This window comes from Scyliorhinus torazame, chromosome 8 (genome assembly GCF_047496885.1).
Source record: "Scyliorhinus torazame isolate Kashiwa2021f chromosome 8, sScyTor2.1, whole genome shotgun sequence".
NCBI lineage: Eukaryota > Metazoa > Chordata > Chondrichthyes > Carcharhiniformes > Scyliorhinidae > Scyliorhinus > Scyliorhinus torazame.
This window is the reverse complement of record NC_092714.1, coordinates 40,373,583-40,661,940: the sequence shown is the minus strand read 5'-3', so window position 1 is coordinate 40,661,940 and position 288,358 is coordinate 40,373,583. Positions and strand designations below refer to the sequence as shown.

Below are 288,358 nucleotides of genomic sequence, written 5' to 3'. Positions count from 1 at the left end.
AACACGCCAATGATCTGTTCAAACACATTTCATGCGGCAGCAAGGCTTTTGTTATAGGCGGCATGCTGCCCATGTGTTAAAGAACAAAGAAACGTACAGCACAGGCCCTTCAAGCCTGTGCCGATCATGATGCCCTAACTAAAAGAAACCTTCTGCCCTTACTCGGTCCGTATGCCTCTATTTCCTCCCTATTCATGTACCCATCCAGATGCCTCTTAAATGTTGCTAATGTGCCTGCTTCCACCACATCCTCTGGCAGCGCATTCCAGGCACCCACCACTCTTTGCATGGAAAACCTACCCCGCACATCTCCCTTAAACTTTCCCCTCTCACTTTGAACCTGTGCCCCCTTGTATTGACACTTCCACCCTTGGAGAAAGCCTCTGACTATCCACCCTGTCTATGCCTCTTGTAATTTTGTAGACCTCTATCAGACTCTCCCCTCAGCCTCCGTCTTTCCAGTGAAAACAATCCTAGTTTATTCAACCTCTCCACATAGCCAACACCACCTCAAGACCAAGCAACATCCCGGTGAACCTTCTTTGCACTCTCTCCAAAGCTTCCACATCCTTCTGATAATGTGGTGACCAGAACTGCACGCAATACTCCAAGTGCAGCCTAACCAAGATTTTATAAAGCTGCAAGATGATTTCCCAACTCCTGTACTCAATGCCCTGGCTTATGAAGGCAAGCATGCCATATGCCTTCTTAATCACCTTGGCTACCTGTGTTGCCACTTTTAGAGATCTGTGGACCTGCGCGCCCAGATCCCTCTGTACCTTAATGTTCCTAAGGGTTCTGCCATTTACAGTATAATTCATACCTAGATTTGATCCTCCAAAATGCATCACCTCACATTTGTCCGGATTAAACTACATCTGCCATTTCTGTGCCCTCTGACAACCCTCGGCACTCTCAGTAACTCCACCAATCTTCGTGTCATCCGCAAACTTACTAATCAGCCCACCCACATTTTCCTCCAGATCACTTATATATACACAAATGACAGAAGTCCCAGCACTAATCTCTGCGGAACACCACTGGCTACAAATCTCCATTCTGAAAAACACCCTGCCACCTCTACTCTCTGTCTTCTATAACCAAGCCAGTTCTCTATTCATCCAGCCAGCCCACCCCGAGTCCAGTCTGCCATGTAAGACCTTGTCAAACGCCTTACATCCACAGCCCTCCCTCATCAATCTTCTTTGTCACCTCTTCAAAAAAACTCAATCAAGTTGCTAAGACATGACCTTCCCTGTACAAAACCATGCTGCCTGTCACTAACTAGTCCATTTTCCTCCAAATGTGCATATATCCTGTCCCTCAGTATTTTTTCCAAAAGCTTTCCCACCACTAATGCCAGACTCATCAGCCTATAATTTGCTGGATTATCCCTGCTTCCTTTCTTAAACAAGGGAACAAGATTGGCTATTCTCCAGTCCTCTGGAACCTTGCCTGTGGTCAAAGAGGATGTGAAGATATCTGTTAAGGCCCCAGCTGTTTCTCCCCTTGCCTCCCGCAGTAACCTGGGATAGATCGCACCCAGCCCCCGGGACTTGTATATCTTAATGCAATTTAGGATACTCAACATTTCCTCCTTTGATATATTGTATTCTCAGGAGCGTTCACACAGCTATCCCTGACCTCAACATCCGTAATGTCCTTCTCCCTGGTGAATACCGATACAAAGTACTCATTAAGGATTTCACCCACTTCCTGTGGTTCCATGCATAACTTCGCTCCATTGCCCTTGAGTGGGCCTACTTTTTCTCTTGCTACCCTCTTGCTCCTAATATAAGTCACTCACTGTTGTGTTTGGTCTTTTATACCTCACGAAGGAATCCACCAAACACCTCGACTTGTCCAAACCAGAATCTTTTATTGAGTCTTGTGTGGTAAGATACAGAGCATATTATCATGGAGACTGCTTATTACTCCTCTGGAATCTGCACCTAGCACTGACCATTCACTTTTATGTCTTAGTTCCCTCTCAATCGACTTCTGAAGATGGCCAGATGTGTCTCTCCTTATATGGGAGTCACTGGTCACATGGCCTTGGTCTAGAGACCTCATGGTGTATGGTTGGAGGTCGCACACCATCCATCTATGATGTAGCCCATAGGCATATCACCACACTCACCACCCTGACTTGGAAATATATCGCCGTTCCTTCACTGTCGTTGGGGCAAAATCCTGGAACTTCCTCCCTAACAGCACAATGGGTGTACCTACACCCTAAGGACGGCAGCGGTTCAAGAAGGCAACTCACCACCACCTTCTGAAGGGCAAGTAGGGACGGGCAATAAATGCTGGCCTAAACAGCGACGCCCACATCCCATAAGTGAATTTTTAAAAAACAATTGCATAATTAATGAATTACTTTTTAAACTTTTTTCCAATTTAGCGTGACCAATCCACCAACCCTACACATCTTGGGATTGTGGCCTAACCAGCGACGCCCACATCCCGTAAATGAATTTTTAATAATATGCATAAAAAGCCATGGGAATCTCTTTTTTTTTTTTAATATTATTTTATTCTCCTTCTTTTTCACACTTTCTCCCAAATTTACAACCAACAAAAAATAAAAAATAATCAGTAACAAATATGTCAATCCCAATATCAATAACAACGATCCCATCCTCCCACCAAACCCCAAACATTAGCCCGCATGTTCACATAAACAAATGACAAAAAGGAATTAGGGATCATCCATAGTCGCCATTAACACACATAGCCCCCCTCCCCCAACCCTCCCACCCACCCGCCCCAACTAATGTTCGATGTTATCCAGTTCTTGAAAGTGCATAATGAATAATGCCCACGAATTGTAGAACCCCTCCATCCTTCCCCTCAGTTCAAACTTAACCTTCTCAAGAGTCAAGAATTCCAACAGGGCCCCCCACCACGCCAGGGCACTGGGTGGCGAGGTTGCTCTCCAACCTATCAGGATCCGCCTTCGGGCGATCAACGAGGCAAAGGCTACAACATTTGCCTCCGCACCCGTTTCCAACCCTGGCTGGTCCGACACCCCGAATATGGCCTCGGAGGCCCGGGTCCAGTTTCACGTGCACCACTTTAGAAATTACCCTAAAAACCTCCTTCCAGTAGTCCTCTAGCTTTGGACAGGACCAAAACATATGAACGTGATTAACTCCCCCCCGCCCCCCCGCAACGTTCACACACATCTTCTACTCCTTCAAAGAATCGGCTCATCCTCGCCCTTGTGAGGTGTGCTCTGTATACCACCTTCAGCTGTATCAGCCCCAACCTCGCGCACGAGGTGGAGGCATTCATAGATTATCATAGAATTTACAGTGCAGAAGGAGGCCATTTGGCCCATCGGGTCCGCACCGGCTCTTGGAAAGAGCACCCTACCCAAGGTCAACACCTCCACCCTATCCCCATAACCCAGTAACCCCACCCAACACTAAGGGCAATTTTGGACACTAAGGGCAATTTATCATGTCCAATCCACCTAACCTGCACATCTTTGGACTGTGGGAGGAAACCGGAGCACCCGGAGGAAACCCACGCACACAAGGGGAGGATGTGCAGACTCCGCACAGACAGTGACCCAAGCCGGATTCGAACCTGGGACCCTGGAGCTGTGAAGCAATTGTGCTATCCACAATGCTACCGTGCTGCCCAGAACCCCTCCTCCATATCCTCTCCCAACTTTTGCTCCCACTATGCTTTGATCCCTTCTAGTGGTGCCTTCTCCTCTTCCAAAATAGCTCCGTAAACTGCTGACACTACCCCCTTCTCCAATCCCCCCATCATCAGCATCCCCTCCAGCAATGTGGAGGCCGGCTCCACTGGGAAGCTCTGTATTTCCTTTCTGGCAAAATCTCGAACCTGAATGCTTCTAAACATTTCCCCCTACTCCAGCCCATACTTCGCTTCCAGCTCCTTCAATCCTGCAAACCGACCCCTAAGAAACAAATCTTTTTGTGTCTTAATCCCCTTCTCCTCCCATTTCTGAAAATTTCCATCCCACCTACCTGGCTCAAATCTGTGGTTCCCCCGAATCGGCATTTCCCTTGACCCTGCCCCCAACCCGAAGTGTTGGCGAAACTGCCTCCAAATTCTCAATGAAGCTATTATTACCGGACACCCTGAGTATTTCCCTGGGGCTATCAGGAGCGGTGCTGTTGCTAGTGCTTTCAATCCCGACCCCCTGCACAAACTCTCCTCCATTCTGACCCACTGAGAATCAACCCCTCTGACCCAGCTCCGCACCTTCTCCACATTCACCGCCCAGTAGTAATACACCAGGTTCGGAAGACCCAAGCCCCCTGCCTGCCTTCCCCTCTGTAGCAGCACCTTTCTAACTCTGGCCACCTTCCCTACCCACATGAACGAAGTAATCCTTCCCTCAATCTCCCTGCAAAAAGCCTTCGGCAGGAAAATTGGCAGGCATTGAAAAATAAACAGAAATCGCGGCAATACGTTCATTTTAACCGCCTGTACATGACTCGCCGGTGACAGAGGGAGAATGTCCCACCTTGCCAGATCAGCTTTCACTCTCCCCACCAAACTAGAGATGTTGCACCTGTGGAGCCCCCCCCCCTCTCCCGGGCAACCTACACCCCCAGGTACCTAAGTGAGTCCCTGCCCTACATAATGGCAACCCCCCCCCCACCCCTGCCCCCACCCTCTGCCGAGACACCAGAAATTATTCACTCTTGTCTAGATTTAGTTTGTACTCCGAGAAAGACCCAAACACTTGAAGCAGCTCCAATATTGCCCCTATCGACACACTCGGTTCCGACAGGTATAACAGCAAGTCATTGGCATATAAGGACACCCTATGCTCTATCCCCCCCCCCCCGCACTATTCCTTTCCATACCTCCAAACTTCTTGATGCCATGGCCAACGGCTCAATCGCGAGTGCAAACAGCAGGGGGAACATAGGACATCCCTGCCTAGTCCCACGGTGGAGAGAAAAGTATCTCGAGCTGATGTTGTTTGCGCGGACACTCAACCTCGGCTCCTTATATAGTAGTTTTACCCAGTTCACAAATCTTGGTCCAATCGCAAACCGCTCCAGAACTGCCATCAAGTACCCCCATTCTACCCGGTCAAACGCCTTCTCAGTGTCCAATGCCACAACCCCCTGTTTCCTTCCCCTCTGCCGGTGCCATAACCACGTTCAATACCCTTCTAACGTTTGAAAAGAGTTGCCTCCCTCTCACGAACCACATCTGATCTTCACCTATCACCTTGGGGAGGCACTCCTCCAGCCTACCTGCTACCTCGCAGCTGACCTGCTAACATACCTCCATGTTTGTAAACTGCACCCCTTGCTCGTCTCAGTTGGCGCACCGCCTTCCTGGTAGATAGTCGGTCAAAGCTCGCCTGTAGTTCCTTCCTCTTTTCCAGCTTCGCTGGGTCCCCATCTTCTGCCTAACTCCTATCTACCTCCAACATCTCATCTATTACCCTCTGCCGCTCCAATCTCTATACACCCTGGCCTTAAACAAAATCACCTCAACCCTCAGCACCGCCTTTAGATCCTCCCAGACAACTGCCTTCGACACCTCACCCGTACAGTTGAAACCTACATATTCCTCAATTCCCTTTTCAATTTTGTCACAGAACCCTTGGTCCCCCAAAAGTCCCACATCTAATTTCCACCCCGGCCTCTGTGCTACCCCTTCTCCAGTACCATATCCACCCAATGCGGAGCGTGATCTGACACTGCATTCCGACGCCTTAACTCCAGCCAGCAAAGCCTTCCCCACCATGGAAACGTCAATCCGCGAGTATACCTTATGAACTGCTGAGAAAAACGAGTACTCCCGTTCCCTCGGGTGCAGAAACCTCCAAGGGTCCACCCCTCCCATTTCCACCATTAGCCCAGCCAACGCCTTCGCCCCCCCTGATGGGACCAGCGAGCGTGGCCGTGACCTGTCCAACCTTGGCTCCTGTACCAGGTTCCAGTCCTCCCCCACTATCAGTTTGTGTGTGTCCAAGTCGGGGATGGCCCCAAACACCTTCTTTGCGAATCCCACATCGTCCCAATTGGGACCGTATACACTTAACAGCGCCACTAACCTCCCATCCAGCGCCCCTGTCACAATCACACATTTACCCCCCTGATCTGCCTTCTCCATCTGGAAGCGTACTCTTTTGCTGACCATTACCGCTACCCCTTGAGCCCTTCCGTCAAATCCAGAGTGAGCACCTGACTAACCCAGCCCGTTCTAAGTCTCACCTGGCCCTTCACCCTCAAGTGAGACTCCTGCAGCATTGCTACATCGGCGTTCAAACTTTTAAGATGAGCAATCACCCTTGACCTCTTGACCGGACCTCCTAACCCGCTCACGTTCCACGTGACTGTCCTAATTGGGGGTCTCTCACCCCCCCACCCTTCTTATCCACCATCATCATACCACCAGGCCCTGCCTCATGAGCGTGCCCCGCCCCTATCCATTATTAACATCGAACCCCTTCCCCCCCCTCCCAAACCCCCCCTCTACATTTCCTCTCGAAAAAACATCTCCCAGCATCAATCCCTCCCCCCCCCATCGCTCGCCTCGTAGGCCCATCGAAACTTGCTAACCAGGCTCCAATGTCCGTAGCCCTCCTCTCACCTCACCTCCGTTCACTGGCCAACTTTAGTTAGCTAGCGCGGGTGGCTCCCCCCACCAAGATATACCGTCCACTCCCACCCAGTCCCAGAGAAAGAAAAAACAAAAACAATAATCCAACCCATACAATTCACTAAAATAAGATATAACCGTCGCAACACAGAATGCCACTCAACCCAACCAATAACTGAACTCTGTAACAATGTGAAGAGAAGTAAATTACAATACCCGTCAGTAAAAAGAACGTTATAGCATTTATACATTTTCCAGCTCCCCAATCACAGTCCACAGTCTCGCTTCCAGCTCTGCTCCTCATGTCTGTCCCAAGCCTTCTGCCCTCACGAACGCCTCAGCCGCCTCCGCAGTCTCGAAATGAAAGTCTTTGGCATCATACGTCACCCTCAGCTTCGCCGGGTATACCATACCAAATCGCACCCCCTTTTTGTACAGTGCCGCCTTCACTCGCCCGAACGCCGCTCGTCTTTTTGCCAACTCCACCGTCAAGTCCTGGTAGATCCGAACTCCAGCACCATCCCACTGCACCTCACGCTTCTGCTTCGCCCAGCTTAACACCTTCTCCTTCATGCAGTACTTATGGAAGCTGATAATTACTGCTCTTGGTGGCTCATTCACTTTTAATGACCGATGAGCTCAGTCCAGCTCGTACCGGGAGGGATTCTCACCCTCCCCCATCAACTCCGCCAACTTCTTCGCGAAGTACTCTGTTGGCCTTGGGCCCTCTGTCCCTTTGGGCAAGCCCACAATTCTCAGATTGTGCCGCCTCGAACTTTCCTCAAACTTTGCTCGGAGTCCTCTGTTGACCTCCACCACCCTCCGCAGCTCGTCCCCCATCGAGGTGAACTGGTCGCTGTGCTGCGACACGGCCTTCTCCACTTCCTTCATCTTCTCGCCCTGCTCTCTCGCCTCGGCCAATGTCTTTGCCACAGCTACTCTCACTGGGGCGATTGCTTTCTCCACCAATGACTTCAATGCGACTGCCATCTCCTTCCTCAAAGCCTCAATGTGACTCGCAAACTGCTTTTCCAGCTCCACCGCCATCACCTCGGTCATCTTCTCCACCGTAAGTAGTGCGGCCCCACCATGCGGTCCGGCACCCGCCATCTTGTCAGCGCTTTTGCTGGTCCTCTCATTCAACGCGTTTCCTCCCTTCTTCGACGCTGCTTTTTGCATCCTTTAACGTCTTATTATTTTTCCTTTTTTCACCCTTCCATGGGAATCTCTTTGACCATGTTTGCTAAAGACATTCCATTGCCCCTTTTAGCCCGCCTAATTCCATGTTTATGTTCCTTCCTACTTTCACTGTACTCCTCCAGGGGTTCAGCAGCTTTAAGATGCCTAGACCTATCATATGCTTCCTTATTCCTTTAGACTAAGCTCATAATTTCCCTTGTCATCCATGGTTCCCGAATCCTGCCCTCGCCCAATTAAGCACCCTCACCCGTGTACCACTCTTGTCCTTATCCACAACAACGGAAATCTTATGGAATTATGGTTGCTGAGCCCAAAATGATCCCCCACTGAAACATCAATCACCTGGCCCGGCTCATTCCCCAATACCAAGTCTAATATGGCCCCCTCCCTGGTTGCAGTGTCACCATACTGTATCAAAAAGCCCTCCATCCGCGCCCCTGGCTGTAAGGCATTCCCAGTCAATATGGGGGAAATTAAAGTCACCCATCACAACTACCCTGCTTTTTTTACATATCATTTCAGTATCTGACTACACAACTGCTCCTCTGTCTCCTGCGGGCTGTTGGGTAGTAGACCCCCAACATTGTGATTTCACCTTCTTATTCCTGAGCTCCACCCATAATGCTTCACTACAATATCTCTCCAATGTATCCTCCATCAACTAACTGAAATCTGCTCCCTAATCAGCAATGCAACTCCCTCACCTCCTTTGTTTCCACTTCTGTCCCGTCTTAAAAACGATATCCCAGAATGTTAAGCTGCCAGTCCTGCCTTTCCTTTAACCATGTCTCTGTAATTGTAATTACATCGTAGTTCCATACCATAATCCATGCTCTCAGTTCATCTGTCTTACCTGTTATACTTATAGAATTTACAGTGCAGAAGGAGGCTATTGTCTGCACCGGCCCTTGGAAAGAGCACTCTATTTAAGCCCACGCTTCCACCCCATCCCCGTAACCCAGTAACCCCACTGAGATACCCTCAATTACGACTCAGGAGAGGAGTTCGATAATACAAAGGCTTTAATAACCAGAAAACCAGACAGCTGCCGAGAAGTGTGCTCACTGCACGCTGCCTACTGAATGTAACCTTATATACAGCTTCCTGGGGGCGGAGCCGGAGGCGCAGTCCCCCAGGGTTCCAAACCCGGTCTTAAAGGGGCCTACGCATTAAGGGTACATATGGATACAGATATCATTCACCACATTCACCCCCTGTTTAAAAAAAAACGCATAGTACGTCGGGGGTGAAGTGGAATTACAAGTTCAGCCTTTTGGGTGGTCTGATTGCCCGTGTCGACCTTCTCAGCTCCAGCGGTGGTGCGGCGGATACGGTCGTCCTCGGTGGTGGTATATCCGGGAGCGCGGTTGTCTGAGCCTTTGCCCTTGTTGGAGCAGGGGGGTATCCGGGGTGACTAGAGTGATTGGTGCCAGCGCCGGCTGGGGGGAGGGGGGCGCTATGGGGGAGGGCTGTCGGAGTCGACCGCCGGTGCGGGGAGGTGAGCGTCGGTGGAAGGGGGGCATCGGTGGGCGAGCCAGCGGGTGCCAGGTCTCGCAGGGAAACGGTGTCCTGCCTGCCATCAGGGTGCTCGACGTAGGCGTATTGAGGGTTTGCGTGTAATAGTTGGACCCTCTCGACCAGTGGATCTGTCTTATGGCTCCTCACGTGCCTCCGGAGTAGAACTGGTCCAGCAGTCATCAGACAACGTGAAAGCGAGACCCCAGAGGTGGACTTCCTGGGGAAGACAAACAAATGGTTGTGAGGGGTCTCGTTCACGGCCGTACAGAGGAGCGGCCTAATGGGGTGTAGGGCATCGGGTAGGACCTCCTGCCAGCGGGCGATTGGGAGACATCTTGACCATAGCGCTAGAAGAACAGCCTTCCAAACTGTTGCGTTCTCCCTCTCCATCTGCCCATTTCCCCGCGGGTTATAGCTGGTCGTTCTGCTCGAGGCAATGACCTTGTTGAGCAGATACTGACGCAGCTCATCGCTCATGAACGATGTACCCCGGTCGCTGTGGATATAAGCGGGGAAACCAAACAGGGTGAAGATGCTGTGCAGTGCCTTGATTACGGAGGCCGAGGTCATATCGGGGCAGGGGACAGCGAATGGGAAGTGGGAGAATTCGTCGATGACAGTGAGGAAGTAGGTGTTGCGGTTGGTGGACGGGAGGGGCCCTTTGAAGTCCATGCTTAGACGCTCAAAGGGCCCAGAGGCCTTTGCCAGGCGGACCGTGTCTGGTCGATAGAAGTGCGGTTTGCACTCCGCACAGATCTGGCAAGCCTTGGTCATGGCCTTGACCTCCTCGGTGGAGTAAGGCAGGTTCCGGGACTTGATGAAATGGGCAAGCCGGGTGACCCCCGGGTGGCAGAGGTCATCGTGGATGGCCTGCAGATGGTCTTTCAGCGCATTGGCGCACGTGCCGCGGGACAGGGCATCTGGGGACTCGTTGAGCTTCCCCGGACGATATGTAATATCATACGTGTAGGTGGAGAGTTCGATCCGCCACCTCAGAATTTTATCATTCTTTATTTTGCCCCGTTGCGTGTTATCGAACATAAAGGTGACCGACCATTGGTCGGTGACGAGGGCGAACCTCCTACCGGCTAGGTAGTGCCTCCAGTGCCGCACAGCCTCCACTATGGCTTGTGCCTCCTTCTCGACTGCAGAGTGTTGAATCTCCGAGGCGGTGAGAGTTCGGGAGAAGAACGCTACCGGTCTGCCCGCCTGGTTGAGGGTAGCAGCCAGGGCGACATCTGATGCGTCGCTTTCTACCTGGAAGGGAATGGTTTCGTCCACCGCGTGCATGGCGGCCTTCATGATATTGGCCTTGATACGACTGAAGGCCGACTGAGCCTCAGCCGTCAGGGGAAAAACCGTGGTCTTAATGAGTGGACGGGCTTTGTCCGCATATCTGGGGACCCACTGGGCATAATAGGAAAAGAGCCCCAGGCACCGTTTGAGTGGCTTGAGGCTATGGGGAGGGGAAGTTCCTTAAGGGGGCGCATGCGGTCGGGGTCTGGCTCTAGGACCCTGTTTTCCACGACGTAGCCGAGGATGGCTAGCCGGGTTGTGTGGAACACGTATTTCTCTTTGTTGTATGTCAGATTGAGGGCCCGGGCAGTCTGGAGGAACTTCCTCAGGTTTTCGTCATGGTCCTGCTGGTCATGGCCGCAGATGGTGACGTTGTCCAAGTACGGGTATGTAGCCCGTAAGCCATACTGGTCCACCATTTGATCCATCGCCCTTTGGAAAACGGAGACTCCGTTTGTGACACCAAAAGGGACCCTGAGGAAGTGGAAGAGCCGACCGGCTGCTTCGGAGGCTGTATAGGGGCGGTCCTCTGGGCGGATAGGGAGTTGATGATAGGCCGATTTTAGGTCGACCGTGGAGAATACTCGATACTGGGCGATCTGGTTAACCATTTCTGCTATGCGGGGAAGTGGGTACGTATCGAGTTGCGTAAAGCGGTTTATGGTCTGGCTATAGTCCACCACCATACGTTGTTTTTCCCCGGAGCGGACTACCAGTACATGTGCCGTCCAAGGGCTGTTGCTAGCCTCTATGGCCCCTTCTTTTAGAAGCCGCTGAACCTCTGACTTGATGAAAGTCATGTCTTGGGCACTGTACCGCCAACTCCTGGTGGCGACGGGCTTACAATCGGGGGTGAGGTTCGCGAAGAGAGGGGGTGGTGCAACTTTGAGTGTTGCCAGGCTACATACCGTGAGCGGGGGCAGGGGTCCGCCGAACTTCAGTGTCAGGCTTCAGTGGCTGCACTGAAAGTCCCGACCGAGCAGCAGGGGAGTGCAGCGGTGAGGGAGGACATAAAGTTTAAAACGGGCGTATTTGGCGCCTTGGATAGCGAGGTTCGCGACACAATACCCCGTGATTTGGACCGAATGAGACCCAGATTCGAGGGCAATAGTTTGGGAAGCGGGATAGGTGCGCAGGGAGCAGCGTCTTACCGTGTCTGGAGGGATAAAACTCTCCGTGCTCCCGGAGTCAAAAAGGCAGGGGTGTCGCGGCCGTTGAGTTGAACCTGCATCATTGAGTTTCGCAGGTGCTTCGGCCGAGATTGATCGAGCGTGATCACTCCTAGTTGCGGGCAGACAGAGTCCTCGGTTGAATCAGACTCGCAAAATAGCCGCCGCCGTCGGTCGCACGTTTTGAGTTTTGAAGATGGCCGCCCCCATGACTCGCACAAGGCCGATGACGTGTCAGAAGTAGGCGCGTCCGGCCGCCGCGCGCCCGCATTGCGGGGCCTGTGGCCCCAGGAGTTCAATTTCTGGGCCCGATGAGACTTTTGTTATTGGCCTTTGGGCCCAGCCAGGCAGACCTTCGCGAAATGCCCCTTTCCGCATTCGCCGCAGATAGCGGAGCGGGCCGGGCAACGCTGGCGTGTGTGCTGGCCTTGCCCTCAGAAATAGCATTGGGGGCCCGGGCCCGGTGTGAGCGGGTCGCCGCACGGCGCAGGCCTGAAGCATGGCCGAGTCTGGAGGGGATCGAGAGGGGTTTGCAAGGTCTGCGGAGTATGTGCGGAGATTATGGTGGGCCGCTTCCAGGGAAGAGGCGAGCGTTACCGTGCCTTAGAGGTCCTTCGCTCCGTCTTCTAGGAGCCGCTGCCCGATGTACGTGGATCGGATACCGGACACGAAAGCATCACGAATATGTAAGTTCATGTGGACTTCTGCCGTCACCACTTTATGGTCGCAGTTCCTGGCGAGCGCGGTGAGTATTTAGACATTTCAGTGGCTTCCGGCTACCGAGCGTCCAAATTGAGCTTCTCTGGCTTTAGACCGCTGTCCATCTTGATGTAGTCTGGGTATTAAATTGAGATACCCTTAACTACGACTCAGGAGAGGAGTTTGATAATACAAAGGCTTTAATAACCAGAAAACCAGGCAGGTGCCGAGAAGTGTGCTCACTGCACGCTGCCTACTGAACGTAACCTTATATACAGCTTCCCCCAGGGTTCCAAACCCGGTCTTAAAGGGGCCTACGCATTAAGGGAACATGTGTATACAAATATCATTCACCACACCCACCTAACCTTTTGGACACTAAGGGCAATTTAGCAGAGCCAATCCACCTAACCTGCACATCTTTGGACTGTGGGAGAAATCGGAATATCCGGAGGAAACCCACGCACACACGGGGAGGACGTGCAAACTCCACACAGAGAGTCACCCGAGGCCGGAATTGAACCCAGGTCCCTGGGGCTGTGAGAACAGCAGTGCTAACCACGGTGCCCCCTCCATTGTGCCACCTTGCCGCCCTTCTAGTACTGAAGCAAACACACTCCAGACCTACAGTCCCGCTAGCCCTGCAATTTCCCTCTGCCTGCTCTTACTCTACGCTATGTTTATCCCAGTCTCACTTTTTTTCCCAGTCTCTCCACTTGCTGGCCTGCTGTTCCAGTTCCCATCCCCTGCCACACTAGTTTAAATCTTCCTGAACAGCACTAGCTGTTCCCGCCCAGGATTTTGGTGCCCCTCCAGTTCAGGTGCAACCCGTCCTTCTTGTACATGTCCACCTTCCGCAGAAGGCATCCCAATGATCCATATATCTTTAAAAATATATATTTAGCGTACCCAATTATTTTTTCCAATTAAGGGCCAATTTAGCGTGGCCAATCCACCGAGCCTGCACATTTTTGGGTTGCGGGGGCGAGACCCACGCAAACACAGGGAGAATGTGCAAACTCCACACAGACAGTGACCCAGAGCCGGGATCGAACCTGGGACCTCGGCGTCATGAGACAGCAATGCTAACCACTGTGCCACCATGCTGCCCCCATAATCCATATATCTAAAGCCCTCCCTTCGACACCAGCTCTTTAGCCACGTGTTCAACTGTATGGTACTGGGCAGCACGGTAGCACAAGTGGATAGCACTGTGGCTTCACAACACCAGGGTCACAGGTTCGATTCCCCGCTGGGTCACTGTCTGTGCGGAGTCTGCACTTTCTCCCCATGCCTGCATTGGTTGCCTCCGGGTGCTCCGGTTTCCTCTGTAGCCACCTGAGTTGGCCACTTCCCGACTTAAAATGGAGAAAAGCAAAGGCTCAAGGGAAATTCAGCCAACACAGGCAAAGACTAGCAAATACAGAAATCATGTATATTGGAACCTGCAAAACAACCAGACAGCACCGAAACCAGCAGCCATCTGCATAGTAATGTAGCAGCCATCTGCATAGTAATGTGTGATCCCCAGGCACAATGGCAACAGTTAAGGTAAATAAAGCCAAGCCAGACTCCTCGGCGCCAGCAGGAGCCAAGACAAAGGAAGGCCAACGGACACTTAGGACCGCCCAGCGATCAGGAAACCACTCCAGCATTAGAGAAATCGATCTAAGTGATCAGAAAGTAGTCCAATCACTTGGAACCAGGTCTGTTCAAATCGTCCTTCTTTGGCAGGGTCACTCAGCAACTTGAACCAACTCTTGACAGTGACCTGTTGTTGCCTCCAAGCAAATAAGTCTCAAGTCAACGCTCGCTACGAGATAGGCGCTCCTAGCTACCAGTCCATACCAGCTTTTGAATCCCGCAGACTCAGGACCTGAACGAAAGGCCATTTGTTCCCCTGACCTGGTGGGCCAGTCTGAAGCGAAGTATAGGCCTGTTAGTTATAGAAATAGCCTAGAAAGTAGAGTTTATGCATGAGTAGCAATTTACTGTGTATAATAAATGTGTTTTGATTTGAATCTTACTAATTGGTGTGTTGAGTTATTGATCATTACTTGAACTTGAACCTCGTGGCGGTATCATAAAGATACCTGGCGACTCTAGAGCAAAGGTTATAAAACAGAGCCAATTGAACTCACCAAAAGTTAGCAACATATTACTGCCGACATCCTGATGGGACCCTGTCTAGAAGTGGCTTAACCACTCCGGGAGAACCCAAAATTTGAATTAGAAATCCAATTGGGAACAGAAAAACCACAAGTGTTCAAGCAGTTCTGATCAATCCTCATAATTCGGAGGTGTGTTAATGCATGCGTAACTAACAGGGCGATACGATAAACTGATAGATTTTTGTTGCGACAAAACTGTCGGGAGTTTGTATTCCGGAAAATAGCGAAAGCCGTACCAATAATTACAGCACCACCTTAATACCCCTTGTTCCAAATTTTAAGAGAAGTATTCAGAGAGGAAAGATGGCAATGCAGGCAATGCAACACCTCATGAACCCCGAAGAATTTGTGGTCGCAGCAACTAGCAGTAGAGTAGGACAGTGTCCCGCTTGGGAAGAGGAAATCAGGAAGTACCTCAAAGGGAAAGGATGGCCCCTTTGGAGCGAATTCTGTGACAATGAGGAAACATGTCCCGGGGGTATAGGACATACTTGGTGGGAGAACCTGAGCGAAATCCATAAGAAAAGCTTGGGAAAAGCTCGCAAGCCATGGCAATCGTGTCCTGTTTGGCACAATTGCGAGGCACAGAGGAGGTCGTTTGGATGCTCCGTAAAGAGATAGAGGAGGCGCATCGAATGAGTAAGGTCGATGTGAGCGAGATAGAGAAAGAGAACCTAGAATTAAGAAGGATGTTAGCATCAAAGGACGGAGAGGTGGATAACGCCAAGGGGGCTCACCAGTCTTGTCTGCCGCATTTAAGCAGCTTCCAGACACAGTACGAAAAGGCCTATCAGGACATGCAACGTGCAGTCCTGGTAAGAGAGGAAGCAGAGAAACAGGTAGAGGCATTGCAAAGGCAGTGTAGCGACCTGAAAGCAGCAATACGAGCACTCCATACTACCACCACGGAGCACAGACAGAGCTCACTAGATCAAGCAAAGTGGCGGAAGCAGATTGCAGAACTGCAGTCTTTGCTTTCCGTTCAGAAAGGATTCCAGAGCACCTTTGGATCCCAGTTAGATGAGGAAGACGGCCCTGATTGGGAAGAATTAAATGAGACCGCGCATAGGTATGTTCAGGGAACATGTGCGCAAGGAAAGCCCCAGAAGAGAAAAGCGCCCGAACCCCCCACAGAGCAGATCGTTCAGGCACCAATGAATCCAGTAACCACCCACCGCACAGTCACATCGGAAGGAGACACGGAATTCCTGTACACAACCCCCTTAACCGTGACCCAATTACGGGACGCGTGCGAGAAAATCACACCGTTCCTCCCCACCACTTCTTTGCCAGGGTAAAGCAGCAGGCGACCATGTACGGCCTGGACGAGCGTGAGCATGTGAAGCTCACAGTTTTGAGTTTAGACGGCCCTTCCCGCCCTACAGAATGTAGGAGGAGGCACCCTTGCAGAAATGCAGGCAACGATCCTAGATGCGATCGGCTACAACAGAGGTGACCCCGTAGAAGGCCTGAATAAGTGCAGGCAGAAAAAGACAGAACACCCCACAGCGTTTGCTGGACACCTGTAGATTCATTTCACAGCAGTTTTGGGGAATTTAGAACGCGCCCATTTGTCCCAAGACTGTCTGGCCAAATGGACCCGCACCCTTATCTCCCATGCCACAGAGGCAGGACAAAAAGCCTGTACGAATTATGACCCCTCAGAGGAAGCCCACAATGAGAAATGGATTTTAAAAAGATTGTCCCGCGCCTGGGAGCAAAACAAACCCGCAGTTAGGAAACCCGAGGAACAGCAGGCAGAAGCAGACATCCACACAGTGAAAACGCACCAGAACCCCGCATGGGTGAACGAAGGCAGGAACAGCCCCCCCACAAAAGCCACAGGAGCGTTACAACTGTGGACAGTTAGGACACTTTGCACGAGAATGCAATGCCCCACGAAAGCCACAGAGAGCCCAGCAGGCAGGCACTCTGAATAAGAATAGGACAGAGCCAATACATAGTGTGAGCACCCGTGCAGACCAGACGGACCTGAACGGAATGGACTGACGGTGTTCGGGCTCCCCCAGTTGGGTCTGCGACACCCTTTGGGATAGGTCCAGCCGACCAGTAGTTGCAGCAAAGATACAGGGCAGCCCATCGAATTTCTCTGGGACACAGGAGGGTCCCTCACCACAATCAATTCCTCCACCATATTCCAGAAAGACACGTGGCCCACTACAGCCACCATCACCCTCAGCGGCTTTACAGGCCACTCACAACAGGGACACATCACAGCCCCTGTACCCATTCAAATCGGCAACATCACCACCAAGCACCCCATAGTCTTAGTCGACCTGCCCCACACAGCCGAACACATTTTGGGCATCGATTTTATGAATTCCCACAACCTGTTCTTTGATCCAGTCAACCAATGTGTTTGGAGAATGGCAAAATCTGCAAGAGCCCCTGCAACACTCACAATAGGTGAATACGCCAACAAGATTAGCGCAGTCAGCGATATCTGGTTTGACCCGACCACGCTTAGCACAGACAAGCAGGTTAGGGCAGTTCTGCAAAAGAACAGGACAGCATTCGCAACCCACAAACGCGACTGTGGCCGGATGACTTGTTCCGTTCAAATCACAGGACCTGACCCTAGACCCCAAAAGCAATACGGATTTCCCCAAGAGGCAGAGGGAGAAATCGCAAAAGTTATCGACAGCTTATTAGAGCAGGGCGTACTCAGATCAGTAGCCTCCACTAATAATGCCCCGATTTGACCAGTGAGAAAGCCTGATGGATCATGGCGACACAACAAAGTCACCCCCGCAGCAGCCCCCACGGTAGCCACAAGTCCCGAGACCATGCTCACACAGGGACTCAACTCACGATACTTTATGGCTTTGGACACCAGTAATGGATTCTGGTCCATTCCATTGGCAAAGGCGTGCCAATACAAATTTGCCTTCACTTTTAAAAATCAGCAGTACACGTGGACATGCCTGCCACAAGGATTCCACAACTCCCCCTCCATTTTCCACCGACAGCTGGCAAATGGATGATCAAAATTTTCTCGCCCCGAATGTCTGGTCCAGTATGTGGTCGACCCTTTACTGCAGACAGACACCAAGGCGGAGCACATCGAGCTTCTGGCTGAACTCCTGGAACTCCTACAGAAAATTGGTTGCAAAGTAAACCCCAAAAAGGCCCAGATTTTGGAAAACAAAGTGATATATTTGGGTACGATTATCACGCACGGTAAACGCGAGATCGAGCACAAAAGAATTGACTCGATTGCCAAATTGCCCCTTCCCCAACACGTTTCAGCCCTCCGGTCATTTTTAGGGCTGGTTGGCTACTGCCGAAACCACATTGATGGTTTCGCCACCAAAGCAGCACCCCTCTCAGACCTCCTAAAGGAGCCCCTTGGGAATGGCTTCCGCAGCACACGGATGCTGTGGATGCTTTGAAAAGAGCCCTCATTGCAGCCCCCGCACTACAGATTCCAGACCCGCTTTCCCCCTATGTTATAGAGATAGTTAGCACAGACCGCACCCTTTCGGCCGTGCTCCTCCAGGAACGGCACCAACAATTAAGATCCCTGGCTTATGCCTCCAGACTTTTGGATCCTGTGGAGCAGGGATTTCCGGCCTCTGAAAGGCACCTGCTCGCAGTTTTCTGGGCAGTTCAGTATTTTTCTTACATAACCGGACTAAACCCCATCACAATCCTCACAGAACACCCCCCCCCACCCAACTTTTACTTGACGGATGACTCAAGGACGGTACAGTTAGTCAGATTAGAGCAGCTAGATGGACCCTTCTTTTGCAGGGACGGAACATGACTGTTAAAAGGACCAAGACCCACACTTTCTTAGCCGACACCCAGGCACCCCCCATGAATGTGAAATCATCTCACCGCACCACAACACAGGCCCCTTTATTGCGAAAACACCCCCCAGAATGATAGGTAGTTCACCCCAGAGCCCCCAGCACACAGACACGTGCGCACCTTTCAGAATATATGTGGATGGTTCTTCCACGATATTAGACGGGAAGCACATTACCCGATGCGGCATTTATGTTGAGGACGCACAGGGATGCGCCCTAGAAGAAATCTCATTAAAGCTACCAGGCCACTTAGGCGCGCAGGCGGCATAACTAGCAGTCGTGGCGTACATTGTGGATCACCCAGATTCCTTCCCCAGCCCAGCAGACATATACTCGGACAGCCTCTATGTCTGCAACAGCCTTACAGAATTCCTACCGTTGTGGAAAGCAAGAGGATTTGTTTCCGCAGACGGAACCCCCCCCCCCCCCCCCCCCTCAGCCCCATTGCTCCACCACATTTTAGAAACAGTACAGGACAGGACCTTTGGAATTGTTAAAGTTCGAAGTCACCACCGTTCCTCCCCCCCTGGAAATGTAAAAGGCGACGCACTGGCCAAAGCAGGTTCCAGGCATGGATATTTTTGGACAGCCCCCCCCCCCCCCACCCCTGAAAGCGCACCAGTAACTGCAGTTCAGGTCTCGCAGACTAAGATCGAGGATCTAGTGGAGGCCCAGAAGCAGGATAACAATCTCAGGGAGATTTTGAAAGGAAAATTTACGGCACCTTACGATAGGTTTAAAAATGCACTGACCACACATGACGGTGTGGTGTTAAAAGACACCCTTTATGTGGTTCCTGAACAGGACAGGAATCAACTTATTTGTTTGTTCCATGACAGTCATGGACATCAGGGAATTGACCCCACTACAGCCCATCTCAGGCAGCTCTGTTGGTGGCCAAGAAGACGTAACGCACTACGTTGGGAATTGCCTTATCTGTGCCCAGAACAATCCGGACAGATACGCAAAGAAAGCTCAACTTAGTCACACCCGAGCCCGTTAACGGCCCCTGGACTAACCTTCAGATCGATTTTATAGGACCATTGCCTCCTTGCAGGAATGGTTACAAATACATATTAGTCATCATAGACACTTTTACGAAATGGGTAGAGGCATTCCCATCCAGAATGAACACGGCAAAGACCACCTCAAAGATCTTAACCCACCACATCTTTACGAGAGGGGGACTCCCCCGCAGCATTGAATCCAACCTAGGTTCCCATTTTATGGGACGTGTCATGAAGAACGTCCTCACGATATTTGGCATTACCCAAAAATTCCACATCGCATACCACCCCCAGTCAAGTGGTATCGTGGAGCGAATGAATCGGACCCTAAAATCAACCCTCAGAAAAATGGTCCAACAAAACAACACCACTTGGGATTCAGTCCTCCTTTTGCGTTGATGTTCTTGAGAAATACTGTCTCAACTTCCACAGGTTACACCCCACACACTCTCATGACCGGACGCCCCATGAAAGGCACAGAATTTTTATTAGGATTGGACTTGACCAGCCCCGAAGTGACGGCCCTCACACACGAGAATGCAGTAAAACTGTTAGTTGAAAATGTAAAAACGGCTCAGCTAGCAGCCGCAGTAAGAGTAAGCACAAGAAAGAAACAAGAGCAAGGCCTGTTTCGACAAGACAGTGCATGCGACTGAGTTTGAGGTAGGACAGCAGGTCATGCTCTCAATTTATAACCCCAGCACATTCCTGTCACCGAAGTATTCGGGTCTATACTCCATTGCGGACAAAGTAAGCCCCTCCGTCTATAAAATTAAGTACCCCAACGGAAAGACTGCGTGGTTCCATATTAACCAGCTTAAGGCATATGGCCCACAGTCCAACCACGCACGTCATGTCATGCTCGACGCAGCAGAGCACGCCCCGCCCACAGCCAACGTATCCCTACCCTCCCCCAACACGCCCACCACATCTACGGACTTGCCCTCGACTCCACCCCCGACCTCTAGACTCATCCCCGGAACGGCCACAGACAGCAGCAGCAGCGACAGCGACTGTGACACAGACAATAGCCACAGCACGCCTCCCTACTATCCCCAGGCAACAGGACCCACACCCAGCGAATCTGACCATGATTCGAGTGATCCCTTCCTCATCACGTTCTTCAACAAACCCCACCAGACACCACTGCCCTACGATTACGACCCTGATTCCGTCCCCACTGAACTAGACACCACCTTTTGGCACCGCGATAACTCATTCAGGCTCATCCGGAACGACGAGATGGACCCCAAATCGCACCATGCAGCCCTATCAGCCCTGATACATTCCAGAGTATGGCATCTGGGAGAAGATGACGACTTTGAGTTTGACTCCCAAAACGAAAACCCCTTTGCGACCCTGTTCGCAACTGAGAACTGAGGTGCCCAGATGATGTTTTAAAAAGGAGCCGCTTGGGAGAAAACGGTGTCCTTTCTGATGGAACCTGCAGCATGTTTAATGTTGTTTGTAGTGGTATTGTTAAATGTTGTTTGTAATATCCGAAACGTTTTGTCTGCAGAAACCTTTGAAAACGTGCCAGCATGCTCATCGGCCGAAACCGCTGAGAGCTTGCCAAACCTCCCGTTCGTAACTGTCTTTCTGGTTCGAAGGAAAGAACCAATACGGCAACCCCCCACGATGACTACATTTTTTGCCCGTTCTTGTCGGTTGCTCAGGCAGTGGAGAAACGGCATTGGTCTCCGCCCTGCCTGAGGACCCCCCCTCTGATCAGCTACGCTCGGGTAGAGCACACACGGCATTGGTCGCCATCCTACCCGGGGATTCCATCCAAATCTTACCCGTCGCGGCCCATACGCACCTCATTTCGGCACTTTTGGTTCAAAAAGTTTTGTTTTGTTTTCAGGCGACTCTTAGGTTGCCATCCTATGTTATTTACATCCTCAAACATTTGGATGGTAAATCGCACAGCCTGCGAGACGGCTCGCACTGTTTCAGTATTTGTTAAGTGTGTCTTGTCTGGAATCTTCAGTTAAAAAAAAAATGAGGGAGTCACACATGGTGACAAATCATAAAGGGAGAATTGGCACGAAAGGACAGACATACTAACAGACGAGATATTAATCCAAGATAGTAACAGACACTATGCTTGATCCCACAGAACCCCAGAAGCTCCAGGAAAATAGACGAAACGGAAAGGAAGAGAAGAGAAGAGAAAGAAGAAGACAACAATGAAGACGGCATACGTGTTTTTCGTTATTGCAATTTGTATTCGGTTGCGCGCGAACGCGAACCCCCTGACCCCAACCCCCCCCAGCCGTTAATGATTCACTTCCCCATAGCACACAGAACCCCGAGATAGTCTCCGATACACCATCATGGTGTGATAAGCTCATAACGTGGTACTTCCTTTCCTACGTAGTCGAATCCCTATTAGTGTTGGCGATACTCTGCAGCATCGTGCAGACTCTCCGTATGAGGAAATGGAGCAGGACAGCCTACCGCGCTAGCACCCCGGTATACAGAATGAGATCCCCTATTTTCGGTTTTCACCAGGTCCCCAAACCCCTCGATCTATAATAAAGGACATTCGTTTGCGTTCTTCTGTAAATAAAGAAATGGAAAGATTGTACAACCCTGTGTTTGACTGCCAAGCCAGGAAAAATGTCAATGCTGCTATTATTTTGTATTGTTTAGGAAGTTAATATGACTGAATGTTTAGTGAGTGTAGTTTATTGAGGGCAGTTAGGGGTACCGTTTTAAAAAATTTTGTAATGCATGTCCGTTTTGACATAGCGCCACTGAGAATATTAGTTAACATTTTTCTTGCATAGTTATGATCAGTGTAGAGGCCATAGAAGAGTGCTCGCCGGGTCAGGGAATGAAGAGAATGCAGTTATGTGATCCTTCACGCTTCGCGTTGGGATCACAAGGAGGGTGTGTAGCCACCTGAGTTGGCCACTTCCCGACTTAAAATGGAGAACCGCAAAGGCTGAAGGGAAATTCAGCCAACACAGGCAAAGACTAGCAAATACAGAAACCATGTACATTGGAACCTGCAAAACAACCAGACAGCACCGAAACCAGCAGCCATCTGCATAGTAATGTAGCAGCCATCTGCATAGTAATGTGCAATCCCCAGGCACAATGGCAACAGTTAAGGTAAATAAAGCCAAGCCAGACTCCTCGGCGCCAGCAGGAGCCAAGACAAAGGAAGGCCAACGGACATTTAGGACCGCCCAGCGATCAGCGAACCGCTCCAGCATTAGAGAAATCGATCTAAGTGATCGGAAAGTAGTCCAATAATTTGGAACCAGGTACGGGGTCTGCCCCAAAGGGCAGGAAGCCCCTGGGGACTGTAAAGTAAAGCCCCCAAGTTCAAATCGTCCTTCTTTGGCAGGGTCACTCAGCAACTTGAACCAACCCTTGACAGTGACCTGTTGTTGCCTCCAAGCAAGTAAGTCTCAAGTCAATGCTCGCTACGAGATAGGCGCTCCTAGCTACCAGTCCATACCAGCTTTTGAATCCCGCAGACTCAGGACCTGAACGAAAGGCCATTTGTTCCCCCGACCTGGTGGGCCAGTCCGAAGCTATGTATAGGCCTGTTAGTTATAGAAATAGCCTAGAAAGTGGAGTTTATGCATGAGTAGCGATTTACTGTGTATAATAAATGTGTTTTGATTTGAATCTTACTAATTGGTGTGTTGAGTTATTGATCATTACTTGAACTTGAACCTCTTGGCTGTGTCATAAAGATACCTGGCGACTCGAGAGCAAAGGTTATAAAACAGAGCCAATTGAACAAACCAAAAGTTAGCAACACCTCCCACAGTCCAAAGACGTGCAGGTTAGGTGGATTGGCCATGATAAATTGCCCTTAGTGACCCAAAAAGGTTAGGAGGGGTTATTGGGTTACGGGGATAGGGTGGAAGTGTGGGCTTAAGTGGGTCGGTGCAGACTCGATGGGCCAAATGGCCTCCTTCTGCACTATATGTTTTATGCTCTATGCTATGCTCTATGTACTATCTCCCTGTTCTAAGCTTCACTAGAACGTGGAGGAGTAATCCTGAGTAATTACTATCCTAGAGGTCCTGCTTTTTGGTTCCTGATCAAACTCCCTGAATTGTTCTGCACCAGTGTAATGAGCCAGGCAGTCAGCAGATTACCTTGTCACCTAGTAACTACTTTCTGGTCTCTGGTGGTGGTTCAAATACAGATGGCACAGATAGCGGCCGCAGGATGAAGGTATCAGGACTGTTGCCAGGATACTGAGCATTGACCTGCATGATGTGCCATGCAGTCACACACCAGCTGGGCATTGAGGGAGTGAAATCCCTTCCGATTGCAGTACATCTCAATTGATTTGACAGTCAGTGTCTGCACAGAGGCATGTGTGCAGTCACTGGCACCCTGCACTCTCGGGGAAGCCTGCAATCCACAGAAAACACATGCTTGCAGTCTGTCGGTTTCTCTATAGCTCGAGTCAATGGAATTTTTACAGCTCTGCCTGGATACGCAGAACCTCAGTGACCTCCTTATGTGGCTGTGGATGGGGAACGAGGAGATAATGAAAATATTGCCCGCTGCAGCCTAGAAGGAGCCCGACGTACATGGTGGCAGTCACCTTAACAGCCATGGGCAATACCACCCTGGCCCTGCTCTGCTGCACCAGATGGCAGGTTTCAGCAAGCACCTCTTTAATGAAGTGGATACGTCTGATACACTGTTCCTCACTGACTTCCAAACAAGACAACTGCTGCCTGAACACTTGAGATACAAAAAGCCTCCTGCTGACTGTCTCCACCTCCTCACTCATCGAGCAGCTTGCCCACATCTCTGTTGCCTGGGCTCATGCTCCCTGTCATCCTGTAGGTCAAGAGAGATACAAACTGTAGCATTCACATCTAGAGCAAGTGGTCTGAGCAGGAGATTCGTTGAGGGCAAGACCAGGTCCTTCAGCACCTGCCATACCATTCCCTGTTGACTTTAACAATTTTCAATCACAGTACAAATCACTAAAGACTTCAACAAACTCAGCAACAGTCAGTAGAAATCAATCAGCAACTAGCTGATGGTCTCTTTAAATAGTAATGGTGAACACCAGCTTGATTCTGTGCAGTGAAGAGATGGTGTGAGCTGGACCATTACGCTCTAATGTGGCAGTACAAGCACGCCAGCTGATATCATTATCTACCCAGACTGCATGCTTCTGCACCTTGGGGGCCTGTTAGCTCAGTTGGTTAAACAGCTGGTTCATGATACAGAGTGAGGCCAGTAGCATGGGTTCAATTCCTGTACTGGCTGAGGTTTTCCATGAAGGCCCCACCCCATCTCAACCTTGCCCCTCGTCTGAGGTGTGGTGACCCTAAGGTTAAATCACCATCAGTCAGCTCTCCCCCTTCAAAGGGGGAAAGCAGCCTATGGTCGTTTGCGATTATGGCGACTTTATCTTTACTTCTGTACCTGAGATAACATCCTACCGAAGATATTGTACTGTGCAGCTCAAATCAGAAATTTCCACTTTAGAACCAAAATGGCAGCTGAGTGGCAAAAATAAGAGTGCTAGGTGTAGTGATCTCTGCGTGTGTTAATACATATTTAGTTAATGTGAAGTCAGTACAGACAGATGATCACTAGATGCCAACACTAACAGGACCTATAAAAGGAGTTTCCCGCTCTTTTCTTCAGTTAGTGTGTGGAGAACAGCTAAAGTGAAGACGTGATCAGATCAGAGTGTTATCATAATTGTTAGTTTAATACAATCTTACTTATTTGTTTTACTAGTCTAGTATTAAAGTGAAAGAACTTACGAGATTATTATATTACTCAATAAATAATTTGTCATTATCTGGAAGACTTCAACTATTTCTCATCAGAATGCAATACAACTCGGCAAGATAAAAAGAGTAATATTTATATTACAACATAGTAATATAACACTAGGCAACCACACTTTGCAGCTATGGTTTTAACTGGTATCTCTGGGAACAACATGAACAAAATTATTTTTCAAATCTTCAGTCAAAACCTACCTTGTTCTCTTTACAGGCTCTGCTTCATTTGATATGTATTTTTATTATTTTGTTTTTATTTTAAAATGACATTTTCCTTGGTGCTTGAGGTGACAGCCAACACAGCAGTTTTGCTCTTGTTGGCCTGTACACACTTTCCCAGCTACTGGAGTAAATACGTGGGTTAGAAACACAATCGTAAATCAAAGAAAGTTTTCTGTGGTCATGGCTGCTGTGATAGCTTCCTTAGAATAAACAGGGTTGTTGCTCCACAACTTTATATTTACAGACCCATATTCTAAAGCAGTTCCTTAGTGCAAATACACCTTGCCAGTATATTTCCCCCATCACGGCAGTACGGTAGCACAAGTGGATAGCACTGTGGCTTCACAGCACCTGGGTCCCAGGTTCGATTCCCTGCTGGGTCACTGTCTGTGCGGAATTTGCACGTTCTCCCCGTGTCTGCGTGGGTTTCCTCCGGGTTCTCCGGTTTCCTCCCACAGTCCAAAGACATGCAGGTGAGGTGGATTGGCCATGCTAAATTGTCCTTAGTGTCCAAAAAGGTTAGGAGGGGTTACGGGGATAGCGTGGAAGTGAGGGCTTAAGTGGGTCGGTGCAGACCCGATGGGCCGAATCGCCTCCTTCTGCACTGTATGTTCTATGTTCTATCTGCATTTGACCCAATTAGCCCTGCTGAAATGTATCTTCCCCTTATCAGGTAGTTATGATGCCAGAACAGCAGATCCTTGTAAAACGTTTTATCATTCAAACTTGGTCAAAAGCTGCATCCAGGTGGCTTTCTAAGTAAGTAACTTGAGCCATTTTAACTTCCTGCCTTCCTGCTTTTTGTCAGGCAGGTGGGGTTGAAATCCTTCCCTCTATTTTTGGGTTTATGCCAGTTGTTTTCAGTCAATATGCTGTGATATAATAATAATCATGAGCAAGGTTGAACTTTTTCGTTGTATGAAATGAAAAGATTATGCACACTTACACAAACGTCTCGGGACTAATGCAATACATCCTGAACAGTCTGGAAAATTACAAGTATCATGTAACTTTTGTGTTATGTAACAAATGTCATGGTCTTGATTTCCCGCATGAATCAACTCCTTCAGCTAAGGTGTATTCCAATTTTCTGGGAGAACTTAAAGCTCTCACGATAATAGGGCATCACTGCAAATAATTGACAGAAATTGAGAGATGTTCTCTTTCATCATTTGTGAATGACACCCGACCACAGTGCCTTATGTTGATTCCTCTTGGTGTAGCTGTGCATCGTGTGCTGTCTCAGAGCAGCATTGTGCTTTTAGCTGGTCTCCCATCGCAGTACACATGAAATGGCTGGCTTCCTTTTTACTTTTAAATGAGCCTCTACGGACTGAGGAGGCAGCTAAATTCTGAACCGCTGCTGTTAGATGCATTTCTTCAGATGTTGCACAGGTAACCCGAGCCTGTCTCTTTCTGACTACCAGGGGTTTGATGGAGAGGCCAGCAGGTGCTGCCATCCTGAGACACAGCAGCAGTGTGTGAGTATATACCACGAGAAACTGGCTCTGTAAGGCAATGATTGGCAGGAAAGCAGGACATGTGGCACCAACGCAATTGTAGAAGTCCAAAACCTGCCAACAGTGCCAATCTTCCAGTGGCACAGAGTTAGACCTTATCCACTATGTTTGAGTGCTTTGGTTGAGAGAGAGTTAGTCTCACCTGCAGAGAAACTGAATAAAACGGAATAATTTCTATTTATCATATTATAGCTATCAAACAATTATTCAGATATATTTAAAAATAAAGGAACACAACCATAGAATTCTTACAGTGCAGAAGAAAGCCATTTGGCCCATTGAGTCTGCACGCACTCTCTGAAACAGCACCCTACCTAGACCCACTCCTCACCCAATCCCCGTAACTGCATAACCCCACCTAACCTGCACATCTTTGGACTCAAAGGGGCAATTTTAGCATGGCCAATCCACCTAAGCTGTACATCATTGGGCTGAGGGAGGAATCTACAGCACCCGGAGGAAACCCACGCAGACATGGGGAGAACACGCAAACTCCACACAGTCACCCAAGTCCAGAATTGAACCCAGATTTCTGGTGCTGTGAGACAACAGTGCTAAACACTATGCTACCGTGTCACCCCGCCCCAGCTGCAACAAGTAATTAACGAAAAGACAGTCGTATCAATTATCCTTAAATTAAACCAGAAAAAATAAACAGATACATCCAATAAGATTTCTACATTATTTTATAGGAAGATAAATTATCCGCAAATGGCAAGTCAAGACACATTTTGGAAGATGAGGTCATTTAATAGCAGGGTACAATCTGTTATTAGCCAGATAAATTTATTAGCTAATGCTTTCATTTACTCATTATTTACAAAGAATCATCCAAAATGACATGTTTCAGATAGCCGCCGTTCACACTTGTCATAACATATCATAAATCACCAATCACCATACACCAGTGGGTTTAACTGTTAGTTAGACTTCATTTTTAACATTTCAAAGTGAGTGAAATACTAATTTATATTCCTCAAATTATTTTCATTTATTATTTTTTTTTAAACAGTTTGAATTAAAAGTGATCAAGGCTTGGAAAATGGCATACCATATCACAATGCAAAAATTAAAATTTTGCGTGACAACAATTTGTGGTATATTCACTGGAGTTTAGGAAAAATGCTTTCAGTATGATATTTGACATTATATATTAGGTGTTAGACCATAAGACCATAAGACATAGGAGCGGAAGTAAGGCCATTCGGCCCATTGAGTCCACTCCACCATTCAATCATGGCTGATTTCAACTCCATTTACCCGCTCTCTCTCCATAGCCCTTCATTCCTCGAGAAATCAAGAATTTATCAACTTCTGTCTTAAAGACACTCAACGTCCCGGCCTCCACCGCCCTCTGTGGCAATGAATTCCACAGACCCACCACTCTCTGGCTGAAGAAATTTCTCCTCATCTCTGTTCTAAAGTGACTCCCTTTTATTCTAAGGCTGTGTCCCCGGGTCCTAGTCTCCCCTGCCAATGGAAACAACTTCCCTACGTCCACCCTATCTAAGCCATTCATTATCCTGTAAGTTTCTATTAGATCTCCCCTCAACCTCCTAAACTCCAATGAATATAATCCCAGGATCCTCAGACGTTCATCGTATGTTAGGCCTACCATTCCTGGGATCATCCCTGTGAATCTCCGCTGGACCCGCTCCGGTGCCAGTATGTCCTTCCTGAGGTGTGGGGCCCAAAATTGCTCACAGTATTCTAAATGGGGCCTAACTAATGCTTTATAAAGCTTCAGAAGTACATCCCTGCTTTTATATTCCAAGCCTCTTGAGATAAATGACAACATTGCATTTGCTTTCTTAATTACAGACTCAACCTGCAAGTTTACCTTTAGAGAATCCTGGACTAGGACTCCCAAGTCCCTTTGCACTTCAGCATTATGGATTTTGTCACCGTTTAGAAAATAGTCCATGCCTCTATTCTTATTTCCAAAGTGCAAGACCTCGCACTTGCCCACGTTGAATTTCATCAGCCATTTCTTGGACCACTCTCCTAAACTGTCTAAATCTTTCTGCAGCCTCCCCACCTCCTCTATACTACCTGCCCCTCCACCTATCTTTGTATCATCGGCAAACTTAGCCAGAATGCCCCCAGTCCCATCATCTAGATCGTTAATATATAAAGAGAACAGCTGTGGCCCCAACACTGAAACCTGCGGGACACCACTCGTCACCGGTTGCCATTCCGAAAAAGAACCTTTTATCCCAACTCTCTGCCTTCTGCCTGACAGCCAATCGTCAATCCATGTTAGTACCTTGCCTCGAATACCATGTGCCCTTATTTTACTCAGCAGTTTCCCGTGAGGCACCTTATCAAAGACCTTTTGGAAGTCAAGATAGATAACATCCATTGGCTCTCCTTGGTCTAACCTATTTATTATCTCTTCAAAGAACTCTAACAGGTTTGTCAGGCACAACCTCCCCTTACTAAATCCATGCTGACTTGTCCTAATCCGACCCTGCACTTCCAAGAATTTAGAAATCTCATCCTTAACAATGGATTCTAGAATCTTGCCAACAACCGAGGTTAGGCTAATTGGCCTATAATTTTCCATCTTTTTCCTTGTTCCCTTCTTGAACAGGGGGGTTACAGCAGCGATTTTCCAATCCTCTGGGACTTTCCATGACTCCAGTGACTTTTGAAAGATCATAACTAACGCCTCCACTATTTCTTCAGCTATCTCCTTTAGAACTCTAGGATGTAGCCCATCTGGGCCTGGAGATTTATCAATTTTTAGACCTCTTAGTTTCTCTAGCACTTTCTCCTTTGTGATGGCTACCATATTCAACTCTGCCCCCTGACTCTCCTGAATTGTTGGGATATTACTCATGTCTTCTACTGTGAAGACTGACGCAAAGTACTTATTTAGTTCCTCAGCTATTTCCTTGTCTCCCATCACTAGATTACCAGCGTCATTTTGGAGCGTGCCAATGTCTAATTTTGCTTACCGTTTGTTTTTAATGTATTTAAAGAAACTTTTACCATCATTCCTAATGTTACTGTCTAGCCTACCTTCATATTTGATCCTCTCTTTCCTTATTTCTCTCTTTGTTATCCTCTGTTTGTTTTTGTAGCTTTCCCAATCTTCTGACTTCCCACTACTCTTTGCCACATTATAGGCTTTTTCTTTTGCTTTGATGCATTCCCTAACTTCCTTTGTCAGCCATGGCTGCCTAATCCCCCCTCTGATCACCTTTCTTTTCTTTGGGATGAACCTCTGTACTGTGTCCTCAATTACTCCCAGAAACTCCTGCCATTGCTGTTCTACTGTCTTTCCCACTAGGCTCTGCTCCCAGTCGATTTTCGTCAGTTCCTCCCTCATGCCCCTTGTTGCTCAGTTACAGAAATTAAAGATATCACACAATGGTCTGCAGTTGTGATATTGAAGTTGAACAACATAAGTTAGTCTGTTGTGGGGCTTGCAAATCCTGAAGTATGTGGGAAATTTCTGCCATAATTTCTTGCAGACCTCTTTTAAATATTCCACATTGAATATCACAATGAGCTCGAAGCAGAGCAAACACTATTTATCCTAGGTTGTAGGGATAGTCACTTTAGGGAAATAGTCACTTTAGGGAAACTGGCATTGTCTCTTATGAAACACAGTTAGTTTTTTGTGATTTTTAACATTCTTGGAGTGATAATAGCTTAATTTTAATTCTCTGGATATTGCCAACATTTAATCACAAAAATTGTAAAAGTGGGTGCCGATCTCGTTCCAATGCTCCCATCCCCCGCTGGTGGTGCTATTGAGGTTTGTGTCCCACGCCAGAAGGAAGTTGCAAATTGGTCAAAATTACCCATTTGCATCCTATTAATGAGCTGGGCACCAGATTCTCTAAGCCTGCATGATTCATTGATCCACTGGGGTGCGATTCACGTGGTCGAGAATTGGTGCAGGGTACTTGCCAGCGTGGCCCTGACATGATGGACCTCGCAGTGGGCGATGGGGATAGCTCTTTAAGGAAGTTGCCCCCAAAGTCCATTGGAGAGCCCCTTCACACCCACAATGCAAATCCAACCCATCCCCACAAGACTGTCCCCCACCAGACTTCCCCATAAGAGAGACCATCACCAGAGACCCCCCATTTCAGAGAACCCTCCATAAGAAAGCCCCCCACAGGGACCCCCCCCCCCATTATAGAGACCCTCTCACCAGGGACACTGAGAAGGTAGCCCCCAACCAGACACTCCCCATAAAAGAGCCCCTTACAAGAGAGCCCCCATTACAGAAAACCCCTACCAGATCCACACATCAGAGGCACCCCCATTACAGAGACCCCTGCCTCGAAGCTAGACATCAGTCCAAACAGAGGCAGTGAAAAAAAACACTGCTTTAAAACTCATCTGTGCCATACACCTGCTGGCTCAGGCAGAGAAAGCAACATTGTAAATTCCTAGAAAATGAAGAACACATCTCTAGGCTTTAAACCACCTCAGATCTTTTATCTGCAAGGCTTTCATGTACATTAATGGGAAAATGGGGTTACTAGGCTGTGATTGACAGCTTGCACACAACCAGCTGCCTGGAGTGTTTAATTTAATTTCCCTTCATGCTTGAATGGATCTCAAGTACCCTGCTGTGAAACTAACCACAATTTGTACAAACATCTAGCTCTGATTGACATCTCTTGGACCACATCAAAAGAAGCTAAGTGCTCTCACTTCCTATTGTGCTCTGCAGAAAGCACTTAACTGCTTTTCAATTCATGGGTAGGAATCAGAAAGCTTTCAGATCAAACCTGAAGTAAACAGGGCTGCCCTCTCTCTCCTGTTCTGTGCGTGTGCTGCTTGGACCGTTTGCGTCTATCAGGAAGTAATTAGGCACAAGAGGATTGACGATCCCTTGCAGCAGGGGCACTCAGGTCAAAGCCTCCCTGGACATGGATAATGCTGTCATTTTCTGCCCTGATCCAATATTGGGGCACAGGCTGATCAACATCTGCAGTCAGTTCTAACTGGCCTTGGGTGCCAAGATAAACTATGGGAAGAGCAAGGCCATGTTCTTTGGGAACTGGATTTGTTTTTGTCCCCTTCACTGTCAGGTCAGATTACTTCAAGGTGCTGGGAATGTGACTCATAGACATAGAATTTACAGTGTAGAAGGAGGCCAATCGGCCCATTGAGACTGCACCGGCTCTTGGAAAGAGCACCCTACCCAAGGTTAACACCTCCACCCGATCCCCATAACCCAGTAACCCCACCCAACACTAAGGGCAATTTTGGACACTAAGGGCAATTTATCATGGCCAATACACCTAACCTGCACATCTTTGGACTGTGGGAGGAAACCGGAGCACCCGGAGGAAACCCACGCACACATGGGGAGGATGTGCAGACTCCGCACAGACAGTGACCCAAGCCGGGAATCGAACTTGGGACTCTGGAGCTATGAAACAATTGTGCTATCCACAATGCTACTGTGCTGCCCCGGTGCAGCTGGAGCGTGCAACAAAAACTGGGAGCAGCCTATTGAGAAGGTGAGGTAGAAACTGGGCATGTGGGAGTGATGCTTCCTCTGCATTGTGGGTAGGAATTTGGTCATCAGGTGTGAGGTGCTCCCAATGTTGCTGTACGTGGTGTAGGTCTGGCTCATACCCCGATCCCGCACTGCTGCAGTCATCCGAGCCATCTTCATGTTCATCTGGAAGTTAAAAATGGGTCATGTCCACAGGGACACCATGTACAAATCTTCAGCTAATGGAGGGAGAAACATACCCAACGTCGCCCTCATCCTGATGACCAGCTATGTGTGCGGCTGCATCAAGCTGTGCATAGATCCTCGCTGTGCAAACATCAAGTAACTAGGTACTGAGGTTCTATCTATCCCCGGTGTTGTGAAGATGGGTCTGGTCACATTGTCGCGGAACGTTCCAAGTAGTTGTGCCATACCATACCACCTGTCCCTCGTGGAAACATTTGTGCAAGACAACACCTTTGACCACAAGGCGGTCAAGCTGTAGTCTGCACGTAACATCCTTGAGGCCCTTTGGGAAAAGGAGATGGTGGATCATTCCGGATGGTTCCCTGAGCAGACAGTCAGAATCATTGCCAAAACCTTCAAACAAGTACCAAGACCTAGCTTGGCTGGTGGAAAAGGGCTCTTCCCATAAGATCATTCATGCATGCCCGAAGACTCTGTGGCTCTGTGCCCCTGCACACTACCCTCGAAGCAGCTCCCAGGGAGAAGAGACAGTCGGTCACACACCTCCTTGTGGAATGTGCCTTTGCAAAGACGGTCTTGTGAGAGTTGCAGTGGCATTCGGCACGGTTCATTCTGAGCATCCGTGTGACACAGGACTCTCTATCTACGGGCTGCTTCCAGAGACACACACTGAGCCAAACATCAACTGCTGCTGAAGGATCATCAACTTGGTGAAAGTTGTTCTTTGGTCTGCCCGAAACCTGTTGATCTTTCAGTGCAAAGAACTGTCCTCGACCGAGTATCCCAGATTGATGTATTCCAAGGTCCAGGACTACGTGCTAAGGGACGCACTCAAGCTTGGGGCAGCTGCCGCCAAGACGCAATGGGTAAGGTCGCTGAGTAAGGTCTTGCAGCCAATGTACACCAAGGGGCCAGAAACAGCGTAAAACCACCCAGACAGTGTTTGGGACCCTCAACACATGTAACTGTACTGAAGCACTTCGGAGTGCAACATGACCAATATATATAGTTTGAATAGAATTGTACTCTCTGTAATGAAAATATTGAAATGTTGTCATGTTCTTATTACTGAATTGAAGCTCCGCTGTGTGCATCTTGATCTGTGGAGAAAATGTGAATATCATTGCACTTTCCTGTTATGACAATTTGGAATGCGTAATAATGTCTCTTTCAGATATTTTCTATACTTTTGCAAAAACTAAAATCATCGCTTCTCGGTCTTTTGGCTCAGATCAAGCGTCGGATCAAGCCTGAACTCAGGTGTAATGCCTGTTCTTGTCAGCTTGTATCTTGTATGTATCTCCTGTGGAGACCACGGCTGGTGAGTCAATTTGAATTTGGATTGGTTTTTTGGGGAAACAAGAAGATGGATTAAGGGCTTGCCGTGTCCACCCTGTGCATTGCTTTGTAACTTTGAGGAAGAAATGAGAGGGTGAATGTTCCTGGCTTAATCTGAGTAACACCTAGTCATGTGTATATGTTTTATGTTTCTTGTGTTTTCTGTTTTCCTGGGAAAACCAATATTCATCAAAATATTTGTTTTCCTCCAATGAAGGGGAGACTGGTAGGAATGGGTTAACAGACCCTCCAAATTAAATACTAATTTGATGCCAATAATCCAATAGAAGTCACTGATATATAAAGGGGGTACTATTTGTTGGTAGAGATTTGTGTGTGAAGTTGGATCAAAGAAATAAAGGTGTTTTGTGGAGAAGCAGAACTCTTGTCTCTTTTACGCTACAGCAACTCAGAAGCTTGAACAATGTGTACCTGTGTAAAGTAAAGTAAGTAGTCGCCATAGTCTCAGATGAACATAGGCTGCTTTCCCCTTTGAGGGGGAGAGCTGACTATTGGTGATTTAACCTGAGGATCACCACATCTCGGGTGGGGGGGGGGGGGGGGCAAGGTTAAGAAGGCGGGGCCTTCATGAATAACCTCAGCCATTATGTATAGTTATGTTTATCCAATAAATCAATTATTGTTCAGGCATACCTACGTCTCAGAAATTGTTCCTCATCCAGTCAGAACCAACATACAGCAACATCGAATGCCATTGCACTGATTTTAATAGGGGATAGGGCAAGGTTATGATCATTAGCTGTTCAATATTTTCGACCAGGGGCGCATTGAAAAAGCCTCAGCAATTATGGCGTGATATAAGTCATGGCATAAATGACTCATGCCATAATTCGCTGGAAGTTCTGCTATTATAGTTTTCAGCAAGTTGGAACATTATTCAACTAATAACATGATTGCGTAGTGCTTCCAGTAATCTCATCCTCTAAAATACAACTTTATGTTCCTTCTGAAATTATTTTCAACATCTATCCAAGTAAAAGTATTGGGAATAGATGCCACCTTTAAAGTGTCAAATGGATAATGAACGAGAAACAGTCATTTCAATATTTATATTTTGACCTGGAGCCAAAAATTTGCAAAGGGCTTCCAAACATCTGTCGCCAAGCAGTCATTAAACATCACGTTATCTCCAGTTACTTATAATCATTGGATTTTCCTTTGGTTTCAAAGGGCAGAACTTTAATGAAATGGTCCTGCTGTCAGCTGGGGTGGCCAGTCATGGTCGCGAGCTCAATTGTTGCTGCATCGGGTTTTACTTTTTAACTCGGGCGTGGGGTTGACATTCTGCTTCCAGGTTTCCTGACCAATCACAGAGTGTGGGTGTAATGATGACCCACTCCCGTCATCAAGGAAAAGGATGGAAGTTTGCACTCTCCTCCACTCCCCATGAAATGTGGACATGAAAATGAAATGAAATGAAAATCACTTATTGTCACAAGTAGGCTTCAATGAAGTTACTGTGAAAAGCCTCTAGTCGCCACATTCCTGCACCTGCTCGGGGAGGCTGGTATGGAAATTGAACTGTGCTGCCGGTCAGCGATTTAGCCCAGTGTGCTAAACCAGCCCCTTCTGCACTGACTTTGAACCTTTTCCCTGAGTCTGTTCTTGTTAAAGTCTTTTTATCTCCCACAGCTTCTTCAAGTGAGACACGGGGCTGGAGCAGGAGGAGGCCCCTGTGTCTCACCGTGGGAGAAGGGTGAGCACTCTGGGGAAGCACTATCACCATAAGATGTGGGAGCAGAAGTAGGCCATTCAGCCCATCATGTCTGCTCCGCCATTCAATGAGATTGTGACTGATCCAATGTGATAATCCTCAACTCCACTTCCCCAACTTATCCCCGTAACCCTTGATTCCCTTACTGATTATCACACAACTTCATCACCACAGATACGCACACCTTGAGCTGGGGTGGGCGAAGGGGATCTCCAATAGAGATAGTGGGCCAGATTCTCCGCACGTGTTTCATGGTAGCGAAATAGGTCCGTCCCCCTCCCCACGATCGGGGAATACGCAGCAGGGTGTCATCGTCAGCGGGACTGGAAGGTCCTGTCCAGCTGGATAGTTCCGGCCAGTCAGGTTGTCACATGGTGAAGTGCACATCAAGCTGGAGATAGATAAAACAGTGTTGAGTCTCCATTGGAGGATGCAGGCACTCAAAGCTCTGCTCAGCTGGGAGCAGATGCTGAGCCTTGAGTCGTCCATGAAGTGACTTTCTGGAGCAGCAAGAGAAAATGTGTGAGGCACTGTCTATATCTCCAGAGGCAGAACGCACCGTGGAAGAGAGATTGGAGGTGTGCCATGAGATCTCAGGCCTTTGCACTGATGTCGACCTCCATTGAAAGAGTAGTAACCTGCATGAAGCATCAGACAAGGAAAGCAAGTGAGTGCATATTTGCCCTGACAAATGGCTGCATGTCGTGTTGGGTGTTCTGATGCACAAATGATCCAACACGGCTGTAGATGGTGCAACTCTGTTTTATTGTCTAATCAACGGTAACAACTAACTACTGGCTCGGGTACGTGCTTCACCAGCTAACCTGTGGACCCAGCCCTATCACTATCTTAGTGAGGCACGCAGCACATGGTCTGTGTCTGAGTGGCGCACTGTGAGCTCTGAGCTATCTCCTGGTAGAATGAGCGGGAACTGTGGTGTTCCCTGTTTTATAGTGCGTGTGCCCTCACTGGTGATTGGCTGCGATGTGCTGGTTGGTCCAACTGCCTGTCCATCAGTGTGTGTGTGATTGCACCATGATATGCTGATGTGGATATCATGACATCCCCCCCTTTCACAAAGGATATGTGCCTCCATGCTAATAAATAGAAATGTGTAGTGAGTGCATCTGAGTATGTGTGTGCAATATTTACAACATGTACATGAGGCTGAACTATATACAGAGGAAGGTGTCAGGTGCAGCAGAACAACGAGGTTGTACCAATAACAGAACAAATGCAATCAACAAACGACGAGAGAAAACTTCTGGAACAATGAACGACAAGAAAAGAAACTCGTTAACAGTACTGTAAAACAGTTCAGTGAGTTCAATGTGCTAACAGGCTCATAAGTCAAGTCTCTCAGGTGGGCGCTGAATTCAGGTTGACCGCCTCAAGGGTGGGTCAGGATCCACCGGCTGAGGAATAGGCCTGGCCATGGGTGAGAGAGGAAGAGGCAGAGTGGCAGGAAGCTCAACAAAGTCGACATCAAGGACAACAGGAGGGCGTGGCACCAGTGCATGATCTCATAGCGAGCGCGGAATCAGACGAAGGCGAATGAAGCCATCAGGCATACGAACCAGGAATGAGCGGGGAGCCACGTGGCGGAGAACCTCAGCGGTTGCCGACCAGCCACCCTCCGGTAGGTGCATGCGGAGATTGTCTCCAGGTGCCAGGGCAGGAAGATCAGTCGGGTTTCTGACACACAGACATTTTGGGAGGAATTTAACTCTCTGGCCGTGATGCACTATCAATTACGACGAGACGAGAGTAGAGAGTAATCGAGGCTTTATTACACAGAGACGTGTGGCCTCCTACAGCTGCTGCCGAAATGGCTGCAGTTTGGAGAGCACACACATTTATACACCGCCTACTGGGGGGAGCCAGCAGGCAGGGATTTAGCCCCGTACCTGTAGTACAGGGGCCTCCACCGTAATACCCTCGTATGCAGTGCAGTACATACAATATAATACAACAGTGGTGACTACCACATTCACCCCCTGTTAAAAATGAGTCCAGCGGGGGTGGTGGAAAACTATTTACATACAGGTTGTCCTTAAAATTTCAGTGAAGGTTAAAAATTTAGACGATCGGGCGACTTGATCCATCGTTGAGAGCGCCACAGTGCTGGTGGCGAGTCAGGCGTCAGCTCGGTTGTCGGTGACTCCGGGAGCGTGTCGACATCCTCTTCATCCCCGGGCGGGACGAAGGGGAGGACGGATTGATGACGGTAGCAGACGTCATATCGGGGCATGGGATGGCGAAGGGGAATCTGGAATATTCGTCGACCACATTGAGAAAATACGTGTTGTGGTCAGTGGAGGGGAGGGGCCCTTTGAAGTCCACGCTGAGGCGTTCAAAGCGGCGGGAGGCCTTCACCAGGCGCGCACAGTCTGGCCGGTAGAAGTGCGGTTTACACTCCGCGCAGACCTGGCAGTCTCTGGTGATAGCCCTGACTTCCTCGATGGAGTAGGGCAGATTGCGGGCCTTAATGAAATGATAAAAGCGGGTAACCCCTGGGTGACAGAGATCATTGTACAGGGTCCGGAGTCGGTCCACTTGTGCGCTGGCACATGTACCTTGGGACAGGGTATCGGGGGGCTCGTTGAGCTAACCGGGGCAATACAAAATCTCGTAATTAAAGGTGGAGAGCTCGATCCTCCACCGCAAGATCTTATCATTTTTGATCTTACCCCGCTGTTAAACATGAAGGCAACCGACCATTGGTCTGTGAGGAGAGTGAATCTCCTGCCGGCCAGATAATGCCTCTAGTGCCGCACAGCTTCAACGATAGCTTGGGCCTCTTTTTCGATGGAGGAGTGCCGAATTTCGGAGGCATGGAGGGCGCAGGAAAAGAATGCCACGGGCCTGCCTGCTTGTTTGAGGGTGGCGGCCAGAGCGACGTCTGATGCATCGCTCTCGACTTGGAAGGGGAGCGTCTCGTCGACCACGTGCATCGCGGCCTTGGCGATTTCGGCCTTGATAAGGTTGACGGCCTGGTGAACCTCGGCCGTCAGTGGGAAACCGGTGGAGTGGATGAGTGGGTGGGCCTTGTCTGCATAGTTAGTATGAAAAGAACCCCAGGCATCGTTTGAGGGCCTTGGGGCAGTGGGGAAGGGGGAGATCCATGAGGGGGCGCATGCGATCGGGGTCGGGCCCTAGAACTCCGTTCTGAACCACGTAGCCGAGGATGGCCAATCGGTTTGTGCTGAACACACACTTCTCCTTGTTGTAGGTTAGGTTGAGGAGTTTGGCGGTGTGGAGAAATTTGGAAAGGTTAGCGTTGTGGTCCTGCTGGTCGTGGCCGCAGTTGGTGACGTTATCCAGGTACAGGAAAGTGGCCCGCATTCCGTACTGGTCACCCATTTGGTCCACCTCCCGTTGGAAGACTGAGACCCCGTTATTGACGCCAAAGGGAACCCTAAGGAAATGGTAAAGGCGGCCGTCCGCTTCAAACGCGGTGTACGGGCGGTCCGCCTTGCGAATGGGGAGCTGGTGATAGGCAGATTTCAGGTCCACTGTCGCGAAGACCTGGTACTGTGCAATCTGATTGACCATATCAGATATGCGTGGGAGGGGGTACGCGTCGAGCTGCGTGTACCGATTGATGGTCTGACTGTAGTCAATGACCATTCTGTTTTTCTCCCCCATTTTCACCACTACCACTTGGGCTCTCCAGGGGCTGTTGCTGGCCTCGATGATACCTTCCCGCAGCAGCCGCTGGACCTCAGACCTGATGAAGGTCCTGTCCTGGGCACTGTATCGTCTGCTCCTGGTGGCGATGGGTTTGCAATCCGGGGTGAGGTTTGCAAACAGAGAAGGCGGGTCGACCTTAAGGGTTGACAGCCGCAGACAGTAAGGGGTGGTAGGGGCCCGCCAAATTTCAGGGTTAGGCTCTGGAGGTTGCACTGGAAGTCCAGGCCGGGTAGCAAGGCAGCGCAGAGGTTGGGGAGGACGTAGAGCCGGAGGCCGCTGAACTCTACGCCCTGGATGGTGAGGATGGCGATGCAGTACCCCTGATCGCCACGGAGTGGGATCCAGAGGCCAGGGAGATTCTTTGGTTAATGGGGTGTACCGCGAGGGAGCAGCGCATTACCGTATCGGGGTGGATGAAGCTCTCAGTGCTCCCGGAGTCCAGAAGGCAGGATATCTCATGCCCGTCGACCTTCACCTTTGTCGACGCGGTCGCGAGGTTGTGCGGTCGGGACTGGTCCATCGTGACGGAGGCGAGACGTGGCTGGTCGTCGGCGGTTGCAGGCGATGAGCAGCCTGATAAGGTGCCCGACGGGCAGGGGTCCTGAGGCAGGGAAGATGGCGGCGCCCATGGGCCGCACGTGTCCTGGGGCAGGCAAGATGGTGGCGCCCATGGGCCGCACGTGTCCTGAGGCAGGCAAGATGGCGGCGCCCTCGGGCCGCACGTGTCCTGGGGCAGACGAGATTGCTCCGCCCATTGGTTGTGAGGCAAGCAAGATCGCGGCATCCACGGGTTGCACGTGGGGGGTGCAGGGACAATAGTGGCGATTGAGCGGGCCTGGCACACTGCAGCAAAATGCCACAGGCCTTGCAGTGCTCGCTCCGCGCCGGGCAGCGCTGCCGGGGGTGTTTTGTCTGTCCGCAGAAGTAGCACTTGGGTCCCCCGGTGTTAGTTGGCTGCCGCGCGGTGCAGGCGTGGGGTTGGCTGGAGGCGGTTGCTGATGGGGTCCATGATGGGGTGGCCGCTGGCGGGGTCCACGATGCCCAGGAGGGTGAGCCGTGCGGTCGGAGACATACGTCTGTACGGTGCGTGACGCGACTGTGAGCGAGAGCGCTAGTTTCTTGTTTGCTGCGAGGTCAAGCGTAGCCCCTTCTAAGAGGCGCTGGCCGATCTAGGCCGACCCTATGCCCGTATGAACGCGTCTCTCATTAGCAGGTTAGAATATTCAGCGGCTGAAACGGCCTGGCAATCAGTCTCTCACCAGAGCGAGCAGAGCACTCCAGAAATCTTCCACAGACTCACCGGGAAGTTGGTGCCGCGTGGACAGGAGGTGCCTGGCGTAGATCTTGTTGGTCTGCTGAGCATAGTTCTCCTTCAGTAGCGCCATGGCCTCTGCGTAGGTAGGCGCATCCTGGATGAGGGGAAAGACATCGGAGCTCAGCCGCGTGTACAGAATCTGGAGCTTCTGTGCTTCTGGGATTGGGTCTGTCGCAGATCCGATGTATGCTCAAAGCAAGCTAGCCAATGTGCGAAGTCCTTTTTGGCGTTGTCTGCTTGAGGATGCAGCTGCAGGCGATCCGGCTTGATGCGGAGATCGATCTTTGTAAAATCTCTGTGTAATAAATTGATGCACTTTAAAAATATATTTTATTGAAATTTTTTTTTCCCTGAGCAACATTTTTCCCGCTTACGAAACAAACGAAACGATAACAATAACAAAACAGAAATTTTTAACTTTTTAACAGTAATAATAATAATGATAATAATACTCAAGTAACAAAACCTCATACTCTATTGACCGATACTCAACTAAACCTCCTCCCCCCCTCCCCCCCCCTCCCCCAGGGTGCTGCTGCTGGTCATCTGTCTTCCCTCTAACGTTCCCCTAGGTAGTCGAGAAATGGCTGCCACCGCCTGGTGAACCCTTGAGCCGATCCTCTCTGGGCAAACTTTATCTGCTCCAGTTTAATAAACCCCGCCATATCGTTTACCCAGGCCTCCAGTCCGGGGGGTTTCGCCTCCTTCCACATGAGTAGGATCCTGCGCCGGGCTACGAGGGACGCAAAGGCCACGACATCGGCCTCTTTCGCCTCCTGCACTCCCGGCTCTTCCGCAACTCCAAATAGAGCTAACCCCCAGCTTGGTTTGACCCGGGCATTCACCACCTGCGAGATCACTCCCGTCACTCCCTTCCAATATCCTACCAGTGCCGGGCACGCCCAAAACATATGTGCGTGGTTTGCCGGGCTCCCGCCACACCTCCCACATCTGTTCTCCACTCCAAAGAACCTGCTCAATCTTGCCCCTGTTATGTGTGCTCTATGTAGCAGCTTAAATTGAATCAGGCTAAGCCTGGCGCATGAGGAAGAGGAGTTTACCCTGCTTAGGGCATCAGCCCACACACCCTCCTCTATCTCCTCCCCTAGTTCTTCTTCCCACTTTCCTTTTAGTTCGCCCACCGACTCCTCCCCCTCTTCCCTCATCTCTCTGTAAATCTCTGACACCTTGCCCTCTCCGACCCACACCCCTGAAAGCACCCTGTCCTGTATCCCCTGTGTCGGGAGCCGCGGAAATTCCCTCACCTGTTGTCTAGTAAATGCCCTCACCTGCATATATATCAAGAAATTCCCCCGGGGTAACATACTTTTCCTCCAGTGCTCCCAAGCTCGCAAAAGTCCCATCTATGAATAAATCTCCCACCTTCCTAATTCCCAACTGGTACCAGCTCTGAAATCCTCCATCCATTCTTCCTGGGGCGAACCTATGGTTGTTCCTGATAGGGGGCCCCACCAGGGCTCCCCGCACCCCTCTCTGTCGCCTCCACTGTCCCCATATGTTCAGTGTTGCCGCCACCACCGGGTTCGGTGAGAGCGGTAGCGGTGCCGTCACCAGCGCCTCTAGACTCGTCCCTTTACAGGACCTTCTCTCCAGCCTTTTCCACGCCGCTCCCTCACCCTCCGTCATCCATCTACGTATCATTGCCACATTGGCGGCCCAATAATAATCTCCCAAGTTCGGTAGTGCCAGTCCTCCTCTGTCCCTACTGCGCTGAAGGAACCCCCTCCTTACTCTCGGAACTTTCCCTGCCCACACAAAGCTCGTAATGCTCCTATCTATTTTATTTAAAAAGGTCCTGGTGATTAAAATAGGGAGACATTGAAATACAAATAAGAACCTCGGGAGGACCATCATCTTAATTGCTTGCACCCTGCCCGCCAGTGATAAAGGCTGCATGTCCCACCTCTTAAAGTCCTCCTCCATTTGTTCTACCAGCCGTGTCAGATTAAGTCTGTGCAAGGTTCCCCAGCTCCTAGCGATCTGAATCCCCAAGTATCGGAAGTTTCTTTCCACTTTCCTTAGCGGTAAGCCTTCTACCTCTCTACTCTGATCCCCTGGATGAATCACATATAATTCACTCTTCCCCATGTTTAACCTATACCCCGAAAATTCCCCGAACCTCCTCAAAATTCGCATAACCTCTATCATCCCCCCCCGCTGGGTCCGACACGTATAACAATAGGTCATCCGCGTATAACGAGACTCGGTGTTCTTCTCCCCCTCTAGTCACCCCTCTCCATTTCCTGGAGTATTTCAACGCCATGGCCAGAGGTTCAATTGCCAATGCAAACAACAATGGAGACAGCGGGCATCCCTGTCTTGTTCCCCTATATAATCGGAAATACTCCGATCTATGTCGACCTGTAACTACGCTTGCCGTTGGTGCCCCATAGTCTAACCCAGCGAATAAACCCGTTCCCAAACCCAAACCTCCTTAACATTTCCCATAAATACTCCCACTCCACCCTATCAAATGCCTTCTCTGCGTCCATTGCCACCACTATCTCTGCCTCCCCCTCCACTGAGGGCATCATTATCACCCCTAATAGTCGTCGCACGTTAACATTCAATTGTCTCCCTTTTATGAACCCTGTCTGGTCTTCGTGCACCACCCCTGGGACACAGTCCTCTATCCTCAATGCCAGCACCTTTGCTAGCAATTTGGTGTCCACGTTCAATAGTGAAATAGGTCTATAGGACCCACACTGCATCGGATCTTTGTCCCTCTTCAGAATTAGCGATATCGTCGCCTCCGACATCGTCGGGGGTAGAGTCCCCCCTTCCCTGGCCTCATTGAACGTCCTCGCCAACAACGGGGCCAACAAGTCCACATATTTTCTGTAGAATTCCACCGGGAACCCGTCCGGCCCCAGGGCCTTCCCTGCTTGCATGCTTCCCAGTCCCTTAATAACCTCATCCACCTCAATCGGCGCCCCCAGGCCTGCCACCGCCTGCTCCTCCACTTTCGGGAACCTCAATTGGTCCAGGAACTGCCGCATCCCCTCCTCTCCCTCTGGGGGCTGAGACCTATACAGTTCCTCATAAAAGGTCTTAAACACCTCATTTATCTTTCCTGCCCTTCGCACAGTGTCTCCCCTTTCATCCCTAATTCCTCCTATCTCCCTGGCTGCTGCCCTCTTTCGCAGTTGGTGCGCCAACAGGCGACTAGTCTTTTCCCCATATTCATACCTCCTCCCCTGTGCCTTCCTCCACAGTACCTCCGCCTTTCTAGTGGTCAGAAGGTCAAACTCGGTCTGGAGTCGTCTCCTCTCCCTGTACAGCTCCTCCTCCGGGGTCTCTGCAAATTCCCTGTCCACCCTTAAAATCTCCCCCAGTAATCTATCCCTTTCCTTGGCCTCTGTTTTCCTTTTGTGGGCCCCAATAGAAATCAGCTCTCCTCTGACCACCGCTTTTAGCGCTTCCCAGACCACTCCCACAGGGACCTCGCCGTCGTCATTGACCTCCAGGTATCTCTCAATACACCCCCTCACTCTTGCACACACTCCCTCATCCGCCATCAGTCCCACATCTAATCGCCAGAGTGTTCTCTGCTCCCTGTCCTCTCCTACTTCCAGGTCCACCCAATGTGGGGCATGGTCCGAAACCGCTATGGCTGAGTATTCAGCTTCTTCCACCCTGGAGATCAACGACCTTCCTAAAACAAAAAAATCTATCCGGGAGTACACTTTATGGACGTGGGAGAAGAAGGAATACTCCCTAGCCCTGGGTCTAAGAAATCGCCATGGATCCACTCCCCCCATTTAGTCCATAAACCCCTTAAGTACCTTGGCCGCTGCCGGCCTTCTTCCAGTCCTTGAGCTGGATCTATCTAGCCCCGGGTCCAGCACCGTATTGAAGTCCCCTCCTAAAGTCAAATTTCCTGCCTCCAGGTCCGGAATACGCCCCAGCATCCGTCTCATGAACCCCGCATCGTCCCAATTTGGGGCATACACATTAACCAATACGACCTCCATTCCCTCCAGCCTACCACTCACCATTACATATCTACCTCCACTATCTGCTACGATGTTCTTTGCTTCAAATGCTACCCGTTTCCCCACCAAAATGGCCACCCCTCTGTTCTTTGCGTCCAGTCCTGAGTGGAACACCTGTCCCACCCATCCTTTCCTTAGCCTAACTTGGTCCGCCACCTTTAGGTGCGTCTCTTGGAGCATAACCACGTCTGCCCTTAGTCCTTTCAAATGCGCGAACGCTCGGGCCCTTTTTATCGGTCCATTCAGGCCTCTCACGTTCCACGTGATCAGCCTCACTGGGGGGCTACCTGCCCCCCTCCCGTGTCGACTAGCCATTACCTTCTCTAGGCCAGTCCCATATCCCGCCTCCGCGCTCCCGCTCGCACCCCCAGCGTCGCATTCCGCCCCCGACCACCCACTCTTTAGCCATTTCCTTTTGGATTTCCGCAGCAGCAATCCAGTTGTCCCCCCCCCCCCCCCCCCCCCCCCCGCTAGATCCCTATCTAGCTTGATTGCTCCCCCCATATCACTTCCGTAAGTCAGCTGACTTCAACTGACCCCGGCTACTCCTGCTCGCTCCTCGACCCCCCCGGTGTGAGGGAACTCCCATCCGCCTTGCGCCTGTTTTCCCGCCTTATTCTTTCTGGCGCGGGAACATCCCTTTACCTGACCCGCCTCTTATGGCGCAGCTCCCTTTCCCCTCCCCCTCTTCTTCCCCATTCTCCGACTATGTCCCGCCTTTCCCCCCTCACCGGCGCCCACATTTCCCCAATGTCCCCCCCCTTCCCTGTTTACTTCTCGATTAACTTTCACCATCACATTAACAAAAACAATAACAATAACAACAATAACAGTTCCCTGCAGCATCAGTCCCTCAGTTCCGGTCCAGTTTCTCTTCATTGATGAAGGACCATGCTTCCTCCGCCGTCTCGAAATAATAGTGTCTCTCCTGATGCGTGACCCATAGTCTTGCCGGCTGCAGCATCCCAAACTTCACCTTCCTTTTGTGCAAAACCTCTTTGGCTCGGTTGAAGCTCGCCCTCCTTCTCGCCACCTCCGCACTCCAATCCTGGTAGATCCTTACCACAGCATTCTCCCATCTGCTACTCCGCACCTTTTTAGCCCATCTCAGGACCTCTTCTCTGTCCTTAAGGCGGTAGAATCGCACGATTATCGCCCTCGGTGGTTCTCCCGCTTTTGGTCTTCTCGCCGGGATCCGATTTGCCCACTCCACCTCCATGGGGCCCGCAGGGGCCTCAGCACCCATCAGTGAGCTCAGCATCTTACTTGCGTACGCTCCACAGTCCACTCCTTCCACACCCTCCGGGAGACCTAGTATCCTAAGGTTCTTCCTTCGCGCTCCATTTTCAAGGTCCTCAATCCTGTCAGCACACTTTTTATGATGTGCCTCGTGCGTCTGAGTCTTAACCGCCAGGCCCAGGACCTCGTCCTCAATACCTGACACCTTCTGCTCCACCACGCGAAGCTCAGTCTCCTGGGTCTTTAAAGTCTCCTTAAGCCCCTCAATTGCCTGTAACATTGGGGTCATTACCTCCTTCTTCAGCAGATCCACGCACCGTCTCACAACCTCGTCCTGCTCAGGCCCCCATGTCGCCTGCGATTTCTCCGCCGCCATTTTGTTCTCCACTCCCTCTGACCTTGTGGTTGAAGATTCTTCGGGCTGCAGCCGCCGCCGCCGGTTTTTCCCTCCACCGTTCGGGGGGGACTCCCTTCCCACGCACCTCGCACCGGGTTTTTCGGCCGGCAAAGTCCCCGTTGGGGCTCTTAAAAGAGCCCGAAGTTCCGTCGGAGCTGGAGCCGCCGAAACGTGCGGCTAGCTCATCCCCGCCGCAACCGGAAGTCGTTCATTGATGCACTATCAATTACGACGAGACGAGAGTAGAGAGTAATCAAGGCTTTATTCACAGAGATGTGTGGCCTCCTACAGCTGCTGCCGAAATGGCTGCAGTTCAGAGAGCACACACATTTATACTCCACCTACTGGGCGGAGCCAGCAGGCAGGGATCTACCCCCGTACCTGTAGTACAGGGGCCTTACCGCAATACCCTTGTATGCAATGCAGTATATACAATATAATACAACAATGGTGACTACCACAGGCCGCACATGAACCCATCCCCGCTTTGCCAGTTAAAATTCTGCGCAAAATGACAGACCAGCCTACACACAGCTCTATGTCTGTGCAATACACAGTGTGATGTGTCTTGATTATAATAACAGCATATCTTCCATCATATAATTGTACCGGACACCAACATTTTCTTTTGAACATCCCTTTCTTATTCCTCCAATGCAGCACTGATGAAGATATGAAAAGGCATTAGAATGGTGACCATTCATTGGCACCCAACAATCAACCTGCCCACTGTCCCTGCTGTTGGCATTGAACTAAGACACTGGTTTTACCAAGTCTAAAAGCATCATGCTCTCTCTCAGTAACTCCCACATGGCAGCGTTCTCAATAAGTACTTTGTCTCTATCTTCACAAGGAGAGGGATGCTTCAGTCATTCTAGTTAAAGAGGAGTGTGAAATATTAGGTACAATAAGCATAACGAGAGAGGAATTGCTGGAGGGACTAACGTACTTTAAGGTGGATAAGTCATCAGGGCCAGATGGATTATATCCCAGAGTGTTAAAGGAAGCCAAGGAGGAAGATCATTTTCCAACCTGGACTAGACACAGACAAGGTACCAGAGGATTGGAGGTCTGCAAACGGACTGTTATTTAAAAAGGGTGCGAGTGATAGGCCAGAATACTATAGGCCGGTCAGTCTGACTTTGTTGGTGGGAAAATTATTGTAAACAGTTCTGAGAGACAGGATAAACTGCCATTTAGAAAGGTACAGATTGATCAAGGATAGTCAACATGGTTTTGTTAGGGGAAGATGGGTGGCACAGTGGTTATCACTGCTGCCTCTCAGTGCCAGGGACCCGGGTTCAATTCCAACTTTAGGTAACTGTGTGGAGTTTGTACATTCTCCCCGTGTCTGCGTGGGCTCGTCCGGGTGCACCAGTTTCCTCCCACAGTCCAAAGATGTGCAGGTTAGGTGGATTGGCCATGATAAAGTGCCCCTTAGAATCCAAAGGTTAGGTGAGGTTAATGGGATTACAGGGATAGGGCGGGTGAGTGGGCCTAGGTATGATGCTCTTTCAGAGGATTAGTGTGGACTTGCTAGGCTGAATGGCCGTCACTGCAGGGATTCTATGCTTCTAAGATTATGCCTTACTATGTTTAAAATAATTTATTGAGGAAGTAACAAGGAATTTTGATGAGGGGAGTGTAGTGGATGTTGTGCACATGGATTTCATTTCAGTAAGGCATTTGACACACTCCCACATGGCAGACTGGTCATAAAAGTGAGATCCCATGGGATACAGGGGAACGTGGTGAGTCAGATCCAAAATTAGTTCAGCAACAGGAAACAAAGGGTAGATGGTCGATGGATGTTTATGCAAATGGTAAGCAATTTCCACTGGCCTTCCACAAGGCTCAGTGTCGGGGCTCTTGCAGTTTGTTGTAGATATAAATGATTTGGATTTAAATGTGGGTTGGGAATTTGCAGCTGATACAAATGTTGGCCATGTAGTTGATAGTGAAAAGGATAGCTGTTGTCTCCAGAATGATATCAATGGTTTGGTTGAGTGGGTGGAAAAGCGGCAAATGGAATTCAATCGAGAGAAGTGTGAGGTCATGTATTTGTGGAGGACAAACAAAACAAGGGAATATTCAATAAATGGGAGGATATTGAGAGGAGTAGAAGAAGTAAGCAGCCTTGAACTGCATGTCCACAGGTCCCTGAAGGTGACAGGACAGGTGGAGAGGTGGTAAGGAAAACATATGGAATGCTTTTTACATAGAATTTTCATAGAATTTACAGTGCAGAAGGAGGCCATTCAGCCCATCGAGTCTGCACCGGCTCTTGGAAAGAGCACCCGACCCAAGGTCAACACCTCCACCCTATCCCCATAACCCAGTAACCCTACCCAACACTAAGGGCAATTTTGGACATGGGCAATCCACCTAAGCTGCCCATCTTTGGACTGTGGGAGGAAACCGGAGCACCCGCACACACGGGGAGGATGTGCAGACTCCGCACAGACAGTGACCCAAGCCGGAATTGAACCTGGGACCCTGAGCTGTGAAGCAATTGTGCTATCCACAATCCTACCGTGCTGCCCAAAATGTGGTATTGGGGGAGCATATTCACGATGTAAGACGTTTTGGCTGATGGTAGCTTCACAGGCAACAGCGTTTTGGGTGCGCCAAAGTTTAAGGAAAGTGGAAGGTGAGAAATTGGCCAAGCCACCATTAGAATAATTCAGTTTGGAGGTGCCAACGGCACGAATGGAGGTTTCAGTGTGCAGTTTTCTGTAACGATGGAACTGTATAAAACACTGGTTAGGCCACAACTGGGCACAGCTCTGGTCACCACATTACAGGAAAGACATAATTGCTCTGGAGAGGGTGCAGAAGAGGTTTACAAGAATGTTGCCCGGCCTTTAAAATTGAAGCTATGAGAAAGGATTGGATAGGCTAGGGTAATTTTCATTAGAATGGAGGAGATTAAGAAGTGACCTAATTGAGGAGCACAAAATTATTAGAGAGACAGGAAAGACCAGTTTCCCCAGCTGACAGGGTCAATTAACAGGGTACATAGATTTATGGTGTTCAGCCATGGGATAGGGGGAACATGAAGATAAGCTTTTTCACTTAGAGAGTGATGGGCATCAGTAATTCACTGTCTGAAATGATTTTCAGGGGCTGCACGTGGCGCAGTGGTTAGCACACTGCTTCATGGAACTGAGGCCCCAGGTTCGATCCCGGCACCGGGTCATTGTCCATGTGGAGTTTGCACATTCTCCCCGTGTCTGCGTGGGTCTCACCCCTACAACCCTAAGATGTGTAGGATAGGTGAATTGGCCACGCTAAATTACCCCTTAATTGGAAAAGAATGATTGGGTACTCCAAATTTAAAAAAAATGAAATGATGTTTATGTCAGAAATACTCAACTCATTTAAGAAGTAGCTGGACCTGCCCCTGAAGTGCATTAACCTGCAAGTCTATGGACCAGGTGCTGGAAAGTGGGATTAAAATATGGGGCTAGTTTCATCTCTCTCTTTATAGGCTGGCGCAGATGGGATGGGGTGAATGGCTTTTTTCTGCATCATGACCTTTCTCTGATTCCTTCTATGGTTCTATACATTTAAATCAAGAATTTGCTAGTTAATACACATGGCATGATTAGAGTAAATTTATGGTTAACTCCGCTATCACTTCTTATTTTACAGAATTACCACCACATTAGTTGATATCCAGGTGTTCAAGGTAAAGACATTTTTGATTTAATGAGAAACCTGTTGCTTCTGTGGCAATCTGCCTGCTTGAATCGATTAAGTCTTTATGATGGAACCCTTAAATATTTTACACTCAAAGTTAATGGGAATTAACAAGAAGCTCTTTTATTATGTGGTCAAATACACAGAATGTTTTTCAGTAGACTAGTGTACACTATATAAGTTATATTTAGAACTTGCAAAGAACCTGCCATGTATAATCATTTTTATTTTTATTTTTTGACAGACATCATGAGCTAAATTCTCCAGTTTTGAGGTTATCTCCGGAGCATGATCCTCTGACCGGTGAAGGGCTAGCATGTAAAACGCCCAATCTCCACAAAATAAATGGCCGGAGAATTGCCGGGTCCGTGGCCGCGCATGTGCACGCTGACGCCGGCCGTGCACGGACCCGACTTGGCAGATGGTGCCCCCCTCGTGGCTACCCCCCACCAGTCCCCCCATCCCTCGCCGAAACCCCCCCCCCCCCTGGCCAGCAGCATGGTTTCCGTCCAACTGTGACGGCGCTGGACACAATCCGCAGCCGCCATGCCGCGTTCCCGCACGGCTGGCACCACCCGTCAACCATGCAGCTGTGAACTCGGCCCATCGGGGGCGGAGCATTGGGGAAGCGCCTTCAGGTGACGTCCTGAGGCCATCCCAAAGGCGCGCGCCGCGCACCGCAATGACGCCATTTTGGAGGGGGTTGATGCGTGCGCAATCTGAGGCGCCGCCCCCGATTCGATCGGAAAAATGGATTCTCCGCCCGATCGCCAATTACGAAATCGGCGTCGGGAAATGGAGAATCTCGCCCCGTATTTTCATTAGAATGAACATTAGTAAGATAGATGTTTGGCAAAGTGGTTGAGTTTTAAGTGCTGCTTTACTTTACTAGAGAACAAGGGTGGTACACAAGGTTAATGCACCTACCTTTGACAATATGAAGACCTGCATCTTTAAAATGTGCTGGGATATTCCCAGTGCTAGTAATTACATTTAAAGCCGAGACGAATACCTCCTGCTGGATTTCTTCAGGAGTAGGTTCAGGAGAGGAATAGTCTTTCCACACCCCTTTTAGCTTTTTCTTCTGGGTTGTAACGTAATAGCCCCTTTTTGTTGAAATGGGTCAAGGTGTTTTGCCTTTTATGATAGCTGACTATCTTAATCTGAAACACGCACTCAACAGCAACAGCTGACAATAATGTAAAATGTCCCGAGGCACTTCAGTTACGTAGAATCTGATCAAATTTAACCCTGAACCAAAGAAGGAGATATTAGGAAAGGTGACTAAAATTTTGGTCAATGGTACAGGTTAAGGAGGAGAAAGAGGCAGGGAGGGCTAAGGAGCAAACTAGATTAGTGTGTAGACGCATGTTGAAAATAATGTGCCAATGGTAATGGGGAGCTTGGGTTATCGATGATAAGTATAGCACCTTTACCACTACCCTGGATGAGATCAGTTATCACTGCATAGACATTAATGATTCTTGGATATTCTTAATCTGTGCGCCTCTACTATACTCACTGAATAGTTTTGTTGAGTCTATGGCTGAGGTATCATAGTCAAGACTGAGCCTGTGCTCACCAGGTTCTTGATATGTTATTTTCGTATATCCATGTCTGCATATTTCCCATATCCCAGGTCTCCGAAGACCAAATAGCCCCATCCCTGACTCCGTGCACAGCAGTAATAGAAACCTGAATTTCTACTGTATCGCATTCTTTACATCGGAAAGATGTCTCCAAATATTTCACAACACGGAGCTGGGAAAGAGTGGCTAGCTGGGAAGTAACATTTTTTAGTTAGGCTGCTGCAATAAACCTCAATGAAGTTGGCCAGTGAAAAACTTCAACTGCCTGCACCGTGATGAAATATTCACTGAAAATATGGGAGATCCTTCTGTCTCTCTCTCTCTCCCTCTCTCCTTACTCTTCCCTTTAACATTGGTCATTTTCACCTTGCATCATGTCTCTGGTATCTGCAATTGTCTTTTCTCTTTTCCCTTTATAATTTGATTCAAAGGTCATAAAGTTCACTGTGAACGGGCGTGTGCAGTCGAAGATCTTCCAATTCCTTTGTATTTTGTTAATTTACCATTAAAACAAATACAGCCTTTGATTCCTTCGGGATCCTTTCGAGGATATTGCAAGCAGAATAACAAGTAACCTGGTTTCAGCTGAATAATAGAACTATTGTGTCCCAGTGTACTAATAGGTCACCAACACTGCACACTTTCATCTTCAAATGTTTATACGAGCATTAAAACATATAGGATGCCGCAGTTAAATGGGAAAATACAGCATATTCTAATGTATTAACTTTCGTTTCATTTGAACTTTGGTATATATGTTGCAAAATGTTATTCAACATTAGTGGGAATATTCTAAAGTCCTCCTCCGTGCTTCTCGCATTAATTACATTCCTGCAACTCCCTCGGGTTATAGAGGAGACAATGCTTTTGATAGTCTGAGATTTGGTTCTTGCTAAAGTGATGTCCCACATCTAGACATGAAAAAAATAATAAAAGCTCTCACGACCACTGAATCATGATTCAAGCTACTGAGGCAGAACCTGAAAAAGATCTACAACCCTTTGATCACCTGAATACAGATAGGAGGCAGCTTACACTAAATAGAATCATAACCAACCATATTACCAAGGCCTCTTCGGAATCCTTGCTAACGTAATCACCAAGGCCTTTTCACTTTCTATCATTAAGCAAATGCCTATTTAGTATGTAGTCTTTTAACTATTTGAGGATTAGATAGATTCTGCCTCGCAGCATTCAAATAATATTCCACAAACTCCATAATGATCAATGATCACTGAGAATAAAGTGCAGAAACTCGTTACGCATTAATATTGCGCAGTTGCCTCTGATTCTTTCCTGGAAGTCCTACTGCAGGATCTGAGGGACTCAAGAGAGGTGCTGTTTACTGTGGATGGGAGGAGGAAGCCAGCCTGTCAATCCAAACAGTGGGTGGCTGGAAGTGGCCAAGTAAACAAATAGGGTTGTAGTCCCTTGATCCTGGGTACGGTGCCCTCCAGGAAGATGGTAAAGCAGGAAAGATGGATGGCATCCTACTTTCAGGTGCTAAGCCCCACACTCTGACTTCCTCAGCAATCACTTCCATAGGACCAAAGCACCTTGCTGTTTCACTCATTCCTCTTTCTAAAGGCACCTCCTCACATCCCCATCTTAACAGTTGACACTCACCCCCATCTTTATGCCATCTCACATCTATGCCTCACGGTAATCCTTCACAATTGGTGTTATTCCCTCCTCTCCACACAATCCATTTCTCACACACAATTCTCTGCTTCTTCACCTTGCAGAAGCAGACAGAGCACATTTCCAGTGAGAGATAGAGGAGGGGAGGGGGAGAATTGGGAGTGCCTCCAGTGGCAGGCACCTTGCCAGACACTTGTGATGTGTGCCCACCTACTCCACTGTGAAGGTGGCCATTTTGCAAGCGGCTGCAGAGACCAGCTGTGAAAGCCTGAGCTTCACAAAGCCCCGGTTCGCAGACATGGTTAGAAAGCTGATCCTCTGTTTGGAGGTATCGCCTGTATCGCCTTCTATAGAGCTGAATCTCTGCGTCCATCCCTTCCGGCCTATGGACTGGCGAGTGGCTGAAGAAGAGAAGGCAGCTGATGTTACTGCTGCTTCTCATCAACGGCCCATACTACAGCTCCCAGGCTGCAATGAAGGCCGACAGCAAGGGAGATCACGTCAAGAGGCAACATATACTTAGAATCATAGAATCCCGACAGTGCAGAAGGGAGCCATTCAGCCCATCGAGTGTGCCCGACCCACCAAAAGCACATCCTACCTCGGTCGAATCCCCGCCCAATCCCCGTAACCCTGTAATGCCACCTAACCTAACCTTTGGACACTCAAGGGCAATTTAGCATGGCCAATCCAGCTAACCTAATATGAACAAGATGAATAATGTCCAACGTGGGTGACTTCCTAAAAGTTAGAAATCACCTGTGGAACTTTGAAATCACACTCTCAGAACTGGTCCTGCGAGCACAGGCCTTTCCATAGGCAGCCCGGCATCTCTGTATTTTGCTGTTTAAAAGCTTTGCCGCATATCTGCTTCACTGATCAATGCTTCTCCACTGTGCTCTCACCTTGCTGACCCTGAATTGTTCTACACAGCTTGGGAAGCCCGCTTTTAAAGCCACAACTCCGGGATAAAGACTCAATTAACTATTTAAATGACTGACCCCAGAGCTCCATGCGTGTTTCCTGCTCATCTTAGAACACGCCCCAGTGCATCCTGAAAGTGGGGGTGTTCCTGTCCTGTTTCCAAACACGCTGCCACTTTTATTGATTTACAAATTAACGCCCCTTGGCAATTAAAATTAATTTTAAGAGTGAAATAGAGAAAGTAAGTTAATGTAATGCGGCGAGTTTCAATAACACCACTTAAGAGTCAGTTCCCCGAAGGCAGCACGGTGGCGCAGTGGTTAGCATTGCTGCCTCTCGGCTTTGAGGTCCCATGTTCGAGGTCCGTGTGGAGTTTGCACATTCTCCCCGTGTCTGCGTGGGTTTCTCCCCCACAACCCAAAGATATGCAGGGTAGGTGGATTGGCCACGCTAAATTGCCCCATAATTGGAAAAAATAAATTGGGCACTCTCAATTTTTTTTTAAAAAAGAAAAAAAAGTTAGTTCTCCTAAATGAGATAAATATTTGAAAATTAGTGATTTTGTTTGTTGCATCCTTCCCAAATCTATCTTGATGTATATGCAGAACAACACCATATCCATCATTAAAGTGCCACAGCATTATGATCATGACTGAGCTGACCAAATCCTGAAGCACCTAACCAGCAGGTTGAGCCTGTATTGGGCCATAAAAGTAGCTATGCGAGGGAATAACCTAATTAACCTTGTCCTCATCAACCTACATTTGACAGTAATAGATTTGGTATGAGTGACAACTCTTCGGAAGTCAAAAACCTCCAATTTTAATTTGGGAGCAGAGGTGCATGTGGAGCAGGCAATGCTCCCTTCAAATCCCTGTTGTTTGGCCCTGGCCAATTCCCCCCCCCCCCCCCCCACCCCACCCCCACACCCCCTCCCAGGCCTGATCATAATATCTGGGGACTGACTCCTATCCAAATGTGACAGGAATGATACAGAGAAAACTGGGTGAGATCAAAGAATTGTGCGGCTGCAGGCCCCAGTAAACGGTCCCTGGTTGTTAGGGAAGCGTTTTGATGGAGGTCTTACAGAGTGCAGGATCCGGGAAGGAAAGACCTGGGAAAGGATGGCCCAAGATCTCCTTTGGCAGCCAGAGGAGACCTTCTGCTCTTCTTTGGTGCACAAAGGAACATTTTATTTTAAATAACTTAACATATTGGGTACGATTTAATGGAACAGAACAGACTCCCATTTTGGGTGTATTTAGCGGGGTGTTTTTTTGCCGCCTGCAGCACTGCGAACAACACCACTATTTAACGGCGCTTTGTCGATTTTTTGGCCTTGACGAGAAACACCCCGGCAAGGCTGCATTTACAGTAATTCTCTGCACAGACAAGCTCAGCTCGCCAGTGCAGGAAGAGCATTCACGGAGCGGTGTCGCCCCAATCTTTCGACCTGCCTCAGCCTGAAGCCTCTGGACCCCCCCCCCACTGCACCTACCTTACTTCTCACTGGGTCCTCGAGCCCCCCTTCACCCAACCTCTTAAGGGCAAGGCACCCCCAGGCCCGATCCCTGCATGGCAAACTGACGTCCGGACACCTTGCCACTGTCTGTCTGGGTGTCTGGGTAGCACTGCCAGGCTGGCAATGCCAAAATTCCCGGGTACAAGTGTACCACCTTGCCCAGAGCCCAAAAATCCAGGATGTCTCTAAAGGCTGGGAGACCCCCCCCTCCCCCCCCCTCCCCCGTGCTAAGTGGCATCATGACGACAGCTCCCAGGTGAGGCCGTTAGTTCCTGGTCCCCAGGAGAATACAACGCAGACATATCGAAAAGAGCATAGCTGGTTATCGCCCAGCAAGGGCGAGATCCAGGTCACGACATCGCACAAGATTTTGTTAAATCTCGCGAGGCGTTTTGAGCATCGCGAATCTCGCGAGGAGCCCCTCACGAGATCCAAGTCAGGCATGTCGGGGCCATTAAATCGTGCCAATCAAGTCTCTTCTGGAACTACTTCCATGTTGGCATTCATTGTGCGTCTGGCACAGCGCACAGACATTTAAACCAAACAGATATAATAAAATCCCAACACTTGAACATTCCTGTTCAAAGCGAGAGTCTTGCACACTTTCTATAACTTAGGAGTTACATTCATGGCTAGTGAGTGTGTGGCACCGTGCTGGGTGGCAGGATACTTTAATTTAAACCCCCAACATGGCCCATTATCGTCAGGCACGTGGATTAAAATTAACCCTACACTCCTGCCTTCACAATGAGGATATCCTCGCCTCTGGTTTCTGGCAGTACCATTGTGCTGAGTGAAAATACTTAAGGACAGTTCCAGACAATACAAAATGGACCATCCATGAGTCACTGTGGACAATCAGCAACAATCTTTTTCCATCATAACTGAGAGGTAACACTGTTGATTTATCATTGCATCAGTTCAAAAAGGCTACAACCTTATCAGGCAACTAGTAAATAAATAGGCTTTGCCAACATCAACAAAGTAAAAATTGGCTCTCACATTAACTACAGGTTTTGGCAAGGTTTAAAAATGGTTCGCAGGATACAGACTTTTTAAAAATGTTGTTTTGATATTTAACTCTGTTGATCAAGGTCTTTTTCCACATTATGTTATAAGGCTAGTGTGGTGATAGCATGGTTTGTCTTGTAATTAACTGACTGACCACTAGGAGTCTCATTAGTATATATGTACATGTTAGAGTCAGGTGACCCCCTCAGACTTGCTGGAGGGAGCTGGAGAGAGAGGTTGCTTGCGCATGATCATACCGTTATTCATCTGTTGTTTTGTATATAGTTTACCCACAGTTAATGTTAATAAACCGGTTATAGCTTTAGCTACAAGTGTTCTTGTAATATATTAATCAGGCCATCTGACAAGAGCATTGCAGCTAGTAGTCAGATTGATGACACAAATCCTAAGAGGGGAGATTGTCCTTTGTATCCAGTCGCATGGGATCATTTTATTAAAACACAAAATCAAGGATGTGCTTTGACTTTTCCTGATCGACTGATATTAATTGTGACCATGCAGTTCAGAGCAAACATCCAGGAACATCGCCCCTCGAAACTTTAATCAGCAGAAAATGGAACCAGATCCGACACCAATCTCAACGCATTTTTTTAAATGATAGAAATTGTAAACAGTTTTAAGTCAACTGCTAATCTATATATTTTTTACCTTTGGATTGTCATGGAGTATTATGCAGTTTATTAAAATTGCATTTTCTGCCTCCAAGTTTCAGTACTGAGTTTTGGGCAACCTCATAGTATTCCAGCATTCAACTCGGCCAGAGTTTAACTTGGGACCCGGGGCCAGAGTTTTGCATTGGAAAGATTTAGGTTTAGATTTATTATCACGTGTACCGAGGTACAGTGAAAAGTATTGTTCTGCAGATCATTCCATACATGAAAAACATTGGATAAAAGATAATTACACAATGTAAATACATTGACACAGATACCGGGTGAAACAGACGGAGTATAGTACTCCTCAGTAGACAAGGTGCATGGAGAGATCAGTTCAGTTCAAAAGCGGATATGGGATTCAGATGGTGGGTTCGATTCTGATCCCGAACCCGCCCCCTACATCAAAGCTGTAAAGCACAATTTTCACAGTGTCAGGATCTTAATGACCCTTGAGATGGGTCTGCATCCAGTTAGTGGCTGGGATGGGGATGGAGTCGGGAATGGAAGTAGGAATCCCAGGTGGGAAGTGGGCTACAGTCTGGCAGCCTCTGCGTGTGGTGTTTAGAAATGAGGAGATCTTCATTTTCACAGTGGCCAGGGTGACTGAGAAGCTGGGACCTTGGATCGGTCAGGGAAAGGTTGGCAGCTGAAATGTTATTCCTGATCAATACTATTTTGTCCAAACTTTCACTGCCTTGCATTGAATGAAACTGTTTCAGTGCTCCTCCTGCTCCTGCCAGGTTGCAGCTGGTCAGCTTCAGAGAGCCCCTGACAGCTGCCCCCTTCTGTGAAAGTACCGGGAGGTCAGGAGGCGAGCTCTTTACTAGCTTCCTAATGACCTCGAACCCTCCCATTAATGAGACTGAAGGCATCCATTAACGAGGCTTGCCTTCCCCAACCCCCCAACGCCCCCCCCCCCCGGGCAACACCATTGCTCCCCTACGAGCCCCCCCCCCCCCCCCCGCCACCCCCATCCTCAGGAACAGAGGCAGCAAACACCGAGTCGGAGGCCGCCAGCACCTTTTTATTGACATCCGTCTCTGCTCTGTTCCATAAGACCATAAGACATAGGAGCGGAAGTAAGGCCATTCGGCCCATCGAGTCCACTCCACCATTCAATCATGGCTGATTTCAACTCCATTTACCCGCTCTCTCTCCATAGCCCTTAATTCCTCGAGAAACCAAGAATTTATCAACTTCTGTCTTAAAGACACTCAACGTCCCGGCCTCCACCGCCCTCTGTGGCAATGAATTCCACAGACCCACCACTCTCTGGCTGAAGAAATTTCTCCTCATCTCGGTTCTAAAGTGACTCCCTTTTATTCTAAGGCTGTGCCCCCGGGTCCTAGTCGTTGCTAATGGAAACAACTTCCCTACGTCCACCCTACCCGGGTGTTCCAATCCGGGATACCCGGCCCTGGTGTTGAATTCAGCATGAATTATTATTCACATTAACAGCTTTGATGTGAAAACATACAGCCGTGCCACTAGATGGAGAATGTTCCGGTGGCCCAGTGCTATATCTCACAAGAAAAATATATTCAAGAAGGACTAATCTTAGCATTGACTGAAACTGAAGAGAAATCTGCAACAAAGTTATATCTGTTGGAGCGTTAGCTGGTTACTGAGTACAAAAGCAGCAAACGTATGCTGAAGCTGTATAAAGCGCTGGTTAGACCCCAACTCGAGCATTGTGTCCAGTTCTGGTCATCACACTGTAGGAAGGGGAGGGTCCTTAAAGTCATAGGGCGCAATTTGTCGGCCTCGTGCGCTCTTGTTCAAGCGAAACGCGGCCAGTGAACAGCGGGAGAGGCGGAAAACGAGAACCCCGCCTGGCGCCAAATCGTTTGCGATGCAACCGGCTCGCTTCCGAAATCGAAATTGGATTCCACCGTAGCGTGGCAGGAAACCACTCTATTTCCATACAATTAACAGGAGCCACCCCATATCCAGCGGCCTCCCGTGATCCAGCGGCCTCCCCAGCAAGGGCTGCACCTGGCAGAAGGGCATCTGTGGGAGCCAAGGTGGTGAGTAGCTATCTTTACTCACAGGCATAGAGCCCGGGGGTGCTGGACACTTGTCTGGGAGGATGGGGTTTGGGATTGGTGGTCAGCCTGCATTGTGGAACAAAGAGCCAGAGGCGTCACACTGGTTGTGGTGAGGGTATTTTAATGATCCTCATACAAGTGTACGCCACAGCTCCACTGCCCCGATGGTGCCGTCCCACTATCCCCACCCTCCCTCACCCCTCAAAATCCCCCACAATGCCCCCTCCCCACTCAACACACACTCCAACCTTACCCCCCCCCACCTAGCCTCGCCTCTCCCCCGGTGCCCTCAATGATCCTCAATGTGCTTGTCCTTCCTTGCTCTACCACGACCGGGTGTATCCCCAGGTAATCAAAGGTGGAGGCAGCCAGCTGCTTACCACATCCCGTGGCCTTTGATGCGCGGCATCCTCTAGGGGTTCTGGGGCCAGAGGGCCCCAGCTCACTTGTCGGCAGCGCGTGCACGTCTGTGCTGTCCTGTTCCGGGTGCTGGCTGCGAGACGTGGCCTCATCAGACAGGTGGAACTCGGGGAGCTGGTGACCACTGTCACCAATCCATAGGATGGGTCTGGGTTGCCACCCAGCGCCCGCTCCTCCCGGCTGATGCCCTTGGACCCTGGGGTTCACCTCGGGACGGAGGGGCAGCTGGTTCAAGCCCCGGTTGCGCCTGCATCATCTGGCTCTGCCAGCCCTGGCGGCTCCCCAATGTCTGCACCATGGTGTCGACGCCCTTGGCGATGCTCCTCAGTGATTGGGCCATGCTCTGCAGTGACCTGCGACTGGAACAATCTCTGCACTGCCTCGGCCATGCCCACCTAAGATCGGGACATGTCCCGCAGCACCTCATTAAGGTCAGCCTGGTACCTTTGTCACGTCTCCCAGTGTGTTGGATATTCTGCCGAGGCCCTCAGCCATGGCCGTCACCAACTGCGTGACACCTTGGACACCTTCACTCATGGTGTCGACATCGTGCATTGTGGTCGCCACCCGAGCAGTGTTGGCCTTGGTGCCACGCATTGCCGGCACTATCGCCTGCGCCCATTGCCTCTGGGACTCCTCCAATCGGCTATGGAGCTGCTGGAGTGTCACTGACATCTCCCTCTGGATGTCCCGGGTGCTGCCTAACGTCTTCATTAGCTCTGGGTAAACCGGTTTCAGAGGCTCAGCATCTGACTGGGACCCAGCTGGGTCCTGGGTACCAGCAGCCCTCTGACGGCTGTCTCGTCTGGGGGGTTCCTGCCTCCACCAGATGTGCATCAGCAACTGTGTGGTGCTCACCAGATTGTGCCTCAGAACCCTGTCTACTAACATTGCCCACTGAGGTGTGTGTCTCTGTGTTGGTGGACGGTGGGGATGACAGCTGTGACGCATCAACTGTAGCATCCTCAGAGCTCTTCTCTGAGGCGGTCTCCTGGGAGGTGGAGGGGTGGGGCCACCCCAGATTGACTGTCGGCGTCGGTTGGAGGACCTGTGGGAGAATGAAGATGTGGTCAGTGGGAGAGATGGGTCAGTCGGTATGGCAATAACATCTCACGTGTGATAGTCCATCCGGTTGGGAACCAGAGGATCCTCACATTGGTGACCACTCCGTCTTCAGCCACCCCCAAAACCCCCATGGCCCGTTCCTCGAAGGTCATGAGGATTCTTATGCCCGGCACCCTTCCGCCAGTCTGGGCCCTCTCCCGCTGATTGTCGGAGAGCTTCTCCCGCGGAGTAACAGAGAGGGCATCGTTAGCCACACGTGTGGTTCACATTAGTGGGGAGGGGGGGGGGGTATTTAGGGAGGGTTGGGGTGAAGGGAGGGGGGGGTGAAGGGTGGGTTGGGGAGGCTGGTCACGTTGGGGGATGGGCAGGTTTTGTGTGGGGGAGGGGGGTGCTTTCAACTGACCCGTGCTGTCCGGTGTACGTCTTTAACCTTCTTGCGATCCTCCTAGTCACGTTTCCCAAGCTGGTGGCCGCTACCAGCATTTGGTCCGTAGTCACTTCATCCCAGGCAGCACTGGATATCCTGTGACTCATCCTCTGGGACTCTCAGGGAACGGGAGACCCCTCCAGGACATGACCGCATTTAGGAGCCTCCCCCAGATCCGCGTGGAGGGGCGCCATGGCTACAAGCTGAGTGGGATTGGCTAAGCAAGTGCTGTTTAATTGCTGCTCAACCTTGTCCCGGCGAATCGGGTGGCAAGCGTTAATTTGCGGCTTGAAGCCCGTGAGACCTTGTTAAGTGGACCAATTAACATGAAATAACATTGCCGGCCTCACTGGGCCGAGCGCCGTGAAGTCTGCGGTTGGTCCCACTCACTATCACCCTTAGAAATCTTTCCGGAGAATCGCGCCCATTGAGTCCTGAGTTTTTACAGCACAGCACCAGGCCCTTCGGCCCATTGAGTCTGTGTCGGCCATCAAGAACCTATCTATACTAATTCCATTTTTCAGCACTTGGTCGTAGCCTTGTATGCTATGGCATTTCAAGTGCTCATCTAAATATTTCTTAAATATTGTGAGGGTTCCCACCTGTACCATCCTCTCAGGCAGTGAGTCCCAGATTCCCACTACCCTCTGGCTGAAAGGTTTTTTCCTCACATCTCCTCTAAACCTCTTGCCCCTTACCTGAAATATGTGTCCCCTAGTTATTGGCCCCTCTACTAAGGGGAAACGTACCTCTCTATCCACCCCATCTATGTTCCTCATAATTTTATACACCTCAATCAGGTCCCCCCTCAGCCTTCTCTGCTCCAGGAGAAACAATCTCAGCCTATCCAGTCTCTCTTGATAGCTGAAGCCCTCCAGCCCAGGCTACATCCTGGTGAATCTCCGCTGCACCCTCTCTAGCGCAATTACTTCCTTTCTATGGTGTGGTGACCAGAACTGCACACAATACTCCTGCTGTGGGCGAACCAGCATTTTACACAACTCCATCATAACCGCCCTGCTCTTATATTTCATGCCTCAGCTAATAAAGGCAAGTATCTCATCTGCCTTCTTAACCACCTTATCTACCTGCCCTGCTGCCTTCAGGGATCTATGGGCATGCATTCCAAGATCCCTCTGGTCCTCTGTATTCCTAGTGTCCTACCATTCATTGTGTATTTCCTTGTCTCGTTAGTCCTCCCAAAATGCTTTGCACTAATAGAATAGAATCCTACAGTGCAGAAGGGGGCCATTTGGCCCATCGAGTCTGCACCGACCCTTAAAATGAGCACTCCACCCATGTCCACCCACCTCATCCCTGCAACCCCATAACCTAACTTACACTAAGGGCAATTTAGCATGGCCAATCCACCTACCCCGTTCATCTTTAGACTGTGGGAGGAAACCCAGCACCCGGAGGAAACCTACGCACACACGGGGAGAATGTATAAACTCCACACAGTGACCCAAGGCCTGAATTGTATCAGGTCCCTGGCGCTGTGAGGCAGCAGTACTAGCCACTCTGCCACCGTGCCACCCAATGGTTTTCATGGTTAACTTCCATCCATATCCCTTATAATCTAAGGCTTTCCTCTGCGCAATTTACCACATCACCAAATATTGCGTCAGCTATGAACTTATTCTTCATTCCACCTACATTTGCATCCAGATCATTAATGTACAAACAGCGAGGGACCCAGCGCCAATCCCACGGAACAGCACTGGACACAGGCTTCCAGTCACAAAAACAAGCTCGACCACTGCCTCCCGCCACTAGGCCAATTTTGGATCCAATTTTGCCAAATTTCCCTGGAACCCATTGGCTCTTACTCTATTGATCAGTCTCCCATGCGGGACCTTGTCAAAAGCCTTACTAAAGCCCTTGTAGACTACATCAACTGCACCACCCTCATCTACACACCTAGTCACCGCCTCAAAAAATTCAATCAAATTTGTAAGACATGGGGCGCGATTCTCCACTCCCGCGCCGAAGTGCCCACGCCGTCGTGAACGCCGTCGAGGTTCACGACGGCGCGAAACGGCCCCGATCCCGACCGATTCAGGGCCCGAAAATGGGCTAAGACCGGGGCCGCAAGAAACACGGGGGAGCGTGTCATGAAGGCCGCGTCGTCACCGCGCGACACCTGAATGACGCGGCGCTACGTCATAAATGGCGCGATCCGCGCACGGAGGACCCGGAGGAGAAGAGAGGAGATGGCTGAGCCCCGAAGAGCCGCACCGAGGTTCCGGGACACGGACCTGGACACCCTGGTGGATGAGGTGGAACAGAGAAGGGACACCCTCTGCCCAAGACGTGGGCATCGCCAGCCATCCAGCGCGGTTAGGCGTGGCTGGCGGGAGGTGGGCACCGCAGTCAGTGCTGTGGGGCAGACCCTCCGGACGGGGGAGCAGTGCCACAAGAAGCTGCACGACCTCAGCTGGGCTGCCAGGGTAAGTGCCATGAGGGTGCCCCCAGGCCCCCCCGGCACGGGGGGGGGGGGACACGTGGGGTGGGGGTGGCGTCAGGAGGGGTTGGGAGTGTTGGGGGTGGATTGGGGCATCAGGGGCGGTGTTGGGGGGGGGGGGGGTCAGGGGGGGTTGGGAGTGGTGGGGTGGATTGGTGCATCAGGGGCGGTGTTGGGAGGGGTCAGGGGGGGTTGGGAGTGTTGGCGGGGATTGGGGCATCAGGGGCAGTGTTGGGGGGGGTCAGGGAGGGTTGATAGTGTTGGGGGGGGATTGGGGCATCAGGGGCGGTGGGGGGGGCATCAGGGGCGGTGGTGTTCGGGGGTCAGGGGGGGTTGGGGGGGGTCACGGTGCCCAACTATCTACTCGACCCACATGAGTCCCGGGACCCCCCTGGAGCGAAGCCATGGCGTGCTGTCTCCTGAACCAGCAACAATGCCGTCTATATCTGCATGCCCTGATGATACCCGCCTAATGGTGATGCTTTATCCCGGGTCACGGTGTGGTGCGCACCCCACAGCCGAGCCGGTACAGCAGGTGGAGTTTGGAGCAGCCGAGGGGCTGGACGGTCGGAGGGCAGCCCAGGCCCAGCAACCAGCTGCCACCCAGACGGTTCCCAGGTTCCTGGATGTAATTGACCCACCGGGACAACCGTTGCATGTGGACACCCAGGGACTGAATAACGGGATGAGGGCCATCTTCCAGGACCTGCACACACAGCTGGAGGGGTCTATCCGCGTCCAGGAGCAGGGAGTGGTGCCGCTCATCGAGACCACCCAGGCCGACACCGCACAGGTGGCGTCCGCGGTGGAGGCAATGAGTCAAAGGGTTTCGGCCATGGGTCAGGTTCTGCAAGGCGTTGGGCTTACCGTGCACGCGTCATCCATGGCCCAGGAGAGGGCTGCCCTCTCACAGGCAGCCATCTCCCAGAGCCAGCAGGACATTGCCGCCACTCTCGGGGCCCTGGCTGAGTCTCACCATGCCATGGCCCGGTCCCAGCAAGCGATGGCACAGTCCCAGCAGTCGGTCGCGGAGAGCATTGACCGCCTGGCACACGTGATGGATGGCGTCGCGCACTCACAGGTCGAGATCGCACAGACCTTGGAAGGAATATGGCACTCCCTGGGCTCCGTCTCAGCGAACATTCGGACCGTGGTCGATACCGCTGCAGGCCTCCAGGACTGGCAGCGCCAGGTGTCGGTGGTGTGACGGGGCATGTCTCCGAGCGCATCTCCGTCCCACAGTGAGGCCCGGGGGCCACCGGGCTCCTCAAGGGAGGAGGAGGTTCTGGGGCCCGTCCCGGTAGCTCCATCAAGGGATGTCCCGGTACACTCGGCCTCCCCCGTTCTGTCCCTGGCGCATCTGGTGGGGAGCGGGCAGGTCAGGGTGGCACCACGCCATCCAGCACGCCCGCTGAGCAGCCTGGCCCATCGAAGCCGGGCCGCCCCAGGAAACGTGTGCCGAAGGGGAGCCATGTCGAAGGGCGTGATTCTCAGCAGTCCGCCTCCACTCCTGCTGTACCATCTGGGAACACACCTAGACGTAGTGGTAGGGCCCGTAAGGCAAAGACGTTCGGCACGTAAGAAGTTGGCACGGGTGCAGGGCACAGTCTAGTTGTAGTGGGTAGGGCATCTTTGTTAACCACACGAATAAACTCACTGTTAAATTTGACTTGTAAGACTGTGTGCTATGTCCGGTGTCAGGGGGCTCGTGAGGGTGCCCGATTGGCGTAGTGGTATACGAGCCGTTCAAGGTCTGTTCCGGATGTGCTGACCGTTTCCCCCCTGCCTCCCATAATCGGACACCGTTGTCCTCGGTACACCGACGCCAGCCACCCCACGGGCATGTGGTGAAATATCCATCACGAAGGCTGTGACCACCGGAGTGCATGGTTCAGCTATAGCCATGAGTCAGACCTCGGCTGGCGAATCTGAGCACACAGCTCATCGCAGAGAGGGCTGTCATCATTCAACATGGCACTGTTCATACCCGCTTACCCAATCATCAATGTTGTGCATGCTCGCTGTCCGCAGCGGTGCCATCGCGCAACCTCCTGGACGTAACGAGCAGCTGGGCGGTGCCTGTGTCCTGCGTACCTCCCCCCACCCTGATGCGCGCCATCATCCTCATCCTCCGCATCCTCCTCTTCCCCATCCCCCTCGTTTGCGTTGGCTCCGGTGCCGTTGGGACCACCCTCCGACTCCTCCACCAGGTCATCTCCCCTCTGCATGGCAATGTTGTGCAGCGCACAGCAGACCACAACTATGCGACCGACCCTGTCGGGCCGGTGCTGCGGGCCCTTCCGGAGCAGTCCAGGCATCTGAAGCGCATCTTCAGCAGGCCGAAGCACCGCTCCACCACACCCCTGGTTGTTGCATGGGCCTCGTTGTATAGGCTCTCCGCGTTGGTCTGAGGCCTCCGTATTGGCGTCATCAGCCATGACAGCGGATAGCCCCTGTCGCCCAGCAACCAGCCCCTCAGCCGGGGGGGGACATCCTTCGAACATTGCGGGAATGAATGACTGTGCCAGAATGTAGGCGTCATGCACACTGCCGGGGTACTTTGCACACATGTGCATGATCGTCATGTGGGGGTCACACACCACCTGAATGTTCATGGAGTATGTGCCCTTTCTGTTCATGAACACTTCCCTGTTGTCTGCAGGCAGGCGCATGGGGACGTGCACACCATCGATGACACCCTGGACCATCGGGATCCCGGCCACCTTGGCGAATCCAGGTGCCCGAGCTTCCTGCTGTGCTCGGTCCTCGGGAAATTGAATGTACCTGTCCGCGATGGCGTACAAGACTTCGGTCACGGTCACGGTGATGCACCTGTGGACCGATGCCTGTGAGATCCCGGATAGGTCCCCGCTCGGCGCCTGGAAGGAACCGGTAGCGTAAAAGTTTAGGGCCACCGTCACCTTGACGGAGACTGGTATAGCGTGTCCTCCACCCATTCCACGTGGTGCGAGGTGCGCCACGAGCTGGCATATATGTGCAACCGTCTCCCTGCTGAACCGTAGTCTCCTCCTGCATGTGATGTCCGGTAGGGCCTCAAACGACATTCTGTCACGGTACACCCTCGGCCCTGCTGGACGCCTGTGGCGCCCTGGCACCACCATCAGTGGATCCTCCTGCTCCACCTGCTCCTCCTCCTCCTCCTCCTGCTCCCCCCCAAGCACTTCCTCTGCATTCCTCGCCGTCTGGCGGTTAATGTTCCCCTCGGCATCCACCTGTACATTCGGGTCCTGAGCGCCTGCGGCCTGCGCGGCGACGGCGGGCCACTCCGCGGCCATCCCCTCTGCTCCACCGGCAACCGCTGCATCTGCAGCCACTGTGGGCCGTCCGACTCTACGCTGCCGGATGGCAAACTGCAGAGCTGCGGCTCCAACCACGGCAGAGAACATCGCTGTCTGGTTGGCATACATGGTGACCTGCAGGAGGGTGGTGGGGGGCAGAGAAACAACATGTTACACGAAGGTTCTTCCACACCTCGTCAGCCGGGTTGCATGGGATACCTGTGTGTCCCGGTGGACTGGTCGCGCTGCAGATACACAGCCAGCCTAACATCTGGTCACTGTCTGCGTCCAACGGTCAGTTCACACCGTCCTCCTCACCAGTGTGCCAGTCGCCTGTGCCCATCAGCCACACGACAACCTGCGGCCGTGTCCTCCTCATCGTCCTGCCATATCAGGGCGGCTGACATGTGGCATCCACGGATGGGCGACACCCTCCACACTCTCACTCACCCCCATCCCACCTCCACTCCCTCCCGCACCACCCCTCCCACCTGCACACTCTCCCTCATCCCCCCTCCCACCTGCACACTCTCCCTCACCCCCTCCCACCTGCACACTCTCCCTCACCCCCCTCCCACCTGCACACGATCCCTCACCCCCCCTCCCACCTGCACACTCTCCCTCACCCCCCTCCCACCTGCACACTCTCCCTCACCCCCCCTCCCACCTGCACACTCTCCCTCACGACCCCTCCCACCTGCACACTCTCCCTCACACCCCCCTCCCACCTGCACACTCTCCCTCACCCCCCCTCCCACCTGCACACACTCCCTCATCCCCCCTCCCACCTGCACACTCTCCCTCACCCCCCCTCCCACCTGCACACTCTCCCTCACCCCCCCTCCCACCTGCACACTCTCCCTCACCCCCCCCTCCCACCAGCACACTCTCCCTCACCCCCCCTCCCACCTGCACACTCTCCCTCACCCCCCTCCCACCTGCACACTCTCCCTCACCCCCCTCCCACCTGCACACTCTCCCTCATCCCCCCTCCCACCTGCACACTCTCCCTCAACCCCCCTCCCACCTGCGCACTCTCCCTCATCCCCCCTCCCACCTGTGCACTCTCCCTCATCCCCCGTCCCACCTGCGCACTCTCCCTCACCCCCCCTCCCACCTGCACACTCTCCCTCATCCCCCCTCCCACCTGCACACTCTCCCTCAACCCCCCTCCCACCTGCGCACTCTCCCTCACCCCCCCTCCCACCTGCACACTCTCCCTCATCCCCTCTCCCACCTGCACACTCTCCCTCAACCCCCCTCCCACCTGCGCACTCTCCCTCACCCCCCTCCCACCTGCACACTCTCCCGCCCCCCCTCCCACCTGCACACTCTCCCTCATCCCCCCTCCCACCTGCGCACTCTCCCTCATCCCCCCTCCCACCTGCGCACTCTCCCTCACCCCCCTCCCACCTGCGCACTCTCCCTCACCCCCCTCCCACCTGCGCACTCTCCCTCACCCCCCTCCCACCTGCTCACTCTCCCTCATCCCCCTTCCCACCTGCGCACTCTCCCTCACCCCCCTCGCACCTGCGCACTCTCCCTCACCCCCGTCCCACCTGCACACTCTCCCGCCGCCCCTCCCACCTGCACACTCTCCCTCATCACCCCTCCCAACTGCACACTTTCCCTCACCCCCACCTCTCTCCTGCACATTCTCCCTCACCCCCTTCCCACCTGCGCACTCTCCGTCACCCCCCTCCCACCTTCACACTCTCCCTCATCCCCCCCTCCCACCTGCACACTCTCCCACACCCCCCTCCCACCTGCACACTCTCCCTCACCCCCCCTCCCACCTGCACATTCTCCCTCACCCCCCCTCCCTCCTGCACACTCTCCCTCATCCCCCCTCCCACCTGCACACTCTCCCTCAACTCCCCCTCCCACCTGCACACTCTCCCGCCCCCCCTCACACCTGCACACTCTCCCTCACCCCCCCTCCCACCTGCACACTCTCCCTCACCCCCCCTCCCACCTGCACACTCTCCCTCACCCCCCTCCCACCTGCGCACTCTCCCTCATCCCCCCTCCCACCTGCGCACTCTCCCTCACCCCCCTCCCAGCTGCACACTCTCCCGCCCCCCCTCCCACCTGCACACTCTCCCTCATCACCCCTCCCACCTGCACAATCTCCCTCATCCCTCCCTCCCACCTGCACACTCTCCCACAGCCCCTCCCACCTGCACACTCTCCCTCACCCCCCTCCCACCTGCACATTCTCCCTCACCCCCCTCCCACCTGCACACTCTCCCTCATCCACTCTCCCTCAACTCCCCCTCCCACCTGCACACTCTCCCGCCCCCCCTCCCACCTGCGCACTCTCCCTCACCCCCCTCCCACCTGCACACTCTCCCGCCCCCCTCCCACCTGCACACTCTCCCTCATCCCCCCTCCCACCTGCGCACTCTCCCTCATCCCCCCTCCCACCTGCGCACTCTCCCTCACCCCCCTCCCACCTGCGCACTCTCCCTCACCCCCCTCCCACCTGCACACTCTCCCTCACCCCCCTCCCACCTGCTCACTCTCCCTCATCCTTCTTCCCACCTGCGCACTCTCCCTCACCCCCTCGCACCTGCGCACTCTCCCTCACCCCCGTCCCACCTGCACAGTCTCCCGCCCCCCCTCCCACCTGCACACTCTCCCTCATCACCCCTCCCAACTGCACACTCTCCCTCACCCCCCCCCCTCCCTCCTGCACATTCTCCCTCACCCCCCTTCCCACCTGCACACTCTCCGTCACCCCCCTCCCACCTGCACACTCTCCCTCATCCCCCCCTCCCACCTGCACACTCTCCCACACCCCCTCCCACCTGCACACTCTCCCTCACCCCCCCTCCCACCTGCACATTCTCCCTCACCCCCCTCCCACCTGCACACTCTCCCTAATCCCCCCTCCCACCTGCACACTCTCCCTCAACTCCCCCTCCCACCTGCACACTCTCCCGCCCCCCCTCACACCTGCACACTCTCCCTCACCCCCTCCCACCTGCACACTCTCCCTCACCCCCCCTCCCACCTGCACACTCTCCCTCACCCCCCCTCCCACCTGCGCACTCTCCCTCATCCCCCCTCCCACCTGCGCACTCTCCCTCACCCCCCTCCCAGCTGCACACTCTCCCACCCCCCCTCCCACCTGCACACTCTCCCTCATCACCCCTCCCACCTGTACACTCTCCCTCATCCCTCCCTCCCACCTGCACACTCTCCCACAGCCCCTCCCACCTGCACACTCTCCCTCATCCCCCCTCCCACCTGCACACTCTCCCTCAACTCCCCCTCCCACCTGCACACTCTCCCGCCCCCCTCCGACCTGCACACTCCCCCCCCCCCACCTGCACACTCTCCCACCCCCCTCCCACCTGCACACTCTCCATCACCCCCCTCCCACCTGCACACTCTCCCACCCCCCTCACACCTGCACACTTTCCCACCCCCCTCCCACCTGCACACTCTCCCTCCCGGCCCCACCTGCACACTCTCCCTCATCCCCCTCCCACCTGCGCACTCTCCCTCATCCTCCCCTCCCACCTGCACACTCTCCCACCCCCCCCCCCACCTGCACACTCTCCCTCATCCCCCACTCCCACCTGCGCATTCTCCCTCATCCCCCCTCCCACCTGCACTCTCCCTCATCCCCCCTCCCACCTACGCACTCTCCCTCATTTCCCCCCTCCCACCTGCACACTCTCCCTCACCCCCCCCACCTGCACACTCTCCCACACACCCCCTCCCACCTGCACACTCTCCCTCACCCCCCTCCCACCTGCACACTCTCCCTCACCCCCCCTCCCACGTGCACACTCTCCCTCATCCCCCCTCCCACCTGCACACACTCCCTCACCCCCCCTCCCACCTGCACACTCTCCCGCTCCCCCCTCCCACCTGCACATTCTCCCACACCCCCCTCCCACCTGCACACTCTCCCTCATCCCCCCCTCCCACCTGCACACACTCCCTCATCCCCCCTCCCACCTGCACACTCTCCCTCATCCCCCCTTCCACCTGCACACTCTCCCTCACCCCCCCTCCCACCTGCACACTCTCCCTCGCCCCCCTCCCACCTGCACACTCTCCCTCACCCCCCCTCCCACCTGCACACTCTCCCACCCACCCCCACCTGCACACTCTCCCATTGCCCCCCTCCCACCTGCACACTCTCCCTCACCCCCCTCCCACCTGCACACTCTCCCTCGCCCCCTCCCACCTGCACACTCTCCCTCATCCCCCTCCCACCTGCACACTCTCCCACCCCCCGCACCTGCACACTCTCCCTCGCCCCCCTCCCACCTGCACACTCTCCCTCACCCCCCTCCCACCTGCACACTCTCCCTCACCCCCTCCCACCTGCACACTCTCCCTCACCCCCCCTCCCACCTGCACACTCTCCCGCCCCCCCTCCCACCTGCACACGCTCCCTCATCACCCCTCCCACCTGCACACTCTCCCTCACCCCCCCTCCCACCTGCACATTCTCCCTCACCCCCCTTCCCACCTGCACACTCTCCGTCACCCCCCTCCCACCTGCACACTCTCCCTCATCCCCCTCCTCCCACCTGCACACTCTCCCACACCCCCCTCCCACCTGCACACTCTCCCTCACCCCCCCTCCCACCTGCACATTCTCCCTCACCCCCCCTCCCACCTGCACACTCTCCCTCATCCCCCCTCCCACCTGCACACTCTCCCTCAACTCCCCCTCCCACCTGCATACTCTCCCGCCCCCCCTCACACCTGCACACTCTCCCTCACCCCCCCTCCCACCTGCACACTCTCCCTCACCCCCCTCCCACCTGCGCACTCTCCCTCATCCCCCCTCCCACCTGCGCACTCTCCCTCACCCCCCTCCCACCTGCACACTCTCCCGCCCCCCCCCACCTGCACACTCTCCCTCATCCCCCACTCCCACCTGCGCACTCTCCCTCATCCCCCCTCCCACCTGCACTCTCCCTCATCCCCCCCTCCCACCTACGCACTCTCCCTCATTCCCCCCTCCCACCTGCACACTCTCCCTCACCCCCCCCCCCACCTGCACACTCTCCCACACACCCCCTCCCACCTGCACACTCTCCCTCACCCCCCTCCCACCTGCACACTCTCCCTCACCCCCCCTCCCACCTGCACACTCTCCCTCATCCCCCCCTCCCACCTGCACACACTCCCTCACCCCCCCCTCCCACCTGCACACTCTCCCGCCCCCCCCTCCCACCTGCACATTCTCCCACACCCCCCTCCCACCTGCACACTCTCCCTCATCCCCCCCTCCCACCTGCACACACTCCCTCATCCCCCCTCCCACCTGCACACTCTCCCTCATCCCCCTCCCACCTGCACACTCTCCCTCACCCCCCCTCCCACCTGCACACTCTCCCTCGCCCCCCTCCCACCTGCACACTCTCCCTAACCCCCCCTCCCACCTGCACACTCTCCCCCCCCCACCTGCACACTCTCCCTCGCCCCCCTCCCACCTGCACACTCTCCCTCATCCCCCCTCCCACCTGCACACTCTCCCTCACCCCCCCTCCCACCTGCACACTCTCCCTCGCCCCCCTCCCACCTGCACACTCTCCCTAACCCCCCCTCCCACCTGCACACTCTCCCCCCCCCACCAGCACACTCTCCCTCGCCCCCCTCCCACCTGCACACTCTCCCTCACCCCCCTCCCACCTGCACACTCTCCCTCGCCCCCTCCCACCTGCACACTCTCCCTCACCCCCCTCCCACCTGCACACTCTCCCACCCCCCGCACCTGCACACTCTCCCTCGCCCCCCTCCCACCTGCACACTCTCCCTCACCCCCCTCCCACCTGCACACTCTCCCTCGCCCCCTCCCACCTGCACACTCTCCCTCACACCCCCTCCCACCTGCACACTCTCCCGCCCCCCCTCCCACCTGCACACGCTCCCTCATCACCCCTCCCACCTGCACACTCTCCCTCGCCCCCCCTCCCACCTGCACATTCTCCCTCACCCCCCTTCCCACCGGCACACTCTCCGTCACCCCCCTCCCACCTGCACACTCTCCCTCATCCCCCCTCCCACCTGCACACTCTCCCACACCCCCCCTCCCACCTGCACACTCTCCCTCACCCCCCTCCCACCTGCACTTTCTCCCTCACCCCCCCTCCCACCTGCACACTCTCCCGCCCCCCCTCACACCTGCACACTCTCCCTCACCCCCCTCCCACCTGCACACTCTCCCTCACCCCCCCTCCCACCTGCACACTCTCCCTCACCCCCCTCCCACCTGCGCACTCTCCCTCATCCCCCCTCCCACCTGCGCACTCTCCCTCACCCCCTTCCCACCTGCACACTCTCCCGCCCCCCCTCCCAACTGCACACTCTCCCTCATCACCCCTCCCACCTGCACACTCTCCCTCATGCCTCCCTCCCACCTGCACACTCTCCCACACCCCCTCCACCTGCACACTCTCCCTCACCCCCCTCCCACCTGCACATTCTCCCTCACCCCCCCTCCCACCTGCACACTCTCCCTCATCCCCCCTCCCACCTGCACACTCTCCCTCAACTCCCCCTCCTACCTGCACACTCTCCTGCCCCCCCTCCCACCTGCACACTCTCCCCCACCCCCCCTCCCACCTGCACACTCTCCCACCCCCCTCCCACCTGCACACTCTCCCTCGCCCCCCTCCCACCTGCACACTCTCCCACCCCCTCACACCTGCACACTTTCCCACCCCCCCTCCCACCTGCACACTCTCCCTCACCCCCACTCCCACCTGCACATTCTCCCTCATCCCCCTCCCACCTGCACACTCTCCCACACCCCCCCTCCCACCTGCACACTCTCCCACTCCCCCCACCTGCACACTCTCCCTCATCCCCCCTCCCACCTGCGCACTCTCCCTCATCCCCCCCTCCCACCTGCACACTCTCCCACCCCCCCCCACCTGCACACTCTCCCTCATCCCCCCCTCGCACCTGCGCACTCTCCCTCATCCCCCCTCCCACCTGCACTCTCCCTCATCCCCCCCTCCCACCTGCGCACTCTCCCTGATCCCTCCTCCCACCTGCACACTCTCCCTCACCCCCCCCCGCCTGCACACTCTCCCACACCCCCCCTCCCACCTGCACACTCTCCCTCACCCCCCTCCCACCTGCACACTCTCCCTCACCCCCCTCCCACCTGCACACTCTCCCTCATCCCCCCCTCCCACCTGCACACACTCCCTCACCTCCCTCCCACCTGCACACTCTCCCGCCCCCCCTCCCACCTGCACACTCTCCCACACCCCCCTCCCACCTGCACACTCTCCCTAACCCCCCCCTCCCACCTGCACACACTCCCTCATCCCCCCTCCCACCTGCACTCTCCCTCATCCCCCCTCCCACCTGCACACTCTCCCTCACCCCCCTCCCACCTGCACACTCTCCCTCGCCCCCTCCCACCTGCACACTCTCCCTCACCCCCCTCCCACCTGCACACTCTCCCACCCCCCCCCCACCTGCACACTCTCCCTCGCCCCCCTCCCACCTGCACACTCTCCCACCCCCTCTCCCACCTGCACACTCTCCCTCGCCCCCTCCCACCTGCACACTCTCCCACCCCCCTCCCTCCTGCACACTCTCTCCCTCACCCCCCCACCTGCACACTCTCCCTCACCCCCCCACCTGCACACTCTCCCACCCCCCTCCCACCTGCACACTCTCCCACCCCCCTCCCACCTGCACACTCTCCCACACCCCCTCCCACCTGCACTCCGCTCCCTCAGCCCCCCTCCCACCTGCACACTCTCCCTCATCCCCCCTCCCACCTGCACACTCTCCCTCACCCCCCTCCCACCTGCACACTCTCCCTCATCCCCCCTCCCACCTGCACACTCTCGCTCACCCCCCTCCCACCTGCACACTCTCCCTCGCCCCCCTCCCACCTGCACACTCTCCCTCACCCCCCCCTCCCACCTGCACACTCTCCCACCCCCCCTCCCACCTGCACACTCTCTACCTCACCCCCCCCACCTGCACACTCTCCCTCACCCCCCCCCCACCTGCACACTCTCCCACCCCCCCTCCCACCTGTACACTCTCCCACCCCCCCTCCCACCTGCACACTCTCCCACACCCCCCTCCCACCTGCACTCCGCTCCCTCACCCCCCCTCCCACCTGCCACTCTCCCTCGCCCCCCTCCCATTTGGACACTCTCCCTCACCCCCCTCCCACCTACACACTCTCCCACCCCCCCTCCCACCTGCACACTATCCCACACCCCACCCACCTGCACACTCTCCCACCCCCCTCCCACCTGCACACTCTCCCACCCCCCTCCCACCTGCACACTCTCCCTCACCCTCCTCCCACCTGCACACGCTCCCTCATCCCCCCTCCCACCTGCACACTCTCCCTCATCCCCCCTCCCACCTGCACACTCTCCCTCACCCCCTCCCGCCTGCACTCCGCTCCCTCACCTCCCCTCCCACCTGCACACTCTCCCTCGCCCCCCCACCTGCACACTCTCCCACCCCCCTCCCACCTGCACACTCTCCATCATCCCCCTCCCACCTGCACTCTGCTCCCTCACCCCCGCTCCCACCTGCACACTCTCCCTCATCCCCCCTCCCACCTGCACACTCTCCCTCATCCCCCCACCTGCACACTCTCCCGCCCCCCTCACCCCCCCCCACCTGCACACTCTCCCTCATCCCCCCTCTCACCTGCACACTCTCCCACCCCCCTCCCACCTCCACACTCTCTCCCTCACCCCCCCCACCTGCACACTCTCCCTCACCCCCCCCCCCACCTGCACACTCTCCCACACCTGCACACTCTCCCACCCCCCTCCCACCTCCACACTCTCTCCCTCACCCCCCCCCCCCACCTGCACACTCTCCCACACCCCCCTCTCACCTTCACACTCTCCCTCACCCCCATTTTGGCCGCAGCCTTCTCGGGTAAGCCGACCCGGTCTCCAGGCACTGCGGAACAGTCCGCTCACCTCCTCACTGGTCAGCGTCAGCCAGCACGACTGGCTGACGACTTTGAAAAGCAGGTGTGAACGGCGATGGCGTGAACTGGGGTCACGCCGTCGGGACTTCGACCCATCCCGGCCTGAGAATAGCGGGGGTGCCGGAGAATCGCCATTTTGGGTGTCTCGGGCGATTCCTTTCCTGCGGCCCGCGGAACTCGACGGGGCCGTTCCCGCCACTTGGGAGAATCGCGGGAGGGTGTCGGACCGGCGTCGTGGGAAATTTTGGCGGCCCAGGCGATTCTCCCAACCGGCGCGGGAGTGGAGAATCACGCCCATGATTTCCTTTGACAAAGCCATGCTGACTATCCTTGATTAATCCTTGCCTTCCCAAGTGGAGATTAATTCTGTCCCTCAGAATATTTTCCAATAGTTTCCCTACCTCTGAAGTTAGATTCACTGGCCTGTAATTTCCAGGTTTATCCCTTGATTAATATTCTTGATTAATGTATCACATTAGTTGTCCTCCTCTCCAGTGCCGAGAGAAGATTTGAAAATTATTGTCAGAGCCTCTGCAATCTACTCCCTTGCCTCCTACAGCAGCCTGTAATGCATTTCATCTGAGCCTGGGAATTTATCCAACTATAAGCCCACTAAAACCATTAATACCTCCTCCCTCTCAATGTTAATTTTTTCAAGTACATCACAGTTCCCCCACCGCCCTGATTTCTATACCTACATCGTCCTTCTCCATAGTGAACCCAGATGCAAAGTACTCATTTAAAACCTCAGCTACGTCCTCCAATTCCACACACAGATTGCTATGTTGGTCCCTAATGGGTCCTACTCTTTCCCTGGCCATCCGCTTGCCCTTAATATACTTATAAAACGCCTTAGGATCTTCCTTTATTTTATTTGTTTCTTTATGCTCATTCTTTGCTCTCCTAATTTCTTTTTTGAGTAATTCCCCTGAACTTTCTCACACTCTCCTCTAGGATTTCTGCTGTTTTGAGCCCTCAGTATCTGCCGTAAGCCTCCCTTTTTATCCTTATCCAACACTGGGTATCCCTTGACATCCAGGGTCCTCTGGACTTGTTGCTCCCACCCTTCACTTTTACAGGAACATGTTGGCCCTGTGCTCTCTCTATTTCCTTTCTGAAAGAATTCCACTGCTCTGATGTAAATGTTCTTACAATTAGTGCTCTCAGTCGACATTGGCCAGATCCTGTTTTATCCTATTAAAATTGGCCTTCCCCCAATTCAGAACCTTTATTTCCTATCCATCTTTGTCCTTTTCAATAGCTACCTTAACGAATACATAACGAATTCAATAGCTACCTTAAATCCTACTGAGTTATGGTCATTGTCACCAAAATGCTCCCCCATTGAAACTTCTACCACTTCCCTAAAACTAGTCCAGCACCACCCCCTCTCTTTCTACATAGTGGCATAAAAAGCTCACCTGGATGCATTTTAAGAATTCTGCCCCTTCTAAGCCTTTCACACTTTGAACAATTAAAAGGAACATATAAATTCTGTCCAAGAGGAATTGAGAAAGATTAAAAAGATAAAAAGGATACAATTCCCTTGAACCATGCGATCAGGGCACAATACCCTCTCACACTGGGATCGGGGTACAAATCCCTCTTCCCCTGTAAAAAAAGGGGTGGGCTACTGAGTGAGAAAACGAGAGCAGGCAAGAGTGTGCAAGTGAGTAACTGCGTAAGCATGATTATGAGAGAATGAGTGAGTATGAGTGATTGTGTGCGAGAGTAAATGAATGAGAGTAAGAGGGATGAGCTGAGTGAGAAAGTGAATCAGAGTGAGTGGGTGTGAACAAGTAGAAAATAAGGGAAAGTAGTTGTACAAGTGAAAGACAGGCAACGGAATTCTCCCTTCTGGGGACTAAGTCCCCACGCCGGCGGGAAAACTGGCGCCAATGACTCTGGCCTCAATGGGCCCCCAAGGTGAGGAATTTTCACCTGTCTCGGGGGCTAGGTGGATGCCGGAGGGGTTGGCGCCGCTCCAGCCGTCGCTAAAGGGATGACGCGAGTTCGCGCACGCGGCAAAGGGCCGGCGTGGTTCCGCACATGCGCAGATCGGTCGGCGTATTTTAGCGCATGCGCGGGGGGGCTTCTCCACGCCGGCCATAGCGGAGCTCTACAGGGACTGGCGCAGAAGGAAGAAGTGCCCTCACAGAATAGGCCCGCCCGCAGATCGGTGGGCCTCGATCACGGGCCAGGCCACCGTGGGGTCCCCCCCCCCCGAGGTCAGATCCCCTGTGCCCCCCCCCCCCCCCCCCGAGGACCGCCCCGCCGACTTACCTGCCAGATCCCGCCATGTGGGACCTGTCATGATATTCAAACACACACATCATGATAGACACACCAACAGACAAATCAGAACACACAACACCACAACCAATGACAGAAAGATATAAAAGCACAGACACGAACCCTGGTGGTCAGTAAGAGCTGCAGAGGAGAACCAGGACACAGCTATTGCCGGGGACACTCAGGGAGACAGCACGTGCACAGTAAACAGAACGAACTGTATTATAAGAGTTATAATAAAATAGAGTTGTACCACATACAACTGTGTTGGCTCATCTGTGCACCAGAGCACCCAACACCACAGGACCATGTCTAACCCACGCTGGCGGCACTCACCAAAAATGGACGGCTGTTCGGCCCATCGGGGCCCAGAGAATTGCCGGGGGGGGGCCGCTGCCAACGGCCCCCGACAGACGTGGTGTGAATCCCGCCCCCGTCCGAAAAACGGCGTAGGAGAATACGGCAGCCGGCACCGGGGTGAGATTGGTGCCGCCCCCCCCCCCGGGGATTCTCCGACAAAGGAGTAAGATATCAGATCAATATTAGAAGAAATAAGGGAGGAAAGCACTCCTTTTGCATGTCTTTTGCTATTTGCCCTGCAGGCTCTCCTCTAACGTTGTTTTCTTCTGTCTGACATTTAATGCATTCCAAAACTCTATCAAATCCCCAAGACTATGGAACCTTCTCTTGGCATCTTTCCTAAGTAGCATAGCAACGTTTCTTTAACTCCTCCATTAGTCATGACAACCCAGTGAAAATAGTTGTCTTTCGCTATGTAACAAATTTCAGGGCGAGGCAGGGGGGAAAATCCTGTGGCGGCGCAGTAATCTTAATCATTATTAGGTTTTTTTTGTTGATTGAGTGGTTTAGCCATTCTCTTGAATCTCAGTGGGTCTTCCATTAAACATCCTCAAATGGAAAGCTGCTGTCCTTCAGCGTACAAAACCAAAAATCTGGAATGCAAAAGATGAGATAGGCTCTGAAGCTAAAGATTGTTAGATTAGACTGCAGATTGGAATGAAAGGCTGCGGTGACACAACAGCAATAGTAAAGACAGAACCTTGAAGTATCTTTTTTTTGTCAGCCATTATGTAATGTGGTAAGCCATATCTCTTGTGATACAAGTTCCATGTTAATCGTCCAATAGACAAATGACTTTACTGTAGCAAGATTATGTTAATAATAATAATCTTTATTATTGTCACAAGTAGGCTGACATTAACACTGCAATGGAGTTACAATGAAAATCCCCTAGTCGCCACACTCCGGCGCCTGTTCGGGTACACAGAGGGAGAATTCAGAATGTCCAAATTACCTAAAAGCACGTCTTTCAGGACTTGTGGGAGGAAACTGGAGCACCCGGAGGAAACCCACGCAGACATGGGGAGAACGTGCAGACTCCGCACAGACAGTGACCCAAGCTGGGAATCGAACCTGGGACCCTGACGCTGTGAAGTAACAGTGCTAATCATTGTGCTACCGTACCATCCATAAATGTGGAAACACAGTGCATGAAAAAAAAATCACCCGCTCTTATCTACTGGCTCCCCAGAAAACAATTCAGCCGTTCATATAGATGTTTAAGGAAAGCTTCTCAATTTGTGTAGCAGTATTAAGAACTAATTTGAATAACGCACTAAAAAAAAAACCTGATTGCAACTCAAGCTCAAATAAACATAAAAATTGGCAGGGTTAGACATGGTGGGAGAAGAATGTAGAATAGCTTCAGCTAATGCAATGAGATGAAGTGTAATTGGCTGTGTGTTGTAAGTTTGTCCATCTTGGCATCGAGTATGCCTGCAAGATATTTGCTGGATTTTTCAAACGCATTCCAAGTAGTTAAAACCATTAAGCCAGTTGAATGATTTTTATAATTTAGTATTGCTGCTCTGGAGCTTAAGATCAAAATTGAATCACAAAGTCAGGAGACAGATAATGAGGCATCATGTTAAGGCAACTGATGGCATTCATCCCTAGTTTCTATATATTATTAAGAGATAATGTATTCACATGCTGTCATCAGTGTTTAACTTCCACATGTACAAAATCATTACCTCCATGAAAATGAGAATATAATTCTGATACTCTCCCTTATCCATGTTTTATTGTACCATGTGAATTTAAATTAGTGGATGAGATTATTAAATGCTCTTGGCCATGAGATGAAATATTAATGTGGCAAAAGTTAAAATTCCTAGAAAAAGCTGCAGCTCAATGGTCACATCTCAATTTATCTACAAGTTATCATAATACATGTTCCAGCACAACTTCAACTAGGATTGAGTATAGAAAACTCATCACTTACTCTCCAATTCTTGTGAAAAGAGAGAAAAACAAGGAAAAAACAATCGAGACGTTTTTTATAATTTGGCATTGTATATTCACATTAAGTAGTGAGAGAAATTGAGAACTTATTAAAATATTTACACACATTTATAAACTGAAAACTAGTTGAATGAGGTTAAATGAAAATAAAAATGTTGGTAAAGTGAATAGAAACTGTTGACCACTTAATCCTGCACTGCTGTAGCTGTCGAATAGGTTGATCCATAGATTGATAGAATCGCTACAGTGCAGAAGGAGGCTATTCGGCCCATCAAGTCTGTATCGACCCTCCAAAGGAACACCCCAGTTAACCTGCACAACTTTGGACTATGGGAGGAAACTGGAGCACCCGGAGGAAACATATGCAGACATGGGGTGAACGTGCAAACTCCACACTGATAGTCATCCAATGTTGGAATTGAACCTGGGTCCCTGGTGCTGTGAGGCAGCAGTGCTAACCACTGTGCAATGAGATGATGCATCTAGTGTGTAAGTGGAGAAAGCTAGCATGCTTTCCACTTTTGTGCTAGTTTGCTTCTCATTTTCACCCTACGCAAGAGAGCCAAATGGCAGTGTCCCAGGATGCAAAATTGTCAACCTGTACAAAATTGTCAACATGTACAAGAACAACGGCAAACAAAGTGATTGCAACAACTAGCACGGCATCTCCCTGCTGACAATTCTCCTGTGTTGAACTTCAGATCTTGATTGAACACATCTATCCCAAATCCCAGTGTAGTTTCAGAACTGGAAGATCTACAATTACCATGAGCCCAAATATTCCGTTCAGGGTCGAAACCCCTACATCTCCTCTCAGTAACTCCATTATTAGGTACTGAAGTCACATAGTAATATTACCACCTGTATTTGTGTTGAATATTATCAGGGTTTTGGTTATTTAGATAGAAAAGGTAGCACAAATATCAAAATGGAAAGACTCCATAGAATCCCTACAGTGCTAAAGGAGACCAATTAGCCCATCAAACGGCACCGACCCTCTGAAAGAGCACCCTAGGCCCACTCCCCTGCCCTATTCCCATAACCTCACCTAACCTGCACATCCCTGGATACTAAGGGGAAATATAGCATGGGCAATCCACCTAACCTGCACATTTTTGGACTGTGGGAGGAAACCGGAGCACCAAAGGAAACCCACGCAGGAATGGGGAGAATGTTGAAACTCCACACAGTCACCCAAGACTGCGAATGAACCCAGTTCCCTGGCGCTGTGAGGCAGCAGTGCTAACCACTGAGCCACCGTGCCATCCCTTACTCTATACTAAATAGCAGCCCATCCAATCCCAAGCCAAGGATTAATTGTATCAAAATAGTATGCTAACCGTATGTCACTGCTACAGTGTAATGTCCTATTGTCCATCCTGAATTACACATGCGAAGCTGGAGCTGAACAGTCGGCTTGAATACAGCTGAATGCCTGGTGAGGCCACTTCAGAAGGCTGTTAAGAGTCGAACATGTTGATGCTAGTTTGAAATCACATATAGGTCAAACCAAGTAAGGATCATTTCTATCCCTAAAGGACATTAGTGCACCAGATTTTTTTATTTTAGCAACAATCCAGTTCATTTAATTAACTAAGTTGAAGTTTCCTGATGCAAAGAGAATTTCTGTCTCCTGGTCAGTAATTCAGATCTCTGGATCACCAGCTGAGTAAAGTGATCACTCTGCTGCTGTTACCAGCATTATGCTCCTTCATCAGAGCCCGCTCCATGGGGGAAGATCCGTTAGGGACCATTTTGTTTAAAGTGAATTAAGATTGAGATTCGAGACATTTGCTTTTGGAATAAAGCCACAAGATTCCACGTGTTTTGAACAAACAAAAGCAAACTTTACTATACAAGTTCAGAAAGATAAAATAATTCACAATATGTATCTTATACTCTAACATTCAGGGTAAGTATGAGGTGCATGTGAATTAACAAAATGTGGTTGAACACACCACACTACTCAGTAAATGGCAGGTCCATGGATTTCACAAGAACCCACCCAAGTGCCAGTAAACACCATGTCAGACAATCACGGTGAACTTCGGTCTCGCAAAGGATTTGAAGATCTCTCCTTGGAATTCTCTTAAAATGTCACTCCCACTTAGATGGCTTTAATGACGGTTTCAATCTCACCTTCTGAGATTCGTTCTCCCTGGATTCCCGAGTACACTCAACACTAGTTCACAAGATTGGTGCAGCACGGTGGCACAGTGGTTAACACTGCCGCCTGCGGCACTGAGGACCCGGGTTCGAATCCCGGCCCTGGGTCACTGTCCATGTTGAGTTTGCACATTCTCCCCGTGTCTGCGTACATCTCACCCCACAACCCAAAGATGTACAGGGTAGGTGGATTGGCCACGCTAAACTGCCCCTTAATTGGAAAATAATAATTGGGTACTCTAAAGTTAGAGAAAGAAACACTAGTTCACAAGATCTATGACCCTGCCAACAGAACACCACTGCTTCAAGAGGATATCTCTGCCCCAACAGCCCTCATGACTTAAAGTCTGCTTCCCAAATTCCTTTCTCTAATTTGTTAACTCAACATAACTGGGACCTGTTCCTGTCCCTGTGACACTTGAAGGATGACTTCACAAAGTTGACTGCCTGAAGAAGAGTTGCTCACAAACCTTTGAACTGTTCTGGCCACCGATCAAACACTCCAAGGGGGTCCAACCCTGATTACCAGGCAGGAACCAACGTAACAAGCATTGGGACATCCTGCATATTGGGTCATATTTGCTGAGGAGCTCAACTATGCCGAGAAAGTTTCCATTTGCACATTCACCAATACTTTGACTGGAACCAAAGAGACCCAGGGTGCGCTCAGGACGTTGATGGTGGACGCTCTGAGCTCGATCTGGGAAGGTGGACGCCAACTAAGATTGGGGAGGGCAGATGAGGAGAGATCAGGGAGCGAGCGAGTAGGGAAGGCTTTCTGGTTGTCGCATTTAGAGAGCGAAGCATGCGATCCCCTGAGTTCCACATTGGACTGCCACGGGGGACGGCTCACTATTAAGGGCTGACACCTCTGATAACTGTGTTACGGCACTTATCCCAAAGGTACCAGAAAACAATTACAAAATGGCACCCCGACTGCCCAGCTCTGACACCACTCAGCATTCCGGTGACTCCAAAATGGAAGGTCGGACACCCCAGGCAAACGGCAGGTAAAAGAGCTTGGTCAGCTCCCGAGGGAAATATCGGTGCCTCCCAACTAACTCATTGTATGGCCTAGAGGGAGCAGCAAAACCGAAAAGGTTTTCAGTTCACGATGCTGCCATGCTGCGAGTGAACTGTTCCGTGCAACCGATAGGCCTAGCAAAGATCAAGGGGTGCCGAAGGATGCCAGTCCCAACTCCCCATTTCTGCGTGGGTTTCCTCCGTGTGCTCCGGTTTCCTCCCACAATCCAAAGATGTGGCTGTCAGATGGCATTACAGGGATAGGGCAGGAAGTGGCCTAGGTAGGGTCGGTGCAAACACGACGGGCTGAATGACCTTCCTCTGCGCTGTAGGGATTCTATGATAACTATGATTCTATAGGGATTGAAATGTTCAACCACATTTTGTTAATTCACATACACCTCATACTTAAATGCAACAATCTCTGCAGACATTTAGCACCCAAGGACACAAAGGTCAATGGATTTTGTGACACCCATAGAATCCCTACAGCGCAGAGGAAGGTCATTCAGCCCGTCGAGTTTGCACCGACCCTACCTAGGCCACTCCCTGCCCTATCCCTGTAATGCCATCTGACAGCCACATCTTTGGATTGTGGGAGGAAACCGGAGCACACGGAGGAAACCCACGCAGAAATGGGGAGTTGGGACTGGCATCCTTCGGCACCCCTTGATCTTTGCTAGGCCTATCGGTTGCACGGAACAGTTCACTCGCAGCATGGCAGCATCGTGAACTGAAAACCTTTTCGGTTTTGCTGCTCCCTCTAGGCCATACAATGAGTTAGTTGGGAGGCACCGATATTTCCCTCGGGAGCTGACCAAGCTCTTTTACCTGCCGTTTGCCTGGGGTGTCCGACCTTCCATTTTGGAGTCACCGGAATGCTGAGTGGTGTCAGAGCTGGGCAGTCGGGGTGCCATTTTGTAATGTTTTCTGGTACCTTTGGGATAAGTGCCGTAACACAGTTATCAGAGGTGTCAGCCCTTAATAGTGAGCCGTCCCCCGTGGCAGTCCAATGTGGAACTCAGGGGATCGCATGCTTCGCTCTCTAAATGCGACAACCAGAAATCCTTCCCTACGCGCTCGCTCCCTGATCTGTCCTCATCTGCCCTCCCCAATCTTAGTTGGCGTCCACCTTCCCAGATCGAGCTCAGAGCGTCCACCATCAACGTCCTGAGCGCACCCTGGGTCTCTTTGGTTCCAGTCAAAGTATTGGTGAATGTGCAAATGGAAACTTTCTCGGCATAGTTGAGCTCCTCAGCAAATATGACCCACTTTTATCAGAACATGTTAAATCCGTGTACAAGAATCGTGAGAGATTCAAAAGCGTGTGCAAGTCCATTATCTCCACACGCATGCAAAACAAGTTTATTGAACTACGTGGGTCATTCATACAAACAAGAATCCTTAATGAGATCTAAAATGCTAAGTGTTTTTCAATCATTACTGATGCCACTCCAGGTTGCTCGAACAAGGAACAGGCTACTATGGTTATTAAGTTTGTTAATATTGTAGACAGCTCAAAATTTTAAATTGAAGAAAGATTTATTATGTTTCATAACTTCACAAGAAAAAATAGAAAATAAATTGCTGCTTGTGTACTAACTATTCCAGAATGTTTTAAGTTGGATTTTCAACATAGCATTGGTCGAGCCTATGACAACGGATCTAATGTGTCTGGGAAGTGTAAAGGTGTACAAACAGTTCTGCTTGAGCGTATTTCAAAATGTATTTTCTCGGCTGTGGGAACCACACACTAAACCCTGTCGCTGTTGGCTGTGGTGAATCATGTAAGGAGACAATTACTTACTTTGGAACAGTTCAGCAAATGTACAACCTCTTCAGTAGCTGATCCACAAAGGTGGAAAATTCTGAAGCAACATCTGCTGCGGGGGCAATTTGCATACGTCTGTTGTGCTCACCCTAACTTGAAGGTGTACCTGAGCAAGAGATCCCAGCTGTTCAAGTGAAGACAAGCATCCAGCAGAGGGCAGTAGAGCGGAGCTGCTGATTGGCTGTTGCAGGGGCAATTTGCATCCGTCTGTTGTGCTCACCCTAACTTGAAGGTAGTTTGTGGAGGAGCTGTTGTCAAGTGACACTTAAACCCGAAACACTTCTTCAGTGTTTCCCTACCTACCCCCTCCTCTAACCAAAAAAAACAACTGCTGTAAAGATCACGAGGAAGGCTCAAGGGCAGGTAGAAGTAGAAAGAAGTTGAACCGTGAAGTCACAGCCTGCAGGTAAGGGATTGGCTGGTGACTGTTAAGTAGTTTATCTTTTATTTTCCCTCAGGTGTTATCGTGTGGGGCGCAAAGGTTGCTGAGTGAGTGCTTGCTGAGAAGGGGAGTGAATAACAGGTAAGCTATTTCTTTCTTTTTCTTTTTTTATCTAGAGGGGAATGCAGGGAAGGTAGTGCAATGTACCTCCTGCAGAATGTTTGAGGTGAGGGACGCCGTCAGTGTCCCTGCTGATTTCATCTGTGGGAAGTGCACCCATCTCCAGCTCCTCAGAAACCGCGTTAGGGAACTGGAGCTGGAGCTGGATGAACTTCAGATCATTCGGGAGGCAGAGGTGGTCATAGATAGAAGCTTCGGGGATGTAGTTACTCCGAAGAATAAAGATAGATGGGTGATGGTGAGAGGGGCTGGGGAGGAAGCAGTCAGTACAGGGATCCCCTGTGGTCGTTCCCCTTAGTAACAAGTATACCGCTTTGGATACTGTTGGGGGAGAAGCCATGGGGTACAGGTCTCTGGCACAGAGTCTGTCCCTGTTGCTCAGAAGGGAAGGGGGGAAAGGAGTACAGCATTAGTCATTGGAGACTCCATAGTTAGGGGGATAGATAGGAGATTCTGTGGGAATGAGAGAGACTCGCGGTTGGCGTGTTGCCTCCCAGGTGCCAGGGTGCGTGATGTCTCGGATCGTGTTTTCGGGATCCTTAAGGGGGAGGGGGAGCAGCCCCAAGTCATGGTCCACATAGGTATCAATGATATAGGTAGGAAAAGGGATAGGGATGTAAGGCAGGAATTCAGGGAGCTAGGGTGGAAACTTAGATCTAGGACAAACAGAGTTATTATCTCTGGGTTGTTACATGAGAGCGAGACGAGGAATAGGGAGAGTGAGGAGTTGAACACCTGGCTACAGGGATGGTGCAGGAGGGAGGGTTTCAGATTTCTAGATAATTGGGGCTCATTCTGGGGTCGGTGGGACCTCTACAAACGGGATGGTCTACACCTGGACCAGAGGGGTACCAATATCCTGGGGGGGGGGGGGGTGGAATTTGCTAATGCTCTTCGGGAGGGTTTAAACTAGTTCAGCAGAGGTTTGGGAACCAGAATTGTAGCTCCAGTATACAGGAGGTTGAGAGTAGTGAGGTAATGAGTAAGGTTTCAAAGTTGCAGGAGTGTACCGGCAGGCAGGAAGGTGGTTTAAAGTGTGTCTTCTTCAATGCCAGGAGCATCCGGAATAAGGTGGGTGAACTTGCGGCATGGGTTGGTACCTGGGACTTCGATGTTGTGGCCATTTCGGAGACATGGATAGAGCAGGGACAGGAATGGTTGTTGCAGGTGCCGGGGTTTAGATATTTCAGTAAGCTCAGGGAAGGTGGTAAAAGAGGGGGAGGGGTGGCATTGTTAGTCAAGGCCAGTATTACAATGGCAGAAAGGACGTTTGATGAGGACTCGTCTTCTGAGGTAGTATGGGCTGAGGTTAGAAACAGGAAAGGAAAGGTCACCCTGTTAGGGGTTTTCTATAGGCCTCCGTAAAGTTCCAGAGATGTAGAGGAAAGGATTGCAAAGATGACTCTGGATAGGAGCGAAAGCAACAGGGTAGTTGTTATGAGGAACTTTAACTTTCCAAATATTGACTGGAAACGCTATAGTTCGAGTACTTTAGATGGGTCCGTTTTTGTCCAATGTGTGCAGGAGGGTTTCCTGACACAGTATGTAGATAGGCCAACGCGAGGCGAGGCTATATTGGATTTGGTACTGGGTAATGAACCAGGATAGGTGTTAGATTTGGAGGTAGGTGAGCACTTTGGTGATAGTGACCACAATTCGATTATGTTTACTTTAGTGATGGAAAGGGATAGGTATATACCGCAGGGCAAGTGTTATATCTGGGGGAAAGGCAATTATGATGCGATGAGGCAAGACTTAGGATGCATCGGATGGAGAGGAAAACTGCAGTGGATGGGCACAATGGAAATGTGGAGCTTGTTCAAGGAACAGCTACTGCATGTCCTTGATAAGTATGTACCTGTCAGGCAGGGAGGAAGTGGTCAAGCAAGGGAACCGTGGTTTACTAAAGCAGTCAAAACACTTGTCAAGAGGAAGAAGGAGGCTTATGTAAAGATGAGTCATGAAGGTTCAGTTAGGGCGCTCAAGAGTTACAAGTTAGCTAGGAAGGACCTAACGAGAGAGCTAAGAAGAGTCAGGAGGGGACATGACAAATCTTTGGCAGGTAGGATCAAGGATAACCCTAAAGCTTTCTATAGATATGTCAGGAATAAACAAATGACGAGGGTAAGAGTAGGGCCAGTCAAGGACAGTAGTGGGAAGTTGTGCTTGGAGTCCGAGGAGATAGGAGAGGTGCTAAATGAATATTTTTAGTCAGTATTCACACAGGAAAAAGACAATGTTGTCGAGGAGAATATTGAGATTCAGGCTACTAGACTAGAAGGGCTTGAGGTTCATTAGGAGGAGGTGTTAGCAATTCTGGAAAGTGTGAAAATAGATAGGTCCCCTGGGCCGGATGGGATTTATCCTAGCATTCTCTGGGAAGCTAGTGAGGAGATTGCTGAGCCTTTGGCTTTGATCTTTAAGTCATTTATGTCTACAGGAATAGTGCCAGAAGACTGGAGGGTAGCAAATGTTGTCCCCTTGTTCAAGAAGGGGAGTAGAGACAACCCAGGTAACTATAGACCAGTGAGCCTTACTTCTGTTGTGGGCAAAATCCTGGAAAGGTTTATAAGAGATAGGATGTATAATCATCTGGAAAGGAATAATTTTATTAGAGATCGTCAACACGGTTTTGTGAAGGGTAGGTCGTGCCTCACAAACCTTATTGAGTTCTTTGAGAAGGTGACCAAACAGGTGGATGAGGATAAAGCAGTTGATGTGGTGTATATGGATTTCAGTAAAGCGTTTGATAAGGTTCCCCATGGTAGGCTACTGCAGAAAATACGGAGGCATGGGATTCAGGGTGATTTAGCAGTTTGGATCAGAAATTGGCTAGCTGGAAAAAGACAAAGGGTGGTGAAATGGGAAATGTTCCGACTGGAGTCCAGTTACTAGTGGTGTACCACAAGGATCTGTTTTGGGGCCACTGCTGTTTTTATAAATGACCTGGAGGAGGGCGTAGAAGGATGGGTGAGTAAATTTGCAGATGATACTAAAGTCGGTGGAGTTGTGGACAGTGCGGAAGGATGTTACAAGTTACAGAGGGACATAGATAAGCTGCAACGCTGGGCTGAGAGGTGGCAAATGGAGTTTAATGCAGAAAAGTGTGAGGTGATTTATTTTGGAAGGAATAACAGGAAGACAGAGTACTAGGCTAATGGTAAGATTCTTGGCAGTGTGGATGAGCAGAGAGATCTCGGTGTCCATGTACATAGATCCCTGAAAGTTGCCACCCAGGTTGAGAGGGTTGTATGGTGTGTTAGCTTTTATTGGTAGAGGGATTGAGTTTCGGAGCCATGAGGTCATGTTGCAGCTGTACAAAACTCTGGTGCGGCCGCATTTGGAATATTGCATGCAATTCTGGTCGCCGCATTATAGGAAGGATGTGGAAGCATTGGAAAGGTGCAGAGGAGATTTACCAGAATGTTGACTGGTATGGAGGGAAGATCTTATGAGGAAAGGCTGAGGGACTTGAGGCTGTTTTCGTTAGAGAGAAGAAAGTTAAGAGGTGACTTAATTGAGGCATACAAGATGATCAGAGGATTGGATAGGGTGGACAGTGAAAGCCTTTTTCCTCGGATGGTGATGTCTAGCACGAGGGGACATAGCTTTAAATTGAGGGGAGATAGATATAAGACAGATGTCAGAGGTAGGTTCTTTACTCAGAGAGTAGTAAGGGCGTGGAATGCCCTGCCTGCAACAGTAGTGGACTCGCCAACACTAAGGGCATTCAAATGGTCATTGGATAGACATATGGACGATAAGGGAATAGTGTAGATGGGCTTTAGAGTGGTTTCACAGGTCGGCGCAACATCGAGGGCCGAAGGGCCTGTCCTGCGCTGTAATGTTCTATGTTCTACGTTCCTGTTTCACTGCATGGGATGTCTCGATTGTCTGTAAGGATTGATGGTGCTCAACCTACTGGGCGACATTTGAATTCAGTGAGAAAGGCTTTAAATGAGCTTGAATCTCTCAATCTCACCGTGCAGGCTCGAACTGAACTTAAGTCTATTCGAAATATGTGTCCAAATTTGAATGCATTTTGATGTCACCTTCGTGGACTAAGTTACTTACAATGATCCACCAAACTAATCTACTGATTGAAGCACGCACTGCTACACTTTATGTTGTGATGTGGAGATGCCGGCGTTGGACTGGGGTGAGCACAGGAAGAGGTCTTACAACACCAGGTTAAAGTTGATGTGCCATCAATTATAACAAAGACGAGTTGTGGAACGAAACGGGCTTTAATAAGCTAAACGAGAACCTGCTGGCAACTGATCCCGAACTGGGGCAGAGCCAGAGGTCGGCCACCTTTATACAGAGCCTGAGGGGAGGAGCCACAGGGGGAGCCACCAGAGACAACAAACAATATATACAATACAGTAACAATGGTTTACCACAATATATATAATACAGTAACAGTGGTTTACCACATTCACCCTCTGTTTAAAAAAAAGATTCCGGCGGGGGTGAAGTGGACTTAAAGATCGAGTCTGTCGGGGACTTTGACCTTCCGCCGTGAATGCCTCAGTCCCGGCTGTGGTATGGGCACTGGTGTCGAGACCTGTGTGTCCAGGAGCGTGTCGTCGTCTTCTTCGTCCAGTAGTTGAGTCAGTGGAGAGGAAGACGCTGTAGGGTCGGGGGCGGTGGTGATTGTCGCTGGGGAACCTGCGGGTGCCAAATCCCGAAGGGAGACTGTGTCCTGCCGCCCGTCATGGTGTGCCACGTAGGCATATTGTGGGTTGGCATGGAGGAGAAGAACCCTTTCGATCAGGGGATCCGATTGTTGATTCCTCGCATGCTTCCGGAGGAGGACGGGCACTGGGACTGTCAGCTAGAACGGGAGCGAGACCCCTGAGGTGGACTTCCTGGGGAAGACAAACATTCGTTCGTGAGGGGTCTCATTGGTGGCAGTGCCCAGGTTGTGGGTAGCGGCCAGGGCAAAGTCAGACGCATCGCTCTCCACCTGGAACGGGATGGACTCGTCTACTGCGTGCATTGCGGCTTTGGCAATATCTGCCTTGATGCGATTGAAAGCCAGGCGGGCCTCAGCCATCAGGGGGAAAATGGTAGATTTAATGAGTGGGCGAGCCTTGTTTGCATAATTGGGGACCCATTGGGCATAATAGCAGAAGCACCCCAGGCATCTCTTCAGGGCCTTGGGGCTGTGGGGGAAGGGAAGTTCCAGGAGGGGGCGCATGCGGTCGGGGTCGGGCCCTAGGACCCCGTTTTCCACCACGTAGCCAAGGATGGCTAGGCGGGTTGTGCGGAAAACGCATTTCTCCTTATTATATGTGAGGTTAAGGAGCTTAGCGGTGTGGAGGAAATGTCGGAGGTTAGCGCCATGCTCCCGCTGGTCATGGCTGCAGATGGAGACATTATCCAGATACGGGAACGTGGCCCACAGCCCATACTGGTCAACCATTCGGTCCATCACTCGTTGGAAGACCGAGACCCCATTGGTGACGCCAAAGGGGACCCTGAGGAAGTGGTAGAGGTGGCCTTCTGCCTCGAAGGCAGTGTATTGGCGGTCCTCCGGGCGGATAGGGAGCTGGTAGTATGCGGACTTCAAGTCAACAGTGGAGAAGACTCGATACTGCGCAATCTGATTGACCATATCAGATATGCGGGGAAGGGGGTATGCATCGAGCTGCGTGTACCGGTTGATCGTCTGACTGAAATCGATGACCATCCGGTGCTTCTCCCCAGTCTTGACAACCACCACTTGGGCTCTCCAGGGGCTGGTACTGGCCTCTATGATCCCGTCCCGCAGGAGCCGCTGGACCTCTGACCTGATAAAGGCCTTGTCTCGGGCACTGTATCGTCTGCTCCTAGTGGCGACAGGCTTACAGTCCGGGGTGAGGTTAGCCAAGAGCGAGGGTGGAGCGACCTTAAGGGTCGCGAGGCTACAGACAGTGAGGGGGGGCAGGGGTCCACCGAACTTCAAGGTAAGGCTTCGGAGGTGACACTGAAAATCAAGACCCAGTAATAGCGCAGTGCAGAGGTGAGGGAGGATATAGAGCTTGAAATTAGCGTACTCTACGCCCTGTACCGAAAAGGTTGCGACACAATACCCCCGGATCTCCGCGGTTGTGATCCGGAAGCCAGGGAGATTTTCTGGGTCGCGGGTAAAATTGGGAGGGAGCAGCGCCTTACCGTATCTGGGTGGATGAAGCCGTCAGTGCTCCAGGAGTCGAAGAGGCAGGTCGTCTCGTGCCCGTTGATCTGGACGGCCATTATAAGAACATAAGAACTAGAAGCAGGAGTAGGCCATCTGGCCCCTCGAGCCTGCTCCGCCATTCAATGAGATCATGGCTGATCTTTTGTGGACTCAGCTCCACTTTCCGGCCCGAACACCATAACCCTTAATCCCTTTATTCTTCAAAAAACTATCTATCTTTATCTTAAAAACATTTAATGAAGGAGCCTCTACTGCTTCACTGGGCAAGGAATTCCATAGATTCACAACCCTTTGGGTGAAGAAGTTCCTCCTAAACTCAGTCCTAAATCTACTTCCCCTTATTTTGAGGCTATGCCCCCTAGTTCTGCTTTCACCCGCCAGTGGAAACAACCTGCCCGCATCTATCCTATCTATTGCCTTCATAATTTTATATGTTTCTATAAGATCCTCCCTCATCCTTCTAAATTCCAACGAGTACAGTCCCAGTTTACTCAACCGCTCCTCGTAATCCAACCCCTTCACCTCTGGGATTAACCTAGTGAATCTCCTCTGCACACCCTCCAGTGCCAGTACGTCCTTTCTCAAGTAAGGAGACCAAAACTGAACACAATACTCCAGGTGTGGCCTCACTAACACCTTATACAATTGCAGCATAACCTCCCTAGTCTTAAACTCCATCCCTCTAGCAATGAAGGACAAAATTCCATTTGCCTTCTTAATCACCTGTTGCACCTGTAAACCAACTTTTTGCGCCTCATGCACTAGCACACCCAGGTCTCTCTGCACAGCAGCATGTTTTAATATTTTATCATTTAAATAATAATCCCTTTTGCTGTTATTCCTACCAAAATGGATAACCTCACATTTGTCAACATTGTATTCCATCTGCCCGACCCTAGCCCATTCACTTAGCCTATCCAAATCCCTCTGCAGACTTCCAGTATCCTCGGCACTTTTTGCTTTACCACTTATCTTAGTGTCGTCTGCAAACTTGGACACAGTGCCCTTGGTCCCCAACTCCAAATCGTCTATGTAAATTGTGAACAGTTGTGGGCCCAACACTGATCCCTGAGGGACACCTCTAGCTACCGATTGCCAACCAGAGAAACACCCATTAATCCCCACTCTTTGCTTTCTATTAATTGACCAATCCTCTATCCATGCTACTACTTTCCCCTGAATGCCATGCATGTGGGCTGGTTTAGCACACTGGGCTAAATCGCTGGCTTTTAAAGCAGACCAAGGCAGGCCAGCAGCACGGTTCGATTCCCGTACCAGCCACCCCGAACAGGGGCCGGAATGTGGCAACTAGGGGCTTTTCACAGTGATTTCATTGAAGCCTACTTGTGACAATAAGCGATTTTTATTTCATTTCTTTATCTTATGCAGCAACCTTTTGTGTGGCTTGTCAAAGGCTTTCTGGAAATCCAGATATACCACATCCATTGGCTCCCCGTTATCTACCGCACTGGTAATGTCCTCAAAAAATTCCGCTAAATTAGTTAGGCACGACCTGCCCTTTATGAACCCATGCTGCGTCTGCCCAATGGGACGATTTCCATCCAGATGCCTCGCTATTTCTTCCTTGATGTTAGATTCTAGCATCTTCCCTACTACCGAAGTTAAGCTCACTGGCCTATAATTACCCACTTTCTGCCTACCTCCTTTTTAAACAGTGGTGTCACGTTTGCTAATTTGCAATCCGCCGGAATCATGGATTTAGGGAGATGATGAGGTTGAGACTGGGAGAGGGTGGGGGAGGCAAGCTTCGGAAGGTGGGTGGGCAGTTTGAGAGTAGCGCAGGCCAGCGTACGACTGGGTGAGCAGAGGTTCCGGGAGGCAGCGGGGTGATTCCAAGATGTCGGTCCCCACGTGGTGGGTGGCGTCGAAGATGGCGGCCCCCACGGGTCGCACGTGGCGCATGTCGTGGTAGATGGGGGCCCCCACGGGTCGCACGTGGCGGATGATGTGGTCGATGGGGGCCCCCACGGGTCGCACGTGGCGGATGATGTGGTCGATGGGGGCATTCCCGACAGGCAACATGCAGTGCTGCTGCTGCTGGGTCTGGAAACTTTAGGAACAGGTCGGGCCTGACAGACTTTGGCGAAGTGGCCCTTCTTTCCACACCCGTTGCAGATCGCGCTCCGTGCTGGGAAGCGTTGTCTGGGGTGCTTACCCTGGCCACAGAAGTAGCATCTCGGGCCTCCGGAGTTGGCGGATTGATGCGCGGCACAGGCTTGCGACGCACCCGGGTCGGGTGATGGCGGCGCCCACGACGTCCACTAGGGTACCGTGTGGTCGGAGGTCAAGGCATCCATGTTATGGAAGGCCACTTCCAGCGAATTCGAGAGCTGCACTGTCTCTTGGCGGCCGAGTGTACCCCCTTCTAGCAGGCACTGGCAGATGTAGTTAGATTTTATGCCAGTGACATAGGCGTCCCTGATCAGCAGCTCCGTGTGCTGGACAGCCAATACCGCCTGACAACGACAGATCCGGCCGAGTACCCGCAAGGCGCGCAGGAATTGGGCCTGCGATTCTCCGGGGCGCTGACGCCTCATGGCAAGGAGATGCCTAGCATACACCTCATATACTGCCTTTACATACTGCCCCTTCAGCAGTGTTATCGCCTCCGCGTACGAGGCAGCATCCCTGATAAGGAGGAAAACCTGCGGGCTTACCCGGGCATTGAGGACTCAAAGCTTGTGGATGTCGGCAGCGGCGGCATATTCGAGGTAAGCTTCGAAGCGCTTAGCCAGTGCTCGAACGTTGCAATGGCGTCGGCTGCTTGTGGGTCCTGTTCCAGGCGATCAGGCTTGAATGATGCATCCAACTTAAATTGATGTGCCATCAGTTATAACAAAGACGAGTTGCGGAACAAAACTGTGGCTTTAATAAACTAAACGAGAACCTGCTGGGAACTGATCCCGAAATAGGGCAGGGCCAGAGGTCGGCCACCTTTATACAGAGCCTGAGGGGAGGAGCCACAGGCGGAGCCAGCAGAGAAAACAAACAATATATACTATACAGTAACAGTGGTTTACCACAATATATACAATACAGTAACAGTGGTTTACCACAATATATACAATACAGTAACAGTGGTTTACCACAATATATACAATACAGTAACAGTGGTTTACCACAAAAGTCCAACAGGTTTGTTTCAAATCACTAGCTTTCGGAGCACTACTCCTTCCTCAGGTGAATGAAGCTCTTCATTCACCTGAGGAAGGAGCAGTGCTCCGAAAGCTAGTGATTTGAAACAAACTTGCTGGACTTTAACATGGTGTTGTAAGACTTCTCACACTTTATGTTAAGAGGGATAACATTGAAAGTCTTAAAAATGACATTCAACGGGCTGGATTCTCCGGTTGCCGACGCCGAAATTGTGTTCGGCGAACGGCCGGAGAATCAAAGTTTACGACAGAATTAGGGATGGCGCCACTTTTATGATGCTCCGCCCCCTCCAAAGGGACATATTCAGGGAGTACGCCACGCCACATATTGGCGGCCTCAGGCCCCCCAATGCTCCGCCCCTGACCAGCCGAGTTCCCGACGGCGTGGGTCTCTCGTGGTCTCATCCGTCGGGAACTCAGCGCGGCGGCTGCAGACTCAGTCCAGCACCGCCAAAGTCGGGGAGGGCCGATCCGTGGGCAGGGGGGACATTATTCGGGGCTGGGGGTACTGTGGGGTGGGGGTGGTCCGGGGTGTGCGAGCCAGCCAAAGGAGGGGCACTATTTTGCGGGCCGGGTCCGTGGGTTGTGTCCACCAAGTAGCACAGCGCGACCGCTGCAGGCCCGGAAATTCTCCCGGCTGTTCGGCCACTGGAGCCGGGTGCTCTACACTGCCGTCCTGCTAGCCCCCAGCAAAATGGGGAATTGGTTGCCATTTTGCACCATTTCCGTTCCCACGCCGGTGTCGGGACTTAGCCCCAGAATCGGAGAATCTGGACCAACATATTTGTGAAGAATGGGAAGCGACCCTGACGGAGGCCAAATTAATAGCATAGAATATTGGTATTTCATCTGAATTTTTCACCAATCGCAACCTGCCTACTGAATCCGATGCTGAGCAACATTATAGGATCAATGTCTCCTTCGTCATCATCAAATCTATTATATCAGGTCTTACACATCAATTTGAATCACTTCGACTATTTGCAGCTTTTTGGGGTTTCTCTGGCAATTCAACAGTCTGTATTGAGCCACTGTAATAGGAGATGTAAGGTAGGACCTGCACTACAGGTTCGCCGGTAGCTCCTGCCGGCTGGCTCCGCCCAGGGAGAACTGTATAAATATGCATGACCTCCAGTGCCCTGCCATTTCGCCAGCTGCAGCAGGGGGCCACGCATCTGACTGTAATAAAGCCACAGTTGTACCCAACTTTAGTCTTTGTGCAATTGATCGTGCATCACAGTCTGAATAGTGAAAGTTTGCTTTCTGCAGCTGAACAACTTCAGCAAGAATACAGCAAAGAAATCTCAAAAGATCTGAGTGACAAGGTCATCTTCTTCAAACGAATATACTCAACGAACATTAAATTGGATTGCAAGCTTCGGGAATTGCGTCAAGAAATACTCAAACTTGGACTCTCTCGGGTGTTTCTTAATATTATTGTGTATTTTTGTCAGTTTGCCTGCATCAGTGGCATCAAGGCCTGAGCCATAACTAGAGTTCATGTGAATAAGTGACTGAAGTTTTGTTATTTCTTTTGCTTTATTTCCTCGTAGCAATAGACAAGCGTTCTTTGTGTTGCTGGGGTGAACACAAAGAGAAGTAGAATGAACCTTCACTAAAAACGTGAAGATGAACACTCTGAGAACCTTAGCTGGCAAATCCCTCTCTATAAATAATTTACCTTGAGGACAGGGAGATTATCCTGAGTATATCTGTTTATATGAGCAGCAGGAGTGGAATATTAAATTTACTACTTAGAGTATGTTTGTTTTTATTCAACATTAAGTACACGTGCAATTATTATAGGATTACTGTGTAACCATTTTGACAAGCTCATAATCTTCCTGCAGTATGAGCTTTATTGTTGTTCACCCAACTAAATAATTTGTGTAACAGCAGAGGATTTTGGCAGTACTATTTGCCCTTCCATTATTTGTTATATGAGCACCATTTGTTGAATGGGGTTATTTACCTCCCCTGATCACTCATAAAGCTTTGGACGGACTTCTCCCCTGCCCCTGCCGGTGGATTCGATGGCGGGCCTGGGGGGAGATAATGGCAGGAGGCTCAGACATCGGTTTCACGCTGGCATGCGTTTAGAGCGGGATCTTCCACTGGTGCCCGACATGGCGGCTCAGAAGACCCAACAGAGGTCACGCAAAACCCATTTGCGTCCCGTTAATGGAAGAAGTACATGGCGTGCAGATGCCCGAATTCACCTGAACAATGCTGCCTCGGGCGTTCAGGGTGGAGGCTGCCTAAAACCCTGGAACACCGCAGAATTGGATGGGAGAAGCATCTGCAGGTGGAGCTTCCAGATTAGATGTCCTGGAAGCGGGGGGTGGGGGGGGGGGGGGGCGGGGGGGGGGGCTCCATCCTTTAGCCTCAATGTTCCTGGAGATCCATCTTGTTCTCAGGAAGCCTATCTTCCAGTTTCAGAGTGCTCCTGGAAATCTGTCTTCATTCTCAGGAGATCCACCTTCTTTCTTCAATTGTGGGTCAGTGATGTTGGGTGCCTTTTCGATATGGCGGCCGGATAGGACAGCGGACTCAGCACCATCCAGGCCTGCCTGCCATGGGATAGAGCGTAAAACACCAGGGTGCATAATTGGTGAGGTCGGGGCTGGATGATTTGGCGTGCGTTCCCGCCGGATTCGACAGCGGGAAACACTCCACGTTCCAGCCCCCCACCTTAGGACTTGGTCTCCAAATGGGAGAATGCGGGCCTTTATTTTTCATCCATGAATTTATATAATCTGTTGTCAAGTCAACAAAACAGTCCACAAGACTGAAACCAGAGATTTTCTTTTGTTTCTGGCTTTTTTACTTTCATTCATAACCATAGTTCATATATGATGCCTGTTGAAGGGATGTAAAACTCCAGTGACTTTAATAAAGTTTGCTTGATAGTATAAATGACCGAATGACATTGTGGAATTAAGTGGGAGGTAGTACGGAAGAATCTCAGGTTTCTCTGGAGAAAAGACAACCAATATAAACAAAAGAGAAATCTGATATAAAAACAGAAAATCCTGGAAAAACTCAGCAGGTCAGGTAGCATCAGTGGAGATAGAATAGGGATGTTAAGGTTGCAAGTGCTGACACATCATCAGGTTTCAACCTGATCGTTTCAGCGTTTCCGTTTTTGAATTCCTTTTGAGACATAACTAATGCTGAGGAATAATTGTATTCAGATATTTGAAGTCAATAATCTCTGCTAAGTGAACATTACATTTTTCATTTATCTATATGAATGTCTTTTGTAACTAATTGGGTCAAGATTTTGGCCATCTTTTGAAGGCTACTTTGGAAAGTTATTGGTCATCTTTTTGTGATAGGAGTAATGATGAAGCTATGATGGAATAAACTGTTCAGCAACCTCCAGTGTCTACGTCTGCATAGGTAACTGAAAGAAATCAGCAAGTTGCTGTCTGAGATGTCCTGCTCCTTCACAAGCTTCGCCACACTGGTATCTCACTGACAGACTGCGTTAAAACACACAATGATTGTGAACCTATGATACTTGTCCATTAGATTTTCTCAATAAACATGCTAGAAAACGTTGGGCCCAATCCATTTGAGTGTAAATGAACTTTTAACGGAGTGATATTTCTTAATTACTGCAAAGCAACATCTGCGCTTACTATTTCTTCAGATTCTAATTCACGTTATGATTTTAAATTTTTATCTATCTTATTCTTTCCATCTCTTTTCTCTCTCAATTCATGCTTTCTATCCCTCACTTTATTTTGCTTTCTGCTTGTGATTTTACATCTTACACTTCCTAGTTTAGACTCTACGTGGCTTAGTACACTTGCTGAGCCACCAAGAGAGCCTAAACAGAATTATTTGTGAAAACATGATAACTAGTTACAAAAACCTCCCCAATCATTCATCATTAAAAGAGCTAATGCAGAGAAAGTGTAACTATCCCATGTTTGTTTGTTGGTCTGCACTCAATCTGCTAATCACAGCCAGTCCAGCTGAATAGGTGCTGCAATTGGCTTCAGTAACCCCAGGTGAAGGAAGGGAAAAATAGTCAGGGATCCGTGGCGAGGCAACACTTGTTAGAGAAGCTAGAGAACTCAGCATTGCTGTCACCCACTGTAGCAAGGCAATTTGCCACGCTGATAAAGCTAACAGTCAGCTCAGAATCGTAGAATTTACAGTGCACCCGGCGCACCCGGCCCATCGAGTCTGCCCGGCTCCTGGAAAGAGCACACCACCTAAGCCCACACCTCCAACCTATCCCCGTAACTCAGTAACCCCATCCAACCTATTTGGACACCAAGGGCAATTTCGCATGGCCAATCCACCTAACCAGCACATCTTTGGACTGTGGGAGGAAACCGGAGCACTCGGAGGAAACCCACGCAGTCACGGGAGAATGTGCAGACTCCGCACAGACAGTGAGCCAAGCAGGGTATTGAACCTGGGACTCTGGAGCCATGAAGCAACAGTGCTACCCATTGTGCTACTGTGCTGCTTAGAAACAACAATATTTGCCCTTTATATCTCCTTCTATCTCTTGATTACAATTATAGAGTAATGAAAAATTGGGGCAAATACAATACCCATGTGTTATAACCCCCATGATCATGGGACAACAATTAATGATCTACAATGGATTACTGAATACAAACTCCCCTGGTAGGGGATGGAGACTCGTCATCTGGGGCTCGTCAGACTAGAGGATAAAAGTAATACCCAGTCAGGACCTAGTCAGATCTATCCTCCCAGTAAGGTCTACATTGGGAGTGAGGTACAAGAATAATTTGTAACTTGTATATATGTAAATAAATCTGTAATGTTCTTGTCAGATGGCCTGATTTATATTACAAGAACATTTGTAGCTAAAGCTATAAACGATTTATTCACATTAGAACATAGAACGATACAGCGCAGTACAGGCCCTTCGGCCCACGATGTTGCACCGAAACAAAAGCCATCTAACCTACACTATGCCATTATCATCCATATGTTTATCCAATAAACTTTTAAATGCCCTCAATGTTGGCGAGTTCACTACTGTAGCAGGTAGGGCATTCCACGGCCTCACTACTCTTTGCGTAAAGAACCTACCTCTGACCTCTGTCCTCTATCTATTACCCCTCAGTTTAAAGCTATGTCCCCTTGTGCCAGCCATTTCCATCCGCGGGAGAAGGCTCTCACTGTCCACCCTATCCAACCCCCTCATCATTTTGTATGCCTCTATTAAGTCTCCTCTTAACCTTCTTCTCTCCAACGAAAACAACCTCAAGTCCATCAGCCTTTCCTCATAAGATTTTCCCTCCATACCAGGCAACATCCTGGTAAATCTCTGCACCCGCTCCAAAGCCTCCACGTCCTTCCGAAAATGCGGTGACCAGAACTGTACGCAATACTCCAAATGCGGCCGTACCAGAGTTCTGTACAGCTGCAACATGACCTCCTGACTCCGGAACTCAATCCCTCTACCAATAAAGGCCAACACTCCATAGGCCTTCTTCACAACCCTATCAACCTGGGTGGCAACTTTCAGGGATCTATGTACATGGACACCTAGATCATTAACTGTGGGTCAACTATGTACAAAACAACAGATGAAGAACAGTATGATTATGCACAAGCAACCTCTCTCTTCCAGCTCTCCAGTCAGTCTGAAGTCACCTACATTAACATTAATTTGTATACTAATGAGAATCCTAGTGGTCAGTCGGTGAATTACAACACAACCATGATATCACTACAAAATCCAGTTACGTTTATGACAGTTTCCTTTGGAGTTATTACACCATGACACATAAGTAATATTTTGTCACTGCAAAGGGATAATTCGTCAATCTGTTATTGATTTTGGTTGAGGGAAGGTTTGGCCAAGATACCAAAACATCCTTCTGTACTTCAATTATAAAATGTCTTCCTGGAACAAGAAATCAACAGGATGGACCTCCACAGCAGAAGGACGAGTTAGAACCATTGTTGAGCCATGACCATGTTTTCCAAGGGCTTTCATACGGCGCTGCATCAGTTAAACAGCATAAGCTTTTTAAAAAATTCTTTGCTCATGGGATGCGGACGTTGTTGGCAAGGCCAGATTTTGTTGCCCATCTCTATTTGCCCATGAGAACAGTTCAGATTCAACCAAATTGCTGAGTGTTTAGAGTCACAGAAGGACAACAGATTAGCTTACCTAAAGAACATTGGTGACCCAGATGGGTTTTTAGCCACAATCAATGAAAGTTTGAGAATTGTCATTACTGAGACTAGCTTTATATTCCACTTTTCTTTAATGAACTGAATTTAAATTCCAACAGTTGCTATATTGGGATTTGAACCCTTGTCCCCAAGGCATTAGTTTGGGTCTCTGGATTATAAGTCTAGTGACATTGAAACTACACCACCATCTTTCCCCCAGTTACTGCAGCCCATAGCTAGTTCTCAGGGCTCCCTGCATAGAACTTTGGGGATTAGGGGTGGAAACATACCATCCTGGGACTAAGTCCCATGGTGGTAAGGAGCGCGGAGGCCAGCTGGAAAACATGCCAAATCTTCTGGACCCAACCTCATTAATTATGCAACAGGAGTTTCGCGCCATATTGCATGGTGGGGCGGGCCTAATGGCACGTAGTCCACTGTCTTGTCCAAGTGCCATATTAAAAAGGCACCCAATATCCCTGATCCACTATTGAAGAAGGTGGACCTCTTGAAAATGAAGATGGATTGTATGGAGCACTCTGAGACCGGAAGATGGGGCTCCTGATAAAGAAGATGGATGTCCAGGAACATTCATAGGATGGAAGAGGAACGTCCTCCAGGGACCAAATCTGGAAGAGCATCACCAGATGCTCTTCCCCACCCAACGTCGGGGTGTTCCGGGGTCCAGGGTTGCCAGGAGTCTCCATCTTGTATTCCACAGGAAGCTTCAGGCATTGCTCAGGTAGGTCCAGACATTTGTATGCCACAATGTTCCGGACGTGTTTCGCACCGGCGTGTTTACCCGCTGGTGCCACGGAGAATCAGGCATGGGTGATTGGGCCACCATCTGTATTCTATTAACAGGATGTAAATGAGATTCACACCGGCCTCCAGCATGTTTTCCGATCTGCCATGGTGGGCACCAGCGGAAGAGCCCGCGAGAAATTCACGTCGGCGTAAAACCGATTTTTGGGCCTCCCGCCGAATTCTACTTCTCCGCCCGCTATTGAACCCACTGCCCCGCATATCTGTACTGTACTGTATCTGTACTGCTCCAATATTTGTGAAAGAATGTGAAAAGGTTTCATGGACTTGGAGAACACCAGTGAGCAAGTGGTAACTCCAAAACCCCAAACCCAAACATCAATGCAATGCTCGCTGAACATTGCACCTGCTACCATTGAGACATTAAACTCCAAATCGTGGAAACCGCTACAATCTAGTCCTGTTTCCTGCTTGAAAAATATTAGAATCAATTAAACATTTGTAATGAAAGCACAGAGGACACATTTATTTGCACAATTTCAATCCAGATTTGTGGAAAATTCAAATTAAGGAACTTTGAATTTGGAAGGAGGAGCAACTTATATTCTTAATGCAATATCCACACTGCAGTATTTCTAAACACTGTGAAGCCAGAAATTATATTTTTTCACAAGCAAAAAGCACATTTACTATGGATCTTCATGTTTGCTTCGCATCTCAAATTCTGCTCCATTATATGAAGTAAATGACAACGGCCGGCCGTGTATTTATTTGGTTTCACAACAAAAACTGGAATCCATAATTAGCAAGAATTGGGGAGAGTAAAATTCTCAATCCCTAGAGCTTTATATTTTCTTTTCGTGAAATAGTCCAGCCTTTAAACTTACTCGAGTAAAATTACTGGCCTATCATCAGAAAAGCGTCTTTTACTTTACAGGGAAGAAAGTACCACACATTTGGCCCAAATCAGAGCAAGACGTTACTTAATCCTCTTCCTCATTTTAAGCGCATCCACACAGAACGTAAACCAAGAATCCTAAATTCCTTTAAAGTAAGATTGGGCAAACTGCGTTACAAATAAGCAGGATAAAACTTGTAAGGAGATGGAGTTTAGCATTTGAAACTTTGGGAATTAAACGCAACTGGTTCTGAAGAATCTGTTTCAACTGTTCTGTGAAAGCCATTTGGAATGTTCTTATTTGTTTGGTAATCGGACAAAAAGGCATAGCATGAAGGATGATATCAGTGATGTCAGATACCAGCCAACACCTGCACAGAATTTGAGCTGATAGAACCAGCAAGAAAAGCTTTTGTTAAAATGCCAATGAATACTTTGTACACTGTAACCAATTTTTACAGTCGTATGAGCAACAAGATTAATGCCTCTTTATGAACAGTCTGCCGCCCGTTCAAAATAACCAGCCATATTAGATTAGAGGGGAGCCTGTAAAGCAGTACTTTTAAACTGCGCACACAGCATTAAATTGAAATTTTAATCACGTCCCAGAGGAGATTTATTAGAATGGAACCAGGAATGAAGGACTTTAGTTATGTGGAGAGATTAGAGGAGCTGGGTTTGTTCCCCCTGGAATGAAGAAGGTTAAGAAGAGATTTAATACAGGTGTTCAAAATAGCTACCTTTGTCACTTTCAGCTCAATGGCTGCTTAGATGGGAGGTTTTGCCTCAAAATAATCTGTAGGTGGCAGGCATACTTTGCTGCAGAATCTAACAATTAACCTATTGTAGCCGAAGGAAATACAGAGCGCTACAAACCACTGGCCATACTTGCAACATGTGACAAGATGTTTAAACATGTTTAATGCCAGCCCATCATTTCCAGTAAGTGCAATTATATTCTTGCCGACCATTAATGTGACATATCTAAAATGTGCACAACTGATTTTAAACTCAGTAAGCCTTTCTAATCATGGAACCAAATCATGACATGAATGAGCCCAAAAGGAAATTTACGCATGGAAGCAGAGGGCATGGCTGAGGTATTAAATTACATCTGTCGTTACCAAGGACGATAATGCTGCTAAAATTGAAAGAGGAAGTAGTTGAGACACAGGATGGGTGAATAATTAATAAAGAGGAGGTATCAGAAAGGCTGGTTGTACATAAAATTGAGAAGTCACCGGGACCAGGTCAGGTGCATCGTTGAATACTGAGCAAAATAAGGGTAGAAATAGTGTAAGCACTGGTCATAACTTGCAATGTTCTTTAGATACAGGGTTGGTGCTTTTCACAGTAACTTCATTACAGTGTTAATGTAAGCCTACTTGTGACAATAAAGATTATTAAGATGCAGGGTTGGTGCCAGAGGGCCAGAGAATTGTAAATGTTGCACCTTTGTTCAAAAAAGGATATAAGGATAAACCAGCAACCAAAGACCAGCCAGTGTAATCTGGGTGGTGGAAAACATTTAGAAATTATAATGTGGGGCAAAATAGTCACTTGGAAAAATGTGGATTAATTAAGAATAGCCTACACAGATTTGTTACGGGCAAATTGTGTTTAACTAATTTAATTGAGTTCTTTTATGGATTAACATGAGGGCAATGCAGTTAATGTGGTGTGCATGGACGTCCAAAAGGCATTTGATAAAGTGCCACAAAACAGGCTTGTCAGCAAAGTTAAAGCCCAAGGATAAAATGGAAAGTGGCAGCATGGAAACAAAGTTGGTTGAGTGATAGAAGATCAAGAGTAATAGTGAATAGTTGCTTTTCGGACTGGAGGTAGGTATACAGTGGAGTTCCCTCGGCGTTCATATTTAGGACCACTGTTTTTCTTGATCTACATTAATGCCTATTGGGTATATAGAGCACAATTAAAAAATTTGCAGATGGCACAACATTTGGAAGCATTGTGAACGGTGAGGGGGATAGTGATAGATTTCAAGAGAACATAGATTTGTGGAATGGGCAGACAGAATTTTATACAAGAATTATGAAGTTATACATTTTGGTATGAAGAACGAGGAAAGGCAATATAAATAAAGCATTCAATTCCAAAATGGAGCAGGAACAGAGGGGACGAAAGGTACGTGTGCACAAATCATCGAAGGTGGCAAGGCAAGGTGAGAAAGTTATTAATAAGGCTTACGGGAAACTGGGGTTTATAAATAACAACATAGGGCGGGATTTTCTGGCTGTTCACACTGGTGCGATCTTATAGTCCTGCCGATGACACACCCCCACCGTAGACTTTGCGGCGGCGGCGAGGGGTATGGTCAATGGGAAACCCCGTTGACACTGGCGGGAACAGAAGATCCCACCGCAGGCCACTGGCTAGCCGCCCTCCACCACTGCGTAGGGGGAGGAAAATCCCGCCCATGGGATCCAAAAACAAGAGGCTGGATTCTCCCAAAATGGGGCTATGTCCCCATGCCGGCATAAAAACGCTGGAGCTTTACTCAGGAGTTTCCTGCAAAAAAGATTGGCTAATTCAATATCCTGCAGGGGTCCAGCAGGGATCCAGAGTAATTCACACAGCTTTAGCTACGGATACGGGCCCCCGCACTCCCGGTTTTGAGTCCACGCACGCACCCGGCAATGGCCTCCAGCGGCCGCGCCGAGCGCCATGGCGGAATTGGACCGCAGGGGCAGATTGAAAAGGTAGACACCCCTGATCGGCCGTGTGGTGACCGATCCCCCAGCCCCCCACCAGGAGGGCCGCAGACTGAGACCGCAGCCGCCACGCGAGAGTCCCGACTGGCAATAGATGGTTAGAACCACGGCGTCGGGAACTCGGCCGGTTGGGAGCGGAGGATCGCTGGGTTGGCCTCTGTCAATGGGCCCTCAGCCACACAGAGTACTCCGCGATCACACCGATTCGCGGGTCCCGGAGAATCGCCAGACCAGCGCCGAGCCCGATTATGGTGTGAAACTGGATTCTCCGCCCCCGCGCCAAACACGATTTCAGTGCGGGGCTGCGGAGAATTCAGCCCAAGGAAGTTATGGTGAACCTTTATCAAATACAGGGCTGGCCTCAGCTTGAGCATTGTGTACAACTCTGGACATCACTTATTGCAAGGGTGTTAAAGCATTCGGACAGCGTGTAAAAATGATTGATGAGAATGTTTCTGGGAGTGAGAGACTCCAGTGGATAGGTTAGTGAACCTGGGACTGTTCTTTTTAGAGAGGTTTCAGAGGAGATTTTTTTTTAAAAAGAGGTGGTTAAAATCGTGAGAGGTCCTGAGTAGATAGGGATAAACCTTTCCCACTGGCAAAGAATCAAGAACCAGAGAACCAGGATTTAAGTGATTGCAAAAGAACCAGAGATGACACTAGGATAAACATTTTTACGCGGCGAGTGGTTAGGATCCGGAATGCACTGCCGAAGAGTGTGGGAGTGGCAGATTCTTTCCAAAGAGATGAGATAATTATCAGAAGAGAAAACATTTACAGGACTACAAGGGCAGGGGAATGGGATTAACTAAACTGCTCTCTCAGAGTGCCAGCATGAACATAACCAGTCATAACGTATTAAGATTATTCTTAAAATAAAATCTGATTTCACTGATGCAGTCAAATATATTACAAATGACCAACGTCCCACACAAAGTTTAGAGTAAATGTAGAAAAAAGTGTATCTTGCACTTTATCATGTCCTCAATGTCCTAACGCACTATATACAAACATGTTCCCAGCTGCATTCATCTTGTATATCTCACATAACTGCATTCATCTTAAATGACTTACTTTTTAAAAATTCAATAAGATAGGGCAGCACAGTAGCATAGTGGTTAGCACAGTTGCTTCACAGCTCCAGGGTCCCTGGTTCGATTCCCGGCTGGGTGACTGTCTGTGCAGAGTCTGCACGTTCTCCCTGTGTTTGCGTGGGTTTCCTCCGGGTGCTCCGGATTCCTCTGATAGTCCAAAGATGTGCGAGTTAGGTGGATTGGCTATGCAAAATTGCCCTTAGTGTCCAAAAAGGTTAAGTGGGGGTTACGGGGATAGGGTAGATATGTGGGCTAGGTCGCTAATGTAACACCACTGTTTAAGAAGGGAGGGAGGCAGAAGATTATAGGCCGGTTAGCCTGACTTCAGTCATTGGTAAGATTTTAGAGTCTGTTATTAAAGATGAGACTGCGAAGCACTTGGAAGTGCATGGTAAAATAGGACTGAGTCAGCACGGCTTTGTCAAAAGGAGGTCGTGTCTGACAAATCTGTTAGAGTTCTTTGAGGAGGTAACAAGCAAGTTAGACAAAGGAGAACCAGTGGATGTGATTTATTTAGATTTCCAGAAGGCCTTTGACAAGGTGCCACATAGGCGACTGTTAAATAAGTTAAGAGCTCATGGTGTTCAGGGTAAGATCCTGGCATGGACAGAGGATTGGCTGACTGGCAGAAGGCAGAGAGTGGGGATAAAGGGGTCTTTTTCAGGATGGCAGCCGGTGACTAGTGGTGTGCCTCAGGGGTCTGTGCTGGGACCACAACTTTTTACAATATACATTAATGATCTGGAAGGTACTGAAGGCACCGTTGCTAAGTTTGCAGATGATACAAAGATCTGTAGAGGGACAGGTAGTATTGAGGAAGGGGGCTGCAGAAGGACTTGGACAAGCTAGGAGAGTGGGCAATGAAATGGCAAATGAAATACAAATGGGGAAAAGTGTGAGGTTATGCACTTTGGAAGGAGGAATTTAGGCATAGGCTATTTTCTAAATGGGGAAATGCTTCGGAAAGCAGAAGCACAGAGGGACTTGGGAGTCCTTGTTCATGATTCTCTTAAGGTTAATGTGCAGGTTCAGTCGGCAGTTAAAAAGGCAAATGCAATGTTAACATTCATGTCAAGAGGGCTAGAATACAAGATCAGGGATGTACTTCTGAGGCTGTATAAGGCTCTGGTCAGACCCCTTTTGGAGTATTGTGAGCAGTTTTGGGCCCCGTATCTAAGGAAGGATGTGCTGGCCTTGGAAAGGGTCCAGAGGAGGTTCACAAGAATGATCCCTGGAATGAAGAACTTGTTGTATGAGGAACGTTTGAGGTCTCTGGGTCTGTACTCGTTGGAGTTTAGGAGGAGAGGGGATCTTATTGAATCTTACAAGATACTGCGAGGCCTGGATGGAGTGGACGTGGAGAGAATGTTTCCACTTGTAGGAAAAACTAGAACCAGAGGATACCATCTCAGACTAAAGGGACGGTCCTTTAAAACAGAGATGAGGAGGAATTTCTTCAGCCAGGTGGTGGTGAATCTGTGGAACTCTTTGCCGCAGAAGGCTGTGGAGGCCAATTCACTCAGTGTCTTTAAGACAGAGATAGATAGGTTCTTGATTAATAAGGGGATCAGGGGTTATGGGGGAAGGCAGTAGAATGGGGATGAGAAAATATCAGCCATGATTGAATGGCGGAGCAAACTCGATGGGCCAAGTGGCCTAATTCTGCTCCTATGTCTTATGGTCTTATGGCTTGAGTAGGGTGTTCTTTGTAAGGGCCGGTGCAGACTTGATGGGCTGAATGGCCTCCTTCTGCACTGTAAATTCTATGATCTATAGCAAGAGGAATAAAAACGTAATTAAACAATTCAACCTGCATAAGTAGTGTCAAAAATTGTAACAGGAAAACTAGCAATAGCTCAAGCCTAGGACCAAGGTAGTTGGGGCAGAAATATTCTACGATAGCACATTCAGCTTCAATAACATCTTGAATTTCACAGGGGGTGGGATAGGGTGGGGTCATATTGCTCAACTGCACCACCTCCTCCCCTTCCCCCATTGGAAGATGTTGGTTGCAAACTAAACAACTTTTAAAATGGCTTCTCCACAGGGATATTATGCTGTGGGGGGGGGGGGGGGGGGGGGGGGGGGGGGCGGGCCTTACGAGCTCAGTGTAGGACTTCTGCCCCTCAGTGGATGGAAGCCCCGTCCTCGGAAGCTGCCAGCTAATCTGCTTGTTTGGCAGCTCTCGCAGTCCCAGCAGTGCCAGAATTAAGTAAGCAGCCCCATGAAGAACACAGCATGGGCATCGGACTCAGCTAAGTCCAGGATTTGTGGGCAGAGTGGGATCAGTTGCCATGGGGTGGTATTGGGAAAGGGGTGGAATATCAGGTTTCGGAGGCTGGGGGGAGGGTGCGGCACAAAGTGGGGATAACAATCTTGGGTGGATGTCCCTGATGCACAAAGCCCTAACCCATGAGACTACACTTTCAAGCTTGTGATCGGCACGCCTAATTTTTTTTCTTTGAGCAAAATAATGAAGGAGAGGAGCAAAATAATTTTATTTTTATACATTGACTGCATACTGTGATACAACTCACTCATTTGACAAATGCATTTTTAATGGTCAAACACACTCAATGCTGTCGTGTTTGACTCCATCTTCCCTTCTGTCTGTTCTTAGGTGTACCTATTGATGTCTTCTTGTCTTTGTCTGTCCATGTCCATTTCCTTGTGTGCCTGTAGATGGCTCTTTGTCCTTCTCTCTTTCTACACCCGTGTGTGTATCCGTGCTTTTTTATCCATGAGTAATTGTGCCGTTTTCTCTGTCCCTTTTCTGTTTCCTCCCTCTCAACCTTTTACTCTAATGCACAGCAAATTGATATCCAGGTTTTAGATATCCGTCTTAGTTTCCAGTTGAGTTTGTATCATTTCATAGTTCCTCCTTATGAACTTCAGGATAAATTTAGTGATTCTACAGCAGGCCCACTGCAAGTGATCCAGATACAATTATGCCAAGTAATTGAAAGAACTATGTGCTTAACAAATGCAAGATTTGAATTGAAACCGATAATTAATGAAGTTCATAGTCATAACATTGTACAGCACAGAAATAAACCACTTGCGCAAGCCTGTGCCAATTATATTCTTCACACTTTGTCACTAATCTAATCACACTCTTCCAATCCCTCAAAAGTGTGTAATATTCTCCTATTTCGATTATTTTGCTCTTTTTCAGAACAATCCAATTCCCTTTGAAAAGAATTTAGCAAATATAGCAAGACAAGAAAAAATTGGCCAACACGTGAAGGCTAACCAATCCCATGTTGTCACTGTGCAACATTAACATCAAGGTAGAATTTGACCAAGTGTGGCATCGAGGAGACCTCACAATGGGAATCAGGGGGAAAAGTCTCCACTGGGTGAGGTTATTCCTAGCAACAGGGAGATGGTAATGGTTGTTGGATGCCAACCATTTCAATCTCAGGATATCACTACAGGACATTCTTTCCTAACAGCAATGTGGATGTACCTACACTAGATGAACTGTGACAGTCCTCAAGGGCAATTAAGGATGGCCAATCAATGCTCTCAAGAATAAATAAGGTGTTCCTCAGGATAGTGACCTGGCCCAACCATCTTCAGCTACTTCATTAATGACCTTCCCTCTACTCAGGTTGGAACATAAAATTACAATTTTCATGGCCAGTTTTAATTGCACATACTCCTGTTGGTTTAACCTTGTAACAACAGTCTGGCTTTACATGACCAGCCTCATTGAAGTGGAAGCAAGTTGAAAAAGTCATTTCTCTGCTCTCCTCCTGACTTTTTAAAAGTCAGAGATTGGTCCGTCCTTTCTACTTTGTTCTCCCTCCTTCTCAGGCCTGTTTCTCCTTCACTTTTTTAAAAATCACTCCATGGCTTGCGAGAGTTACTGAGTCCAGATTTACTTTGTGTTAAAAGACATATGGGTTAAGTCATAATCATCAGCCATTACAATCATGCCCTCGCCCTTGTCCCTCAATGTGGATTGTAATGTTAACTGGAATACTGTTGTTAAATTCTTCTAATAGAATTGTCTCCCGCAGGTTTCAGAGGGATCGATAATTTCGAAGATCTTACCCAACTATCAAAAGCCATGTGTTTCTATCTCAAATTCAATGTAGGTCTGGGCAGGCCTTTTCTGGTTATTTCTGATGGCATGCCTCATGTACTAACTCATATGCATTTAAAATGGCAGTTTTGGTTAGTTCAAAATCCATAGAGCTTTGTTCTGACAACATGGAGTAAACTCACAAACTCGCCCAACTAACTTGCCCTTCCAAAGGAAGATCCAAGACTCTTTTGCCCATTTTAGCGCCTCAGAAATTTTCTCATTTGAAATACAGTAGGATGTGACCTCCTCTTCATGAAATTTGGGTACCAGTGATTCAAAAATAAAAATAAAAAAATCAAAGCTTCGCTCCAAATTAATATCTGAACTGCTATTGGTTTCTACATACCTCGATGCAGTTTTTCCCTTGCAAGTTCAACCTCCTGATCTCCCTTCCTTCTCTCTACTCTTTTCCGTTTTGGAGCTTTAATTACATTTTCTATATGGCAATGTCTCTGTCTGTCTGATTTGTAGCTAATACTACTCAGTTTCTGGTTCCACGCCTCACTGTTTTGTTTGAATATCAAAGGGATTAGTTAGAATGTTGATTATTTTGGACATTATAGCTTTTGGTCTTACATTAACTTCTACCTTTTTAACTTTGGCTTTTAGTTCTTCAATAGTTAATGCTTTTAATGCATCCCAAGTTGCCACACCTTGGTCTGCAAAGGATTTGGCACTGAATGATGAAATACTTGACACAGTAAAAACGAGAAAACGCGTTGATGATTGATTTTTTTAACTACTTCAATTGAGCAATTTCACTTACCGCTCCCAATTTATTTGTTGTCTAGTGTTTCCAATCCCGGACAAGCCCCCAATCTGTTACAGATAAGGGGGTGATGGTTCCCCCTTTTTTCCACCTCTCAGCTAGATGTGTTTTAAAGAAGTGTTTTAATCCCGTTGATGCCGACACAAGGTTCTCTCACAAGTTTAACTTAAAACAGAGAATAAATGTTTATTTCTCAATGTATTAACAGCACCCCATCACTATTGACACAAGATGCACAGATGCAAGAAAAGGTGATTACAAAAGAGGTAGCATGCATTTAGATATTTAAAGAATCCAGAGTTACAATTACACTGGTTTTTCCAAGGTGGCAAATGGAAATGTTGCAAACCTGATTATTTCCGTTTGGTTGACCGTAGAAAGATTGGAAGTTTATGGCAAGGCTTGCTCCCTGCAACATCAATTTGCTGCTTTGCAGTCAAAGCTGTAGTCAAGTCATATGGCTTGGTTCTGCAAAGCTGAAGATAAAGGAAATCCTCACTTCTCTGCCTGTTATTACATTCTAAGCAAAACATCCTCTCCGTTGCAGGGCAAGATCTCCTCCCTCTGTGGTCCCTGTCACCCAGACTGACTGGCATCTGGTGCTTTCACGATGTGTTAATTAAGTGTTTCTTATCACAAGCTGGGTTGTCAACTAATAATGGTATTGGTGTTCCAATTGACCACACGTTTACCAACGATATTAGCATTGGCATACAATGGAGTTTGAATCGTGGCCACTTACATCTCTGCGATCAAATCACCAGCTGCTGGAGACATTTCGACACTACTAGCTGCTAATTCCACAATGGAATACCCCAAAAAGGTCATTTACGTATAGATGTTGCTTCCACACAAGCAGGTTATCTCTATGTATATTTGTATACTTTGGGGGGGGGGGGGTCACCGGATCCCCTTCACGCCATTTTATTTCAAGGCCAATTGTCCCCATTCCCCCAAAATAAAGTATACATGTGCTCATAAAATTGCAGGCATAACTACATGTTCACGAATGTCAGAGTTTGAAACTCAGGGCCAAAGAATCAGAGATCATTCTCAGAAATTAACTTGAGTGGGCAATTATGCAGCTTGTTCAAACATAGTTAGAAGAAAAGCATTCTAAGCAAAACATCCCAACCTCGAGTCGATATAAAAGCATTAACTTTTATTGTCATATTGGTGACTTTATTCACAAGATACCTACGCAGAGAATTTTAAACTGAATTTAATGGAAAACATTTATTTACTTGAACGGTTGTAGCAACTGGATCACCTTCCAAATGTGGTTTCAAGAGATCCTTTCTGTAACTTATGAAAAGCATTTCATTTTTGCCGTGGGATGTAGCTCCCCCATCTGTCTAAGCTTAGGTAAACTCAAGTCCAGAACAAAAAGTGAATGAGACATTTTGTTGAGCAATATTCATGGTTTTGCGAGTCATGTTGCATTGTACTGTCAACAGTTCAAATGTTGGGAAAATCAACACCATTTCCCTGACTTTTAGTTGGAGGGAAAGGAACAGCACATGTAATTCACTAGACTAACAGCTGGTCAAAGTTTTTGTGGGCTTTTGAGCTGAGACTTTCTGTCATCGGGCATCTGATCCAGGCACCCTCTAGAGGATCTGTGGTGTGTGCAAGCAGAGAAAACAAGTGGGGCTCTTCAATCCTCATTAGACATGGGGGAGATTTTCTGTGGCCATTCACTGTGGGTGCAAATCCCGTCATGGCCACTAACTCTCCAGGGGGGACCATAATAGGATTTGTGCTGATGAGAATTTAGAACGCTGTGTTCCTGGGCTCGCCCCACTGACATAATCAGGTTCATGCCCAGCAAGGGTGTGAAATAGATTATCATGAATTTAAATACATTTAAACGACTTAGTGTCATTGCTTCCAGGGACATCAGATGTTCTACATCCACAGCAGGGTGGAAAACTGGCTAGCATTGCTGCCTCATAGCACCAGGAATCTGGGTTCAATTTCTGCCTTGGGTGACTGTGTGGAGTTTACACATTCGCCCTGTGTCGGCGTGGGTTTCCGAATTGCTTCGGTTTGATCCCAGATTCCAAAGATGTGCAGGTTAGGTGGATTGGCCATGTTAAAATTGCCCCTTAGCGTCCAAAGATGTGCAGGTTAGATGGTTGTGGGGATAGGAGTGGGCCTAGGTAGGGTGCGCTTTCAGAGGGTTGGTGCAGACTCAATGGGCAGAATGGCGTCCTTCTGCACTGTAGGAATTCTATGGTTCTATGGGCGTGGCAGCTTTATGAGACCCTGCCCCGCCAGAGAGACAGCACCACCCTGCTTTTTTTTTTGTTGGACAAAGTGTCCGAAGATCTGGAGAGAAAACTTGGCCAACACGCGGTGTCAGTCAGAACTTTGCCATTTTGGGGGGAAATTCCACCCATAGAGTCTAAACCAGGAAACATAAGGCAGGAATTGAAAATTAGATTTAAATCAAGCGTAAAAGTGAAATAAAGATTGGGATTAAGAGCAAAAGATAAAAGTGACTGAAAAAGTAAAATAAATCTCCAACACTAATTGAATTCTGAAGGAATTGGACTCTGCCCTTGTAAAAGTACATTTTCAGGGCCAGAGAGTTTTTTGGCAGCAATTTTGATTGATCGCAGTTAAAAATTTACTTGCACCTGAATGCATCAGCATTAATGTTTTCTGTATGTTTAGTGGGTAAGTGAAATTCATCATCAAGGTGCAGTTGTAATGCAGCCTTATACCCCGTGGAGTAGCAGGGAAATTTGCACTGTAATTTCTGAATTTCCACTTTTAGCTGCAGGCGTGCATAATTTGGAAATTGCGATACAATTTACTACATAATAGTGCACACTGTAGGCCTCCTTGTTATTTTCAGAGTAAAATCTGGGTCAATGGCTTTTCCTACATGTTTAAGATGCCTTATTGTACATTTCTTACAACTCAAAATCTGGTGAAGAACCTTGCAGAAAATGAGGCAACATAAACATTGTATAAATTTGAAAATAAATATTTATTTAACATGAATACAGATGGTTTTCAGAATTCTAAAAAGAACATGTAAAACTGGGCTATAGAACTCCTATTGTCATATATGGTTCACCAATATCAACGGTAGCATTCCACTGAAAATCTACAGGTTATCCAAAGCTTTTTATTTGATACAGGAGTTGAACAATTGACATAAGAACAAGGCTTAAATCATAAAGCAGAGGAATTTTTCATGGACTTGAATCAGTGATTGCCCAATGTAACAAAACACCCAAGTACTTTATATAAAACCTAGTGTCCCTGTGCAACGTTGGGGCTGGAAAGGCAAAAAGGGGCATGTGCCACAGGAGTTGATTGTCACTATTTCCTAGGACCCCACTTGATGTCTTTTACACCCTGAAACTGTCTTTTCAGGGCATACCTATCCGACCAATCTGAGTCAAGATATGATTCGTCGTCATTTTCATTAAGTTTCTGCAGAAGGAAAAAAACACTTATAGCCATCATAGAAAAAGTTGGCATTTTTTCCCCAAATGCAAATTTCCAGTACAAATAAAATCTTAAACATGTGTTTCTAACCAATAGAAAATGATTTTCAAAATACTTGCTTGAAAATGCAGGAGATTTTCCTGTTAGCTGGAAATACATGTCTAGAATTTTACCATTTTTTATATAAATGAAATACAGTTAAGGTTTAACAGAAAATTATTTCCTTCAAAATAGTAAAATTTTTTAACTGAGATTCTTACATGGATTTATTTTGATTTGTTGATTGTATTTGTCCAAATGCTTAACCATTTCGGAAATGTGCATGGAATCTCTACACTGAATTTGCTTGGATAATGGCAATGAGAGAGAAATGTCAGCCTTTACCTGATACAGCTCAGTGTGGCAGCCAGGCTCTAGTTCTTTATCAGGATGATTAATCTTCATGTGATCCTAGACAGCACGCGCCTTCTGACTAGTTACCATGGAAGGATAGCAGATACACCCAAATCTACTGTCACATCAATATTCATAATGCATTTTTCAATACGAATTGCTACATAATAACTGGAAGCATGACATATAACATTTTTCTCCTCCACAATCTGAGACAATAAAAGTGAATATGATGCCCCATCTACTGCTTTGGACAACTTGAGCTAACTCAGCACAAATAGAGAACAGAAGCCTTCAACATCTTGATTGTTATGGTCACTACCCCAGAGTGCAGTGGATACAATAATAGAATCCCTACAGTGCAGAAAGAGGCCATTCAGCCCATTGAGTTTGCACTGATCCCCTGAAAGAGCACCCACCAAGGACACTGCCACACCCTATCCTCACAACTCTATCTAACCTGCACATCTTTGGACAACAGGGGGCAATATATCATGGCCAATCCACCCAATCTGCACATCTTTGGACTGTGGGAGGAAACGGGAGCACCCGGAGGAAACCCATGCAGACATGGGGAGAAAGTGCAAACTCTACACAGGCAGTCAGCCAAGGCCAGAATTGAACCCCGGTCCTTGACACGGTGAGGGAGCTGTGCTAACCAATGTGCCAACATGCCAATGCCGAGACATGAGTAAGTTTGAGGAGAAAGATTTTTAATTAGCAATGGGTTGAAGGGTTATGGAGAATAGGCAGGAAAGTGGAGTTGAGATTGAGATCAGATCAGATCAGCCATGATCATACTGGACGGTGGAGCAAGCTTGAGGGTCTGAATTGCCTACTCCTACTCCTAGTTCTTAAGTTCTAATACATTAGGCCAATAAGATTGATGGAGTGATTAAATGATTTCAGACTGTCCTGTTTATGTAATAGCAATGACGTCAAAACATACTTCAATCAAAAATCTCTATTTATAATGCATCGTAAATCCTGGTTCTGTCCTGGGATCCAAGAACCATAAATCCCTGAAAGCCAAATAAATTTGCTTTAAATTTCTACATTAAACTGTTGGAACTTCGCAAGTCTGTCTACTCAATTGGCTAGATGGCTATAGTGTGGTGTAGAAAAACAGTCAGCATGGTTCAAATCTCTGTACCGGCTGTGGTAGTTCTTAGAGGCCTGCATTCTTGCCGTACCCCATATTTGATGCGGAGTGGTTCCCCTCAGGCTATTGTCATGGGAATGTCACGTTAAGAATGGTTTGTCTTCTCAAGTGGCTGCAGTGATGTCATTGTGTGGGTGGAGCTGGACGCAGGCTCTGCTTTTCACTTTCGTTTTGAGCTGGAAGCTGTTTGTGGCTCTGAGTTTTACTTTCAGTTTTCAGTTAGGGAAGCTGCATTCAGACCAAGGAGGTGTATTTTGGTCTCCCTCTCTGCATGCTAAAGAATGCCTCCAGATCACTTGATAATTTCAAAGTAATATCTGTTTCTGTAAGGAATGCAAACCTATTGTTTTTGTACGAAAAAGGGGTGTTTGGCTTATGGATGTTGTTAGGAAAGTTACTAAGGGTTACCGATAGAGTACTGTATCTTGAGGGGGGGGGGGCATTTGTGTTGGTAGTTGACAAGATGTTTACTGTGTGTTTATGAAAACGTTAACTGGATTCATAGAATAAACATTGTTTTGTTTAAAAATACTTAAGATCTCTGTTGCATCACATCTGGAAAGGGGGCCCTGGTGCTCTTCATAACCAAAATCTATTAACAGTTGTAGGTCAGGTGAACTCCATGATATACTTTGGTGTTCTCGAAACCCTGGCCCATTACAAATTGGGTGCTCGTGGGGTAAAAGTCTATCTTTCGTGATTGGGTTAGCTTAGTGAACTTAAAGACAGTGAGGGGTGAGCATATTTGTGTTTACTTTTCAGGTGTGGTATTCCAGTTTAAGTAGGGAGTGTGTTGTGGACAATGGCTCTTTCAGAGGCTCGGAAGTTTTTGGGGGTGGAGAAGATCACACGCAGTGCCTTACGAACAGAGACTAAAAAAAAGGCTTTTAGATTTGACAAAAACATTGCAGCTAATGTTGTCTGACAGCATACGAAAAGAAAAGGTGGTAGCTGAGCATTTAAAATTGCCTGAGATACATTAGAAATGGCAAAAATTCAGTTACAGATTAAGCAACTTGAACATGAAAAAGAATTAAAGCAGCTTGAATACGAAATGAGGGAAAAGGAAAGAATAGCCCTAGTTGAACAACAAGCCAAAGGGAGGAACAGATCAGGGAAAAAGAAAAAGTGAGAGAGGAAAGGGAAAAAGAGTTTGACCTTCAGAAAATGGCCATGAAACACGAGTCAGTTAAAATTGGTGGATGTAAAGGGAAACGTACAGTTTGAGGATAGTGATGAGGATAAAGAGAAAGAGCGTCATAGTCGAAGGCTTGTTGGGGATCTATTTAAATATGTCCAAGCATTGCCAAGGTGTGACGAGAAGGAGGTAGAAGCCTTTTTCATTTCAACTGAGAAGGTAGCTAAACAAATGAAATGGCCACAGGAAATGTGGGTATTGCTGATTTAAACAAAGCTGGTAGATAGGGCTAGTGAAGTGTTCTCTTCACTATCAGGGGAGGTATCTGGGACGTATGAGGAGGTGAAAAAAATCCATCTTAGGTGCATATGAACTAGTGCCTGAAGCCTACAGACAAATGTTTAGAAATTTAAGGAAAGAACCTGGTCAAACATACATGGAGTTTGAAAGGATCAAACAGAGTAATTTTAATAGGTGGATAAGGGCTTTGAAAATAGACCAAACGTATGAAGCTCTCAGAGAAAAATTCAATTCCTGATGTAATGAGAACTCATGTGGAAGAGCAGAGGGTTAAAACTGTGAGGTGAGCAGCTGAAATGGCAGATGATTATGGATTAGTTCAATAATCAAAGTTTTGTTTCCGACATCAGTTTCAGCCTGTGAGGGATAGAAACTAGGGAAAAGAGAAATACTCAAGTGGTAGAGGTAAAGGAAATCTGATGGGAGATAATAAGGAGAGTGTACCTCAGCTTAAAAAAGAAATCGAGGAGGTTGGAAGAGAAATGAAAAGTTTCAAATGTTTTCACTGTAATAAGCTAGGCCATGTAAAGTCACAGTGTTGGTGGTTGAAGAAAAGCACTGGGAAGGCTGATGTGGTAAAACAAGCTAAGTCAGTGGGGTTTGTTGGAGAGGTAAAGGAAAGCCGAAGTGAAGCGAAGGAGGTGGAAAAGATTGTACTGCCTGATCAAGAGGTGATTGATAAGAAGTTGCCAGATCTCTTTAAAGAATTTACTTGTGTGGGTAAAGTTTACTCATGTGCACCAGGAGGAGTGGGTAAAAAAAGTCACAATTTTAAGAGATACGGGGGCTAGTCAATCTTTGATGGTAAGAGATGAGGAGTTATGTAGTTTGGGAGGAATATTGCCAGAAAAGGTAGGAAGATGTGGAATTCAGGGTGAGAAGAGTAGTGTTCATTATGTAAGGTAAGGTTGGGAAGTCTAGTGAAGAGTGGTGAAGTGGTAGTAGGAGTAAGAGAGAAACTATCTTGTCCAGGAATACAGTTTATCTTGGGTAATGATATAGCTGGATCGCAGTTGGGAGTGATGCCTACTGTGGTTGATAAACCAGTGGAAAATCAGACAACTGAAGTGTTGAAGGACGAATATCCTGGAGTAACAAGGTCGCAAAGTCACAGGTTAAGACAAGAGGAGAAATCAAAGAATGAAGATGAAGTTGAAGTGCAATTATCAGAAACAATTTTTGATCAGATGGTTGGAAAAGAACAAGAACAGGTGGAGGATGAGGCGGATATTTTTAGTTCGGGAAAATTGGCTGAGTTACAACAGAAAGATTTAGAAATAAAACTGATGCATCAGAAAGTACACACGGAAGAGGAATCAGAGTGTAGACCAGAATGTTATTACCGTAAAAGTGATATCTTGATGAGAAAATGGAGAACTTTACATATGCAGGCGGAAGAAAAGTGGGCAGAAGTTCATCAAGTGGTATTGCCGGTAGGGTGTTGCGAGTAGCACATGAGATACCAGTGGGAGGTCATTTGGGAGTCAGGAAAACTCAAGCTAAAATACAAAGACATTTTTATTGGCCTGGACTACATAAAGATGTAGTTAAATTTTGTCGTTCATGTCACCCATGTCAAGTGACAGGGAAACCTCAAGCAGTGATAAAACCAGTGCCCTTAATACCCATTCCAGCATTTGAGGAACCTTTTACAAGGGTCTTAATTGATTGCGTAGGACCGCTTCCTAAAACAAAAAGTGGGACTCAATATCTTTTGACTATAATGGATGTGTCTGCTAGGTTTCCAGAGGCTATTCCAGTACGCAATTTTACAGCTAGAAAGATTGTGGAGGAGTTACTTCAATTCTTTACTAGATATGGACTACCCACAAAAATACAATCGGATCAAGGATCAAATTTTATCTCGAGGTTATTCAAAGAAGTTATGGATAGTTTAGGAATAAAACAATTTAAATCAACTGCATATCATCCAGAATCGCAGGGAGCATTAGAAAGGTGGCATCAGACATTAAAGACAATATTGAGGACTTATTGTCAAGATTATCCAGAGGATTGGGATAAAGGAATTCCATTCGTACTGTTTGCAATTCGGGATGCACCTAATGAGTCAACCGCATTTAGTCCTTTTGAACTAATTTTTGGTCATGAGGTAAGAGGACCACTTAAATTGATTAAGGAAAAATTGGTGAGTGAGAAATCAGAAATTACATTATTGGATTACATGTCAAATTTTAGGGAACGATTAAATAGACCAGAGGAATTGGCAAGACAACATTTAAAAGTTGCACAACAAGTGATGAAATGGGTAGCGGACAAGAAAGCAAAAGTTCATAATTTTGCCAGTGGAGATAAAGTTTTAGAATTGTTACCAGAGGTAGGTGAACCTTTAAAAGCAAGGTTTTGTGGACCTTATCAGATTGAAAGGAAATTAAGTGAGGCGAATTATGTGGTAAGAGCGCCGGATAGAAGGAAAACTCACCGAGTGTGTCATGTGAATATAGTTAAAGGGTATTTTGAAAGGGAAGGAGAGCAAAAGGAGAAGGTTTTAATAATTCTAACTCAAAGTGAAGAACCAAATCCAGATGACTTTGAGTTTGACATCCCTCAAATTAAATTGGAAAACGAGGATGTTCTTAAAAAGTGGGATAAATTTACCTTCCAGAGGAAAAACAAACTGACCTGAAAGAGTTATTGATATCACATGGGCAAGTTTGTGGAGCTAAGTTGGGAAGTACTAAAATGGCTATACATGATATCGATGTGGGAAATGCGGTTCCAATTAAACAACATCCATATAGACTTAACCCTTTAAAATTGGCACAGATTAACAAAGAAATTGAAAGTATGCTTAAAAATGGCATAATTGAAGTGAGTTACAGCCAACGGAGCTCACCCATAGTGATGGTACCGAAACCGGACGGTACCCAACGGTTGTAAGTGGACTATAGAAATGTTAATGCAGTTACAAGAACGGACTCTTATCCTATCCCACGTTTGGAGGATTGCATTGAGAAGATGGGATAATCAGCTTTTATTTCCAAATTGGATATACTTAAAGGTTACTGGCAGGTACCTTTATCCAAAAGGGTAAAAGAGATTTAAGCTTTTGAGACTCCAGATGGTATATACCAATTCAAAGTTAGGCCATTTGGCATGAAAAACGCCCCAGCCACATTTCAACGGTTAACTAACAAAGTTGTTTCAGGATTAACCAATTGTGTGGCATACGACGATCTGGTAATTTTCAGTCAGACATGGAAAGAACATTTAAAGCATCTCATGGGAGTTATTCGATCGACTTCAGGAGGCGGGTTTGGTGGTAAACCTAGCCAAAAGTGAATTTGGAAAAGCCCAAGTCACTTTCCTTGGCCATACAATTGGACAGGGTTGAATGGTCCCACGGGATGTGAAAACAAAAGTTATTGGGGAGTTTCCAATACCCTCGACAGAAAGGGAAATAATGCGATTTCTTGGCATGAGTGCATTTTACCGGAAATTTCTGCCGCATTTAGCAGTGTGATCGCTCCACTGACGGACTCGCTAAAGAAGCATAGCAAATTTCAGTGGACAGCAGGCATTTGACGGCCTGAAGGCTGTGTTAACCACTGGTCCTGTGTTGGAGAATTACAAGGGGCTCTGTGATCGGATTGAACTAAAGTATCTGACCTTAAAGAGAAATGCAGAGGCGTAAAGGAATGGATGGATTGTGCAGAGACCTTCTTGTCCAAAGAGACTGTCAATCAAGAGGGATTCCAGTTGCAGGAAGAAGAACAAAAACGAACTACGCTATTATAAATGTTTGCATGTTTTGTTTTTGTTTACAAAAAGGTATATTTATTGTCAATTTAGCTTCAAAGAAAGTGAAACGATGAAGAATTAAACCATCTTAAAGTTGATGGTATTTTTTTTCTTGGGGGGGGGGGGTGGGGCGGGAGGAGGTATCAAGGGAATGTCACTTTGAGAAATGTTTGTCTTTGAGGAATTGAACTAAAGAAAAGGGCATTAGACTGGGATGACCAGTAGAGGTATACCCTAATATAGGAAAGCAGAAGATTAGGATAGAGCATTTATAGGCATTAATCCGGGTTGCAGGGAATGAACAAAGGGGCTGGGCAAAGCATGGCCAGGAGGGGGATGGGTAGTCATTAGGACTGCTTCTTTGTGCAAAGGATGCTGGGAGAAAGGGGCCCCAGGGGTGAGGAATGTATAGTGGGCCTATCAGGATCAGTAATTGTGAAGATCAGGTTATATGGCCAGGTTAAGGAATGTGTGAGAAAGACCTATGAGAATCCTGCATTCGTTACCATTACCTTATTTGGTCGGGTGTATGTGAAACTTGATGCGACATGAATGTATATGAGAACACATGCTTTGTCTCTCTTTGTTCACTCACTCTGGAGAGGTCGGAGGCTGTGGTCTCTGGTCTTTGTCAGGATGAGTGAGGCTTGCAAGCTGGTTGAAATAAAATAAATGAATACCTATGAATCCGACTCAGCCTTTGACTGAGACCAGACTGAGGGCAGAAAGAACTCAATTTCAACATCTTCTCAAGTGGCTGCAGTGATGTCATTGTGTGGATGGAGCTGGGCTCTGGCTCTGCTTTTTACTTTTGTTTTGAGCTGGAAGCTGATTGTGGCTCTGAGTTTTACTTTCGGTTTTCAGTTGGGAGCTGCATTCAAACTAAGGAGGTGTATTTTGGTCTCCCTCTCTGCATGCTAAAGAATGTCTCCAGATCATTTGATAATTTCAAAGTAATATCTGTTTCTGTAAGGAATGCAAACCTACTGTTTTTGTACGAAAAAGGGGTGTTTGGCTTATGGATGTTGTTAGGAAAGTTACTAAGGGTTACCGATAGAGTACTGTATCTTGAGGGAGGGGGGATATATGTGTTGGTAGTTGATAAGATGTTTACTGTGTGTTTATAAAACGTTAACTGGATTCATAGAATAAACATTGTTTGTTTAAAAATACTTAAGATCTCTGTTGCATCACATCTGGAAAGTGGGCCCTTGTGCTCCTCATAACCAAAATCTATTAAATGTTGTAGGTCAAGTGAACTCCATGATATACTTTGGTGTTCTCTAAACCCTGGCCCATAACACTATTAAACAAATAACTCTCTATAATAGAGAGATGTCCATGGTTCTTCAACAAATCAAAATCATAAAGCAAACAATATTGTATCCAAGGCCAGTTAAGAACAATTATTGTCATCAAAACATTAGGAATTAATTTTTCCAATCAGATGATCATCTGACACAGCACAACGTGTTAGCTGTTTGGAGGCATTTCTCCCATTTGAATTTCTTTTTCCATGAGAAGAATTGGACATTATTTGATGTTAAATAAAGTTTTGAAGTTGGGATCAAAGTGTTTTATGTACTTTAGCATGCAATTTAATGACTTCTGAATTCTTATTATCCAACCATGTCAGAGTTGAATATAAATTTTCTTATTAGACAAAGGATATCTTTTTATAAATAAAATAATTTCTGTACCTTGAGTTGCTCTTGTCGTCTGTAATAATGCATCATCATTTGCTTCTGTTCATCCTCACTGATAACTGGCTCTCTAGCTGGAGCTCCTTGACCTCGCTGTGAATAAACCAAATCACAAGTGTTAACTGCATTCATGTACAAAATTTACAACCATACTAGCAATAAAAGAATTGCCTGGATGGTTTTCAAGAGTAGGAACTTGTGCTAATCTTTTTAGTTTCCTAAGAATGTTAAAGACACGACTAGTGCCTTTAATGCCACCCTCTGCTGAGATCAGCATAGAAGAGGTAATGTACTTTCAATCTTCTCTGGCTTTGTTGCTCACTGCCTTAGCTAGTTCAGTTATCAGGGGAAGTTGTTGGTTCTAATTAATCTGTTCCTCGCACCCTAATGTTGAATCAACATGAAGTGTTGGACTTAACAAGAGTTTCCCCAGTTGTCCAGTGTAATTTTGCCAGAAGGTCCGTGGAAACCTTGGAGAAATGGAATAAAGCCCTAGTTTCCCTCAGATGGCAATGGTGTGCCTCTATCTAAAGGTTTTGTTTTTGCAACTGATAGGCCACATCCGAGATGTTCCACGTAATGTGGAACTGGAGGCATAAATAGGGCCAAAGTACATGGCAGGATCCTTTCGCTGGAGGACATCAGTGAAATAGTTGCATTTCTATTTCAATCCTGTCTTTCAAGGTATTCTTTTTTCCTTGTGCCAGCTCACTAATTACTAGATTTAACTCAATTTCACAACTTGTCATTTAAAAACAAATCATTTATAGGCTGTGGGCATCGATGGCTAGATCAGCATTTATTGGCCATCCCTAGTTCCCATTGAAAAGGTGGTGGTGAGCTGCCATAATTGAAATTCAGCTGAAGTCCTCCATTTTGCTAGTCCAGTGCTATAGCCACTACATTACTGGTCCCTAATTTGGGGCGGTTGGAGTTGGAGGGCTAAATGAGGATGAAAACAAAAGTTTCAGGTATCTTTAGTGCAAAAATGTTTCCTGATTTTACTACTAACCCGCTAAAGATTAGGCCACCTTGCTTTAGATGCCCCACCAGAGGAAACCGTTTAATCGGCATTTACTCTACCAGACCTCTGTTTTGAATACCTCAATTAGATCACCTGCCAAACTTCTAAATTCAAAGGGACTGTAGTTTTCACAATTTATCCTAAAATTAACCATTTAAACACTGGCCTGGAAATACATCAAACATCGTTTTTTAACCATGTACTTACTTTTTGGATCTTTACAACAATTTTAGTTTTTTCATTCTTGCCAACATAGTCAGAAAGTTTCTTGCCTCTCTGCAACTCTTTTCCTGCCCACCATAGCTGAGCCTCAGACTCCTCAATCACCAACTTCCCAGCCTACAAAAATAACAAGGTCATAGAATTAAACATTTCATGAACTCGGCTACTAAAACCTGCAACAAGGTAAAAGAAATATGGGTGGCATCCTCCTTTCATCAGTTGCTCACCTCTATTTTACTGAATCTTTAAGAAATGTAACAGTAAGCACTCACATGGCTCCAAATACAGCAGTGAACCAAGCAATAGATTGGGATGAGCTGGAATCCCAGCTATATCTTTGAAGTTCACTGCGACGAGTGTTGTTTTCTACTTACTTGTAATCCTTCAAGGTCTTCTTTCTCTTCAAACTCCGCTCTGATTGGATCATGTGGTGGCAGCCCCATGGGATAAACGATCATAACAGCCCCTCGCAATTGGTCAAGTGCATCCTTTACCATCTCCGTTGTTACACATACACTGGCCTGAACTTGTTTCTAAAAGTACAATTAGATTTTTTTGAGAAGAATCTTGCACTGAAAGTGACCATTACAATTACCATCATGCGAACCTGCCTCCCATTCATAGGCACTGTCTACACCACCTGTTGCCTTGGTAAAGAGGGCAGCATAATCAAAGACCCCTCCCACCCAGGTTATTCCCTCTTCCAATCTCTTGGCAGGAGATACAAAAGTCTGAGAAATGCATTAACAGGTTCAAAAGCAGCTTCTTTTCCACTGTTACCAGACTCTTGAATTACCCTCTTATGGACTTTTCACACATTTTCTCTACTGAGTAGTACTACACTCTGTATGCTTCACCAGATGTCTATGTATTTACATTGCGTATCTATTGTATGTCCTGTGATTTATATGTCTGGACTATACACAGAACAATACTTTTCACTGTACCTTGGTACATGTGACAATAAATCAAATTCAATTCAATTCAATTCCAAAATATAAGCAAGATATCATGTCCTCAAATAACAATCATTGCTTCTCTTTCAGCACCCTACATAACCATGAGTTAATGGAAAGTGAGTACACCTTAAGTCAAGGACAGATCAGGCTCTATTGTGCCAATGTCATCTCAGCACATTTTCAATTTATTTGTTCACAGAATTAACATAGTCAAATAAATTAGTAGACAGTGAAAGATTAGATGGCAGCAAAATAGGTTAAGAAGTTCTGCTAAAGTGAAAAAAACTGTGAAATATTTAAACCACTAATATTTAAACAATTGTTTTTATTCCTATTGCTGCATTGCCTAATAAATCCTAAATCGGAATACCAAGATCTGTTAAAGATCCAACTTATGATGTATTCCATTCTATGTACCTATTCAGCATATGAAAACAAACCTTAGAGAAATAATCTCAAAATTAATAATTGAAATATCAATCATAGAGGTTACGTGATGGAATAATTCAGCTTTTAAAAAATATAATGTTTGCTTCAATATGGAATGCACATATGGTTTTACAAAACTAAAATAACTGAAAAAGGCTGCCAATTCAAAATAGGCAGAATTCAAATAACTGGAGACAGGATCATATTCTAAAAGCAAACTCAGAAACAAAGATTACTTAAATTAGGATTAGAAAGACACAGCTAAATGACATAGCATAAATAAACTAACCTCAATAATAGATATTACAAGAACTTCCCTCTTGCGGGATAGCAAGAAACTCCCAGCAAAAATAGTTAATAATGTTGAAAAAAGTGGAATACAAAATGGGAACAGAAACAAATTCCAAATGTTTGTAGTCAAGAAAACAATGTGGCAATTTCCCAGAGATTTGTTAGCACTCAACCTCCTTTGTGTTGTGGTTCACAACATGTTGAGCAAATGCAAGGCACTTCATGATCTAATATATAACAAGTTTTATTGATCATCAGATCCTGGATCAGAGAGTGGATTTCAGCTTCAAGTGCTACCTTTCGAACTCTGAAGAACTATTCAAAACTATGTTCCTTTGTACATCATGAAAACGAAATGAAAATCGCTTATTGTCACGAGTAGGCTTCAATTAAGTTACTGTGAAAAGCCCCTAGTCGCCACATTCCGGCACCTGTTCGGGGAGGCTGGTACGGGAATTGAACCGTGCTGCTGGCCTGCCTTGGTCTGCTTTAAAAGCCAGCGATTTAGCCCAGTGAGCTAAACCAGCCCCTTCAACATCAAAAGGTACACATATAGATAAGAACCCATGATGTGTCTATTCTCACATACTTTGAAGGCAGTATATTTATGAGAATAGTTGTAGTTGTTTACTCCAAATTTATTTCCCTTAAACAAGACTTCCCGATAGAACTGTTCTTAATCCATTTGAAGCTCAGGCTTTATTGACTTATCTTTCTATACGAGTTATTTACCCATCTTTATTTTCCAAGTCTCTGAAGTTAGATCTTAATCACTCGTGGTGGACTTCATTACTATCTTGAATTTATTAGCACTATAATCAATATCAGAAGACAAACTATGCATTCTTTGTTCAATACTTCAAAGCAACCTGTTTATGTGAAAAGTCGATTGCTTCACAATTTGAGAAGTTCAACAATTAACCTTTAACTTTGCCTGATGTTTAGCATTCAATTTTCCAAGATATCCAACAAGATTAAATAACTAAGACAGATTCTAAGACAGCAAGTAAGATTTTTCTCATTCCATGCTTTATTGCCTTCAATACTTCAACACATCTTAAAATTAATGATAGACCAGTTTGGTCATAAACACTTGGAAGCAAAAGCATCTCTGACAGAAGGCAGCACGGTAGCATTGTGGATAGCACAATTGCTTCACAGCTCCAGAGTCTCAGGTTTGATTCCGGCTTGGGTCACTGTCTGTGCGGAGTCTGCACATCCTCCCCGTGTGTGCGTGGGTTTCCTCCGGGTGCTCCGGTTTCCTCCCACAGTCCAAAGATGTGCAGGTTAGATGGATTGGCCATGATAAATTGCCCTTATAAAAAAAAAACATCTCTGACAGTGCAATGCTCCAGTACTGCACTGAAGTTTCAGTCTTGATTTTTTATACTCAAGCCCTAGAATGGGACTTCAACCCAGGTCCTTGTGACTACATTGCAAGATTCTACCAACCAAGCTACAGCTGACAAATAGAAAAAACGGAAACATGTTTTTTTATCTTCCAATTTTTAAAACCAAAGGTGCCATCTTTCAGATGATCTGAGTGAACGGGAGGCAAAAGATTCCAATGGACCATTTGGAGAAGGGAAGGCCTTCTGGTGCTCTGGTCGATAATTTGCCTACAAACAACATCACTAAAACAGATTATCATTGTTGCTTTGGAATCTTGCTGGGCCAAAATTATCTGCCCTGTTTCTCTACATCAGCTAGGTTAATGCAATTTTTTTTCTTTCTTGAAACATTACCTTTGATATCAATGCTTTAGCTTCTTCTATTGTCTTTTTTAAAACTTCTTTTATTGACTGATTAGGAGCTGGAATGTAGAAGAGAAAGAATATCATGTACATTTTCAAACTAATTACACATCGCCACGCATAATCCATCATCCTTCAAACTACTTCTATTCCACTGCCTTAAAGTTGCTCTGCTGAAATAGAATTCTCCACTTCTAGTTCATTCTGGACCTAGAAGCTAAAACGTTTATTTAAAACAGGAATATTTTGTGCCATTTCTCATTTCCTGTTTTCAGTTTGTTCTTCTGTGCCTCTTTTTGAAAACTTTGTAATCTAAATTCAGTGCTAATATTCCTTGCTGTCTTACCTCGTCCATTTCTCCGTCCCATTTCGTCCATTTTAAATTCATATCCGCCACTTGGTATGCATTTCTCTGCCCACTCATCCTTCAGTTTCAGTTCCTCTATCTGCTCATCTGTCAATCCTTGCATATTGATAGGAAGGAAGGTGCCATGCTCTGCCAATTCACCCATTTCTACAAAATAAAACATTGGTAAGAAGCTTTAAAACTTGTAGATCATGTATGTGTCAGCCTTTGCTTCACGGTAACATTCACACTGGGTCAGAAGTTTGTGGATTCAGGGCCCACAATCAGCAAGGAAAGGATGCTGTGCTCAGGCAAGGTGAAGCTGTTAATATTTGAAGTACTGACTGGTGTGTAGCATGCTATTAGCAGCTCATCAGTGTATGATTATACTGGTGAAATGAGGTGTGGTATTGCTTGGCCTTTGTTGAATTGAGAATTCTTTACCAACATTGATAGCAGCACCAAAACTGTTCTATCCCTGAAATAGAGTCAAGCAAGCATTCAATCCCCAAAACTTTACTTTAGGGGAAAAAAGAAAAAAGTTCAAGCAGTTCTCTGCGACTGTGGATGCTGGGCAAAGAGCTTTCCATTCCACAAATGTCATTTATTTTACTCATTGCTGCCTTGTTTGTCCTGTACTTTAAATCCTTGGAGAGATATCACCAATGCTGCTTCTGCAAAATCCTGCAAATCCACTGGTAGGATAGACGTGAACATCCTCTCCCATGCCAATATCCCCAGTATCGAAGCACTGGTCACGCTCAACCAGCTGTGATGGGCGGGCCACAGTGCCCGCATACCAGACACAGGACTCCAACAAGACTCTCAAAACAAGTGCTCTACTCCAAGCTCCGCGATGGCAAATGATCATTAGGAGGGCAGAGGAAACACTACAATCCACCTAACCTGCACATCTTTGGGCTGTGGGAGGAAACCGGAGCACCTGGAGGAACACGGGAGAATGTGCAAATTCTTGGGGGAAGAGTCTCGGACAATAAAACAGAGATGAGAAGGAATTTCTCTCTGTGGGTAGTGAATCGGTGTAATCTTTACCACAGATGGCTGTGGAGGTTGGATTTTTAGGGATGTTCAAAGCTGAGATAGATAATGAAGGAATCAAGGGTCTGGGGATGCAAGAAAGTGGAGTTGAGGATTATTGTATCAGATCAGTCATAATCTCTCTGAATAGTGGAGCAGACTCTGTGGGCCAAATGGCCTACCTCTGCTCCCAAGTCTTATGGTGAACTTGGTGAATTGAATGCTATCCATAGATCGTAATTGGAGAGTAGCACAGTGGTTAGCACAATGGTTTCACAGCGCCACGGTTCCAGGTTCGATTCCCGGCTTAGGTCACTGTCTGTGCGGAGTTTGCACGTTCTCCCCATGTCTGCGTGGGTTTCCTCCGTGTGCTCCGGTTTCCTCCCACAGTCCAAAGATGTGCAAGGGTAGGTGGACTGGCTATGCTAAAGTGTCCAAACAAAAAGGTACAGTGGGGTTATGGGGATAGGATGGAAGTTTGGGGATAGGTTGGAGGAGTGGGCTTAGGTAGGGTGCTCTTTCCAAGGGCCGGTGCAGACTCGATGGGCAGAATGGCCTCCTTCTGCACTGTAAATTCTGTGAGAACATGCAATTTCAAACAGCAGGTTATAATTGTTATAATCCAAGACGTTTTGGACTATCTGTGTTTCTCTTTTAAGGTGTCCATTTGTACAGTGCTCACTGTACTAAATCTGCTGGGAAATCCTTTGGATCAGGCTGAGACAATGAATGCCGCAGAGTTCCACAGATTCACCACCCTCTGGCTGATAAAACAGTCTATTGGCACTCATGGCATGCATTTAATGACTATTAAATGCAAAAGAGTGGTTGATATATGTGGAATTGTACTCAAGCCATGGTTGTTAATCAGGAAAGGACAACTTCAGAAAATAAATACATTTTTTAAAAAACAACATGGTCATAAAAACTAAAAAGTGATACTAAACAGATTGTGAGTGCTGATAGTGCTGTACAGGACATAACCGTGGTGCCTGCTGGACTGTCAAGAGTATTCTCTATCAATAAATTTTACATTTGTAAGCACTTATCAAATACATACCTGTACAAATCCTGTCAATCTTGAGCCTTCCATTATAAATGGTAGCTACCAGCTTGGTTAGGTCATCCACTGCAGCATTCATTGTCGTGTCAAGCAAGAACTGGCTCTCGCTCCCTTGCTTGATGTGTAACTGAACCATAGCTACAATAAAACAACATTCAGTATTTCAGTTTCACCTCTGGCAATGGTGTAGAACTAAATTCCAGCTAAATCACAATCGAATATCTGACAGCATCTGTGGAGAGATAAGGGAGCTAACGTTTCGAGTCTGAATGACTCTGTCACTCGAAACATTAGCTATTAGCTCCTTTCTCTCTCCACAGATGCTGTCAGACCTGCTGACATTGTCCAGCATTTTCTGTTTTTGTTTCAGGTTCCAGCATCTGCAGCGATTTGCTTTTATCTGAAAAATTAAACATGCCTATTGTGCCATTGCTTGGTTTGGAGTACCATGGTCTGCAATGAGGACTTCCAGCCCAACTCCAAAACGAACTCTCTACTCGCTTATGTCCTCCTGTCTTTCCTCCTCCCACCTCATGAGCTCAACTTTCTCAATCCAAATTTACCGGTCTCCCAATCCCCATCCCATATCAGGTCTCCCTGTGTTCGCTGCCTCCTTCCTATTTAATAAAACACCGCACGGAGAGGAATTCTGAAAGTTGAAGCGGCTGAGCAGTGTTGGACTCGCTTCATTCATCAATTCACCCTGGCTGTTGGAGGGAGGGAGGGACTTACAATCGGAGTGAAAGCCCAGTGGAGGGAGTGAGTGTGAGGGAGCCGGGCAAACAACAGCAGGAGTTTCCATGGCGACCACAACACGTCTGACAACTAACTCCCCGCTCAAACAGCCGCCGCTGGAAATAAATAAACCCTCTGCCAGCGCAATGACACGCAGGCACTTTACCTCGAAGATTCAACCTTGATATTCGCCCAGACACGACTCTCGGAACCTTTATTAAGAATCGCAGCCACAACACACGCTGCGGCCCGGAAGAACGTGCTAGAAAGTTCACGCACATGCGCAGACATACGTTGGGCGGGTGCTCGGGTCACATGCCGTTAGGGCGCATGCGTATGAGCTGTCCAGCCCCGCAACCGAACTTCGGCACACTAGCCCCACCCCCGATCTAAGCCCCGCCCGAACTTCGGACCCGCTCACTAGCCCCGCCCCGAATTCCGGCTCCGCCCCCGCACACTTCCCCCACCCCCGGTCTGGGCCCCGCCCGAACTCCGGCCCCACCCCCGGTCTAGGCCCCGCCCGAACTCCGGCCACGCCCCCGCTCACTAGCCCCGCCCCAATCTCCACACCGCCCTTTGCCCTAACCCCACTCCGCTCCAGCCCCTCGCCTATGCCCACTTACTGCAACCCCACCTTATTCCCTCACCTCATTTTCTCCATCTCGAAGGGACCTTGTGGGTTCCCCCCCACACATGGGCAATGTCATCCCCCCCACACATGGACACTTCCCCAGGCGAGGACATCCCACTATGGGCTCACTGGGGATCCCCCCCCCCTCTTCAGGACCTCCAAAGTCCCCCTTACAGCAGCCCCTCCCTTCCAGGACCCCCACCTCCCAGAGGCCCCTACGTACCTGCCCTGCACCCTTCAAACCCCCCCCCCCCATTTCATGGGCACATCCACCCTCAGCCTGACACTTGTCAGTGCCAGCCTGAAAGTTGGGCACTCTTTTGCTGCCACCCTGGCAGTGCCAGCCACCAAGGGGTATCCAATGGCCTAAGTAACCCCCACCCCCAGGTGCCGTTGCGCCTGGTCCACATTTGTATGGACCAGCACTGACCGGCGCCCGGCTGCAGCTTCCCTGGGAATGCCGGAGAATCGACCGAGGCCGGTGGATCCCAGGCAGGTAGGTCGCAAGTAGGTTTATAACCTACTTCCGTGAGCGTCATTTGGTCCCATCCAGTTGGAACTCCAGCAAATCTCGCGAGGTGCGGTACATGTCCGGAGGGCCACTGGGGGCCTCCCCCGGATTTCTCCAGCTGTGTGGTGTTCTCGCTTGAGCGCAACATGGCAAGAGAATCCACCCATAGAGTTTTACAACATGGAAATGGCCTTGCGGCCCAACACGCCGATGACAATTATCAAGCACCTACCTATTCTAATCCCATTTTCCAGCACTCGGTCAGTATCCTTATATACTTTGGCATTTCAATTGCTGATCTAAATGTTTCAATTGCTGATCTAAATGTTTCAATTGCTGATCTAAATGCATCTTAAAAGTTGAGGGTCTCTGCCTACACCACCCTTTCAGGCAGTGATTTCCACATTCCCACCACCCTCTGGGTGAAAAAGTTTTTCTTCATCTCTAAATCTCCTGCCCATTACTTTAAATCTATGCCCCCTGATTATTGAGTTCTCCACTAAGGGGAAAAAGTACCTTCTTGTCCATCCCATCTCTGTCCCTCATAATTATATACTCCTCAATCAGCCTTCTCTGCCCCAGGGAAAACAACCCCAGCCTTTCCAGTCTCTATTGATAGCTGAAACTATCAAGCCCATGCAACATCCTGATGAATCTCTTCTGCACCCTCTCCAGTGCAATCACTATAGTGTGGTGACCAGAACTGCACAAGATTCCAGCTGGGGCCTAACCAGCGTTTAATGCTGCTCCCTCATAACCTCTCTGCTCTTATATTCAATGCCTCAGTTAATAAAGGCAAGAATCCCATAGGCCTTCTTAACCACCTTATCTACCTGCCCTTCTGTCTTCAGAGATCTATGAACATGAACACCAAGGTCCCTTTGATCTGTTTTTCCTCAGGTCCGACCATTCGTTGTATATTCCCTCGCCTTGTTAGTCCTCCCGGCATGCATTACCTCACATTTTTCATGGTTAAACTCCATTTGCCAGTCTTCAGCCCATCGAACCAGCCTGTCTATATTGTCTTATAATCTAAGGCCTTGCTCCTCACTATTTACCACACTACCAATTTTTGTGTCATCTGCAAACCTATTTATCATACCTCCTACAAAGTATACTACAAAGGGATCCAGCACTGATCCCTGCAGAACACCACTGGACACAAGTTTCCAGTCGTAAAAACAACCTTCAACCATCACCCTCTGCCTCCCATAGGCTCTTAACCTCTATCAGCCTCCCATGTGAGACCTTGTCAAAAGTCTTACTAAAGTCCATGTAGACTACATCAACTGCCCTACCCTCACATACACACCTAGTCACTTCCTCAAAAACTTCAATCAAATTTGTAAAATATGATCTGCCTTTGACAAAACCATGCTGACTATCCTTGATTAAAATATGGGTTTCACATGCAGGTTAAACGAAGGTGTTCTGCAAAGCGATCATCCAATTTGCAACAGCGTGTAATGTGAGCAGCAAATACCAAAATCAATAAACGTGCGCAGAAATTGTTTCACCTGGAAAGAGTTTTGGGGACTTTGGATGTTGAGAGAGAGGAAAACAACAACCATCCAGTGGAATTTTGTTAAATGCCTATTGAAACTTTAAATATACCATGTTAGAAGGCTTGCCCATATCTATTTAGGCTGTCATACCAAAACTTACCGACTGTTTTTCCTCTTAAAAGAGGAATTTCCTCTTTTATCATATTGACCATAATGGAGTTATTGTTGTACAGCGATAGTCCTGACAGTCGCAGAAATTGCTGCTCTATAACGTAGAGATCCAGAATCCAAACAAGCAGAACCCAACTTACAATTTTTGTTTCAGTGAAGCCACCAGCATTACACCAACAAATTTGAAAGACATTTTCATTAATAATAATCTTTATTATTATTGTCTTAGTAGGCTTACATTAACACTGCAATGGTTACTGTGAAAAGCCCCTAGTCGCCACACTCCGGCACCTGTTCGAGTACACAGGGGGAGAATTCCGAATGTCCAATTCACCTAACATGTCTTTCAGGACTTGTGTGAGGAAAGCGGCACACCTAGAGGAAACCCACGCAGACACGGGGAGAACGACCGAAAGAAAATCCCCCATTTAACACAACCATGTCAGTTATTCTTCATACCGTTCTTTAAGTAGACACTTCATTCTCCCAGAACTATGCCAAAGCTATTTTCTGCTACTGATGGCCTGCCTCGTTTTCCCTTTACCAGCCGAATACCTTCTAACCCCAGAACTGACTTTCACAGTGAGGGTTACACTGGAGATTCCATCCCTGTATCCCAAGATAGGTGTATCGTCCAGACTCCTTTAAGTCTTCACGAACTGGATCTATTCAATCTGAGCACCAGCACGAGTTCTGTATGATAAACAATAGGGTCAGCATTATTCTGTTCCAGGTGCAGGATTAGCTGCCTCAATCTCCTGCCTCCGCTGCAGACTGACTTGTATCTGCGAGGCTTAGTGGTATCTTAGAAGCTTGGCCTCAATATGACAATAGTTTTCAATTGAATTTTTCCCCTCTCAAAGCCCATCTGCGTGGCAACATGAATCACATAGGCCGTATATCAAGTTAGGAATGCCAATTGGCCATCTCCTGGACTCCCAACTCCTTTTTATTTTGGAATTAAATAGACCAGTTCAAAGTACAACGGTTCATAATACCTGACAATACTGCCACCTACCTGTGAGACTAACCACCCATAGTCAGCACACCTGCTCTTGCTATTGTCGACAGGTGTGGACACCTTCTTCCCAGTAAGGCAACCTAGGCCCCCTTTCACATTTGACTAAACCACCTAGGCTGGTCATCCGGCAGGATTCAGAGCAAGTCACATGACACCTTCATTCTTCTATTTTACCTTAAAGAGACAGTCCCACAACAGCTTAACTTTTGCATTTGTAATAATTGCTTTGCAGTTGTGCCAATAAAAATTAGTGGTATATTTTGTTTTTGCACAAATTAAGACTTAAACATAGAAAGGCTAATGATATTAGTTTAACTGAGTAAAAATAGAATTGGCCCAAGATTTGTGGCATTAATAAGAACAATCTTTTCTTATATAAAGAATTGGTGTATTCCCGTCTTCATGTTACAACTCTTCTTTGCCATCCCTGCTCCCTGTGCCATCGATGAATTGACTAGCCTGAGGTCTTAATTAATTTATGTTATCTATTCATCTATTAGTATTGACTGGAGGCCTAATATTGGCAAGGGTGTCCAGAGAACTTCTGTTAATATGAGAGGTCAAAAATATGAGATAGAGTATAATGTAGGAAGAGTGAACTTTTCCAACTCGGCAGGAATAGAAAAACAGTTTATTTTTAAAGTGGAGAGGAGATTACAGAACTTGTGGCACTGAGGGATCCAGATGTCCTAAAACACAAATCACAAATGCAGGTAGAGCAAGTGATTAGGAAGGCAAATGGAATATTATCATTTATTCCAAGGGGAACAGAATATAAAAATAGGGATGTTTTGCTACAGTTGTACTGAGGATTGGCAAGTCCACATCTGGAGTACCTGTGTATATTTATGCTCTCCTTATTTACGAAAGGACATAATCAAATTAGAAGCAGTGCAGAGAAGGTTCATTTGACTGACTGACTCCTGGGTAAAAAGGTTGTCTGAGGAAAGTCTGGGCTTGCGTCCATAAGAGTGCAAGGTGATCTTGTTGAACCATTCAAGATCCTGAGGCGATTTGACAGGGTGCAGGTAGAAAGGATGTTTCCCCTTATGGGAGAAACTATAATAATAAACCTTTATTAGTGTCACAAGTAGGCTTACATTAACACTACAATGACGTTACTGTGAAAATGTGAAACTAGAACTAGGTAGTTTTCAAAAGTCTCCCAGTTAAAACAGAGATTAGGAAAATTTACTCAGTGGGTCATTAATCTATGGAATTCTTTTCCGCAGAGAGCAGTGGAGGCACGGTCATTGAATATTTATTAGGCCGAGTTATATAGATTCTTGATCAACAGAGTTAAATGGTATAGGGGGCAGAAAGGAAAGTAGAAGGTACAATCAGATCAGCCATGATCTTACCAAATGGTGGAGCAGGCTCCAAGGGTCGAATGGTTTACACCTGCTTTTAAGTGAGATGTTCATGTGTAGGTTAGGCCTACAATCATTGGAGTTAGGGTAAGAGGTGACCTTTATTATGGGCCAGGGTTTAGAGAACACCAAAGTATATCATGGAGTTCACCTGACCCACAACATTTAATAGATTTTGGTTATGGGGAGCACAAGGGCCCAATTTATAGGTGTGATGCAACAGAGATCTAAAGTATTTTTAAACAAAACAATGTTTATTCAATGAATCCAGTTAACATTTTATAAACACAGTACACATCTGATCAACTATCAACACTGATATCCCCCCCCCCCACAAAGATACAGTACTCTATAGGTAACCCGTAGTAACTTTCCTAACAACATCCATAAGTCAAAGACTCTTTTTAACAAAGTCAGTTGGTTTACATTCCTTACAGAAACAGGTATTTCTTTGAAATCATCAAATGATCTGGAGACATTCTTTAGCATGCAAAGAGACCAAAATACACCTCCTTGGTTTGAATGCAGCTCCCCAAGAGCCAAAAACAGCTTCCAGCTCAAAATGAAAGTAAAAAGCAGAGCCAGAGCCAGCTCCACCCACACAATGACATCACTGCAGCCACTTGAGAAGACAAACATTTCTTAAAGTGACATTCCCATGCCACCTTATTGAAACAATCTTAAGATTGTGAAGAGGCTCAGCAGTGTATATTCAGAGAGTATGCTTTTTCTCATGAGGGAATCTAGAACTAGGGGATACCATTTAAAAATGAAGGGTCTCCCACTAAAGACAGAGTTGGAGAAGGTTCTTTGGTCAGAGGCCTGTTAGCCTTTGAAATTCTCTATCCCAGGGGAGTGGAGGCTGGGTCATTGAATTAGCCAAATTTTTGGTCAACGGGTGTCAAAGGTTACAGGCAGGAAAAAGTGGAGTTATGGCCACAATTAGGTCAGCCATTATCTTATAGAGTGGCAGAGCCAGCTCCGTGGGCAGAATGCCTTAATCTTGCACCAATTTTTATGATCTCATGACAGTTTCTAATTCTACAAAAAGGTAGATGCAAAACCTGCTGGATCTGTCTCCCACAAAAGAGTGAGACAAGTTTGTCCACTGTAATGCGTCCTATTCAATGTCTCCACATTCCGCGATATAGTAAAGGAATAGTCTCGGTTAGACAAGGAATTGTAAAGAATCATTTTCCAAAAATAATGTTCATTAGTATCTGGGGATCCAGCGCAACTGTTGTAATCTTGATAATTGGGTTAAGCTGCAGGATTTGACAGTGGGTGCCAAATGAAGCATTATGGATTCTGAAGAATCAAAAAGGGATATTGCTGCACTGTTAAATGCACTCATCCCAATTTATTTTGTATCGACATCGATGCTCTGATGGGTGTTAATTATTGCTCGGATATAATCCTTTGAAACTGTGCGTAGGAGTACCCCTTCAGTTTGATTTAATAACTAAGTTATAATGAAGGTTAAGCTATTGCAGATATGATACGTATACAAACAGCATGTTTCAGGTATTCAATGGAAAAGGTTTTGTTCACCACATTTCACATTCAGGCCCCATGTTATGAGAAAGTTCAGTAATGAGAAAGGGAACTGTTGCAGGGAGAGGGGTTTCCCATTTACACTGACTGGTCCGGGTTCCAATCTTGAACACAAGTCTATCTCAGGCTAGGTACATATTTTTGATTAAGTCCCACATCCTAATTAATCAGTTGATGACAAATATTATGTAGTATTGGACATCTCAAACTTTAAAAAAAAGTTTGTAGCTTCTGAACATGTTTATTGCTCAATTCGAGTTGGCTTGAGAAAACGATGGGCTTTCTTGAATAATTGTTGCTGCAATGAAGGGGCTTGCAATTGTGATTCTGTCCAAAGGAAGATCTAGCATGGAGCAGTGCTCAGAGAGGCTGTGTCAGGATTATTTCCAGGTCCTGATCTTGCACTTGTTGGTAATGCATACTGACACAATCTTTTTGGAGGCGGTCTCCTAATCTAATCCACCTCCCCCCCCCCCCCCCCCAGAAGATTGTCAAATTAAGGATGATAGGTAGTTTTGAGAGTACCTTCAGCCTTGGAAAGATGGCAGCCCTACTGGCAGAAGTGGGCATTGTCCCTGTAGAAGGAAACCACAAGGGCTGCATACTGAAGCGCCCTCTGAAGCCTTATTTATTCTTGATGCATAAACTGGCCACATCTGCCACTTGAGGACATAATCTTTTTGCAGGAACAGCTCTGACCCACGGCTCACAGATTAATGAAGCTTTGGTTTTGGGGGAAATTGGGGAGAGCATGAAAGGACTGATTGGGTGTACTGTATGCAGTCAGCCTATCTGCCCACACTTGGGCCACTGCAGCCTAAACATCAATATTCCCCCATCCTACCTTCCTCCTAGTATTGCATTCAAGCCAACCTCTTGGGACTGAGACACTTCCAGCCACAGTCTGTATATCTAATAGACAGCATAGCACAAGCTACATGACTGCAGGTTCCCCTGTTTTGTGAGCTCACTCAACCACAGCAAAGTTCAGCTTAGATGCTTTGTTGTCCTTAAAAAGAGAAAAAAATATACTACTATGCTATGAATATACATTTACAGGACACAGCTATGTTTATTGAATTAAGATACAACTCGGACATCACAGGATATGTACAATTTATTATGCAAACATTAGTCTTAATACTGCAGTCGTCAGGAAAAGATTAAGACATGTCCACGGAATATAATATATCAAGCTTAATTTGTAAGATTATACATACACATTGATAAACATTTTAAGATCAGGAGACCTATAAAAAACATAAACAGCCAAGTTACCACAGTGACACATTGCAGTTAGGACTTTGTATACATTGTTTGAGGTGTTGCAAATTACATATTTGTTGCAGTCCATCGTAAGCCACAGAAGTCAGCAGAAAGCTCAACAGTTACAAACTGGAAATTTGCACACCAGCAACACCATATTTCCACACTGAACAATTTAAAATTGGATATTAAAATGAAGTGTAATACACTTACACGTATGCAAATGTAAGTGCATTAGTTGAAATGTGACAGAAAAGGAATTTTTAAACAGTGATTTCCCATTGCACCACAGGCAAAAAAGAGCAGCAGCAAAAGCATTATAATAATGCCTTACTTTGGATATCAGTAGTGAGAATTTAGCCAATGCACTAAACTACAGCAAGGCTGCAAGATGTTGCTTTAATGTTTCAGCATATTTGGTCACATTTTCCACTCTATGAAAGGACCAATCCATTTTCACACATTTATGCAGTTCAGGAATATTTAGCTGGCTCAATAAAAACACGGTAATAGAGGACAGGTTTGAAATGGACCAAAAGAATTACCTACCTGTTTTCTAAATGATCCACAATTTTCAATAGAGTGCTTGTGGCAATTTGATACTTTTATTTACTGCAACTGAACACAAGATGTGCGCTGTGACAGACAGTTCAATGCGTTAATACACGATTGCAGCAAAGGGCTTACAACAAACAAGCTTTCACATTGTGTCAAACCAACAGAAGAATGTAGTACTGTATTAAAAAAAAATCAGATGTCTGGGCTTTGGGAATATTTGCAGGGCAATTTGGAACATTTATTGTTTTTACTGATAAGACAGATTCTGGTCTCTTACGGTAGCCTTGTTCCACAATTTGCGAGTATGACCTTGGTTTTTATAGATACATGCATATTTTATGAAATAGATATTTCTATAAATCAAACTTTGGCCTAACAATGAATCTTCAGCAGATATGACTACATTATATAAATGACTATATATTATATATAAAATAAAACTAATTTGTAGTTACGACATTTGTTGGGGGGGGGGGTTGTTAAGTGTGCTTATAAACGTGAAGGATGCTTATCAACACGAAGGATGCTGGTGCTGGGAATGAAAATGGCTTCATTTGTGATAACACGTTAAGAGTTAACAAATTAGAGGCAATATTACACAGTAGCCTTCTCCTTCTAAACCAGGGAAAATCGGTGGCTAACAGTGGGTAAGTTTTAATTTTCTTGAATGAAAGCTTGGGCTTTAGGAAGAGATGCAGTTAACTTTAGGTGAGAATAAATTTTGATGCTGGGGATGTACAATGTTAATGCAAGTAGGTCAATAAGTGAAAAGTAATGTAATGTGTATTTAAATTATGGTGTTGATTGATTGGTAGTTTGCGTCCTATTAACCAGATCCATCTGCTAATGAATAAGGTTCAATTATTGACCAGACGTTTTCTTTCAAGAAATAATTCTTCTGGATCAGGGTAGAATACAGGGAATGGCTCTGGTGCTCATTAAGACAGGGGATATCAATGCTTCGGAATAAAATGTCTACACGTTTCAGGGATGCAATGTCAAAATAAGCCCCCCCCCCCCCAAAGTCAGGTTCATCACAGGTGATCCCTCCATTTTGCCCCCCAAAATGTGCCATGGTCAACTTAGAAAAAACCCACCATTATTTGTAGACACTCCCCAGCAAAGATGCTAATTTAATACCTATCATTGTGTTGTACTATACCTTCTAGGAATTGGGTAGATATTACCCAAATTTATTTCTGTAAAGACACTTGTAGTCAAAGTGAATACACTCAATGGAACTCGGGCCACAGGCCTCTAAGGATCGTGCACTATCATTCTTAATGCATCCCATAGTGGTCATTCGACTTACTGACAACAATAAATACAATCCAGTTTGTGTCAATAGTGCTGCTGTATTCCAAAGTGAAACTTTGATTTCATTGGAAGAGTGTATGACCACAGCTCAGTGAAGGTCAAACAACTGTACATTCATCAGCTGAGCAGTTTTGTGCTCACTGAACAGCATGGGTCATATCTGTTCATTAATATAAAACCAGCTCCAAACTTTAAAAAGGAGCAAGGTGTGACGGTAAACAAAGGCAAGAACAAACAAATAAGAAAAGAAAATTACTTCATATGCTGGATGGCTACATGCACTGGTAAATCTGAGCACAAATATCTGATTTTATTTAAAGGAATTAAAAGCGTGGCAGTTTTGCTCTAAGAATACAGAATTGGATAATTTAAACCAATTCCTGTTACAAAGGGTGAAAATTAGGCAAATGCTCAGAGAACAATTAGACTATCACCAAGTTTAACGCAGATTACTTAAATTGCAACTTATAGCAAATCAGATTTGAACAAAGATATCCTGGACAGTTCAGAGAAAAAGTGTTGCTTTAGCCAGTGTAATTTTGCATTTTCAATAAAATAGGTTACGTCATGTAACCCACATCATTACTGCTTTTCCTTGCACATCATTTTAACTGCATCTTGCAAGAGCTCAATTCCCAAGTGACCATGGATTGGTTGACACCACTTCCAGGAAATGGTAGATTTTGAATCTGTACCCTCAATAAAATACTGTAAATAATTTGCTGACCATACAAAATCATTACCAATGCTTAACACCAAGGCTGAACTTCTTGTACAAGAGATGCCAAGTGTATGATATTTTAAACACAACATATTGCACATGTAAAGCCCCGACAGATAATTCAAATTACAAGTTTTTCTTAAATTAACCTTCACACCTTGTTGGGACACATCTCATCTTTCAGTGAAGTCCTGTTTTGAAAAAGAGGCAGGTGCTTCGGAGTTGAACGGCAGGATTGGAATGACAGCATTTGATCTCAAAGGTACAGGAGGTGGCGCTCTTCGAGTTGGTACATGTACTGATGCACCAGTTGCTGTGTTACTTGTATTCCAGTCATTATTAACCCCAAAATCTGAACTTGGAAATAGTTTGTGTGTGTTCTGCAATGACAAACTGCTGACATTGTCATTCCAAGGGTCCAGGTTGTCAATTTGTTCTGCACTTGTTGACAGAGTTCCTTTTATACTAAAATCATTATCCTCAAAAGTCACCCACCCACTGGTTTGCATTGTGTCATTAGCAGCAGGTTTACTTTGAAAGATATTGTTGCCTATAAATGGATTTGACAAAAATGCAGCTTCGCCAATTCCAGCTCCAGCAGTCAGTGAGTTAGTGGAAAAGACAGGATTACTGCTGCTGGTTTGCACAGCTAGTGGTGATGCAGCAGCATGCCTTTGAGCAGGGTTTTGAGCATCGGTCCTAAATGGATTGTAACCAGTTTTTCGAGTGAAAGGGTTTATGTTGGAGGCATTGCCATCAGACAGTAAATTCAAAGGACTAGGAGAGACTTGGAAGCTCTCCTGTGATTTACTTCGGGGAGGAATGGGGGGGACAAATGGCTTGCAATTAGTTTGTGCTGATAGAAAAGGCTGGATGGATTGTTGCTGGCACAAAGTAGGAGATAGACGGGCATACGCAGGCTGCAACCTAATGCTTCCACTTGATAACGGAGTCTTTGTCCAAGGGTCAGCAAGCTGGTCAAGTGAAAGATCAGCAAAAGGGTCAATGTTAAGTGGTCCTCCATTGTTAAATCCATTGATACTGGCTTTTAGCTGGAAGAAAAACACAAAAAGCAACGTTATGTGAGAAACAAAATCATATCTGCAACTACTTGTTCCACCTCGCTCACCTCTCCTTATAAATGCTACGTTCCCTTCTGTCCAGCAAAGCACCACAGTAAGCTATAGAGCCATCTTTGCTTCTTACTTTCTTTAATCTTGGCACTGAACAAATTTTCCTTTCATCGCATCATCTCTCTTCTACACTTATTCAGCCAGAATTTCTCCACAGTCCCTGTCCCCGATAAAAATTCACCAACCCGTATTCACAGCCACCCCACTCAACCTTGCAACCTCAAGTGATCTCTCCACAGATAAGGCAATCTTATCTCTCACTTGATCCTGACCCTCCTAATCCACTACTTCTATGTCTGAGCCCAGACGGAACTCTGCTCCCAGGCCACATGCACTGCATTTTGGTCCTACATTTACCAAAACACTTCTGAAGCTGCTAATCTGCTCAATCACATCCTGACCTCCACGTATGACACCTAGTCTCCTATAACTTGCATCAACCTGGTTACTCTATCTAGTACAGTCCCCATTTATACTCCCATAAATCCAAGGGACAAGGAGTTAAATGGGTGAACTTGATGTCCACTGTAAATGTTTGTTGTCAAACCTGGCTGCATCACAAATTCCCAGTGGATTATTTTAAAATAAATTTAGAGTACCCAATTATTTTTTCCAATTAAGGGGCAATTTAGCATGGCCAATCCACCGACCCTGCACATCTTTGGGTTGTGGGGGTGAAACCCACGCAGACATGGGGAGAATGTGCAAACGCCACACGGACAGTGACCCAGGGCCGGGATTCAAACCCAGGTCCTGATCGCTGCAATCCCAGTGCTATCCACTGCGCCACATCCCAGTGGATTTTGTTCTCCTCTCACCACTCTATGATCACTTTGATTAACCTCAGCTTCTCTGCTACAAATACATCTTAAATCCCTCTTCCTATGCCCTTTCCAGCCTCAAACTCCAGCAATTCTGAGGAGCCTTTGGACTTCTTTCGTCACCAAGATTGAGGTCATTCAGTTAACTGTCTATGCTTCTTCACTCCCTTCCCATAATCCCCCTAAAAATTCCCTCCGTACCTGTCTCTTTCGCCATCTCCTCCTGCTCTCCTCAACCTCATCTTGTCCAAACAGGGGCTGTTTAGCACAGGGCTAAATCGCTGGCTTTGAAAGCAGACCAAGGCAGGCCAGCAGCACGGTTCAATTCCAGTATCAGCCTCCCCGAATAGGCGCCGGAATGTGGCGACTAGGGGCTTTTCACAGTAACTTCATTTGAAGCCTACTTGTGACAATAAGCGATTTACATTTCATTTCATTCCATGAGACCAGCCTTTTGTTCACTCGACCCAGTTCTCACCAAACTGCTGCCCATCGAACTTCCCTTCCTGAACCCCACATTAGCGTATATTGTTAACTGTTCCCTTTGACTCAGTCATTGTCCTCTGCTTTTCAAACTACCCTGACCCACCTTCCATTGAAACTACAGCCGCATCCGATAAAGTTCATAAATTCATAAGATATAGGAGCAGAATTAGGCCATTTGGCCCATCGAGTCTGCTCCGCCATTAGATCATGTCCTTAACTCTGCCGCCTTGCTTGTTCTCCACAACCCTTCAACCCATTGCCAATTTAAAATCTGTTTAACTCCTCCTTAAATGTACTTACTGTCCCAGCATCCACCGCACGAAGGTAGCAAATTCCACAGATTCATAACGCTTTTGGAGAACTGTTTTAAATTTGTTACCTCTTATCCTAAGACTATGAACTCCTGTTCTAGCATGCCCCACAAGAGGAAGCATCGGCTCCACTTCTACAATATCCATACCTTTTATCATCTGGTATACCTCCTATGTGGCTATACTGAATTACACATTATTTTTGACCTAATGCGTTTGGCATTATTCCTCAGTTGTCCAGATGAGCGGGACAGCCCGCAAGTGGTTCCTTTCCTATCTATCCAGTTGCAGTCAGAGAACTGCTAACAATTTCTTCCCTCTGGTTCTGGCACCATTACTTCTAGAGCTCCTCATGGATCCATGCCTGGCACCCACTATTTCTCACCTACATGGATATCATGGAATTTTGGAATATCATCCAAAAACACATCAGGTTCTGCATGTACTCTGCTGACACCCACCTATCTCATCATCACCTCTCAACTCCTATACTGCCTCAGATTTGTCACTTTCCAACATCCAGCGTTGAATCAGCAAAAATGTCTTCCAATTGAACACCTGGAAGACTTAAGCCAACAACGTCATCCCTTGCAGCAAACGCGATACCATTCTTCTTCCTGGCCTTTGTCTGAAGCTGAAGCTAAATCAGACAGTTTGCAATTTTGATGTCCTACCCGAGCTGAGCTTACAACCCCCAAAAGCACTCTTCATCATGAAGACCACCTACTTTTATGTCTCCACCGCGTCTCAGCTCATCTCCTGCTAAATCATCATTGCTGCCTTTGTTATCTCAAGCCTGTTTTAATGTTCTCCTGGCTGGCCTTCTATTTTGCACTCTCCATAAGCTCATCCCAAACTCTACTGCCTGTGTTCTATCTCTCATCTAGTTCCATTTATCCACCATACCGGTATCACCAATCTATATTGACTGGGTTACCAAGCCTAGAATCACAAATTCTCATCATTTCTAAATCCCGCCAGAGCCTCACCTTCCCCATATCTGTAACATCCTCCAGCCTACAACCCTCCAAGATTTCTATGCATCTCCATCTCTGGGTTATTTTGCACTTCTGATTTCAAATAATACACCACTGGCATACATGCCTTCACCTAGCTATGCCTTAAGCTATGGAATTCATAGGAACATAGGACTCGGGAGCAGGCCATTTAGCCCGCTCCGCCTGGCTGATCTGACTGTGGTCTCAACCCCTGGCCCCTCATCTCCGTTTTAAAAGAGCGATCTCTTATTTTTAAACTGTGTCCCCTAGTTCTAGTCTCCTCCATTAAAGCAAAAATCCTCAGTATCCGCCCTATCAAGTTCCCTCAGGCTATCATTTGTCTCAATAGGGTCATCTCTCATTCTAAACTCAAATGGTATAGGTCATTATAACCCGTATAACTATATAACCTGTTCAACCTTTCTTCAGGATAAGCCATTCATTCCAGGAATGAGTGGAGTGAATTCCTTTAAGATGCTTCGTAAAATCCGCCTCCTTAAACAAGTTTTTGATCACCTGTCTGAATGTCTTCATCAGTGGCTCAGTGACAAATTTTGTTTGATTATGCCCCAGTGTTGCACATTGGGACATTTTACTTCACAAAGCCTGCTGAATAAATGCAAGCTGTTGTTTTTAGCAAATCAACTAATGAGAGAAGTGGAAATCTAGACTGTTCCCCTTCATCTGTGTAGTCATTTACATTTGTGGGTTCCATATTCCAGTATTTAATTGGTCAGTTTCAGTCTCATCGGTCACATTTTGAAAAAAAAAAGTGGTGTCACTATCTTTCCACTTTAGTTTAATACCATCCCCCATGATGATATGAAATAATGCTGAAATTAAGCACCATAACTACGGAGTACACGAATACCAACTGCAGAGTAAACTGAAACACGCAGTTTCGATCAGATTGGAAATCATTAGCACACATGGGAGGCCTATATCCTGGCAGCCTGAGAGAGGACAGAAACCTTGGTCCAAGAAGTGGAAAAGCAAAAGTACAGATTTAAAAGCACAGAAAGATTCTGCCTATCAAGCATTTCAAGAATTTCAGGAAAGCTTTTGGTGATATCTTATAAGAAACAAAACTATGGAATGCAACAAGATGACTATTCCAGCAGTGATTGAAAAGGTGTTGTATAGAAGATACTCAGTTATAAAATGTTCACTGGTCTGTATTAATGCAAGTTGGACCTCAAATTTGTCCCTATTGATCAGTAGAGAATAAAATTAATTAAACTAATGTCCCAACTTTCCACTTATCAAGAGATCAGTGGATAGGAGTTCCAGGCAAATGTCTTATGGTTATGAAGCAATCAAGTGGGAGTAATATACAATTTGAAAAAAAAAAATCCTGAAATGTCATGTTAGTCTACTTTGTGCTGTTGAAATGAATGCTGAATTGCATTTAAGGAGATACATTTATTTCTGGGCTGCTCATACTTTTAACTAACAATTAGAACATAACATTTTTGATTGGAGAGCCAGAATAATATGCACTTGTCACCATACGATTCAAGAAAGAAAGAAATTGTATTATAATCTTGATCATTTTGGAAATAGATATTTTTGGCAAGCAATGCAGCTTTATAATCTCAAAGTTGGAGACATTGAAAAATTTAGGAGTGAAGGAGCATTATTCAATGCCATTTCAATAAAACTGATTTATTGCTATGACAACCAGAAAGCCAAGCCCATGTGGGAATTGTTAACCAGAGATATATTTCAACCAAGCTTCAATGAAAACCTGAGTAGCAATACACCACTTTTCTTTCTCCTGGAAAAATGTTTATGAATCTTTTTTCAGCTGTGTGTAAACTGAATACAATGAGCTTTATAACTATGTGTAACATACATAATAAATAAAATAAAATGTAAAAGGCTATGGTAATTAGTTTGCAAAATGAAGAAAAATGCATTTCACAAGACCGGCAAAATTGGTGATGTATGAGAATTTGCAAGTTCATACATCAAATAATGAGAAAAAAAATGGAACCATATAGAAATTGTAAATTAATTCAATACCTTTCACCCTGATGGTTGTTCCTGCTTGTGAGAAAGAGACAGTAAATATCAGAAAGAGGAAAACAATAAATAGAAGGTTATTAGCTACTGGACAGCAACTGCTCCAAGACAAGTTTCCTGCTTTAATTCAATTGTTCCAAATTGAATATTTACAACATAGGCCAAAATGGATCTCTATTTAAGATCACAATTGTGTACATTATGTACATATGTGAAACAGATGTAAAACAATTGATATAAAGTATGAATATATTTTATTGTAGGTAAATGTGATATGCATTTTGATAGGAGAAAAAAGGAGTCCACCTACTTTTTGGAAGAGAGTTTAAATGGGATAGAAACACAAACGAGTCAAGGGATACAGGTCCACAAATCTTTAAATGTAGCAACACAAGTTAACAAAGTAATTTAAGGGTACAATAGATTAGATGCGCGGATGATGTTTAGTGGAGTGCAAACCTAGGGGCCATCAGCATAAGTTAATCGCTGATAAATTCAACAAGGATAAATTTTCCAACACATGGAATGGTTGAAATGAATAGCCTAAATGCATTTAAGGGAAAGTTAGTTAAGTACATGAAGGAGAAAGGAGACTGATATGTTGATATGGTGATATTAAGTTAAGGTGGGAGAAGACTTTTATGGAACACAGAAGCATTGGGCCATTTTTCTCATAAAAGATGCAATGGTCTCAACATCAACCATTCTCAGTGCCAATGATACCATGATGGTGATTACTAAGTAGGCCACTGATTTTGTTCCTCTTTTTTATGAACAATTGCAGCATCCCAACGCCACTTTAAGCCCAAAGAGACTTTTAACTCCTTTTCAATAATTAAGTCACTGGTTGGTCATTAGATGAGCACATTTAAAATTTAAATGTTAGTAAATTTTAAATGAAAGCACTTTGAAAATTCCCAGGTATGATAAATTGTAAAAATAGAAATCTGTGCTTTGATGTTACAATGGATATTTTCCCCAATAATTTTCTACTTGTTTTACTTTTCCAGTCCCCGCTTCCATGAAGGTATTAACAACTTCTTGCCAGAGTTGTTTTTCAATGTGCCAGATGCTCTATTGCATCCTGCTCAAATGGCCATTTTCCAAGCATGACCAGCAACAAAAAAAAACCTTTTGAGGGCTGTTCTCAAAGAGCCCAGTTCTGACCTCACTGGCGTCTACACCTGCCCATTTTACGAAAAGGCCACTGAATAGCAGCAACCAGCGGTTGGAACCGTGACCAATCCTTCCCTCTGACCCAAGTATAATGGTGCAAATTGTACTGCTGTTATTGTTGCTCTATCCTAGATTAACCAATTCAGGAACAAATAAAGGATCAAGTTTCAGAGCTAACTAGTTCATACTGCTCAGCTACTCATTGTGCAAAATTGCCAAGTCATTGAGGAAATAAAAAACACAATTCCATGATTGACTGCCAAATGGCAGATATCAGGAACAATGGTACATGCACTAACATCTATAATTTCCTACATGGTGATGATTTAATCCCAGTTGAGGCTAATCAGTTGACATCTTAAAAAGGTACAAGACACAAAAGTAAAGGAACGATCTTGATCAAAACTGGACTGAAAAAGGTTTAGGGGCAGGTTAGCTGACCAGTTTATTAGGGAAAAAGGAATACAGCACTTGAAATGCAAAGATCAAAAAAATGAAAGAAACTAAATGAGAATGTGAAAAAACGTTTTACACAAGGCTTCCATTTTACATTTCTGAATTTAACATGAAATAAAACAATTTCAGACTGAAATCTCCTTCATTTTGTTTCCATATTCTTTGTAGGCTTCAGTTTTAGTCTAATTTCTATCTTATTTTTGCTTTCGGACAGTAGCTGTTCATCATTCTATAATCCAGACACACCTTTGTTTCTTTACTTGTCCCATTACTACTCTTGTCCTGCACCAACTCTTATGTCATTTAATCTCTCCCGTCTTTAACCCCATCACAGACCCTCCTTTCTGTTCTTTTCCTTCCCTCCCCTCTTTCACTTTCTAAAAATCCATTACGTTTCTAATTTTTCGTGGTCCTGACGCAAGGCCATTCGTAATTGTTTCTCTCTATAGATGCTGCCTGACCTGCTGGATATTTCCAGCATTTTATTGTTTATATTTCAGTTTTACATATGCAAGTCCTCTTATTCCATGTGGAAGACTGTTGTACTATACCCACAAAAATGAAGCTTGCAATCAGAAATATAATGGATTCATGTCATAATACTAATTTTAGAACAAGTTTATTGAAGTCGTCTTAAAAAGGTACTCGTGCAAAACCAGATAAAAGCAAACATAACAGAATAATGAAAACATGTTTGATGAAGGGTCATCAGCCTGAAATGTTATGGCCAGGATTTTACAGCCCTGCCATGGCATGTCTCTTTCCACTCCTGGTTGATGCAGTGGGCCATTTAAATTGCCATTTACTTCGATGGGACCACAATATCCAGTTGGACAGGAGGGGCTATAAAATCCTGGCCTAACTTTTCTCTCCTTAGATGTTCCCTGATCTGCTGAGTATTTCCAGCATTTTCTGTTTTTATTCCAGGTTACCGGCATTTGAAGCACTTTGTTTTTGAACAGAATATTAGGCAGGTGCTAAAGAAACAACTTTGGTGGACCCAGCTGTGGGACTGACCAAGTAGCCCCAATTTTAACCAGTGTACACAAGAATGGGACAAGCATCGTTAAAACAGCTGTAATGTACTTACTTCTCCATTCCCCCGGTGCCCCTCCGACTAGCAATTTAGCTCCCAGATTTTAGCAACAATCAGCAATGCTTGCATTTATGTTAAAGTTTGTACCCAATGATTTAATTGGGAATCCAACATGATTTAAACTATGAAATATTTAAGTTAAACACAGTGCTAGACATGGCAGTGAAACAAGCATAACAGAGGCCCAAGAGAATGAGCACTTTTAATTTGTATTGCAATTTCCTTAGGGCCCATTCTCTACAAGAAAACCGTAGACATCCCCGTATCCAGGGTCCACCATCCCACCGGTCCACAGTGGCTATCCAATATCTTGCTCATGTCTATTAACCAGAAATATGGTGCTTATCGCCCAATTCAAGGACTCCAACATTCAATAGATAGATGAATGAGACCCAGGTATTAAAATGGACATGTCTTATACCAGCATGGTCAAGCTTGCTTGCTGCTCACCCTGTCCCTGTGGACCATGCACATGTCCAATAACATATGGGGACGAAATGGAGGGCAAGATGACTCAGGTTGGCCAACATGTTTGAATACTAGAGTACTGGATTAGGAAGACGTTCTGTTCACGAAATTGGTTCACAGTAAATCAGAGAACAATTAGTTCACCAGCTATTCATAAAATCCCTATTTCAGATCATAGAATCCCTGCAGAGCGGAAGGAAGCCATTTGGCACATCAAGTTGCACCGACCCTTCGAAAGAGCACTCTAAGCGGGGGGTGGGGGGTGCGGCAGCGTTGTCAATGGCTCCGAGTAGGTATTCAAGGAGCCCAGTGGTGCAGTCCACAGTGAAGATATGGAATCAGTTGAGGAGGCATTTTAGGGTGGAAGGGATGTCGGTGCTAATGCCGCTGTGCGAGAATCATGAGTTTGAGCTGGCGGGGGATACTGTATACAGGTGGAGGGAAGTGGAGCTGGTCAAGGTGAGGGATCTGTATTTGGAGGAAGGGTTCGCCAATCTGAAGGCGCTGAGGGCGAGTGTTCAGGTATCTGCAGGTTAGGGACTTTGCGCAAAAGGTCTGGAGTGAGTTCCCGAGGTTGCTGGGATATACCCCGCTGGAGCGACTGCTGTTCCAGGATGTGGAAGGGGAGGAAAGAATTGGGAATGTATACAAGTGGCTGAGGGAGCAGAGAGGCGAGCGGGTGGTGAAGATCAAAGAGAAATGGGAAGCGGAGTAGGGAGGGGAGATAAATTGGGGGGAGCATGGAGTGAGGCACTGTGTAGGGTAAACTGGACCTCCTCATATGCAAGGATGAGCTTGATACAGTTTATATTATTTTTAAAAAAAAATTTAGAGTACCCAATTTAATTTTTTCCAATTAAGGGACAATTTAGCGTGGCCAATCCACCTAACCTGCACATCTTTGGGTTGTGGGGGCGAAACCCACGCAAACACGGGTAGAATGTGCAAACTCCACTCGGACAATGACCCAGAGCCGGGATCGAACCTGGGACCTCAGCGAAGTGAGGCAACTGGGATAACCCACTGCACCACCTTGCTGCCCCTGATACAGTTTAAGGTGGTGCACAGGGTGCATATGACTCGGGTGAGAATGAGTGGGTTCTTTCAGGGGGTAGCTGGTGTAGGCGGGGGCCAGCGAATCACACGCACACGTTTTGGGGTTGCGAAAAATTGGGAAGATTTTGGGCGAGTGTGTTCGCAGTCTTAGCCAGTGATGGTGGACCCAGACCATTTGGTGGCGATATTTGGGGTCCCAGAGAAGCCGGAGTTCATGGAGAGGAGGAAGGCCAATGTCTTGGCCTTCGCCTCCCTGATTGCACATCGGCGAATTTTGCTGGAGTGGCGGCCAGCATCGCCACCGGGAGTAGCGGCTTGGTTGGGTGACCTGTATGACTTCCTGAAATTAGAGAAGATAAAGTATGAGTTAAGGGGCTCTTCAGGGGGGGTTGAGGAAAGATGGGGGATGTTTGTGACCATGTTTGAGAGGCTGTTCGTCGCGGGGAGGGGCGGGGGTGAAAAAGAGGAAACATCTGTGCAGACTGTATAGTTGATTGTAGGGAAGCCTGTTTCAAAGAACAACAAAGAAATGTACAGCACAGGAACAGGCCCTTCGGCCCTCCAAGCCCGTGTCGACCATGCTGCCCGACTAAACTACAATCTTCTACACTTCCTGGGTCCGTATCCCTCTATTCCCATCCTATTCATGTATTTGTCAAGATGCCCCTTAAATGTCACTATCGTCCCTCCTTCCACTACCTCCTCCGGTAGCGAGTTCCAGGCACCCACTACCCTCTGCGTAAAAAATCCCGGGGTGTTTGTTCGCTGTAACCTGTTTTGATACATGTTTGTAATAAAATACATGTAAAAAAAAAAAGCAAGTGCACTCTACACATCCACTTCCCTCGTCCACCCCACCCTACCCCCGTAACCGATAATCTAACCTGCACATCCCTGGACACTAAGCGGTAATTTAGCATGGCCAATTCTCATAACCTGCACATCTTTAGACGGTGGGAAGAAACCAGAGCACCGGGAGGAAACCCATGCAGACACGGAAGAACGTACAAACTCCATACAGTCAGCTAAGGCTTGAATCTGAGTCCCTGGCGCTATGAGGCAGCAGTGTTAACCACCCTGACACCGTGCTGGCCCTCTTGTGTTATACTAAATTACTTGGAAGCTGGATCATATTCTGTAAGATGGCAGAAAAGAAAATGCAGGAATGTTCTAAGCAAAATTTTCAGTTATGGATTCTTTACATGTACAGAAAAGTAATCTCATTTACCTGGTCTGCAGTAACGGGTTCTGTTGGCAGGTTCTGGGCGGATTTGCTGCGGGGTGGAGCCTGCGGTGCTAGATGATCTAAGCCAAGAGAAGGGGGCGGCGTCTGAGAAATAGGTTTCAAACCAAAGGATCTAAGCGGCTCCTGGAGCTTCTGGGAACTAATTGGAGGAGGTTGCAATGGAAGGTGAACAGCAACATTTGGCTTCAGTGGTTCTGGCAAGAGCATTGGACCTAATTGACAGACAGAAAAGTAGTTAGGCCACATTTACATAACATTTTAAAACAATATTTAAGTTTCCTTTGAATCTCAGTAAGTTTTTGAACTATGGACCGGATTCAATGGTGCAGTTGGAAACATGGCGGCCAGCCCCACCTGATCATGGGAAAGGCCTTGCTTCAGTCCCCCAACACTGACAAAACGTCCGCTGATTGAATAGGAGGGTAGAAGGGGCTGACACGGGATTCCTGGCTGATGGCAGGATTAGGTTCATTAATGCGCTCATTGCCCCTGAGCCCACCTCAACAATGGTGGCTTAATGATCAAATGTTGGTCGCACAGCATTCCTGCACCTTCAGAAGGCCACCCAACAAACCCGGTCGTGTTTGCCAGTGGCCTCCTGGGGGAAGTCTCTCATAGTCAGGGTCTCTGTGCCTGATAAAGTGACCACTCCTGCAGGGATTGCATCGTGGGGAGCTTGGCAGGCAGACCATCCGCCGCTAGGGACCTCGATCATAGGAAAGCCCGGAGGTAAGCCATTTAAGTACTTGAGACATCCTTGGTTTCGTTGGGCCTCCCCCACAAAGCTGACAGGGGTGCCTTGATAGATCTCCGAATGGTGGCAAGCTCCCCTTCAGCCCAACAAAATCCTGGTCTACATTTCAATATTTACAGAAAAGTGGAAATTGGATACCTCGGAATGCGAAAAATGTCTTAGAAAAGTTATCACGTCCCAATCTAGAATCACTCACTCATTTTCCTTAGATTTGACCAGATCTTTTAAAACTGGTGGCAGGTCAGATGTGCAAATCTGAACAAAACTTCCGCTGATTAAATAAGAGGGTAGAAGGGGCTGACACGGGATTCCTGGCTGATGGCAGGATTAGGTTCATTAAATGAGTTCATTGCCCCTGAGCCCACCTCAACAATGGTATGAATGATATTTTACAAAAAAACAGAAAATACTGAACCGGTCCGTCAGCATCAATGGAAACAGAAACTGACGTAATATCTCAGGTGAATAAGCTTTCATCAGTTCTGACAAAAGGTACTCAGCTTGAAACATTAACTCCATTTCTTTCTCCACAGATGCTACCTGACCTGTTGAGTTTTCCAACACTGATTTCACTTCGACTTTCAACATCTTCAGTATTTTGCTCCTGCAGGATACATTACTGGTGACAGATTACACCAGTTTATACTTGTTGCTAGTAAAATTAAAGAATGAGCTGCCAAGTGACAGTAACTCAATGGTGTGCAACAGTCAATGAGCTATGCTCTCAAACCTCACAATGTTCTGTAGGAAACATTTAAGAGGGAAAAAAACACAATTTATTCTTCATCGAGTTCTTGCTTTAAGTGCGATAAACATTCAGCATTAAGATCCACACTAGTGGATTAAGACTGGTGTATTTTCCAGTCCAATTTGGAGCTTGTATTTTGAATTCAACAAATAATAGTTCGGCTCAGTTTGAAGATTTAAAATATTGATCGATCAATTGTAACTTAGTATCTCAAAACAAAGGCTGAACTTTAATCATATGTGGTTTACCTTCAGGTTCAGGTGATGCCAGGAGCCAGTCTGTCCAGGATTAAAAACTGGTCAACCCCCTGGCATCAACTATCTGCCGGGACAAAGTCACTCAGCAGGCTAATTTTAAGGCACACGTGGACTTGGGGTTTGAATAATTAATTTTATTTTGAATTTTTCCATCTAGGATAGTTCACCCATTCTCAACATGCATTACGTAGAACATAAAACACACAGTGCAGGAGGCCATTTGGCCCATCGAGTCTGCACCGACCCATTTAAGCCCTTACTTCCACCCTAACCCAATAACCCCTCCTAACCTTTTTTTTTGGATGCTAAGGGCAATTTATCATGGCCAATCCACCTAACCTGCACGTCTTTGGACTGTGGGAGGAAACCAGAGCACCGGAAGGAAACCCACGCAGACACGGGGAGAATATGCAGACTCCGCACAGACAGTGACCCAGCGGGGAATCGAACCTGGGACCCTGGCGCTGTGAAGCCACAGTGCTAGCCACTTGTGCTACCATGCTGCCCTTGCTTCCCTTCTGTATTTTTCTTGGCAGCAAAAGGAACGGTCAACCCAAACCTTTAATATTTTGCACCCAACATCTAGAGAGAAACTCAAATAAAGAATAAAAACAAGGATGGTAAACAGTACTGTAGTTGTAAAGGGATTTTTTTGTTTAAAAGGGCATCCAAAGTGGAATGCTAAGACAAAAGCTTATGACTAGGATTGATTTCAATTGGGTCAAGGAGGGAGAAAGGAAAAGGGCTGGCTGAAGATATAACATTGCAATAAAGAGCTATGGCCCATGATTGCAATGTTACATCTCTGCCAGCCCATGGGGCAGCATGGTAGCACATTGGGTAGCACTGTTGCTTCACAGTGTCAGGGTCCCAGGTTCGATTCCCGGCTTGGGTCACTGTCCGTGTGGAGTCTGCACGTTCTCCCCGTGTCTGTGTGGGTTTCCTCCGGGTGCTCCGGTTTCCTCCCACAAGTCCCGAAAGATGTGCTGTTAGGTGAATTGGACATTCTGAATTCTCCCCCCGTATACCCGAACAGGTGTCGGAATGTGGCGACGAGGGGTTTTTCACAGTAACTTCATTGCAGTGTTAATGTAAGCCGACTTGTGACAATAAAGATTATTACTTCTTCAGTCATGATTAAACAGTATGAAGGAAGTGTGCGCTTATGCTCAATTCTTGGGTTATTGATTTCATCCTCCTCTCTGGTCCCTCAATTGGCCTGTGACAGACTGCAAATCCCTGACATCGCGTTCAACTGTCAGCTAAGCTTCAAATTTCACATCTTACACTTTACTAAAGTGTTTTTCCTCCCTTTTTACAATACTCTGCCCACCACCTTGCCTTACTTAATTGCTTCGCCCCCAAAATCTTTTGGGGCCTCAAAACCTAATTGTTCTAAAGTCCTTCTTGATGCCCAACAATTTTAAATCAACTCCAATTGATCGCCTAGATCGCGCACCATATTGTTTCGTGCTCAACCCCATCCAACCCAATCTGTGTAACCGCCACCAGCCTTATATTTACTCCCACATCCTTTGGTTCTCTTACTTGTCCATTGTCTCCTCTTTGCCTCGGCCCCTGGCTGTAATGTCTTTGGCTTAATATTGGAACATCATTAAATTCCTCCACTTCGCTACTATTTCTATCTTCAAAAGCCTTTTGTAAAACAATCATATTTTTGGTCACCCCACCTAATCGCTCTTTTCATGGTTTTGCTTCCAGATCCTAATCGTTTCCTCGTCCTCCACCCCCATCTGCTACCTCAGTAAAGTGTCTTGAGACATTTTCTAAGTTCAATGCACAATAGATTAGTGTAGGGGAGGATGGAAACTATTTTTTAAAAAAAAGAATAGAAACAGGAATAGTAGAAATTTGGAAAACTCTAGAAACAGTTTTCCTTTGACATGCTTAGAAATACTAACCTTTCGACAGTTCTGGAATTTTGCTTTGAGCTTCTGAGAATGGTGCTCCTGTGGCTGGCTTGATAGGTATATTAGCTGGTGCACTGATAACCCCAGCTCGTGGTGGAATGCTCTAATGAAAAGAGAACCGATATGTAACTAAAAGGTTCAAACAATTTACTCTACATTATAATTACTGCAATAGCAGCTAATTTTCCCTCTTTGGTAACACTGAATGCGTAATAGTAGCTGAATATTTTCTGTACTGAACTCTAATGAACATACCGGCCTGGATGTAGCACCAGCTACAGCACTAGTCGGATTGATGATTGCTTTTGGAGGTGGTTGGATACGGCCTGTAGAAAAAAAAACAAAGCACTGGGTAGCAATAAATCATTTCAGTTTGGATAGAGGTTTACCTTCTGGCTTTTTTCTGTCTTGTGCTGGCCTTTTTGGTACAATGCAGCATATAGAGGAATTTAAGCAACTGATTGCTGTATTGAATACAAATTATTAATTATTATGCAGTTACTCAGTCAACCCTAATGAATCAGTCAATCCAAGCTTCCATTTTAAACAAAATCAGATTTTTCTTTGCCTTGTATTGAAAACCCTCTTCCTTGATGGGAAGTTTGCAACTGATGTCTTCTTTTATATTTGCCTATCCTATTCAAGTCAGATTTTATGCAAAATTTGGTGCTTATTTGTAAGTGTAATGAAGTTTATCCGATGTTATATTATATTGTTGTGCTTCGCAATTGAACAGTTCAAGTGTTTTTGAATCTTAAATTGTGTCTAGAATAAAAACGTTATTGAAATTTACCATCCTGTATCGTAGTCAGACAAGGGTGACACTTGCAGTAACCTTAGTCAATTATGGCGTTGTCAGTGATTCGTAGCTAAAGTTCTTGGCCACGGCACTATCTAGAGCTTGGGCGGAGAACTGATTAAACGGTTGCAGGAGAGAGAAATACAGGCATAAGCTGGAGGTGGAGATGAAGAGATAGGAAGTGAGAGCGAAAGGAAGTGAGAGTGAAAGGAAGGGCAGAGGGGAAGACAGACAGAGAGAAAAGAAAAAAGAAAGAAAGAGCGAGTGAGCGAGCGAGCTTGTGAGCGAGTGAGTGTGAGAAAGAGAGAAGGAGAGAGAGAGTTAGAGAAATATAGATTCATGCGTCAACTGGCACTAGATCCCATCTCCATTTGTGGGGGTACCACATTTCAAATAACTATTCACAAATTATTGGCATATGCAGTTTATATATCTGCAACAGAATGTTCTGCTTTTCATGGAAAAATTGTGAATTTCTATCCCAGGGATGTTGAAGTGAAGCCAACACAAGCCACAAATCTCTATATATAAATGAAGCTACTATTACAGCTTTATACATGCACGGACTAATTAGTTATTTTTAACCACAAACTTAAAGAATTCCTTCATTTAATTCTAACATGTTAAGCTTCTGTTGCATCACAAACAAGAGTTACCTTCCATTTCCTTCCTAGCTAACCCTGGACTGACGGGTGCCCCAGGACCTTATGAAAGAAAAGGAAAATATGTTCTCTATACAGAAACCATTACAATGGACATACCAAGGGCAGAAAACAGAAAAGTAAATCAAGTCAAAACACAGGTGAAAGTTTAAGCATTTACCTAATTTCAGGTTTATCCATTTACCTTTTACAAAAGCATTTGCACATGGAAACAAAAGTATACTTGCTGAGAATGAAGATAACCCATACCAAACTATTTCTGGAATATGAGTTTTCGATAGATGAATAATGGGAGTAAGTAAGTCAAGCAGAACTGAGCAGAGTGGGGAGCAACATTTTGTACGGCAAATGCTTCAAAGTCTTATCTATTTCGTTGGCACACTTTTTTTGATTATTGGTTCAGTACACTGGCTACAGCTCTTAACAAAAGATCCCCAAACAAAAGGGGCATATAAAAGGAGATGGAGTTTCTGTAAACTGAAAGTTGAATAGTTCCTAAAGTACAAGATTTGGGTATATTGGTTCTTTATCTTTGATAGGGTATTCAAACAATCTGTTGCTAGTGAAAGAAGTAAAATTACTTTTGTTGTTGAGTCTTGTTTCCACCTTAATATTTATCAGAAGCAAACGAAAGCTACTCCTGTAATTATTTTTTTTTAAAAATTTGTTCATGGGGCATGGGTGTCACAGGCTGAGCCAGCATTTATTGCCCATCCCTAATTGCCCTTGAGGGGCAATTAAGAGTCAACCAATTTGCTGTGGATCTGGAGTCACATGTCGGCCAGACCAGATAAGGACAGATTTCCTTCCCTAAAGGACATTAGTGAACCAGATGGGTTTTACGACAATCGACAACGGTTTCATGGTCATCATTAGACTTTTAATTCCAGGGTTTTTTAATTGAATTCAAATGTCACCATCTGCAGTGTCGGGATTGGAACCTGGGTCCGCAGAACATTACTCTGGGTCTCTGGTTTACTAATCCAGTGACAATACTACTATGCCACCACTTCCTCAGGGCGTGTTTTCAGGTAAGAATTTGAATGGAAAACAGGAATTGAAAATTTGGGGGCATTAACAATCTACTTCTACTATTAATGCAGTGCGATTAATAGTGTGCTATTAATAGTACAGATACAGAGTTTCAAAACCAGCAACCTCAGGACTACATCTGTGCCAGATTTTGGATCTCAACGGTTTGTGGGTGAAAGGCTGCTCAGAGCACGAAAAGACAGATGCACAAAGCTGATAACTAGTCAGTGTGTCAATCCAGCACTTAACCAAACAAGCAGGTAAGTTAGTTTACTCATCTAATAATTCAAGGGAGCTTAAGAAAATGTCTGGTTTTCAAATAGCGGGTTTTTGAGACACTAACAGTATTTTTCCACATGCAAGGTCAAAGGAATATGACATTAAAAGTCACTAAATGCTAACTATTGTGCCTCTCAATTGACTATTCTTCATCAAGGCAATGGGGAAGGGAAGGTGATGGTCAGTACTTATTCCTACAGAAGGATGTTTTTATTTCTGGTGATGTTCAAAACTGGATTATCAAATGAGCAGAGCCAGTATAAAATGTTTCATCCAAAATTTAGTTACATGTTAAAGTACATAGTGGGTGTGCCACCTATGCTGAGATGGCGAGTTCACGTAGTTTGTGCATTGAAAGGAAAATGCAAATCTCTCACAGACATTAATAGGAAAGGCTAAGTCACACTCACACTCTTTGTTAACATTGACAACTCACAAGGGCATGTTACAGGCCGTACACTTCAGTTGAGAATGAATTGGGATCTTCAAAATGCAAAGTGGAAGCAAAACCTATTTCTTTTAAAAGCCATCTACTTTACGGAAGGACAGAAGAAGCAATTTCAGTTCTACACACAGCATGCAGAATATCTTCTAAATGGCAACATTATAATAATGAGCTCGCATTTATAAAAATGCATCAAAATGGCTCTTAAGATTTCATTTTCTTTACCTTTGAATTCTTTCCTAGCAGGTGCTGGGCTTCTAGCTCCTTAGTGAAGCAAGAGAATGATGGTGAAGAGAAGTGCATTAATGCTTGGGAAGCATGTGCAAGCTTGGTGTTAATACACAAATAGGTAAAGCCATACACAGGTTCAAATATTTAGAAAATCACATACTTATCTACAGGCCATTTCATTTTAAAACATTTGAAAAGCCTCAACTCATTGACCACATAAATCCTGAATTTGAAACAGCAAAATGGCTTAAATAATTTTCTTTGAAGCATTATAATTAATTTGTTGTAAGTCAATTAAAAATATTGCAGCTTCCACAAAGGCTGATTAACTTACATTGCTTCTTTGACATACACTCTGACTAAATTGGCTAAGTGTGTACACATTTGGGGGGGGGGGGGGCACCCTTAGGCCTATTGAGGTATTTTCCAATTACCAGCCAATTAAGGGACCTCATTCCTCCACTGCCATAATAATACAACCTGCTGGGGAAGGCAGAAAGTGGCTCGCGACAACTTCAAACAGCGCAGGCCTAAAGTCAGGAAGGAGGAGGGGGTGGCTACCCTATATCAGGGACATCCACCCCAAACATAAAAACCCAACCCCCACTTTGTGCCTTCCCCCGGCTTCTAAAAGCCAACCCTCCAGCCCCTTCGTTGGGGTCTTCAATCCCTCCATGAACAAAATGCATAGACTTATCTTTTAAGACCGGGAAGCATCTTCCTTCTTTGCAGGATTGCTTGTAGTTCCAGCAGTGGCCTCAGCATTTTATTGCTGCAGGCCAACCATATTTAAAGTCAGCCAGCTACCGCCCAACCTTTTCAATGAGGGGGTGTTGGGGAGGAAAGACGGCGGTGGTGGTGTTTGGATGGGGACTACTCGACCATTGCGTCGTTCATTAGTAACTGAAACAGTCAAATCTTTTGTGACCTACAAACCTGGTTATTTTAACAATCTCAGCCAGGCTCGCTTTTGTCATCCAAAACATTACTATTCTAACTCATATAAAGTCCCATTCACTCATCATCTGTCTGCTTTTGGCCAATACTGGATCCTAGTTAAGAGACTCCTTATTTTTAAAATTCTCATCCTGTTGTCAAATCCCTCCAAAGGCTTGTCCCCATATTGGTTAACTCCTCCAGTCCTACATCCCTCCAAGATATCAGCACTCCTCAAATTCTGGTTCTCAAGTATCCTTGATTCTAATCACTCCACCTCCAAAGCGCAAAAGTTCTGAAATGGTCCCCCTAAACTTCATCCCTCTTCTGCTTCTCTTTCCACATCTAAAATACTGCTCACTGCTCTTTGACCAATCCTTTGGTCAGTCTCAATATCTCCTTCGATGGCTCGGTGTAAATTTTCTTTGTTTGAGAACTCTCCTGGGAAGCACTTTAGGACGTTTTGCTACATTAAGGGTACTATGCATGTACTGGTTGGTGCTGTATTCGAGCAGCCTTCACAAAAAAAACTATTCAAATTAATGTAGCATGCAACAAGGTTAATAATACAAATGGATCAAAAGGGACACACATTTTAGTCAGAACACATGCATTTGAGAATACGCATGGATTATGTATCATTCTGTTCAAAATGTGATCAGTAGAAACATTTACTGCAGCAACATAATATCTAGAAATCCCAGATAAACCAATAACCGCAATGTTCTTTGCATCTGTAGCACACAGGGTATATATCACAGGAGCAATAACTATTCTTTTGCCTTGTTTATCAGTGGCCTCCATTTCCCATTTCTACCAACCTGTGTATAATATTCTAAACATCCCAAAATTATAGAAATGATAGGCGATTTAAATTAACTCTTGCTTGCTATTCTATTTTTAAAGCAGTGACTGGCATTTTTCTTTTCCCCACCAATAAATCTCAAGAGAATGGCAAGATAAATACAATAATACTAATTCGGAGTAGGAGTACGGCACTCAGCCCGTCGAGCCTGCTCTGCTATTCAATAATATCATGGCTGATCTGATCCATATTCCTGTCTACCCCCAAAAACCTCTCACCCTTTTGCTCTGCAAGAATCTATCTAGCTCTGCCATAAAAATATTCAGCCTTTAAACTCAACCAGAGAGTGCCAAAGACTCATTACCCTCTGAGAGAAGGGCATCATGTGTGGAATATTGCATTTTTTATTCCTCCACTGATCCCACCCATTCACACTCCCGAGGTAACCACAAAACTCAATATGAAGATAACCCCCATCAGAATGATTTTCTTTATTTCACTGCAAAGTCATTCACACAAGTTGACATAAAATGTTTTTACTTTGATGGCTTTGCTTAAAAAAAATAAACTCTAAATTTGAATTTTGATAGCTGCATGGACTGTTATATCATCTACTGGTATTCAGCCCAAAATAAATACAAGGATCATCGTTGGTTTTTGGGAATACAGAAAGTATTAGTGGATTTTTCATGTTTTTATTTGTTGTGGTTTCTAGCCCCTGATCTTTCTACATTTCGGTGTGAAAGAAATATTTTTACCTTTGTAAGTGGATGCCTATCGGCTGCTACCTCCTCTTTTTTGGGTTGTCAAAGATAGTAGCCGATAGTTCAGGATGTCAGCATATTAACTTCACGGATATTAAATTTGCTCGAGTCTAATACATAACAAAAGATCTTCTGTGGGATAATAAATACAAATCTAAAGCATCCGATGTTCACCATGGTCCTGCTGTAGCTTAGAATCAGACAATTACTGAAGCTACTATATGATTGATGTGAGTTACAATATTCCACACATGATACCGAGGTTTCACAGTTAGGTAAACATAAGTCATTTGGTCATTCTCCCATTTGCAAATGGGCTTATTCCCAATTGTATACAATGTGACTTTTGTTTTGTTGAGCACCTACAATTTGTACAAAGGATATACAGCATTTTAAGATTCAAGCACTTTAATTATGCAGCACTCTTGCCTCAGAATAAGATGATTGTAATTCAAGCTCTACTCCAGAGGCTCTAGTACATAATCCGGGCTGACATTTCAGCACAATACTGAAGAGGTGCATCGCTGGAAGTACAATCTTTCAGCTGAGGCATTAGGTTAAGCCTGCCTGCTATCTCAGATGAAATTAAAATATCACATGATCATCTTAAAAAGAGCAGATTAATTCTACAACCTACATTGCACAGTGACTACAGTTCAAAATTACTCAAATTGTCTGTAAAGAGCTTCGGGACACCATACGGATGTCAACAGTGCTATATAAATGTAAATTCATATATTATTATATAATACATAAAACCAAAATAGCAAAATTATCTGGGAACGTTCAGCTTTTGAACTATGCTTTTATTGATACTTTGTTATGCATTTAGGGCTCTGAAGTAAAATTGAGCTATTTAGTGTGGAAATGCTACACTCATCCTGAAGGAGTTAATTTGATCGATGCAAGTTGATGCCAACCAGTGACAGACTTCAATTAAAAACTGTTTCTCAAAGAAGAGAATGGAACCTTTATGATCAATACTCCAAAATATACTTTCTGCTTAGCCACAATTTATACAGGAAAAAAGCCATATGTGGAATATCAAACTACTTAATATTTTATTACATTTATTTTTGCAAAATAAAGTTTTTGTTATTTGTATTATACTCGTGTTCATTTCTGTGCAAATGGCATTGCTGCACCACATGAGGGCAGAAATCTTGGGATCTTTGATTACTTTCCTATTTCCATTATACATAGAGCAGAAAAACCTTTGGAAGGTGATGAGCATTCCACTGTCGTTTTGACTACCCAAGTAAGCTAACATTGGACTATATTTTACATTGCACTCGGTGATTATCACCAGTGCGAGCAAACGTTAAACATAGCCATGTGCTACACTGAACCTACAAGTCCAGCACTACATGGATGGCAACAGCGGTCTTGATTTTGTAATATTAGTAATTTTCTATTATGCGCGGCATAAATACTCAGCTGAGTTGGCTTCCATCACTTTTACTTCTTGAAAGTTTTAAGACTAGTTACCTGAAGGAGGCGGTGGCCTTTGTGGCGGAGGAGGTCTCGAAGGGGGCACGGTAGGACGTGGTGGAGGTAGCCTCTTCGGTTCCAGGGTTTGACTGCTTTCCTTCTGTGTTGGAACTTGCTGTAACTCTGAAGAATCTGATTTACAAAAGAAGTTGAGATACATGGCCAATTATTTAACAATAATGGCACAATGGACAGAGCTTTAGGCCGTTTTGGTACAGTGTTAAATAACTTAGGTGAATTAAAGTAGTAGCCTATGATTAAACTGTCCAATATTGAGCAAAGCAACAAAGGAACACACAAATAAAAATGCTATTTGTTTGTTGACTGTAGGCCAGCCAACATTTTTCCTCATTACATTTTATTATTTTAAACAAGCCGTCGGACAAAGAAGCAGAACATATTTTTTGTAAGTCAAGGAGAAATAAAATCATTTATTTTCTTAGAATTTGTCTTTTTTATTGCGGGTAGTATTTAGAAGAAGGTAACTGCATTTAAAATATAAATTTACCCTCATCTCTGAAATCCCGTCTTCATTGTTTAGGTAGCCATCAGATAGCGCAGAAAGATAGGTTTAAAAAGCTGGGTCTAATCACTTCAGAAATAGACTTCAGGATAATTTGACAGAAGTATATAATGAGTAATAGACTAGATTATTTCAATTCCATAGATTGGGCAAAATTAATGCACACATTCATAAGGCTAGGGATAGGTTAGATATAAAGCACTTCTTTTCCCAGAGAAAGCAGTTCCACAAAGTTAGTTGCTAGCTTGTAGAATGTGATGCCCTGGGCTAGATTTGATTGCCTAAAGGCATTTGACAAATTTTTCAGATTTATTTTCCTCCAAACTGGTTGTGTTTTTTTGCTCTCTCATGAGAATACATGGCTTCTGTTCAATTCTGGATATTTCAAGGATCACACTTGGACAGACCAGATGGTCTTTCCTGCCCATCATTTTCATGTTTCATAATACCATGGAAATAGAAAGCCTTATTATTGTTGTGCTTCTGTGCTGAGCAATGCAAACTAGTCATAAACAAAATTAATTGGTAGATTTGTAACTCAGTCATGGCAGTTTCCTCAAGAAGTTGCAAGCAATAGATCTGTCTGCATACAATGACAATTTTATATTTATAATTATATTATTGATATTCACAGAAACCTTTACCTTGATGGGACTGTTCCTGTAGAACTGTGGAAGCTCTTGGAGCTGCTCTACTTGGTCTGCTAGGCAGTGTTGGTAGAGGCATCTCTGGTATTGTGGGCGATGGACACGGACTTGTTCTCGGGGTGGAACCAGGAGAGGTGCCTGAACCTGAACCAGAGGCAGGCTGCAAATGCTGAATTATTTCATCTACTTCAGCACTATAATCATCAACTTCACCTATATTAAAACAGTATTTGAAACATTACATGCAATACAAGCTAGTAACAAATGCTTTTATACTAAACTTATTACATTGTTAAATAGCTGAACTTTCTTACCAAGCTTACTATTCAAGATAAAATTATTCTATTCAAATTTGTACAAGTGATTATTTGATTGCCCAGCAATGTTGATCAATAATGCAATTAAAAGTTACACAATACACAAACAATATTTACTGAAGTTTTATACATTAATATACTGTCATTTAAGTGACACGGAGCTATATTTAACAAATTCAGAAAACTGGATAAAAGGTCACTGCCTAATTTAAAAGGAAGTGAAACATTGAAAATGTGATTTTAAACCAACTCCATTCTAGTGGTTAGCACTATGGCTTCACTGTGCCAGGATCCCAGGTTCGATTCCCGGCTTGGGTCTCTGTCTGGGCAGAGTCTGCACGTTCTCCGTGTGTCTGCATGGGTTTCCTCCGGGTGCTCCGGTTTTCTCCCACGAGTCCGGAAAGACGTGCCGTTAAGTAATTTGGACATTCTGAATTCTCCCTCGGTGTACCCGAACAGGTGCCGGAGTGTGGCGACTAGGGGCTTTTCACAGTAACTTCATTGCCGTGTTAATGTCAGCCTACTTGTGACATTAAGATTATTATTATTACTCCACTATGACATACCTTCCATATCATAGTCAGCAGAAACATCTGTATCCTCTCCAAGTAGCATGGAGCTAGAAGAGACTGGTAAACCAAGGCCAATTCTTTCCAGACTCATTTCTTCTTCCAATCTGCTGCTCCAATCTGGATTCTTTAGACGAATATCAAGTGTCCTGCCCAAAACCTGTATTGATGGAATTACATTTTCTTTTCCCAAAATGTCTCAATCAAGATGTGTCCGTGATTCTGGAAGGGACTATCAAGTTAGTCACTTCTGTCTGTCAGTATTTAGATAAAGGTTCACTTAATTATTAAATTCAATCTTCTGGGAGTCTCCATAAAATTCCTAAGTGAGGATTTTGTAGCCCTGCATGTACCACTCCCCACCCCCCCAGTGGCTAGCCATTGAAATCTCCATTCAGTTCAGTGGGACCATAATATCCTGGAACCATTTTTTTAATGCAATGAAGAACATGGTGATCAGCAATGGGGAACCATAACTTCAACATTTCTCAGTGCTTTGTGCAGAGTAATGTAGCCGAGTGTGGAGAAACATATGGAGAAGAATAATATCTTATTAGAAGAGGGACTTGATTCTTCTAACCAGTCACATTTTGACCATTTCTTAGCCATAGCGCCTGACTTTCTTGTGTGGTCTAGGGTGTCTGTTCAAGTGGATGCAAAAAAATCCTAGGATAGTATACTAAAATCAACATCAAAACAAATATATTTTTATCTCAATAGGATTTGTGTGAGCGTGTGTGAAAATTGGTCATAATGTTTGCTTACAAAACAGGTGACCACATTTCAAAATTAATTAACTTGACTGTAAAATGCTTTGACATCTTGACAATGTGAAATATAATGCATACAGGTATTTCTTTACCTGGTTACAATGGACCAGTTTCCCCAGTAGGTTTTCAATGCACCAATGCATTGCAATGGAAGGAACCTTGGTTCAGTGGTAGCAATCCCAATCCTTCTAATTAGAAGGTTATGGGTTCATGTTTACTCCAGGAGTGGGGTGGCAAACCAAATTGTACCTAATCCGTCATCATTGTAGGGATGTGCAAGTCAGGTCAATGACCTGCCCATAAGAGAGAGCATAGTTGTGGAAAAACACGCAGTATAATGTAAAGCAGTGGAAGAAATGGGGCACCTCACATGCCGATTGGTGGAGAACAACAGTTACATAGCTCTTTTAATGCAGTAAAATGTTCCAAGGTATATCACAGAGCTATTAAATGTATTAGGACACGTCACCAAAAGCTTAGCCAAAGTAAAATTTAAAGAAGCAACTTGAGAGAAATGGAGGGGTTTAGTAAGGGAACTTGGCCGAGGTCGATGAATTTCCACCAATGGTGGAATGATAATAGTTGTGGGTGGAAAGAGGCCAAACTTGAAGGAACGTAGAGATCTCAGCGGGTTGTACAGCTGGAGGGGAGATGACAGAGATAGACAGGTTTGAGTGTATGGAGTTTTGACAGGAGACAGGAGCCAATGTAGGTCAGACAGCACAGGAGTGATTTGGCGCAAGTAGGATATAATCCTATACAGAGGGTACAAGATGACAGGCTGGCCAGTAGACAAAACAAATATATTTTCACTGTTTGAATTGAGCAAATGCCATTCACATGCTGTTCAGGACTTTGACTTACTTCAGTACCATTCAACCTCTGCACTGCTAGAGCAGAGCTGCCTTCTAAGAACGTCACCCACATTTTATCTTCTACAAATCTGAAAAAGAACATACATAAGATTTTTATGATCAGTGATATACAAAATACTGGTGAAACTGGTGCAACAACTGACACACTCCGGTGGTAGTCGGTAAGTAAAGAAAATTGGTAGCTCAATTCTCAAGGTTTTTCTTAGACCCACGTTTATGACACTCCAATGAGAAAATTAATTGGATCCAAAAGGATTACGGTCTTGAAATAATTCCCTGACATTTTCAGAGTGTCTGTGCAAAGGTGACTAATAGCGATCAGAATTTTTAAAAAAATATACATGTATATAAATTTAGAGTATCCAATTCTTTTTTTTCCAATTAAGGGGCAATTTAGAGTTGGCAATCCACCTAACCTGCACATCTTTGGGTTGTTGCGATGAAACCCACGCAGACACGGGGAGGAAGTGCAGACTCCACACAGACATTGACCCAGGGCCAGATCAAACTCGGTCCTCAGTGCCGTAGGCAGCAGTGCTAACCACTGCACTGCCCTATCAGAATTCTTTTGATGTAAAATATTCACACGACAAGATTAACAAATAATTTCTTGAGAAATCGTCATTTTCTAGTATATTTCAATGAAACCATTTATTTCAGATTCTAAATCACAATCTCTTTTCATACCACTTTTAGAACCACAGGATGTTCAGTGTAAAAGCAAGCCATCTGCCTCACTAAGTACCTGCTGGCATTTTGGGCGGGATGGCCACCTGCCATTTTCACACTGTTGAAATTATGGCATGGTGACAGGAAGGTGACAGGCACACTACCTGCACCAAACCTATCCCCAAATAGCTGGTAAATACAGCTCAATGATTGTGTGCACTGTGGTGATGTGCATCAGTGTAAATACATCTGGATAGCGAGACACTAGAGGGAGCACCAGAGACATCACACACTCAACCAATAGATCAGTTAGATAGGACATGACCAATGGACATTCACGATACACACACACACACACACACACACACACACACACACACACACACACAGAGGTGACACCACCACAGGAGGGCATGACACCAACCCATATATAAAGGGCACCACACACATGATCTGCCTCTTTCCAGTGGAGACAGTCAGTGAGTACAGACACAGGGTTGATTCAATATCACTCCCACCACGTGGATTGCAGCAACTGGTTAGTCAGTCTGGGTAGCTATAGTAGGATTAGCAGTAGTGTCGAACCAGAGTAATAGAAGTGTAAATAGTTTAATAAACGTGTTGAAATTATCTCCACGTCTGAACCTTCCTTTGTCAAGTGCACCACAAGGAAGCTGCTTATGCTACACCTAGAGGAGAACAAATCATGGTACCAGCAGTGAACTGTTTCAATCCATATCGCCATACCTCAGCGTACAGTGACAACCAGCAACGATATCCAGGCAAGATGTTCGGGTTCCGCAGCAGCTCCAGTGCCACGGCGATCTCCGTGAAAACTGGCGCGCATTCCAGCAAAAGTTTGAAATCTTCCTGGTAGCAGCCGACCTACAAGACATGGCCGATGCTGAACAGACAGAGCTTCTGCTCACCATCGCTGGTGCCAGGCAGAAGAAATCTTTTAAAAATTCAAGTTTTCCAAAAGGCAAAACAGGAGCGACTTCCAGGCAGTCCTGGACAAATTCGGCAAATACTGAGGGGAAAACACACTCCAACCAGCAACAAAAGGTAAGAGAAGCACCAGTACTCACCACGAGGCCGGGATCCCGGAGCAGAGAACAATTTTGATCGGCGGCCATCTTTCTAAAGGGACTGAACTTGCGCAGTTGCGCGAGGAGCGCACAGAACTGGAAGGTCAGTTTGCGCGGGACGCCATGCATGTGCAATCATGAAAATGGCCCCCGGTACAGGAACAGCGATTTCCGCATGCGCGCAAACGCTTCCTGCATATGATGTCACATGCGTCATGACGCCAGAGGCCCTGGACCACGCCTATTTAAAGGGAAACGTCCCAAATCAAAGAAAAAATCCTTTAAAGCCGTAAAACAACCTTCTTTCACCTGGAATGACAGCACAATGCCTCAAATTGAACCAGGAAATGAAATGAACCTCCGAGGAACCCTGCAACAAGCAGTTACCTACGCCCAAACCGATGATTCCGCCCTTGAATACTTCGAAACCAACCTTTACATTTTCTCTGGACCACACGAGCCAAATGCCAGCTCTGACGCAAACAGTGATGATATGGTCCTAGAAGACTACGACTCGGACAAAGGTTTTTTCATTAGAAATGGCGACCCCCGTACTGAATCCGATGCAGACGCGGATTCATTCTTCGCATTTGAGGATCTTCAGCCCAGCATCTACGACATCCCGACTTGTGAGTGCAGGATTATGCTGCGGCCTGAAACCAAGAGACAGAGAGCGGTACAAGCACACAGAGAGCGGCCTGCTGCCACACAGAGTGGTCCACGCACCGCTCAGGGTTCCCGACTCTACGAAAGAAGACACGCAAGACTCCACACCGCAGTCCTTGCATGAACAAGAAGTGACTCCAGTGTCACAAGCCTCCACAGCGAGCACGTGGACAGACTCCACGATAGAAGAAACACAAGACTCCAGAGCGCAGTCCTTGCACACACAAGACGTGACTCCAGCATCACAAGCCTCAGCAGCGAGCTCGTGGACAGCCTCCATGATAGAAGCAACGCAAGCTTCCAACGCGCAGTCCTTGCAGGAACAAGACCATGAGGGTCTAGCAACCTCCTCTGACCAACTAGCGGCAGACGATGCAAATCTGCCATGCTCAAGTAAACAGCAAGAAGATTATGACAGTCTACCACGCTCCAGTGCACAGCAGGACGACCATGACGGTCTATCATGCTACAGTGAAGAACAAAGCGACGATGACAGTCCAAGCCCAAATGAAGGACAACAGCAAGACAATGACAGTCCACCCACATTGCTTGCGCCACCAGATGAAGACTGACAATTTACCCAGCCCAAGTGATCAACAAAACGCTACTGAGGCTCTATCCACTGTATGTGAGACGAGTGACGACAGCGTCCCATTTCCCATGCAAGATGTGCAAAGTGACAGACCTCAGCTAGTGTGTACAGAGGCACTCGACGATCACTGTGAGACCACTGGTGACCCTGGTGACACCACGATACTTTCACCCTCATTCGCTCGAACCTCTCCACAAGTCAATGCATTCCTGCATGTTCCGACTCCAGACGTGCAGTTACAAGAAATCTCAGCTGACTCCAGTGAACCTGCGAAGACTCCGGACGGGGAGCATCAACAAACCAACACTGACTCAGTTAAACCAGACCAGACTCCAGATGGGGAGCAACCAAACGCCGATTCTGATTCACGCAAGCCAGACTTTACTCCAGACAGGGAGTAACTTTACTCCAGACAGCCGCAACCTCAGGGTGACAGCAGATGCCACAACGACAGGAGATGGATCACTTAACAATTACACTGGGTCAGTAATAACAAGCAGCGGCTACAGTCCAAGAGGAATACACCAATATTCACCACAGCTATATCCACACCAGCAGTGCAGCCAATGACAGCTCATGCTGGACAAACCCAGTATTCAGGCATGCAGCAGCCAGCAGTCTATGCAGCATATTCTCAAACAGGCCAGCACTACGGATTGCCCACTAATGCAATCCAGACCGAAGGAGGACTACCGGAAGCGCAATCTGCACTACAGACTGGATGCCTTAGTTACAGCCCAGGATTTGCTGCACCCCAGCCTGCCCAGACGGCATATTCCTATCAGATGCAAGGTTCTAGTTTCACACCATCACCAGATATTTATGCGAGCAGCAATTCTGTTTCCAATTCGACCAGCTTCAACGGTTCTCAGCAGGATCACCCTTCCAGCACAGCACGTGGCCAGAACCAGTATGTACAGTCTTATTTAACTTCAACATATGGCACATCCATGACCTCGAATGATACTGTTGATGGTACCTCTTCAACGTCAACACCTTAGCAGCTACAAGATGCCATCCAACAGCACCATCACAAACATCGAAAAAGGGACTCCAAATCAGACAGCGAAGTGATTTGACCACTTCTTGGTTCCTGTGGCACAGGGACGTTGATGGCGTTCATAACCAAGAGAGACATTTGACCATGATGATTGATGGTTTTTGGACTCACACAAATGATTTGGACTTATTGTTTAATCACTGTTCCCATGACTTGTATATACCTTAACTTATCTACCTGTTTTTTGTTCAGTTTTCTTAAAGTGTACAGAAAATATGTAACATATAAAAAAGGGGGTGTGTGGCCTACATGTAGGCTAGCTAGACACTAGAGGGAGCACCAGAGACATCACACACTCAACCAATAGATCAGTTCGATAGGACATGACCAATGGACATTCACGACACACACACACACACACACACACACACACACAAAGGTGACACCACCACAGGAGCGCATTACACCAACCCATATATAAAACGACACCACACATGATCTGCCTCTTTCCAGTGGAGACAGTCAGTGAGTACAGACACAGGGTTGATTCAATATCACTCCCACCACGTGGATTGCAGCAACTGGTTAGTCAGTCTGGGTAGCTATAGTAGAATTAGCAGGACTGTCGAACCAGAGTAATAGAAGTGTAAATAGTTTAATAAACGTGTTGAAGTTATCTCCACGTCTGAACCTTCCTTTGTCAAGTGCACCACAAGGAAGCCGCTTATGCTCACCTAGAGCATAACAAATCATGCACTTTCAGCAAGTAATGATCACATGGGTGAGAAACTGAACGGTGCTGGTGTCCGTGGAACCACACACTAGCAGGGAGGCAATACATTTAGGAGGGGAGCAGATCAAACAATTGGCAGAGAAAAAAAATGGAACTATATTATTTGTCTTGTGCACCATCAGATATTTTGATAGGGACAGAAGTATTATATCACATAAACCAGAACAAATTATTATTTTGCTAATGTTAATTAAGAGTCCCTTTAATACCATAAATTTTAATTAAGTAAACACAAGTTAGTCAAGAGCCTAAACTATTGTTTGGCAAGAGGCGGCAGGGTGGCACAGTGGTTAGCACTGCTGCCTCACAGTTCCAGGGACCCGGGCTCAATACTGGCCTCGGATGACTGTGTGAAATTTGCACTTTCTCCTCGTGTCTGCGTGGGTTTCCTCCCACAGTCCAAAGATGTGCAGGTTAAATGGATTGGGCATGCTAAATTGCCCCTTAGTGTTCAAAAGGTCAGGTGGGGTCACTGGATTATGAGGATAGGGTAGAGACGTGGGCTTGGGTGGGGTGTTCTTTCCAAGAGACAGTGCTGACTCGATGGGCCGAGTGGCCTCATTCTGCACTGTAGGAATTCTACGATTTGCAGATTGGAAAATATTTTAGGATCCAGGGCAATTGCTAGTTTTTGTAAAAAGAACTGTTCACACCCTAAGTAAGCTGGATGAATAATGACACAAGTATATATTTTGTTACCTTATCAAAATAACATCACCATATGCAGCAAACCTCTGAAGCAACTGATCTATCACGTTATCATCAAAATGCTGCTGGTTCGGGGAGGAGCTGGCCAGTGATACCACCACTGTGCCATCAGGTGGTCCCTGCAGAGCAATAACTTCCTTGTATATTCTTTGTCGAGCTTCAGGATCCACGTCAAATATATCTACGTCTACAGTGGCAACCACAGGTCTAACAAAGTAAAAAGAACATTACATATAATTCTTGTGCAGAACTTCAGAATTTATAATGGACAAAGAAATTTATAATGGACAATGAAACGGAGCATCGTGTGGCTGTTCGCAACAGAGTAAATACATAATCAATATTTACGGCTCTTCTCTTCTGGCCTTCACCAATCCACACAAACATACCAATTCCCTTTGCTGAATTGTGTTGCATGCGCAGCTTTTTTTGTGCAGTCATTACTTTAAACAAGTCTGTCCATTACAAGTTAAGCAAGACTCTGAAGAACGTGGAAGTTGATGACCGACACGACATGGGTGAACTGGTACTTCGCAAACTAAAAATAGGTTCCAATATCTCCAGTCCTGAAATGAACTGATCCCTTGAAGATCAGCAGCAACTCATCAAATTTAAAATGCATTTTAATAGTGTTACCTCAGCGCCACAACACATCAAGCGAATTTAGAGCAAAACACTCATGTCAACACAGGCATAACTGCATACTGGCTGTTTTATAGCTTACAGTTTCTCTAGCCGCGTATCCCAAATGCCAACTGAGAAGACAACAAGATAATTTAGGAAAACTCTATAGGCCCAACTAAGTAACTCTGTTAGTAAGAGGCCTAGAATAGAGACAGACAATTTTCTTACCCTTCTACTCAGATTGCCTGCTAAAAAATGACAATCCCTAGACAACTGGAGCACAGAGAATGCCTCAAATATATGTTTTTAATAGTGCAGCCACAAGTGACAGCAATTTTATGGGTGACAAGCTGATTTAGAGACCAAATGACAAATTCAAAAATAAATATAAATTGAATTGAAGATTCTTACACATTTCAGATATTTGACTTTAATAAAATAGTTTTAAAATAAAATAATCTAGGTATATTGTTTCAACAATGACACGTTTGACATACCTATGATCAGATGTTTTCAGTTCTGCTCTTCCATAATATACCAGTGTTCCAGGACTCCATGAATTAGTTAACTTAGGTTCATCCTTAATACTAGAATTCAACAAATCCAGGTCTTCAGCTGAAAAATATAGAACATAATACATATTTCTTGCCCAAAACGTCGCTCTGCCAGAAATTAAATCAGAAGCCAAGGGCAATGAGAGTCAGCGAATAGCTTCTTTAATTTGAATGATAGATTCGCATTCAGCACTTTGACTTCTAAACTTTATTATGCAGCATGCACCAATTCACCATGGGGTGAGGTAAGCATGCCTACATTGGCTTGGAACCATGACCTTTTTGCTAATTCTACTCAAATCCTGTGCAAGACTCTGTTGTCTCTCCTGACAAAAATGAAGACCGATCTCTGTGCAAAACAAGAATGTTGAAGCAGCTACTGATTTGCTGTTTTAGTTGCTTAAAGTTATGAGAAATTGCAGGATATTTTGTATTCTTCATACAATATGCATCCTTTAAACACAGTTCTGTAAATTACAAAACAACCAACCAGTCACATACAGAAAGCTCTTGTTCCCCACTATCTATGCTTACAGGAAGCATGGGTTGGGGGATTGGGGTTACAATCTAGTAACTCTATGTCTGTCTTATGCTTTCTGCAAATTATGATCTCCTTGGAGTGGTAGTGGTGGCATGTCTGTGCGTGGAATTACGCTTATAGTGCAAAGAGTCAAGGCAACACAAGATAAACCAGAAATGTGAGGAATAAGGAGCATGATGCTGCAATACCACTAACTTATCTTACCTGATTTGTCAACAGGCCATTTTCTTCTTTTCCATAGAATTCGATCTGTCCAGGCTGGAGTTCGACATTTCTCACTTGTGTCATAATCATCGGAGAACAGGTCATATTTGTAAGTTGGTGCAAAATTTATTCTTCCTTCTAAAAATTCTCGGAAAATCTGAAAAAACAAATAAAAATGATTTAACTACTGAACCAGAGACAGATTGAGAACTATAACTATTCACTGGAGATTAGCTGCAGATATGTTCTCAGGATAGTATTACTTTAGAGACCCGAGTTACACTGCCAACTACAGAACCGTGGATTGTATGCAGCGGGGGGGGCGGGGAGAGAATGACAAAAGGCTTTCTTACTCAATTTATGAAGAAAACACTGGTTGCAATGCCCGATACCTTTTCTTATTTTTCTCATGCTGAGGCCTACCTAGAGGTTTAATGGATTGTTTGGTTGTTTAAAATGTGATGCATATTATAAAATTCAATGTAGACTATAAAATGCAGTAGAGTGTAAACAAAAGTAGCCATATATTTGCCTCCTTTGGCAACCTATGAGATAATCTGTTGTTCCACCATTAACATTCTTTACAAAAGTAAAATACCGTGGATGCTGGAAATTTTAACCCTTGGAGAGAGAAAGAGATATGTTTGGGGGGAAAAAAAGATGCTGCCAGAACTGCTGAGCATTTCCAGATTTGCTTTTATGAACATTCTTTATTGTAGATTTGAAAGTAATGGTTCATTGTAGTGATTTACAATTTCTTTCCATAAGGAATTTATTATCCCGTTTGTGTGCAGCAGACCAGAGGCCTTTCACAACACAACCAGCTCATGATAGGAAATAAATGCGCAGCCTGAACATGTTCTTCAATTTAATTACTTGGATGATTCACATATTGTCAAGTCTACTTCTTGGGAATTAATCGAAGTGCAATTACAGATGGATCAAGACATGCTTTTTACAACTGCTCCCCCACATCCTTGTCTGAGAAAATATATTTATTTGACAATATTCCAAGGGCCTACTGTAAACATACTTTTCAAAAAGTTGGCACAAGCTACTTAATATTGATAAAATTCAAGTGTGACTTTTGAAAAGAATCTTTCTACTTACATGTCCAGCATTTTTCTGATTAATAAGTTGGTCCCCTGACAGAAGAGTGTCCCAGTTCTGTTGTCTGATCAGCTCTTTTACTTCTTCGTTTGGAAGATCAATGCGGTAATTGAAATCTCCACACCAAAATATATAATCATGAGAAAACAGTAATCTCCCCTACAGAAAGTGAAGAGCACATGGTTCAGAATTAAATTCATGCTAGGAATGTTTCATTTCATTTTAAGTGCACAATCCCCGTAATTCTCTGTGTACTAATTCTACTGGAAGGAACCGTGAAGGAGGTGCACCCAAGAGGTAAGAATAATTTTGCTTACAACTGATGAGGGGAATGCAACTGACTTAGTAGTAAATATTTCAGCGACCCTCTTTCTCCCAAGAGCTGTGTGGGGAAATCTGAAATTTGTACAACATATTTCAGTTCATAAGTGTTTTTTTTTTTTTAATACGTTGCACTCTTGTGTTAGCATGTTTATTTTAAATAAATGCCACCAAAGGCCTGGTTTTCTTTTTCACGCAGAATCTTTCCCATCTTTATAATCAGAAATAAAACCGAACATCATCCAAGCCTTGAATTTTGCTTCTGTACCTGGGCAGGTTCTTCCAGTATTTCCCACATTATGTTAAGCAAACCTTCTTTCACTACCAGCTATGGCTGGAATTTTGTGGCCCTCCCACAGTGTGTTTTCCTGTGGCGGAGGCATCTCGCCTTTGATCTCCTGGTCCTCTTGAAGCCAATGGCTATTTGCATTGCTCGCGCGCAACTGGAAGATTCAGTGGGTGGGAAGCGTTGGAAACTCCTAGTCTACATCTTTCTCGATTATTTTTCCTCGCAAATTTTCTTTTCTCCACGACGCCCCTCCTTAAAAAAAAACCCAGGTGTTCTCTCCACAGACCTCAACTCATATCGTGAAAACTGTCTGCACAGTTAAGCTGAGAACTGGCAAACCCACTGAACCTTTGTGACCTTTATTTTAGTTATATTGTTATGCTTGCTGTTCTCTCAACTTGGTTTTCTTAGATTATGGAGGCACTCCAACTGCAAATAGATTAACACAATTCAATTTTATTTGGAAGTATAACAACTAGCCCATAATCTTGTGGTAGAAACCCATCTCAGGCATTAATGCAAAAGAGATGAGATCGTCTGCCCATTGCATACAGTGCCTGATATTATGTTACATTGCAGTCAATGAACTTAATGCCAGATGCTGCATATAACAGACAGCCAATCTGATAACACCCAGTTTGCACTTCCACCCAAGACAAATTTCTAGCACTTTGTTCCTAAACCTCTGCTGAGGTTTTGTTCTCAGCTGTTCTAACTAGCACCCTCTTCTGTACTCTTAGATTTCATGAAGTTGAAAAATTTGCATGATCTCAATATTCAGTGAAACAAAGCAGACGCAAGTTAGTTTTAGCTCAAATGTTAAACATACATGGAGCAATGGAATGTGAAAATTTCCTGTTATATTGCAGGTTCTTGCATAAAACCTCATTGTTTGGAAACCAGTGTTAGCTTTTCTATGTAATCTCATTCAGCTCATTAATCATGAAGACGAATGGTGCAATTTATATATTTCAACAGTAAGCAGGCTTTAAATAAGAAATGACCCACTTCTTGAAAAATTGAGGCTAGTTTATAATTCTCACTGGACAATGTAAACAGTATCTGAAGATTACAGCTAGGCATTATTGTATGCTTTCAGTTTATTTTTAACAAAACATCTGATATTCTGTGGGTTGGTACTAACTATATAAGTGACCATGAAAGCTGCTGGATTGTTATAGAAACCCACTAATTCACAAATGTCATTCAAGAAGGGAAACTGTTGCCTCTACCCTGTGGTTTACATATGTCCATGGTCATTGTAACTCAATGCTCTCTGATGCAATTCAGTTCAAGGGTACAATACTACAATGAGCAATAAATATGGACTTGCTCAAGTGGCATATAACACAAAATGACATTCAACCCTACAAGTAGAAAAATGTTTAGGTAATAACTCAGTTAGATTTCTATAACAGCGTCAATCATTAACAATTTATACTGGTGTATAAAATACTGATAATGCAGCTATATTTACTGCTGCAATGATGGCTTCCATCTATGGTGACATTCATGGATAAAACAGTTTGAGCAACATTGAATTAGCTACCAATTAAACACCAAGCCCAATTGAAATGAAAATGAATGAAAATTGCTTATTGTCACAAGTAGGCTTCAAATGAAGTTACTGTGAAAAGCCCCTAGTCGCCACATTCCGGCGCCTGTTCGGGGAGGCTGGTACGGGAATTGAACCGCGCTGCTGGCCTGCCTTGGTCTGCTTTTTTAAAAGCCAGCGATTTAGCCCAGTGTGCTAAACCAGCTTTTCATTCAAGTCAATTGAAGGGGGAAAATAAATCAGGTGGGTGAATATTGGGTCACCAATTTGACAATGGCCTCGTCATTTCCTGCAGTAGTCTCTCTGCTCAATTATTAATATATAGTTTTAAAAAAATCTATAGTTTCCATCTCTGTCTGTATGGCTCTCATTCTGTGCTGCCATCATCCCAGAGCTATTTCTCCCTCTATGGCCATAAAAAAGGGAAGTCTAATTTCTCAAGACAAAAATCTGTGTGACGTCCTTGTGATCAGAGATGTAATAATAATATCCAGGTGGCAAACCAGACATGCGGCCTATATAACCACCAACTCGCCCATCCCTCGTCTTCCATTGTGAGCTTGTTTTCTGCAAACTTACAGTTCAGCTTTTTCCCCCGCCCCCATTTGTCATATTTGAATTGTTTAAAAGACCAGCCAAAACATGTTATAATGGAAGAGGGACATTGAGAAGAGTAATTTTCTTATTGAATCAAACTGTCCAACAAAATATCGAGAAACGTGTTGCAAAACAAGTGATTTTCTTAGTCTGGAAAGATCCTAAGTGCAAAATTGCAACTTTATAAAGAAATGTGTGAAAAACGTCCCTCAGGAAAGTGAATGAAGCCAGTTCCATTCACAGGTTGATCTCCTTTATTTTGGATGTCAGTGTCTAGCTCACTTTAAAAAGAATGAATGTTAGAATTCCATTATTATTCATCTCTCACTCAACATCACTACAAACAGGTGTTCTGGGCATTATCACATTGCTGTTTGTGGAAGTTTGCTGTTCTCAAATTGGCTGCCAAGTTTCTTACATCACAACACTTCAAAGTGCCTCATTGGTTAGTAAGAGCTTGGGACGCCCCAAGGTCATGGAAGCAAATTGATAAAACTCATTCCACAGAAACATGCAACTGACCCCACACATTAACTTCATGCCCTCTGTCAACTATAAAAATTACATCAGAACTGATGAACTTTTTTAATGCTTGTATTCCAACACAAAATTAGGTTGAAAATATTAATTTAGTGCATTTATCCCAATGATGCCGATCATACCATTGGAAAACTCAGTTTGCGAGCTATTTCAATGTAATCTTCATTCCTTTCCTTGACCTGTGACTGGCCAGCAGCAAAATGTGCACAGACAAAGCAGAGGCTGGTGGTGTGGAACAGCATGTGTACAGCAACTGCCCCTTTGTTACCAGTGGCTCCTCCCATTCCAGTCTTTACAGTATCAACCGCTACATCCCTGAAACAGAATTCCATAAACTGATCAGCAAAATAAAACATTTTAGCCACATTTATTTAAAGAAATGTTTGAACAAGAATGTTTCCTTATCTTTCATACCTTGATGTGAATTGTCTGGCAACTCACTGATTAAGCGCATTATTTACCTCGCATTATTACTTTTAATTTTGAAAATTTTGTGCTCAGGGTGGTGAATATTTAGTACTAGAAAATGAGAAGATTTTCAGTTCAGATAATCAAAGTCACAATCAGGCACTGCAGTCAAGTATAACAGTTTGCTCAGGGGTAAGGGACCACTTATTCTGGCCAATGACACGCACCAGTCTCAAGCTTACTAGAGCACCACTCACTGCACAATTTTCAATTTTGCACATCAATCTTCATCTGATCTCTTATGGTTTGACTATCAATTTAAAACCAAGTAATGCAAAATTAAGAACAGTTTTTTTAATATGTTATGAGTTGTTACACATTAGGAACTAGACTATGATACCTGAAATTCCTTCAGGTAGAATTCTGGGCTGGATTTGAAACCAAGTCCAGAGGTTAATCATCAATGTCTAGCCCACTGCACCAGCCAATTTTTTTGAAGGAGATTACTTTTAACTACAACCAAGAAGGAAGAATAGGTATCACACAATATTTGGATAATCAATAACTTTCTAAATGTTATACAAAAGCCACTCAGATACATACTTCAATTAAAACCAGCAACTATTTAAAAGGTCAAGGCAAATATAGCAACAACAGAATAAGGTAACAAGCATGTATGTGTCAATGGTTCGACGAAATATAAATCGCAACTCAATTTGGATTCAAGAAGTTTACCAGACTGTGATATGTAAATCCACATAGTGCAATATATCATTATTCTGACTAGTAACTACCAGTCATCCTGCTGGGTGCTTGGAAAACAGAATTTTTGAATGCCTCAAGCTGATGACCATTTGTCCAGCCTTCAGAATAGCACAGTGGGTAGCATTGCTGCTGCACAGCGCCAGGGTCCAGGTTCGATTCCTGGCTTCGGTCACTGCCTGTGCGGAGTCTGCGTGTTCTCCGTGTCTGTGTGGGTTTCCACGGGTGCTCCGGTTTCCTCCCACTAGTCCCAAAAAACATGTTGTTAGGTAATTTGAACATTCTGAATTCTTCCTCTGTGTACCCGAACAGGCGCCGGAATGTGGCGGCTAGGGGCTTTTCACGTCATTGCAGTGTTAATGTAAGCCTACTTGTGACAATAAAGATTATTTTAAAAATAATGACAACCGTCATTCATTTCAAATACAGGTTGTTGGTTCTCATATTGATCATCAAGTCCGGTTTTAGTGAGGGATGTTTCCAACATGCAAGACACCAGATGCCAGATTGGCCTGAGAGCAGATCTATCCCCAATTTCCTTTGTTGGGCCAATGTAAATCAACTTCTGCAACTTTTCAGGTCACAAGCATTGCACACCCATGTGTCAGTTCAGATGCCATTTTATGTTTTACAAGGATTGCCCAGGGCAGCACGGTGATGCAGTGGGTTAGCCCTGCTGCCTCATGGCGCTGAGGTCCCAGGTTCGATCCCGGCTCTGGGTCACTGTCCGTGTGGAGTTTGTACATTCTCCCCGTGTTTGCGTGGGGTTCGCCCCCCCAGAACCCAAAGATGTGCAAGGTAGGTGGATTGGTCACACTAAATTGCCCCTTAATTGGAAAAAATGAATTGGGTATTCTAAATTTTTTAAAAAGGATTGCCCAAAGACTAATGTATCTTTCAAGCTTGACCAAAAGAATACTAAGCAAGCTTCACTTCGCACACAGTGAAACACATTTCTGCATTAACTAAGCATCAGCCATTCAAACTGGGTGCCAGCCACCTTAGTTACAACGTTGCTAGCATTGCCTCTATGGTTGGTATATTACCTCAGTGCCAACTCACACCCCAAGCTACTGTGATAATGTGTTGAATCCAATGGTGGTGGAAATATGAGCTGCCAATAAAAGTTAGACTTGGAGAGTTTAAGCAGGCAATTAAAAAGCAATTACTATGCCGATGCAAATGTAAAATATTACAGATGTTGAAATGTTCCAAGAGATCTGTGGTTTATTACAGCATTTTTAGATAGTTCTTATCAAAATTTGGTACTTTGTTTTCAAAGTAAATTTGATGTTTAACCTGTGAAAGAATGCAGTATATTGGGCCAAGTCAAACAGTGCTGGAAAAGAGGAAAACCAGGCCAACAGTCTATTGCACTTTCACTCCGCGGTAGTAAAAGGTCACTGCTACATTTAACATTTTTCTTTACTGCCAAACCTGCAAGCTCTCACTTCCCTTTTTAAAGCTTTGGTTCAATAATCTATAAAACACCAATTACCACTGCAATGCCAACAATAGGAACTTGGATCTTTTCACAGCTCTGATAGGGGATATTCTAAGGGTGAGCTTAAAGTGGTGTTTGCAATAGTAACCAGAATGGCAAGAGGAAATCCAAAAGACTAAATCAAACAGCAAGAGCTGGACAAAGGATCACAAATTCAAATTGCCAGAAGGCAAATTTAGGATTCACCTTGGCATGCTCATTTTCACACAAAGAATGAAAAAACAGCCAGGAAGTATAATGGCATAGAGTGTAGGATCATTTAAGAACCAACTGAACATTCCAATAATGGGGAACAGGGGGCTTTTGGAGCATTCTGGTTTGGTGAATTAGAAGAGATGAATGGCCTTTCTTATCCATAATTATGTGAGGCCACGCAATTGCTGCTCTAGTCACCCCAGAGTTGTTACATTTTGTATCAAATACAGATCATACAAGAGAATCTTGCACCTCAGATTGTATCTCCCAAGTGTTATTTTGGGGATTTTTTTTTAAACTTATCAATTTCAAAAGTACTTGAAGAAAATGGAGTTCATGGTCAAAAGCCACAAAGACCAGTGGAAGCCTGACTGACTGGTACCTTGGCACGCCCAAAGTGTTTCAGGCAGATTAAGGATTTGACACTGGTATAATTAATTCAAGATGGGAAATACTTAACATTAGAAACTACAATGATATATCATAGATGACTTGGGTTTCTTCACCAGGCTTCAATAGGAGATGCCCCAGGATGGGGTAGAATTATTATTATTATTTTTTTAATGCATTTGTGCAATTTAGAGAATTGTTTAAATAATATTGCAATATTTAATCTTTCTTGCACTTAGCAAAAATACAGCTAAAATATAAATATTTGCAGAGTCAAATGATACTGCAAAACAGACTTACCTGATGTATGGTGCGTGCTGTGGTCGGATAAAGACGAAAAGGCAGACACCCACAAGCTGCTCTGATGCCAAGAGAACGTACTTCCAATCCCTGGAGATACTCTTCTGAATCTCAGCTGCCCACAGCTTCTGATTAGTGGTGCTATCAAACAATTATAAATGATACGAACTAAAGTACAATCGTACTAATAACACTGTGCTCAAACATTACATTGGGCGTACAGCTGCTGAAGCTTGCAAGACCTCATTTTCCACATGTCTAAGTATTTAGAAATTTTTCACATTACTACACAATATCTGATCTTATGGATCATATTCAAATAAAACAAAAGTGCTGATATGTTCAAGCACTCCTCTAAACAGTAAAAAAAAAATTGTGATCTTCAATATGCTAATATGGTTCCAAGTTCAACTGCCAGAAAATCTGCTGAAAAGTCAGACCTGAAATACTGGTCTGAATCGCTCCCAAGTCACGACAATTCCCAGCTTGCAAACCTGACCCGTGAGAACATGCCCTGCAAATTCACATTTTCGAGTGGGGGTGGATCATGGAAATGGGAGTTGTGACGGGCAACCCAGGAATCAGTGCAGAGGCTGCTGGGTGCCGAGGCGGACTGGGTGGATGGTCTGCCTCTGTGCACTGACAAGGTGTTGACATTTAAAAAGCAATAAAATATAAAACAGCCCTCACCATGTCAGCCCATACCACTTTATGGGCCCCACCCAGCCCTCACATACTTCCATGCCAACATCTGACCACCCCACCCCCGTGGCCCCTTCTAGCCACTATGCCATTTTAGCACCAGCCCATGCACACCACCCTTTGCTCTTGCACCTACCATACCAACTGACCCAGTATCCATCAAAAGATAACCATCAACAAGATCTACTATTTCCACTGCCACCTCCTTGCAGCTCATCTGGTCCAGGGGATTTATCTACCTCCAATGCAGTTAATTTTAAGTACTACCTCTTTATTAATCCTAATTTCTTTCAGTTCCTCATTTTCACAAGCCCCTTGGTTCCCTAGTATTTCTGGGAGATTTTCTGTATCGTCCTCTGTGAAGACAGAGACAAAGTAATTGGTTAATTTCTCTGTCATATCCCTGTTCTCCAAGTTCACCTGTCTCTGCCTGTAATGGACCCACATTTGGCTTTGCTAAACTTTTTACATACCTAAAGAAGCTTTCACAGTCCACTTTTATGTTTCTCGTTGGTTTGCATTCATATTTTTTTTCCTTTTATCAATTACTTGGTCCTCTTTTTCTCGATTCTAAATTGCTCCCAATCCTTGGGTTTATCACTTTTTCTAGAAACCTTACAAGCCGTTTCCTTTGATCTGAAACCGTTAATTCTTAACAAAACAAACATTGGAATTCATAGTCCCACTTCAAGGAGTTTATAACCACTTAAGAGCGGTCAAACAAATGACAGACACTCACACTAATCCTGTAATGATAGCCCACAGATTTATGTCAACAGGCCAGGTGAAAGAGCAAGCACTGATTTTTTTCCCAAAAAAACACTGCGGAGTTTTTTCAAATCTTTAAAGGACAGGGGCATTGCTCCTATTGACAGCTCAAATTAGCTTGACAGTTCCAATGCGTTCATGCACTTTTTGCACACATTCATGGCTGCGTTGAACAATTTCACAGAGCACCTGACCTCTCCCAAGTGTCCCGAAGCCATATCCAAAAGGGCACCGTAAAGGTACCCCATCTCTCCAAAGGACACCTGCAGCTTTAGACCTTCTCCTACCAGATTGAAAGTGCACAAAACACGCTTTGGACATCCCAGTAACAAAATCCGGTCAGCCTGAGGCAGCTGGATTTTAGTATATGTAGCTACCTCCGTGAACCATGGCTATGGAAATTGAAACCCAGCCCCATGAAAATGATAGGTGTGTTTGGAGATGGGACTTCTGGGCCTCTGGAGCCATTTTCATCATGATGGAGACACTCTTATTGTTACGAAAGTTCAGCCCATAAACTCTGTTAAATACTACTTGATCTGCTGAGTAGTTTCTGGATATTTTTGTTCTTATTTCAAGTTTCCAGCATCAGATTGGTCATCATCAGATTGGTAACCATGGACTATGCTCCAATTACTGTACTCACAATAGTCAGTCATTTGAAAATGGGGCAGCGGGACCACACTCACTTTTGTGCCAAGGAGAAGGTGGAATAATACAATTTTATATTGGTGCTGACCCTGAAATTCCAGTGTAAGCAGGGATCCAAGTAATTGTTGCCGTACAATTTATTTTCCTACTATGATACTTAAACACCATGGATTAGATTTAATGGGGTACTGTGGTTTCCAGGTCTCTCGCTAAAATGTTAGGGCAGGGCTCTTGACAGCTGCCCACAGTCATTAACGCTGTTAGCTGCATTAAGTAGCTGGAGGTTGGATTTCCACCCTTAGCTGGGGAGAGCTCAGATGGCTGGTGGTTCTCTAGTCACAGCAGTGCCACTAGGAATTGTGGCTACTACTGGGACTACAGTCAGTCACAATGAAGTGCAGACTCGATGGGCCGAATGGCCTCCTTCTGCACTGTAGGTGTTCCAAGATTCTATGGAGGACCATCGACTCAGATGAGCCTGGGTCTCGCTGGGGTGAGACAAGCAGTCTCTTTGCTCGGCGGATGAGGGGGTAGGCAGGTTGAGTTTCAGGGGTCAAAGAGGCCTCTAATCGGCTTCTAAATAGGATCCCTTCCACCCCCATCGAGTGACACTAGCCCACGCAGCTAAAACTGCTCGGCTTCAAATCCTACTGGCACAGCAGTGGGATGAGGTCCTTATTTGGCCACCAATTGAAAGTTTTGAAATATAATAAATAAATGAGACAAAAATAGGTGGGACAGTAAGTTGCGATGAGGAAATAAGAACCTTACAAATGGATATAGATAGGTTAGGAGATTGGCCAAAATGTGGCAGATGGATTTTAACCTGGATAAGCGTGAGGTCATGCGTTTTGGTCGAAAAAATGGAAAGGCAACTTATCTAAATGGAGAGAAACCTTGGGGTGCTCCGATGCAAGGGATCTAGGTGTCCTCATGCATAAGCGACAAGAAACGAGCATGCAGGTGCAGCAGGTAATAAGGAAAGCAAATGCATTGTTGGCATTTATAGCAAAAGTAATTGAGTATAAAGGTAAGGAAATGTTGTTGCAACGATACAAGGCATTGGTAAGACCACACCTGGAGTATTGTGCACAGTTTTGGTCCTCTTATTTGAGGAAAGAAGTAGTGGAATTAGAGGCAGTTCAGAGGAGGTTCACTAGATTGATTCCGGAGATATGGGGTTTGTCGTACGAAGAGAGATTGAACAGTTTAGGCCTAAACTCTCTGGAGTATAGAAGAATGGGGTGGGGTTTATACAAGCTGCGAAAGGGTATGGATAAAGTAGACATGGAGCTGTGCTTCCTCTTGTGGGGCATTCCAAAACGAGAGGCCATAATCTTAGAATAGGAGATAACAAATTTAAAACAGATTTGAGGAAAAACTACTTTTCCCAAATCTGTGGAATTCGTTATCCCAGAGTGCAGTGGATGCAGGAACAGTGAGTAAATTGGAGGAGTTAAGACAGATTTTTAATTGGTAATGAATTAAAGAGTTATGGAGAATGGGAAGGACGGTGGCGTTGAGGCCATGATGGGATCAGGGTGTTAGGCTCGGGAAGCTAAATTGCCTACTCCTGCTCCTAGGTCATCCGTTCTAGGGAGATGCTCTGGCTGATTTCACAATCCAGCTCTTGGTCTGTAACATTGTAGGTAGCAGATGAGGAGCATGTCAGCCATGATAGAATGGCTTAATTCTGCTCCTATATCTTATGAACTTATGGAACTGAATAATACAATGCTTTTTGTTTTACGAAGTTAAATAATTCAGGAGTAACAACATATAGTGGACAAAAAATGAAATCCAACTGTTAATGTCATTTAAATGTAACTCAACGCAAGAATTCATTGTAGGTTAACATGAGTCAGACATTTCCTGCTTAAAGCTGAACCCAAAAAGTGCAATCGCTTGTTAGCTTTTCGTAAATACGTTGTATAAAAGTGGCACTAGAAGGTAAAGTGCAGATTGCTTTTCACTTCATTTCCCCATTAGAATGACAAAAACTAAAAATGTGTATTGCTACGTACCTTGCACTTACAATATTTCCTGCATTCAACTCAACCATTTCCTCAAATCCAATAGCAAAAATGTCCACAGGTCTGCTCTCCTTGTCTGGAATAAGAAAAACGGGAATAAGAAAAACGGGAACGAAAATTTGTCAGTACTCACACGACAGGGTCAGGAAAGAAAGCACTGACAAGAGTAAGAGACCATGGCTGATGTAAATCATTACAGGTTTGCTCATTGATACATTGCATCTTATAGATTACATACATTAGCCATAAATTATTACAGAGGTTTCAGCAAATCATTATTTCATGCAATTAAAACTTATGAATAGGGCAGGCAATTGAGATGGTGAAGATTTTGAAAAATTGCATTACTTCTCACATTATAACGACAGAGGGGAATACTTAGGATTTGGGTTGGTGGGCAAATGGTGTAAAGTGACATTGAAAAAAGGCTGGAATCCAAGAAAGATGGACAGGGAGAACAGGAATTCAAAAAACAAGCTAAAAAAGTTTGAGGGGACAATCCTTGCCAAAAAGGCCTTCAAAAGATAGATAAATAAATAAATAAATAAAATTTTAAAATAAAATAAAAACCAAGCTTATGCAATGGGAGAAAAGTAAGCACACAGCACAATTGGGATATTAAACAGAACGAGGCGAAAGAGGAAACAAACTGCACAACTTGCCCCCTGAAACTATGCAGCTCCATATGAGGGGGATATGATAGCAGCTTACACATAGACAGGGCTTTCAACATATAAAATTTTCCAAAATTGCTTCACATGGGTGCCAGGGAAATTTTAAAAGATGCCGAGTCAAGGAGGACAAATTAGGAGAGGTGGACAACTGCTTAGTGAAAAAGGTGAGTTTTAAGAAATGTCAGGAGAGGTGAAGACGTCCAAAATGCATAGCCATTAATGTTGGGAAGAATAGAAAAGAGGCAAAAGTCAAGAGTTTGGAAGGCTTGGTGCTGGACAAGGCTAAAGAGATAGAGGGGTAAGACCAAGGAGGGATTTAAAAATAAATTGTTCTTGGGGTCAAGGCAACACTGGCAAAGCTGCATTTATTGCTCATTCTTAACTGTCCCAAAGCCTGATGATCGTCCTTCATATTGAAGGGTCAAGATATTATGACAAGTAAAAGGAATAAAGAATCACACAATTTGGTTCTTCTCACCTTTCTGCTCTAATGTGCTACTAACTCAATATCACACTACATATATCGTACAAAGAATTGCTGTGCACAGCCAAAGTTAATAAAAAACACACAATGGTGGAATAGGAACAGTGCTTGCTGCTGACTTTGAAAAAAAAAAACAAGGACACAATTTCAAGAGTGATTGGCAGAGAACCAAGGGCGACATGAGTAAACATTTTTTCACACAATGAATTTGGAATGCAATATCCTGATTGCTGCATAAAATACAGCAAATATAAACCTTTAGTTAGGCCATAACTTGAGGACTGTGTGCAGTCCTTCATTACAGAAAGGATGTAATTGAACAAGAGGGTAAAGAGGAGATATAAGAGAATGTTGTCAGGACTAGAAAATTGCAGCTGAGGGGAAAAAATGGATAGGCTGGGGTTGTTCTCCTTGGAGACTGAGGGGAGATTTGGTTGAGATGTGAAAAATTGAGGGTCTAGATTGAGTGGACGAGAAGGGCCGATTTGATTTAGCAGAGAGGTCAGTGATGAAGGGGCATAGAGTTAACATGAAAGGTGAACGAAGGGCGGCATGTGGCACAGTGGTTAGCACTGGGACTGCGGCACTGAGGACCCGGGTTCGAAATCCGGCCCTGGGTTACTGTCAGTGTGCAGTTTGCACATTCTCCCATGTCTATGTGGGTTTCTCCCCCACAACCCAAAGATGTGCAGGTTAGGTGGATTGACCCCACTAAATTGCCCATAATTGGGGAAAAAAAATAATTGTGTACTCTAAATTTAAAAAAAGAAATGATAGGTGAATGGATTAGAAGGGAGACCAGGAAATATTTTTTTACCCAGAGGGTGACAGGGGTCAGGAACTCACTGCCTGAAAGCGTAGCAGAAAACATTAACTCATTTCGAAGGTGTCCACATGTGCACCTGAAGGGCTACAGACCAAATGCTGGAAAGTGACATTGAGTTGGGTGGCTGGTACATTTCAGCCAGTATAGAAACAAAGAGAAAAAAATTACAAAATTATGAGGAGCATCGATAGAGTAGATAGGAACAAACCTCTCCCCTTAGTAGAGAGGTCAATAACCAGGGACATAGTTTTCACAGATGGGGCAGGAGGTTTAGAGGGAATTAGAGGATAAAGTGGTGGAGACTGGAACCTTTACAACATTTAAGAAGCATAGAAGTATTTAGATCAGCACTTGAAATGCCATAACGTACAAGACTATCGACCAAGTGCTGGAAAATGGGATTAGAATTGATAGATGCTTGATGGCTTGCACAGGCACGATGGGCCGAAGGATCTTTTGGTGCTATAAAACTTTACCAGGATTTAGCAAATTAGTCAGGTTCAGATTGAAAACTGGAAAGCAACTTTCCCATTGCACAGACCAGCTTTCGCTCCATATCTTAAGCCTCTCCGAGTAAAAAAGAAAACTGAGTGGGTGGGGTTTACGCCGTCAATCTGGCGAGACGGGACCTGATCAGGACACCATCCACAAAGGGTGCCCCGTTCAGCACTGAAACCTAGTGACAGAGCCCCACCACAGAGGTGTTGGTTGCTTCCCCCAAAAGCGTTTCCTGATTCTCTCCATATTTTCCACTCATGTTTCCGATCCCATGCACGGCTAGTGGGGTCAAAACTGCCCCACCGACTCCAAGTGCTCTCCCTCTGTGCCGTGAGTTTTCCATGATAGAGCGGTGGAGGCAAATTCAACCATGGCTTTTAAAAAGGAAATTAAATCAGCACCTGAAGGGAAAAGTCCTGCAGGGCTGCAAAAGATGTTAAAGTAGGACTAGCTAAATAGCTCTTACAGAAAGAAAGGATGGATTCAACAAGTCAAATTGCCTCCTTCTGTACTGTAACCATTCTATGAAAATAACACTGAGGCATTATTAGGACAACTGACCAAAAGCTTGGTCAAATGGGGATGGTTTAAAGGAGCAAAGAAGGTAAAAAGGCAGAGGGGTTTAGGGAGAAAATTCCAGAACTCAGGCTCTGATAGCTGAAGAGATGGCCGTCACTGATTGAACAATTAAAACCGGAAATGCTAAATAGGCCAGAATTAGAGTAGTACAGAATACGGTGGCTATGAGGCTGAAAGAGATTACAGAGATAGGGAGGGGAGAGGGCCATGGAGAGATTTGAAAAGACGGATGAAAATTTTAAAAGCAGTAGTTATGAATTGGTACACCTTTAAATATTCAGGTTACTTCCAAATGAACAAGGCTCACGTAATATTCAATTGTTCAATTCTTCTGTCTGATTGTGTGTGTCTGTTGACTGATCTATGTTCACTGTGCTCAATTCATTAAGCCTGGACACACAAAAAGTAAATGAAGCTGGGAAAAGAGCTGGAAACCAGTGATGAAGCATGGAATTTGTTTAAAGCACTGTAAACAAATTCCTCTTACACACATACACATAAGCTGCTGCATCTTCTCTGCATTGATTCGAGATTTAAATATATAACTGTGTGCTTTCATCATTGCTCCTTGCAGTGAAAATAATTTGAAGCAGATGACAAGCCAGCGAGCTCTAAATTCTTCCATTCTTCCATCTACAAAGACGAACAGTACAGCCCATGGAGGAACAGGATATCACTTATGGAGTCCTGAATTTAACTGCACAAGGACACCAAGACGTTACTGCCATTCTTATGCAGTAATAATGGTGAGTATTAATTGTTTCATTGTTCTTAGTGCCATAAATTCTGGACAATTAAATACAAGATCTTACCTTGAAATTCCTGAACATTATTTTTTTTTGGTGCATCCAACAGCCAGTCATTAAGAGTTTGATTCTTGAAGGCAATGCTGCGAAACTGTTTTCCACCATTTACGTTCCACGTTCCAACACAGACTCGAATACGTTTTGGTTTTGTAAACTTATGATAGTTTTCACACATCCCATGCAAAACCCGAGGGGAAGCTGTAAAGTAACAACACATAGTTTTCCTCCAAATTTAACAAGTTGTTATTCAGATAATCTAGTTTCCTGGCAACCCAACTCAGAAAATATCTAATCTGCAATTTAGAGAAATAGAGAAAGTATGGGGAAGGGAGTTGAGAAGGCTCAGATTTTGTAGCCAGCAGCAAAGGGGTTGGGCTCACTATTGACCTTGAATAAACATGGTCACAAAGATTTAGAGAGCTCTGTGGTATCAATGTCCCTTATTACGATGTCAATTTCATTTGACTTCAGCTATAGGGGATATCTCTGATGTAAGTAACATCAAGCAGGATAAGTAGTCAATCAGAATGGAGAATTTTCTAGACAAACTAGAAGTAAACAAAATTTATATAAACAGTGAAATAAAGATTGGGATATGCATATGGGATTAAGGTACGGGCTGCATTATCAAATTTTTAAAACTAAAAATGGATTATTTAATATGTGCATGTAAGTTTTAATCATGGAATGGAAGAAATAACACTCCAGACTAAAATAAGTTTATCAGGGCAAGAAAGTTGTGTGCCACTGATTATGACTTAGAATGCTATTAGGAGCTCATTTAATCTTCATTCAACACAACATATTCATTGTTTTCTATTGAGAGTAGTGTGCCAGGAAGTTGAGATTTTCAGCAAATTACTGATTTGGTTTGAGGAGGAGCACGATTTCCCTAACAACAGCAGAATTGCACATTTACCTGTACGCACGTGAACACCAGACTTTGCAGTCAGTTTTAATGTGTAATGACGGTGAATGCTGACAACTTCACCGTACGAGTGCAAATTCGGGCTAAAAGAAAATAACTTAAACGGCCACCGTGACTCCGTAGAATCATTGAATCATTAGAGCACAGAAGCAAGCAATTTGGCTCGATGTGTTTGTGCTAGACTTAACCCAGTCAATTTCGCTGTCTTTACTTGGGTGGAATGTTAAATGAGCAGATGAGAAGGCTTGGAGAAAGGTAGCCTGGTCCTATGGATATAAAAATCTGCCTTCAACAACATAATTGCAGCCTATTGGCTGAGGGCTGCAAGAGGAAGTCATCTCCCGTGATCCACATGGAAGTCTTGGGTGGCTGGGCTTGCCTTATTCTCCCAACCACAAGGCTGTCCTGACCCTTTCCTCCAGCGTCCTGACACCTGAAATCTCATGGGAGCGTGACAAAGCCTCTCTTGCTGCTGAAGGCTGCACGGTGTGGACCTTGCCTGAGCCCTGACCAGCACAACTCCCAACAGCAATTAAATTCAATCTCCGAGGAGGACTTCCGGTGGCGTTCGTGAGCGGAGCTGGTCGCAGCAAAAAGGCTCCCGCAGTTCCACAAAGTTTTTCTTTTTAAGTTTCCCGCGAAATTGTGAGCAGGGGAACTGGGCCCTCGGTAGAGGAGCGATCCGGCGGCAGCCCCCCCCCCCCCCCACGCATGGCAGCAGAGCACAGGGCAGGACAAGCGGTGGCCAGGACCGAAGCAGGGGCCGAACCTGCAGGGAGGAAGGAACGGAGGAGCGAAAAAGGGAAAAGGAAAAAAAAAAAAAACGGGGAAAAAATGCCAGAAGGGAGCCAAAGCAGAGGGAGAAGGGGCACCAAAGGCAGACGGAGCAATGGGCGAGCCAGTTCAGACGAGCTAATCAGCGGGCAAAGCGGCAGAACGGAAGTATCGCCGCATCAAAAAGAGCTGGGCAGCCAGGTGCAGTCTCCCCTGGGGCCAGGGGGGAGCTGGAACTGGAAGGCAGCCTTTGCCGATGCGCTGAGGGAACATCAGCAGGTAAACAAGGCAGAGACTAGGGCAGACATAGAGGCTGCAGTGCAGGCAGCAATGGACAAGGATGCCCACTGTCCCCGCTGCTGTTCGCTCTAGCGATCGAACCACTAGCAATCGCGCTCGAATGGGTGCGCGCGGAAGAGGCCTCCTGCATGGGGATCTCCCTCCGGGTCCTCGCCACGGTGGCGCTCCCATCCCCACCCAAAAAACACTCCAGCAGCCCGTTGGTAATACCCACCCTCCAGTCCTGGAACCAACTATGGCAACAATTTGGCCTGACCAGAATGTCAGGTAAAGCTCCCATCTGCAACAACTATAGGTTCACGCCAGCGCCGACTGACAAAACGTGGGGACAGGACAGAAGGACACTGACAGTCAGGGACCTATACACAGACGGCATGATCGCAACCCTGCGCGAACTGACAGAAATTCCAGCTAGCCGGGGGAACGAGCCAAGGTACCTGCAACTAAAAACCTTCCTACGAAAGGAGACAGGGACATACCCACAACCACCACAACAGACACTACTGGAAGCATACTAGATAAAGGAAACTGTAGTGACATGTATGACCGACAGGTAGAAGGGGCCGACACCGTACTGGACGCAACAAGAATGAAGTGGGAGGAGGACCTGGGGATCGAAATAGGGTGGGGACTCTGGAGCGAAGCACTGCATAGGGTCAACTCCACCTCCACGTGCGAAAGGCTCAGCCTGACACAACTAAAAGTGGTACATAGAGCCCACTTAACAAGATCGCGTACGAGTAGGTTCTTCCCGGAGGTGGAGGACAGATGTGAGCGGTGCCAAGGAGGCCCAGCCAACCACGCCCACATGTTCTGGTCCTGCCCCAGACTTGGAGTACTGGACAGCCTTCTTCGAGGCAATGTCCAAGGTGGTGGGGGTGAGGGTGGAGCCATGCCCTAAAGTTTCGGTCTTCGGGGTATCAGAGCAACCAGATCTATTCCTGGTGAGGACAGCGGACACACTTGCCTTTGCCTCCCTGATCGCCCGCCGTAGAATCCTGTTCGGCTGGCGGTCAGCAGCACCACCCAAAGCTGCAGACTGGCTGTCCGACCTCTCGGAATCTCTCCAAATGGAGAAAATCAAATTCGCCACCCGAGAGTCAGACGACGGCTTCCACAGAACGTGGGAGCCATTCACCCAATTGTTCCGAGACCTGTTTGTGGCCAACAAACAAGCAGAAGAATAGCCAGGTAGTCAAGAAACTGGGGAGAGTAGCCAAAGCATGAGAGGGAGAGATAGACCGGGAGGGGGGAGGGAACAGCTAAATCTAAGAGGAAGGAAAGGCGAGCCACAGGGAGGGGAGAGAGGAGCGGGGAGAGAGAGAGAAGAGACGGAACAATAGAGGAGAGCCAGGGAGGGGGGAGGCAGGGAAACGTTAACAAACTTAACGTCCACAGGAACAGAGAAAATGGGGAAGACGGGAGGCCCGCAGAAGTGGAAGTGCGCAGAAGCGGAACGAGACGACAACGGCAGCGAACTCCGTCTGAGAGAAGCAAGGGACGACAACACCCGAACAGATGCCTACTTGTGTGTAAATAATTTTGCCACGTGTACAGAGCTGCTGCTGTTGAGCGGGGACATAATACCGTCCGATGGCTTCTCAGGGAAAATTAAAACGTCAGCAGCAGCAGCGACCCGTAGGGGAGTGGGGGTGAGTGCTCCGTTGGGAGGGTGTGGGAAGACTAAGGCGAGTGGGGTCACGTCTAGTCAACTGCTATTGTATATTCTCTTTTTGCACTATGTTAATGTTCACTCTATTTTGCTGTGTTAGGAATATTACTATTTATTATGAAAAACTTTGCACAACTTTAATTAAAAAATATATATATTTTTTTAAAAATTCAACCTCCGAGAACCTTTGGTGCACATAACTTCCTGAATTCTACATAAAATATTTTCTAGTATAACTCCTGCACAAGAATCTTTAATTATGATGCATTCGCCAAAACATCAGTCCACAAAGCAAGTGCAAAATTCTTGCAAGGTGCCTTCCATCCTATCGAAGTTTTTTGGAAAATTGCATCACATATAAACAACCAGTCATAGAGATCAAAACATCGGATTCTCTTTTAAATTATTCGACTTGCACTCATATGGTCAGATCAGCAGCAGATTTAGTAAATTCTATATCATTTATAAAGTCAGTTAACAAATTCAGTGCACTAACCCTTCCAATGCCATGGACATTTTGAATTTAATACTGACTTAATATCAAATTCGCAGATGCAAAAGCCTTGCATTAACTATGAAATCTGTACATTTGGACTCGGGCCAATTTTATAGGAAAACAGAACGCATTGAATTGCTCATAATCCTAAATGTTCTAAAGGATGATGGTCAGACTTCTGACTCTACTGTGTGCATCACACTAGGTCAGACAGAGCCTCAAATCGGGCATTGTGCATAGAGCATCCTCTTCATGAAGTGAATTCATGAATTTATAATTCCTTGCCAGTGATTATAAATTAGAAGCCCTCGTCCCATTTCACTGTCCACATTCAGGTTATGCTTCTGTCACTAGAAGAAATGTTTGGCAAAATTTGCAGTGACTTCCATGCTTTCAATTGTAAGCTACTTGAATAGTACTACCGGTGCTTTCAATTATTAAATCTGATCAATACATTTAACATCCCTGCATCCATCTCAGTTCAAAAAGCCACCTTTTTTTTCTTCATGTTCAGACTCTTTCTTTACACCCTTTCTTTTCCCCCCCAAGTTCACACTGCCAATTTTCTCCACTTCCACCACCTAATTAACACTGGCAAATCTTTGCTGTTTTTCTTGCCGGTTCTCACTAGCATTCTTCTTCTGCTCCTTACCCAGTTCAGTCAGTCACTTTTTTTTCTCCTCTTTCCACATCACCCGGCCAGTTCACACTGCCACTCATCGCTACCTCATGCCCCATAAATGCTCAACAATTACAAGATCAAGAATTCCTGCAGTTTATCCCACACACAAATGCAATAAGACCCATTATCCAGAATGAAAGGGGAGCTGACCAGGATAAATTTCTAGCAGTGTGGACAGCGTTCACAAATTTTAAAATTTTCTAGTGACCTAATCATTGCGCAAGATTTCAATACAACAACATGAGGGGCTGGGAAAAGGGGAAAGTTCTAACAAAAAGTGTGCGCTTTCAGGTTACCGATACATGATAAATACACCATGAACTCAGTTCTGTTTACTTTAGCAGACTGACAATTCAGCAAATGTGTCTCTCTTAAATTACTGCAGACTTGGGCTGATTAAGTAAAAGCTAATTTTGAAGGCAAGTATAAAATCTCTTGGGATAAATTTTACAATAAATTATCACAGGAATTAATTGTCATTAAAAATCAAATGAACACCTTCACAGATATTTTTTTAAGATACCAGCTCAAATGCAGCTATTTAAAAAAGTTTACCACATAGCATAAACCTTTGGCAGCATTTGAGTGAGATCTGTATTATAATGTAAATCTGATGCATTTGAATATGAATGAATTACATTTTCATCCCCTCAGTACGAATGTTTATTGCAATAAATGAGATGTGCTTTCTGCTATGCTATACCCATTGCTAAGCTATGAACAAATTTTCAATTTTTTCCATCTGTCTTGAAAAAGAGTCACCCTAAAACTAATGAGTCATCTATACAGAATGTTAAAATAAAGATTTGATACCTTTTGAAAATGTTAAGCAATTAATAAAAGATGGTTACGTTATAAAAGAGTGGCAGATTTGCTGTTACTTCAGAAGGTTTTAGGCAAAGCACTGTACCTGATTGAAGTGTCAATTCTGGAACTGCAACCACAGCAAGAGGAGAAGAAGAAAAAGCATTAAACACAATTAAGCACAGGAAGGTCTTTCATAAGTAAAAAGAAATTTCACCATGCAACACAAAATAATTATGCTGAAAAAATTATGCAGTTTGAAGTCATGGTGAAACTTATTTCCACCACACTAAAATGCACTGCAGTAACTCAAAGGCTTTTCCTAACCCATGTACTCTGTCACAGCAGATGCTTCGAAACACTCCTACTTGCAAGTTCCCTCCAAGTCGCACACCATCCCGACTTGCAACTACATCACCATTATTTCCCCATCTCCTGGGTCAAAATTCTGGAGTGCCCTCCCTAACAGCAGCCTCTTCAGGACTGTGATGCATAAGAGAGCATGATTTCCTTCTTGTAATTTGTCGGATCAGGAATTCTCACCAAGCATCTTCAGCACTGAACAGTTTGTTTCAACAGCTACTGTTTCATGACAATATCAACAAAGCACTTTTTTCAAACATCCATAAAATTGAAGAGGTTTTCTGTTGCCTATTGTTAATAGTATATTTTGCTGCAGTTTGAGCTGATCCTTCAATAGGAATGGGAAATGATAATTAATCAAAATGAAAAATAACATACTCATAAATCTGTTAACAGTACAGAAGAAATAATATGCAACCCCCAGTATTACATTTCTATTTGTATGGGAAACAAATTGTGAGCAACCAGTTTTTCCTACCTACTGCATATACAGGTAGTCCTTAACTTTACAAAATTAGAGTTACGCAAAATGGCACGTACAACATTTGTAAATTGACAACACGATTTTGACTTTACATCATATCAGCACATTCATACGTGCACACTGACTTTCTGCGCCACCCATCTCTATCTCTGGACAAATCAAACTACCTTTATTAGTTTTGAAAGGAGTGTTTTATTCTGCTAAATTTATTTCTCTCCTCGTCTTCGTGGGTCTCACCCCCACAACTCAAAAGATGTGCAGGATAGGTGAATTTGCGATGCCAAATTGTCCCTTAATTGGAAAAAAGAACTGGGTACTCTAAAAAAAATTTTTTGAATGTATTTGGCACAAGTCATGATTTTAATGCATTTATACTCTATGTTGTATTTAATAGGTGCTCAGACTCGCAGATGTTCAAGGTGATACAGGCAACTGATAAGTGATCGATGACTTCATTATATCCTCCACATTAACTGAGGAACTTGTGCTAAGGTATGCAGGCATCTATAGTCACCTTAGCAACTTGGCAGGGCAAGAGTTGAGAGCATTTAACACCGCCAGATGCCCCACGAGTGATTCCCGGCCTTGCTCCGGAACCAATTCCCCATTTAGAACATTGTTCCTATCGAGAAATTGGTTCTGCCTTATGTAGTTTTCAGAAACCAAATGTGTTATAAGACCGAGGGTTGAGTGTACTGAGATTGGAAGAGAGCACACTGTATTCAGGGAGTGCCTTATCATGTCTTTAGGCCTTTCCATAGTGTTTACAGGATAGGATTACTTTTCTGAAATGCGGTCTGTTGCTATGTAGGTACACACTGACTAATTTGCATTCAAGTCCCAACAAACAGGAAGTTAATGAATCATGCCTTGGTGTCATTTAAATCCACTTGAGCTGGCAAGAGTGGGGCTTGATCTGAAAACCCAATGACTCAGAGCGAGTATGCTGTTAAGTGAGATCAGCTGGTACCAAGTTACAAAAAGTAACTCAAGTTTAAAAACTTGAAAATATTTTTAGTTGCTTATTGGCAATTCCTGGCAACCCTTCCTTTTTGATAGAGAAGCGATACAGCTATTTTCCAATATCCAGATTTTCATTGTAGAGGACTTGAAAGATTTAACAACTTGTCAAATCGAAATGGAAAAAGATTAGACTTAATTCTTGGAAACGCATTTCTACAATTGTATTTTGAAATTCTACCATACAAATCTCCTGAAACCTTTTGAGGACATTCAAGGAGTTCAAATACACATTCAAAACTTCGGAGAAACTTTTGGATTGTTTCCTCCTGGGAAAAGTACATTTATGGGAATGTTCAGTTGCTCACTGCAAGTTGTTATGAAGCCATGCTTTATTTTTAAAAATGACTTTTATTGGCTGGAAACATTTGATTGAATTTTATAAGGAGAGGAGATACAATTCAGTGACTTGAAACTGCAACTTCAGGCTGAAAATGTGTATACTTGCACACACTAAATTCCGAAGCCATTAAGTGGACCAAATTGGTCTGGAAAATCCCAACAGAACTGATTGCCTTGAATGAGTATGAATCGGGTCATCTCCTAAAACATTCAAAGAATGTCCCAGCAATCGCTAGATGTAATCACCTCAGGCAATAAGCTCTGACTGAGAAAGAAAGTCACTCCAGCCATAATCTCATCATGTCTAAAACATCCAGCCTAACCATCCAGTTATTATACATGAGCCATGACCATATTTAGGTCACTGGACAGTTAAGAGATCTGACAATGTTTTAAAAGTGTTTTCTCCAGACCACAGAGCAGAAAAGATGCTGAAGTGACAAGATCCCCATGAGGGCCTCATTATCTCTCTTCACCCATCCCTATCCGCTGTTTGACTATCGTGTGCCATAGTCAAAGATTATGAAGGACTCAATCTCATCTCAAGAACAGATAAATTGTCTATCTACATCTTTAAACTACCTTGACACCAAAACTAGAAGGACCACTGAACTCAAGCACCCAAGTCATCAACCTGAGAACCATATAATTTTAATCTTTATTGGAACTTAAAATATCACAATCTACCCTCCACAACATATTAGTGTGGTTTATGAACTTTGGAGTATGCTTGGATGTGTAGAAGCTGACGTGTTGTTACTTAGAGTAGTAAGCACAATAAACATTGCATTTTTTATTCAAAACAACTGTGCCTTTTATAGTCAGTACATATTGGGAAGCATTAAAAAAAAACTGTTAAGTCAAACTCGGAATGAGGAAAAGGGAGAGCCATTTGACCACAATTCACCTGATCATAAAGTCAATTTTTAAAAAATTCGTGAAGGGTAGTACGCTCACCTCTGGGTCACAAAGCTGTGGATCCAAGTCCTACTCTAGAGACTGAAGCAAAAAAGAAAAATCTAGGCTGACACTCTGTGTAATACTGAGGGTGTATTGTCCTGTCAGAGGTGCCATCTCTCTGATAAGACTTTAAATTGAGGCCTCATCTACACTCTTCGGTGGATGTAAAAGATCTGATGACATCATTCAAAGAAAGTGTGCGTAGGAGGGGTTCTCTGGTGTCCTGGCAATATTTGTCCTTCAAGCAACATCATCAAAATGGATTATCTGATTATCACAATGCTCTTTGGGAACTTGTTGTGTGCAAATGGATTGTTGTGTGTCCTTAAGTGACTGTGTAGCCAATTGAGTAATTTTGAAATGAAGTGCATTGGGATATCCTAGTCATATAAATGAAGTTCTCTTACCCATGCACACATTGGATTTATAGCAAACAAGGAAACCATTTCACGCCTTGAAAGAGGCAGCAATTTGGTCACTCTTTTGTGGTTCCTTCATTAATCTTTTTCAAGTAGTTATCCACTTACATTTAAATAGCCACAATGGATTCTGCTCTGACCACTATTCCAAATGGAGCATTCCACATCCTAAACGAACTATTGTTTGCTAAAACGCTTTATGCCCTGACTAGCAGAAATACTTTTCAACTCCCATAATTTTGAACACCTATCAGATTTTAACCTTTTCTGCCCCAGTGATGGGTCCCAGGTTCTCACAAAAACATTCAATCACTTCACAAGGGCCTCGGAGAAAATCTCAGTGTACGGTTAGTATGTGGTTAAACTCCATTCCAAGAAAGAGAGGATTATGTCTATGGTAGGAACTGCACGATTTTTGCTTATTCCTTCTGCGCTCACATCCCAATTTGAGCATACTAAAATTGAGTCAAAATTGGCAGTGGGACTCCAAAGGATCTTTACAATCCATCTGGCTTTGAGTATAACTGTGCCAAAATAGTTGTCTTTATTTAATGACTCAAGGTTACAATGCCTTGTGAAAGCATGCCACCTGCTCCAATAGCTTTGCTCACAGAAAGACACAGGAGGAACTTCTGTACATTTAACAGACCTTTTGTGGGGCATGAGACTCCTGACTTTTCCTGTGGGCCTGCACAACCAGAAAGCAATATCAGACCCAAACTATCTGTGTTATTAATGTTTGGTCTTCCAGAGATTTCTATAAGAATTGCCGAACAACTGCTCAAAGAGTAAAATTCTTGTTTAATTACACAAACATCTAAAGCTCTGTGCCAATCAACCAAGTACTACTGCTTTACAATGAGAAATTTCTCAATGAAGAAATGAGGAAATGTGAAGTACAACTTTGCTGATGATTTGGTGATGAGGGTGCCAAACTGAGACAAGAGATTAAAAATTCCCACTGTGATTAAATAATCTGTGAATGAAGCCTGGCCACACTACCAAATGGCAAGCAGTACCTACAAAACCATTTTCAAGCGCAAGTTAGCTCTTTTCTATAGCTCCAACATACATCTTGGTTTGCATCTTGCGAACTCGAAACTCATTGTACACTTTCCAATTAAATCTCTCAGAAATTAGAAGAACATATCTTCTAACAAGATGTGATCCTAAAATTGCTGAGTTTCTGTTGGCACTTCAGGCGGTAATAATCTACAGTTACTGCTAGTCAATTCGGATAAAAGGCTTCTTTCTGGTCCCCGTTGTCGGATGGACAATTAAACAACAGGAGGTGACTCCCCAAACAGCCCGATCTTCAACGATGGCAGAGCCCAGCACATCAATGCAAAAGGTAAGACTGAAGCATTTACAACCACCGTTTAGTAGATGACACTGTGGCAATGGTTGGCATGGTCGTACAGTGATTAGCACTGCTGCCTCAATGCCAGGGACCTGGATTAAATTCCAGCCTTGGTTGACTGTGTGGAGTTTTTAACATTCTGTAATGAGTTGGGGGATGGGATAGTGGGGTGGGCCTAGGTAGGATGCTCTTTCAGAGGGTCGGTGCAGATTCGATGAGCCAAATGGCCTCCTTCTGCATTGTAGGGATTCCATGATTCTATGAACCGACGGGCATCAGTTTAACTCGCACCGGCAAGATGCCGCCTGTGTCAGTGGCATACTCGGTAAGTTATGGCTTTTTAAGAATTAATTTATAGGATGTGAACTGGCTAGATCAGCATTTATTGCGCATCCCTTGATGTCTTTGAGAAGACGATGGCAAGCTGCCTACTTGAGCCGCTGCAGTCCCGCAGTGCTGTTAGGGAGGGAGTTCCAGGATTTTGATTTTGACCCAGTGACAGTAAAGCTAGGTTCCTCCATCATTGAGGATGTGGATATTTGCGGAGCCTCCTCCTCCAGTGAGTTGTTTAGTTGTCCACTACCATTCATAACTGGATGGGGCAGGACTGCAGAGCTTAGATCTGATCTGTTGATTGTGAGATCGCTTGGCTCTGTCTATTACATGCTGGTTATGCTGTTTGGCATGCAAGCAGTCCCTGTGTTGAGCTTCACCAGGTTAACACCTCATTTTAGGTATGCGCCTGGCATGCTCTCCTGCATTCTTCATTGAACCAGGGTTGATCACCTGGCTTGGTGGTAATGGTAGAGTGCCGGGCCATGAGGTTACAGATTGTGGTTCAGTACAATTCTGCTGCTGCTGAAGGCCCAAAGCACCTCATGGATATCCAGTTGAGTTACTAGATCTGTTTGAAGTAAAGGCTAGGAATCTTCAATGTGAAGACAGGACTTCATCTGCACAAGGACTGTGCGGTGGTCACTCCTATCGATATGGTCATGGACAGATACATATATGGCAGGCAGGTTGGTGAGAATGAGGTCTAGTTTGTTTTCCCCTCTTGTTGGCTCCCCCTACCACCTGCCATAGTCTCAGTCTAGCAGCCATGTCCTTTCGGAGGCGGCCAGCTCAGCCTGTGGTGGTCATAGAGCCACTCTTGCAGATGGACATTAAAGTCCTCCACCCAGAGTACAGTCTGCACCCTTGCCACCTTCAGTGCTTCCTAAGTGATGTTCAACAAGGACGAGTACGGATTCCTCCGGGGAACAGTATGTGGTGGTAACCAGCAAAAGGTTTCCTTGCCCATGTTTGACCTGGTGCCATGAGACTGCATGGGGTCCAGAGTCGATGTTCAGGGCTCCCAGAGCAACTCCCTCGCGACTGTATACCACTGTGGTGGGGCAGGTCATACCCTGGGGTGGTGATCATGTGTCTGAGAGATAGTTATTTGCGGAATCATACCTTACAGGCAATGTCAGGCTGTTGCTTGATTCGTCTGCAAGACAGCTGTCCCAATTTTGGCACAGATCCCCAGATGTTAGAAAGGAGGATTTTGCCGGGTCAACAGAGCTGGGTTTGCCATCTTTGATTCCGTGCCTAGGTTGATGCTAGGTGGTCCGTCGGGTTTCATTCCTTTTTGTTCCATTTGTAGCAGCTGAATATAACCATTTTAGAGGGCATTTAAGAGTCAATCACATTGTTGTGGGGCTGGAGTTATATGCAGGCCATATCAGGCATGGTCCTTCCCTAAAGGATATTAGTGAACTCAATGGGGTGTTTTTTTACAGCAAAGATTTTATGGTCAACATTGGACTTTTAATTCCAGATATTTTATTGAGTTTTTTAATTCCACCATCTGCCGTGGTGGGATTCAAATCCAGGTCCCCAGAGCATTTACCTGGGTTGCTGGATTACTGGTCAAGCAAATTTTCACAGTAAATTCATTGCAGTGTTAATGTAAGCCTACTTGTGACAATAATAAAGATTATTTTACTACTGTGCCACCTCCTCCAGTGGTGCATGTAGGAACCACTGATGTAAGAAAGACTAGTATGGCGTTCTTGCAGAAGTAGAACGAGATGCTCTAATCAAGGCTGAAGATTAAGATGTTGAGTGGTAATCTCGGGATAACTATCAGTGCCATACATAGGGCAGTTCAAGCAATTATAGATAACATCCATTGAAGTGAGATGGGCGCAGGAGGCAGGTTTCTGATCCTAGAACATTGGGACCAGTTCTGGAATGGGGAAAGCTTTAGAGAATTGGACTACACAAGAAATGGATGAGTACCAATGTGTTTGAAGAAACTGCAAACAATATGTTGTATAGAATCATAGAATCGTAGATTTGAGTTAGTATAATAGGGCAATGCACATCAGAGTTTTCATTATGAAAAATGAGTCTAAGGGAATTAGGGGTGCTAAAGGATAGCCTGAATTATGCTTGTACAATTAACAAACTAGTAGTGCTGACTTGGAGGAAATAGAGGGGACAGGAATGACTGAAACCTAGTTAATGGTAAATGATGTTTGGGGGGTTAACTTGCAAGGTATGGGTGTTACAGAAAGGTAAGGTAGGCAGCGGGGTTATATTTGTTGTCAGGGGTATTTACAGCAGGGTTTGTTGCAGAGTTTCTTTGCATAGAATTAAATATGACAGTAAAGGGAAAGAGTTAGTATTTGAACAATATTGCAGGTCACCAAATAATCATGGAAACCAGTGCAATTTCGAGGAAAATGTTAAAACAGATCAGTGCAGGATCTTCAGTTGTCATCTGGGGTGTTTGATTTCTTTTGTATTGATTAGGGTACACAATCTGCATGCGAGCAGAAATTCAATAAAATTGTGAGCGACATAGTATGTTAACAAACCCACTAGTAATGAAGCAATGATAGGCAAAGTAGAAGAAAGGGAATGTTGGTGACCATAATATACTGCCAGAATGGGTCGACATCAAAAATAAAAGGAAGCCGGAGCGGCGGTGGTTATCACTTCTGCCTCACGTCACCGAGGTGGGTTCGATCCGGCCCCGGGTCACTGTCTGTGTCGAGTTTGCACATCCTCCCGTGTCTGTGCGGGTCACCCAAAGATGTGCAGGATGGGTGGATTGGCCATGCTAAAATTGCCCCTTAATTGGAAAAAACAAATTGTGTACTCCAAATTTCTTAAATAAATAAATAATATATATTATATAAATAAATAGGATAAATAAATAGATAAATAAAAGGAAGCATTTCAAAATGAAAAAATAGTCGCTCATGGGGTGAACGCGTCTTTGGCAAGGCCAGCAATAATTTCCCATTATTAATTGCCCTTGAGCTATGAGCTGCTTTGAACTGCTGCAGCCCATCTGGCGTAGGTACTCCCACAGGGTTTGTTCAGGAGGGAATTCCAGGAGTTTGACCCAGAAACAGTGAAAGAATAGTGACATAATTCCAGAGGATGGTGTGTGACTTGGAGGTGGTGATATTCCCATCGGTGGTAGAGGTCATGAGTTTCAACGGTGCTGTTGAAGAATCCTTTCGGAGTTATTACAGTGTACCTTTTAGATTCACCTGAGGAAGGAGTTGCGCTCTGAAAGCTAGTGATTCGAAACAAACCTGCTGGACTTTAACCTGGTGTTGTAAGACTTCTTACTGTGCCCACCTCAGTCCAACATCTGTATCTCCACATCATGGCCACCTTTTAGATGGTAGACATTGCTGCCAATGTGCGCCAATGGTGGCGATGAGTGTGCAATAAGATTCTGGTCAATGTTGATTTGGGGGGATATAGGTGTGGTGATGCCATTTACATGGCCGTTGCTTGTTTTTTGAGAATGTTACTTGCCACTTGGTCGAGCTGCATGTTGGCATGGACTGCTTCAGAAGTTGCGAATGGTTATTCAGCAAACATTCCCACTTCTGACCTTACGATAAAGCAGCTGAATCAACCTGAGGAATTCCTGCAACAATATCCTGAGACTGAGATGATTGGCCTCCAACACCCACAACCGGCTTCCTTTGTGCTAGGTATGACTCAAACCAGTGAAGTTTTTCCCACTAATTTCCAGTGACTTCAATTTTGTTTGGACTCCTTCATGCCCAGCTCAGTCAAAAGCTGCCTTGATGTCAAGCACATTCACTGTCACCGCACTATTTCAATTCAGCTCTTTTGTCTATGTTTGGACCAAAGCTGTAGTAGGGTTCGAGGTTGAATGCCCAAAACTGGGCATTGTTGAGCAACCTTGTTGCAGAATAAGTGATGCTTGATGGCAGTGTCGATTACACCATCCATCACTTGTGACTGAGAGTAGACTCATTGTGTGGTAATTGGCTGGCTCAGATTTTTACTGCTTTTTATGGATAAGATATACTTCGGCAATTTTCCACAATGGGTAACTGCCAACGTTGTAATTATCCTGGACAACTGAGCTCGGGGCACAGCCATTTCTGGTGTACAAGTCCTACGGTACTATTATAATAATCCTTATTGTCACAAATAGGCTTACATTAATATTGCAATGAAGTTACTGTGATTGATATTGTCAGGGCCTTTAAGCATCCAGTGCATTCAGCTGTTTATTGAATCGGTTGGAGTGAATCGAATTGGCTGAAGATTGGCATCAGTGATGCTGGGAACCCCAGGAGGCCGAGATGGATCGTCATAGAATCCCTACAGTGCAGGAGGCGGCCATTCAGTCCATCAGGTCTGCACAAGCCTTCTGATGGACCACCCTACCAAGCCCCACGGCCCACCCTATCTCCGTAACCCAGTAACTCCACCTACCTATCCGGACACGAAGGGGCAATTTTACCATGATCAATCCACCTAACCTGCACATATTTGTACTGTGGGAGGAAATCAGAGTACCCGGAGGAATCCCACGCAGACACAGGGACAATGTGCAAACTCCATAGTCAGTACCCCATGACCGGAATTGAACCCGGGTCTCTGCCGCTGTGAGGCAGTCGTGCTAACCACTGTGCCACCGTGCCACCCTACTGTGCAGTAAAATATTCCAAAGGATTATTTGAAGAGCAGAGGAGATCGCCTGATATCCTGACCAATATTACTCCCACAACCAATGGCTAAAGCAGATGATCTGGTCATTTATTTCAATGTTGTTTGTGGAACTTGCTGCAAGCAAATTGATTGCCATGGCTCCTGTCTTATTACTGTGGCTACATCTGAAAGGTACTTTACTGGTGCTTTGGAGCATGAAAGATATAATATAAATGCATTTTGAAAAATCTAGTAAGCATGTGGAGGAAATATTCGATACGAAATGGTGGAACAGAAAATCTTATAAATTGCGAGACAGGTCCTTGTCCCCACTTGGGATTCATTGTTATTTGAAATGCACCAAAGGAATACTGTGGCTAGGTGGGCTAGCAGTGAAGCATTGCCAAAACCTATCTACCATTGCAAGTAGTGATTTAAATTGAATGAGCAAAAATTAATTATGCAAGTTATCTTTCATTATGCAGTTTGGACAACAAAACGGATAACATACAAATATTATAAGCAAACTCTGACCCATGTTCTTCAGTTTCTATCTATTTTGGTGTGCCACTATATGGGTCATTGAGAAATAAGTGACTTTGAGAGAGTTCAGTTCTTACATACAAGGATGCACAGAAGATTTTAATCAGGAACATGTCGTCCAAAGTTACTGAAATGAGTGCAAAGGCCTAGAGCTTTAATTGTTTCGGAACTGATGGTATAAAATATTGTTATACTGCGGATCTTTTGATTTGCTTTTGAGTTTGTATAATTTTCTCATTAGCACAATTTTTAAAAATGTTTAGACCGTCACTGGTTCCTCATTTGCCCAAAGGTCAATATTTTGACTTAGCTAGGTTTTGTCTGAGCACCAACTAATTTTACAGATCAATGTTATGCTATCAGTTCATCATAGAATTTACAGTGCAGAAGGAGGCCATTCGGCCCATCAAGTCTGTACCAGCTCTTGGAAAGAGCACCCTCCCCAAGGTCAACACCTCCACCCTATCCCCATAACCCAATAACCCCACCCACCACTATGGGGAATTTTGGACACCAAGGTTTAATATATATATTTTTCTCAATAATCTTTTTCTCTGTCTCCACTGGAAATTTCAAAGTGCTGCATATTCCAGTGGCTCAGATGGTCAACGATGATTCCAACACGCTAAAGACTCTAAAATGAATAGGAAGTTCCCTCGATTTCCTGATTGACATTCCTCCCTTACCACCACCAAAATCAGACTAACTGATCCTTTGATGCTTTATTTGCACAGACCCAAATATGAAGTGCTTGGAGTTAGTTCTTCGACACTTGTTATATGTATATATACACGCACGTGTAAAGTCTTTCTTTACCGACTCAGGCTTGGAAGAATAGTCACTTGGTCTGGGTACTAGAACAGAAAACAGAAGCAAGGCCTTTCCATGGTAGTGCGACTTAGATCAGGAACTTGACATTTTTCATTTGAAGGTAGGATAAAATATATTTTAACAAAAGTCACTTGAGGCCCTTTGTGTGCAGATTCTTGCTAAAGGTTTAATGGTAGGATTACTCACCCCGTGATCTGAATGTGCACAGGAGAGGAAGTAAAATGAATGGCAATTTGTAGAACGACAGTAAATGGATAAAGGCAATTAAAGCATTGCCAAATTCTGAAATTTGACTCTGTTGTCAGTCATCCATGCCCTGATCTGTAATAAGATGATCCTTTCCAAATCTTGGTTTTGTATGACTGGTAAACCTCCAACTTATTTACAACTCGCTGCCAAATACCACGGGATGCTTCTCTGGAAATCAGCCAAAAGCTAAAGATACTTGTAGTCATAATCCCTTTCAGAAAGGAGTAATCTGGAGCACCTCAGCACAAATTGCACATTATTTGTTTCTTGTATTGCCTAAAATGTCAGACTTAATTTTTCCAACAACAAAATAGAGATTTAAAAGCTGCTTTGAAGGTTTAAACCGACTTTCAAGTTTGACAACAGCTTTAGTTATGCATCAGTTTATAGGTAGATTGCAATACAAACTTATTACTGTGATTTAGTATCCCCTACACCCATTTATAGAAGCAAACGTTATCTTACCATGCAATGTGCTTGTTGTTAACAGAGCTCGAGCTTTATCTGCCAAGTCGCTGTTCAAAGTGTTACCAAGTAGTAAAATGTCAATAGCCTCTTGCTTGGAGCTGTCAAAGAAATTATTCTGAATAGTTCTGGTCACTGAGCGAGCTCCATCCTTAAGCTTTCCACCCTATAGAAAAAAGGCAGTCACATCACTGTGAATAATGAAATTTGTTATTTAACTTCATTGCTTCATTACTACACCTCATATTGACAGTATCAAAACATTCTCTGTACTTCAGAACAGTTCACAGCGTGAACCACTTGGGAGATATTTAGATGTAGAAATGTGCTATATGAATGCATGTTGTAGAAGTGCAAGTTAAAATAGGTCAAATTTTCTATTAAGCTTTTGATACATTGAACTCACCATTAGGAAAACACCCAGAGAAAGCAGGAAAAGAAAAGTAAATCAATATTATTAAAAACCTACATTGTTATCTCTTTTGTAACTCAGTGCAGTTAAAAACAATCAAGGACAAGGGTAGCATTTTGCATTTCAATGAAGACAAAAGAAAATAGGAAGACAAGGCCATATAGCCCCTCGAGCCTGCTTGGCCATTCAATAGGATAACAGCTGGTGAAGCCTCAATCCCATTTCCCCCCCCCCATCACTTGATTTCTACGTAATCCAATAATCCATCAATCTCAGCACAGAATGCACTCAAACAAGGCAGCCATAGATAGCCCTGTAGCTCTCTAGAACAGATCATCTCAAAGATTCTTAATCCCAGGGCAGCACAGTGGCGCAGTGGTTAGCACTGCTGCATCACGGCACCGAGGTCCCAGGTTCGATCCCGGCTCTGGGTCACTGTCCGTGTTGAGTTTGCACATTCTCCCATGTTTGCGTGGGTTTCGCTCCCACAAACCAAAGTTGTGCAGGCTAGGTGGATTGACCACACTTAATTGGAAAAAATTAACTGGGTACCCTAAATTTTTTTTTTTTTTTTTAAATTAAAGAGAAAAAAAAGGATTCTTGATCCTGAGTCAAGAACATGTCTCTACTCAGGCCTGTAGTGGCTGCCTTCTTAAACAGAGATTATCCTCCTTAGTTCTAGACTCCCATTAGGTAAAACATCCTCCCAGCATCTATTTTAAAAGACAACCCTCAAGGTTTTGCTTCAAGAGAAATCTTTCAACAATAATGTACAGTACTGTACACTGCACTATTTTTCAATAGGACATACATAGAATAATGGAAATTAAAGCATGGAGGGAAGCGGGGCGGCGACACAGTGGTTAGCACAGCTGCCTCATAGCTCCAGAGACCCGGGTTCAATTTTGGCCTATGTGGAATTTGCACTTTATCCCCGTGTCTGCGTGGGTTTCCTCCCACAGTCCAAAGATGTGCAGGTTAGGTGGATTGGCCATGCTAAATTGCCCATTAGTGTCCAAAAGATTTGGTGGGGTTACTGGGATAGCATGGAGACGTGGATTGAAGTAGGGTGCTCTTTCCAAGGGCCAGTGCAGGCTCAATGGGCTGAATGACCTTCTTCTGCATTGTACATTCTATGAAGCCACTTGGCCCCTTCTAGGCATGCCAGCCAGCAAGTAGCCAGTCAAATCCCAATTTTCAGCTTTTGACCCGTAGTCAAGTAGATGACAGTACTTTTTAAAGGGTTTCAGCCTCTAAACATCATACCTATAGAATATATAGGACAGAATATACATTAATTGGAATCAGTTAACAACCACATATTTCATATTTTCACATTGGCTTTACAGCGAACCAATGTGAATTATTTCCTAAAGTGCAACATTTTATCATACTGGAGAGTTCCCTCCCATCAGATTTTTTAAAACATTAACCACAGCTATATGCAAAATAACTGCAAAAACTGCACTGGACAAAAAAATGCACTGGACAATCAATGCTACTATTTCATCAGATTTTCCAGTGATGTGTGCAATTGTGCTCTACCTTAGCTTTTCCTTCCAGTGCTCCAGTTCCAGCATAAATTTTGCTGATTGAGTCACCACACATTGACCACATGGAACGGAAGACTTCTTGAAACCTTGTGACCATCTGCTGCTTCTCAGCTAGTCCAAGAATGTTGAGCTGCTTGGAAAGCATCTGTTGGGGTGTGGAAAACATCAGAGGACGTAACCAATCAAAATTTTGTTCAGGGTTGAACTATATATTAGTAACTTTGGAAACCATAATCAAAGAACAAAGAACAATGCAGCACAGGAACAGGCCCTTCGGCCCTCCAAGCCTGTGCCGGGCATGATGCCAACCTTGGCCAAAACCCTCAGAAAGAACGAAGAACAATAAATAAATAATTGTTTACTATTCTAAGCTATCTTAGTTATCTTAAGTAGTCGTCCAACATAAATGTATAATTTGGTCTTAAAACAACCCCTAGAACTTAAAATGTTTACTTACTCTTCATGCACAGTTACAGCACAAAATAAATACTACATTTTATGACAATGATTCATACAAATAACTCAAGTGCAAGGCTTTGCAATTTAATAATTTTACTGGGAAGAAGAGTGTTTTGCATTTCCATTTTGTTATCTGCACAAGGTTCCAAGTTCTGTAAAGGCTGTGTAAGGATCTGATAATGACACATTATGCAAGATTATGGCTTCCGTACCATCAATAAAAGACCATCAATAAAAGGATTCAAACATGAAACAGTAAACTTTGCCAAACAATAAAGTTCAAATTTCCTTTTTGCAGGAGGTTTAGAGTAGCAGCTTACTATATCTAGCAGTGAAAGAACACAACACCATCAAATACTGTTACTTGTATATTTCCTATGTAGCAGCTCTAAACTGTTTCTGTTGTGTCAATAAAGGGTTCGAAATGAGGGCTGGCAGTTCCATTTTTTTTTAAATGCAAAATATTTGAATATTAAATAAGTACAACTTGAAACATACCTCCAACCCAAAGAAAGCCTGCACACTATTTGTTCTGTCAAGGCAATCAAGACAGTTGGTTCTGATGGTACCAGTCTGACACCTGTGGAAAAAACATTTATGCTCAAATTAAATTGTTGTTATCTTCCTATAGAAATACTCCACCCAAACTTGAATAGAAATATCAGCTCACCTCTGAACTCCACTGGAATCACAATAAAAGAAGTCACACTCGTCCAGAAATTTTTCTAGTTTGGGTTTCAGCACAGTTACAAGCCTGTCTGTCTTCCCACCCTTTACCTGCTGGTGGTAGTCAAAATTCACCATGGGAACATCTGCAGCATGGTCACAGGCCTTCAAGTGACTCTAGCATGAAGAAACAAATCTCCGATTAAGTTGGCATAATACATTCTATTTTTTTCAGTTTAGGCAACACCAGACAATCATAATGCTGAAGGAACTAAACATCATTGAGCATTTAACCATAATTTGCTCATCCCTAGAACGTTTATTAAGATGCAGCCAAAAAGAGGTTGAGATCTTCTTCCTCCTATTTCAGCTTCCTCCACTCTCCAAAGCACTCTTTCCCAAATAGCCACCTCTCCTATGTGAGCCCAGGCAGTGAGCAATAGGTTATTGAAATATCTGGGGCATTATGGGTGAGCCCAATTGTATGCCATGTGAATGCCACATGAATTTGGATCCAGCAGAGGGCAGTAGAGCGGAGCTGCTGATTGGCTGTTGCGGGGGCAATTTGCATACGCCTGTGTGCTCACCCTAACTTGAAGGTGGTTTGTGGAGGAGCTGTTGTCAAGTGACACTTAAATCCGAAACACTTCTTCAGTGTTTCCCTCCCTACCCCCTCCTCTAACCAAAAAAAAAAACCAACCGCTGTAAAGATCAAGAGGAAGGCTCGAGGGCAGGTAGAAGTCGAAAGAAGTTGAACCGTGACGTCACAGCCTGCAGGTAAGGGACTGGCTGGTGACTGGTAAGTAGTTTTTCTTTTATTTTCCCTCAGGTGTTATCGTGCGGGGCGCAGAGGTTGCTGAGTGAGTGCTTGCTGAGAAGGGGAGTGAATAACAGGTAAGCTCTTTCTTTCTTTTTTTATCTAGAGGGAATGGCAGGGAAGGTAGTGCAATGTTCCTCCTGCAGAATGTTTGAGGTGAGGGACGCCGTCAGTGTCCCTGCTGATTTCATCTGTGGGAAGTGCACCCATCTCCAGCTCCTCAGAAACCACGTTAGGGAACTGGAGCAACTTTGGATCATTCGGGAGGCAGAGGTGGTCATAGATAGAAGCGTCAGGGATGTAGTTACTCCGAAGAATAAAGATAGATGGGTGACGGTGAGAGGGACTGGGAGGAAGCAGTCAGTACAGGGATCCCCTGTGGTCGTTCCCCTGAGTAACAAGTATACTGCTTTGGATACTGTTGGGGGCGGAGGGGGAAAACTTACCAGGGGTAAGCCATGGGGTACAGGTCACTGGCACAGAGTCTGTCCCTGTTGCTCAGAAGAGAAGGGGGGAGAGGAGTAGAGCATTAGTCATTGGAGACTCCATAGTTAGGGGGATAGATAGGAGATTCTGTGGGAATGAGAGAGACTCTCTCATGTTGCCTCCCAGGTGCCAGGGTGCGTGATGTCTCGGATCGTGTTTTCGGGATCCTTAGGGGGAGGGGGAGCAGCCCCAAGTCGTGGTCCATATAGGTAGGAAAAGGAATAGGGATGTAAGGCAGGAATTCAGGGAGCTAGGGTGGAAACTTAGATCTAGGACACAGTTATTATCTCTGGGTTGTTACCCGTGCCATGTGAGAGCGATACGAGGAATAGGGAGAGAGAGGAGATGAACACGTGGCTACAGGGATGCTGCAGGAGGGAGGGTTTCAGATTTCTGGATAATTCGGGCTCATTCTGGGGTCGGTGGGACCTCTACAAACGGGATGGTCTACACCTGGACCAGAGGGGTACCAATATCCTGGGGGAAGATTTGCTAATGGTCTTCAGGAGGGTTTAAACTAGTTCAGCAGGGGCTTGGGAATCTGAATTGTAGCTCTAGTATACAGGAGGTTGAGAGTAGTGAGGTCATGAGTAAGGTTTCAAAGTTGCAGGAGTGTACCGGCAGGCAGGAAGGTGGTTTAAAGTGTGTCTTCTTCAATGCCAGGAGCATCCGGAATAAGGTGGGTGAACTTGCGGCATGGGTTGGTACCTGGGACTTCCATGTTGTGGCGATGTTGTGACCATTTCGGAGACATGGATAGAGCAGGGACAGGAATGGTTGTTGAAGGTGCCGGGGTTTAGATATTTCAGGAAGCTCAGGGAAGGTGGTAAAAGAGGGGGAGGGGTGGCATTGTTAGTCAAGGACAGTATTACGGTGGCAGAAAGGATGTTTGATGAGGACTCATCTACTGAGGTAGTATGGGCTGAGGTTAGAAACAGGAAAGGAGAGGTCACCCTGTTAGGGGTTTTCTATAGTCCTCCGAAAAGTTCCAGAGATGTAGAGGAAAGGATTGCAAAGATGAGTTTGGATAGGAGCGAAAGCAACAGGGTAGTTGTCATGGGGGACTTTAACTTTCCAAATATTGACTGGAAACGCTATAGTTAGAGTACTTTAGAAGGGTTTGTTTTTGTTCAATGTGTGCAGGAGGGTTTCCTGACACAGCATGTAGATAGGCCAACGAGAGGCGAGGCCATATTGGATTTGGTACTGTGTAATGAACCAGGCCAGGTGTTAGATTTGGAGGTAGGTGAGCACTTTGGTGATAGTGACCACAACTCGATTACGTTTACTTTAGTGATGGAAAGGGATAGGTATATACCGCAGGGCAAGAGTTATATCTGGGGGAAAGGCAATTATGATGCGATGAGGCAAGACTTAGGATGCATCGGATGGAGAGGAAAACTGCAGGGGATGAGCACAATGGAAATGTGGAGCTTGTTCAAGGAACAGCTACTGTGTGTCCTTGATAAGTATGTACCTGTCAGGCAGGGAGGAAGTGGTCGAGCAAGGGAACCGTGGTTTACTAAAGCAGTCGAAACACTTGTCAAGAGGAAGGAGGCGGCTTATGTAAAGATGAGACATGAAGGTTCAGTTAGGGCGCTCGAGAGTTACAAGTATGGAGGCATGGGATTCAGGGTGATTTAGCAGTTTGGATCAGAAATTGGCTAGCTGGAAGAAGACAAAGGGGTGGTGGTTGATGGGAAATGTCCAGACTGGAGTCCAGTTACTAATGGTGTACCACAAGGATCTGTTTTGGGGCCACTGCTGTTTGTCATTTTTATAAATGACCTGGAGGGCGTAGAAGGATGGGTGAGTAAATTTGCAGATGACACTAAAGTCGGTGGAGTTGTGGACAGTGCGGAAGGATGTTACAAGTTACAGAGGGACATAGATAAGCTGCAGCGCTGGGCTGAGAGGTGGCAAATGGAGTTTAATGCAGAAAAGTGTGAGGTGATACAATTTGGAAGGAATAACAGGAAGACAGAGTACTGGGCTAATGGCAAGATTCTTGGCAGTGTGGATGAGCAGAGAGATCTCAGTGTCCATGTACACAGATCCCTGAAAGTTGCCACCCAGGTTGAGAGGATTGTTATGAAGGCGTACGGTGTGTTAGCTTTTATTGGTAGAGGGATTGAGTTTCGGAGCCACGAGGTCATGTTGCAGCTGTACAAAACTCTGGTGCGGCCGCATTTGGAGTATTGCGTGCAATTCTGGTCGCCGCATTACAGGAAGGATGTGGAAGCATTGGAAAGGATACAGAGGAGATTTACCAGTATGTTGCCTGGTATGGAGGGAAGATCTTATGAGAAAAGGCTGAGGGACTTGAGGCTGTTTTCGTTGGAGAGAAGAAGGTTAAGAGGTGACTTAATTGAGGCATACAAGATGATCGGAGGATTGGATAGGGTGGACAGTGAGAGCCTTTTTCCTCGGATGGTGATGTCTAGCTCCCCCCCTCCAAGGAGTTGCTGGATAGTGACCAGGGTATATAAATTTACTTGGGCAACAATGGTGAAGGAACAATAATACCCTAGAGCCACTTTCGCACCCCACCCAATTTTCTTCCCCGTTGACCTCAATGCAAAATTGAGAGAAATGCAAAACAAACAATTTGGTACCATCTCTTGTACACTACACCTAAACTGAAATTTATCTGCCAAGTTGGAATCAAGGCTAATTTTTTGGCCATCAAACTCAAAGAGATCAACCGAACCACTACTGCTGACCAAGCTAAGATTTGCCAACTCAGCAGCCCAAAGACCCAATTTAAACCTCCCTGGTCTACACAGTTCACCTATACATTTCCAATCAAATGAGCTGCCAAATAAATTATCTATAATTTTTTAATGATTCACAAGGAAACCATGTGAAGCTGCCCATCATTCACTACAGGTCAGTCATCTCACTTTTGGATAAACCAGAAAGATTGCAGGAGAGAGAAACAAGTATTTTCCTAGTACAACAAAGAGCACTTTTCTAATATTAGGTTGAAACAAGTTTAGAAACAGATCAATGCACAACAAATGTAAAGCCGGAGGTGATTAATTTCTATAAATACACACATTTAAAACAACCATATATAATAATTAAGTCGCACAATTTGATCATATTTGCAATCTTTTTCGTACAAAACAAAGAATGAAACAATGCACAACACAGGATTTCCTGAAAATTGGCATATTGGGCAACTTATTTTTACGGGATAAATAGTAATTTAATAATCCAATAATCCAGAAACCCAGACCAATGCTCCGAAGGCAAGAGCTCAAATCCCACTGTGGCAGCTAGTGGAACTAAAATTAAAATTCAGTTATTTTGGTAGTCTGGAATGAGAAAGCTGGTCTCAGTAATGATGACCATGACACTACTGAATTGTAGCTAAAGAATCAAGGGTTAGTCATCTGATTCATTAATGTCCTTTAGGGAAGGAAGTCTGCTGTGCCCACTTAATCTGAACTGCATGTAACTTTGCTTTGAGCCCTTGGAAATGGCTGAGCAAACCACTGTCGTATGAAGCCACTACAGAAAAGTCAAGAAGCAAAATGTCCACCCAGCATCGACCCTTTGGAAATTACAATGACACTTCCTGCCCAGCAGATTCTACGAAGTCACTGGGGACTTGTGCCAAAATTTGATTTGTTTCACAGACTATTCAAGCAGTAGCCTGTCATCATACTAACCAATTCATACCTCACAGCCAAGGCCCCAGACACTTCCATCAGCACTCATGTGCATTATCTGTCCTCCATTAGCAAAACAAACCTACTTGCGGCAGCAGCAGCACAAGTGGTATATGGTCGGGAGGGAATGACCCTTTCAGTCCGCAAAGTTGACTCTGGATCTCGTGTCTTACTGCATCAGATCAAACAAGTGCAAGAAAACCCTCCTGATTACCATCTAACGTCACTCCCTCAGCTGGCAAATCAGTTGAACACCACTGGCAAGTACCACCAAGGGTTGCAAGGGTACAAAATATACTCTGGGTAGAGTCTTTCACTGTCAATCACCAAGAGTGGTTTGGTAGCACCAGTACTGACCAAGTCCTGAAGAATGTATCTGCCAGACTGGACCTGTGACAGGCAGTGAGGGAACTAAGAGGCGAAAAAACCTGCTTGATTTTTCACTACCAATTGATCTGTCACAGACACATTTGTCCAAGATAGTTTCAGTCAGAGTGACCACCAAACAATACGGGGTGACCCAACCTCAGAGACCCCCTAAATAAAAGCCAGATTACCGAGATATTCCTGAATTAAAGAGACCCCTGTCTGGGTGCACGCCCCCCCCCCCCCCCACCCCCGCCCCTCCGGCCAGGAAAAAGTCCCGTCCACCTGGAAACCACCACTTCAAAGAGAGTTAAGTGCTTTCCAATCACCTCCCCATCACTCTTGAATGTTTTAGAAGGGCTGAGTGGGAAATTAACAGCACTTAACTCTCTTGGTGGCAAATGTTTATAAACATTGTGGTTAAGAGTACTTCAGTTACTCAACCGTGAAGGTGAATGAAGCAAGGCTTACAGCTTTGTGTGTGCGTGTGTCTGTGTGGAAGCCGTCAATCACAGCCTAGTAAGGGAAATAAATGCATGGCTTGCAGCTCAAGGATCAGAGGGTTTAAAGACAGGCTTTGTGTCTGAGCCAGCAGGTGTATGCGCAGGTCATTCACACCACGCAAGTGCCAGGCAATGTTATTTGCTAGTTGTCAGCTTAAGCTTGTATGTTACACAGGTCTACTGCATGCAGGTACAAACTGCTTCGGTATCTGAGGAGTTGTGAATGGTACCATGTGAAATCATTAAACAATTTCCCCACTTCTGACATTATGGCAGAGGGGAAATCATTAATGAAGCAGCTGAAGATGTTTCAGCTGAAGCAGCTAAAGATATTTCCACAGATGTGCCATAGAGAGCATCCTATCCAGCTGCATTACAGCTTGGTATGGCAACTGCTCGGCCCAAGATCGCAAGAAACTGCAGTGTGGTGAACTCACCCCAACACATCACACAAGCTTGCCATCCTCCCATTGATTCTGTATACACCTCCCGCTGCTTCAGAAAGGCAGACAGCATTATCAGAGACCCCTCACGCCCAGGCTTTGCCCTCTTCCAGACCCTTCCATCAGGCAGAAGATACAGAAGTCTGAAGACCTGCACATCCAGACAGAGGAACAGCTTCTTCCCCACAGCTACAAGACTCCTCAACAACTCTGCCTTGGACTGTTCGGTTTCCTGTAAGAACACTATTCACGATGCCCTATGCTGCTCTTGTTTGGCCCTTGTTTCGGACTGTAACCAATCACTATTTCCTGATGTACCATTGTTAATGTACTCTGTCAATTATCCTTTTGTCTTCTATGTACGTACTGTGTACGTTTCCTTGGCCACAGAAAAATACTTTTCTCTGTACTTCAGTGCATGTGACAATAAATATCAGTCAATCAATCAACTTGGGCCAAGGACACTAATCTGAGGTACTCCTGCAGCGAAGTTCTGTTGCGGAGATGATTGGCCTCCAACAACCACAACCATTTTCTTTAGGCACGGTAGCCGGCACGATAGCACAGTGGTTAGCACTGTTGCTACACAGCGTCAGCGACCCAGGTTCGATTCTCGGCTTGGGTCACTGTCAGGGCGGAGTCTGCACGTTCTCCCCATGCCTGCGTGGGTTTCCTCCGGGTGCTCCGGTTTCCTCCCATAGTCCCAAGATGTGCGGGTTAAGTGGATTGGTCACGTTAAAATTGCCCTATACGGTCCAAAAGTTAGGTGCCGTTGCTGGGTTATGGGGACAGAGTGGAGGTGTGGGTTTAGGTAGGGTGCTCTTTCAGAGGCTGGTGTAGATTCGATGGGCCAAATGGCGTCCTTCTGCACTATAAATTCTATACGATCTCCAATTACCATCACGGAATCCTCACCACCAACATCCTGGGGAGGGTTAGACCATTGACCACAATTACCCAGGCTAGCTAAATAAATACTGTAGCTAAAAGAGCAAGTCACAGGCTGGGACTTCTGAGAGTATGGTTTTTCTTGCATTTGCAAAGTCTATTCACCATCTAAAAAGGCACAGGTCAGGAGTGAGATGGAATACTACCCATTTGGCTGGATGAATAATTTCCAACACTATTCAAGCAGCTCAACATTATCCAGGACAAAGCAGCCTGCTTGATCAGTACTCTCTCCACCACCCTGAACATTCACTCTCTCCACCATCAATGCACAGTGACAGCAGTGAGCACCATCTACAAAATGAACTTCAGCAACTTGCCAAAGCTCCCTCACCAGCAACTTCCAAACCCATGACATCTACCACTTAGTAAGACATGGATAACAGCCACATGGGAACACCACCCTCTAAAGGTTCCCCTCCAAGTCACAAAATATCCTGACGTAGAACTATCATTCCTTCACTGCTGCCGTATCAGAAACTGGAACGAGTTTTCAGTGGGTGTACCTGCATCAGATTGATGGACTGCAGTGGACCAGCTTCTTTAGGACAATTAGGGATGAACAACAAATGCTGGCCTTGCCAGTGACACTCGCATCCCAGGAACAACTAAAAAGAAACAGTCAGCTGTATTCACTTGTTGATGTATATGCACTTACTTGGAATGCTTTACTGAGCATGTGTTCTCCTTCTTTCACTCCGAGCAAGTTGATTATAGTTTGCTTTCCATACAGTTTTTTCAGTGTTCTATAATGCCTGCAAAAATTCAAAACTAATTATATTTTGGGAAAAGGAGATGAGAGAGAAAGTTCAAAGTAAAATTTTAAAGGAAGCAACTTTTTGCATAAAGGTAAGTCAGTTACGCCATCCAATGAAAATAGTAATCACTGTTAAAAGCAGCCTCCATACCGGTCAAAGGCAGGCGCATTGGCTTCAAAACCTCTTGACATTCGTACACGATGAGACCCAACCTATAGCCACAAAAAGAATTTTGAAAGACGGTTGAACGGAAATATATCTCAGCTAACAACTAAACCATGTGGAAAAAAAAAATCTTTTTTCTTACTTCAACCAAAGAGAATTAAATACATTATTTTTGCTTGTTAACTTCAAACTAAGCATTTTCTTAAACCAGCTGAATGCAGGGATACGCTGATAGGTAAAGAAAACATTTAACTTGCAAAATCCAGATTTCAAGCAGGCAAATTTGATTGACACAGTGTTAAACTTCAACAGTCCTTCATTAAGATAAATATTGCAATTGTGGATCACAATTTAATATTTTAAGAACAGTCAACATTTTCTTACAAACGTGCCTGCTACCCATCTCTGCAGAGTCAAGTGTCAGTATAATAAAAGAGATAACTAAAATTTAAAAATTTAATTCTAGGGTAAAAATATTCCATGGCTTAATGTTACAGCAAGATGATAAAATTATACACCCTGCAAATAAAAATTATAACAATTTTAAAAGACGAACCTGAAGACCTGGCTGTTCCCAGAACAATGGAATAGAACCACGGATCTGGATAAAGGAGGACACACAATCATCCAAGAATATTACCTGTTAAAAATTGAAAATGCTTTATTACTAATTGAGGTAGACTGTAATTTAAGCACACCAATGACTAACTAATGCTCAAATGCTTTGTTCTTATCCTTAATCAGCAAATAACAAATAAAAACAAAGAGTAAACAAATTTTAATGTAATGCTTTTAGATAGAAATTTATGTGCCTTATGGCGAAATGTGTATCCACCTTCTCGTTCTAATATCGTGGCATCAGGGACTTAATATTTGTATTGCCAGGAAAGTGAAAGAAACTGGACCATATAATCCCTACAGTGCAGAAGGAGGCCATTTGGCACATCAAGACTGCACTGACCCTCTGAAAGAGAACCCTATGAAGACCTGCTCCCCCCTCCTCTCCAACCCCCCCCCGCCCCGCCCCTAATGCCCCTGTATCCCCACCTAACCTGCACATGGTGGACACTAAGGGACAATCTAGCGGGGGCCAATCCACCTTACCTGCACATCTTTGGACTGTGGGAGGAAACCAGAGCACCCGGAGGAAACCCACGCTGACATGGGGAGAAAGTGCAAACTCCACAGTCAACCAAGGCCAGAAGTGAACCTGGGTCGCTGGTGCTGAGGCAACTGTGCTAACCACTGTGGAGATGATCCTTAATATCTTCACTAGTCTGGCCTGATAGCTCCACACGATACATTTCCTCAGCAAAGTCTTGCAGAGGCTGGAATCCCTGATCTCATGATAAAGATGTACAGGAAAGTGTAGAAGAATCCATAAGGATGATATAAAAAGGAAAAGGTTTTAACCATCAGAAAAGTCTGAGCAAGCTAGGTTCTTTTCTCAAAAAAAAAGAGAAGGCCGAGTGTGGACTCAAGAGAAATCTTCAAAGTTATGAAGCAGTTTAATAGGTGCAGATATAGAGGAATTCAAGACTAGAAATACTTAATAAGAGATCGGCATTAATAACTTCAATTTAAAAAAAAAAATCAGGAGAAATTTCATTAGCTAGAGTGCTGAAAATATGATACTCACTACCATATGGAGTGTTTGAGACGACTAGCAGACATATTTCAGGGAGAAGTTAAATAAATAAATGAGTGAGCACGAAATAGAATGTTTTGCTAATGGGGGCAAGGATTAAGAAGTGAGGAGTGGAATATCTGGCCTTTCGAGCCTGCTCCATTGAATGAAAAGAAATGAAATGAAATGAAAATCGCTTATTGTTACAAGTAGGCTTCAAATGAAGTTACTGTGAAAAGCCCCTAGTCGCCACATTCCGGCGCCTGCTCGGGGAGGCTGGTACGGGAATTGAGCCGTGCTGCTGGCCTGTCTTGGTCTGCTTTCAAAGCCAGCGATTTAGCAGTGTGCCATCATAACTAAGCTTCTACGTTAACTCCACTTTCCCACCCTATCCTCATATCGCACAATTCCTCGAGTGTCTAACACTATCAACCTCAGTCTTGAATAGGTGCTCATCAGCTGACATCCAGAATCCTCTGGGGAGAGAATTTCAAAGGTTTGCAAACCTCAAACATATTGCTAACTTCTGTCCTAAATGGCTGACCCCTGTCAAGTCCATAATGCATTCCAATGAGATCACCTCTCATTCCACTTAACTCCAAAGAATATTCCAGTGATTCCCCCTCAACGGTCAAAAGCAGTGAAACCACATCTTGAGTAGAACAATGGTCCTCACAATTATTGCCCTGTGGAGGGACGAGTGCAATTGTCACTTTCCTCAGCCACAGCCCTTGGATATCTAAGCGGTGTCCATCAGCCACCTCATCAGCTAATACCCTTTGTCCCCGAGTAGCCAGCCATCCACCCGTGCCGAAGCAATGAACAGCCTTGACACCTGGACGCAGGGCGCAGGCGCCCTGGAAATCTGGCACAGATCTGCAGTATTGGCCTCTTGTGGTCACAAACAATCTGGACGTTTAGGGAGTGGAAGCCTCTTTTTATTGACAAAGGCACCCGGCTCCTCCGCTGACGCCTTTATAGGTAATGCATGCAATAAATTGCTCCCTGAATTCAGGGAATGCTGAAATTGCAGAGAACCCTCTGGCTAACTCTGCCTGGCCAGTTTCATTGGTCTGAAATGAATGCAGGTGCTGACCCTTTGGACAGTGCATCTTTAACCAACTACTGGCAGCGGATTGAGACCCACATAGATCTCCCACTGACCCCTGGAAAGAACCAGGGGAATAAAGGGTCAGAGCCATAAAATGCCAGAAACGATCTCTAGACCAATGTCAAACAACAGACAGCAAAACTTCTAATTCCTCACCTTACCAACATTCCGTGTCTCTTTTCGGTGGGAATTCAGCTGTTGGGAGTGGGCAGAGCTACAAAGTCGAGCGGTGAGTATTTAAACTAGCTGCTTCGCTGCTTAAACAACGGCCACAGGGTCTTTGGCGATAAATTTGAAGAGTGACATCACAGCAAAGCAGTGACCTGATTGGCTGCTAAGGAGAGTGCTCCAATTAGCAGTAGCTGGAAGAAATTTAACTCTTCGTGTGTTGGTAAGTATTGTGATTGGTAAGTAAAATCTTTATTCCTTTCACTTATTCATTATTTGATATTGTATTTGTAATCAGTTAAGGTAAAGTGTAAAAATGGCAGGAGATCCCAGACCCGTGTTATGCTCCTCGTGCTCAATGTGGGAGTCCAGGGACACGGCCGATGCCCCGAATCCTTCATGTGCGGGAAGTGTGTCCAGCTGCAGCTCCTGTTAGACCGCATGACGGCTCTGGAGCTGCGGATGGACACACTTTGGAGCATCCGCGATGCTGAGGAGGTCGTGGATAGCACGTTCAGGGAATTGGTCACACCGCAGATTAGGATTGGTGAGGGAGACAGGGAATGGGTGACCAAAAGGCAGAGAAAGTGCAGGTAGGCAGTGCAAGTGTCCCCTGCGGTCATCTCCCTCCAAATCAGGTATACCGTTTTGGATACTGTTGGGGGAGATGACTCACCAGGGGAAGGCGGTAGTAGCCAGGCTCATGGCACCGTGATTGGCTCTGCTGCACAGAAGGGCGGTAAAAAGACTGGCAGGGCTATAGTCATAGGGGATTCAATCGTAAGGGGAGTAGACAGGCGTTTCTGTGGTCGAAAACGAGACTCCCGAATGGTATGTTGCCTCCCGGGTGCACGGGTCAGGGATGTCTCAGATTAGCTGCAGGACATACTGAAGGGGGAGGGTGAACAACCAGTTGTCGTGGTACATAGAGGCACCAATGATATAGGTAAAAAACGGGATGAGGTCCTACAATCAGAATTTAGGGAGTTAGGAGATAAGTTAAAAAGTAGGACCTCAAAGGTAGTAATCTCAGGATTGCTACCAGTGCCACGAGACAGTCAGAGTAGAAATTTAAGAATAGTCAGAATGAATACGTGGCTTGAGGTGGTGGTGCAGGAGGGAGGGGGTTCAGATTTCTGGGACATTGGAACCGGTTCTGGGAGCGGTGGGACCATTACAAATCGGATGGTCTACACCTGGGCAGGACTGGAACCAATGTCCTAGGGGGTGCTTTTGCTCACACTGTTGGGGAGGTTTTAAACTAATGTGGCAGGTGGATGGGAACCAGATTAGGAAGTTAGAGGTCAGTAAAGAGGCAGCAACTAAAGCCAATAAGGTACTAGATAATAAACTCAATGTGACTAAGGGGAAGAGTAGACAGGGAAGAGATGATGAACACAAAGGGACAGGTGGTCTGAGGTGCATTTGTTTCAATGCGAGAAGAGTAGCAGGTAAGGCAGATGAACTTAGGGCTTGGTTTAGTACCTGGGAATATGATGTTATTGGTATTACTGAGACTTGGTTGAGGGAAGGGCAAGATTGACAACTAAATATCCCAGGGTATAGATGCTTCAGGAGGGATAGAGAGGGAGGTAAAAGGGGTGGAGGAGTTGCATTACTGGTCAGAGATGATATCACAGCTGTGATTAAGGAGGGCACTCTGGAGGATTCGAGCACTGAGGCAATATGGGTAGAACTAAGAAATAGGAAGGGTGCAGTAACATTGTTGGGACTTTACTACAGGCCTCCCAAAAGCGAGCGTGAAGTAGAGGTACAAATATGTAGACAGATTATAGAAAAATGCAGGAGCAATAGGGTGGTCGTGATGGGAGATTTTAACTTCCCCAGCATTGAATGGGACTCATGTAGTGTTGGAGGCGTAGATGGAGCAGAATTTGTAAAGAGCATCCAGGAGAGTTATTTAGAGCAGTATGTAAATAGTCCAACTCGGGAAGGGACCATACTGGACTTGGTATAGGGGAATGATCCCGGCCAGGTGGTTGAAGTTTCAGTCGGTGATTACTTTGGGAATTGCGATCACAATTCCGTAAGTTTTAGAATACTCATGGACGAAGACGAGAGTGGTCCTAAAGGAAGAGTGCTAAATTGGGGAATGGCCAAGTATAACAAAATTCGGCAGGAGCCAGGGAATGCGGATTGGGAGCAGCTGTTTACGGGTAAATCCACATTTGAAATGTGAGAGTCTTTTAAGGAAAGGTTGATTAGAGTGCAGGACATACATGTCCCTGTGAAAATGAGATAGAAATGGCAAGATTAGGGAACCATGGATGACGGGTGGAATTGTGAGACTAGCTAAGATGAAAACGGAAGCATACATAAGATCTAGGCGACTTAAAACTGATGAAGCTTTGGAGGAATATCGTAGGACAAATCTCAAACGTGCAATAAAGAGGGCTAAAAGGGGTCATGAAATATCTTTGGCTAATAGGGTTAAGGAAAATCCCAAAGCCTTTTATTCGTATATAAGGAGCAAGAGGGTAACTAGAGAAAGGATTGGCCCATTCAAAGACAAAAAAGGGAATTTATGCGTGGTGTCAGAGGAAATGGGTGAGATTCTTAATGAGTACTTTGCATCGGTATTCACCAAGGAGAGGGACATGACGGATGTTGAGGATAGGGATGGATGTTTAAATACTCTAGGTCAAGTCGGCATAAGGAAGGAGGAAGTTTTGGGTATTCTAAAAGGCATTAAGGTGGACAAGTCCCCAGGTCCAGATGGGATCTAGCCCAGGTTACTGAGGGAAGAGAGGGACAAAATAGCTGGGGCCTTAACAGATATCTTTGCAGCATCCTTGAGCACGGGTGTGGTCCCGGAGGACTGTTTGCTTAAGAAGGGTAGCAGGGATAATCCAGGGAATTATAGACCTGTGAGCTTGACGTCAGTGGTAGGCAAACTGTTGGAGAAGATACTGAGGGATAGGATTTGTTCACATTTGGAAGAAAATAGACTTATCAGTGTTAGGCAGCATGGTTGTGTGCAGGGAAGGTCACGTCTTACAAACCTAATAGAATTCTTTGAGGAAGTGACGAAGTTAATTGATGAGGGAAGGGCTGTAGATGTCATATACATGGACTTCAGTATGGCGTTTGATAAAGTTTCCCATGGCAGGTTGATGGAAAAAGTGAAGTCGTATGGGGTTCAGGGTGTACTAGCTAGATGGATAAAGAACTGGCTGGGCAACAGGAGACAGAGAGTAGTGGTGGAAGGGAGTGTCTCAAAATGGAAAAAGGTGACTAGTGGTGTTCCACAGGGATCTGTGCTCGGACCACTGTTGTTTGTGATATACATAAATGATCTGGAAGAAGGTATAGGTGGTCTGATTAGCAAGTTTGCAGATGATACTAAGATTGGTGGAGTTGCAGATAGCGAGGGGGACTGTCAGAGAATGCAGCAAAATATAGATAAGATTGGAGAGTTGGGCAGAGAAATGGCAGATGGAGTTCAATCCAGGCAAATGCGAGGTAATGCATTTTGGAAGATCCAATTCAAGAGCGGACTATACGGTCAATGGAAGAGTCCTGGAGAAAATTGATGTACAGAGAGATCTGGGAGTTCAGGTCCATTGTACCCTGAAGGTGACAATGCAGATCGATAGAGTGGTCAAGAAGGCATACAGCATGCTTGCCTTCATCGGACGGGGTATTGAGTACAAGAGTCGGCAGGTCATGTTACAGTTGTATAGGACTTTGGTTAGGCCACATATGGAATACTGCATGCAGTTCTGGTCGCTACATTACCAGAAGGATGTGGATGCTTTAGAGAGGGTGCAGAGGAGGTTCACCAGGATGTTGCCGGGTATGGAGGATGTTAGCTATGAAGAAAGGTGGAGTAGACTAGGATTGTTTTCGTTGGAAAAACGGATGTCGAGGGGGGACCTGATTGAGGTCTACAAAATTATGAGGGGTATGGACAGGGTGGATAGCAACAAGCTTTTTTCAAGAGTGGGGGTGTCAATTACAAGGGGTCACGATTTCAAGGTGAGGGGGAGAAAATTTAAGGGAGATGTGCGTAGAAAGTTTTCTACGCAGAGGGTGCCTGGAACGCTTTGCCAGCGGAGGTGGTAGAGGCGGGCACGATAGCATCATTTAAGATACATCTTGACAGATATATGAGCGGGCGGGGAACAGAGGGAAGTAGATCCTTGGAAAATAGGCGACAGGTTTAGATAAAGGATCTGGATCAGCACAGGCTAGGAGGGCCGAAGGGCCTGTTCCTGTGCTGTAATTTTCTTTGTTATTTTGTTCTTTGTTTTGTCCCACCCTGGATGTAGAATGATTGAAAAACGTGAAACCGCATGGCCTATGGGCCAAGTGGAAAAGCACATGGACAACTCAAAAATCACTGTCAAATTGTTCTTTAAGTGGGCTTAATTGGCCCATAACTCTCAGCATGCACCCACCAACCGAAATATCATGAGGCAACACAATGACATTGAGCTGCCCTTCTGACACCTTCACAGCACATTTCACAATCCTTCAGGTCTACCACACACCTGCTCGTCCAGTGGAATATTCTGGCCTTAAATCTATTTGCAATACAAGGAAAAACCAGGAGGGAATTCATGGTGTGGGAGAAAATTAACAAGCTCAAGGGTCCCTTTCAGACAATATGAACACCAGGAAGAAAAGAGATGACACCATAAAGTTAAACGGGGTAAATGATAACGAGGGAGAACAGCACTAAAATCAAGTTTAACAATCCATTCAATGGCTCCAGCTGACACAGTAGGAATTATTGTGATGCCACCAGGAATGGATTTATCAGGGCAGAAGCTTAGTACGTGGGCAATGGCCTGACTTTGATGGCCAACACAATTCAAGCTGCTCTTCATGCTCCATTTCTGGACCAAGTGGTCACACCTTATCTCGCTGTCGTGGCAGTGGTTGAGGGCTGTCCAGATTTTCCATGGAAGGTTGAAACTTGGGGCTTCTCTTCTCAGATTAGTTATCAGGTTGCATTGGTGATATTTGCATCAACCAGCAGATGCACCATCCAGAGATGGGGCCGTCGTTAATTTGCAGTGTGGGGTGTGGACTATAGGATTTCAGACAAGTGTGGGGCTTTTGTTTTGAGAGCCTGTGCCAATGGGATAGCTTCGTTAGCGGTCAGCTATTGATATCCTTTGAGCCGGGCGTTTTCCCTATGGACATCTGTAGGCTCAATGTGAACCGGGAACAGGAAGTAACTGCAGTTCGGTTGGTCTCAGCATTCCAGAAATAGTCCTTTGGGGTTCCTGGAAATAGACATCTAACATGTTTATGTGGCGGTTCCTGAATCAGGTTGAGCAGCAGTACTCTGTTGTTAGGTAGACCATGGAGAGTGAAGCAGTGCTTGGTGTGTTGGCTCTACTACCCCAGATATTACCCACCAGTTTCCATACGACATTCACTCTCATCTTGACCTTGGTTCCACTGTTCTGGAGGTGTTGCTGGTAGGTCAATATACAAGCAAAGATTGATGCCAAGGCATTTTGACATTTGGTCATGGGCGAGTGTATGGTCACAGAACTGAACATGAAGTTCTTCCAAGATTGTTCAAGTGGAAGGCTGAAACAAAAGTCTTGGCAGTGTTTGGTCGAAGTCTCCATTTTCTGAATTAAGCCTCCGGAGAACATGAATCTGCAGCGAGTGTTTTCTCAATGCCCTGAAGTTCTTTAGTCTGGAAAGCCAAGGTCAAGCCATAAGCAGAAGAGCCATGACTTTTTGGAGGGAGGTCACTTGTACATATATTGAAGAGGGCTGGTGGTCGGACTGATCTTTGTGGGAGTCCATTGTTGGTTAGACGTAGGTAGCTGATTTGATCTCCAAGGTACACAGACCTGCCAATGCTGATCATAGAGTTGATTAGTTGTAAGGTTTTCACTCAGCAGAGATAATAGCCCAAAAATCAAAAAAGCATTAGATTATGACTGAACAATATTAAAATATTTGCTGCAACTTGGTTGCTGTGTATTATACGAGTTAGTGACAATAAGCATCAAATTAGGTTAGTTAAAAGATGGGATTGGCTCAAAGACATTGTACCTGTTCCGTTTCAACAAAGTTCGCTACTTGGCCATCATCGTTTGTTCCTCGCACATTGAATCTGGTCCCTGCTCTTTCACAGCTGAGGCGCGAAATCAAGCAAGCTTTTGCTTGTTTGTGCGCAGCATAGATGGTCCTGATCTCCACTCCTCCACACATGAGTCTCAATGTCCAGTCATCACAATTCACATCATAATGCTTCAGGTGTAAGTGTAGTGACTGGTTCCTATAGGGGACACAAGTTACGAACAGGAAGTCTTTGTCAGCAGTCATATTTCTATGTAAAACATAACACCACAAAGCTATTTTCAAACACTAGAAAACTAATACAATGCACTTTGCTTCTCAGAAATAAATTAGTTTCACAGGTCTCTAGTCAGAAGAATTAGATTCACATCACCAAAATTTCCCATTAAATGCATAATTGGAAATTATAGGTTTAAAACAGTTGACAACTGAATTAGTAAAATTAACATTCATATTAATATAAGTCTACTATGGCATATTAATATAAGTCTACTATGGCATACAAAGTGTTTTGTGATTTCTATACTTTTAAATAAAGAATATTGAATCCAATATTATAGACCAATCTTCAACATAATGCTATACGGCTTCAATTCTAGACATTCGTACAACCTTCAACTCACCAAAAAAAACGATTGTCCGTTGTATGATCTTGCATTCTACGATGGGCATTCAGGCTCAAGTCTAGACTGACACCACTGGAAGACCAAGCAAAATAGAAGCTCCCAGAATTCAACACCTTCCGTACTTCAGAAATACGTTCCTCATCTGAAGGCTCATTTTGAAGAGAAATAAATTCAGTAGAAGTGACTCTGAAGACTTCAGAATCTTGTATCTTTCCCACTGACATACAGCCAGTTACTAGCACAAGGTAATGCAACATGTTGTCACCTGCAAGAGAAACATGCACTCATATTGGCAGACAAAAATAATTAGCTGCACCTAAAAGATTTGTTGGGGGATGGCAAATGGTGTAATTAGTCAGAGATGCATTTCAGTTTTAAGATCTAATTCCAAACTGCGTCCAGAGTGTTGAAACATAGGCCCAGGTGTAGGTTAATGTGGTTCTCAATCATTTAATGGGAGGTTTCCTTGCGAGAATCTATTTGAAATAAATTTTGGAAATTTCAATCCAGTGGTTATAAGCTGACATCATTTTTTTTTAAAACTTCCCTAAATATTATTTGATCATCTCCTTCAGACATGACATTATGGAAAGAGGATATATAATTTGAGACTGGGATACTCTTGACGTGGAGACTAAAGTGCACTGTTCATAGAATCCCAACAGGGCAGGAAGCCATTCGGCCCATCTAGTCTGCACCAACCTTTTGAAAGACCACCCTAAGGGGCAATTTAGCATGGCCAATCCAACTAACCTGTATATCTTTGGACTGTGGGAGGAGATGGAACACCCAGAGGAAAAGCGCAGAGAATGTACAAGCTCAACACAGCCAGTGACCCGAGGTCGGAATCAAACCCGGGACCCTGGCGCTGCAAGGCAGGTAGAAGAAACTTTATTCTATCATACCTGAGAGATACTCACTGGTAATACGGAGTACTTGAATTGGAAATATGCCAATCACCAAGGCTGATGTTGGTCACTGTGATGAACACAAAAGTTCACACAAAATGTGTAGGAAGATAATGGATTCTATGAGCCAATTGTCGCCTCATGGAGCACACCAGAATGACAGGGAGTGGGAGAGCTTGATCTTGGTTTCGGACAATGCTCGGCACAACATAGAGGGCCGAAGGGCCTGTTCTGTGCTGTACTGTTCTTTATAATGGCTCTAAGAATAATGCGAGTGACTGAACATAGGAGTTCGAATTGTTTCTTGCAGTTCAATAGTGTCAGTATTCTTTCCAGTATAGATTAAATAATTAGCAGCCTAATGTGAATAGGAGGACCAGGAATGGCTTTAGAGTAGATTTATGGAGGTCTGGAAAAGTCTCCTTAGAATGTTACATTGATTTATACAAAATTTGGACCACAATTCTGAACCTCTGTGCATTTTGTTTCAAAAAGATCACTGCTAAAAAAGTTACATGTTAAAAAAATTTAGTGAAATGAAGACGACTCCAGCAGCGCATTCCAGATCCTTAAAGTGGTGGATGATGATTCAATAGTAGCTTTCAGAGGGGAACTGGATAACCCTGAAGAGTAAAGTTTGCAGAGCTAGGGGCAATATTAAGGGAGTGAAACTAATTAGATAACTGTTCCAAAGAACTTTAAGATACTTCAAAGCCAAAACATCGCAATACCCATTTGCTAAAGGAATCCTGGCATCCAGTTTAGCCACAGCGAATAAACACGACAGTCAGCGGAGGGCCAAACAATGCATTCATCCTTCAGATGCTTAATTTGTTAAAATTATGACAGAGCCTCAGAGAAGGGAATCATTTTGTAAGTACGACAAGGGTTCTCTTCCGAAAATATAAATTAAAAATCTGGCTTCTTTTGATGACTCAATTGGTATGACACTGGTAGTGAATGGAGTCAGACAAATTATTGGATTGGATTTGTTTATTGTCACATGTACAAAGATACAGTGAAAAGTATTTTTCTGTGAGCAGCTCAACAGATCATTAAGTACATGGGAAGAAAAGGGAATAAAAGAAAGTACATAATAGGGTAACACAACATATACAATGTAACTACATAAGCACTGGCATCGGATGAAGCATACAGGGTGTAGTGTTAATGAGGTCAGTCCATAAGATGGTCATTTAGGAGTCTGGTAACAGCGGGGAAGCTGTTTTTGAGTCTGTTCGTGCGTGTTCTCAGACTTCTGTATCTCCTGCCCGATGGAAGAAGTTGGAAGAGTGAGTATGCCGGGTGGGAGGGATCTTTGATTATGCTGCCCGCTTTCCCCAGGCAGCGGGAGGTGTAAATGGAGTCAATGGATGGGAGGCAGGTTCGTGTGATGGACTGGGCAGTGGTCACGACTCTCTGAAGTTTCTTGCGGTCCTGGGCCGAGCAGTTGCCATACCAGGCTGTGATGCAGCCCGATAGGATGCTTTCGATGGTGCATCTGTAAAAGGTGGTAAGGGTTAATGTGGACATGCCGAATTTCCTTAGTTTCCTGAGGAAGTATAGGCGCTGTTGTGCTTTCTTGGCGGTAGCGTCGACGTGGGTGGACCAGGACAGATTTTTAGAGATGTGCACCCCTAGGAATTTGAAACTGCTAACCATCTCCACCTCGGCCCCGTTGATGATGACAGGGGTGTGTACAGTACTTTGCTTCCTGAAGTCAATGACCAGCTCTTTAGTTTTGCTGGCATTGAGGGAGAGATTGTTGTCAGTACACCACTCAACTAGGCTCTCTATCTCCCGCCTGTATTCGGACCCGTCGTTATTCGAGATCCGGCCCACTATGGTCGTATCGTCAGCAAACTTGGAGATGGAGTTGGAACCAAATTTTGCCACGCAGTCGTGTGTGTCCAGGGAATAGAGTAGGGGGCGAGGTACGCAGCCTTGCTGGGCCCCGGTGTTGAGGACTATTGTGGAGGAGGTGTTGTTGTTCATTCTTACTGATTGTGGTCTGTTGGTCAGAAAATCGAGGATCCAGTTGCAGAGTGGGGAGCCAAGTCCTAGGTTTTGGAGCTTTGATATGAGCTTGGCTGGGATTATGGTGTTGAAGGCAGAGCTGTAGTCAATAAATAGGAGTCTGATGTAAGAGTCCTTGTTTTCGAGATGCTCTAGGGATGAGTGTAGGGCCAGGGAAATGGCGTCTGATGTGGACCGGTTGCAGCGGTATGCGAATTGCAGTGGATCGAGGCGTTCTGGGAGTATGGAGGTGATGCGCTGCATGAGCAACCTCTCGAAGCACTTCATTACGACTGAAGTCAGGGGCACTGGACGGTAGTCATTGAATTATGAAAGCACTGTTTAGAGCAATGTCAACAAGCAGTGGAGATGCAATGATTGACCTTGGCTCCTCTGTGCTGAGGGGGGGGGAAGATGTGGCATTGTGGTATTATCACTGGCCCAGTAAATCCAGTGGTCAGCGCTGCTGCCTCACAACGCCAAGGAGCCGGGTTCAATTCCAACCTTGGGTGACAGTGTGAAATTTGGACATTCTCCCAGTATCTGTGTGGGTTTCCCACACAGTTTCCTCCCACAGTCCAAAGACATGCAGGTTAGGTTGCCCCTTAATGTACAAAGATTTGGTGAGGTTACGTGGGCCCAGGTATGGTGCTCTTTCAGAGAGTCGGTGCAGACTGAATGGGCTAAAAGGCCTCCTCTGTCCTGTAAGGATTCTATGATTTATTTATTTTTGTTCATGGACGTGGGCATTGCTTGCTTGGCCAGCAGTGCCCATTCCGAATTGCCCTTGGGTGGGGCAGTTCAGAGTCATCCACTTCTGTGGATCTAGTGTCACCTGTAGACAACAAATTTCCCTTCCCAAAAGACATTAGTGTAGCAGATGGGTTTTTACAACAATTGTTTCATGGTCATTAGACCTTTACTTCCAGAATTTTACTGAATACAAATTTAATCATCTGCAGTGGTGGGATTTGAACCTGGGTCCCCAGAGCATTACTCTGGGTCTCTCGTTTACCAGTCCAGTTACAATACCACTACACCACTGTCTCCCCTCTGTGGATACAAGTTCAGGTCCCACCATGGGGGCTGGTGGAGTTTAAATTCAATTAATAAAATACGAATTTGACATCTAGTTTCAGTAATAGTGCCATGAAGTTGTCAACGATTGTCATAAAACCTCATCTGTCCTTGAGGGAAGGAAAGCTCCCATCCCATACATGCAACTCCGACTTACAGCACATCAATAAACTGCCCTTTGACACAGTCTAGCAAAACACTCGGAAACCCAGATGGACCGGCGTAGTCCAAGAAGGTAGTCTGATCTCTTCGGCAATTACTGACTAATGAGTATGATTGTCCATCTAAGAAACTCTCTGGACATGGGGTCTGTAGGTTCTTGCATAGCTGATGAGCCCAATTCTAGAGTGGCATCTTCGACCGCCCACTTGGTAGTATTTCCGGGAGGTGGAATCGGTCCTTGGACTCTAAATCAGTCATTTTCAAACTCAGGGTCGCGTCCCGTAGGCGGGTGGCGAGAAGGCCGCGGGACCATTGGTTGCGGCTTTCTCGATCGCAGGAATAAGTGCCCAACAGCTGCAACAGACGTTCAGAATGCCAGCCAACCTAAGCATGTGTGCCCCTCAGCAGGGCACAGATGGCGAAGATCGGCCACCGCGGGTGACGAAGGCCAGCCGACACAAACGGGTCCTGGGCAAAAAAAGTTGAAAAACACTGCTCTGGATCCCTGGTATTCCTTTCTCAGATTCTTTTTTCTGGTCTCTTGCTGTCGAAGAATTGTGTTCCTTCAATCAGGAGGTCCCTCCCAAGTAGGTCCCTTGTGAGCAAGGGTCTCCCAGGCGTTGACATCAGCACTTCCTTTGTCCTCCTGTTGTTTGGAAGCTTTCCTTGAGCTGGGAAAGATGATTTACTTTGACAGTCAGGATTCTGATATCAGGCAGTATCTCAAAAGCAATTGGGGACCGGCAACAAATGCGGACACCCACATCCCACGGAGGAAAACATGGCCAATGTTCCCGATTGCTAATTAGTGACTTATGCTTTGATTGATTAGTAAATTTAGACCAATTCTTGCAGGGACAACTCAATGCCAAATGTTCAGTCAATATCTAAGTTCACACATAAAGAATGGTCAGTTTAACAAGATAATTGACTTGATGCCGATGGAAGCAAATCACATCACAGTAAGAGGCCAATCTCTTCAGCAGAGGAGATGGGGAAACAATTAATACAAAGATTGCAATGATTTATAATTTCTTTTGGACAGGACTAGGCTGTAAATCCTTCAATTTTGCTTAGACATTCCCAAGAGCATTTTCTCCATTGGTGTTAATCAGGAATCTGGTTGCAGAAGGTTGCCATTAAGCACTGACAGTAAAATAAAACTCTTAACTTAGCATGTGATTACTATAGCCCAAATCCTCAGATTAAGGACAGTCACACATTAATGAACAGCGGCAAGCAAGTTTTAATTTTTAAAAAGACATAAAAGGTACTACAAACAATATGTTTCATCAACTTTCATATTTTTAAAGGTTGCTTCAATAAATTGCCTTAATAATAAAGATAACATTGAAATTTGTTACAACTAAAACTCTATACACAAGTTACTTCACTACTTACCAAGATTCAACCTCAAAACTCCCAAAAGACCGTATGCATCTAGTAGCTTGGTGTACATGTTTTTGATGGCCTCTTTCTCGGCCGATGCTATATGAAACAAAACAATAAGGAAATGGTAATTGTCCACCATCAAATTTTCACGCATTGATTATGCTATCTTTAAAAGCAAAAATTACTTGTGTGTAAATAGCACCCTTTAATGGAGATAATATTGCAAATTACTTGATATAAAGAGGAATAAAAGAATATAAACATGGATTAAAAAAATGAAGGATGGATCATCAAGTCGTGGTATCCAAATTAGAAAGGAAATGAAAAGCTTTGGTTGAGGAAAGATTTCAGGAGGTGGAGATGGGATGATTACGCATAGAGTTCAACAGTAAGATGACGACAGCTGTCGGGTCAGCTACCAACAGTGGAGCTGCAAAAAGAGGGGGGGGGGGGGAAAGGGGGCAAGAGAAAAGGGAGCTGCAAAGAGGATTAATGGGTAAGGAAGAATTACAAACCTGGAGACAGCTGTGAACTTAGGTTGGGGTGAGATACAAAAAGTTTTTTATTTAATATTTACTCAAGGGATGTTCCAGCCTAGGCTACGTACCTACATCATGAGAATGGGGCTGACTCAGAGATTACATGCTTTCACTGAATCAAGACAGATACCTGAAATTTGAGATAGTCTTGATGCAAATGATAATTACATCCCCCCCCCCCACACACACACACACCCACCAATTGCCCTCGACAAGGTAGTGATGGGCTGACTTCTTGAACCCCTGCAGTCCATGTGGTGTTAAGTACACTCAGTGTTGTTAGGGAACAAGTTCCAGGATTTTGACTCAATAACAATGTGGTTTGGATGGGAACGCCCAGTTGGTGGTGCTCCCATGCAGCTGTTGCCCTCGTCTCTCTAATAATAATAATAATCTTTATTAGAGTCACAAGTAGGCTTATGTAAAGATTACAATGAAGTTACTGTGAAAATGGAGACTTCAACTTTGTACAGGATCCAATGACTGACAGATCAAGCTCCAAAATGGGGAAAACCTCAAGCATGGCAAGGGAACTTGGTCACTTTATGGAACAGATGGGAGCAGTGGACCCCTGGAGGTTCACCCACCCAGGGGAGGAGTTCTCCTTCTTCTCCCCAGTACACAACGTATACACCAGAATTGACTTCTTTGTGTTGGGGAAAACAGTGCTTCCGGGGATAGACAAAGTGGAATACTCCGCAATTGTGATATCCGACCACGCTCCACACTACTTGGACGTGAGGCTGGAGACGGGCAGGGCCCAATGCCCCACATGGAGGTTGGACATTGCCCTACTAGCTGACAAAGGCCTTCAACGAAAAGATATCGCAGGCTATAGCAGAGTACACGGAGAACAACCAAAACGGGGAGGTCTCACCCTCCACGTTCTGGGAAACGCTAAAGACTGTAAGAGGGGAAATTATCGCTTTCAAAGCACAAAGAGATAGGGAGAAAAGGACAGGTAGGCTGCAGCTGGCCGATTCCATACTGGAGGTAGACCGTAAATACTCCGAGCCCCGACCGTAGAGCTCCTGGCGGTAAAGGAAGAGCTACAAAGGAACTTTGATCTGTTTTCCACCAGGAAAGCAGTGCACCAACTCCGCCAGGCACATGGAACCCTATACGAACACGGAGACAAAGGCAGCCACCTGTTGGCACACCAGCTGAGAAAGCAGGCAGCCACCAGAGAAATTGCACAAATCAAGGATACCAGAGGCACATTAGAAACAGAATCAGAAAAGATCAACAAAACCGTCAAGGCCTTCTACCAAGGCTGTACACCTCAGAGCCCCCAATGTGGGAGTCCAGGATGAAACGGTTCCTTGATGGACTGGACACACCAGTCACGGGGGAGGGCTGAAAATGGGGCCTGGAAACACCACTAGCACTGGGAGAGATCATGGACAGCATTAGCTCCATGCAGGCGGTGAAGACGCAGGGACCAGACGGGTTCCCGGTGGAATTCTACAAATAGTTTGCGACAGCACTGGCCCCGCACCTGCGGGAGTTGTTCACAGACTCGCTAGCTAGGGGCACACTGCCACCTACTCTAGCACAGGCCTCAATCGCGCTGATACCCAAGAAAGATAAAGACCCAACGGAATGTGGGTCATACAGACCCATCGCACTGCTGAACGCAGATGTCAAAATACTGACCAAAATGCTATCCAAAAGGCTAGAAGACTGCGTACCTGAGGTGGTCGCACAGGACCAGACAGGCTTTGTCAAAGGTAGACAGCTAACCTCGAACATCAGGCGCCTGCTGAACGTGATAATGACCCCATCCGGGGAGAGAATACCAGAGGTGATCATCTCCCTAGACGCAGAAAAGCTCTTCGACACAGTCGAATGGAAATACCTCAAGAGGTACTGGAGCGTTTCAGGCTTGGAACAGGGTTCACCTCCTGGGTAAAACTCCTATACAACGCTCCCATGGCGAGCGTACGGACCAACAACACCAACTCCCAATTCTTCCAGCTGCACAGGGGCATCAGACAAGGATGCCCACTGTCCCAGCTGTTGTTCGCTCTAGCGATCGAGCCATTAGCAATTGCTCTCAGAGCAGCAAAAAGCTGGAGGGGGATCCAAAGGGGCGGCAGAGAGCACAGTCTCACTCTATGCAAATGACCTGCTCCTCTACATCTTGGACCCACAAGGCAGAATGGACGGAATCATCGCGCCCCTGAAGGAGTTTGGCGCCTTCTCGGACTACAAACTCAACATGAGCAAAAGTGAGATCTTCCCGGTACACCCACAACTGGGGGGGGGGGGGGGGTAACAACACTAATGGGACTGCCGCTTAAACAAACCCAACACAAATTCCGCTACCCGGGGATCCAAATAGCCCATGACTGGAAAGGGATCCATAAATGGAACCTCACCAGTGTGACAGAGGAAGTAAAAAGGGCCCTGCAAAGGTGGAACACACTCCCTCTCTCCCTTGCGGGGAGAGTCCAGACGATCAAAATGAACGTACTGCCCATGTACCTCTTCCTACTTAGATCTATCCTGATCTACATCGGCAAGGCCTTTTTCAAAGCACTAGACAAACTAATCATGGCGTTTGTTTGGGGGGGGGGGGGGGGGGGGGGGGGGAAAGAGAAGAAAGAAGAGAGAAAAATGCTAGGATCCCAAAGAAGGTACTACAGAAAACAAAATTGGGGGGGGGGGGGGGGGGGGAGGGCCTCCCAAACCTACAATTCTACCACTGGGCGGCGATAGCCGAGCGAATAAGGGGATGGATCAAGGAGCCAGAAGCCGAGTGGGTGCACGCGGAAGAGACCTCCTGCAAGGGGACCTCCCTCCGGGCACTTCCATCCCCACCCAAAACCTCCAGCAGCCCGGTGGTGATAGCCATCCTCCAGTCCTGGAACCAACTACGGCAGGATAGATGTGAACGGTGTCAAGGAGGTACGACCAACCATGCCCATATGTTCTGGTCTTGCCCCAGACTTGCGGGGTACCGGACAGCCTTCTTCAAGGCAATGTCCAAAGCGGTGGGGATGAGGGTGGAGCCATGCCCGAAAGTGGCGGTCTTCGGGGTATCAGAGCAACCAGATCTATTCCTGGTGAGGACGGCGGACACACTTGCCTTTGCCTCCCTGATCGCCCGCCGTAGAATCCTGTTCGGCTGGCGGTCAGCAGCACCACCCAAAGCTGCAGACTGGCTGTCCGACCTCTCAGAATCTCTCCAAATGGAGAAAATCAAATTCGCCATCCGAGCGTCAGACGACGGCTTCCACAGAAAGTGGGAGCCATTCACCCAATTGTTCCGGGGCCTGTTTGCGGCCAATGAACAAGCAGAAGAATAGCCAGGTAGCCAAGAATCAGGGGAAAGTACCCATGGCATGAAGAACAGCTAAACCTAAGAGAAAAGAAAGGCGAACCACAGGAGAGGGGAAGGTGGGAAGGGAAGAGGGAGGAGACAGGGAACATCAGAGGGGAACCAGAGAGGTGGGGGGATGCAAGGGAATGATAGATGGAAGGAAGGCACGGGAAACAACAACAAACTTGGCATCTACAGGAACAGAGAGCAAGAAAAATATGGGTGAAAGACAGGGTGAACGGCTGAAGCAGAGGTGAACGCGAGACGACAATGGCAGCGAAATCCGTCCGGGAGAAGCAAGTGACAACACCAACACCAGATCCATTCGCATATTGCCCTCTGGAATTGTTTCTCCGGCACCCAAATGAATATGTACCTCCCCAGTTCTCTCCGTCCCATCCCCTCCCAACAAAGAGATGCTGGTTCAAAAATCCAATAAAAAACATTTATTAAAAAAAGTTACTGTGAAAATCCTTTCATATCAAAGAATTCAATTTCAATTTAATGCATTGCCAGGGGGGCAAATATATACAAAATGTAAATGTAGACAGAGTACAGGGCCAGACACAAGAGACTTAGTTCTTAAGCAATTGGTACTTGTGCAGGATGGAGGATGAGACATGGCACAAAAAATCAAGTTGAGAAGGGCAAAGGCATGGCTAAGGGTTTCAGTTGTAGCTGGGGTGAGGTAGGATATATTGTGGCGTTGAAAGAAAGCAATCTAAATGATGGATATGATGGGGATTTGAAGCTCAGCTCTGCTCCAAATAAAATCCCATTGTATCAGACGGTCTGGTTCAATCTGAACAAGTTGTTAGGAAGGGTGGAGTTCATGGAAAGTGTGAAGTGTATGATGGAGCCAAAAATAATACATTCTTTGTAATATTCAGCTGGAGGAAATTCTATTTCATCTATATTTTTAAAAATAAATTTAGAGTACCCAATTATTTTTTTCTCCAATTAAGGGTCAATTTAGCGTGGCCAATCCACCTAACATGCACATCTTTGGGTTGTGCGGGTGAAACCCACGCAGACACGGGGAGAATGTGCAAACTCCACACGGACGGTGACTCAGGGCCAGGATTCTATATCATCTATAAAAGGCAGTCAAACATCACAGTGGTAGTCATGGGATTTGTGAGGTAATGTAGAGGGTGATCATCAGCAGCATATGAATATACAAAGTGCAATAATATTCATACATCATGTTGCACGCTTAAGGTGCTTCAATACAGTCAAAGAAACGTTACAGACATTTAAAATGGTCGTAGCAAATGGTGCAAAGGCACTGAAGATGTCTACATAGGTCAAGTTGCACAGAGGTGCTTAGGTAGGCACCTAATCTAGGTCATCAATAATGACCTATCAGAAGTGTCATCCTTCCATTAAGACATTAAACTCAGGCCATGTCTGAATCTAAAACTCCTACAGCATTATTCGACAAATAGGCAAATTCTCCTGGTTTACCTGGCCAAAACACATCCTTCAAACAAGACCAAAAACAGGTCTGATAATTTATTTTGTTGCTGCTTGTGGGACACTGATACATGAAATGAAATGAAATGAAAATCGCTTATTGTCACAAATGAAGTTACTGTGAAACGCCCCTAGTCGCCGCATTCCGGCGCCTGTTCAGGGAGGCTGTTACGGGAATTGAACCGTGTTGCTGGCCTGCCTTGGTCTGCTTTCAAAGCCAGCGATTTAGCTGTGCTAAACAGCCCCTGCTAAACATGCAAACTGGCTGACATATTTCCTATATTACAATAGTCACGACACTATCAGCTACAAATTATTTTGGGATATGCAAGTCACATTTACTTTCCCCCCCGATTCATGAAAAATGTTTGGCTGTAGAAACGATCTACAGTATGCCTTCGGTGCATTGATTCCCAGCTCTCAGATTTCAGTTGCCATTCTAAAAATCTGCGTTGCAAAATTCAACCAACATCCAACAGGGTGGTTCACACTGATCAGACTGCATAGTTATAGAATCTGGACTTCACAATGTTAATTATCTTTGGCTGAACATGAAACGATTGAATTTTAGTCACTTAATAGCTTGCGTTAGCATGCTTGTTCCTCTTGAACAAATATTCACTGACTGAAAGTTGAAAGCAAATAACTGCAGGAACAGAAACTACAGATAATCTGTTTTATTTCAGTAGAATATTCATTTCACAGCACTTTATTTTTTAGGTAATGAAAAACAATGGACATATTGTTCTCAAATTTTGTATAATTTAAATAATGATACATCAGGGAAAACAAATTGATTACATAATATCAGGCATCAGCTTTCATGGGTACAAAAGATGCAAGAATGAATGTTCAGGTACAGAAATATGCTAACATGTGTAAGTAAAACTGAATAGTTACTTCACAGGGACCATGTGTGCATTATTTATTTCAGGATTAAAGAAAATATTCCACAGTTTAAATATTCTCATGACAATATGTTACTTTATTTACTTCAGTAACTAACAGCATACATACTATTTTAACAAACCAAGATTATTTTTGCTTTAGATTTAGTTCTTCAAACCCATCAGGATTCCCTTAACCTTGTACTCCCAGGTATATCCCAAAGTAGCAGAATAACTGTTCGTCAGGTAACCCTCAACAGTATTGATGAAAGGTCAGAAATAAAATCTAAATGGAAGTGGGAGGAGGGATTTTTTTTAGAAAAAGGGGAAGTAAATCTTACATTAAATGCTTAAATTATGCTCATCTGCTCCTGCTCAAGATAGTGCATTCCAACTGCATCGTGTTAGCAAACCATGAACACAGGAAACATGATCGATGCTAGTATTATTTGATTTACATACAGAACAAGTTAAACTGCCATCAAAAACAAAATATACTGAAAATCTGAAACAACAGAAAATGCTGGAAACACTCAGCAGGTATGGCAGCATCTGTGGAGATAGAAAAACAGAGTTAACATTGGAGGACTGTGGTTGGTTGCTCTTGCAGCAGATGTTGTCAGACCTGCTGAGTGCTTCCAGCATTATCTGTTTTTAAGTCAGACTGTCAGACGTTATCAGTGATCTGTACTAATCAGTCTTTAGTCTTTAGCAACTTAAAACTAGTTCACTCAGAATTAGTGCCATGTTGACAAAAAAAAAAGAGATTAACAATCACCTACATTGAAATGCTCCTTCAGGTCAAGTTGTGAGAAAAATGTCATTGTTGATGGATGAAAACATCTACATTAACAAAATACAAATTGCAATTTAAAAGACTCAATTTTAAGATAATAATTTGCCATCCAAATCTGCTTACAATAATTTCCAACTTTTAGATTTGATATCCTAAGTTACCACATCGACCTACAAGTAGATATTGAAATGCAGAAGCATTGCTGATTCCTAGGTATGTGGAAAATGCTTTGCTATAGTCATATCATGAGATTTTATTTTTATTGTGAGTATTTTAAACCAATAAGGGTTTCTTAAAGCCCTGAACAATTAATTAAAAATAGTGATTTGAAATGTAGTCAAATATCCAATTTAAGGATAACGATAAGAGTATATGGGGGAAGTACTTTAGAGCTCATTTAATGTGCAAGCAATACTAGTTGATTTGGAAATAACTACTCAAATTTTTTAAAGAATAGTCAGAAGCACGATAATGAAAATTACAAGTCTGTTGATTTAAAATTTAAACAATCCCAGAGTGGGAATACAGAACCACACAGACCAGAAAGTCCTATTTTCAATTATTATGATAAACAACCATGCAGGGCACAAATAGGGGCATTTTGGGACATGCAAGCCACTTTTACTTTTCCTCATGAAAAATTATCTCAGTCCTCTTGGGCTCCAGTGAAGAAAAAAAACAGTTCTCACAGCACAATTGCTGTTCAATGAGTTCTGCTGGAAAGTGCAAGACACTTCTGGTGGAATTCTCCCATGCCCCCACTGGCAGTTCAACAGCAGGCACGGGAGGCCCAAAAATCATTTTTAAACCAGCGTGAATTCCCCGCAAGATCTTCCGCTAGTGCCCGCCACAGCGATTTGGGGAACCTGTTGAAGACTAGCGTGAAACTTACTTGCATCCTGCTAATGGGATGTACAGATGTCGCGACTTACCTGAACAATGCCTGGGGCTGCCTACAGATTTAAGGACGGAGGTCACCAGCAATCCTGGGCCCCGTAACATAAAAGCAGCAGGTGAGGGGTGGACCTACAGGTGAATCTTACAGATTTGGTGTCCTGTTGGAGTAATCTTCCAGCTTCAGAGTACTTGGAGATCCATCTTCCTGCCAGAGTGCTCCCAGGAATTCACCTTCATATTCAGGAGGTCCATCTTTCTTCTGGCTGCCTTTTCAATATGGCGCCCCTATACAATGGCGGACTACATGTCATCAGGCCGCCACGGAATATGGCACAAAACATCCGGTTGCATAATTAATGCAGTTCCCACCAGAGGATTTGGTGTGTTTTTCCGCCTGCTTCCACAGCGGCAAACTCTACAGTTCCAACCTCACCACAGGAGATGAAGAATTCCTCCCTTCCTCTCTAGGTTCAAACCTAAACAACAATTACATCAATGAGGTGTCAATGGACAACCATATACAGTGGATGTTCCCAGCAAGATTCCGCATCTTTTGGAAAGGAGTGGAAATCTGAAACAAAGATGTTAGCAATTGGGTAGATTTGAAGATATTGATGTGGTTTGATCATCTTGTGAAGACTTGCAGCCCCCCAAAAAAGGTAGTGTATGTGGTCAAATGACTAAAGGCTAAATAGGGAACAAAAGATTGCTTTAGTTGAAGAGCAGCAACAAAAGCAGTACCTCAACATCAGTCCAAAAAACCATGCCGATCACAAAACCGATGTTTCTCATCTGTGGCCCAAGTGGACTAAAACCATTTTCAAAAAATAATCTTTATTGTCACAAGTAGGCTTACATTAACACTGCAATGAAGTTACTGTGAAAAGCTCCTAGCCGCCACATTCCGGCATCTGTTCGGATACACAGAGGGAGAATTCGAGATGTCCAAATTACCTAATAGCACGTCTTTCGTGATTATGGGAGGAAACCGGAGCACTCAGAGGAAACCCCTCGCGGACACAGGGAGAATGTGCAGACTCCACAGAGACAGTGACCCAAGCCGGGAATCGAACCTGGGACCCTGAAGCCATATTGCTAACCACTATGCTCCCAAATTGCTCTTGTGGATGGCTACTTAGCAAGTGATTTAAATGAGACATTCTAGTCTATGTAGCTCCATGCTGTACCACTCAAATGTTGGGAGACTGTTTTATGTTAAATTAACAGACATGCAATCTAATATGCTTCTGACCATTTTGAATGAATGCTTTTAAATCAATTATGGAAGAGATACCAATTGATTGAACTGAACTATCTTACCCATCGCCGAGACTGCCTGCCTCCATCTTACTATTTTTTTTCTCCCATCTCACTCCAGCCACAAACATTTTATCCATACGTTTTCATCCCTCAGCTCAATTTCCTTGCCCATTCCAGCCTGCATAAACTCAGACTAGCCACCTGCACCCTCATCCCTATTAAACTCCAACATTGGTGTCCTTTTCCCAAGTAAATCAAATTTAAAATCCTTGTCCTCATCAACAAATCTCCATAAAGGTCTTGGCAAACCTTGGATCCAAATTATTTTCCAGTCTTCTGGGCTTCCCCAAGGTCTTTAATCCTCTGACTCAGGTATACAACATAATCCCACACCCACCAATCCAGACTAATAGCCGAATTCCAGCTCTACTGTATGAAACTCGCTCCTTAAATCAATTCTTTACTCTCGCCTTCTGCTACCTTCAAACACCTTCTTAAAACCCAGCTCAAAAGAACTCTGGTAACCTTGCTTGGCTTTCCCCACCAATTTTTGTGCCCCTTCTTTTCTTCCTCTGTGAAATTTGTGACTTGTCGCTAAGTTTGTAAATGTTGATCCAGGACACTGAAGAACCAGAAAGAGGAACAACAATTTTTAAAAATCAACAGAAAAATAAATGACTTATCATTTATAAAATTCTTGATATAAAAATATATCAATCCTTAGTATGAGATGTAAATAACAACCAAAATTGAAACACGAACATATGAAACGAGGAGCAGCAGCCCATTCAGCCCCTCGAGCCTGCTCTTGTCATTTAATAAGATCATGGCTGACCGGATAGTAACCTCGAATCCACATCCCACCTGTCTCCACGAACCTATCATCCTCCTATTCATCAAGAATCTATTTAGATCTGCCTTAAAGTCTAAAAATATTCAAAGACTTTGCTTCCACCACCTTTTCAAGAAGAGAGTTCCGAAGTCTCACGGCCCTCAGTGAAAAGATTTCAACTCATTTCTGTTTTAAATGGGTGACCCCTTATTTTTCAAGTGATTCCCCCACAAGAGAAAACATTCTCTCCACATCCATCCTGTCAAGACCCCTCAGGATCTTGTATGTTTCAACCAAGTCACCTCTTCCACTTCTAAACTCCAGCAGATACAGGCTGTGCCTGTCTAACCTTTCCTCATAAGACAACCCGCCCATTCCAGCTATTAGTCTGATAAACCTTCTCTGAACTGCTTCCAATGCATTTACATCCTTCCTCAAATAAAGCAAACAGTACAGTACTCCAAATGTGATCTCTCTAGTGCCTTGTGCAAGTGAAGCATGACCTCCCTTCTTTTGTATTCAATTCCCCTCGTAACAAACGATAAGATTCTATTAGCTTTCCTAGTTACTTGCTGTGCCTGCTAGCAAAACAATGTTGGGGCTTATAAAATCCAATTCACAACTGGATTTAAATATTCTAAATGCATTTTTCAGAAGACTATCGTCTTGCACAGTTTACATAGAAACTTCAGGTTTTGTTTTCCAAAAGAAAATTCTGAGTCGATGGTTGCACAGGACCTATTAGTACAGTTTAAGGGAATGTCAAATGATGCCAAACTTGTTGAGAGTATACTTTGTAGAATTTGAGGAGTTTAAGAGTCAGAATTGTGACCTTAGATGGTCAGTGTTCAACAATTCTCAACAGGAGACAGAAATAAGGTATCCTTAGCTAAAGGACAGCTTACAAATTAATAAACATTAAAGGAACTGTGTGAGGGTGCACTCCAACTCTCTCTCTCACTCAAGGTATAATGTGAATTATCCAAATTGGATCTAATGCAAATTGTATTTTTGGAATAAATTTTGGAGAGGTCACCATAGAAGTTATACTTTCAAGTTGTCACTGCTAGTCACGATTAATCGTACTCTATTGGGTCTTGAGTTACGCATTACAGCTGTGCATTGACTGATTGAAATAAAGAATATTTTCTGCCTGTTTAAACATAGGTACTGCATATGTTAACTAATAATAGTCACGGAAATTGCAGCATTAAGCTCCATTTTTGACAAAATAAATGATTTTTGGAGGAACTGTCCTGAAATACTCACTCAATATTCTTGCATTTGAAATGATGTAACAAAGAGTGTAACAGGCCAGATAACTGTTTCCGGCTATCATACACTGTGTTTTCACTGTTCAGCCTTGAAAAACAACTACACCACAGAAGAGTCACATTGATTCTCGGAAGCTAACATAACAATTCAAGGGTAGCCTGCCATATTCAGGGCTTAAATCCTGTTTTTCCTTTAGCATTACCAACATTATGCGAAAGCTTGAATATGTTCAGCTCACACTTTGAAAAATGTTGGAAGACTTTACAGACATGTTTCAACACATTTATTACAGATAATTTAGCTCAGTTTTAATTGAACACGTTTTGTATTGCCATGTTTCCACCCAATTACAAATGGCTTTTAAAATTACATAACAATCCAGTGGCTCGCTCTGAACCTTTTCCACAGCTTCGACATAGTATCATAGAATTTACAGTGCAGAAGGAGGCCATTTGGCCCATCGAGTCTGCACCGGCCGTTACGAAGAGCACCCTACTGAAGCTCACGTATCTACCTATCCCCATAACCCAGCAACCCTACTTAACCTTTTTTTGGACACCAATTTAGCATGGCCAATCCACCTAACCCGCACATCTTTGGACCGTGGGAGGAAACCAGAGCACCCAGAGGAAACCCACGCAGACACGGAGAGAACGTGCAGACTCTGCACAGACAGTAACTCAGCCGGGAATCAAACCTGGGACCCTTGAGCTGTGAAGCAACAGTGCTAACCACTATGCTACTGTGCTGCCCAATCACCATGAGAGTGAAAACTGGATATGATATTTTGAATCAGGCCCAACCAAGACATTATACAGAAATAGATTGCAATTCCATCAATTGGTTTACAACTGGCCCTGACATGAAGCAAGGGAAATTTCCAGAGTGCTCTGCCACTGGGAATCATAGCTCAAAAATCACCTGTCCCTCCCAAATACATTCCACAAACACTACTCTCATTCACTGCATACCCAAGCATACTTTCGGAATTAGATTGATTATATTACAATTTGAATGGATCAACATTTCCTGGTTCAAACAACTCCCTGTGAAACCTGTTCTACAGATTTATCACTTGCTCAGTGAAATTATGTTCTTCTCCAGACCCAATTAAGTGCAGACCGTGTCCTTTGGTGCTGGTTCTGGACAAAGTGAAAGAGTCAGTCTCCATCGTCTAGATTATTTGGCAGTTTCCCAAACTTTTTGGATCCCAAACATCCATCAGTTATCTTTGGCTTTAATATATGATAAGAGAAATAAATTGCATTTATATAGCACTTCATCACATTCTCAATGCCCCAAAGTGTTTCGCAATCAATTAAGCACTTACGAAGCACAGTCACTGTTACATAGGCAAAAGCATCATTTTGTGCAAAGCAAAATCCCAAGGAGTTAAACAAGATGAATTACTAACTACATTTTATATTAGTGGTAATTGAAGGAATAATTTGACCTTTACTGGAAAAGAACAATTCAAAGGGAGTTCTGCACCCAATGTCCCATCTGGTAGCTGGCACCTCTGGCAACATAACATTTCCTCAGTACCAGAAAAATATTTCCTCAGTACTGGAATGATGTTGCAGCCTGCATAGTGGTCAAATCGCAGAGAATACTTTAACTGCACAATCTTCGATCGTGTAGGTAAGTACTATTGTCCACAACAAACTTGCACGCAAAAGCCTCAACAATTTTTTTTTTTTTTTTTTTTTAAAGAAAACTTAACATTATTTTCACCCCCACCCCCTAGTTAATTATAAAGCCAGCAAACATAGCCATAACCTCACATCAGTATTAAAAATTTTAAATGTGTTGCGAAATAAATCCAAATGTCAGGACTTTTCTCAGTAAGGATATGAACACTCTCTTTACACATTCAGTGCTCAACCAATAATCTAGACACGTACTAACCATCTCTCATCACAAGTTCTCTCCAAATTATCTTTGCCTACCATTTGAATCCTTGCTTTCACTGATCCAAACACTGCCCTAAAATATATAACTAAAACAGAGAAGTGAAAAACCTACATTTGCAACCGTTTGCATACACAAATATTAAGTCAAAGAGGCACAAGTGTGCATTTACCTGCAATAAGATATTAACATAAATTTGATTAAGTGATTTGAATTTTGTAATATTAACCACATTTTCTTTCTTATAAGTATGTCCTGTTTGAGACCTAGACAAACACGCAATGATACCTTCGTACAGCCATTAATTCACAGTGAAATTATAGAAAATTCTTCAATCCCAATACAGATTAAACCTACCATGGATTCAGGTTTCGAAGCAGCACTTCACAGGTTGAATTAGTTATTCATAATAACAATCTTTATTAGTGTCACAGGTAGGCTTACATTAACACAGCATTGAAGTTACTGTGAAAATCGCCACACTACGACACCTGTTCAGGTACGCGGAGGGAGAATTCAGAATGTCCAAATCACCTAACAGCATGTCTTTGGGGACTTGTGGGAGGAAATCCACACACACACGGGGAGAACTTGCAGACAGTGACCCAAGCAGGGAATCGAGCCCGGGTCCCTGGCGCTATGAAGCAACAGTGCTAACCACTGTGCTATCGTGCCATCAGCACCCTTTTCTGTCGGGAAAATGCTTGGGTTTGGCGTGGTGATGAAATTTGGCATTCTTGTGCTTGTGGATGATTCAGAGACAAAAAGCTTCAAAACCAGCTGTAGCAGAATGACTAGGTCAGTGCTATTAACTGTCACAAAAATGTTCCGAATAAGTTAACAACTCTTAATAACTTACTAACTTTTTCAACTTGCCTCCTGCACTCTGCTACCCACCTCCATCTCACCACCTCTCAACTCACCGCTTCTCTCCATGACCCCCCCTCCCCCACCCCTGGCCACAGCATTGGCTTATAGCGAACATTCAGAAGTGGGAAGTGGCAAACAGGAAGGTGGCAGCGAGTGTGCCACAGAAAGGACACGTTTGAGGGGTCCAAAAACTCACAGAAGTGAATTTTGGATGTTAATTCCACATGATTAATCATGTCAAGCTAGACTCTCATCCGTTAATGTCCTGTTGTGAGAGAGTCTACCAGTTCTTTGCTTGTGGGCTGGAGTGACAGTAAACATCATTTAATCATCAGGCTGGAATAGTCAAAAATAATAATAATAATAATAATCGCTTATTGTCACAAGTAGGCTTCAATGAAGTTACTGTGTTGCACAGTTTAGAGAGAACACTCATCTTGGGTAGTGGCATTGTTTCCTTAGAATAACAAAGAATACTGGCAGCTAAGGATGAAAAGTAAAATAGGAATACTAGACAGCCCCAACAAAAATCAGATAATTCAATCTTGCCTGCGCTATGGAAAGCCATGCAGGTCTGCAATGTGGCTCCACAGTTATGTCAGAACACAAACAGAAACAGCTATTTATAATAACGATGGGAAATCAATGACGTGGTCCCCTGCAAGCAGTTGTGAAGTCGAGGAATTATGAAATTAGACAAGTAGCAAGGGCAGAACAGTTTTAATGGGAAATTTTAACTTTCATACAAATTGGGACAAGCAGACTATATGTTAGAAAGGTAGTGAATTTTTGGAGTGCGTTCAGGATAGCTTTAGGTATTAATACATTCTAGAACCAACAAGGGGGGGGAAAACGACACAATATTAAATTTAGTATAAAGCAATAAGTCAGATGGTACATCAACATTTATCTGATGCCGTTCAGGAGGACATTCTCTGTGCTCGCTGAAAGGGAGAAATGCAAAACACCTCTTAAGATTCCAGATTTAAAGTCTGACTTCAATGCGATGAGACAGAGAATACCCACAATAACTGGGCAGGTCTGTTAATGAGCAAAGCAAAAGATCAGAGAGAGGCGTTCAAAGCAGATAATTCAGAACTAGTTTATACCCCCAAGGACCGAGAACTTAAGGCAGCGTGAACAACTCAAGTGGCAAGAGACAAAAAGGAAAAAGCATTTTAAAAAGCACACAGCTTGACAAATGGGAAAGATATAAAAACAGCAAAGGGTGACCAAAAGTAGGGAAAAAAAACCACAAAAAAGGAATATGCAAATTTTTTTTCAAATCATAATAGGTGACAGGAGCAATGTGAGCCACTTGAAACTGGTAACTGGTGATATTGTGAATTAAATAAGGAAATGGCGAATAGGCAGAATTACTTTGCACTAATATTTACAATAGAGTCATTTTAATATCCCAGGAAACAAAGTGAATTATGTACAGAGTAACAAGTCCCCAGGGACATTCCAGAGATCTAAAGGTAGGGAAGAACATTGCCAATGCCCTGCTTACAAACTTTAAAGTTCCCTTCGTTCAGGACATTCCTTAAAGTGGAAAACTGTGCATGGCACCCTGCTATTTAAGAACAGCAAGAGGAAATCCAGGGAATAATACACCAATTAGCCCAACATTTGTTATTGGGAAATTACTAGAGTCTATGGATAAGGATAGAATTACTGAACACAGGTTTTCAGCTGATCAGAGAGCCAGCCTGGATTATAGCAGGTGGATTGTTCTTGATAAACCCAATTGGATTTCTGGATGAAAGGAGTGGACAGGGAAATGTCTATACATATTATTTATACAGACTTCAACACAGCATTTTTTTTTTTAAAGTTCCTTACGAGAGACAGTTGGTTAAAGTCGAAACCTAGAGAATTGAAGGCAGATTATTGACCTGGTTAAGAAATTGGCTGAGTGGTAGTAGGATAGGCATAAGGGACAGGCACCCTAACTGGCAGAATTTGATGACTGGTACCCCACAAGGATTAGTGTCGGGGCCTCAAATGTTTACCTTATTCATTAACCATTTAAATAATGAATGGAAAGCCACATATCTAAATTTGCATTGACACAAAGATAGGTAACATTGTAAGCAGTGTGGATGAAAGCATAACATTACAAAGAAATATTTACTAAATGATTCACAAAGTAAACAGGCGAAACTATGGTAAATGCATTTCAATATAGGCAAATGCATAGTTATTACATTGGACCTGAAAAAAAGGACAGAATTGGATACTTTCTCTGAGGTCTACGCTAAGAACAGCAGCAGTCCAGTCCAAAGATGCTCATTAAACTTTTGTGAACAAGTACATAAAATACAGGACTAAAATACAAGGGGGTATCAGTTATACAAAGAGCTGGTTAGGCCACACCTGGACTGGGCAACACACCTCAGGAAAGATATACTGGCCTTGGAGAGAAAGAAACTTAGGATTTACTCATTTACTCGCACGATATCGGCACTCCATGGACTAAATTACAAGGAGATTTACATAAACTATGGTTGCATTTCTTAGAATTTAGAAGGTTTAAGGGTTATTTGATTGAGGTTGTCAATACATTAGGGGAACAGATATGGTGGATAAAGAAAACCTATTTCTGCTGGTTGGTGAGTCCAGGACTAAGGGACTTCTCTACCAAGACGGAGCCAAACCTTTAGAAATTAAATTGGACGTGCACTCCTACACACAAAGGACAGTATGTTTGGAACTCTCCTTGCGCCAATGACAACGGATAACCAATTAGATTATATAGAGTTAGGTTGCAGATCAGCCATTGCCTCAATGTTGAAACAGGCTTGAGGCTCAATGAGTACTTTTGTTCCTAGCTTTCTAGATTTAGTAATATTTTGGCAACTGTTCTATCAAAATAATAATCCATGTCATCTAAATTTCACAATTAGATTATGGGCTCAAATTTGCTGATTCTCTCCTTTATATTAGCTGTTTTAAGTTATTTTTCCTACGGCGGTGTCATTTAAATATCCCACTGAAGACAAAAAGGTCAAAATTTGTGTTAAGGAATCATGTGATTATAACACGTGTAGTGAATGCAAATGCTTCTAGGACAATTCAATGTTAGGAAAGAGTTAATGTTCCCTCGCACTTAAGTTGGAATTATAATTTTAATTGTTCAATACACTGCACCAAATATAAAGGGTATACAGATGGTACTGTGGTGTTGTTGGCGGAGTAATTACTGAACACAATAAACTTGGAGTCGAAGAAGTCAAGACTTGTTTCCTAGTTCTGGGCAGCACGGTACCACAAGTGGACAGCACTATGGCTTCACAGCGCCAGGATCCCAGGTTTGATTCCCCGCTGGGTCACTGTCTGTGCGGAGTCTGCACGTTCTCCCTATGTCTGCGTGGGTTTCCTCCGCGTGCTCCGGTTTCCTCCCACAGTCCAAAGACGTGCAGGTTAGGTGGATTGGCCATGCTAAATTGCTCTTAGTGACAAAAAAAGTTAGGAGGGGTTATTGGGTTACGGGGATAGGGTGGAAGTGAGGGCTTAAGTGGGTCGGTGCCGACTCGATGGGCCGAATGGCCTCCTTCTGCACTGTATGTTCTTTATTCTATGTTGTTAATATAAAATTACCATAGGAGCTTAACAATGGTAGCAGAGGAAGATTTCTGCCTGTTAAGTATAAAAGACTGCAAACTATGATTTCTTCGAACCAAAAGATTATATTCTGAATTCTAACCTGAAGAGTGATTTAAAGTAACATGAAAAACAAATGGCGGAATCCAAGAGCAGAGTGTCATGGTATGACTACCCGCCATTGCTTTTTGAGCATCTCACCCTATGGCCAATGGACGAATGATGTTACCATGTGGAGATGGGTTATGTCCTTGCCCAAGAAAAAAAATAAGGAATGGCTTGGAACTTTCGCTACCGTATGAAAGCAAAAGGCGATGCAAGATTTTTCAGAATTAGAGCCGGTGCATTTAAACTCAGGTGAATGCTTGGAATCATTATTAACTTTCATGGATAAGATTTACAAAAAGGGTGACTTATTAAGTGCTTATGAGGCTTGGTCAGATTTTGACAAATTTAGAAAGTCAGAGGGTAACTCCATAGAAGAGTACATAATGGAATTTAGCAGTCATATACAAGGCTGCAAAAAGTCTGTTTCAAAATTCCTCAATCCATGCTGGCATTCCAAGCTTTTTTTCCCCTCCCCCACCAGCCCCCTCCCCGCACACACTCCCCCCAGCCCCTCCCCCATACACTCCCCCCACACCCCCTCCCCCCCACCCCCTCCCCCCACACACACTCCCCCCACACCCCCTCCCCCCCACCCCCTCCCCCCACACACACTCCCCCCGCCCCCTCCCCCCACACACACACACTCCCCCCGTCCCCCACACACACACTCCCCCCCGCCCCCTCCCCCACACACACACTCACCCCCCGCCCCCTCCCCCCACACACACACTCTCCCCCCCCGTCCCCTCCCCCCACACAAACACTCCCCCCCGCCCCCTCCCCCCACACACACACTCCCCCGCCCCCTCCCCCCACACACACACTACCCCCCGCCCCCTACGCCCACACACACACTCCCCCCGCCCCCTCCCCCCACACACACTCCCCCCGCCCCCTCCCCCACACACACACTCCCCCACCCCCTCCCCCACACACACACTCCCCCCGCCCCCTCACCCCACACACACACACACACTCCCCCCCGCCCCCTCCCCCACACACACTCCCCCCCGCCCCCTCCCCCACACACTACCCCCCGCCCCCTCCCCCCACACACACACTACCCCCCGCCCCCTACGCCCACACACACACTCCCCCCGCCCCCTCCCCCCACACACACTCCCCCCGCCCCCTCCCCCACACACACACTCCCCCACCCCCTCCCCCACACACACACTCCCCCCGCCCCCTCACCCCACACACACACACACACTCCCCCCCGCCCCCTCCCCCACACACACTCCCCCCCGCCCCCTCCCCCACACACTACCCCCCGCCCCCTCCCCCACACACACACTCCCCCCGCCCCCTCCCCCACACACACACTCCCCCCGCCCCCTCCCCCCACACTCCCCCGCCCCCTCCCCCCACACTCCCCCGCCCCCTCCCCCCACACTCCCCCGCCCCCTCCCCCCCCACACACACACCCCGCCCCCTCCCCCCACACACACACACACCCCGCCCCCTCCCCCACACACACACTCCCCCCGTCCCCTCCCCCCACACTCCCCCACCCCCTCCCCCCACACACACACTCCCCCCGCCCCCTCCCCCCACACACACACTCCCCCCGCCCCCTCCCCCCACACTCCCCCACCCCCTCCCCCCACACACACACTCCCCCCGCCCCCTCCCCCCACACACACACTCCCCCCGCCCCCTCCCCCCACACACACACTCCCCCGCCCCCTTCCCCCACACACACACTCCCCCCGCCCCCTCCCCCACACACACACACTACCCCCGCCCCCACACACACACACACTCCCCCCGCCCCCTCCCCACACACACACACTCCCCCCCGCCCCCTCCCCCCACACACACACTCCCCCCACCCCCTCCCCCCACACACACACTCCCCCCCGCCCCCTCCCCCCACACACACACTACCCCCACCCCCTCCCCCACACACACACTCCCCCGCCCCCTCCCCCACACACACACTCCCCCCGCCCCCTCCCCCCACACACACACACACACTCCCCCCCGCCCCCTCCCCCACAGACACTCCCCCCCCGCCCCCTCCCCCACACACTCCCCCCGCCCCCTCACCCACACACACACTCCCCCCGCCCCCTCCCCCACACACACACTCCCCCCCGCCCCCTCCCACACACACACACTCCCCCCGCCCCCTCCCCCCACACTCTCCCGCCCCCCTCCCCCACACTCCCCCGCCCCCCCTCCCCCCACACACACACACCCCACCCCCTCCCCCACACACACACTCCCCCCGTCCCCTCCCCCCACACTCCCCCGCCCCCTCCCCCACACACACACTCCCCCCGCCCCCTCCCCCCACACACACACTCCCCCCGCCCCCTCCCCCCACACACACACTCCCCCCGCCCCCTCCCCCCACACACACACTCCCCCCGCCCCCTCCCCCCACACACACTCCCCCCGCCCCCTCCCCCCACACACACACTCCCCCCGCCCCCTCCCCCCAAACACACACTCCCCCCGCCCCCTCCCACCACACACACACACCCCGCCCCCTCCCCCACACACACACTCCCCCCGTCCCCTCCCCCCACACTCCCCCGCCCCCTCCCCCCACACACACACTCCCCCCGCCCCCTCCCCCCACACACACACTCCCCCCGCCCCCTCCCCCCACACACACTCCCCTCGCCCCCTCCCCCCACACACTCCCCCCGCCCCCTCCCCCCACACACACACTCCCCCGCCCCCTCCCCCCACACACACACTCCCCCGCCCCCTTCCCCCACACACACACTCCCCCCGCCCCCTCCCCCACACACACACACACCCCCGCCCCCACACACACTCCCCCCGCCCCCTCCCCCCACACACACACACACTCCCCCCGCCCCCTCCCCCACACACACACACTCCCCCCCGCCCCCTCCCCCACAAACTCCCCCCCGCCCCCTCCCCCACACACTCCCCCCGCCCCCTCCCCCACACACACACTCCCCCCGCCCCCTCCCCCACACACACTCCCCCCGCCCCCTCCCCCCACACACACACTCCCCCCGTCCCCTCCCCCCACACTCCGCCGCCCCTCCCCCCACACTCCCCCGCCCCCTCCCCCCACACACACACACCCCACCCCCTCCCCCACACACACACACCCCGCACCCTCCCCCCACACACTCCCCCCCCCGCACCCTCCCCCCACACACTCCCCCCCCCGCCCCCTCCCCCCACACACATTCCCCCGCCCCCTCCCCCCACACACACACTCCCCCCCCCCCCTGCCCCCTCCCCCACCCCTGCACCCTCCCCCCCCTCCCCCTCCCCCCGCCCCCTCCCCCACACACACACTCCCCTCACCCCTTCCCCCACACACACACTCCCCCCGCCCCCTCCCCCCACACACACACTCCGCCCCGCCCCCTCCCCCCCCCACACACACTCCCCCCGCCACCTCCCCCCACACACACACTCCCCCCGCCCCCGCCCCCTCCCCCGCCCCCCACAGACACACTCCCCCGCCCCCTCCGCCCACACACACACTCCCCCCCGCCCCCTCCCCCCACACACACACTCCCCCCGCCCCTCCCCACACACACTCCCCCCCGCCCCTCCCCCCACACACACTCCCCCCGCCCCCTCCCCCACACACACACACTCCCCCGCCCCCTCCCCCCACACACACACTCCCCCGCCCCCGCCCCCGCCCCCTCCCCCCACACACACACTCCCCCGCCCCCTCCCCCCACACACACACTCCCCCCGCCCCCTCCCCCCCCACACACACACTCCCCCCGCCCCCTCCCCCCACACACACACACACACTCCCCCCGCCCCCTCCCCCCACACACACTCCCCCCGCCCCCTCCCCCCACACACACTCCCCCCACCCCCTCCCCCACACACACACTCCCCCGCCCCCTCCCCCACACACACACTCCCCCCGCCCCCTCCCCCCACACACACTCCCCCCCGCCCCCTCCCCCCACACACACACTCCCCCCCGCCCCCTCCCCCCACATACACACACTCCCCCCGCCCCCTCCCCCACACACTCCCCCCCCGCCCCCTCCCCCCCACACTCCCCCCGCCCCCTCCCCCACACACACTTCCCCCGCCCCCTCCCCCACACACACACTCCCCCCGCCCCCTCCGCCCACACTCCCCCCGCCCCCTCCGCCCACACTCCCCCGCCCCCTCCGCCCACACTCCCCCGCCCCCTCCCCCACACTCCCCCGCCCCCTCCACCCACACACCCCGCCCCCTCCCCCCACACACACACACACCCCGCCCCCTCCCCCACACACACACTCCCCCCGTCCCCTCCCCCCACACTCCCCCGCCCCCCGTCCCCTCCCCCCACACTCCCCCGCCCCCTCCCCCCACACTCCCCCGCCCCCTCCCCGCCCCCTCCCCCCACACACACACTCCCCCCGTCCCCTCCCCCCACACTCCGCCGCCCCTCCCCCCACACTCCCCCGCCCCCTCCCCCCACACACACACACCCCACCCCCTCCCCCACACACACACACCCCGCACCCTCCCCCCACACACTCCCCCCCCCGCACCCTCCCCCCACACACTCCCCCCCCCGCCCCCTCCCCCCACACACATTCCCCCGCCCCCTCCCCCCACACACACACTCCCCCCCCCCCCTGCCCCCTCCCCCACCCCTGCACCCTCCCCCCCCTCCCCCTCCCCCCGCCCCCTCCCCCACACACACACTCCCCTCACCCCTTCCCCCACACACACACTCCCCCCGCCCCCTCCCCCCACACACACACTCCGCCCCGCCCCCTCCCCCCCCACACACACTCCCCCCGCCACCTCCCCCCACACACACACTCCCCCCGCCCCCGCCCCCTCCCCCGCCCCCCACAGACACACTCCCCCGCCCCCTCCGCCCACACACACACTCCCCCCGCCCCCTCCCCCCACACACACACTCCCCCCGCCCCTCCCCACACACACTCCCCCCGCCCCTCCCCCCACACACACTCCCCCCGCCCCCTCCCCCACACACACACACTCCCCCGCCCCCTCCCCCCACACACACACTCCCCCGCCCCCGCCCCCGCCCCCTCCCCCCACACACACACTCCCCCGCCCCCTCCCCCCACACACACACTCCCCCCGCCCCCTCCCCCCCCACACACACACTCCCCCCGCCCCCTCCCCCCACACACACACACACACTCCCCCCGCCCCCTCCCCCCACACACACTCCCCCCGCCCCCTCCCCCCACACACACTCCCCCCACCCCCTCCCCCACACACACACTCCCCCGCCCCCTCCCCCACACACACACTCCCCCCGCCCCCTCCCCCCACACACACTCCCCCCCGCCCCCTCCCCCCACACACACACTCCCCCCCGCCCCCTCCCCCCACATACACACACTCCCCCCGCCCCCTCCCCCACACACTCCCCCCCCGCCCCCTCCCCCCCACACTCCCCCCGCCCCCTCCCCCACACACACTTCCCCCGCCCCCTCCCCCACACACACACTCCCCCCGCCCCCTCCGCCCACACTCCCCCCGCCCCCTCCGCCCACACTCCCCCGCCCCCTCCGCCCACACTCCCCCGCCCCCTCCCCCACACTCCCCCGCCCCCTCCACCCACACACCCCGCCCCCTCCCCCCACACACACACACACCCCGCCCCCTCCCCCACACACACACTCCCCCCGTCCCCTCCCCCCACACTCCCCCGCCCCCCGTCCCCTCCCCCCACACTCCCCCGCCCCCTCCCCCCACACTCCCCCGCCCCCTCCCCGCCCCCTCCCCCCCCACACACACACCCCGCCCCCTCCCCCCACACACACACACCCCGCCCCCTCCCCCCACACACACACACTCCCCCCGCCCCCTCCCCCACACACACACTCCCCCCCGCCCCCTCCCCCCACACACACTCCCCCCCGCCCCCTCCCCCCACACACACACTCCCCCCCTCCCCCTGCCCCCTCCCCCTGCCCCCTCCCCGCCCCCTCACCCCACCCCTGCACCCTCCCCCCCTCCCCCTCCCCCACACACACACTCCCCTCGCTCCTTCCCCCACACACACTCCCCCCGCCCCCTCCCCCCACACACACACTCCCCCGCCACCCCCTCCCCCCACACACACACTCCCCCCGCCACCTCCCCCCACACACAGACTCCCCCCGCCCCCTCCCCCGCCCCCACACACACACTCCCCCCCGCCCCCTCCGCCCACATACACACTCCCCCCGCCCCCTCCGCCCACACACACACTCCCCCCGCCCCCTCCCTCACACACACTCCCCCAGCCCCCTCCCCCACACACACACACTCCCCCGCCCCCTCCCCCCACACACACACTCCCCCGCCCCCTCCCCCCACACACACACTCCCCCCGCCCCCTCCCCCCACACACACACACACTCCCCCCGCCCCCTCCCCCCACACACACACACTCCCCCCGCCCCCTCCCCCCACACAAACACTCCCCCCGCCCCCTCCCCCCACACACTCCCCCCGCCCCCTCCCCCACACACACACTCCCCCGCCCCCTCCCCCACACACACACTCCCCCGCCCCCTCCCCCACACACACACTCCCCCCGCCCCCTCCCCCCACACACACACTCCCCCCGCCCCCTCCCCCCACACACACACACACACACTCCCCCCGCCCCCTCCCCCACACACACACACACACACACACACACACACTCCCCCCGCCCCCTCCCCCCACACACACACTCCCCCCCCCGCCCCCTCCCCCCACACACACACTCCCCCCCCGCCCCCTCCCCCCACACACACACTCCCCCCGCCACCTCCCCCCACACACACACCCCCCGCCCCCTCCCCCGCCCCCCACACACACACTCCCCCCGCCCCCTCCGCCCACACACACACTCCCCCCCCGCCCCCTCCCCCACACACACACTCCCCCCCGCCCCCGCCCCCTTCCCCACACACACTCCCCCCCGCCCCCTCCCCCACACACTCCCCCGCCCCCTCCCCCCACACACACACACTCCCCCGCCCCCTTCCCCCACACACACACTCCCCCCACCCCCTCCCCCCACACACACACACACCCCCCGCCCCCTCCCCCCACACACACACTCCCCCCGCCCCCTCCCCCCACACACACTCCCCCCCGCCCCCTCACCCACACACACACTCCCCCACCCCCTCCCCCACACACACTCCCCCCGCCCCCTCCCCCACACACACACACACACACACACTCCCCCCCGCCCCTCCCCCACACACACTCCCCCCCGCCCCCTCCCCCACACACTCCCCCCGCCCCCTCCCCCACACACTCCCCCCCGCCCCGTCCCCCACACACACTCCCCCCCGCCCCCTCCCCCACACACCCACTCCCCCTGCCCCCTCCCCCACACACCCACTCCCCCCCGCCCCCTCCCCCACACACACACTCCCCCCCGCCCCCTCCCCCCACACTCCCCCGCCCCCTCCCCCCACACACACACACACCCCGCCCCCTCCCCCACACACACACTCCCCCCGTCCCCTCCCCCCACACTCCCCCGCCCCCTCCCCCCCACACACACACTCCCCCCGCCCCCTCCCCCCACACACACTCCCCCCGCCCCCTCCCCCCACACACACACTCCCCCCGCCCCCTCCCCCGACACACACACTCCCCCCGCCCCCTCCCCCCACACACACTTCCCCCCCGCCCCCTCCCCCCACACACACACTCCCCCGCCCCCTCCCCCACACACACACTCCCCCGCCCCCTCCCCACACACACTCCCCCCGCCCCCTCCCCCCACACACACACACACACACACTCCCCCGCCCCCTTCCCCCACACACACACTCCCCCCGCCCCCTCCCCCACACACACACACACACACACCCCCGCCCCCTCCCCCACACACACTCCCCCCGCCCCCTCCCCCACACACACACACTCCCCCCGCCCCCTCCCCACACACACACACTCCCCCCCCCGCCCCCTCCCCCACACACACTCCCCCCGCCCCCTCCCCCACACACACTCCCCCCGCCCCCTCCCCCACACACAGTCCCCCCGCCCCCTCCCCCCACACACACACACCCCGCCCCCTCCCCCCACACACACACTCCCCCCGTCCCCTCCCCCACACTCCCCCGCCCCCTCCCCCGCCCCCTCCCCCCCACACACACACCAGGCCCCCTCCCCCCACACACACACACTCCCCCCGCCCCCTCCCCCACACACACACTCCCCCCCCGCCCCCTCCCCCCACACACACTCCCCCCGCCCCCTCCCCCCACACACACTCCCCCCCCCCTCCCCCTGCCCCCTCCCCCCTCCCCCCTCCCCCTGCCCCCTCCCCCTGCCCCCCTCCCCCCCTCCCCCCACCCCTGCACCCTCCCCCCTCCCCCTCCCCCCACACACACTCCCCCCGCCCCCTCCCCCACACACACACTCCCCTCGCCCCCTCCCCCACACACACACTCCCCCCGCCCCCTCCCCCACACACACACTCCCCCCGCCCCCTCCCCCCCCACACACACACACCCCGCCCCCTCCCCCCACACACCCCGCCCGCTCCCCCCACACACACACTCCCCCCGTCCCCTCCCCCCACACTCCCCCGTCCCCTCCCCCCACACTCCCCCGTCCCCTCCCCCCACACTCCCCCGCCCCCTCCCCCACACTCCCCCGCCCCCTCCCCCCCCACACACACACCACGCCCCCTCCCCCCACACACACACACACTCCCCCCGCCCCCCACACACACACACACTCCCCCCGCCCCCTCCCCCACACACACACTCCCCCCCCCGCCCCCTCCCCCCACACACACTCCCCCCGCCCCCTCCCCCCACACACACTCCCCCCGCCCCCTCCCCCCACACACACACACTCCCCCCCTCCCCCTGCCCCCTCCCCCTGCCCCCTCCTCCCACCCCTGCACCCTCCCCCCCTGCACCCTCCCCCCACACACTCCCCCCGCCCCCTCCCCCACACACACACTCCCCTCGCCCCTTCCCCCCACACTCCCCCCGCCCCCTCCCCCCACACTCCCCCGCCCCCTCCCCCCACACTCCCCCGCCCCCTCCCCCCACACTCCCCCGCCCCCCTCCCCCCACACACACACACACCACGCCCCCTCCCCCCACACACACACACTCCCCCCGCCCCCTCCCCCACACACACACTCCCCCCCCCGCCCCCTCCCCCCACACACACTCCCCCCGCCCCCTCCCCCCACACACACACTCCCCCCCCCCCTCCCCCTGCCCCCCTCCCCCTGCCCCCTGCCCCCCTCCCCCCACCCCTGCACCCTCCCCCCACCCCTGCACCCTCCCCCCTCCCCCTCCCCCCACACACACTCCCCCCGCCCCCTCCCCCACACACACACTCCCCTCGCCCCCTCCCCCACACACACACTCCCCCCGCCCCCTCCCCACACACACACTCCCCCCGCCCCCTCCCCCACACACACACTCCCCCCGCCCCCTCCCCCCACACACACACACACCCCGCCCCCTCCCCCCACACACCCCGCCCGCTCCCCCCACACACACACTCCCCCCGTCCCCTCCCCCCACACTCCCCCGTCCCCTCCCCCCACACTCCCCCGCCCCCTCCCCCACACTCCCCCGCCCCCTCCCCCCCACACACACACCACGCCCCCTCCCCCCACACACACACACACTCCCCCCGCCCCCCACACACACACACACTCCCCCCGCCCCCTCCCCCACACACACACTCCCCCCCCCGCCCCCTCTCCCCACACACACTCCCCCCGCCCCCTCCCCCCACACACACACTCCCCCCCTCCCCCTGCCCCCTCCCCCTGCCCCCTCCTCCCACCCCTGCACCCTCCCCCCCTCCCCCTCCCCCCACGCACTCCCCCCGCCCCCTCCCCCACACACACACTCCCCTCGCCCCTTCCCCCACACACACACTCCCCCCCGCCCCCTCCCCCCACACTCCCCCGCCCCCTCCCCCCACACTCCCCCGCCCCCTCCCCCCACACTCCCCCGCCCCCTCCCCCCACACTCCCCCGCCCCCTCCCCCCACACTCCCCCGCCCCCTCCCCCCACACTCCCCCGCCCCCTCCCCCCACACTCCCCCGCCCCCTCCCCCCACACTCCCCCGCCCCCTCCCCCCACACTCCCCCGCCCCCTCCCCCCCCACAAACACACACCCCGCCCCCTCCACCCACACACACACTCCCCCCCTCCCCCGCCCCCTCCCCCCACACTCCCCCGCCCCCTCCCCCACACACACACACCCCGCCCCCTCCCCCCACACACACACACCCCGCCCCCTCCCCCCACACACACACACTCCCCCCCGCCCCCTCCCCCCACACACTCCCCCTGCCCCCTCCCCCTGCCCCCTCCCCCCACCCCCTGCCCCCTCCCCCCCTCCCCCCCTCCCCCCACCCTCCCCCTCCCCTGCACCCTCCCCCCCTCCCCCTCTCCCCACACACTCCCCCCTCCGCCCCCCACACACTCTCCCCACCCCCACCCCCCACACACACTCCCCCCGCCCACTCCCCCCCACACACACTCCCCCCGCCCCCTCCCCCCCACACACACCCCCCAGTCCCCTCCCCACACACTCCTCCCGCCCCCTCCCCACACACTCCTCCCGCCCCCTCCCCACACACTCCTCCCGCCCCCTCCCCACACACTCCTCCCGCCCCCTCCCCACACACTCCTCCCGCCCCCTCCCCACACACTCCTCCCGCCCCCTCCCCACACACTCCTCCCGCCCCCTCCCCTCACACTCCTCCCGCCCCCTCCCCACACACTCCTCCCGCCCCCTCCCCACACACTCCTCCCGCCCCCTCCCCACACACTCCTCCCGCCCCCTCCCCACACACTCCTCCCGCCCCCTCCCCACACACTCCTCCCGCCCCCTCCCCACACACTCCTCCCGCCCCCTCCCCACACACTCCTCCCGCCCCCTCCCCACACACTCCTCCCGCCCCCTCCCCACACACTCCTCCCGCCCCCTCCCCACACACTCTGGCGTTCCAAGTTATTGGACTGGGCCAAAGTTACAAATATGGATAGGCATAGGATTTGATACATGTTAGATTTTCAGAAAGATACAATCTGCTAGAAAGAAAAAAAGTCCGTGGACAAATATTCCTTGCCGTCAGCCTTCATGGCACAATGGGCCGTTTGGCAACAAGATAGATTCTGGAAAACACAATGCTAATGAGATGGCACGGTGGTCTAGAAACAGGCCGCAAGCATCAATTTGAAAGACGATTTATAACTAAAAATAACAAGGACACTGTGGTGAAATGCATGTGCACATCAATATACATAGTTATATATCAATGTGTATATAGTTAGTTATCGGTATGACTCTCAACCAGCAGGTGGCGATAAAGATCCACCATGTGACTTGAGGGATTCAGCAGTTGGTAGTAAGTCGTACAAGAGAATAGTCACACTAAAGGTAGCTCCAGGAAAATTCACGGAATTCATTTATTTTGTTACCGTTTGTATCACAGTTTGTCAGTTATCTTTCCACGTGTTCATCTTAATAAATCATCTTACTAGTCAAAGAATTAGATGTTCTGTGTTGAACTTTACTATGGCCATAACAGAACAGAACAGATAGAAACACCTTTATCATGACAGGAACAAGAATTGGGAAATTTCAACAGAAACATTATCCCCAGAAATGCCCAGGATGTGGTCAATCGGTATTTTAGGTGTGATTCAAAGTTCTGTTGTGCAATAAACTGTCCAAAGTGATTAATAGGGTGTTTGAAACCAAACACCAGATATGAGACTAGAAGGGGAAGGTATTAACCAAAGAAAAGGCATTGCCTTAGTAATGAGAATTTTTAGTTTGGTGATGAAATTGCAGGTCGCAGAACTCTTCAATTGTGCCATATTAGGCAGTGGATGTACATCTGCAGTATATGGAATGGACTAGTTGAAATGTTTCCTTGACTAAGTGGCGAAGATCGAAACAAGGTTAAGGAATTTGGAAGTTCCCCAAGTTACAGATTTGGGGGATAGTAATATCCTTAAATCACTGAAAAGAGTACCGATTCCTTGTAAAATCACCAGGAGTCATCATCTTATTACCACATATATTGTATTCAGCACAATATCTTTATTATTGAGCTGACCATCAATGAAGAAAGAACATATGAAACTTGACATGGAAATTGACGAGGCCATTGTATTTGGAAAAACTGTGAACTTTCAATTTACACAGTCTAGACATAACTGTATCCCATTAATAAATCCGAAATAAATTAAGGAAGTGCTGTTAGCATCAGGGAACAGGAGTTTAGAAAACAGAAAGTGAATTGTGTTAAAGTTGCTGCAGCAATTTGGCCATCCTGCCTCCCAAAGATTAAATATTTGCGCAGAGATGCAGGTATAAGAGATGAAGATACACCAAACTTATAAAACAGATAAGCAATAAATGTGACATATGCAAGGAATATAGATCATCACAGCCCATAGCAAGTCTGCCCGTAGCAAGAGGCTTTTTAAAAATAGATTTATTCAAACAAGATTTTCATTATAACGAAAACAACAATGCAGCAAATCCCAACACAATATTATACACAAATTACACCCACTGAATCCCCAGTACACCACTCCCCTCATCCTCACCCCCATAAAGAAAACCAAAGTTTAAACAAAAGACAACACCCCCCCCCCCCATTCCTTAAAACGATAAAAGGCTGCCACCTTGAGTAGAACCCTTCCACCGACCCCTCAAGGTATACTTGATCTTTTCCAAGGTACAAAAATTCCATCAGGTCCTCCAGCCAGGCCGAAGCCTGGGACGGCACCAGATACCTCCACCCAAGCAGAACGTGCCTCCGGGCTATTAGCAAGGCGAAGGCAAGGACATCTATCTCACACCTTAAGATTCACGGCCACAACTTCAGCCCCATCTGCGAGTCCGAAAGTCTAAAAACAGCCACCAACAGGCACGGCTCCAGCTGAACACCCATAATCCTTGACATTGTATCAAAAAAGGAGACCCAGAAACTAACAAGCTTGGGGCAAAACCAAAACAGGTGTGTATGTCGCTGGCTCCCTAGAGCACCCTTAGCGAGAGATTTTAATGAAGTTGTGGCCGTGAATCTTAAGGTGTGGGATAAAGAAAAGAACATTTTCATTTTACACTTTGGTAACGAAGTTTAGTCAGTCGACAATTATACATAGTAAAGAAACAAAAACGATTGTAGAACAAATAATGGAAAAACGAATAGAGACTGGACTGGGGCCACCAGCAAAATTCCTTGCTGTTAATTGGGGGGGGGGGGGGGGGGGGGGGGGGGAGAAAGAATGTCAGGATATCTGTGAGTACATGAACACTACAGCCCATACCAGTTGGTTTTGGGGAGAAATTCCAAAATTACTTCAGTCATGAATGATCAACTCCGGCATGGGAGGGGGTCTACAATTAGCTCTACCTTTTCTGAGCATTCGAATGCACTGCAGACACAGATGGCACTCGGGTGTTGTTGGAGAAGCGATTACTGAACACAAACTTGGCATCAAAGTCAAGACTTGTTTTATTATTGAGTTACCATCGGAGCTCAAACATTCAGACGGGTAGAAACATTTGTTTTCCCGCTGTTTACCTTCTATTACCACATCAAGACTGTGGACCAATACACTTGTATACAATCACAAAGTGACCTTAATACAATTAGTGCATGCAATGCAGGGTAAAATCAATTTTAAAAACAGGACAGGACTTTCAGAACAAATCCATAAATAGAACATAGAACTTAGTGCAGAAGGAGGCCATTCGGCCCATCGAGTCTGCACCGACCCACTTAAGCCCTCACTTCCACACTATCCCCCGAACCCAATAACCCCTCCTAACCTTTTTGGACACTAAGGGCAATTTAGCATGGCCAATCCACCTAACCTGCACGTCTTTGGACTGTGGGAGGAAACCGGAGCACCTGGAGGAAACCCATGCAGACACAGGGAGAACGTGCAGACTCCGCACAGACAGTGACCCAGTGTGGAATCGAACCTGGGACCCTGGCGCTGTGAAGCCACAGTACTAACCACTATGATACCGTGCTGCCCATTGAAATCTTTCAATGTCAAAGTTTTACAAACACTGCTCTAACTCACTGGTTTGGTTTTGCTTGTTAACAGATCCTTGGTATAAAGGGAACCACTCAAGAACAAATTACATCTACATCTTCAACGTCGAACAAAAGTCAGAGATGTGCAATTTTTGTCCTTTATCTTTTGAGTTTTGAGCATCTTTTAAGAGTTCTGAGAAACAGGAGGTTAGTCCAGATGAATGCGTGGCAGGAGAGGTGGTGCAGGAGGCAGGGTTTTAGATTTCTGGGATATTGGAACCATTGTTGGAGGCGGTGGGACCTGTACAAGGCGGACGGGTTGCACCTGAACCAAAATTGGACCAATGTCCTTGCATGGAGTTTTGCTCGTGCTGTTGGGGAGAGTTTAGACTAACTTGGCAGAGGAGTAGGATCCTGAGAAAAGGTTCAGCTGGGGAGATGCACAGCCAAAATTAGAAAAGACAGCGAGTCAGGAAGGCATGGATATTATAGGCTAGTTAAGTCACAGTGCATTTGGCAAGATTCAATGTATTTATCTTAATGCAAGGAGTCTCACGAAGAAGCAGGATTAGAACAGTACAGCACAGAACAGGCCCTTCGGCCCTCGATGTTGTGCCGAGCCTTGTCCGAAACCAAGATCTAGCTATCCCACTCCCTGTCATTCAGGTGTGCGCAATGTGCCTATCCAATAACCGCTTGAAAGTTCCTAAAGTGTCCGACTCCACTTTCACAGCAGGCAGTCCACTCCACACCCTAACCACTCTCTGAGTAAAGAACCTACCTCGGACATCCCTCCTATATCTCCCACCCTGAACCTTATAGTTATGCCCCCTTGTAACAGCTACATCCACCCAAGGAAATAGTCTCTGAACATCCACTCTATCTATCCCCCTCATTATCTTATAAACCTCCCCCGCTCCAAAGAGAAAAGCCCTAGATCCCTCAACCTTTCCTCATACGACCTATCCTCCAAACCAGGCAGCATCCTGGGTAAATCTCCTTTGCACCCTTTCCAATTCTTCCACATCCTATAGTGAGGTGACCAGAACTGCACACAATACTCCAAATGTGGTCTCACCAGGGTCATGTACAGTTGCAGCATAACCCTACGGCTCTTAAACTCAAGCCCCCTGTTAATAAACGCTAACACACTAGACTTCTTCGCGGCTCTATCCACTTGAGTGGCAACTTTCACAGATCTGTGGACATGAACCCCAAGATCTCTCTGTTCCTCCACATTCCTCAGAACACTGCCATTGACCCTGCAATCTGCATTCAGATTTTTCCTACCAAAATGAATCACCTCGCACTTATCAGGGTTAAACTCCATCTGCCATTTTTCAGCCCAGCTCTGTATCCTATCAACGTCTCTTTGGAGCTTACAACAGCCCCCCACCTCATCCACTACTCCACCAATCTTGGTGTCATCAGCAAATTTACTGACCTACCCTTCAGCCCCCTCCTCCAAGTCATTGATAAAAATCACAAATAGTAGATGACCTAGCACTGATCCCTGTGGTACACCGCTGGTAACTGGTTTCCAGTCTGAAAATTTTCCATCCACCACCACCCTCTGTCTTCTATGTGATAGCCAGTTACTTATCCAATTGGCCAAATTTCCCTCTATCCCACACCTCCTTACTTTCTTCATGAGCCGACCATGGGGAACCTTATCAAACGCCTTACTAAAATCCATGTATACGACATCAACTGCTCTACCTTCATCTACACACTTCGTTACCTCCTCAAAGAATTCAATCAAATTTGTGAGGCAAGACTTACCCTTCACAAATCCGTGTTGACTATCCCGGATTAAGCTGCATCTTTCCAAATGGTCATAAATCCTATCCTTCAGGACCTTTTCCATTAACTTACTGACCACTGAAGAAAGACGAACCGGCCTATAATTACCAGGGTCATTCCTAGTACCTTTCTTGAACAGAGGAACAACATTCACCACTCTCCAGTCCTCTGGCGCTATCCCCGTGGACAATGAGGACCCAAATATCAAAGCCAAAGGCTCTGCAATCTCATCCCTTGCCTCCCAAAGAATCCTAGGATATATCCCATCTGGCCCAGGGGACTTGTCAACCCTAAGGTTTTTCAAAATTGCTAATACATCCTTCCTCAGAACATTTGGGGCAGCACGGTAGCATTGTGGATAGCACAATTGCTTCACAGCGCCAGGGTCCCATGTTCGATTCCAGCTTGGGTCACTGTCTGTGCGGAGTCTGCACATCCTCCCCGTGTGTGCGTGGGTTTCCTCCGGGTGCTCCGGTTTCCTCCCACAGTCCAAAGATGTGCAGGTTAGGTGGATTGGCCATGACAAATTGCCCTTAGTATCCAAAATTGCCCTTAGTGTTGGGTGGGGTTACTGGGTTATGGGGATAGTGTGGAGGTGTTGACCTTGGGTAGGGTGCTCTTTCCAAGAGCCGGTGCAGACTCGATGGGCCGAATGGCCTCCTTCTGCACTGTAAATTCTATGACTGTATCTACCTCCTCCAGCCTACCTGCCTGTATCACTCTCATCTTCAAAAACATGGCCCCTCTCCTTGGGGAACACTGAAGAAAAGTATCCATTCAACGCCTCTCCTATCTCTTCTGACTCCATGCAGCACAAGTTCCCACTACTGTCCTGGACCGGCCCTAACCTCACCTTGGTCATTCTTTTATTTCTCACATAAGAGTAAAAAGCCTTAGGGTTTTCCTTGATCCAACCCGCCAAGGACTTCTCATGCCCCCTCCCAGCTCTTCTAAGCCCTTTTTTCAGCTCATTCCTTGCTACCTTGTAACCCTCACGCGACCCAACTGAACCTGGTTTTCTCATCCTTACATACGCTTCCTTTTTCCTCTTTACAAGACATTCAACCTCTTTTGTGAACCATGGTTCCCTCATACGGCAATTTCCTCCCTGCTTGACAGGGACATACCTATCAAGGACACGCAGTATTTGTTCCTTGAACAAGCTGCACTTTTCATTTGTGCCTTTCCCTGACAGTTTCTGTTCCCACCTTATGCTCCCTAATTCTTGCCTAATCGCATCATAATTACCCCTCCCCCAATTATAAACCTTGCCCTGCCGTATGGTCCTATCCCTCTCCATTGCATTAGTGAAAGACACCGAATTGTGGTCACTATCTCCAAAGTGCTCTCCCACAAACAAATCTAACACTTGGCCCGGTTCATTACCCAGTACCAAATCCAATGTGGCCCCACCTCTTGTCAGCCTATCCACATTGTGTCAGGAAGCCCTCCTGCACACACTGTACAAAAACTGCCCTATCCGAACTATTCGACCTATAGAGGTTTCAATCAATATTTGGAAAGTTAAAGTCACCCATGACAACTACCCCGAGACCTCCACACCTATCCATAATCTGTTTTGCAATTTCTTCCTCCACATCTCTATTACTATTTGGGGGCCTATAGAAAACTCCTAACAACATGACCGTTCTTTTCCTATTTCTAACTTCAACCCATATTCCCTTAGTAGGCAGATTCCCCTCGAACTGCCTTTCTGCAGCCGTTAAACTATCCTTGATTAACAATGCTACTCCTCCACCTCTTTTACCACCTTCCCTACTCTTGCTGAAACATCTATACCCCGGAACTTCCAAAAACCATTCCTGTCCTTGTTCTAACCATGTCTCCGTAATGCCCACAACATCGTAGTCCCAGGTACCAAGCTACGCTCCAAGTTCACCTACCTTATTCCGGATGCTCCTTGCATTGAAGTAGACACACTTCAACCCACCTTCCTGTCTGCCGGTACACTCCTGCAAGCTTGATACCCTCCTCAGTACCTCACTACTCTGAACACTGGCTTCTGGACTACAGCTCGTTTTCCCAGCCCCCTGACAAATTTGTTTAAACCCCCCCCGAAGAGCCGTAGCAAATTTCCCTCCCAGGATATTGGTGCCCCTCTGGTTCAGGTGCAAACCATCCTGTCTGTACAGGTCCCACCTTTCCCAGAATGTGCTCCAATTATCCACGTAACTGAAACCCTCCCTCCTACACCATCCCTGCAGCCACGTTTTTAGCTGCACTCTCTCCCTGTTCCTCAACTCGCTAGCACGTGGCACCGGCAACAACCAAGACATGACAACATGGTTTGTCCTGGCTCTCTGCTTCACCCTAGCACCCTAAATTCCTGTTTTAAATCCCCGTCCCTTCGCTTACCTATGTCGTTGGTACCGATGTGTACCACTTGTGACTGTACCCCTCCCCTTTAAGGATTCTGAAAACACGGTCCGAGACGTCACAGACCCTGGCACGCGGGAGGCAACATACCATCCGTGAGTCTCTTTCATTGCCACAGAACCATCTATCTGTCCCTCTAACTATCGAGTCCCCAATAACTATTGCTCTCCTGCTCTCCCTCCTTCCCTTCTGAGCCACAGGGACGGACTCAGTGCTGGAGATCCGTTCACCGTGGCTTACCCCTGGTAGGTCATCGCCCTCAAAAGTATCCAAAGCGGTATACTTGTTACTGAGGGGAACAACCACAGAGGATCACTGCACTGACTGCTTCCTCCCAGCCCCTCTCACCGTCACCCATCTATCTTGATTCTTCGGAGTAACTACATCCCTGAAGCTACTATCTAGAACCATCTCTGCCTCCCGAATGATCCGTAGTTCATCCAGCTCCAGTTCCCTAACACGGTTTCTGAGGAGCTGGAGATGGGTGCACTTCCCACAGGTGAAATCAGCAGGGACACTGACGGCGTCCCTCACCTCAAACATTCCGCAGGAGGAACATTGCACTGCCTTCCCTGCCATCCCCTCTAGATAGCTTGCGGATAAAACAAGAAAAAGAAAGAAAGAAAGAGCGAGCTTACCAGTTATTCACTCAACCGCTTAGGTTAGAGGAGGTGGCAGGGCGGGGGACACTACAAGTGTAGTGTCTCGGGTTTAGGATCCGCCCAACTTAAGTACAGGTAAAAATATGGCAGCTCAATATTCCAGGATATAGCATCTTCAGACGAGACAAGGAAGGTAAGAGAGGAGGGGGTGTTGCAATTTTCAGGGAATTAAATTCAGCAGTAAGGAGTGACAACGTTTTAGAAGGCTCTTCAAATGAAACCGGATGGATAGAACTTAAAAAACAAAAAATGAGCAATCACATTGCTGGGAGTGTTCTATGGGCCCCCAAACGAGAGAACTAGAAGAGCAGATATGTAGGCAAATAGGGTAGTGATAATGGGAGATTTCAATTTCCCCTACATTAACTAGGATAGTCATAGTGTGAAAGGTTTAGAGGGTGTGGAATTCTTAAAAGGCGTCAAGAACGTTTTAAGCCAGTATGTAGAAGGCCCTACAAGAGCAGGGCCAGGGTCCCAGGTTCGATTCCCAGCTTCGGTCACTGTCTGTGCAAAGTCTACACGTTCTCCCAGTGTCTGCATGGGTTTCCTCTGGGTGCTCTGGTTTCCTCCCACAGGTCCCGAAAGACATCTTGTTGGGTGAATTGGCCATTCTGAATTCTCCCTCAACGTACCCGAACAGGCGCCGGAGTGTGGCAACTAGGGGATTTTCACTGTAACTTCATTGCAGTGTTAATGTAAGCCTACTTGTGACAATATTAAAGATTATTATTTTTATTATGGTGGAGGAGTGTTTTTCTTACTGGAAGTTTGAGTCCCACAGGGATCAATGTTGGGGCCTTTGCTACTGGTGGTTTAGAGAAATGATTTGGACATTAATATGGAGGGTTGATCAGTAAGTTCGCGGATGATACGAAAATTGGTGGGGTGGCTAACAGTGAGGGGAAAACCTTAGATTACAGGAGGATATAGACAGGCTGGTCAAATGGATTGATCTGTGGGTAAATGGAAATCAATCCGGATAAATGGGCAGAACAAACAAGGCAAGGGAATAGATGATGAACGGCTAGGACCCTGGGAAGCTCCGAGGGTCAGAAGGGCCTTGGTGTGCATGTACATTGGTCCCTTAAGATAGCAGGGCAGGTGGGCGGCACGGTGGTGCAGTGGTTAGCACTGCTGCCTATGGCACTGAGGATCCGATTTTGATCCTGGCCACGGGTCACTGTCTGTGTGGAGTTTGCACATTCTCCCAGTGTCTGCATGGATTTCACCCCCACAACCCAAAGATATGCAGTGTAGGTGGAATAGCTACACTAAATTGCCCCTTAATTGGAAATAAATAATTGGGTACTCTAATTTATAGAAAAAAAGGCATATGGTATACTTGTCTTTATTAGCCGAGGCATAGAATTAAAGAGAAGGGAGGTTACGCTAAAACTGTATAAAACGTTGTTTAGGCCACAGCTAGAGTATAGTGTGCAGTTCTGGAATCCACATCATAGGAGGGATGTGATAGCACTGGAATGGATGCAGGGGAGATTTGCCAAGATGTCGTCTGGGCTGAAGAGTTTAAATTATGAAGCGAGATTGGATAGACTGGGGTTGTTTTCGTTGGAGCATAGGCGACTTAGAAGGGACATAAATGAGGTGTAAAATTATGAGGGGCATAGATAGAGTAGACAGGAAGAAACCTTTCACCTTGGTGGAGGGATCAATGACCATGCGGCATAGATTTGAGATATGGGGCAGGAGGTTTAGAACGGATGTGAGGTTTCCTCCAGATGCTCTGGTTTCCTCCCACAGCCCAAAGAAGTGCAGGTCAGGTGGATTGGCCATGATAAATAGCCCCTTAGTGTTCAAGGATGTGCAGGATAGGTAGGGCTATGAGGTTACAGGGGTAGGCAGGGTAGTGGGCCTAGGTAGGGTGCTTTTTCAGAGGGTTAGTGCAAACCTGATGGGCCGAATGGCGAATTCTGCATTGTAGGAATTCTACGAATCTATGAACATGACTACAAAATTAGCAGCCACCTTTATTCAAAGGACTTAATGCCATGTCAATTACTTTTTTAAAAAATAAACTGTATGACAGTTACCAATAAAGACACAGATGATTAAATACTTTGTCAAGCATGCTGCTGGGAATATTGATGAGTATCTTGTGGAATAAAAAGGTCACATTTGATAAGTTGGGTTAAAATGTTGGGTTCACTTAATTACCCTGAAGAAAAATCAAATGCAACTGCTGTGCTATCTGGATGTGGTTTTCCTGTAAATCTCACTACATTTTATATGCATTTCAGAGCAGCACAAATTAATAATTCAGATACTTCTAAATGCATCAAAACGAACTGCACCAAAACGAACTGCACTGTGGTAATGTGATAACAGTAGTTATGCTGCTCAGTACATCATTTACAAGATTATCAAACAGCATTGGGTGTTGCAAACTGGAACAGCAAGCAAATTAGGATGAAAATCAAAGATATTATACTGTCAACTACTAGGAACATCTCACAGCTGATTGCAGGAGCTGGCAAACAGCGAAATCAGGTAGAGAATCATGATACTGATCTAAGTGGAAAGAGCAGAGTGGTAAATAGCAACGTGCCCAGTCTGCAGGAGAGCTCGCCTCTCATTGAAACTTTAACATTCAGCACAATCATCAAAACAGAAAACACCAACTACACAGTAAGGGCGCAAGTCCAAAAGGGAACAGGCAGATCTGATGCTCCTGATGCAAGACTTCCCCTCGCAACTAAAAATGATGTCCAAACTAGCTGAAAAGCATTATTCTAACAGAGTGCCCAAAATGCAAATAACAATTGTCAAATTACTAACTGCTCCTCGTGAGAGCTGAGATTATGAGAAATTCATTGGGCTGTTTGTGCCTCTGCAAACTATCTGCCCTCAAGAGTTCTCTCACTGTGATGGCAGTTGTTTAGACAGCTCTTTTTTGCAGAGTCAGGCCCCTTTCCATTAACCAACTGGATCCTTTTTGCAAAAAACAAAAAGGTCAGCCAAGAACCCGGGCTTGCGGGCAGCATGGTAACATTGTGGATAGCACAATTGCTTCACAGCTCCAGGGTCCCAGGTTAGATTCCGGCTTGGGACTGTCTGTGCGGAGTCTGCACATCCTCCCCGTGTGTGCGTGGGTTTCCTCCGGGTGCTCCGGTTTCCTCCCACAGTCCAAAGATGTGCAGGTTAGGTGGATTGGCCATGATAAATTGCCCTTAGTGTCCAAAATTGCCCTTAGTGTTGGGTGGGGTTACTGGGTTATGGGGATAGGGTGGAGGTGTTGACCTTGGGTAGGGTGCTCTTTCCAAGAGTCGGTGCAGACTCGATGGGCCGAATGGCCTCCTTCTGCACTGTAAATTCTATGAAACCCAGTCTGTGCAGAGGACAGCCAGATCCAGACTGGTGCAAGGCTAAGTGGTGGTTCCTCCGAGTCTGCTCTCGGCCCCATGACTGGTAAAGATTGTCCAGTCTTTCCGATACTCCCGTCTCTTTTCTGAAGCTCCTCATTGGCCTCCCGCAGGATGTCAGACTCTTTGTCCAACAGCCAGTGAAACAGATTGGTGACAGTGCCGCTGAAAGTCTCCTGCAAGGCGGCAGTGGGACAGGCCAGAACACCTACTCCTCAACCTCCAATCACGGGTAACCTCCCTCCCACCCTTGCTGCTCCTCTAAGGACAGCAGGAAAAAGGGGACCTGTGACTGAAGGAGCTGGACCGGTAAGAATCGGAAAGACCAAACCTGTGATTGGAAGATCAGCTCTGCCTCTCCTGCGCTCACTGATCCTCCAATCACAACTCTGCAGTCAGTTCCTGCTCTCACCGACTGACAACAAGTTGTGATTCTTTTTAAGCCCCCTACGTTGGATGACCCCCAAACATATATTTAAAATGAAATATTTCTGAGATGCCTATGTCAGAAATTCATCCAAGGCGGAGATTTCTTATCACTCGGATACAGGACACACGATACAAGGTAACTTAAGCAGCTGCATGATAAGTGATAATGAGATAGACAGGTGCTTTTAAAAAAAAAAGTAAATTTAGAGCACCCAATTATTTTTTTCTCCAATTAAGGGGCAATTTAGTGTGGCCAATCCACCTAACCTACACATCTTTGGGTTGTGGAGGTGAAACCCACGCAGGCACGGGGAGAATGTGCAAACTTAAACATGGACAGTGACCCAGGGCCGTGATTCGAACCCGGGTCCTCAGTGCCGTAGGCTGCAGTGCTAATCACTCTGCCACGTGCTGCCCTGATAGACAGTTGTTATTGTCAGAATCCCGAAATTCAATTGTAGAAACTTTAGGCTTTTTCAACATTTGCAAGAATGTCAGTAAGATGAGTGTCTTGGAAGGAAACTTGCAGGTAGCAGTATTCCTATGTATCTGCTGCCCTTGTCCCAAAGTGGTAGAGGTCACAGATTTGGAAGATGCTCCCAGGAGGAGCCTTGTGTTACTATTAAACAATCATACCCTTGAGGGGAACCCTGGTTCACCAGTTTGTAACTTTTATACATTTTATTAAAGAGACGCAGATAAACAGAGTCGCAGGACTGACGATTAACTTTTAGCAAAAAAATAAAACATTTATTAAACGTGAAAACATCAAACCAGTCTTCGAATTTTCACCCCAAATGTCGCTCTCTCGGATGCCTTCACCAAGGATCCACTTCCATGATATTAATCTTATTTTGCTGCCTGAGACTATCACGAATGCCAAGCATTCAAGCTTCCACAAAATCTCAAGTACCCAGCTATGCTAACAGAACACTACTGCTTCACAGGCTGTATTAAGGCATCACCAAACTTTTGATTTACCTTGAATTTACATGGTTTCTCACCCAGCTGACTTTAAATCTGGTTCTAAGACCATAAGAAATAGGAACAGGAATAGTCCATTAGGCCCCTCGAGCCTGCTCTGCCATTCAATAGGATCATGCCTGATCTGACATTCCTGACATCCATTTTCCTGCCCATTCCCCTTGATTCCCTGACTGATCAAGAGTCTTAAACATACGCAAGGACTCTTCTCCCACAGCTCTCTGTGGCAAGGAGTTCCCGTGACTCTCAACCCTCAGGGAAGAAATTCCTCCTCATCCCAGTCTTAAATATTGGAATCACTTTATTCTGAGACACTGCCCTCTGATTCTAGACTCTTCAATGGAGGGAAACATCCTCTCAGCATTTACCCTCTCAGGCCCCTTAAAAATCCTATGTTTCAATGAGATCACCGCTCATTCTTCTAAATTCCAACAAGTAGAATCCCACTCTGATTAACCTTTGCTTATAAGACAGTCCATCCATTTACCTGCAATCGTCCTCGTGAACCTTCTCTGAGTCGCCTGCAATTAAATATCTTTCTTTAAATAAAGGGGACCAAAACAGCTTCATTACTCCAGATACAGTTGCAGCAAGACTTCCCTGCACATATACTCCAACCCCTAGAAATAAGGGCCAACATTCTATTAGCCTCCAGATTATCTGCTGCACCTGTGTGCTAGCTTTCTGTGTTACGTGCACAAATCGCCAAGTCCCTTTGTGTTGCAGCTTTCTGCAGTTTTTCTCCATTTAAATAATACCGTTCTTTGGTTCTCCCTTCCAAAATGAACTTAACATTTTCCCACATTATATTCCATTTGCCAACTTTTTGCCCACTTATTTAACCTATCAATATCTCTTTCGCAACTTTGCCATTCAACCCATTTCATGTCGGCTGCAAAATTGGTTACAGTATATTAGCTTCTTTTCTCCAAGTCATTAATATATATCGTAAACAGCTGAAGTCCCAGAACTGTGCAACCCTACTGATTACAGTTCGCCCACCAGAAAAAGAACCCCTTATTTTCCACTCGCTGTCCCCTGCCCACTAGCCAATTCTCTATCTATGCCAATATACTACCTCCAACACCATGGGCTTATCTTATGACTTAAACTTTTGTGAGGTTCCTTGTCGCCTTCTGGAAGTCCAAATACAACACATCTACTGGTTCTCCACCCTGGTTGAGATGTCCTCAAAAAACTCTAATAAATTAGTCAGAAATGATTTCCCTGTCATGAAGCTACGCTGACTCCAGTTGACTAGGCTATGATTTTCCAAATGCGTTGCTATTAATTCCTTAATAATTGATTCTCAAATTTTTATAACAATATAAGGTTAGGCTAATCGGCCTATAGTAACCACTTTTTGTCTCCCTCCCTTTTTGAATAGGGGTGTCACATTGGCAGTTTTCCAATCCTCCAGTACGTCTCCAGAATCCAAGGAATTTTGGAAAATTACAACCAATACATCCACTATATCCGTAGCTATTTCTTTTAGGATCCTGGAATGCAAGCCATCAGGGCCAGGGGAATAATCTGTATGAACCCCATTAGTTTGTCTGATACTACTTCTCTAGTGATGGGATTCAATTCCCATCACCCCAAAGTTCCCTGCTGGAGTTGAATTAAGCTACCAGACAAGCGGGAAACTGTTCAACCTCCGACGCCTCCAAGACCACCCCAATTTCTGTCACCGAGCTGCAGTACACAGAAAGCCTGTGTGCGCACATACTCAAAGAGGCCAAGCTACAAACCATCGTCGACGCATTCACCAAGGCACAGAATGGGTCGCAGACTAAACATCCGAAAAACAACCTACTCCTGCCACACAAACCTGCACCCCAACCATCAAGATCCACGGTGAACCCCTGGACAATGTGAATCATACCGTAGGAGCCTCCTCTTAGCACGAGCAGACATCGACGACGAAATCCAGCATTGACTCCAATGCGCAGTGCAGTCTTTGGACGCCTGAGGAACAGTGTGTTCGAAGACTGAGACCTCAAATCTAGCACAAAGCTCTTGGTCTACAGAGCAAGTGTGGTCCCCACCCTCCTGTATGCATCAGAAATATGGACAATGTACAACAGACCCCTCAAATCCATGGAGATATATCACCAATGTTGCCTTCCCGTGCTCTAACCTGTGATGCTCAAGGCGAATGGCACCTTTGCAGAAGATTATTCTCCAGTTTGTGCTTTCTAGACAAACAATTCCCACCTGTCAATGACGATGTTGCATTTATTTGGGGAGGTTTCCAGAGTGTCCTTCTAGCGTTCTCTCTGTCCTCCTAGTGATTGCTTGCCACTGTGGAACTTCGAGTAGAGCACTTGTGTCAGGCATGTGGACAATGTGGCTTGTCCATTGCAGCTGTTGGGAGTGTGACCACTCCCTCATACTGGGGATATTGGCTGGGAAAGGACGCTCATGTCGATATGCCTGTCCTGCCAGTGGATTGCAAGATAAACAGTGAAAAGAGAGCGCAAAATCCAAAGCACCTCACCCACACGCCGCATTAAACACCACCTGCCAAACCTATGGCAGAGTCTGCAGATCCAGGATTGGACTATTCTGCCACCGTAGAACCCACCTCCCTGGGTGGAAGCAAGTCATCCTCGACCCTGAGGCACTACCCAAGAAGTAGTTCACAAGGGGTATGATTTTCCAAATGTGCTATTCATTCCTTAATAATTGATTCCAACATTTTTTCAATAACTAGATGTTAGGCTAATCAGTCTATAGTTACCCGCTTTGACTCCTTCCCTTTTTGAATAGGGGTGTCACATTGGCAGTTTTCCAATTCTCCGGCACTTCTCCAGAATCAAAGGATTTTTAAAAAAATTACAATCAAAGCATCCACAACCTCTGTAGCCACTTCTTTTAGGATCTTAGAATGCACGCCATCATGGCCAGGTGACTTATCTGTCTTTAGCCGCATTAGTTTGTCTAATACTACTTCTCTAATATTGGTGATGGTATTTAACTCCTCCCCCCTATTCTTTAGTATTAATGGGATGTTCGTATCTTCCACTAGAAAGACTGATGCAGAATATCTGCTTAACTCCTCTGTCATTGTTTCCCCATAACTATCTCCCCAGATTCATTTTCTAAGGGACACAAGTTTACTTTGTTAAATATCTAAAAAGGAGAGAGGTTAAAGTTCTTAGTCAGTTTGCATATTCCCGCTAGTTTGCCCCCCAAGGTTTACTTTCAATCATTCTCTTTTTAGTCTTCCTTTGCTGGATTTTTAATTTATCCTAGTCTTCAAGGCTATCGCTGAGTTTCGTCTCCTTCTATGCTTTTTCTTTCATCTCAATACTCTCCTTAATTCCTTTGGTTAGCTATGGTTGGTTTATCCCTCTTTGACTCTTTCCTCCTTGCAGCTGTCTCTTTAACTCAGAGCACTTTCTCTGCATTTTACTTGTTCAACTTCTTATTTTTTGTTCCTTTAATTTAACTGTCTTCCGGAGACATTTTGTTCCTTTGGGAAGTCTGGTCCATGCAGCTCCCTTGCAGTAGACCCCGATCACATCTAAACCAAAATGGAGATATTAACCCTTTCAAATACAGATCCATAAAATTAAACTTAAAGCTATGTCTTATTTATAATACCCACAAATACAAATATAGCTTATTTAAAACTACCTGTTTCCTGACTCTTGGTTAAGCTGCAACAGTGCATTTTGTAAGTGGTGCACACTGCTGCCACTGTGCATCAGTGGTAGAGGGAGTAAATGTTTATGGTGATGGATTGGGTGCCGATCAAGTGGCTGCTTTGCCCTGAACTGTGTCGAGCCTCTTTTGTGTCGATGGAGCTGCAGTTATCCAGGCAAGTGGAGAGTATTCAATCACATTCTGCATCAAGGAAGAGCTATATGGACTTGAAACTTTAACTGTGTTTCTCTGTCCACAGATGCTGCCAGTCCTGCTGAGCTTTTGCAGCAATATTTGTTTGTTTTTCAGTATACCATCACACTCCTGACTTATGCCTTGTAGACTTTGGGGAGTCAGGAGGAGGGTTACTCGCTGCAGAATTCCCAACCTGTGACCTGCACTTGTAGTAATAGTTGTTATCTGATGAGACTAGTTCAATTTCTGGACAACAATAGCCCCCACGGGAAATTGATTGACAGTGGGGTATTCAGCAATGGCAATGCTATATTTAAATAAATATTAATAATCTGTTTTAAATATGAGAATTTAAAAATTGAATTGTAACATTCACAATTGCAAGAGTAGAGACACATCTTTAATTTGCCACAAAGAAAATTAAACAAACAACTCCTTACGTGTAAATTGTGATTAACTAAAAGTGTCATGGCTCAGTGAATGGCTGCAGCATTCTTTTTTTTTTTTTTAAAATAGATTTTTTAAGAGATGAAAGATCCAGATTTTACATGCACAAAGTGCTTTTGCCAGCCTGCGAAAATGGGTGAAAACTGCATTCACGGTCGACATCCTTTTGATGTATAATATGCATATTTTTAAAATTTGCTAGCCCTACATTACAATATTTCTGCTCATACAAAGGCAATACAAAAAGAACAAAATATACGTAACTTTGTACCAGCGTCAGCATTAAGTACATTCAATCCCCGATAAGATAAACACCAAGTCCTCCCTAAAACATTCACTTATCAGAAATGTCCCTTCCCATTGTTACTAAATAGCCTCAGAACTGAAGGTGATAAATTTCTCCAAAGTCCCATGGTTCCAGTCAAGAGGCATTAAGCATAAAAACACATCTTAGCATTTGCTCGTCTCATTCTGCTAAGGCAGCTGCATTACTACAAACCTCATAATTAGAGCAGAAAGAAAATTATACCAATTACTCATTTCATTCTGTCACTAGAGAGGAGCAGGGCTTAGAGCCAGCATAGGCATGAAATGTCAAATGATTCTATGAAGGGGGAAAACATGAATATGCTGTAAAGTATTTTCAAATCAAAGATTTGTCCACTTGAACATGAACATCTACAAATTGAATATAAAACAACACAAATCTTCAGTTTGACAGTGCCCAGGAAAGCCCCATTTTACTTCAGGTAGAAACAATGATAATTTCTGCATCAGCAATAGACTGAGGCAAAGGGCAATTTCTCTTGAGATCATCACCTCTGCCCCCCCCCCCCCCCCCCCCCAATCCAAGCTAACAACATACTTCAAAAAAATACCCTAAAGCATTGAATGATTATAGCACTGATAGGGTATTGTGCCTGCACTGGCTCTTAAAAAGTAGTAACACCTTCTTTATCAACTTTACCCATAGTCCAGCAAATACTTCCTTCTAAGTATTTATCCCTTTGCCCTTTGAAAGTTATTAAATTTCCTTCCAATATTATTTTAGGCAGTGCATTCCAGATCATGCCTTAAAAAAAATCTGTTTATGCATGTTTCCTCTGGTTCTTTAGCCTATCACCTTAAATTCTCGTCCTTTTATTACTGACCCTTCTGTCATGGAAACAGCTTCTCCTTATTTACTCTATCAAATACTTCCAGATTTTGAACACTTCTATCAAATCTCTCCCTAGCTGTACTTTCTGTCAGGAAAGCTAGACATTTCTCCAGTCTCTCTATGGAACTGAAGACCTTCATCCCTGGTTGAATCTCTTCCGCAAGCCCTTGACATCCTTCGTAAATTCTGGTGCCCAAAACTGGCCATAACACTGGATAAAAGCAAATTACTGCAGATGCTGGAATCTGAAACAAGAGAAAATGCTGGAAAGTCTCAGCAGGTCTGGCAGCATCTGTAGGGAGAGAAAAGAGCTAACGTTTCGAGTCCGATGACTCCTTGTCAAAGCTCATTGACAAAGCTGGCTATAACACTGCAGATGGGGCTTTCCCTGCATTTTATAAAAGGTTCAGTGTAACTTTCTTGTTTCTGTACTCAATGCCTCTAATTATAAAGCCAAGGCTCCATATGCCTTGTTAAACAACTGTCACAATTTGTCCTGAGGCCTTCGAGGATTTATGTACCTATATCCCCAGGTCCCTCCGTTCCTGCACCCCTTTTAAATTATATAATTTAGTTTATATTACCTTTCCTCATTATTCCTATAAAACAATTCACTTCAGACTTCCTTACAGCTTTTTAAAATCAGCACATTTTAAAGTGGGAGGGGCAATATCTTTCCTCAAAATAAGTGGTTGCTCATTTGAGACAGATGAAGAGAATCTTTTTCTCTCAGAGAGTTGAGTGTCTCTGGAACTCATCCTCAAAAATGTTCATAATGTTCATTATACTACCAACAGTACAATGTTTTGGGGAATAAAACCTTGTTCATGCAAGGATATGCTGTACTCAACATACAATCTATGGGTATGTGTTTTAACTGAAGCTTTTCTGCTTAGTCATCAGTAATGTATCTTAACACCAAATTCCAAATAGCCATTCCTCACAAGAACTACAATTTCGAATTGGCTTCCTGAATGGATTTATCCCAAATCGCGTCATAACAGACATTAACTACGCAGGTTGAAAAGGTTCTCCAGATTGCACAGGTGAATCGACTTTCTAGCTCACCAGACATCCCAGTTACAATTTTTATTCTTCTGTCACATATCCAGGTTGAATCAGAAGTGAGTCATTAGCTCTTTGCATCCGCAGTACAGTTCAAGAAATGCTTATGGTGAGATGAGATGGCGTCAATTTCACCTGAATCCATTCCATTTCCTTCCTCCTCCAGCCACCCATTCCCACCCACCCCCATCCAATTCAGGATTCAAGCGATGACAAAACTATCACTTTGAATAACGATACAAAACTGAAATTGTGACTACATGAAGCAAGTCATTTATCCTGTTGCACTAATCAAAATATAATCCCAACAAGTACTGAGCATCTCAAAAGCAAAAATCAATGCTATTAATTTAAGGAATTCTTCCAATCATAAAACTAACATGCCCACCCTGGTAATGCTATCTTCCAACGGGCAGAAGATACAATGTCTGAGAACGTGCACAAACAGATTCAAACACAGCTTCTTCCTCGCTGTTACCAGACTCCTGAATGACCCTCTTATGGACTGAACTGATCACTCTACCCATCTTCTCTACTGTTGTAGCACCTAATGTCGATATCTGTGTATTTATCGTACGTCCTATGTTTTTCATTTATGGAACGATCTGCCTGGACTATACACAGAACAATATTTTTCACTTTACCTCAGTACAAGTGCCAATAAATCTAAATCTAACATGGACTTCGACACCGTTCCTGAGTGAAGTCTGTCAGCTTTGAACACCATAAAGTTCCGTTTCCCAAACGTAAACTTCAATTTTCACAACAGAATTTTTCACCATATATATTCAAAGATCTTTATTCCCCCAACAGGTTCCTACACCATATGCTTTCAGTACAACCAACAGTTAATTACCTGAACCATCTATACACATTCCAAACAGCAATTAAGAAACTGCAAGTGTTAGAATTCTGAAATTATACTGTAGGTGAAGAGAGAAGAGGTAATTTCATGTTTGTGTTTTGGATTGAAACTCTTTACCTAAACTACTCAAAGCATGAATTTATCCCGATTCTTTTCAGAGATCTATTCCTAATACACAAGTGTTACTAACCAAATAACAACTACACAAGTAATCTTTTTTAAAGGAGGCAGCATTAATATAATGTAAAATTCTAAGGAAGTAAACATGAGCATTCTAAATCTTTAAAATTGTGTGCCAATTAGACACTCAGTCTATACAGAATTTACAGTGCAGAAGGAGGCCATTCGGCCCATCGAGTCTGCACCGGCTCTTTGAAAGAGCACCCCACCAAGCCCACCCTCCCACCGCATCCCCATAACCCAGTAACCCCACCCAACACTAAGGGCAATTTTGGACACTAAGGGCAATTTTTTTTAGCATGGCCAATCCACCTAACGTGCACATCTTTGGACTGTGGGAGGAAACCGGAGAACCCAGAGGAAACCCACGCACACACGGGGAGAACGTGCAGACTCCGCACAGACAGTGACCCAGTGGGGAATCGAACCTGGAGCTATGAAGCAATTGTGCTAACCACTATGCTACCTAGTGCTGCCCTGCCCATTGGTCACAGGAGGCTATATTTCCTGCAGACTCTACTTCTAGACTATGACAGCAGCAGCATTGCTTTTTATTTCCTTTATAAATCCACCACTCAGGATTTAGTTTATATAAGGCACTGTAATGTTGTAATGCTTGTAACCTGTATCACACCACAGGCTTTCATCCACAACTTCTGCATGTGTCAAGTTCCCAATTTGACAGCTTTAATATCAAGACTATGTACCACTAACAGATTGGACATCTTGCTGCAGGTACAGAAAAATGGAGGAAATTCACCCAAGATGTTTATGCATTTTTTTTTAAATGAAAAATGAAAATCGCTTTTTGTCACAAGTAAGTTTCAAATGAAGCTACTGTGAAAAGCCCCTAGTCACCACATTCCGGCACCTGTTCAGAGAGGCTGGTAAGGGAAATAAATGTCAGAAGAAATGATCAGACTGTCTACTTCAGCCCCAGGAGACACCTAGCCCAATACAACATAGAGTTGGGGTAAAGCACAGTATACAAACGGTTATGCCTGCCTTGCTATGTGGAGAGATTGCATTAAAATGAGTTTCATCTGAAGTATAATTTATATAGTTTTGGAAATCATTTATCAGCAACAATAAAATCAAATACGAGGAAGACAGAGGCTGCATGTTCTGAGATAATTGAAAAATTATTAATGCACCTAATGATATTCTAAGAGGACAAAGGGCATCTGAGCAGTTAGTCACTATAAAATAGAAGTCTCATGAAACACTAGACGACAACTTCAGTGCTGTTATTCTCAATAGCAGTCAAGGAGAACATGAACTAGCAATCAAGATATTGCTGAGCCCTATTTTCTTCCTGGGTGCCAATCATTCCACTGAAACTTGAAATCGCCTAAAAAAGGGAAGTAAGCCGCATCGATTACTTACAGAGAACAGCCACAGCTCCCGACTCAAATAGCAGGCAGTCCTCCCGGTTTCGGGTTTCCACGACCACACTGTAAGGACTGGGCGGTGGATCCAGCTTGTGATAGATACGGTATCCTTTACTGAATGCCATCTTCTCCCGACACCCTGTCGACGGGAGATAAAGAGGCGCAGATCACTGATCAGATCCGCCTGTATCTTAATAACCACCAGCGAACCTGCAAAAACATTGCCCCGCCGCAATTCTGAGGTCAAGTCTCCATTGACTTCAGAGGCCATGGGACAACAGACCCTGGTTCGGATCTTTATCTTTTGGCAACCAAAACAAAGAGGGGAATGATTTTGAAACAAGTCACGTCCTCGCCCCTCTCTTAAAATGTGCGTTAAACATTAACAGGCTATTTTAAAAGAAAAATCAATAATCCCCGAATCCCATTCTCAGGTGGGGAAATCACAGTTGCCAATGTGATTGATAAAAATGCATTTGCAAAAGGGGTTAATTAGTAGGCGACGTAATGCAAGAAAACAAATCCTCAGGGAGTGGGATGGGCGGCTGACAGTGCCTCCCCTGCATTTATTTCCCCCCGCTGGTCTAAAAGGCCTGTCAGAGGTACCGGAGATAGAGAGGGCGCCGCTCGCCAGCCCCGGTCAGCGGCACAAACACATAGTCGCTTGACAGCAACATTTCCGCCGCTGAGAAGGAGGGCTACAGCCCCTCTTCTCCCCTTATCTGCTTTTAAACGGAGGTAACAAACCTGCGCCGTCAATGCTGCAAATGGCAGGGCAGCTCAGCCTTTTCACCCCCCTCTCTCGCTCTCTCTCCCACCACCGCACTCCCTGTAACGGCAGCCGAGAGTCTCTCCCTCCGTCCGCTCCTCCGCCGCCGCTCCTGACGTCACTTCCTTGGAAACCGAGCGGCCTGTCAATCACCTCCGCCCCCGACGGCCCGCCCCTTCGCGCTCTCTGTGACGTCACCTCCGGCGCGGGGAGGGGAACAGTCCCGCCAACCTGTCGCTGGCTGCATTGTCACAACAACAGTACGAAGTCTTACAACACCAGGTTAAAGTCCAACAGGTTTGTTTCGATGTCACTAGCTTCGATGTTCACCTGAGGAAGGAGCAGCGCTCCGAAAGCTAGTGACATCGAAACAAACCTGTTGGACTTTAACCTGGTGTTGTAAGACTTCGTTCTGTGCTCACCCCAGTCCAACGCCGGCATCTCCACATCATTGTCATAACAAGGGAGTGAACCCAAGACCATTTGATCCAGCGAGAGGGCTTTCTTCACACAGCTCCGATTAGCCACTGCAAGAAGCGGTCGCCCGGCTCGGCTGATTACTGCACACGCTTCAGAAAAAATAATCGATCTGAGATGTTGAATCACAGCATTTACCGTGCAGAAGAAGGCCATTCGGCTCATTGAGTCTGCACCGGCCCTGCAGAAGGAGGCCATTCGGCTCATCGAGTCTGCACCGGCCCTTGGAAAGAGCACCCCACCCAAGCATACACTTCCACCCTATCCCAGTAACCCCACCCAACCTTTTTGGACACTAAGGGCAATTTAGCATAGCAAATCCACCTAACCGGCACATCTTTGGACTGAAGGTGGCATGTTTTTTTTTCCTGTTCTCCCAGGTGCAGAGATTGAAGGGCACCTTTTTATTGACCAAAGGCA

General features: G+C 46.6%; 2 protein-coding genes across 13 annotated transcripts; both read right to left on the bottom strand.

Annotated features, from left to right (window-relative positions):
• Nucleotides 1-115,258: 115,258 nt before the first annotated feature.
• On the bottom strand, nucleotides 115,259-133,147 carry cfap298 (cilia and flagella associated protein 298). 3 transcript variants are annotated; one of them, XM_072513429.1, is made up of 8 exons: nucleotides 133,127-133,147; nucleotides 131,328-131,468; nucleotides 129,230-129,397; nucleotides 128,875-128,942; nucleotides 125,825-125,983; nucleotides 125,436-125,567; nucleotides 124,202-124,297; nucleotides 115,259-115,734 (listed from the first exon to the last, which is right to left on the bottom strand). In XM_072513429.1, the coding sequence occupies exons 2-8, from the start codon at nucleotides 131,464-131,466 to the stop codon at nucleotides 115,621-115,623; spliced, it is 876 nt and encodes a 291-aa protein (XP_072369530.1). In that variant the 5' UTR covers nucleotides 131,467-131,468; nucleotides 133,127-133,147; the 3' UTR covers nucleotides 115,259-115,620. The 3 variants fall into 3 exon arrangements, with proteins under 3 accessions (XP_072369530.1, XP_072369529.1, XP_072369531.1); XM_072513428.1 differs by lacking the exon at nucleotides 133,127-133,147 and adding an exon at nucleotides 132,232-132,393; XM_072513430.1 differs by lacking the exon at nucleotides 133,127-133,147 and adding an exon at nucleotides 131,749-131,769.
• A 6,729-nt stretch (nucleotides 133,148-139,876) lies between these two features.
• Nucleotides 139,877-287,577, bottom strand: synj1 (synaptojanin 1). Of its 10 annotated transcripts, none has more exons than XM_072513426.1 (32): nucleotides 287,440-287,577; nucleotides 286,688-286,831; nucleotides 236,322-236,408; nucleotides 230,755-231,022; nucleotides 230,105-230,330; nucleotides 221,710-221,793; nucleotides 221,139-221,200; nucleotides 220,889-220,985; nucleotides 212,995-213,167; nucleotides 212,823-212,904; nucleotides 211,858-212,010; nucleotides 209,901-210,066; nucleotides 197,991-198,014; nucleotides 192,235-192,426; nucleotides 188,353-188,437; nucleotides 184,208-184,348; nucleotides 180,771-180,963; nucleotides 177,347-177,505; nucleotides 176,237-176,393; nucleotides 175,435-175,552; nucleotides 174,305-174,520; nucleotides 168,787-168,865; nucleotides 167,150-167,312; nucleotides 166,264-166,479; nucleotides 165,094-165,228; nucleotides 161,095-161,133; nucleotides 159,108-159,155; nucleotides 157,908-157,978; nucleotides 157,644-157,755; nucleotides 153,945-154,174; nucleotides 148,465-148,488; nucleotides 143,592-143,742 (listed from the first exon to the last, which is right to left on the bottom strand). In XM_072513426.1, the coding sequence occupies exons 2-31, from the start codon at nucleotides 286,815-286,817 to the stop codon at nucleotides 148,468-148,470; spliced, it is 3,927 nt and encodes a 1,308-aa protein (XP_072369527.1). In that variant the 5' UTR covers nucleotides 286,818-286,831; nucleotides 287,440-287,577; the 3' UTR covers nucleotides 143,592-143,742; nucleotides 148,465-148,467. The 10 variants fall into 10 exon arrangements, with proteins under 10 accessions (XP_072369519.1, XP_072369520.1, XP_072369526.1 ...); XM_072513427.1 differs by having other exon boundaries at nucleotides 148,465-148,485; XM_072513418.1 differs by lacking the exon at nucleotides 148,465-148,488 and having other exon boundaries at nucleotides 139,877-143,742.
• Nucleotides 287,578-288,358: the final 781 nt, after the last annotated feature.

Coding starts and splice junctions, on each gene's coding strand:
- cfap298 (XM_072513428.1), bottom strand. CDS start 132,346: ATGTGCGTGAACTTTCTAGCACGTTCTTCCGGGCCGCAGCGTGTGTTG. Junction 125,568..125,824: donor AAGACCTTGAAGGATTACAA/GTAAGTAGAAAA, acceptor TTATTTTTGTAG/GCTGGGAAGTTGGTGATTGA. Junction 124,298..125,435: donor TTGTTGTAAAGATCCAAAAA/GTAAGTACATGG, acceptor GTTTATTCACAG/CGAGGTCAAGGAGCTCCAGC.
- synj1 (XM_072513418.1), bottom strand. CDS start 286,817: ATGGCATTCAGTAAAGGATACCGTATCTATCACAAGCTGGATCCACCG. Junction 176,394..177,346: donor ATCAGAAAAATGCTGGACAT/GTAAGTAGAAAG, acceptor TTGTTTTTTCAG/ATTTTCCGAGAATTTTTAGA. Junction 167,313..168,786: donor AGAGGTTGAATGGTACTGAA/GTAAGTCAAAGT, acceptor CCATCAATACAG/GTTTTGGGCAGGACACTTGA.